The 288358-nt window shown below is 33.8% G+C and overlaps 20 protein-coding genes and 1 long non-coding RNA gene across 37 annotated transcripts; 9 read left to right on the top strand and 12 right to left on the bottom strand.

The window, feature by feature from the left end:
• Nucleotides 1–40627: 40627 nt before the first annotated feature.
• LOC106714815 (chitin deacetylase 1) lies at nucleotides 40628–60868 on the bottom strand. Its single transcript, XM_014507931.2, has 12 exons — nucleotides 60654–60868; nucleotides 57799–57899; nucleotides 47617–47728; nucleotides 47082–47209; nucleotides 46573–46715; nucleotides 44950–44992; nucleotides 44488–44664; nucleotides 43160–43298; nucleotides 42856–42959; nucleotides 41630–41772; nucleotides 41049–41270; nucleotides 40628–40765 (listed from the first exon to the last, which is right to left on the bottom strand). Exons 1-12 carry the CDS (start codon nucleotides 60751–60753, stop codon nucleotides 40684–40686), a joined length of 1494 nt encoding a protein of 497 aa, XP_014363417.1. The 5' UTR covers nucleotides 60754–60868; the 3' UTR covers nucleotides 40628–40683.
• Nucleotides 60869–62914: 2046 nt separating this feature from the next.
• Nucleotides 62915–67418, top strand: LOC106707419 (protein sly1 homolog). Its single transcript, XM_045678491.1, has 11 exons — nucleotides 62915–63108; nucleotides 63189–63348; nucleotides 63444–63745; nucleotides 63882–63971; nucleotides 64444–64702; nucleotides 64878–65036; nucleotides 65267–65442; nucleotides 65685–65955; nucleotides 66164–66293; nucleotides 66500–66700; nucleotides 67289–67418. The coding sequence occupies exons 1-11, from the start codon at nucleotides 63081–63083 to the stop codon at nucleotides 67400–67402; spliced, it is 1890 nt and encodes a 629-aa protein (XP_045534447.1). The 5' UTR covers nucleotides 62915–63080; the 3' UTR covers nucleotides 67403–67418.
• A 4786-nt stretch (nucleotides 67419–72204) lies between these two features.
• LOC106714845 (calcium/calmodulin-dependent protein kinase type 1) lies at nucleotides 72205–74728 on the bottom strand. Its single transcript, XM_014507961.2, has 2 exons — nucleotides 73706–74728; nucleotides 72205–72944 (listed from the first exon to the last, which is right to left on the bottom strand). Exons 1-2 carry the CDS (start codon nucleotides 74575–74577, stop codon nucleotides 72737–72739), a joined length of 1080 nt encoding a protein of 359 aa, XP_014363447.1. The 5' UTR covers nucleotides 74578–74728; the 3' UTR covers nucleotides 72205–72736.
• Nucleotides 74729–75673: 945 nt separating this feature from the next.
• On the top strand, nucleotides 75674–104894 carry LOC106715022 (disks large 1 tumor suppressor protein). 12 transcript variants are annotated; one of them, XM_045678498.1, is made up of 23 exons: nucleotides 75674–75896; nucleotides 78283–78414; nucleotides 85951–86066; nucleotides 88035–88139; nucleotides 88283–88336; nucleotides 90427–90456; nucleotides 90956–91183; nucleotides 91677–91757; nucleotides 91965–92213; nucleotides 92685–92826; nucleotides 93132–93397; nucleotides 93944–94077; nucleotides 94680–94799; nucleotides 95694–95723; nucleotides 96582–96705; nucleotides 97475–97583; nucleotides 97949–97990; nucleotides 101403–101471; nucleotides 102894–103043; nucleotides 103722–103894; nucleotides 104097–104206; nucleotides 104320–104411; nucleotides 104760–104894. In XM_045678498.1, the coding sequence occupies exons 1-23, from the start codon at nucleotides 75878–75880 to the stop codon at nucleotides 104864–104866; spliced, it is 2682 nt and encodes an 893-aa protein (XP_045534454.1). In that variant the 5' UTR covers nucleotides 75674–75877; the 3' UTR covers nucleotides 104867–104894. The 12 variants fall into 12 exon arrangements, with proteins under 12 accessions (XP_045534454.1, XP_045534453.1, XP_045534456.1 ...); XM_045678497.1 differs by having other exon boundaries at nucleotides 90950–91183; XM_045678500.1 differs by lacking the exon at nucleotides 95694–95723 and having other exon boundaries at nucleotides 75675–75896.
• On the bottom strand, nucleotides 81217–81828 carry LOC123721109. The gene is made up of 3 exons (XR_006756151.1): nucleotides 81793–81828; nucleotides 81418–81494; nucleotides 81217–81344 (listed from the first exon to the last, which is right to left on the bottom strand). It is a non-coding gene; the product is annotated as an uncharacterized LOC123721109 (long non-coding RNA).
• Nucleotides 104895–107918: 3024 nt separating the features above from the next.
• LOC106714717 (phosphate carrier protein, mitochondrial) lies at nucleotides 107919–112730 on the top strand. 2 transcript variants are annotated; one of them, XM_045678525.1, is made up of 9 exons: nucleotides 107919–108012; nucleotides 109099–109217; nucleotides 109485–109584; nucleotides 110282–110451; nucleotides 110737–110898; nucleotides 111147–111326; nucleotides 111649–111786; nucleotides 112142–112273; nucleotides 112410–112730. In XM_045678525.1, the coding sequence occupies exons 2-9, from the start codon at nucleotides 109104–109106 to the stop codon at nucleotides 112500–112502; spliced, it is 1089 nt and encodes a 362-aa protein (XP_045534481.1). In that variant the 5' UTR covers nucleotides 107919–108012; nucleotides 109099–109103; the 3' UTR covers nucleotides 112503–112730. The 2 variants fall into 2 exon arrangements, with proteins under 2 accessions (XP_045534481.1, XP_045534480.1); XM_045678524.1 differs by having other exon boundaries at nucleotides 109476–109584.
• Nucleotides 112731–115102: 2372 nt separating this feature from the next.
• Nucleotides 115103–116842, bottom strand: LOC106714856 (60S ribosomal protein L9). Its single transcript, XM_014507975.1, has 3 exons — nucleotides 116744–116842; nucleotides 116290–116538; nucleotides 115103–115457 (listed from the first exon to the last, which is right to left on the bottom strand). The coding sequence occupies exons 2-3, from the start codon at nucleotides 116528–116530 to the stop codon at nucleotides 115126–115128; spliced, it is 573 nt and encodes a 190-aa protein (XP_014363461.1). The 5' UTR covers nucleotides 116531–116538; nucleotides 116744–116842; the 3' UTR covers nucleotides 115103–115125.
• A 393-nt stretch (nucleotides 116843–117235) lies between these two features.
• LOC106715374 (39S ribosomal protein L46, mitochondrial) lies at nucleotides 117236–120265 on the top strand. The gene is made up of 6 exons (XM_045678706.1): nucleotides 117236–117430; nucleotides 117511–117682; nucleotides 117792–117925; nucleotides 118255–118397; nucleotides 119120–119251; nucleotides 120081–120265. The coding sequence occupies exons 1-6, from the start codon at nucleotides 117370–117372 to the stop codon at nucleotides 120228–120230; spliced, it is 792 nt and encodes a 263-aa protein (XP_045534662.1). The 5' UTR covers nucleotides 117236–117369; the 3' UTR covers nucleotides 120231–120265.
• Nucleotides 120266–157515: 37250 nt separating this feature from the next.
• On the bottom strand, nucleotides 157516–161841 carry LOC106715051 (protein decapentaplegic). Its single transcript, XM_014508246.2, has 2 exons — nucleotides 161595–161841; nucleotides 157516–159502 (listed from the first exon to the last, which is right to left on the bottom strand). The coding sequence occupies exon 2, from the start codon at nucleotides 159483–159485 to the stop codon at nucleotides 158382–158384; it is 1104 nt and encodes a 367-aa protein (XP_014363732.2). The 5' UTR covers nucleotides 159486–159502; nucleotides 161595–161841; the 3' UTR covers nucleotides 157516–158381.
• Nucleotides 161842–178238: 16397 nt separating this feature from the next.
• Nucleotides 178239–182751, top strand: LOC106714835 (T-cell activation inhibitor, mitochondrial). The gene is made up of 13 exons (XM_014507949.2): nucleotides 178239–178386; nucleotides 178463–178583; nucleotides 178920–179037; nucleotides 179151–179286; nucleotides 179378–179482; nucleotides 179566–179683; nucleotides 179791–179893; nucleotides 179989–180080; nucleotides 180210–180310; nucleotides 180386–180532; nucleotides 180769–180900; nucleotides 181624–181768; nucleotides 182154–182751. The coding sequence occupies exons 1-13, from the start codon at nucleotides 178364–178366 to the stop codon at nucleotides 182238–182240; spliced, it is 1428 nt and encodes a 475-aa protein (XP_014363435.1). The 5' UTR covers nucleotides 178239–178363; the 3' UTR covers nucleotides 182241–182751.
• A 1736-nt stretch (nucleotides 182752–184487) lies between these two features.
• LOC106715001 (kinesin-like protein costa) lies at nucleotides 184488–189091 on the bottom strand. The gene is made up of 6 exons (XM_014508179.2): nucleotides 188674–189091; nucleotides 186601–188534; nucleotides 186223–186441; nucleotides 185667–185803; nucleotides 184936–185059; nucleotides 184488–184641 (listed from the first exon to the last, which is right to left on the bottom strand). Exons 1-6 carry the CDS (start codon nucleotides 188948–188950, stop codon nucleotides 184522–184524), a joined length of 2811 nt encoding a protein of 936 aa, XP_014363665.2. The 5' UTR covers nucleotides 188951–189091; the 3' UTR covers nucleotides 184488–184521.
• Nucleotides 189092–189495: 404 nt separating this feature from the next.
• LOC106715000 (non-lysosomal glucosylceramidase) lies at nucleotides 189496–198168 on the top strand. The gene is made up of 15 exons (XM_045678512.1): nucleotides 189496–189816; nucleotides 189979–190067; nucleotides 190184–190364; nucleotides 190496–190658; nucleotides 191265–191391; nucleotides 193974–194279; nucleotides 194507–194630; nucleotides 194899–195024; nucleotides 195104–195214; nucleotides 195296–195410; nucleotides 195494–195623; nucleotides 195767–196328; nucleotides 196504–196719; nucleotides 196900–197162; nucleotides 197428–198168. Exons 1-15 carry the CDS (start codon nucleotides 189635–189637, stop codon nucleotides 197661–197663), a joined length of 2931 nt encoding a protein of 976 aa, XP_045534468.1. The 5' UTR covers nucleotides 189496–189634; the 3' UTR covers nucleotides 197664–198168.
• Nucleotides 198169–199317: 1149 nt separating this feature from the next.
• LOC106715032 (phosphoinositide 3-kinase adapter protein 1) lies at nucleotides 199318–219598 on the bottom strand. Of its 4 annotated transcripts, none has more exons than XM_014508223.2 (15): nucleotides 219380–219598; nucleotides 210567–210870; nucleotides 210077–210324; nucleotides 204167–204284; nucleotides 203771–203997; nucleotides 203500–203666; nucleotides 203177–203321; nucleotides 202785–202936; nucleotides 202515–202647; nucleotides 201944–202134; nucleotides 200898–201756; nucleotides 200741–200812; nucleotides 200433–200530; nucleotides 200121–200263; nucleotides 199318–199950 (listed from the first exon to the last, which is right to left on the bottom strand). In XM_014508223.2, the coding sequence occupies exons 1-15, from the start codon at nucleotides 219381–219383 to the stop codon at nucleotides 199785–199787; spliced, it is 3027 nt and encodes a 1008-aa protein (XP_014363709.2). In that variant the 5' UTR covers nucleotides 219384–219598; the 3' UTR covers nucleotides 199318–199784. The 4 variants fall into 4 exon arrangements, with proteins under 4 accessions (XP_014363709.2, XP_014363707.2, XP_014363708.2 ...); XM_014508221.2 differs by lacking the exon at nucleotides 219380–219598 and adding an exon at nucleotides 212554–212797; XM_014508222.2 differs by lacking the exon at nucleotides 219380–219598 and adding an exon at nucleotides 211078–211285.
• Nucleotides 219599–221212: 1614 nt separating this feature from the next.
• LOC106714849 (J domain-containing protein) lies at nucleotides 221213–222478 on the top strand. The gene is made up of 3 exons (XM_014507968.2): nucleotides 221213–221581; nucleotides 221937–222038; nucleotides 222118–222478. The coding sequence occupies exons 1-3, from the start codon at nucleotides 221495–221497 to the stop codon at nucleotides 222439–222441; spliced, it is 513 nt and encodes a 170-aa protein (XP_014363454.1). The 5' UTR covers nucleotides 221213–221494; the 3' UTR covers nucleotides 222442–222478.
• A 7217-nt stretch (nucleotides 222479–229695) lies between these two features.
• Nucleotides 229696–233760, bottom strand: LOC106714718 (prolyl 4-hydroxylase subunit alpha-1). Its single transcript, XM_045678632.1, has 9 exons — nucleotides 233584–233760; nucleotides 232937–233076; nucleotides 232570–232682; nucleotides 232226–232379; nucleotides 231660–231887; nucleotides 231275–231343; nucleotides 230751–230916; nucleotides 230081–230251; nucleotides 229696–229769 (listed from the first exon to the last, which is right to left on the bottom strand). Exons 1-9 carry the CDS (start codon nucleotides 233756–233758, stop codon nucleotides 229696–229698), a joined length of 1290 nt encoding a protein of 429 aa, XP_045534588.1. The 5' UTR covers nucleotides 233759–233760.
• Nucleotides 233761–236656: 2896 nt separating this feature from the next.
• On the bottom strand, nucleotides 236657–240221 carry LOC106714719 (prolyl 4-hydroxylase subunit alpha-2). Its single transcript, XM_014507824.2, has 10 exons — nucleotides 240037–240221; nucleotides 239817–239962; nucleotides 239368–239524; nucleotides 238947–239125; nucleotides 238638–238875; nucleotides 238384–238537; nucleotides 237759–237980; nucleotides 237622–237681; nucleotides 237382–237547; nucleotides 236657–237072 (listed from the first exon to the last, which is right to left on the bottom strand). The coding sequence occupies exons 1-10, from the start codon at nucleotides 240219–240221 to the stop codon at nucleotides 236954–236956; spliced, it is 1626 nt and encodes a 541-aa protein (XP_014363310.2). The 3' UTR covers nucleotides 236657–236953.
• An 848-nt stretch (nucleotides 240222–241069) lies between these two features.
• On the bottom strand, nucleotides 241070–247933 carry LOC106714721 (prolyl 4-hydroxylase subunit alpha-1-like). Its single transcript, XM_045678631.1, has 11 exons — nucleotides 247761–247933; nucleotides 247431–247576; nucleotides 245893–246049; nucleotides 244880–245061; nucleotides 244485–244624; nucleotides 244089–244183; nucleotides 242552–242705; nucleotides 241858–242079; nucleotides 241678–241737; nucleotides 241427–241592; nucleotides 241070–241188 (listed from the first exon to the last, which is right to left on the bottom strand). Exons 1-11 carry the CDS (start codon nucleotides 247931–247933, stop codon nucleotides 241070–241072), a joined length of 1614 nt encoding a protein of 537 aa, XP_045534587.1.
• A 1969-nt stretch (nucleotides 247934–249902) lies between these two features.
• LOC106714791 (prolyl 4-hydroxylase subunit alpha-1-like) lies at nucleotides 249903–268870 on the bottom strand. Of its 2 annotated transcripts, none has more exons than XM_045678523.1 (12): nucleotides 268723–268870; nucleotides 264277–264460; nucleotides 264000–264145; nucleotides 253388–253544; nucleotides 253008–253189; nucleotides 252201–252340; nucleotides 251769–251890; nucleotides 251537–251690; nucleotides 250944–251168; nucleotides 250686–250745; nucleotides 250449–250614; nucleotides 249903–250166 (listed from the first exon to the last, which is right to left on the bottom strand). In XM_045678523.1, the coding sequence occupies exons 2-12, from the start codon at nucleotides 264450–264452 to the stop codon at nucleotides 250048–250050; spliced, it is 1647 nt and encodes a 548-aa protein (XP_045534479.1). In that variant the 5' UTR covers nucleotides 264453–264460; nucleotides 268723–268870; the 3' UTR covers nucleotides 249903–250047. The 2 variants fall into 2 exon arrangements, with proteins under 2 accessions (XP_045534479.1, XP_014363385.2); XM_014507899.2 differs by lacking the exon at nucleotides 268723–268870 and adding an exon at nucleotides 266125–266312.
• A 495-nt stretch (nucleotides 268871–269365) lies between these two features.
• LOC106714722 lies at nucleotides 269366–269938 on the top strand. The gene is made up of 2 exons (XM_014507826.2): nucleotides 269366–269677; nucleotides 269786–269938. The coding sequence occupies exons 1-2, from the start codon at nucleotides 269399–269401 to the stop codon at nucleotides 269936–269938; spliced, it is 432 nt and encodes a 143-aa protein (XP_014363312.1). The 5' UTR covers nucleotides 269366–269398.
• A 1065-nt stretch (nucleotides 269939–271003) lies between these two features.
• On the top strand, nucleotides 271004–273168 carry LOC106714836 (DDB1- and CUL4-associated factor 13). The gene is made up of 5 exons (XM_014507950.2): nucleotides 271004–271245; nucleotides 271324–271868; nucleotides 272046–272212; nucleotides 272403–272703; nucleotides 272837–273168. The coding sequence occupies exons 1-5, from the start codon at nucleotides 271167–271169 to the stop codon at nucleotides 273086–273088; spliced, it is 1344 nt and encodes a 447-aa protein (XP_014363436.1). The 5' UTR covers nucleotides 271004–271166; the 3' UTR covers nucleotides 273089–273168.
• Nucleotides 273169–274053: 885 nt separating this feature from the next.
• Nucleotides 274054–276651, bottom strand: LOC106714861 (kelch domain-containing protein 3). The gene is made up of 6 exons (XM_014507980.2): nucleotides 276503–276651; nucleotides 276166–276419; nucleotides 275606–276071; nucleotides 275002–275197; nucleotides 274677–274856; nucleotides 274054–274428 (listed from the first exon to the last, which is right to left on the bottom strand). The coding sequence occupies exons 2-6, from the start codon at nucleotides 276406–276408 to the stop codon at nucleotides 274365–274367; spliced, it is 1149 nt and encodes a 382-aa protein (XP_014363466.2). The 5' UTR covers nucleotides 276409–276419; nucleotides 276503–276651; the 3' UTR covers nucleotides 274054–274364.
• Between the last annotated feature and the right edge of the window lie 11707 nt (nucleotides 276652–288358).

The raw sequence follows: 288358 nt of genomic DNA, 5'->3' as shown, positions 1-288358 counted from the left end.
CTATAGCAAAGTAATTAGATTGAAAGGTCCAGTATGACAAAGGCGAACAATTCAGTCTGTCATAGCTTTTAGTGCAAATATTCGGGTACAGTGTTGCCGAGAGTGAATTTAATTGATCTACCCGGATGGGGAAATGGTTACATATATCCCTAACAAACAATATAATTTCCATACACATTTCAATTTACAATTTTTAAGTTTCAGTTCAACAGAACTCAACAACAATAGAAGAAAACAATTGTTTCAATTATAAACTTAAAAATTTACATAGAAAATAATTTATTTTACTAATTTATTAGACTAGAATAGAATTTCGGCAAGCTTTTTATATGAGATGGGGCCAAAAACCAAGCGGTCAGTTAGCATCACCAAAAATAGCAAAGCGAAGCTCATGCCTCCCGATACATCCATAATTGAATTTGGCTTCTATCCTTACTCTCTAAATGTGTTTGTCTATTTTCTAAACAACGACGTTAGGATTTAATTACACAGAGGAACAATATCCATATGTTATAGTAAACGATTGCCACAATTAATAAATAATTATTGGATTGTAACAATCCTGACGGAAACATTAATAACACATTTCATTCATATGAAATCCTCATATCAGCTGTACGCAGAAGTTTAATATGATTTTATTCCATCACATCAATATTTTATGATGGTATTTTAATATACGCCTAAATAACAGCTCTGCGTATATACGCGGTTGATTGATTTTAATGCTATGCGATTTACGTACGTATAAATATGATATTCCTAATATCTCCATTAAGTAATCGTTCGATATAATATAAAGAAGTCATTGGATCAAGTTTCACACTGATTTATTTTATTTACAAATTGCTTGGCTTTACATTGGAGTATTTGCCAGAAACAGATACTACCCGACTTAAAAAATTCTAAATTTATAGAAATTCGTCCATCCATTCAGCCTCGTAACACCCACTGCTGGGCTTAGGCCTCCCCCAAAGATCGCTATAATGATCGGTCCGGTGCAACCCGCATCCAGGATACTCCCACAGCCTTGACCAGGTCATCGGTCCATCTTGCAGGAGTCCTGCCCACGCTACGCTAGAAATAGACGCTAGAAATTCGTACATTTTCGAAAACATTTCAATTATTCCATTTGTTATTTGCAACCCACAAGACATTCTAAAGTAACCTCAAATGATTTTGTTTCCTAGTTTGTCGAAATGTTACGTAATGTATTGAATATAATAATTCTTTATTCTCTCTCTGAAGTCTTTAGTCTGAAAATATGCCGCGAGCTCTTGAATTGTATTTTCGGATCTTTATAAAATTTAACTAGGTCGGAAAATGTGAAAACGGCTAACTTAAATAAAGTACTTGCTTTAAATAACCCATTGTTATATCTCTCAATGTTATAAAAAAACGAACGAATTCAAATGACCACTGCTTCATGTAACATAGAAAAAAGAGAATAGTTTTGTTTATTATTTACTTTTATTTACTTATAATTCTTTAAATCATTTCAACTAAGTCCTAAGCTTGTAATTAGGTATATGGTTCACGACAATAGTCGAATATTTGATTCAAACCCACGACCAAATAATACAATGTCCGAACCGTGTTCAATCAAAAATCACAAAGTTTTCAATCCAGTTAAATTTCATTATTAAATTAAACAGCTTTAAATATAACAGTATATTAAAAGCGGTAAGATTTAAAATACCCCAGGTATTAATAAAGTAGATAACATTTGATCAATGCTCTATGCGCCGGTAATTAGTTGCTCCCCACTGTGCAAAATAAACGTGCGTTACCACTGTCGATATATTCACACATTAACATACTTTCGTTCTTTGATTTTATCACTAAAAAAACTGAGGTAACAGTACATTTTTGTATAATTCTTTCTGCAGAAGAAACTCACGGTAAGAATATTAATGAATTATTTAAATTAATGATGAACTAGGTTTTAAAGTATTCTTAAAGGTTTTTTATATTCCCAGTAGTAATATACGTCATTATAACATTCTTATTCACATACTGAATTATTATTTTATTCTGCCTTATGTATACAACAGTTTTCTTGCCATTACTTTTAAAAATCAAATTTATTTGCATTTTCATTCGATGCTTTCAAAATAGACTTCGTCTCAATATCGAATTGGAAGCATATCCCCGCTGTAAAGTCATAAAATTTTGCTTATATAAGTTGAAATATTCCCGTACCTTTAAATTTCCAGTCTCGCATTCACTGGGATAGAAATAATCATAACATGATATGAACTCGCACAACGTAAATTTGTTAAAATATAATAAATAACAATCTTATAATACAAGAATTATAAAACATTAAACTTAATACAACTTTAAAAGTTGTAGTAAAATTTTAGTCCTTTCCTTTGTCACGCTTAACTTGTAAGGAAAGGATGGGAAGAGACAGTGGATTTAACGAAGGACGAGACGCATAGAAAAGGGATATATTCTCTTTGCGTCCCTACCTCCGTTGATTAAAGGTATGCAACGCATCTACAATTGCAGATGTCTATGGGCAATGGTCGCTTAGTTTTTCGGCTAATCAGGTGACCGCTTGCTCGTTTTCCACATTATGATATAAAATAATAATAAAAAAGAGTGGTAATGGACGTCTATTCTGTTTAGAAACAGAGAAAAATGTAAAGTAATTATGGCAGATCTTACTAAATTTTGAGAATAACAGAATTAAGCTATAAATGTCATCTAGTAGCACATGTATCAAGTCCAATTTCATTACAAATATATTTTATCGTTGGTTTTATAGAAAAGTTAAGAAACGTTAAGCAATGCTTAGGTTTGGTATCGTAAATAAATTAATATTACTCGTAGTTATCTAAATTAACTATCATGCAAATAGTCAACAAATGATCAATCTTTTTTTCACTATGTTACTTTGTTGACATAATTAACTACTGATACGAAATCACAAGTCACTAACATCTACAAAAATATTTCTCTATTATAATTTGTATATTGGAAAGGACATATAACTACTTTGGGATAATGTTATAGGGATAAAACACATCAAACTAATCCCAGCAACTTTGGAAGTTTTTGCCGCAATAACATGTTTAGTCCATTTGAAACAAAATAGAAACCAAACATCTGCGAGCTAAGCTTGACCCTTTTTTTTACATCAAATCGATATCTATCTATAAACCGTTATTGCTCTCTAACTTTTAATATAATGGAACTGGAATGGAACTATCAAAAATATATGAAATAATCTGATTTTAACTGGTTATATAGTAGTAAAAAATAGTGAGACACAGTTAAACATGTGTTTTAACCCTTTGTCCGCCGATGATTGGTATTATTGACGTCAACGTGGTTATAAAAGAGTATGCTTTAACCTTAATTATGCATCATCAAAACTGCTCGCGGTATAGTAATATAAGTAATTTGTTTGTCAGGGTCGCATTTCGGAAGACTGTGCATAGTCATTTTTCAATAATCATGATTTCTTGTAATGTCTACTATTAGCGTGTGATAAAAAGTTTGATAAATGTTTAATAATCATTATAACAAATATTTCTGAGTAATTCGCTATTTCTTACATAGAAGTTTGGTAATAATTTGAGCGGCGGGAACACCGAGATGATCATCGACGCCCATGGGCTTCCGCAACATCAGAGGAACTGCAGATATTTTGCCGGCTAATTACTTTGTATAGCAACTACGACTGCGCCAGTGGAAATAGAGTCGTGTTGCGCTGCTAGCTTATAAATGGAAATTGGTTCTAAAAGGAAATTTCTTTTAACAAAGTAAGCAATGCCAAATATGTTACCAATGAGTTACAAATGTCGCCACAATGTGAGCTGTCTGAACTTGTTCGTTGTTGAAAACAAAGGGAGCCGGGCAAATGGAAAAGATGCTATCTGCTTCATACAAACCTATTCCTTTACAAGGCTCTCTTATCTGTAATGGCATAACGTGTTTATGTCCGGCGACTATATATGGCACCGTTACTCCTCTGTTCCAAACACATTAAACTGTCATTCACAGAAATTAACCAGGACTTTTATCTTCTTCCAATTTATTAGGCTGAATTCAAGTATACTTTTATAGATTATATTTTATTAATTTGTTGGTATGAGGAAAAGGTTGAAAATATCCTGTTTCTACTGACAGTTATTAATTTTATTTATCTCTCATTCCATTAACAGTATTTCAGTACAGATTTATATTCACAAAATGTGTGATATTCATAAAATTTTCCCAATGCTTGTATCAACAATTCTTGTTTATTTTACTATAAATAAAAAATAAACTTTTTTTGTTGATCGATTAATAGACGCATATAAAAGGTGCTTATTTTCCGTATATTTATAAATTGTACTGTACCTAGAACACTTATAACCCTTTTATGTATTTTCTTAGACTCACACTCAAGAATCTTACAAGGTACCTAAGTAAGTTTATATTGTAGTAAACTAATATAAAACTTAGAAGAAGAAAAAGAAAAGTTAGAACAATTGCAAACGAATTAAACTAAGCTACGTGTTCGCAATACGATCGAGTTTCAAAACTTATTTACCTGTGTTCAATATATAACTATAAATTAAAATATACAAAATTTTAAAGCAGTATCGGTAATTTAGCAAAATGATGTAGGGCATCGATATACGTAAAAATTATACCGATCAAATTAGTTATATACTAAAGAACAGCTATATTTTTACCTATATTTGACAATATAATTGTTATAGATGGATGTAGAAGTATAAGAGGTAAGCCAAGATCTCATGAAATAGAAATCCGATAGTCACTGCTTTTTAATATATATCCTTTTTCACTCCATACTTTCCTCAATCTTCCTCTATCTTTGTACGCATCCACATTCATTTTCATTACATTCTTGGTTATCTGACCATCATCTGTCTTCATAATATGTCAATAAAAACTTTATATGACCTATTCATTATATTATCTATGATATTAATTTTTAAACTATAGTGTTATGTTAAAATAAAATCAAACAATAGGAGTGTGTTGTGATAACGCGTAGTGACAATACACAGCGCGTTGGTAAGTTCTTGACTTTTCCGCTTTACTACTCTCACACAATAGAATGAATGCACAGTAATAAAACGCTACGAACAATAAGAGTTATTTTAGATTATGTTTTTAGTATAAAAGATTTCGAAGTGTATATCTCTCTTGAATTACGAATAGCTTTATGAATTCAGTATTTGATTTAATACTAGTAATGGCTTTTAGAAAAAGAACTTGATACAATTTAATGAATTTATTTTGTATCATCTTGCGTTACTTTAATAAAAATTTTCTAAAAAGAAAACAAGTTATATAAATATAACATATATCAAAGATTAATACTTTTATGAGCATTTACTAAATTAAATCACGAATATCAGGAACAGACGTCCTTTACGAGTTCACGGTCTCTTGATTTCCAGCCGCTTGTCAACTACATATACGCCAGCTTTTGTAATAAATAACAAGGAACGTGATCCTTGTACGTACAAAATAGTCGAAACATTTACAAATATGTTATACTTATTTTTAACATCAAAATAATCTTAATCAATATAATATATCTAATTATGTTTTCTCAAGTCGAATAGATGAAAAAAAAAATAGTACTAGTACCGGGATCTAAAAGTTCCTCTTTTGTACTAAAAACAAAACAACTTTAAGTAAACTATTTAATTAGACTTTGTATTAACTCGAATTAGTGTTTTGTATATAATTTATAGAATTTTATATAGAATATTGTTGTTATTTACATTATTTTAAATGTTAATATTTATTATAACTATGTGGGGGAGTACATATTCCGCCATTCCGCGAAACATCTATTCCAAAACATATTCATCAAACTATTCAATTTTTTTTTCAAAGAGGATATATAAAACATACCGTTTTTATGGTTTTTTGTAGAAACTTTCTCGTAATAATCACAAATTAATATTTCCCTTTATTTTGAATCAGTTAAAAGACGTGAAATATTTATATAATCAGTTAATTTGCATATAATAGGGCTAAGTAAACGTTTACCTCATGTCTATGTTAATTAATTCCGTTTCTATGTTTGCAAATCATTATATTATTCATATGAAAATGAGAAGAATTAATTATGTTTATTTTACGTTTAAACATATTTCTAAGAACATAAATGTATGAGTAAAGGAGCGTCGGTGGCGCAGTCGTAAAGCGCTAACCGGACCGTAATCTAAAGGTCCAGGTTCGGTCCCCGCAATTTACCAATGTGTTTTTCGATTACCGAATTTCAAATCTGAAATTTTTACGAAAAAGAATACAGCGTGATGCAACCCGCACATACCTGTGAAGAAATTCAAAGATATATGTGAAGTCAACCTATCGTCTAGTTACTAATAGTAATAGTAATAGTAACTTGGGTGGTTGGAGTTGATGAAATAAAATTTAAAGGAAGATTTTTCCTTTTGATCTTAATCTCCGTAAATAACGGATATCAAGCAATTGTTAGCTAACAGATATTTAACTTTTTTAATAAAGATGTTTCTTTTGATGATGTAAAGAACACGTCGTTATTTACCTTAACCACAGAGAACCTAACCATAAAAAAGCAAGGTTTCAAATACATTGTACCTTAAACATACATATCTCAACCCTTTTATCGCACTCTGATATAAAACACTATACGAAATCATTATTATTGAAATATATTTATGCATAGGCCTCCATAATGCGATCATGACAAATAAAAAAATAAGTACTTATACCGGAAGCAGTTTTGGTGAATTTAAACATATTTTAAAGCCAATATCGTTGATGTCCATAATATCTATCACCGTCGGTAAAAAACACGTGCTTAACTAAATAGTGTCTAACTGCATTTTTGAAGTAATACAGAATAAATAGCAAGTTATAATCCAATGTATTTTTCTACAAACTTTGTCGTTTTACTGTCGATAACATCGTTGTCGTATTCATTTTCCAATCGTCTGCTTCGGGAGTAAACCTAATCTAAATTCAGTTTCAAATTTTAAATGTATCCTGGATTTCTTTAATTTATTTTTTAATCACACGAAAAATATTTCCATGTGACGTGCGTAATATAAATTTATTGCCCGTAGCGTACAAAATTTTTCAATCGACGCCAAAAGGTAAATCAACTCTTTTTTATTACTTTTTCAGTCGAGCGTAAAAATTTTTATGAACTTTGCATACTGATTGCGGTTATTTTTCCTCATATTTAAAATTTGAGATCGTTGTAAATATGAAGGAAGTGAGTAATTTTTAAGTAATAATAATAATTAAATAACAATGGTTACTTTAAACATGATTCTGTATATTGTTCTATTTTCAAAATATATGAGTTATTTTAAAATCCAAGAAATCTCAATGTAATAGATACGAGTATTCACATTTACGAAGAATATTGTCATCCAGTCATACGGTCGAAAACAATAAAGACAGAAAATCGTTTGTTATCGATGTAGGTTAATCAGCAATCTGTTTTCATTTAGTAGTGTATTAGAAGTCAGTTTAGCGAGTAGTTAAGGTCACAGCCCATTAACCAACCCTCGATCATCGCGTCTGCCAATAGTCTCTTCGCATTGGCCGATTGAGCAAGATAGAAATATTTTCTTAATGATACGTTCAAACTCTTTTTTACTTAGTTTACTTTACTTAGACGTTGATCGGACGAGCTTTTTTATTTCTATTTTGATGAGAAGTTTATATGTCTAGCTAGCTCTATCAGTGCCGGAGAGACGACCGCGAGTTGACTACTCGTGGACGATTTATGTCCAGTTGATATATGAGCGATAACCTTTATGTCGCACAAGAGCCGGCAATCGGCAGTCAGTTGTATTGGATCACGTACGCTAGTTTCATTCGTTCGCGATTGTTCTTGTTCCACTTTTCTCATCTCGACCTAACTTTTATATTAGTTTATTATTTGTTCATGTTTGTTAGTATTATAGAATTCTTAGATATGTTATAGACATTCAAGTATTAATGTAAAAAGATGAAATAAAACCAGTTTATCTCGAAACATTTTAGACAAACCGGTAGAGACGTACACATCACTCACAAACTACCAGCTAGATGTGGACAGCCTTCTGAAAGATGTAAATGAGGCAGAATCCATACTCAAATGCTCTCGTGCTTTTTATTCTTTAGTTAAGAATAAAACGTTTCCTAATTAATGATCAAAATAAGACGATTGCATTTCTTCTAAAAAGAATCACTTTTCGTCCAGATTTACTGAGGTTGGAATGTGATGAATAATTTTCTTAAATGCAAACAAATTATAAATTTTCTGAGATTTTGTATGAAGTCTGTTGATAACTCTACAATGCAGTCGCGAATAGAATTACTGTCAGCAGCGGGTAGATTAATTTTGCAATGGAAATCGCAAAATTACGTTCATACCGCTCTCAACGTGAATAGTGTAATTATATTTTGTACTTGACAATGATGCGAAAGGTCTTCTATGATATGAATATATAAATCGTTCATTTCATGTTGGAAGTTTCGTTACATCTATCTTTTTAAATAAATATTTTTTTTTTATCATAACGTAATATTTATGTTTCTTTTTCTTGTACAGGGTGTCCCGAAAATCGACATCAAGCCGGAATCAGATGATAGAGCAAATCAAAATAGCTCCTGTAGCTAAAAATCTTTACTTTATTTTATTTTATTAACTGTTCTTCTATTACATTTATTTACTTTTCTAACAGTTCAAATAAAATACAAAACATTTTCCCATTTCATTTTGAAGAGTGACAAGCGAATGCGTAACACGATTCCCGCGGTATTTCCAATTTTTACGCTATTCTGCGAATGCCAATACAACTATTCAGTCCATTTCACCCATACGTAGGAATCGTACCCGTATACGTGTCATGTCACACATCAATTTGTGAACGTTCTCAGCTGACATTTGGAAGTAATTCAATATGTATAGTTCGATAAACATATCTGGCCCGCTGAGAGAGGCACTGTTATTAAGGTTAATTCAGTGAGAAAATATGTTAAACCTTCTTAGACATATAAAATGACAGATAAGACGAAACATTATAAGACAATTACAGTACGACAATGATATTGTACCACTGTTGACATTGTGAGTGGGCGCCTATGAGCTATTTTAATTTAGTGTCTTACTTATGCGCACCGGCCAGGTAAGTTTGTCGATTTATACGTCTATGTTCAATTAGTCCAACCCAATCTATTTGTATCATTAAGACGATCGTAATAGTTAATTATTACTTTATATATTGATAATTTAATGCCTGGTTACATGTCATTGTTTAAGCGGAGTTAGATCACGTAACTTAAGCCCTTTTTATATTATGTCCCCCTTTAGTCCTCTACAATTTTTCCTAAACAGCTGAACCTAAATTTATAAGGTTAACTTGTATGTTACGAATAAGAGCAATTATAGTCAACTATAATTACGTTTTTGCTTTTTATTATGTCATAGTAAAACATAAATATTCGAAACTCACAAAGTATCATAAAATACGACGGGAAACTCAGAAATCACACGTACTAATCATCTTATATACACGCTACGTAATATTGAATAAGAGTACGGCAAAGCAAAAGGATAACATAATTTCCACTTTGTATACGTATTTGAGTCGACGTGACATGATGTCTTTATACGGTTGAACACATCAGTAAAATATGATACGACTATCACATTAGTAAACTGTACAGATGAGTTACTTGATCTTCAATTAGAATAGTATAATCAAATCTTAGGCCGTGTAAACCTTTTATTATCGCGAAGAGACATTTTCAAGAGATACTCTGCCTTTCTGAGTAAAAGTAGGATTGTGTGAAAACCCCGTCTATGGCTGTCTTTAAGTGCGACTACGAGGGTTCCAGGATCTCCAGAAGAATACACCGGTGCATGTATATTTCATAAGTGAATGTAATTCTAAAGAAAAGCGATGCAGGACTAAGTGGCTGTAATCGACGAGCTAGTAATATGTTTAAGTTAAATGGATGTAAAAGAAACGAGGTGTGTCACGAGGACGACGAACAGAAATCCGTAACCACTGCCTACTTCTAAGGGTTAAAGGTGTGAGTGTTACAATACTCGACATTTGTATGACTTTTTAAAGCTGTATTTATGTGATTTAACTGTAAAATGTGACTTTAGTTAAGTGCGCAGTTAATTATTTTAACAGTATTAGAAATAAACATTTTATGTGGCAATGGCGTAATTAACATTAAAACTGTTTTATTTTATTTGTAACTGCGCAGTATTTACTTTAATACACACGGCAGTTATATCACAAACACCTTTACTTAATGGTTATTTACGAGCTCATTGCCACCGCTGTATGAAACCATATATCATCCATTTGCAAAATTATCCCACACAATGTGTACTAATTATGAAACATGCTGCAAAATAGTAACTTGAAGTGTTTCGTTAAAAATAATGGATGTTGTATGGACATAAAATTGAGCACACGATCTCTTTCTTATTTTATTTTCTCCTACAAATTAATCTTTGACTAAGACGTCGTAAACATTTATGCTTATTGACGTAATGTGTAAAATACACACACGACTCACGCCTGTAACCCAGAGGGGTAGGCAGAGATCACCGACCTCCATTTGGTGTGGCCAAATGAACCTCCGCAATCGCAAAGACGGAACGTGACGGGTGGCGACCCGCGTCGCCGTCTTTTTCTACCGGGAATTCACGGATATGTGAGGGTTGCATCACGATGTTTTTTCTTTCACCGTAAAAACGACGGATAAATGTACATATGTAAAACGTAAAGCAAAAAACACATTGGTACATGGCGGGATTCGAATCCAGGACCTGCAGATTACAAGTCAAGCATGACCCCTGAGTCACCGACGATATCGTTGTAAAATATTCAATCACAAATGTCATATAGTCAACGTCTTTAAGCGAAGAATACCCAAATCTACAAGATTAAGAAAGTTTTATTTAGATTCTGCAGTGATAATACGCCCAATACCAACCCAATGCGTCATTCGTCTTTCCTGATTCGTCGTTCATCATTCGTCAAACATCGTTCATCGTTCATCATTACGAATATATAATTCCTTATGTACGTACAGAAATATTCACAATCTAATCTCACAGAATCACAAACTAAAAAATTGTACTCAATAAAATATATTACCTATGTCTGAAAAAGTTGGTATTACAGTCAAAATGTCGAAACTAGCCGTGATAAAAGTTGAGAGATATTGACATCTGATAAATGGTTAAGCTTGTTTGTGTTGTATAAAAACATTAAAAAAACTTTTGCGTTGAATAAGAAAGTACTAACGTGATTACGAACTTATCTACTATTTCGAAAGTAATTACAATCAAGTTTATAAATGAAAAAAATTAACGAATTTGTGTTTACTTTCTAAACAATTTGTATAGAAAAAAATAAGAATGAGGAGAATTTACTAGCAAAACCCCTACAATAACTTTGATTCCTTTTTTTTGACTGATCTTTGTGCTCTCTCGGCTTGGATCATGAAGGTTTTAGCAGCACTCCCCCAGCATGTTATGCAATATGTTATTATTGACTAGCACAGTGCGTATTAAATTGACTTCAGGATTTCTTCTCATTAATGCAAGGTTTAGTAAAAATAATAACTTCGAATATAACAAAATCCAAATCTGATTTTTTATTTATTCTACGCTTCCTCCTTTTATTAATAGGAGTAGATTCCAAATCTAACTATAAAATTAACATTTTTTTCAACGCAACTATCTTATGTTTACTTCATTTGGCATTTTCATAGTGACTTCGAATTAAAATCAAAAACAAATAAATAACTATACAAAATATGTAGTTTTCGTAACAGAATCCTAGAACATGTATTTTAAAATTTCGTTGTGGCAACAAATGTGCATCGCGAATTTCATTTCGTAACACTGTGCTAGTGCAAATTTGCTCCTACGCTCTTTTTATGTACATCGCTTGAGCAATATTCAACGGAATTATTTTTTATAGTTCACTGTCGAAGTGGAATATAGTAAAAAAACAAATAGATTTATGTAAGATTACTTTGAAATTGTTAGTAATCTCCAAGACTATTAAATACAAAGTTGTTTTTTTTTTTTAATTCCATTCGACTTAATTCTGTCGCACCCGATTTGCGTTTTGATTCAATATATGAAAATAAACAAATACATGTACGATAACCAATATATAGCTATAAACACTTTATTCAATACATATACCTTTTTTAACGTACGTCTTCGTAATATCTAAGAAATTACGACTAAAAGAACTCCATACGTTTTGAGTACGAAGACCGCGCGGATCGTTAGTTCTTACAAAGATTATCTAATTTAATTGAAAAATACAGGAGAGAAAAGTCAAACTTTATGCAGGGCAATTTTATTTTTTCTTTTTCTTATTTAACAACCGTGAAATATTTTAACGAAGCTCCCTGCATCTGCAAGTTTTACGAGAATCTCTCGACGCCGCGTCGTCGCAGAGTATATTCAAGGATTTGATGTCTTGCGCCAAACGAGCAGCATCGTTACAGGTTGTGTCTACTCGAAAAATGAACATTTTTATAAAGATTAAAGTATCAAAATGTGACTTACGTCATAAAAAAACTAATGTTCAAAAAAAATGACTGATAAAATATAACTGAAATTATTTAAATATTACTTTGTTTTTAAATTCCTTTTACTTTTATAAAAGTTACAATAATACTCAAATAAAAACAAACTAGTATACCTCAAGCAATACGTACAATAAGATAATACAAAGTTATTTGTCTAACTTAGAAATCTACACTTGCATTGTCACATCGACTTCGAGAAAGTAAACTTTCAAGCTATTTGATCAAGGAAATTCGGTTCAGGTGTACAAGCACTACCTCACTTAGATCCCAATATCCGCAAGAGAAAATGTAAAAGCATTAGCTCAGCAGCGCGAAAATACGATGAAGGTAAAAATACATTAGCTACGCTATTACATTAAAATGAAGTGGTTACTACGAATGTTTAATTAAATTAAACATTAAAACGCTTATTTTTGTTAAGCTCGTTCATTCTTTGTAAATTATGTTTATTCTAGCTTTTTTATTATTTTACCCATTGATAACTATTTCTTTTCATTCCCCTACTCTTTAAAACTCTCCTTTAATGGTTGCAAATCGAAAAAATACAACATAATTAATTTATTCTACAGAGGGGTTCGTTAAAATTAAAAAACAACGCAATAAAATACCTCTTCATTTAACCAAATGATTCCAATCAAATGACTTAACCTTATTGTATTTCCATTCACTGTTTTTACTCCAAGGAGCTTTCGTCTTCTTGTCCTCCCTCTCATTTTCTTTGTAAGAAAAGGGAAAACAAAATAATTTATATATTTTTTTTGGTTGAAGGAAACCATCTATCAGAAGAAGCCTGGCTAATGTTCATTATTCAATAACTAGTGTGTCATATACCTATTGTGAAATACAAAAGCATTTGATAGTGTCATTATCGAGTAAATTAGCACGGCTACAATTTCAAATTTGATGTGAAGCGTGACACCTCTTGACTGGTGAAATACACTGAATAGTTTGACGTTAGCAAAATAACGTGCAATTGTAAATTCCAGCGGGAATAGCAATACGCATTCACGTGTCACAATTCAAAATGGACAGGCGAAATGATTGTGTATTTATTTTGCAATTCAAACCTACTAGTTCGAATGTACTCTACTTGCAGTTTTAATTGTTATCTTCGTTTAGAGTTCGCTAACAGAATAACGTTTTATGAAGCGCTAATAGTCTAATGGTTTAGGGGCGAACATCTGATCGTGTAGTCGTATGTTCGAATCCCAACAATAGGTATAAGCGTGAACGTGATTGCAAATTATCAATATAAGCCGACTTGATTAAGTCTTATCGATGAATATATACTACAAAGCAGTGCTAGGAATTAAATACTGCGAACAAATGAATATCGTCTACTTTGAAGTTGAGATGAAATGAAAAAGGAAAACATGTTCGTATCTAAATTAAAACACGGACATAACAGCACAAAAATATTATTTGAAATAAATTCTGAGAATCATATTTGTCGCAAAAATAAAGGTAGGAATTGATGGACTCTATCTACGGTGATATATTTCATGAAAGTAACATTCAGAAAAGTAAAATTTGTTATCAAGTTAGAAGTGCTACAATAAAATATTGCCGTATATATGATGTAATTTAGTACATTTTTTATAGTAACCACACCAACCAGAACATTGAGATACTGTATAATTACTACACGAAATCAAATTTACCAGTTTTAATGATGCTACACGCGGAATGTGACTACATGTCTTACAGATACAACGTGAATACTCATAGTATGATATAAACACTAATTTCCAAAATAAAATAAAAACTTGAGAGGTGTCAAGGGACACCCGGACGGAACAAAGTTCCTTTCAATTAATTAGCGAAGGAACCAATGTTTATTCTATTAATAAAAAACTTAAGTCTTCACAATAAGTACATTTTATTTCTATGAATTTTCGTTATATATTGTCACGTCGTTGCCATGGTGAAGTAGCGCTCATTCGTCTATAGCAAAAAGTATCGTGACAACTTTTCGTAAGAATTTTATTCCGTCTAGCCCCCTTTCACAACGCGCGATAAGGAACTTCGTTCCAATCGTTCCAAAATTACATTTTCCAAAAAGTAGTAAATTTACACAAAACATAATTAGTAATGCACTTCAACCACGAAAATACTAGACGACTCCATACGCGATTGCCGTTACAGCGTAAGACCATATCGATCATCCATGCAATTTGAGCGAATTTTAAAATAGCATATTTTCCAGGAAAATAAAGTCACTTTACCCCCCTTTAAAATGTTTATCTTATTTATTTGTACCGTGAAAACTTTCTATGTGAAGTGTTAACAAGCAGTAAAAATGTAAACTAAACAGTTTACTTCATATTCTTTGTCAGTGAAATTGTAATTTTACCAGTAATATTGCGCAAATAAACTGTCTGTAGATTAATTAAAAAATGACTGAATGTTGAAAGATAAAAAAACGAACAAATAATAGGAAAAAGCTCGATGAATGTCAGTTTCTCCAAATGTTGGATGTTAAGTAGTTTATTGGGTTTTCCTTATTGTAGAAAAAAGGTTTGGTAATCTTACCACACCGGGATCCAAAGTTTTTGTTACGATAACATGTTTAGTCCATCTGAGACAGAATTGATGCCAAACATATGGGTATTAGTTGCGACCCTTTTTGTCACATTATATTGGTTCAACAATTTACGAAGCTTTATCGGCTTAATTTAGTTTCTACAAAATATAGTGTTATATAATACCTACATATATACTGAATAAAACAAACACTATGTGTGAAATTTATATGTTTATTTTTAACTTATTAATAAATTCTTAATTAATAAATACAAATAATATCCCATTCCAAAACTACCACGTTATAAAAGTAAAAAATATGTAGACCTTCTTTAGCATCCTATCGTATTCAAAACCTATTTATTAAATCCAACGTAAATATTTTCAATTATTTACTAGTTAAAATGTAAGAAAATTTCTTTTTGTAATCCCCGTTCGTTTCTTATTCAAAATGGAGACGAAATTTCCCTATTGTCGTCAGCAGAATATAATATCACGGTTCACAAGGAGAGCGGCAAATGTAATTGTGAAGTTCCACTGCGGAATGTTCTAAGCCGCTTCACAGTAATTCTATTCGAGACCACAATGTGTAGTTTGTTGGGTCGTCATTATACGCTCACGACTAACGCACGCCTTAGCAGCTATAATCCTTTGTCAACGGAAATTTTCTTACCAACATTAAATAAAATTACATGTGCTATTTATAACAAAGGGGCTTCTTTGTACCATCGCGTTAATCTAACCGTGGACATCTACTGCCTTTACACCTGTATAAAAAAGTTATCTTAATTCGTTCAAAGAGAATAACAACATGTGCAGTTATTATAAACAGTGAAATCCATGAGCAGGGGTTCCTGATACGTGACCAATCAGAACTGAATTATTTTTGCTCTTGAGAGCTAAATTTTAAAGTTGCAATTGTAAAATATCTATTACTATTCCTCTCTTTATTATTGAAAATAACAGAACTATAAATAATCTAGGTATTTTCTATACAACTAACGGGAAGTTATACAAGATTTGTAATTTTAGTATCACTAAATCTATTCGTAACTCATGCTCATGAAGTCAGTGTTAACACGAACTAATATAAAAGTTGGTCCAAATAAAACGAAACGAGAAACAAGAACAATTGCGCACAAATGAAACTGGCCTACGTGATCTAATACAACTGCCTTCCGGACCTCGTTTGCTCTAATACTCGACAAACTGACTTCTAAAAGACGATTAAGTAAATAGAAAAGATAGACACAGAAACAAAGATTTTAGAACTATTTGGGATATAAATATATACGATTACACCTCTTTTTTTTCATCGATCTTTATTGATATCAAGACTAGTCTAGGTGTAAACGAATATAAAAGCAACGATAACATACTCGCACAATAAAATACTTTGAATTAAATACATTTTACATGAATGGAGTTAGTTTCAAATTAATTTTTCAAAATTATTACTCTAAATGTAAAGATTTTTTTAAATTGACGTAGGTACCCATAACATCCCTGTGAACGTTAAACCAATATTTAAAAAAATTACAGAATCGTCAACTCTACCTTGCCGACGTGTCTACAAAATGTAATAATAAAAGCACGTTAATCAGTTTTAATCCGTCGCAGCTCGTAGCAGTATTCATTATTACACACAACAAAGATAGTGCTGCGTCAACTCTCTTATCTCATACAGTTTGTTTGCGCAGGGGGAATGAATCTCGCGCTATATGCGTTGTAAGCCGTATTCACCAATCCGCCTGGCTTACTTTGTCTTGTAAAGTACACTTACACCAACCTTATATAGGTACTACATAGCCTTAATATGTTACAAAGTAACCCGCTAAAATGTTTAACAGACTAGTTGTCGCACGCGACTACGTTCGCGCAGAATTAAAAAAAACTTAATTAGTAGCCTATGTATTTTTCTAGACTATGCTCTACATCTATGCCAAATTTCATCGAGATCCTTGAAGATACCTTCAACCAAACATCCATCCATCCATCCATCTAAACATTTTCATTATAATATTAGTAAGATTCCTTATTATTGAATTTTAATTGCATTTCCGTCTTGCATTTCTCACGCAAAATTGATTACTTGAGGGACTTTAGTGTTCATTTTGCGTATACTTTATCTAAGGGAGTCTTTTAGAGATCTATCGACAAGTTTGAATGCGTGCAGTTATTTTTACAGTTATTTAAACTTATCTTACTAGTATTATAAATGCGAAAGTTTAGATAGATGGATGGATGTTTGCTTGAAGGTATCTCCGGAACGGCTCAACGGATCTTGATTAAATTTGGCACAGATATAGTTAACATAATCTGGAAAACACATAGGCTTATTAAGTATTTTTTTAATTCCGCGCAGACGGAGTTGCGGGCGACAGATAGTATATAATATGAAATGTAGGAAGCTATAAAAATACAAATAGATCTGGTCTTTTGTAATCTATTTCCCCAGTGTTTACTAAAATGTTATATTTTACGATCCTAAAATTTTGTACATATGAGATGTTTGGCCAATTTTCCTGTGTAATCCAATAAAAGTAAATTGAATCGAAATGAGTTGATTTTCAAATGCGTATGTGTTTTGATGTTTTAACTTGGTAATGGGAAAAATAATTTTTGTGGAAATTTTTTTTTAAAGTCAACGTATCAAATTGCATTTTTTATTAATGATTAATTTTAGCTTACTTTTGCACGGTATTTATAAATAAGTATTAATGTAAAAATGTTTGTCAATTATAAAAAAAAAACTTAGTAAAACGTAAGTTTGTTTTATATAAAAAAAACTTACTAGAAGCGTATTACAATTTAAAGAGACAAATGTCATTTGCTCGTGCAATTTCTCCAAAAATGGGGAACAAAGATTTTGCCTCGGCGATTTTATATCTATCAACACTACACTGATTATACTTAGACGTATGTGAATCGATAACAATACTAAATGTGAACTGGTCTGCGGTTGCGCCCAAATCAATTAGGGTCTCGTTATATATTCAATAATGTCGGTCACTATTCTGCCAATACAAACGCCGACGTCCATCAAACAAATAATTTAATACATTGTTAATATACCATTGTTTCTAGCTAAATTGAAATGGAAATGACGCCCATAAGAGTAGAAACGTAATATCTCAGTGTGTTTTTAATAAAAACACATAATATGCAAAAACAAAACACACATAACTATCAAAATACCTACGGCAAAAAATAATTACAACTTTTATTAGCATGTAAAAAGTGTTAATTGAGATTTTATGCATTAATCCAATGTTTGAACATATAATGGATAATTTTAGGCAAAAAAATAACAAAACATAGGTATTATAAATAGAATTAATTTCCCAAGCGAGCGGCAATTTAGAGTCAGGCTGAAATGGGTCGATCGTAGTAATTTACTTCGGGTGACATTTTTGTTGACACAAACATTCCTTTGTCAAAAATAATTTGCATCATAAATACTGTTGCATTTCTGTTAATTGTACATATACTTTAAATAAACATTGCTGAATTAAAACATATAAGAGAACAGAGTTGAGAATCGAATGAAAAAACTAGAAATAAAATATCAGAAAAGATGAAGAAATATACATTATTGGTTGAAAAAATATACATTATATTTATTTTTAAAATTGATATCATTATTTATTAAGGACGTTTTACGAATAGTTGTACGTGAATTTTGACGCTGTTAAATTATTAAATTTAATGTGGAGAAGAAGTGCAAAAATTTTTTTTTAATAAAAAATCTAACAATTCTTTAATTCTTCTTCAATTTTCCCGTGGACACGTTCCACTGTCGATTTACTTAAATAAACTAAAAACGATAATAGTATGTTTTAATTCAAGTCTTCTAGAAACGGAATTTTACAGTTATTGATACACCTTGTACACGTTAATACAGTTTTCGCTTCAATAATTTACTACTGACTGTACCTTAGAATTCATCTTGTCATTTAAATAGTTTTCAGTACAAGTAGTGAAACTATGTCGAACTACGAAAACTTGTGTTTCCCCGAGCCTCGTCTTACCTTCTCGAGACTTCGTACAAAACTCGTTTCTGAAATCTTCCGTGCTTATATAATTAAACTTTGTACGTGAAATTACACAGATTGGTTTGAATAGTTTCTTCATCCTCTATACATCGTTTTATTAATACTACGTGCAGTAAAAACAAGCTCGCGTGTTAGTTATCTAAAAGTATTGCAAGGATAAGTATTGAAAAAGACATTTAATACAAATGAATTTAAAATCTTAGTCCTAAAAAAATTACCTTTAAAAGTAAAAAAAGCAAACAGACAATTTCTTTTTGTCAATTTTTACTAAATAGATGAACTAACTTTTTTCTTAATAAAGCGAAAACTTGCTTAGTTTGCTCAGCAATCGGAAAAGTGGAGGCCTAGATTTCAAAAAGTAGTAGTAGAGTTGAAATCGATATACTCGTATGTGTAGAAGACTTAAACGGAGCAATCACGTTGATGCTTCTCTGTGACAAAATGTCATTAATTTTATCTGCCCACTCCGACAATTTAGCAAGCGACATATCGTTACGACATCCCGTCTGATGTTACAATAGCTTTTACACACTGAGTTTTTAAGCAAATATTGTATTACCTAATATAAAAGGAAATAAAATTCCGTTATAAACAAGGATTGCGTAGTTTTCGATTTTTCATAGTTTTACCAGAAAATAACTTTTTTTATCTCATTTCTTACTAGAAAAAATCGCGAAATGACATTTCAGACTGGAGCAATACATGTTACAAAACACACTTCAAAAACGATATTATTATTAACTTATTTACCGTTAGTTACTGAGACCAAAATTTGTATATGAAAAATACTGTCATCTTTATCATTACATTTGATAAAACAGAGAAAGCAATATGTTTTAAACGGAGATTTTGGTCTCGGAAACCCACGGTAAAAAATTAGCAAGCAGTGGAAGGCGTCAAGCGACCACGAGTACGGCCGCAACCCACTCATCCTAAAGAAGGATCCTGATCGATCTGAAACTAATTAATGACATTACTAGACGAGAGTGCTAATCGTTCTTAATAAGTTAATTAAAATATCTTTTATGGCATCTACTGAACTATAAGAAGTTTGCTTTTGCATTCAGATGTAGATAAAATGAAATAACTGTGAAAATTATTTTAAATTTCATTCTTTGGCAACAAACGTCTAATTCAAAATGAGATACATTAGAGTTGAGTGGAAAATGGAATCATTATTCACTAGTCATTTAAATTAATTGACCTTTTTCGTTCTCGCTGCAGACACCTACAGCTTGTTAAAGCTAAAACTAATTAGTGCTAATGAAATGTCTGTTTTCAGTTTAAAAATTCTGTTCAATGATTTGAATGAAAAAAGTAATACTTCCAGAGCTTCATTTTATTTTGAACTTTATTTTTAAATGTTTCAATGCATTTTCTTCTTTTTCCAGTAATTTTTACTACGAAAAATTATTATTTTAGAGTATTCTGCTGGTTTTTCTCTTTCAATTATCTACAAAGCTTGATGTTAGGCATTGAATTCTATAAAAATATTATCTTCGTTGATTTTGCTTTAAACTGATAACTTTTCATTTAAAATCTCTTTTTGAAACCAAATCGTAGCAGATTTTTTTTTTTAATAAATGTGCTATCTTCTAAAATCTATCGTAAATGGAGTTAAAATGTTTAATCCGCCTACAGGGGGAAATTAAAAAACTTGCACCAAGTCTTGAATCCTAGTAAAGTTTCGTGCCCACTGCCTTAATATTGTTATATGTTTAACAATCTTAACTTTCTGTGATAAGTTAGTAGTAATGGAGCTAATCGCACTGAGAAAAGTATTGTTTTAACTATATATGTTATGTATATTATACATTTGTTCTTCTATAAAACAATTTCAAGGCTTTGCAAATTATTTTCAGCCTTTTAAATCCACATTTGAATGTTTATCTTTGACATTAAAACTATTAGCAGACGGTCAAAACTAAATGTCATGTCTGAATATGATTTAAAAAGGTCAGAACTTAAAGTACTTTATGTAAAATGAACTTGTAATTTTAACAAGACATGACATTTGACATGACTGCAAAAGCAGAAAAGAAAATAAACCATTATTAATAGTACAAAATACAAAATCTGACATATGTCGGAAAATAAACATATTATAAAATCTACCTATTATACCAACCAACCAACAAATAAATGAAATAAAACTGATTAGTTTTTACTTTATCTTTGTGATAATTAAAAAAAATAATACAATTCAAGTAAGTAGGGGCTGCTTTTATATCGTTTGAGTCTTTTAACGTTCGGTCATCTTATAGAATTATGATAAAAAGGGCTTGAAAGCAATTTCATGTGACTTTTTAGTTTTCCCTAAAAAAATATGTTCAATCTATTTAAAACAAAATGGAAAATAAACATTCGATGCTTTTAGAACCGACCCTTTTCATCACATTAAGTCGCTTTGTAAATGTATAAAGCCTTTTTGCTGTAAAATATTTTGCGTCAATGTTGATATTTCTTTTCAATTCACCCCTTAAAGAATGAATATAAAATCCAAACCAAAACGTCATTAAAAATACAAAGAAATTCAGCACCTTTGCCATGATTCAAATCTAATAAAAAAAAAAACTACAGAGTCTACCCATAAAATAGTATCTGTTCAATTGCTCTGATATGATGATAAGAGCATAAAACCCCAAAAAAGTTTAATGTCAGAAAGCATACATTTTAATGCACTTTAGGGAGTAATAAAGTTAATTTACAGTTCCATGTTTTCTATCGCGAACATTGCAACTCTCCAGCGGCCGATGCATTCGGTTTTTGTGTGAAATTAACTTTGTTTACAACATAGGTAAGTTAAAAATTTTATCTTTTTCAAAGAAACAAATAATAGAACAATTATCTTAACTTGTGATTAGTAAGGTTTATGATTAATATAAAATAGTAAAACATACAGTTCAGTAATTACGTTTTTTTTACTTGTTTAAATCAATCGGCTTTCAATGAAATGATGTATTTTTTATATTATAAGATGGCAAACAGCTACCCGAATTTGGCGACATGGCGAGTCGACCGCTACCCATAGACTTTTTATTGCATATTCGTTGCCTATATTTAATCGACGTATGAGGAGACGCACAGATTGAGAATATTTCCTGTTCCTATGCTCTTCCTTATCCATTAAATCCGTATAAGAAAACGGTGGGAAGGGAAGGAGGATTTAATTGAGGCCTCCGGAACACACACTCGTCAAACAAAACATGCAATTAACTTCACACCTGTCTTCTGTGTGGTCGTAGTATTTCACCGGGCGTCCTTGTCCAATCGTGCAACAGATGTTGTTGTTGGCGCCTACCTTTGTTGAATGTACAACGTATTTATTGTGTACTAGATGTCGCCCGTGACTCTGCCCGCACGGAATTAAAAAAACTTAATAAGCAGCCTATGTGTTCTTCCATACTATGTATATTCTACATCTGTGGCAAATTTCATCATGATCCGATTGTCGTTCTGGTGATACCTTCTAACAAGTATCCATCCATCTAAACTTTCGTATTTACGAGTGTAATACAGTGAAACCTGGTTAAGTGAGACATCAAGGGACCTGCAATGTCGTTTCACTTATAGAGGTATTCCACTTACTCAGTGTCTCAGATATACATATAAATAAATATCTGTCTCATTTACAGAGGGTTCCATTAATAGAGATGAGAATACAGGTTATTTCAGTTATTTCAGTTTGACATTTTTCAAATAAACATCTGTATGATAGTAAAGCGAAACTAAAACTGAAGGTAACTAAAAGAAGCTCCAAATTTGTACTTACGTACTTGGAATTACGTGTGGAATTTGTGGATAGAATAAGAATGAGTAAACAAACAATGTTATCTCAGTTACAGAGGTTTATGCATATAAAATTTACTCGCTGTCTCAGTTATAGAGGTAACTATGATGATAAATCGAAAGAACAAATCCCAGATATAGAGGTTTACCTCGTCCCACTAACAGAGGTAATTCAGTGCCAAAGTGTTGGAACCTCAGCATGAGTTCCAGTTATGGAGGTTTCTCACTTATCCAGGTCCCACTTAACCAAGTTTCACTGTAGTAGTAAGATAATGCAATGTTTAGTACAATGTGTTTCTCTTTTGAAAATACCTCAAGTGTATTTTATTAAAAGACTAGCTTTTACCCGCGACTCCGTCCGCGCGGAATAAAAAATAGAAAACGGGGTAAAAATTATCCTATGTCCTTTTCCTGGTTCTAAGCTACCTGCCCACCAATTTTCAGTCAAATCGATTCAGCCGTTCTTGAGTTAAAAATAGTGTAACTAACACAACTTTCTTTTATATATATAGATGTAACAGTTATTTTAACTTAAATAATTAAAAAAAATTAAGTATCTGATAGTAATCTTATTCGTAAAACGTATACTCTATATTATCTCCAATAGACATGAAACGAAGCCAACTTCGTATTAGGAACAAAACGTTGAAGCTACGGATTTATAAAAGAAACTACTGTCATGTTTCCGCAATATATTATCTGGAATTCATAACGCTATATTGCTCGGGCGAAGTGGCCACATATGCGTCTAATAATGCTATATTGGGCACGGATATTGTACATCAAATCTGTCCCAAACATAAAAGAGAAGACAACTTTACCGTAAAATTTAAACATAACTGTTTTAATATAAAAATATTTTTGTTACATTCGTATTTAAGAAAGTATCTAGGAAGTTTTCACGAAGTATTTTATTTATTTGTATCTCTGTTTTTCAAGTTACTATCAAGTTATACGATATAGTTTAAATATCCGTAACATGAGAGGTGAATATAACTTCTTCTAGTGTTTAACAATTGAATCACTCTGTCATATTAAGATATATTAAACATTTTAAACTTAAATCTATCAAAGTCTAACAAAGTTAGTCACTGAAAGCCATCCTTAGTGTTTATTTAATTTGACAAATATATACTAAGTTGTATGACTGTAAAGCGTCAGAAATATATCGTCAGTGCAAAAGATATACTGCTAGTAATGGAAATAAATCTAAGGAATACTGAGTCTTTATTTACATTTTATACAAAGGACGGTATATGTCCTATCTACATATATTTTAGGCGATTGTTCACATCTAAATCTCTGTTTGGTGTCCAACAAGCGTCCTACTGCAAGTTACGACGCAATAAAATCCACTTGCCCATTATATAAAATGACTTATTTTAAACGGCTTTTTGACTTCTCTAAAGAGGAAGATATCCATCGCTTTTATCTGTTATGGCTATGATATTTATTAACACGATTTCAATTTATTTCATTTATTTATGTAAATCGTACATCTATATATTACCAACTACATAATCAATCTATATATATAAAAGAAAGTCGTGTTAGTAACACTATTTATAACTCAAGAACGACTGAATCGATTTGACTGAAAATTGGTGGGCATGTAGCTTAGAACCAGGAAACGGACATAGGATAATTTTTACCCCGTTTTCAATTTTTTTTTTATTCCGCGCGGACGGAGTCGCGGGTAAAAGCTAGTACTTGATATGAAGTGAAACAAGTAATATAAAAAATGTTAAAGTTAAATACTTCATTAGACTTCACTTTATTAGATTAAAAGAAAAAGAAAAATCCCTTATAATGTGTCTAATTAAGTAATATATTCTATTGTATGTGAATGGCTGTCTAGATAATAAACACTAAAGTTAAATCGTCTATGTAAGCTCTTTTGAAATATTTTTTCCAATTCCATTACCGACCTCATAAGCTGTTGAGAAAGCTCCAACAAAATTAAAATCCATTAATTCTAAATGTAAGCATTACGGGCTTAAACCGCAATCATGGAATTGCTGGGTTTCATCTGCACAATCATTTATCGATGAAACATAGAATAGTCAGAATTTAATATTGCGAAACATTTTAAATTATGGGTACTTATATTTGATTAATGCGGTTTATTGTTAGTTAATAGTACAATATTTTATAAATCATATCCTTATCATTTTTTATGTAAAAATTAATAATGTTTGTAATTACAAAGGATATTTTAGAATCCATCGTGAAACATAGGATGGCCCTTTAAGCCACTAAGTGAGTCAGGGTTATTGATTTTCTAAATCTAAAATTACTTATCTTGCCAAAGTATTAAGTCAACTGTAATACCGTAATAGGTATCTTGAGTCTTCTTAATAACAAAAGCCAAAAAATTCACAAAATCTCTCTATTAATCTGACATCATTTTCCTCCATGTTATTTTCATAATCAACATTTTTATTGTCCGCTGTAAACGTTACTTTTGTTTAACATTACGTAACATTCCCCCAAAGTCCGCACATCTAATTTCCTCAAGTCAGATTACGAGTTGAGATAATACGCCGACTTTTCGGATGAATAGCATTTTTATGTCACTGGAATACGAAGATAGCTGTGATACACAGGAAAATTGGACGATAAACGACCAACAATATTTCATACGTAAATTGGTCATTGGATTATAAATACATATGTATTCTGTGCTATTTGTTTTAACTTAACGTCAGTTCTCACTGCCGAAACACTTATAATTAAACATGGTTTTGTGTAGATGTTTTGACATTTGGTCAAAGAAAATCCACACTTACCTATACGCGTTATGATTTATCAAACTATGAGAAGGCACTTTTACGTAGAAATTAAAAAAAACACGTATAGTTTTGGGCCCGACTAAGAGACAACAGGGAAGCTGGAGATCAAAATAAAACTTTCAGATCAAGAGGTTGATTCGCGAATTGAATATAATAGAAGAAGTGAAAGCTCAAATTTGAAAGAAGAATTGAACCCTAGCAATATGTAAACTTAAAATGTAAGCGAAAAATTGAATTGAAGATTACTTGACTATTGCCGACAAATTCTCGAACATCCATGTGAAACGTTTATAGAACAATTTTGGATGCAAATACGTTGCCAAGTCTATGTCTTTATAAAGCAATTCAATTTAAAAGCAATCTTGGACCCGACGCGACGTCCACTGCATTAAGACTAAAAATAAAAGAAAGATAAGGAATACTAAAATTATACGTAAAAGTTTTAAAAAGATTAAAAAATATTTATCATTACGCATGTAAATTTTTTTTTACATAATATGTAATAAAAAAATGCTACCGTTACTTCTGCTACGTAAAAAGATTCATAGTTTCACATAACAGCTTACCTTTGAACTCGTTAAAAAAAAGAGACACGATCCACTATCACACTGCTCGTATATTACGTTTAAAATTTTCTATATGCAAAGTGCGTTCCTACCAAAGCTTTGGTTAATTAACCAGTTTCTAACATCACTGTCAGCAATTGGATTTTTATTAAATAAAAAAACACACAAGAAGATACGTTTAAATTAAGCAACATAGTATGTATCGAGCTGGTGCGGGCGTATGCAGTGTGCGATACAAATGTGTTACAGTGATCCAGCAAGATTTATGCAATGCACTGCGGCGGTTTCCCGCCCTAATGTGCAACAACTTTAAGACTTAATTTATAAAAAAATGGTTTCTTAAAGTACTTTATTCTAACGTCAAAGCTCTTTATTCGCGGTGTCTCATAACTATTTTGCTTCTTTAAAAATCTTGTAACAGAAAATCGTTGGTTGCTTCAGTCGAGACACTTTTTAAAAACATAAAATTCTCTTTAAGCATTATAATTCTCTTTGGAAAAATAGAAACCACAATATGAACTGCCAATAGCTTAATAGTTATGGGTACGGTTTTCCGATTTTAGCAGAAATTTTTAAGACAAATTTTAGAGCTGTAACAAATCATATGACACTATTTAAACACCTAAAACATATATAACATCAAAAGATATAGGTACAAACTAGTTAAATAAAGTCGGGGAAAATCCATTTTTAAATTTTAGTATCACGTAAACTCTCTCACTTGATGGTTAGTTAAGTTAAAATTATATCCGCAGACGTCTACATCGTGAGCTGAGCTTTGCAACAGGCAAAAGCGACTTAATTAAAGAGTCACAAGCTTAAATACTTTTTTTGCGTCTTAAATCTTGTCTCAAGTCAGATATTAGATTATGTAGTTTAAAGATGGACGCTACAGTATTAAAAGTCAGAGCTTTAAAACTTAAATTTTCATTTAATATAAGATAAATTTAAGTACCGGCAATATTTATGACAAACATTTTCTGTATTATATTTATTTATTCTAAAGTGCAATAATTATCGTGATAACCAAAAAGTGTTTGCAAAACATACTACTGCATAAATGACAAAGTTATACGTAAAAATGTTTTTAATATGAAATGAATTTTGTTAAAAGCTTTTTATAAAGTGATATTCAACAGCAATCAAAAGGCGATGTCACGAGGAAATATGATTAATGAACGGCGATCCACCTTCTTTCTATTAAACTGCCTAATGGTGCCGTTTTGATCAAACAATATTAGTTAGTTCCAATTATTTTTTACTTTTTGTGAAGTCAATAATGTTTCGTTTTTTTAGCAACTCTTATTTAGTCATCTTCGGCCGGCCGCCTGCCTATCGCCAACTCTTATGGGAATTTCTTAAAATAAATAATTCCCAAATACAGCAAAAATAAAAATAAGTAAGAAAACATTATAAACAGAAAAACTTTAAGCTCTTGTCCTTAGTAGTTAGTGATCACCATATACTTCAGTGGTACTCTATATTCTTGATAATCGGTCTTTCATTGGTCTTTCAACCCTTATTTAGTAATAACAAAAATTAGATATATACTATATACTACAATACAGTATTTACTTGTTAATTTCAGAAAATAACAGATTTCTAAAATTCCTTTTCATTTGATAGCCACGCTGTTTAAAACTTTTAGCCTCAGAAAAAGAAAAAAATGCTCTACAAATGTTTAAAACAACCGCCATCCTTTATTTCATTGTCAAAATGAACTGAAAAGATTTTGTAGATCAGAATGTGAGTCGGGCACCATTCATTTCCAAAAAAACGTATTAAACAATAGCAGACAAAAAATTCCGTTGTTTGTTGTCCATGGCGGGGCAGCGGGGCATACGAAACGAAAATTCAATGCCATAAAGGCCCTCAAAACCATTGTTGTCGCAGACAGTTAATTTAAATTCTCCCGCTTTTGAAAGGAAACAGTAGAAAATGTGAAAAATAGGCGTTACAAGCCCATTGTCAGATTGCTCTGGGCAGTTACAAAATAGATTTCCCTTCGCTTTTATCCCGTAGAGCTGTAATGGCGAGTTTTGTTATAACCTATAAAATTAATACGAAATACTAATAGGAATAAAGAATTTAACATGAAAATGAAAAGTGTTGATTAAAAATTCTTTTTATCTTTTATGTAATCTATCCAAATACTTATTATTAGTATCCGTGGCTACTATTGAGTAAGAATCTGAGTGAATAATCTTTAAAAAGTGTACCAAAAATCATTTAACGAAAGTCAAACAACGTCTAAAAGCCACTCCAGACTCTTGGTGTTTGCCACAAATAACCATAATCACTAAACACTTGCTAAACAACGAACACAAACACCCAACACGAACAGGAATTCCCACGTTTGGCGAACGTGCTAGTTTATTACGGATTGGCAAACATGGCGGACAACTAGTTTGTTGTCCATTTTTAAATAAAAAAAGATGATTTCCAAAAAATTATTGCCATTGGTTCTTATTTATTAATATTTTGATAAGGTATATATGATTTATACAATCTCTAAATCAGTCGTCATGCATCTGTCGTATAAAAAGGTTGACGTATATTTAAGCTGTAATGTATTTGAATCACTTTCTAAGTTTTTTATGTTAAGGCCCAAGGTGTTTAAAATTAAAGCAAATAAAAACTTTCGATAATAGTTTTGCATGGCATTAAATATGTAATTTTAAAATACATATTTAACTTATTAGAGAGGTTATGTGTTGAATGTAAAGTACACATTCATAATTAATGCGTCAAAGTTTACACAGGCAGAACAGATAACGGTTTCAATTAGGCTCGAGGCATCACTGAATATAATTATTTAATTTCCACGTTTATTTACTATTACTTAAATACTGAAAACCGTCGAATAACGTAATTTAATGTATCTGACATTATTTCAACTCTTTATCATAAAATGATTTATACAAAATTTAAAAAGAATAAATCTTTAAAGTAATCGCATAATAGAAGATCAAATCGGTTAGGGTCATTTTTTAATTTATAGCCTTGAAGATCTTATCTCCATTTGTTTACTTAACTAGAAGATCATGACTTTATCACTCAAAAGAAATGAAATACTTAACTTTATAAGAAGTTTGAACAAGAATCGCCAAAAAGTTTGATCTCAAATTTGGTTAGTTGAATTTCACATAAATAATTGGGTTATATCGTTTATATCTATATAACTAAATATAATGTTAAATAAAATCCACCTTTATTCCTGAGAAGGTCCACTATATTTACCGCTCTCGTTGGAAATTCACTCTGTTTACAATATTGTTGGTGTTTCCAATCTAGACATTACGGAACAAGCTTTACGACCAATATTTCTTTATAAATTTCACTTTGATTTATTTTCTCAGTAAATGAATAAAAAATGAAACCTCCATAACTGCAAAATGATTTTCATTACGTTTTTTTCTGTATTACTTTTTATTAATCAGAAAATATAAAATATTTTCAAACAAGGATATCTGACTCAGTGATAGAGGTGCTGCTATCGCGGTTGGTTCTCTCAGAATATGAATAAAAAATACTTAGACATAGAATAGGACATAAAAGAAAATAGTGACATGACAGCTACAGTACAAGTAGGATCTTCAAACATTTTTAAACGTTGGCAGGGGGGCGCTAGTGAGCCGTCATAATTTTTTTTTTATAACAGGAGGGGGCAAACGAGCAGTGGGTACACCAAGGTGTTCATCGACGCCCATGGACATCTGCAATACCAGAGGAATCGCAGATGCGTTGCCGGCCTTTGAGAAGGTGATACGCTCGCTTCTTGAAGGACCCTAATTTGACTAGATAGCCTTGTTGGTCAATATTAAATACTAAACTAACATTTAGCACTAAGCTTTAATTGTAGTCTAATATTGTTTAAACCATATTTGCCTATATTTTCAGTACTAAAATAAAATTAATTTAATTTATTTACCAAGTACTGTGGTTGAAAATGTATCTCTAATCATATTTCAAAAGTCGTTTTGATGAAAATCTTTCTGAAGGCTTTGTGCCAGATTTGATAGATTAAAAATTTTTCAGACGTCACATCGTAATCTTTTTAATCATTGCTTTCTCCTGAGGCTACAGTCTTAAAAAGAAATCTGTAATATTGGACAATAAAGGGATGAAAAAATAACAGCAAAATTATTATTTTACTGAAAATGTTTCTTTGAATAAAACCAAATCTATATTCTAATTCTGGTAGCGAAATAGAACGATCAATAAGGCCTCTATCGTCAAATGCCATCAGTACCATAATAAATATTATAAAATTCATTAAGCTGTTTTTTTATATTTGGCTTCTTTTGCCTCAAGGAACAGCAAAAAGACAAAAATAAAAAGTAACGTACGATAAAGCGGTTGTATCTCAAATAAAACCACGCCGACAAATCTTCAAAAAGAAAGGAACATCCGTTAGCCCTACCATCGTTTACTCATCTAACATCACATTAATAAGTGATAAGAATTTTAAAAACCCGTAAGAGTATTTTTTTATAAGAAGATAAAAAAAAATATTGATATGACACACGGGAATTATAACACAATTTATAACACAAACCGTAGATTTTTTTATAAGATAAGGGTGCAAACGAGCAGCGTGAACACCAAGTGTTCATCGACGCCCATGGGCATCTGCAGTACCAGAGGAACCATAGATGCGTTGCCAGCTCGCTTCTTGAAAATCCCTAAGTCGTAGAGATTTGGAAATACCGTCGAGGACATTCCACAACGCAGCTGTGCAAGGTAGAAAACTTCGCGAAAACCGCACGGTTGTGGATTGCCAGCCATCGAAATAATGTGGATGGTCTGTCGTGACATCCGGTGACGGAACTCGGTGGCAGGAATTGTTTCAAACAATTCTTTTGAGCACTCCCCATGGTAGACGCGATGAAAAATATAGAGGAAACTAACGTCTCTCCGCAACGCCAGAGTGTTGAGCCGATCAGTAAGAGCTCGGTCGATCACGATTCGAATCACTCTCCGTTGTATGCGGTCAAATAGAAGAAGCTGGTAGAGGGTTGCTCCAGCTCAGAGATGTGAGCAGTATTCCATATGGGGCCGAACTTGCGCCTTATACCTGTGGTGGCCTGGTTGGAAATACTGCTTCGCTCTGCCGAGTACATCCAGTTTTTTGGAGGCCAGCTTGGCCTTGTCTTCATGCAATGATGGTGGCCGCTTGCACATTTGCCACCTTATAATATAAAAAACATTCATAAACATAATATGTTTAAAATTACGAGTAACACTGAATAAATTATGTATAAAGCAATTTAAAATACCCTTGGTTCTAGTTTCAGAAGTAGGGGCTAAACTCATCATTGAAGGATTTGCGAATGTTACGGTCGCAATTTGTTTCGAAATCTAAAATTGTCTACATCTTATTTAAACGTTTCTTTATCTCAAACGTTCTTGATATGTAATTTATTTTAAATCAATTTAATTCCTTCTTAAAGTTAAACCGGTGGTTGGTAGGTTTTTTTTTATGTTTTATCCTTACCCTTTTTTCACCATCCAATTATTTTATTGGTTTTAAAAATTTTATTTCAAATACTGTGAACAAAATCAGCAAACACTTCCTAATCTTTGGGACTGGGAATCTTTTTACATAGGGACACCTTGCCAACTCAATTTTTATAAACATGTGCAATTCGTTTCCAATAATATGTTGTTGTTTACAGTATAAACGCGATTGGATTAGTTGAGAAAGTTTGCTGGCAAGCATTCAAAGGAAACAACAATTTTGTGGATTGCATTTTAGTTTCAAATTGGTAACAATAAACACGTTTATCGGCACACGTCAAAACGTCAAACGCAACGTATGAGCAAGCTATATCGCATCTTCTAGAATATTTCTTGGCACGAGCACGAAGCGCCAAGATAAAAGCCTATTGGTTTCTTTTAACCTTTAAATAACGAATTGCTTTTCACATCGCATTTCAATATAAGAGATGGAAAACAAAAATGTTAAATTTTATGCGAAGGAGTGAATTGTTCAATAAAGTTGTTTTTTTTTACTTATGTTTATAAGGATGTAGCTTTGTAATAAAGCATTAGCTTATATTTAGACTGACTTTTAGTCAGGGCATAGACGATGCGGATATTGAAACTGGTTGAAACGTTGAAACTTCGTATGGTGACAGTTCTTCAATTACAATTCAAGTTTAAATTAACAGTAACTTCAAAGTTAAAAACAAAAGCAGTTTCAAATAATAAATACAATGTAAAATACTTTTATCGACTTTTTATGTTTTCGAATTCAATTAAGGCTCAACCTAAAGAAAAGTTCCACGAATCCTATTAAAATGCCTAAGAAAACTTTCAAACAAAATGAAACCTTAAGAATGTCAAATCTAAAGTAATAAGAAGTATATTTTCCTCACAAACAACGTATACCGGTAGATGGCATGCCATAAGAAGTATAATACAGAGAAAGTTCATACTAAAAACCTACAAGCCTACAAGGTGAAATAACTAGTTGTTTATCTGATGGTTGGTTTTGTACCTTTAAAATATTCAATTAAGACCTTTGACATACAAGACAACGTAAGTCTTAAAAACAAATATTGTATATTTTGCGAGCGACTGATGGTGACGACAAAAGAACAAAATGTCGGCGACTCGCGCTGGGTAAGAACCTCCATAACTTGTATTAAGTCAGCGACTGAAATCGCCGCGTTTCAAAATTTACGTCGCCTTGTGTGCGTAGAGCTTAGCGAGTGACTGACTTTGGCGATGACACATAGAAATGTCGATGATGCGTACCTGTGTATGAAACTTTATAACATTATGTGACGTAATTTGCTTAGCAACTTAAATCGTCGAGTTTCGAAAATTAACGTTGCCTTATGAACAAAGGGCCTTACTGTACTTGATAGACAACGCCTATGTGAATGAAAAGAATAGTACATGTAAATGTAAACCTTGTCAAAGGATAGACTAAGAAGTTTATAAATATGACATGTTATTAACATATATTTTATTTAACGTTCATAAATCCGTTAACTGTATAAACAAGAAATATTTCCGCAAACACATAGATGATCCTTAACCCTTATCATCACTCGTGCGTAAAAGTTCATTTAAATTCTTGCGGGAAAAGAGGTTAATGTTTAACACAAAATAATGTAATATTTCGTTCCAAATTGCTTTACACATTACAGCGGGAAAGGATTATTTAAACTATCTTAAACGCGGATGGATCCTTGGGCTCGGAACACATCCAGCGTCCTTGTATTAGAATTATTCGTACAGTTTCGATTACTTCAATAATAATCGATGTAACTACACAAGAAAGCCAACAAAGTTTATATGTCACTGCGCAATTAATTCTTTGTGTAAAATTGAAGACGAATATAAAATTAGTTTTCAGTAGTTCTCAACAAAAACAATTCTTACGAATCACTCAAATTTACGTACAGTCAAAGTAACATTTTTAAAATTTGTATATTTAAGAAGAACTCGAATGAATGCTATTGATTTATCCTATTCATTCTTTAGACAGTGAGCAATTAATGCTTTTTATTTTGCAACATCCAATGCGATCGTTCGTTTGCCGGCTTTCACGCAGACTTTTTTATTTTTGGCTATTGCAATGTCGCCTAAATTGTTCCCAAACAGTTTGTTCACTTTATCTATGAAACCCTCATATATACCCAGAATTATTAATAAGATTATAAATAACACAAGTATTAATTTATCTCTATAAATAAAGATAATTCTTATTACCAATTTTACAAATAAAGAAATAAAGTTGTTCTAATAGACGAATCAAGTTTAATTGCTCAATACAAACATTAATTTGCAATCTGTACATAGTCCATCTCATTGACCAATGGAGATAATTAGACTACATTACGTAGTTATAATAGTTTTTAAATTACCACCCAATAAAAAGAGGTTTTAAAAAGAGGTATTCTAAATATAAAGATGGACAACACATGAATTTAGAGACTTGATGAGTTTGGTCGACTTAAATTTCACACTATATTGTTCGAATAATTGAGTTCCCGATCACGTCTCATTGGCAAGAATATTCGAGCCACCTGTGCTCGTATTCTATATGGATTTAACGCCTCGCCTCATTCAATAAAGCCGAATATAAATTGGAGACGTATGCTTTGAAATATGTTTCGGAACGATTGTGAAACCAATATTCAGTTGGTTTCCTCATTGAAATGAAATACAAGTATGTATTTTACGTTTGTGTTAATTACATATTTATTCTCATAAACATCAGTTTCAGAGACATTTTAAAAGAGAAACTTTAAAGGGGGAATTAAGACTGCACCAACATATCAAAATAATAGGTGCGGGCGCTGACATCGCACAAAATTTAGGGCTCCATTTCCAGAATGCGAGATACATTTTCTGTAAAGTTTTTGTGTTAACTCCATTTTCAGTGCTAATTTTTAAACTTCAGAAAATATTTAGTTAAAACGTAACATTGGACTGTATCGATTTAGTGAAACCAAATTTTAATTTCATATTTTGATGAAATTTCCAGTAAGTTTTACGACTAAAAATAACAAATATCTACGTATCCTATCTGTGCTCAAACATTTCGTTTTTAAGATTAAATAGGTAAGATATTTTGCAGTAAATGAGGAAAACGATTTTTTCTATATTCACGACGGTTGTCTAACGTACCCTAATGGTTATTTCTGTTCACTCCAATTTTTATAAAAGGCGTATGAAAGCATGACGTTTGATAAATATTGTACAAGCGTCAAATATATACAGATTGGTTGGAATAAAATCTGTCGGTGTAAAATTAAGGCAGTAAAACTTGGAACCAATCTCATATCTGTTGCCTACAAGTTATTCCGCAGTATATTACGTGAAGCGTCGCGCAGAATTTGATGAATGTATCAAAATGCTGGTAGTGAAGTTGCTTAAAATAAAATTTATTTACATAAATTCAGTTAACATTTTTCTATAACTAATAATAGCTTATAATCGTAATTTGAAATGTAAAAGTGCTATATTTTAAAAAAATGTATTAAACACTCACCTTTTTTTTGCACCTTACAGGTTTTACAGGATGTAGTCGACAATTAAACGGTCGAGACAGTTAAATCCGTATGATAAAAGGTGAACAAAAAGTTATTTCATATTATTATTTAAAGCTTCAATAGTTTAATGATTAAGGGAACGGAAATCCGATCACGCGGTCGACGAATCCCGCCAATCGACTGTTGTCGTAAAAACCATATCTTAACTGCTAACCTACTTACATAACTACACCTTGAATCCACGCCACAGCAGGAAAAATATACACCGTAATTCTTTACTCACCGAAAAAAAAATTTGCTCTGTACTAACGTCCAAAAAGTACTTTATGATTTATTATAAATCATATTAATAGCAAACTGAACTCAAATAAAATAACTTGCGACTTCAACGTACCAGGCGTGTATATAATGCGTAGATAATATTTCAAAATACCCTCTTTACTAGAAGAATGTCGATATAGCAGCGTGAAACGTGACTATTTCATTAAAAATGCTGATATTATTTTTCATAAACGGATAATTTTGTTTACATTCTTTAAAGAGCGAGCTAATTCTCGTCGCTTCAAAATATTGAATATTTATTTTATTAAACAAGTCAGTTTCACGAAATAAGTTTATCAAAAACTAATAATTTTTAGATGGAAATATTATAAAAGCTCAGCATACCTTTTCAGAAAACAAACCTGAAAATACTATTTGAATAAGACCATTAAAAATTATCTAAGAAATTATTTTAACGTTAAAAAGGATTACAATATTGAAAATATTATAATATTGTTTGAAATGTTTGAAATTTCATAATAACTATTTATATTTAGTAAAGAAAATCTTATTCCTGGGAGCAGCTGAATGCCCAATTGCGTATTCTTGGCGGACGCGAAGTTTGCTCATTAGCTTGATTACTGCCAATTTGATGCCTTCTTAGTGAAATTGCGATAAACTGTTACATTTTGATAGCAACACAAAATTGAAAATTGCTTTCGTTTCTACTTCAGTTTATTACATAACTAGGTGTCGCCCGCGACTCCGTCCTCGCGGAATTAAATGAAAAAACTTAATTAATAGACTATGTTTTCTTCCTGACTATTTTTTACATCTATGCCAACTTTCATCGAAATCCGTTGAGCCGTTCCGGAGATACCTTCAAACAAACATCCATCAATCCATCTAAACATTCGCATTTATAATATCATTAAGATAAACATATCTGAAAACTCATTAAACCTTTTTGTTAGACTATCATCGGCTGTTCTTAGAGAATGTGTGTCAGGATCGCGCCAAATGGAAATCCTCGATCGCTGCCTACCCCCTAAGGATACGGGCGTTAACCTCTTGTTTATGTTATTGTTGTTCTTAGAAAATTAGAAATTTCAACGAAATAATTCTGTCTATGTTAACTTTTCCGCTAAAGTTTACTAGATATATTTATGGTAATGCCACCATAAATAATGTTCTAGAGGTCAAGAATTTTGTCATAAATTAATATCTTGGTACCACTAACGACGTAAACTTTAGATCGATGTTATCAATATTCAAGTTTGTTGGAAAATCTACTTTATATAACTATAAATCATGTTAATTGTCCTTTAAGTAAATGGATTAGTACATGGTAAATGTATTAAACTGTAAAAACTGTCTGTCGAGCAATTGAACGACACCACACTCGTCAAAGTCTGAGGACCTAGCACGGATTATCGAATCATTACAAAGTTTTGGTAACGTAATGTGCAGCTCTACTACCGGGCGTCAACTACACCAATAATTTTCATACACAAAACAAATCAAGATATATAAAAATATATATACATCTGCGTGAAAAAAAAACACCCTGAGCCGTCTGAGTCGAGAAAAAAATTTAGTATAAACTATCATGTACATAATGTGTAAATGATCGTGTACATAAATGTGTAAATGATGGTCAATTTAATTACAAAGTAAAATGGTTTTCATCGTTATCAAACGTTTCAATCGTAATTAAATAATACTTGTTTAATTTTGCTGCGACAAACAAAATCACAACGGCATATAATTAACGTATACATTGTGTTGTATACTTTGCTGCATCTCATATGTATTTTAATGAATCCCGGAATTAAATTTTATTGTTATGACTTCTCTCATTTAGAATTTTGTATAATATGTTAACTTGATATTTGTATTCATGAATTTCTATGTTTATTTTTTAGATAAAATCTATTAATTTTTAAATTCACTTTCACACTGAGTATGTATAAGGAAGTATGTAAATTAATTTCCTTATTGAACGATGTGTTGTCAAAATGTACTCTCCCAGAGTATCATAGAATAATCATGAAATATTAGTAGTCCTTTCCTGTTCAAAACAAATAAATACTAAAATTAGTAACTTACTCGTATTACTTTCTTTTAAACAAACAATAATTGCCGACGAAAAATTATACTTTGTAATCATTTGCGTTTGTTTTAAATAGAAACATGATTTATGCAAAAACATCGGGCCGTAAAAAGTTACGTGTTGTACTTTTGACAACTTTAAGCGAAAATATTAAAAAAAATTTGCAGTACTTAATTTATGACAGAAGTTTGGGCACAAAGTTTCGGAATATGTTTTCAGTTGAGTAATTTGTAAATTGTTTTTTTTTTCTAAAGATATAAGAAAAACACCATTTTCTGCAACATGTTTCATGATTTATAACCTAATATACTTTGTTGTTTACATTAAAAAACAAGTTGCTTATGTAAATACGCTGTCCACGATCTCTTCTCTCTCCGTGTTTCCTCATTCCTAAATGTCACGACCTTTTTTTGACCATCTCTCGTGTTTCTCCACTCTGTGTGGTTCTTCGCGATGTGGATCACATAATGCAATCTCTATTCACTCTTCCATATTACGTACGTGTTTCGTAGTACTGCACTTTTTTATTGCCAATATCGCAAATATTGGCATGCAACTGCGACATTGCCTCTTACTTCACGATATCACATACATGCTCCTAGTATTGCTCTGTACGGAGCGCAACGCATCGATAGTCCGTTTTAACACAGATTCTCCCAAACAATTGACACCCTAAAAGGCCATAGACATTGTGAATTTTACTATGAAACTTTTGCTATATTAAATTTATTATTAAAAAAATCAATTTCAGTCATGCTAAAGTCAATATACCAACATAACTAATAACATTTGTAATATTGATAATTGGTCACCATATTGTGTAAATAATTTGTTTTAATACTGTTTTAATAACATTTTCAAAAGTTTAACATTTCTAGTCCATTTTTTGTTTCGCGCAATTGCAAGCTTACATATATCTCAAGCTCGCTCGATCGAAGACGGCCGTGCTACCACGAGTAGACACGCGTTGATATTGTGGCTTGTTGGCGGGTGGATAAACCAACGAAAACGTTTGTTTAATTAATTTGGTCATTAACTTCACATTAAACGCCACACACTAGTACTACTTTAAATGGCAGTTACAAAGCCAAATTAATTCTCTTAACTCAATCAATTTTAACGTTTTAACTCAAATTCCATTGATCAAAATGGCGCATGGGCTATATAAACAGACATATACTTTAAGTTGTATATTGGTAAATAAAACCATTTTTATGAAGGCAAGTAAAAATAGAATCAGTTACATAGTGACATGCTAAAAGCTAGAGCGAACACCGCGACATGAATTATTCACATAGAAAATTGTTCAACGTCGTACATTCGACGGGCGGCATACCGCGCCCGCGCTTGACAGGAATATTTGCAATATAACGCCTCAAAATAAATATACAGTAATTTTTATTTCCGAAACTTTCGTATTGTGTTAATATGAAATATTAAATAATTTACTTTTTTTGAAAAGCAAAAGATTAAAATATAATATTTCATCGTCATCCATATAATCATCAGCTCACTATACGTCCCCACTGAGGGGTTCGGAACCTCCCTAAGTTAGGGGTGACTAAACCATAGTCAACCACGTTAGCCAAGTGCGGGTTGATTTCATACATATCTTTGATTTCTCTTAGATATGTGCAGGTTGCATCACGGTGTTTTCCTTCACCGTAAGAACGTCGAATAAATGTACATACATAAATCGAAAATCGAAAAACACATTGGTACATGGTGGGATTCAAACTCAGGACCTACAGATTGCGAGTCAAGTGCTTAACCCCTGAGCCACCAACGCTCTATTAAAATATACTATATAATAATAAATAGGTATACTCTAAAATATTAAATTTGTAAATAAAATAAAAAATAAAGCATGGTTCAAAATTAAATAATATACATATTTTACTGAAAATGTTAACATGAAAAGCAAATTTTAAATTTTAACTTCTATGTTACACTAGAAATATTAAAAGGCTTTTGTAAAATGGAAAAGCAAACCGAAAACAACATTGGAGATATTTGAAATAAAAATCACAATACGTCGATGTGAATTATTTTATTCAGCAAACCAAATTCTTGTCAATACAAAAAACAACTAACAATAGTAAAAAAGATATTGCCTTTACAAAATATTAACAAACAAAAATGTGTTTGGGAACAAAAAAAACTATTGTAGGTTGAAGTAATGAGCAAAACTATGACCAGAAACGTTGATGTTAATCTACAACCTTGGGTTTACACTGGCGAAACACCTGAACCAAAAACATATTGTCTACCTTTTCATTCTCTTTGGAAAACCAGAGATACACAACATTGTTTTGTGGTGATCGGAAATGCAAATATACGATAAAATAAAACGTTTTTTGAAATAAAACAATATTACACATTTCATTTCAAACGTTACGCTAAAGTTGTCGTAATAACATTAAAATATTGAAACTAAAAAAATACGTCAAGCCAATTTTAATAAAAACGCCAAACATTCGTTAGCGACGACGTAATTTTTTTTAAATCATTTATTTTGGAACTGAACTACATTTAAATATTTATATATAAAATTATGATTAAATAAAAATGTTTAGCACCACGTTTTTTTTGTAAATAGCAAATTAATTACGATCCTTCTACTAAACATTATTATGAAAGGTTTTATAAATCTGTAACGTAGTCTGTAATTTTATAACCTCGTATGTAGGATATAACAATACGGTATATTTATAATCAGTACATACAAATCTTCAGTACATCAATTACAAACACAATATCATTTTATATAAACTTGTATATTATGTACAATAAATGAATAATCCATTCAGAATCGAATGTTGCACAACCATTGTCACTTCGACACAATTAAAAACTATTTTAAAATAAATTTTTGCGTTTATAAATTTAAAAAACGTAAAAACCTATTTTTAAGCAGTATACTGAATAGATTACACTAAATCCTACAAAGTCTTCAAGTTACATCATTTATTTATACTATTTTCTCTTCAAATTGTCCGGTATGTAATTATCTTTACCAGAAATACCAGTACCGCCGGAATCTCCCAGCCATGGATACCTAAAAAAGTGATAAATAATTTGTTATTAAAAGATCATAAATAAACAAAATGATAGTATAATTTTATATGCTTTTTCTGACTATCTTTTTCACTATCTTAAAATTGTAGGAAACTTTTTTGCAGCTAACTTTCTTGTACAGATTCCAATGGGATCATCCGATCGTTGAGGGCTGATTTCACTTGGAGGACGGCAACATAGCGTCGTACTTGAGGATAGCCAGATAGATAGACCGCTTGCTCGTTTGCCACCTTATAATGTAAAAAAAAACTAATTGTACTTACTGTTTGGGACACTCGCTGCAAGTTTCCATGTATCTGGTATCGGTGAAATTAGTATCGGGATGTTTGAAGGAGAGAGCACATTTGTTGGACAGATTGCAAGGCTTCCCAGGCAGATCTCTGTTGTCACATCTCCAAGCTTCGTAGTTGTTCAGCGCCTTTACTGGTTTAGGTTCCGTGATCCATGTCAACGCTTGGGTAACGGTTACAAACCACACGTCGTCTCTGAAAAAGACAGACAGAACATTTTCAATATAGATTAATACCACTTAATATTATTAACTAGTTCGGAATTGCTTATTTAATGTACAAAATTATTGAATCAGTAGGATAAATGTTGGACTTGACGCTCATTTTTATAACAAATGCCACTGAAAGAAGAAACAAACTTTTCCTCAACAAACAGCTATAATTAAAATAGCCAGGGATATTTTAATTATAGCTGTGTTGGACGTTACCATGGCATTCCATTAACAAATACGATAAATGTTATCTCACTCATTGGGTCTAAAAAGGTACAATAACAATATATGTTTTATAAATGTTCCGGTATAGTGGAGCCTCAACTATATACGTGTACTTACAGGTCAGCAGCCCAGCGGAGGAATTTATGCAGGCCCTGCTCGAGTTCTTTGATCTGGAACCAGTTGGTGTGGAACGGCATCATGTACGGCGCTCGGTTCTGCTCGTAGTACCGGTTGAAATCCTCTTGAAGCCATTCTAGCACCTAAACATACCGATTTAAATGTTAGTTTACTTTAAAACTATGTATTTGTTTTAATGGTTGCAGCTGCTTTATTTATTTTATCTGACATATTTATAAAAATATGGTAGGTAAACAAGTTAGTGAAATTATTTAACTTTTTATACAAATACTCTAATAAATTTTGAGTATTAAGTTTATATATAAATAGTAGCTTTTACCCGCGACTCCGTCCGCGCGGAATAAAAAAATGCACACAAGATAAAAAAGTTCCTATGTCCGTCTCCTAGTTCTAAGCTACCTCCCCATCAATTTTCAGCTAAATCACTTCGACCGATCTTGAGTTATAAATAGTGTAACTAACACGACTTTCTTTTATATAGAAGACAAGATTTTGATGGGTTTAATAATTTGTTAGCTTATAATTATTAATATAACTTTACCAATACTATTTTCACAATTTTTATCGAATTTTTTCGAAAACAAAATCTAATAATCAATCACAAGAAAGTCTAAGAGATTACTATATTGACAGAAATGTCGGCTCCTAAGATATTTTCTCATTAATTTAGGAATAAAGGTATATTACAGTGACGTCAAATGATGGAAATAGGGCGTATTAGAAGAACAAAGAGCCGAATTCATATGTCACTTAGAATAATTACGAATCTGGAACGAACACAGGGGATATTAGTGTGGTAATATTGTGTCAGCTCTGAACTAAGAACTATAATAATACATTTTCAACATCCTTTATAATAAAGTAATTATTTTTATATACATCAATTATTTCTACCGCGTAATTTTCTTAAATTGCTTTGAGTCAAAATTGAATCATGTCTGGGCAGTTTTCACATCAAGAATAAGTTTAATTGAAACATTCTAAAACAATAATTAGGACAGGCCAAATCTCGACTGTCATTAGACTTACCTATTACTATTATATTTATCAAATTTTAATGATATTGTAATTAAACTACTGTTTTGAAAATGCAAACTGAAACATTGAAAGAAAATTTTCATCTTACTGTAATACAAAAACATGCAAAATAAACACACAATTTTCCAACTCTTGTCTAATGTTACAATTAAAAAGAGATATATTACCTCATCTGAATCGTGGTTGTGAAGCACACATTGATCCAAGTAGGGGCAATGTCCACCCTCAAAGGACTCGACGTAATGCGCGTTGAAGGGCACCTCCCACAGACCTACGCAGATAACAAATTTATTAACTTATTTTCTGATATCGCTCGCATCTATACACATCCCGAGGGGTCTTAATAATTCCTCGAATATCGAAGTAACTTACTAATTGTTAATTAGGAAAATTCCTAGGCTCTTTGACAAATTACTTTTATGATATGAAATAGAAAATGTAACGTATATTATTTTCATTAGCAAATCTTACCGGGGAATGACTTAGTTGGACATGTGCCTGATTTACACTCATGAGGTATCTTGTAGTCCAAAGTGTAAGGCCAAACTGGTATCGGGAGTGGTGGCACGCCAACTGAACTATCATAGATGTAACCGAAATCTTCAAGCACCTGAGAAAAAACATTTTTTTATATAATAAAGTGGCAAACGAGCGAGCGACCACCTGAATTCGCCGTAATAGTGAAGCGACCGCTGCCCATAGATATCCGAAATTCCACATGCGTTGTCCTTTAATCGATGTAGGAGGGGACGCACAGGAAGAGAATATTTTCCCTTCCTATGAATTCCCTCCTTCATCAAAGCCACATCCTCTTCCCATCCTTTACTTATAAGAAAAAGCTGGGAAGGAAAAGCGGACTAACATTAGGCCTCCAGCACTACAGTCATCTCACGAAATGCGGAATTGCTTCCACTTTATGCCTATCTTCTGTGTGGTCGTGGTATTTCACAGGGCATGCCGGCCCATTAGCAACAGATAACACTACCTACAGATACAGCTACCACTGTTAAATATAGATATTTCATTACAAAAATCGGCATAATTATCAAAATGACGAAGAATATACTAATATAAAACTCGTTAAAGATATTTACACTACAAGGGGTTACAATTGAACGGATGCAAACGTTCCCGAAAAACTTTACCATACTGTCAAACATGCAAAAATGAGAACGGGTCTGGATGCTGTCGGATTGTGGTGGTCACTTAACAGGTAAGCCATTTACTCGTTTGCAACACAACAAAAACATTAAATCGAATACTTCGGATAGCATTATGCCGGTATCGAAATGAACAATTCAATTTCCGAATAATTCTGACGCCGCCGGAAGCAATCGCCGTAGAACACTCACAGCTGTTTACATTGCATCTGCTCGTGTATTTCATAATGGTAAAGCTGTGTTTAAATTTTCAACATATACGTAACGAGGTATTTACTCATTTTATTTATACAACAAATAATCCAAATATACAGAATTTCGGTGCAGTCGAGTGCACATTTTAAAACATCCTGTAGACTTGGAAAAGCAATAAATAATGTTTGTCTATCTTTCAGAATGTAATGAATATTTTTTATTTTGTTGCACATTTTTATTGTATTTAATAACTTGATGCATTTCCTTCTACAGGTATATTTAGATATTATGGTTAATTAACTTTAAACCATCAAATAGATTTAATTTAAATATACTTACTAATATAAAGCTTTAATGAACAAAATGTCGAGCAGTATTTAATTGACGCATGTGACCAACCGGTTTACCGTGATGGGTAATACCACTATTTCTTAATCAACTTACCTTAAATTGCGTATTTCTGCCAGGCTTTAGGAATGGCGCTCTAGCCCCGACGATTTCCGAACGGGATACGTTCGCGAATTTCTTGAGTATTTCCCGCATTCCTATCATCTCACCAGCCCATTCCTCGTACCCTTTGTCTTGGAGGCCTTGTTGCTGAGATATTGTGCCGGTAGCGATCTGACAATCATAACATTCATGACATTTTACTGATTTCTGAGCTAACGGTGAAACGACTTTAAAATTAGACTGAACTTCACAATTATAATTATTATACAATTGCGTACATCGGCCGAGTCTTATTTTGGAGATAATGTGTTGTTAAAGCGAAGTTTAGTTTAGAGTCATAGTAAGGTTATATATAGTGTTATTGTCGTTTACCACTTCACCTGTAATAACATGAGTAATTGTTTGTTTTAAATTAAAATGATCGTATACGTATTTGTAATAATGAAAAACTCGTACCTCGTGACCATCATGGGCAAGCGACTGCACCATGGCGTAATTGCTGAAAACGTAAAACAAGTTAAACAATGAACCAATCGCGGCGGTAACTTCAATACCGCGGCTTCACGCACTTGTCGGTAATTCGATTAATTCAAACAAACATATTGTAAATGTGAGTTTCCATTACAAAATACATGTATTTTCTCTATCATTCTCTTTGAGAAAAATAAGATAACAATATGTTTGTTGTGCAAGTATCTCGGCAGTGGATATCCATGGTTATACAACTTTAATATCGGTCTGTTTACTTAATTTTATGCAAGTTTTACGTAAACATTATGATACTTTGTCTTATTAATATAATTAAATTATATAACTTCTTTTATTTATACAATTTTTTTATAAATAGCATTTTTATGAAAGAATCGCTATAGATGCTAAAGAGCACAAATTTATACTAATATTATAAAGAGGAAAGATTTGATTGTTTGTTTGTTTGTATTGAATTGACTCTAAAACTACTAAACCGATTTGAAAAATGCTTTCATTGTTGGAAAGATACCGTATCCCAGAGTGACATAGGCTATATTTATTACTAGATTTTTTTTAATCCGCGCGGACGAAGTCGCGGGCAACTGATAATATTTCATAAAGTTACACGAATGATAAATAAAAGACTAGAAGCTTTGTACATTTTCATTTACTAAGAATCCACTAAGAAAATTCCAGTGAAATAAACTAAAGGCCATTTAGATAAAATTATCTATTAAAAAGAAAACGTTTAACTTCAATAAACATCTTTTTGATGAAAAATCCAACAATTTTCAGCTACGATAAATAACTTTTAATGAATAAAGTTGAACCATGTCAGCCCACTATTGCTTACTTCAAAACAATGTATAGTCGAATTTGATGGGAATGATAAATTACATTATCACTTATCACTGCATTGTTATTTATAGTCTATGGATTTCTTTTGAAAAGTTTAAGTGTGTCAATGGTTGTATAATATCTGTACTTAATAAGTCAACTCTTAAAGTTACAGACATATACAGGAAAAATTGTTAAGATAAGTTTGATATAAATTCCTCATTTCGATTGAATTCTACTTAATTCATATTACATTTCAATAGCAGAAATAAGACATGGACATTGACCGTGAGGTTTCACGGACACGAGACTCACGTACGCAGTCGTGCAGAATTTCAAGTTGTTTTGCATTAATTCCACACATAAAAGCTCGCTATCGCTACATCGGCTGAAGATGTTTGCACGTTTTCCATATAATTATTCTAAGCATTGAGATTTCTAGATTCTGGTTAATATTATAAACTGTGCTGTTTCTAGTCATCTCGGGATAAGATTTCAAACTTTTTTAACTTTAAAGTAATCATTTCATTGCGATTAATATTTATAAACAACTTGAAAAGGTAATCAAACGCATTTGAGCTCAATTTATGGGTTTATCTATGAAAAAATATCATTAAAAAAATGGTTTTTTGTACCTTTCAAAGCACCTTTCATATTGCAGAACCTCAAAACGAAACTACTAAAAATACGAGACCAAGAAAAAGCTTGGAAATTCATAGTACTTAACATCGATACTTATTGAATAAAGCTAGAAATATTAATATCAATTACCTGTATTCGTGTGAAAGGAAGAAAGTACCCCGGATCGGGCAACCGTTCGGGTTGGTTATCTTTCCACTGAACACTTTCTTATACAATTCATAGTTATTCAAATTGACAGCGCCATCGAAAGTCAGCATAATTATTTGCGGCGTCTGTAAATAGAAACAATGTTTGACGATACATTATCTAGAAAGGAAACGATTATTTTTCGACGTGGACTCGCATAGCAAACTATTGCTTAATGTCTAGAAAGTCACAACGGTAGACGCGAAATCATAACTGATAAATGTGTTTAGTATTTGTGTTGGCATGAAAATATTAACTCTCAATTCTTCCTTTTCGTAGAAAAAACTACACTCAAAATCTTTTCATATGCTGCACAGTCATTGAATTGAATTCGCTTTCAACTTAGAACGCAATGTAATAAAGAAAACGTCAAATAACATTTTACCGCGTGACGCGGACGGAGTCGCGGGCGACAGCTTGTTTAGTATGCAATATAGATATAACAGACTTACATTATCGGGCTCCAAGCCGCCGGGGATCAAGGTGCCATCTTTTGAACAGAAACAATACGGCAGTTCACATTGCGACAGATCGCATTTCGTCGCCAAATCTAACGGAGCTTCTGTTATTGGAGCTGGAGCTAAAATATAAACTTAAATATTAACACAATACAATATAAATATTTATTTGAGTTTAAATGTTCGAATAAGAAAACAAGAATAATAAGGTGTAAATATAATTAAATATTAAAACGGCAGATAATGTGAGAAATTAAATTATAAAAGAGAACATTTTAACAAAAATATGTATATAAAGAAAGGTGGTAAAATTAATGTTTAATACATCAGCATGAAAACGTTAAACACAATGTAGCATTGTGCGAGCATATTGTATTCGGAGAATGAATGTTTAATGCTTTTAAGTATTCCCGTAACGTGCTCGGTTCCCTTTCCATACGGGCACCGACACATAATCCGATTTTACTTACTTCAGTGAGCGGAACGTGTGTAGGAGACGTTCAATTAATAGACTTGGAATCGTACTCACTCGTGGCAATGGGACCGCATCGTGCTTCGGCTTTAAATGTACAATACTTGCTAATATCGTCGAAGTAGAGTCCCGAGGGACATCTATTCAAATACGGGTACCCGTCGACACACTGTGAAACAATAAGTCGGTTGAATCAAATATGAATGAAAGGGACGATACCCTGATTAACTGGAACAAAGGAACATCAGACCAACATTATAATGAAGAATATTATTTCCATATATAATTAATTCACGAACATACATATGAATATAACTTCAAACTCTACAATAATCCTTATAAACTACAAAGAAGTGTGTTTCTAAATTAGTTTTAGAATCGTATAATTTTTCAATCGATATCATTCAACGGTTGGCAGAAGTGTTTTCCTTATCCTACAAAATCAGTAAAGCCTTGACCCTCGGCTTTAAAGATGGGTAAGTTTACCCAATGTATTCGACTCTTATAGTCAAAAAAGATTATCAAAAATTATAGTTAAGAATAATGAACATTTTTAAGTCCAATGGAATTGTATTACGACAAGGTTAGAGTAGACGGTTAAAAAACTCCGTTTCTAGTCCTGACCTTACCGATCTTTGTTTAAACATAACTTTGTTCGTTGACAATCAGTCGGAATATACAAGTAACAATTAAGGCGTTCGCATTGTTTATTAACACAATGCTAAGAAAAATTAAATACATCTGGAGGTCTACACATTATACAACCAAATCACAGTTAGAATCAACTATTAGTAACAATTTCAAAGATTCTAACAGAAATATCTTTCTTATATAATAATAGTTTTTAAAAGAAATACATAAAAAAGTTATGAATATATGTATGACATTATGTATAGTACCAATCATTAACAATTTAAAACATACGTAGCCTTAACTTAGTTGCGTGGTATAAAATAGAAGGGAAACCGTAAACATCCGTCAAACTAGCTCCATACATGGACACTGAGTACGTGTCACCACGACTATAATACGTAATAATAACACTACTTTGTATTTTAACATACAGAAACATCAATATAGTCAGAGATCCTACGAGTTTCTGCCTATTAAATAATATATGACATCAATAAAACAAGAGAATTGAAAAAGAAAAAATTGAATTAAATGAAGTTGTTAACTTCTTGGTCAGTAATTGAACTAAAACACAGACAATGCCTGAAAATTAATTCATCGATCTAAATACATTCACGCCTGAATGATTTAAATATAAGTTGTTAAAGTTGATCTCCATAACTCATTCATTTATTACCGGCGAGAAGGATCCAGAGCTATAAAAACCCTCCCAAATGGATTCCTTTAACACTGATATAAATTACGAAAATTGACATTAATTGCGGGAATGGTTCCGAGACAATTATTCTCGATCTGGACCGTCCAAGATTGGATTTTAATAAAACATCACACTCTTAGAAATAATTACTTTTTGATACATTCTCTACACCTCTTTATCGAAACTAAAAATTACTATTATATGATATAAACATTTCTTTTATGTAGAGTTATTAATTATAAAAAAATGGACTTTCTATTTATTTATAGGTCTACAATTATGGAATCGTCATTATTAAACGATAAAAGCTATTGACATACAATTTTATTTGTAAGGCCAGTAGCCAATAAAGCCTTACTTCGATGACCTTTATATATACGAAGATAATCTATATTATTTCTCGTACCCGTGCTGTTTACTCAAGTCAAGGGTAAGAAAATACTCATAACACTCACATACTTCTGGTTATTATATATCTATGGGTTCGTAATGATTAACCGTTCGCTTTTCACATATGAGCAATCGTAATTAGCTTGTCGTTTTCATCACCAATAAGATGGTTAATTGACGTGTTCATATGTTGGTTATTGATAATTAGTGTATTGGAATATTTGTGATTGATATTAGACATTATAAATCTTAGCTTTCCCATTTAACATAAATATTTATGGTAATAATTTACTTAACTATTTGAAGTATTTTTAACCTTGGAATATTTTACTAGAACTATGGGTGTAAATTTATTTTCCAAAGTATTATTAAGAAGACAGTGGAATTTATAAAATATGCGGTCTTTTATGACTCACAACATTTCAAGCGATCGCATCGTCAATGCCATTGCATCCCGAACAAATACTTAACTATAATAAAATAAAATAAAAAATAAAATAGCCTTTATTGCTTTACAGTTTGTTTACAGTTAATATTAAATGCCTATTTACTAAAAAACTAAATTGATTAACTTATTTCTAACTTGTATTTGAAATGTTATAATTATCGGCAACTGGTAGTTTGTTTTGTAAAGCTTGTCTGTCGACAAAGGCCTCCTCTAAAGATTTCCAGGTATTCCTGTCTCTTGCTAGGCGGATCCATAACGGTCCAGCTATTTTCTTAAAGTCATCTTCCCATCTTTTGGTTTGCCTACCTCTATTTCTTTTTCTATCTCTTGGATACCATTCCGTCACTAACTTGGTCCATTTCTCTTTGTTTTCTCTTAGCATATGTCCCGTCCAACGCCATTTAAGCTGTCTGTAGATCGTGTGTGCATTTTTAAATTTAGTTTTTTCTTTAATTTCTTGTAATTTCACCCTATCTCTTCTTTTTATACCTAAGATACTCCTTTCTATTGCATTTTGACATACTTTTAATTTACTTTCTTGTAGTTCTGTTAATGCCCATGTCTGACACGCATATAGTAAGCATGGCATAATGCATACTTCGTATACTTTCTTTTTTCCTTTCATTGGCATATCTCCATTCTTCATTATTTCCCTAAGAGACCAAAACCGTTTCCATGTATTAGTTATTCTTCGCTCTATTTCTTTATTCATACAATCATTTGTAGATATAAGTTGGCCCAAATATATATATTCATTTACGTATTCTATTTGTTCGTTATTTACTATTATTTGTCTGCCGGTTGTTGGTTGTCGGGAGTTCGTCATAATTTTAGTTTTAGTTAGGTTCATTGTCAGGCCGGCCTTAACACTTTCATCAGATAGTTGCTGCAACATTATTTCTAGAGTTCCAGCATCTTCTGAAAACAGAGTCAAATCATCCGCGAAGCGTAGATGGTTAAGATATTCGCCATTTATATTGAGGCCAATTTTGGTCCATCTTAGGTTCCTGAAGATCATCTCCAGCACTGCTGAAAATAGTTTAGGTGATATAGGATCTCCTTGGCGTACGCCTCTTTTAATAGGAAATTCGTTACCCGTATCTTCAAGTTTGACTCGTGCTGTGCTCGCTGTGTATACGTTTTTAATTATTCGTATATATTTTTCTTGCACCCCTTGTGTTTTAAGAGCATCCCATATATACTCATGTTCCAATGTATCAAACGCTTTGTTAAAGTCAACAAACCCTATGTAATAGGTTTTATTATATTCGCTATATTTCTGTAGAATTTGTCTTAGAGTATGTATGTGATCTATAGTTGAAAATTTGCTCCGGAAACCTGCTTGTTCCTTAGGTTGGTTTTCATCCAGTGTATTGGTAATTCTGTTTAGTATAATTTTTGAAAATATTTTATAAATATTGGACATTAAACTGATTGGTCTATAGTTTCCTATATCGCTTTTGTCTCCCTTCTTATGTATCAGTGTGATTGTCGATTTAGTCCAGTCTTCCGGGATAGTTTCCGTTTCGAGGATTTCATTGAACAAATCTGTAAGTCGTTGTGCTATCACAGGTAACGTTGTTTTTAGTAGTTCGTTTGTTATTAAATCTGATCCTGGTGCCTTATTTAGTTTTTGCGTTTCGATAGATTTTATTGTTTCTTCCTTTAGAATTGGTTTAATCTCCTCCTTATTTACTGAATGATATTCCTTTATTACTTGTTCATCTTTACGACTTTGGTATAAATTTTGGTAGTACTCCGTGGCAATTTCCAGTATTTCTAGTCTTTTGCTGGTTTTTACACAATCTTTATTTTTCATATTTGGAATCCAGTCCTTTTTGTAATTCATTTCCTTAAGCGCCTTCTTAATTCCTCCTGTTTTTTCTATGTGTTTTCTAAATGTTGCTAACCTTTTTGTTTTTCTTTCTTTTCTAAGTTGTTCGCTAATCTTTTTGCTTATTTCTGCTATCTTTTTGTTATTATTGATATTATTATTACTTTTTCCTTGTTTTATAAGTTCTTTTCGTTCTTGCAATAGTTGCTTACTCTTAAATGATGTCGTTGGCTTACTAGTCATGTTTACTTTTTTAGTTTCTGTTTTTAATTGTTTGATCAATCTGTTGTATTTTTCCTGAGTCGATATTCCTTCCATTTTCTCATCTTGCAAAGATATTTCGAGGTTGTTCAGAAGTAGATCGCTGCTACCGGTACATTCGATAGCTTTCATATTATTTTGGAATTGTCGTGCTCTTTTAATATATGTCTCTGATAGTTTTGCTCTAACCATTCTATGATCTGAATTAAAATTAATATTGCATAAAACCGACAAATCTTTAAAAACTTTTCTTTTGTTAGACATTATGAAGTCGATCTCGTTTTTATATCTTCCACTAGGAGAGATCCATGTCCATTTGTTCTTTGGTTTCTTTTTGAAAAAACTGTTTAGGATACTTAATTTATTTTCGTTAGCAAAAGATACTTAACTATATGTATATACAAATATAATGATTTTAAAGCGCATGTTGTAGTGGGATGTCAAATATTAGCATGCATTTTCATTGTCCGAACACACATTTTAACAATAAATTTATATCTTACTTCTTACTAATATTATAAATGCGAATGTTTAGATGGATGAATGTTTGTTTGAAGGTATCTCCAGAATGGCTCAACGGATCTTGATGAAATTTGGCAAGGTTAATAATATATATATATGCAAGGTTGTAATAGCAAAGTTGGAATATAGTCTGGAAGAACAAGTAAGCTACTTATAAAGATTTTTTCATTCCGCGCGGACAAAGTCGCCGGCGACAGCTACTAACACATAAACAAATAATATAAACTACTAGCTGACGCCCGCGACTCCGTCCGCGCGCAGTTATTAAAAACTAAATGGGAGGGGTATGAAAAATAGATGTTGGCCGATTCTCAGAGCTACTGAATATGCTCACAAAATGTCATGAGAATCGGTCAAGCCGTTTCGGAGGAGTTTAACCACAAACACCGCGACACGAGAATTTTATATATTAGATTTTAAATGATTTGCAAGCTTACTGTTTTAAAAATATTTGTAATTACTTGTCTATTATTATTAAACCAGTTCGTTAAATATTCAAGATTTTAATTAAAAATTTTACTATTGTTAGGTATGCGATCGTTTAAGATAATTTTCATATTGTTATATTATGCAATATTGTACAATATAAAAAGTTTTAATGTTCGTTATCAAATAAGTATGAAAGTATTATGGGCATAAATATTAATATTCCAGTTTATAATCCATTCGACCTGTACTGCCCATAACCAGTTATGTGTTTTAAACAACATTAATATACCAAAATGCTTCCTTGATTGTATTTATACGAGAATTCCTATTATTCAAATTCTCCTTGAACTCGATCATTCTTAATTATCTTACGACATATTAAATGTCTGTTTGATTAAAAGAAAATGTCGAACTATTAATTTGATTTTATTTGCATACTAGCTGTCGGCCGCGACTTCGTCCGCGCAGAATTAAAATAACTTAATAAGTAACCTATGTATTCTTCCAGACTGTGTTCTACATCTGTGACAAATTTCATCAAGATCCGTTGAGCCGTTCGTGAGATACCTTCAAACAAACATTCATCCATCCATCTTATCATTCGCATTTATAATATTAGTAAGATTTTCTTTGTGCCTTTTAAAATATTTTTTATTTCTGTAGTTTTCATTTCTATAGTAATTATTACTACTCTTTTTAAGAATAAGGTTGGGCGATATTTATAAAAGCCACCCTGGATAAGCGAGAGTCCAAGGAACCGCAATACTTATCTCGCTTATAGAGGTTTCTGTTTTAACCAAGTTTCTCGCATGTGAGAAGGTCGTCTGTCGGGACAAGACAATGACTCTCGCTTATAAAGGTTTCTCGCTTAACCAGGTTCAGGACTGTATTATTGAATTAAATATTTTTGTTGTCCTTTTGACGTCAGATTTAATTAAGATGAAGAGTTCCCTTTTCTCTCTCCAGTCTTCCTCAACAATAATTTCTACATGGAAGTAATTTCTACCTAAGAGAAATTACGGAGCTTGGGAACTATTCTTAATAAATCTGCTAAGTTATGGTACGCTTTAACGCTTGTTTCCACACCAGGCTGGTGTGGCGGTTAAATTACGGTATAATTTATAATTTGATGTTTCATTTCTCTACGAAGGATACCAAACCACCATTCTCGGACATATAAGATGATAAAAGAATGTGAAATTAATATTATAAATAAAAACTGGGTAATTCTGTAGAAAAACTCCGATTCAGGTAAAATAAATATTTTTGGTGTTTATTAATTAAAAATGCTTTTTTGATTAAATTAAATGCATGAGACATCTGTTAAATATTTGAATAACATTTTAAATTACAATAGTATTATGGACAACATTAAAATGTGTCAAACATGTATTGGGTTGGCAACTAAGTAATTGCGGATTTCACTCATACATGGATTAAGTTGAATTTTTAGGTTTGTAGACGTAGTACAAATGTAAAACAAATTTTGTTATTTAATAGTTGGCAATTCAGCTGTCAATCAGTAAAAAAAGTTTTTTGATCGGTTGCGTAGTTTTCGCTTGGTCTTCATTGAAAAATGGAAAATCAACAGGAACGTTTAGTCATATTTTGCTTTTTTATTTCCGCAAGGGGAAAAACGAATTGCAAGCTCACAAAAAGTTATGTGCTGTTTATGGTGACGAAGCCTTAAAAGAACGGCAGTGTCAAAATTGACTTGCCAAATTTCGTTCTGGCGATTTTTCACTCAAAGATGATAAACGCGCTGATCGTCCAGTTGAAGTTGATGACGCCCTAATCAAAGCAATAATCGATTCGGATCGTCACAGTACAACACGTGAGATTGCAGAGAAGCATCATGTATCACATACATGCATTGAAAATCACTTAAAACAACTTGGCTATGTTCAAAAACTCGATACATGGGTTCCTCTACATTGAACAACTAACGAAATTAATCAATGCAGTTGAAGAAAAGCGGCCCGTCTTGGCAAATCGAAAAAGTGTTGTATTCCATCATGACAATGCAAGGCCACACACATCTTTGGTTACTCGGCAAAAATTATTGGAGCTTGGTTGGGATGTTTTGCCACATCCACCATATAGTTCTGACCTTGCACCATCGGATTACTTTTTGTTTCGATGTTTACAAAACTCCTGGAATGGTTAAAATTTCAATAATGATGATGAAGTCAAATCGTACTTCATTCAGTTTTTTGCTAATAAAAACCAGAAGTTTTATGAACGTGGGATTATGATGCTGCCTGAAAGATGTCAAAAGGTCATTGATGAAAATGGGTAATACATTACGGAATAAAGTTATTTAGTTCCATGAAAAAATTGTCTTTGATTTTTTATAAAAAATCCGCAATCACTTAGTTGCCAACCTATTATTAATCAAATATTATTTGTATTTTATAAGAAAAACCACAACAAAAGACTTACAAATAATAAATAGATACGTTTTCAGGTTTAAAGGAAGTACCGAAACAAAATGTCATTGAAAAAGTCGACGCCATTGTCAGACCTAAACGCCTAATAGTCCAGTCATTTAAGCTTAAATTAGGTAAGAATCTCGGAATTCGAGATACCCAGCTGTAAGTCTGTAAATACTTGTATATTGACACCCTAAAAGTTGTCTCAAAACCTACATATGGTAGGGTGTAAGCAACTATTAAATTTTAAGGTCAAAGGTTACAAAAATCGGATTTTCGCGCTTTTTTTGGAAATATCTCATTTCCTATGGGTTTTTTGTTATTTGTATTTCTTGTCAATATTGTAGAATACAAAATTCTCTACAAATTTTGTTTAAAAAAAAATATTATACGGCGAACCGTTTTCGAGATAGAGGGCGAAGAGCGCGTGGTCACAGCATCACTTCAGCCTCCGGTCGAAAACGCGCCATATAGTTGATGAACTATCAATAAATCAATTATTATAAATATTTGTCAAATTAATTAATTACTGACAAATTTGGATGAACTAGCTGCAGCATTTGAGGAAGAAAATTGTTCGGTCCAGAAATTATTAGAGAGTGGAACTCAAACCTTATTGGCAGTCTATAATGCTCCGAAATCTGTGAAAAGTCTCGATCATCTTCGTTACATGCATTGCGTCAAGTCTACAAAACTTAATAAACCTGTGCAGCTTTCAAATATTCCACCAAGTGCAGCTGCTCATCAACATTTCAACCGTTAATATTATCAAGTTCAAACTTGGTTAGGACATGATTTGGAACCCCAGGTTTTGGGTTGGGCAATGCGAAACGATTTTCTGGAGCCTATCATGAAAATTTTATCACCTGCTCCAGAAGATTTGCTAAATACGATTTTCTGCAACTGCAAGAGTGGTTGTGGTTCGCGATGCGGATGCAGGAAAGCGGGCTTGCAATGCTCTTTAACTTGTGGCCAATGTAATGGGCAAGCTTGTCTCAATGCTGTACCATATCAGAGCGACATTAACGAAGATGGAACCTTTAACCCAGAAATCATGGAAGAACTTGAGACAAATGTCGTTGAAAACGATAATGAAGACCAGTTTGGAATTTACCAGCAGCCAGAAGACGACGATGAAGAGGAAGATGATTAAAATTATAAATTGTAGTTTTTGTACCGTTTATTCCATTTTTTTTACTTTCAATAAAAATTAATGTATTCAATGATATTTTTTAATAAAAAGATCAATTCATAATTTATTTGTTTTTTTTTCATCATGTAAGAAGTTATTAATATTAATTAGGTTAAAATTCAAATATAATTCCTATATTTTCATTAACAATTCTGCAATTACATGGGCAAGTAAGTGTTGTTAAATAAATTAATACTGAATAAAAAGTGGATAAGTTAGGAAAAAATGATAAAGTATAATATAATAGTTAATAAAAAATTTACAAATATTTATAACCATTGATTTAGCGATAGTTCATCAACTATATGGCGCGTTTTCGAACGGAGGCTGAAGTTATGCTATGACCGCGCGCTCTCCGCCCTCTATCTCGAAAACGGTTCACCGTATAAAAAAAAATTTAAACTAAATTTGTAGAGAATTTTGTATTCTACAATATTGACAAGAAATACAAATAGCAAAAACCCATAGGAAATGAGATATTTCCAAAAAAAGCGCAAAAAACCGATTTTTATGACCTTTGACCTTGAAATTTAATAGTTGCTTACACCCTACCATATGTAGGTTTTGAGACAACTTTTAGGGTGTCAATATACAAGTATTTACAGACTTACAGCTGGGTATCTCGAATTCCGAGGTGAACTTACTAAAATGACTGGACTATAATATATTCCGCGGGTATTCAATGAATTGAATGAATATGCGACAAAGGTAACCCTGCACCATTAGTCACGACATCTGACGTACAGAGTATCCTTTAATCACGATGACCCGAGTTCAACTGGAATCGACCAATGATAAAATCGCATTTACTCCGAACCGTTTACTCTGACAAATTGTAAATGAACGTCAAACATAGTCATACATAATTCAGTCTTACGAAATATATTGGCTAGATTGTAACTACGCATTTAAAGAGTTATTCTTTTACTTTTTGCAATGTGAATTATTGCAGAGGTTTTAGCAATTGGTGACTGACATGTCTTTCTCAGAGAATAGGTTAAGGACAAACTACAGTGCGACAAACTTATCTGGACCGGTGAGAGTGGCGCCGCTATCGCGGTTAGTTCTATCACAAAGTGTGTTAAACCTACATTTATAGGCAGATAAAATTACATAAAAGAAAAATAAATTCGACAAGACAGCTACCGTACAAGGGTTTTGTGACAATTTTTAGACATTTTAGACATTGGGGGCGCTTTTGAGTTGTCATAATTTAGGTTTACTTATGCCCACCGGGTCAGATACCTTTATCGGTTTTGATGTCATTGTACTAAATGTTTTAAATACTTTATTACGACAATTGTGATTAAAATTGATACACGATATTTTCAAAGGAATCATTATATAATACTGTCATCTTACCAAATATACCTGCAAATTTGTAAAATTTGAAAATAGTACCTGATAAAAACGCCTACATGTTGCAGGGTCCGCAAAATTTCCATTTCCTTGTGTTCCTTCCGGACACACAAAGTCCTCTTCTTTGTCCTTCTGGCAATGTACTGAAAATAAAGAAATAAACATCTAATTTTCGAATTGCCTTCCAACACAGATTACGGTACAAATGAGTATAATTTTTCAATAATTAAAATACTTTCTAATAAATAATACAAAGATCAATTGAAACTTAGCAAAATTAATAATTTTAATGTAACTTCTTGAACCAAAATTACGATTCATGTTACTGTAATCAAATTTAATTTAAATTTTCAAACTGTCTGCGTAATGATTGTACTTGTCCTGAGAGCAAAACTTTACGAAAACAAATTAGAACGAAAGATTATAATTAACTATTTGTTAAATTAATTACTAACGCAAAGTTACCTCCTAACTTCTAGCAAATTAAAGTCATATAGACATCTTAATAAAATTGCAACTGTTAAAGAAAATTGGTCAAAAAACTCAGTTCATTAATTAACATGTACAAAACTAATTTACTATGCATAAACTTATTAGTTTAATATGTAACAATCTGCTAAGTAATTGACAGGTTAATATTTTAAAAATCGTCTCTATATTTTTTCTTTTTTATTGTGTGTTTAATCTAAGTTATGCTCATTATCATATTAAGTTATGAACATATATTCAGATTTGATAAAACATTTTACAAATGCTGCAATTTCAATTCATGAACACGATTATAAGATAGTTTAAATAAAATATCTGACTGCTACCGAAGTATTTGCATCTAAAAACTTAATTTTCTCATTACGCTAGTCGTAACTTGTTAACATACGAGCCTAGTGAGTTGACTCAGCCATTAACATACCTGTTTGACAATTCTACGTATTAAAATTTATCGACAAAATGTATATTTTTGAATGCTTTTATTATCTTTACGCAAAGCGCTTTTGTTCTACTCTATAGTAATTTTTTTTTTAAATCAAATTGCGACACTATGTATGTACATCATGTCACGATGAACAATATCAGAAACGTCTATAATTTTTTTCACTGTTACCAATGTTGATACTTTAATTTATAAGATTAAACGTTTCCTACCGTAAAAAATAATAAAAAAATGTTAATATTTGGCTGTGTCTACAGATAAATACTCTATTTTGTTAACACAAATTGATTACAAAATATACTTAAAGAAATTAAACATGTTTTGTTCCTTTCAATGGTTCCCGGTTCATTTTAACCCACCTGATCGATTTCAAATTGAATCTGCTACGTTATAGTCACACAGTTTTCAAAGATAATTTATAAAACCTTAACAATGGAAACCATTTTATCGCAGTAAATTGTGGAAAAATTAAATATCCCTCGTGATCCGAGTAATGTTGTAGACATGTAATTTGTCGTCTTAAAGTTGACAAGCTTAAGCGAGCGAACAAATAACTTCATTGCTTCGAGAACATTAATAAGAGAATTTCGTTATAAAAATTCTAGAAGTTTCATAAAATGTTATTTATTATTTTACCCTTTATTTCTCTTATGTATTTCAATAGAATTTAGCGAATCAATCAGCAAACAAGTTCACCTTTTCTATCGCAATGATAATCTCGAGAATTGCCAATGTTAAAACTACGTTCTGCCGAAATTAAAATAACATTGTTTTCATCTACTGACGTATAATTAAAAAAATTCAAAACGTAGTGAAATAACTGTGACTGGAACTTAGATATTTTGACTATGTTAGGAAATCCTTGTGTAGACTTAAGGTTGATTTAAAAAGGTCAAAGGACCCTTATAATAGAAAATTAAACCGTCGCCCATAACCAACCAGAAATCTTCAACGTTTTGCTGTACTTGATTACAGAAATAGATGCTGCGGTAAGCACTGATATGATCGCAGGATAAAGAGACACCGAACGTGGTATAACCCGAATTCAGTCTAGTTAAGTATGCAGACAAATATTGTAGTTCTCTATGGACTTTTAGGTAAAAGTCTTTTAGTAAGTTGTAATTTAAAGAAAAAAATTAAGATAGTTATCAACTAATATATTGAAACTTTTCGAGCTTAGTAATAAAATTTATGACTTTACTAATTACATTCCTCAAATGTAAGAACAAAATAAGTTATTCAATTAAATCTAATGTATTTACTCAAGTCTCGAGTATTGAAACTATTTGTAAAGCTTGTCGGTGCACAGTACGTTAACTGGTTATAAAATTTCCTTATGTTTTTTTTTGTTTTTTTAACATAAACGTGAATAGTCTGCGGTACATTATCTTGTAACAGCATGCGTGTTAATATGCAATCAAGGAAGTATGCCATTCGACTACATCCGTATCGAGGTATTATTGGGGGTAAAATTATTATATAATTTGAGGCACTGAAGCAAACCACTAAATGTCAATATCCCCCAACGTGCAACCGGTCACGTCTCAATGTCAAGTGAAAGAAAGGACGTGCTCGACGAATTCAATTAGTAGGTGTCTACACACGGACAGAACGTTGGTATCGTTCGATATTCACTTTCTAAACTTAGATATGTTATGTGAGCAAACGACAACAATTGTTTCCTAAACAGGCTTACCAAATATAGCATTGACTTCCGCTATATCCAGTTTTGCTACAGCTAATAAAAGTAAATCAAAAGCTTTCACTCTCATTCGTGTAAACAGTTACGTTATCTTACAAGTGGAACAGTTAAAGGAAAAAATACACTAAACGGTTGTATAGTCGAACCGCTTGCATAAGATTATACATGTTTAAATAACTCAGAATAACCAACATCACATTTTAACCGATTATTTATGTTGCTTAATTGCTTAAATTATATGTAAAAGAAAATTATTTAACTAACCGTATACGAATATGGCACAAAAAAGTATAATTCGCGCGTATGGCATGACGAGGCGCGCAAAGTCCGAGCGGCGAAGAATCGATATAGCACCTTTCACCATCGCGCGCGCACTGCGCCAGCGCGCCGCTGGCGGCCTGCTGCCAGCCGCTGGCAGCTGCCACCACCCGACATCGCGCCTACCGGCCTCTAAGAACGGCTTTCTCCCGTTGAACTCTATTGCACTGACAGAAAAATACGACTAACGGCTGGAGTCAATAATCGATCTTGAACCATTTTTGCTTATCCGTGCTATTTCAAATTTACAGATATATAGATATATAGCAATCGAAAAACATGAATATGATCGAATTATTTACAGAGGAGGAAGGAATAATTTTCGTACTTCGTTTTATACAAATATTTCAACAATAATTTTCGGATCGCTGTCAAAGATCGAATATTGATTTTAGTTAATATAATAGTAACGAGATCATTATATCTTACGTATTATTATTATTTTAGCTTTACAATTTATTTATGCAAATTGAAAATAAAATATTTTCCATTCTTACAACTTGTAAAGTTGCTTGCAAACCGGCGCTCATTGGAGCCAGTTTTTTTTTCCTGAATTTTATGTTGATACCACAAGTTGATTTAACCTTGCCTTACCTATTAGTCGTTAAGTTGTCCCCACGTAGAAAAACCTATTACTCAGAACAAGTCTTTGAATTTTATTTATATTTAATTTAAGTCTCGATCTTAAGTTTTCTTGTAAATAATTATTACAGTTCTTTAAACTGTTGTATGAGCATTTCAATTGAGCCCTGGTTTTGTTACGAATTGAATTTTCCAAACAAAGTTCACAGAGTCAGCGACTACTGTGCCTTCAACAGTAGACAGGTCTGATGAGAACAAATAGATAAAAACTTCATATTTAACAGTGATAACAGTTGTTAATCTTTTTGTTATATTATAAGGTGGCAAAACGAGCAAGTTTATCTTTCAGTCCTGAGGGCAGTCTTTTTCAATTCTGACGTCTATTGTAAAAGAAACACGGAATAAAATAATTTATTAAACACAAGTTTCCTTTATTAATAGCGATATTATTATCTCATAATGTATTGTTAACACATTGTTCCATTATAATTCTTTATGAATCTCTTATAACTCTTTCATAGTAAAGGAAAAGGAGATTACAACGTAATTAAAGCGATCGCTTTAAATATGCATGAAACTAGTACACTCGAATAGGATTAATTTACTATTCTACTAACTTCATTCATAATTTTCATTGTTAACTAATAAAACGAATCAAATGTTATTAAACATAAAGCTATCTTAATCTATACAACTAATAAATTTGACGTGTGTGTAATATCGAGAAAAAAATACACATTTCGCGAAGATGTATGCGTTACTCAACAAAAGTAACGTTATAACATTTTTTTTAAATAATGTCTGTTTGCTTGTCTTTCCTAAACGGCTGAACTGAATTTTAACCGGACTTTTTTGGAAGGCAGCTTAGATGAACGGGACTAACTTAGTAGGTTTCTTGTTAGCGATGTATCATAACGAAACATTATGTTATAAGTAAGGAGAACACGTTAAAATCATTGGATAGAATATTTCTAAAAATAAAACCTTTTTTAAAGAATCATAGTAATACAAATTGCAGCGCAAATGAAATTGAACTGATTTTTCTATCTAGTTGCAAGCGCTGACTGAACAAAAGGGAGTTGCAATCAGCATTAAGCTTTACAACATTGTATTTAACAGAATGCAAGTAATCACTGTGTTCTTATTTTCATTTGTTTGTGTACGTTTACAGAAACATTTTTCTTATAACCCACAATCAGGGTCTTTTTATAATGGTCATTGATTTAAAACATTATTAGAACTATTATCAAATAAAATTTAAAACTTTTTAATGTTAGTCATAGCGTAGACTGCCATGGCACCCAGTGTGAACGACGAATAAAAATCCCGTCAACTCCTCAGCCAAATAACTATTACTTGTATACGCTTAGTGAAGATTTATTATTATGGCAGTGCTATTCGAATTTTAATTAGGGTTTGTAACATTAAATGTGGCGACTGACTGTGAGATATTATTACTGTGCCTTTACGGGAAACACTTTGCAAAACTCACACCTTTAATATGTCACCTTTGACAATAGTTAAAAGAAAAAACTGTTTAAAAAACCACAAATTGTATTTTGTCTATATTGGACAAAAAGGCTTGTATCAATATATGCGAACCAGAAACAAAGCCGACGTGTCTTTTCACCGACGTTTCAAATGTCAGAGTGACGTTTCATTAAAAATACGGATTGAGAAAATAATAAAAATTTAAATGAAAATCATTACTTTGATATTTGTAGAAAGTTGCATGGAGTACTAAATTAATATATGACTTAATATTCCTAGCAATTTACTGTGTTAGACAAGATGTCAACTCTACGAGAACGGCAATTAAGTAAAGGAAACATTTATTTCAGTGATGTGTGGACTTATATTGAAATTCTTATTAATATAAAATATTTTTCTTGCACACAGATGCTTTAAAGCAAATGCTTAACTTGAACCAGCCGTTGACCAAAGCTGTTGCGACAGAACCTACTTGGAAAGTATTGATTTATGATAGGGTTGGTCAAGATATTATTTCACCTTTAATTTCCATAAAAGAACTTAGGGAATTAGGAGTAACACTGCATGTGTAAGTAACTTTAACCTTTATGACAATATTATTATTACATTTTCAATTTCATTGTCATCAAATGATGATTAAAAATAATCAATTGTCACTTGCAGACAACTACATTCAGATAGAGATCCCATACCAGAGGTACCAGCTGTTTATTTCTGTTCACCATCAGAAGAAAACCTTGGCAGAATTTGTCAAGATCTTGATAATGGAATCTATGATCAGTATCATCTGAACTTCATATCACCAATAACAAGACAGAAACTTGAAGATCTTGCTGCTTCAGCCATACAGTCCAATGCGGCACTGAGTATTCATAAAGTTTATGATCAATATCTTAATTATATATGCTTAGAAGATGATTTATTTATTATGAAACACCAACAATCTGATCCTTTGTCTTATTATGGTAAGTTTAACAATGTTTCGTAAAATCATTTAGATTTATTCATCATAATGTTTTATTTGATCTTTTAACACTTATAAGAAGCTTTAAGTTTTTGACATTTAAATGTGATCAAAGGTGTTACTATTTTATTTTCCAGCAATTAATAAAGGTGATACAAAGGATTCAGAAATGGAGGCAATTATGGATGATATTGTAGAGAGTCTTTTTTCAGTATTTGTCACTTTGGGTATGTCATTTTATTAATTTATCATTCTTTTGCCATTAATTTTATGTGAAATGAGGTTTATTTTCAAAAATATTAAAATAGTTCAAAATAAATGCAAAGTATTCCAATATACTTGCCCTATTACTAGAGTATGGTCCACTATATAAGGCTTGAAAGTGGGGAGGGATTCTAGAAAAATCAAGAAACATCATGACAGCGGTTCTAAAATTTGAACATAATATTATATATAATATTACAGTATTCAAATTTAAATATTACATTGCACTGAAAAAAAAACATGTTGTTTTGGGTATGGGGGAGGCGTACTTTAAAACCTCACCACAAAATGAACCCATCAGTAGAGGGTGGGGATTAAAAACTTGCTAAAACATATCATTAGTGAACAACTCCATACACTCCAACCATATTTGAAAAAAAAAATGTTTTTGAGTTTACACTAAAAAATACTCTAAATAAATATTTTTCCTTGCAGGTAACGTCCCCATCATAAGATGCAGCAAAGCAAATGCGGCTGAAATGGTAGCAAAGAAATTAGACAAGAAGCTAAGAGAGAATCTATGGGATGCCAGAAATAATCTTTTTCACGGTAACACTGGGCAGACTGGTTCATTCAGCTTTACAAGGCCAATGCTCATTTTATTGGACAGAAATATAGATATGGCAACACCATTGCATCACACTTGGACATACCAAGCACTAGCTCATGATGTCTTGGATTTATCATTAAACAGGTTAGACTTATTATACAGGATGTCCAAAAATACAAGAAAATATTTCTTGATTGTTGTGATATCATCATACTTTTGTTGTATACATTTTCATACACCTGTATACAAAAAAAAATTATTTAATCATTACTTTAACTAAAGAATTAAACCTTTTTTTAATTGTCTTTATTTTGTACAGAGCAGTTGTACCGGAAAGTTCTGTAAGTGCAATACCAGGTCAACTGCCTAAGACTCGAATATGTGACCTTGATTCCAAAGATCCATTGTGGTCTGAACACAAAGGCAGCCCCTTCCCAACGGTAGCTGAGGCTATACAAGAAGATTTAGATAAATACAGGTTAGTTAGTATTCTACGATTTTTGTTGAAGTCTTGTTAAAAATATTATTAGTTAAATATTAACTTTTTTCAGTATTAATCTTGGTTCTTGTGTTAATTCATAAATGTTTACCAAACTTATTTTTTTATACTTTATAGACAGACTTTTACGGTAAAACATCAAACCACTATAATACATTTTTCTATGTAGAGTTCTGGAAAATCAAATACTTTTGACACTTTCTTTGCAGGAGTTCAGAGGCTGAAGTGAAGAAATTAAAGAGTTCAATGGGTTTAGACGCGGATAGTGACTTGGCGTTAAGCCTGGTCAGTGATAACACTCAGCGGCTGACCAGTGCGGTCAACTCTCTGCCGCAGCTCATGGAAAAAAAACGGCTTATTGATATGCATACTACTATTGCTACTGGTAGGTATTCATTCATTTTGAAAAACATTTTTTTTAACATTAATTTAAATGTATGAATATTTTTTAAGTTGTCATTTCATTAATATTTTTCCCCGGAGTATTATAGGGGTACATTGGTTTTTAATTAACAAATGTAGATTTTATCTCTCTATTCTCTGTAGACTATGTTTTCATACAATTTTCTTATCTGTGGAAACCCACAATAAGATTCACGAGACTTAAAAACCGTGCTTTGTTCACAGCCATACTAAACGCTATAAAATCCCGCCGCTTGGATTCCTTCTTCGAATTAGAGGAGAAGATAATGAGTAAGAGCAGTGGAGTAGAGAATAAGGCTGTGATGGATCTGATCAGTGACGTCAGTGCAGGCACCGCAGAGGATAAGATGCGACTCTTCATCATATACTACCTGTGCACGCCGCAGATTACTGATGATGAGTACAAGAAGTTTGAAGCGGCTTTGCTAGCGGCTAATTGCGATATACAGCCAATGTCTTATATGAAGAGGTGGAAGTTAGTATACATTTTATAAAATTACCCTTTTAGTGTATGTAAATAATTATGTATGTTAAGACTTTCCTACCAAATCCATGATTTAAATAAGATATTTTGATTTTAATTTTAAGAACACCCTGTTTAGTTGTTTGGGGAACTTATGCCGAGTCATGTCTCTAATGCAATAAAAGATGTTTAGTTAAAATCGCGTTTTCATTATCTGCAGAGGTTTCACAAAGATGTCTAGTCAGTACGAGGGCGGCGGCACGAAGACGGTGTCCATGTTCTCCAAGCTGGTGTCACAGGGATCCTCCTTCGTCATGGAGGGCGTTAAGAATCTAGTTGTCAAGAAACATGTGAGTATTTTGTTCGCTGACACAAGACTCGATATAATTTTGAATTTTTCTTTCGTTCTTCAACTTTAATTCTTCATACAATAGCACAAAATTGGACAGAAGACCTTTTGACTGCCAAATTCTACTTTTATAGTTTTCCTCTGGCCGATAAAGTTCCAAGAAGTTATTTACTATCGCAGTTTAGATTTCACATTTTTTGTGTACAGAAGTTGCCAGTGAGCCGCACTGTGGAGGCAGCGCTGTGTGGTGAGGGGTCAGAGTTGGCGTGGCTGGACCCGCGCGCCGCTCGCACTGACGCCGCGGCCCGCGCACGCGCAGCCAAACACCCGCCCCCCACTGACGCCGTCGTCTTCCTCGTCGGCGGCGGCAACTACATCGAGTACCACAATCTTCTAGACTTCGCTAAAGTAAACACACTTATCCATTTTAAAATGAAAATTTGATTTTCTGTCCTAACACACACCTCTCGCTTTAGTATTGCAGGAAAAATTCATTAACAAGTTTAACACTTAACACGCTTATAACTTATTTGTAAAGTGAACTCGCCAAGAGTTGGCACTAAAAGTGTTAACGTGTTTTAAAATATGGTAGAGATCAGCGGGGACATTGTTTTATTAATTCCTCTTTTTGTGAAATATCAGGCGTGAAGTGGAAGTAATTCCGCGTTTTGTCTGATGAGTGTGGTGCCGGAGGCCTAATTTTAGTCCTCTTTCGCTTCCCACCTCTTTCCTTATAAAGAAAGGTTGTGAAGGGGAGGTGGATTTAATGGAGGAGGAGATGCATAGGAAGGTTAAATCTTTTTGTGCGTCTCCTTCTTCGTCGCTTGAGGGTAGGCAACGCATCTGCAATTGCGAATGTCTATGGGCAGCGGTCGCTTCGCCATTTCGGCGAATTCATGTGGCCGCTTGCTCCTTTACCAACTTGTCATATAAAAAAAAGTATATAATGTATTTTTTTGTCTTGTTTCTTACTTTAATGAGTTTTTCTTGTTACAGCAACAAGCGACTAGCGGTACACCTAGAAAATTAATATACGGAGCGACGACTTTACCAAACGCGTCTCAATTCCTGAAACAGTTGGCTCTCTTGGGCGAGGAGATACAGACGTAAACGTTGTACATTCCTGGTGTATTGGTTATTTAATTGTAATATAATTTAATATATTATATGTATAATCTCAATCTACGTTTCATTTTAATATAAAAAAAGTTGATCGATATCTACAAAAGACATAGTTTATATTTATGTTTTTATGTATGTCCATTCCATTATGACCTTAATCCTGAATGTTTTAAGAGATTTGAAGAGCTATATGGAATCAGTAGGAGGGGTAAAGTGAAATAAAACAAATTTCATCAACAAGTTGGCATTTTATTTACAATGACATTGAAAATAGAGCTAACATCTAATATCTACCAATAAATTTTGATTGTTTAGAACAAGAAGTATAAAATCTAGATCACAAGATTTTTTTTTCAATAACATTCAGATCTTGAACCCGTCCGCAACGTGCACATATAGTTCCCGTCGAGTCACCAAAGATGTAATACGTACAGAAAAACAATTTACAACCCAAACTAAACATTTAGAAACCGATACTAGTGACAAATGATTAAAAAAAACCCACGAGAAAAATCTAAACATCTCTTAAACTATTGTGCTCAGTTATAAACTTAAGTTTTCTGTTCAGAACACATAATAAATAACCATCGAAAAATAGTTACTATATTAAGTGATACTAAAGATACAATTGAAAAACAAAGTTACGTGTGCACAATAACATATGCTCATAACTCAATGACGTCACCGCGTACTGTACAGTATACAAAAGAGGTCATGAAAAAACCTTAGATTAATGAATATAGCAAAGCTTTGTCGCTGGCTGAAAACAAATGAGATGTGTGAAGCGAGGGCATCACATTCTTTACGAGTATTGTTATTGCACACACGTTTTAGCTGAACTAACTGACAAGGAACTTCCACTGTAGCTTAGCACTGCATAAAGATAATCTCTATTATAGTAGAAAGATAAAACATTATATGTACTTAACGTACGAGAATCTTAAGTTAAATGTCGACATATTATCACTGATCATGATATGGTTTGGCACAATGGTGAACAGATCGCGGGCGCTTAAAGGGTTAAGTGTAAGAGAGCAATCATGATTGTGTAAGTACTAATATTAAGCAAAAGCTAAGTCTACAATTGTATTAAATCTTTAAAAACCATTGTCTGGTATTAATTGGAATAATAAAATGAATAGCTCATTAATTATTGTGATTTGTAGGTGAAATTGTTAGTAGATGTCTCTATGTTATTCTTTCAAAATTATAGAAGAATTTTTACATATGTTTTTAACTTCAGTTATAAAAAAGTAAATTCAAATGAATTATTTAAAAAAATGAAGCTGTTAGGACTCTACATAAAATCGAAGTAGCATTGTCCTTAATTTTATTTTAAAGGGCATAAATATTTTCACATTATCCCTTAATAATTAATTTCTCTTTATCACACTCCTTTGAGCTCAACCCGATCACCAAAAGTATTAGAGATTTACTCTTTTAAATCAGATCGTAAAAAAAACATTTAGTATCTTAGAAAATAAAAATAAAACCTGTATCATAAAGATTAATATTAAGTAACTTGAGTAAGAGAGACAGTTTGATGACTGACTGCCAATATTAAAATTGTTAATTAGAAATGTTAACATTAAGTAAGGGAATACATATTTATTAAATATATTTTATTCATTATCAGATAATATGGCAACAATTAGGTCGGCCAATGAACCTCATTTACCAAAGCACATTTTCAATAGCATTTTTACATAGAATATATCACATATGTAATGTATAATTTATTACATCAATTGTGCGAAAATAACATGCTTAAAAACAATTTTTACTCATATTTTCCATTAACCATTAAAAAGATTTAAATTTAAAAAAAGCAAAATTTAATATGATTTTTTTTTTTGTTATTTTTTGTTAATTTTATGAAGCTACTTAGTTAAAATTACATGTTTAGTAAATATAACAAACATAAAAAGCAGACCAGATAGATTAGATAGTACACAGGGTAATCCTAGATTCATTTTTAATGGCACAGTCATGTCAGCGTTGGCAACTTTTTTTTTTTATTTATAACTTAATCTAGTACTTTGTCAATTATAATCCTTCAAAGTAACGAAATTATAAAATGCTTAAAACATAAGAAATTATTTAAAAAAAAATTAGATGTATAACTTTATAAAGTCATATTAAATTATGTTGTATACAATATTAAACTTAAGGCAATGCCTAAATTATCTCAATTAAAAAAAACTCCCAATATTTTAAAGATAAAAAAATATACATTAAATATAATGGTATTAATGCAATGTGTAACTTAAAATATTGCTCTAAATATAAATATTGTGTTAAAATAATAAAGTCGACAGGTAAACAATAATAAGAGTCTATTCTTGTATATGCAAATTTCTAATAAGTTTTTTGAACACACACAAGTTGGAAGTTCTTTCATTGGATTGGAATGAAATTTAACTAGTGGCATTTTAGACTTTTTTTAAATATTTTTAAATAACTTGGTTGAAATAAATGAATGGGCTTCAAAAAATTTATAAATGTCTAAAGCAATGGGGCTGAAAATTTCGTTTTTTTTTTCAACTTTTTTTAATTTTAAAATACATTAATTATAATTAAGTTTGGAAGTCGATAAAAATAAAAATATAAAAAATATATCTTGAATTTATAAAATATAAAATCATGTCAGAGAATGAGCATAAGGAGGCTTAAGAATTTTATCAAATATAAACATAAAAAATAATATATGGAATGTTACATATTTTTTAATTTCAATTTTTAGAATTCAAAATCACATTTAAAAAAAATCTGTGAGATATAAGTCCATTGTGACTCAATATAATGAGTTTGCGAACCTAAATTTAAAAAGTAGCATGGCTAGTAATAAACATAAAAAAAAAGAATATTGTTTTAATTTTTTTTTTCTTCTTATAAACTTCATTTTCATCATCACTTAAATATCAGTAATTATAAAACCATAAACCGGAATAAATGTAATAGACATATTAATCAAAAATAATTTATACAAGAAATAATGTAAGACTAGAGAAATTAATTTGAGATTTTCTTTTTGAGGCATATAGTGCACCTACATTAATTACTTCATTTGCTTTATGTCAACATTAAAAAGTAATTTTAAATCGTTTTTTTTTTTTTTATATTTTCTATCCAGATCTAATCTGATCCAGAATTGATTGCAAAATATTATACATATATGACAAATTAATAAAATATTCAATGCAATTATTACTTTAAAGTCAACTTTTATACTGCGTCGTAATGTACCCTTTAACTGATGGCTTGCGAGGTGGACGGAAAATATTTTTTATATAAACATATGTTATAAATGTTGATGTTTGGTGTGGAATGTTCCATTATTATGGAATCTGTGTTCAATTCATTGAAACAACAATGGCAAAGAATTGATGAATAAATGCATTTTTAATTTAATTTTCAAGTTTTATTAGCCTACAGTAAAGAAAACTGGAATGTCAAATAATTTATCACAATACTAAATGTAACAGTCAAATGTTATGGTATTAAAGGTTATTTTTTTATTAGGTACTTTTAGAATTCTATGTAAAATGAAATATTAGAAATTATAATTAAATGTGGCATGAAAACTTAATACAATTTACAGGTTAAAAGAGACGCAGTATATTAAAGTGTTATGTTCATACATTTTTGGGAATCCCTTTTTAGAAGTTAACAAATATTTTGACTATCAACCTATTAGAAAAAGATACTTATTAAAGTCACGATTTGCAATTCCAAATTATAATATGGCATAATATTTCTAAACTTAAACCCTTTTAATTCCAATGATTATCTATTCTTGCTGTGCCCAATGCCTTATTTCAAAATTGCCAGCATAAAGATTAAGTATTGGTTCATGTTTGCAATAAATATTAAATCGTATTTATATCATGTTACCATTTTAAATGTAAATTTTAAGTAAAATATTTAGTAGGCCCATAAAAATATATAATTGTTTATAATTATAGTTCAAATATTAATTTATTCTTCTAAGTGATATCGGATAAATAAAATGTGATATAGTTATAAGTAATTCCTTTGAAATAGAAGATAAATGTGTTTAAAGATAGGAAGGAATCAACATTAAAACTATGCAGTATATATTTTAACCTATTAGTTATATAAGTTTTCTTTTATTCTAATGTTAAACATAGCATATTTCGCATAAAATTTTAAACTCTTATATATTAATGAAGATTATTTCGAATATAATGGTATACAATATACATAGAATAGATAGAAAGTTATACTAATTAATTAAACTTCATCATAATAACAATGCAAGCATTTAAGTTTTTATCCATACAAAGTTATTAGCCACCCACAAAACTGAATTATCGATGTAAATATTTGAAAAGTTTATTTTATGAAAGATATTTTTGTGTAATAATAATACTTTGAATTTTATTTAGAATGTTCAAAGATAATATAGAAAATAATTTATCAGTTTTCTATTTTACATGTATACTACATCATATTCCGAATAAGCCAGTATTAACTTATTAGTACTTATTAATAGTTATATCATTTCTTAAAATGCAGATCTTTATGTCATGTAACATTTGTTAAAATAAACTACATATTTTATTAATAAGACATTAAAATTGTTAACAATCTATCAATGCTTAAGATTTTATTATAATGGGGTTTGTATTATATAATATGTAATTATCAAAGATAAATATACAATGTCATGACACTGCTTATTATCAGTTTTATATTTGAGATAGAGAAAGAAATGAGATTCAAAGTAAAGAAAAACTTTTTAGATATGAACAATTTGTTGTTCAATTTTCTTTTGTTGTAAACATAGTCAAATGATACTTAGTATAATAAACAAGTTATATTAGAATCATTAAAGTCATAGTTTATCTCGCTAAGACCTTTATCAACCCAACGGCATTGATTAATTATACACAAGTAAAAACAGATCTTGGAACAATTTGAAGACAATATTCTACCAGAAGATTTTTTTTTCATTCAAAGTTTAATTAAAGGTCATTATGTGACTAGCCTTATGTGACAAAATCTTCGTTGAATTCAATCAATATCTACTATTTTACTTAAAATATTTTTTTTTTCATAACAATTATTTCACAATGATACAAGGCGATGACACAATTCTAAAATCAGCCAGCAATCACTTCAACAGCCATGAACTTCAATTAAAGTAAATCGGCCAATTAACTATGCAATGAACATGCGCAGTCGAAAGTTATAACGAAATTGTGTCATGTGTAAGAAATATAGATATTTTAAGTACATTACCAAGCTGGTTTCCAAGCAAATATTCAATTCATCAATTTTCATGTTGCGATAAGTCGGTTATTGTTTGGGCTGTTGGTTGGCATTGCGACTCGAGCTGCTGCTACTGAGGATCATCTTCTGCATCTGTCGGATGACTGTGGTGGCATGGTATGCTTGTTTCCAGCGAGACTTGGCAAAGTTCTTCTTGAGTTGTTCAGATACAGTGCCATGGATATTCTTGTTACTAGCAGCATTACCAGAGATCCATGGGTGAGCCAAAGCTTGCCTGTAATAGATTTTAGAAAAGTTGATAAATTAAACGACAATCCTATGAATTGTCTTGTTCCTATGAATTTGAGAGTAGGTACAAGTATTGAATGTACTCTAATAAGCAATATTAGCCATATTATCCCATGAAGAGACTATCTATAAAGTTGGCAAAGCTGTCATATAATATGCTTCACAAATATGACCTTAGATGTAGCTATTGACCAAATACTAGTGTACAGTGTACCCTAAAAGAGATTAGGTTAAAACTGACTGAAGTACTTAAAATATTGTATACAGTGTAATTGAAGCTTATTTACTTTACATAAATAATGTAAAGTATTATGCTGATTGTGGTGTCTTAGAATGTACAGACATGTTATACAGATCTATTAATAAAAGTCTTTCTGTGTTGCATTTATCATTGAAAATCAGATTGTATTTCAAGGCAGTATTATATTTATGCAAATATTGGATCACATTTATTTATAGCCTAATCTTATTTACTTCTAACTAAAAAGTTCAGTTGTATTTGTTATAGGCTTCTTTACTATAGTTAAACTTTTTTCTTACACAACATCCACATAGACAGTTTTACAGTTTCATATAAAAAGTTAAAAGTAGGAGTTTTATATTGCTTCTTTTTTTTACACCATCCCTAGACTTATTTCAAATTTGTATAAAGATAACTTGGTTAGATTCAATATCTCCTTCTATATGTAAGAATATTCTTGGATGATTCTAAAATTGATTAAAAAAAAAACTAAACTAGATACTCACTTGCAAGTGTATCTTTTTTCAACATCCACACACATCAAATGCCTTATGAAGTCCTTAGCAGATTCACTAATATCATCCCAGTAAGGTGAATCAAACTCAAAATCGCCCTTCAATATTTGAGCAAACAAATTTGCATCATTCTCATCATAAAATGGAGGGTATCCACAAAGCAATATGTATGATATTACTCCTATACTCCATACATCAACAGCTTTACCATATGGCTTTTGTGCCAAAACCTCCGGTGCTACATATCCTGGAGTTCCACATGCAGTAGCCATTATTCCTGAATCCTCAATTTTTGACAAACCAAAATCACTTATCATAATTTTACTTTCTTCATCAGCACTATAATACAGAAGATTCTCTGGCTTTAGATCTCTATGTACGACTCCTTGGGAATGCATATAATCAACAGCTTCCAAGACCTGTCTTATAAGATTGGAAGCATCTTTTTCGGTGTACGAACCTTTTTCTACGATTCTATCAAACAATTCTCCGCCGGTTACCAACTCCATTACCAAATAAACTTTATTCTTGTCCTCATACGTCTCTAACAGCTGGACAATGTTAGGATGAGAAAACATCTTTTTCTCTCCGCCTTCAACCTTCGATTGTTCACTAAATCTTTTCAGAACACGTATCTCATTCTCCAGTGAATCTTCTTTTCCTTTTAAGGCCTTTTTGTCTATAATTTTACACGCGAACATCTGTCCATTTTCTTTGCTCTCTATTAAGCGTACTTCAGAAAAGGCACCTGTGCCTAAAAGATCCTTAACTATATATTTATCTTCAATGGATGGCTGCTTTTCGTTTTCACGACCATCTTTTTTTGATTTTCTACCAAAATCCTTTTTACCAAAAAGAGGCATATTTAAGCCTCGCTCCTCACAGATTCAATTTGATTTTGCACTAATATCTATACGAATACGTAGCTATATCGAAAGAGGTTTACACATAGTCAAGTCAGAGATCACATTCCGAACCAGCACACCCAAGTCCTAAGATAAAATATAGTACATACGACACGACGTAGTGTCAATTTGAATGATTGGTTTAAGAATCGAGATGCAAAAAATGTCGATACCTAACTTTGATTGAGATTCGATTCAAATGTCAAAGAGTATAAAGGCATTATAAACTGAAAATTAAACCGGAAATTAGAGCTAACAGGACAAAAGAAAATGAAAAATACATAAATTAAAGACGTAAAACATTTACGACGATGTAAAAATATGTGCTTTAAGTTATTTTTAATGTTTGTATATTATGTCAATTGACGGATGTTTCTTTTGCACCAATTGGAATGTACAATTTAGTCTTAAAAGACAATCGATTTCATTTTGTATCGGATTAAATTAGTCGATTGTTTGTTGAAAAACAATTAATAATGATTAAACAGTACATAAATTTAAAAAAGGTATCCTAGTATATTTGTGATCACACATGACACCTAACTTTTATACGTTCGTCCCTTGACGGACGACGCAAACTTTTTGCATCCACAATTTACGAGAATGTCGCTGTAACGTCTTCGGACTAGGGTCTCATGTTATAGTGTGCGAGTAGTAATAATATTTATATCAATGCGTGAACGATTCCAACGATTATTTTCTTGTGGTTAATGTTATTTTTTAATGAGAACTAAAGATGTTAGTCGTTAAAAGTAAATAAACAAAGGTTTTTAAATACGGAAGCAATTATGTTCACACTACATTCAACACTTACTGATTAATTGTTGTTTAGAATCAGAAAGTGCGTTATGACCTATTATTAAAATTGTGACTATGTCATATATACTGCGTCATGAAACCAAGGTTTGATGTAAAAGTAAAATGTGACGTCTCTCGATACATCGAGAAACTACCCTTATGGTTCTACATTATCTATGAAACCACCCCCTGACGTCATTGTGAAAATCGACCAATCCCATCTGGCACAGTATTCGATGACCCTCACAGCAATATCAGTGTCGCATATTATTTTGTGCAGTATTTAATGTTTTTCGTTACGCGACTTTCATTTATTGCTCAAAAATGACATTAATTGTGATTGAAATTGTTATAAAATGAAATAATTATAACGTTGTTGGCTGTGTAACTAGTGTTTCATTTTGTTTTTATCAGTATACGTTATTAGTGTTACAAAACAATATAAGGGGGAGGTACCGTGATGCCAGTTCGCAAGCAAGGTGAATTACATTCTGCTAATTATTACAATTACCTTAAACTATATTATATTATTAGTTTATTATGTTCTTGTATTATTATTGGGCGGCTATATCTTGAAATAAGCAGTTACGACACAGTAGTTCTCACTCTCACCCTATTTATGGCAAGGGTTGCCAAATCAATCGAATTTAAAATACGATTTTCCGTATTAGATTTTAAATTATTTAAATATTTTTTTTTATTATACAAAATGTGTTTATTAATTTGTTGTTAGTTTTATATCTTAAGATACGCCCACTAATCGAATTTAGAAATAAGCTATTTATATACTCGATGTCGATGTCTATATACTTTTGTTTTCCATCGCATTCTAATTTTTGCAAGAGTAGACAAATAGTTTGTGATCCAGATACGCTGACCATGAACAAATGAGGCTAGCTTATACTATTCACTGCCGACCCTCTAGCGTTGTTACGGCTTCTCTTTGATTTGTAACACCGACTTCATAATAATCCTTCTTTGTTATTTGCTTTGAGAAATATACTGGCCTTTGGAATTTTTTTTAATTTTTCCAATATTCATAAATAGTTATTTAAGAGCGTAGTTACCATCTTTCATGGCAGAACGTAGTGAAAAACAATGCACATGAATAGACGAATTGGAAGAGGCTCGTGTGAAGCTCATACATCAGACGAAAAGACATACAATTCTAACAACAAAATTTAATAACACTATTTTAGAGTTATAAAAGCTTTTGTACAATGAAACAGACAGTAAAAGACTCGCACTACCAAAGCATGAAAACAAAAACATATTCTATAATTGTTTAGGTAGTTCATGCTCAAAGTGACAGAGACATGACGATAGTCACAAAATAAGTGTCAAAACAATGCAATTAAACCTTACCCCATCGGTTTTTAGGGTTCCGTACCTCGAAAGGAAAAACCTGAACCCTCTATAGAATCACTTTGTTGTCCGTCCGTCTGTCTGTCTGCTGTCAAGATTATGAGTGTGCGTACCAGAGGCCTAATTTTACTTCTCTTTACTTTCCCACCCTCTTATAAGGAAAAGATGGGGAATTGGATTTGACGGAGAAGTAGACAGATAGAAAAGGAATACATTCTCTTCCAGTGCGTCTTTCCCTCTGTCGATTAACGGTAGGCAACGTATCTGCAATTTCATATGTCTATGGGCAGCGGTCGCTTCGCTATTTCCGCGAATTCCTGTCGCCACTTGTTCGCTTGCCATCTTTTAATACAAAAGAAATGCTAAATTAAAAACTTAATTCATTTTCCATCATAATACGAGTACATACATGTGGTACATCTGCGCTTTTGTAATCTCTAGTTGCCCTAAATTTTTACTACAGCCGTGCGGGCCTTCGAAGAAACGCTACTACTGTTTAGATAAGGCTTTCCTTTATTTACATTGTTCGTTAATTTGGTGCAAAATTTCTTATTTACTCATAGATAAAGAACAAGATTTGAATAACAAAATTAATCTAAAATAAAATTGCATCTTTTGAGTTAAGATATTTTTATTTAATTCGTGTCAGTTTCATAAGTTTTTTTTTAAATAACTGTGATGACTGTTTAATGAGCAACTTAAATAAACCAAACAGTAAAGTATTTATAGTAATTAATTCGTATGTTATGTACCAATACATTATTTTCCTGAAAATTTTGCACAGCAATTTTTCTATAAGGCGACGGACGGTGCATTAGAAGCTACATTGATGAGAAATTTCATTATTCCTGTTGGAAGCAATAACATTTTTAACTGCTATCTGTAAATATAGTTTAATCTCATAAACGGTTTAAAATTCCAATAAAAAAACTCTATTAATTGTAACTATTCGATGTAGTTAAAAAGTTAAATTACGAGAATGCAAAGAAACGATAAGTTAGTTTAATTAAGAAATTCAAAAATATTTCCAACTAGTACCAGTGTACAAGTGTACAGACTAAGTAGTATACGTAATGGAGATTTAAGACAAAGAACCTTTGTAGATTTTTGCTCCACAGGCGATTTTTAAAGTACTACTCTATGCGTGGGTTAGCTTTTTGAAGGCTTTTAGGATGATGATTTTAAGATCGATTAAAAAGTTTTACTGGTTAGTTTATTTATCGTAGCTTACTGAGTGATAACAATGTATGCATTTTAACCGGAGATTATGGAGTCAGAAACCCACGATTAGTTAGCTAGCTAGTTTTGTCGATGAGTCCGAAATAGAGTCAGTTAATTTGTAACTTTATTTCGATTATTACTACTACTACACTTACTACTACAAACAGATATGACAAACTTTTCTTTTGTCAACATTTGTAATAATTTTACTACTTTATGTGTATATCGATGTTGAATTAAAGCTGTAACAATAATTCAAACTTAACTTTATTTCACCAGAGGCCCACCGAGCATTAGAACTGCTGGAAGACTACCACAGCAAATTAGTGAAGCCTCAAGATCGTCAACTCAGGCTCGCTATCGAGAGAGTCATAAGAATCTTCAAGTCGAGGCTATTTCAGGCTCTACTTGGTAAGTACCCTCTAATTATTGGCTGTAACTATTTTATAAAAATCGCTTTCAAATTTAATTTGATCGTAATTGTTTTCAATATTTTTCGCGAGCATATTTTGTAGGTATGCATATGAACTAAACTGGTTTGACCGATTTAAAATTGTTATTATATCCAAATATTCGAAAAGTTATAGGGGAAAAGCTTACTAACTAACCGGGCTTTAGGTTTTTAAAATACAAGAAAGTTTTTATAAACACTGAATACTTTTAAAATAGTATTAACAATTGAAGCACGATTTCTCCGTAATATCGGAGCGATACTGTTTATTCCCCTGTCGACCTTTGTCACAACTTACAAAGTGTATAACAAACGTTTATCCCCCATGAGGACTACACGAGGGTACCTACTCGATACTATCACGCTATTCATTTGCATCTATTTTAAGAAAACTTGTATTCTAATGATGACCTACATACGAAAAAAACTAAATCAATATAAAGTAGTAATTTAACTTCCTAAACATTGTTTAAATTAAATTCAAACTTATAAATACACAATTAAAGTAAAAAGGAATTATTAAATAAAAGTACCAATAAATATTTTGGCACAGATCTAAAGTTATAAAAGATTAACTCAGTCTAAGGAGGTAACTGGTTCTTATTACCACAAAAAAATTATAGACAAATTGTAGCAAATAAAAGTTTTATAAAAGATTTAAGAATTTTTACAAACTTTTATTTAGTTTCACGTGTCCCGATGTTTGTCATCAAGTCTTGCAAATTTAATTTGATTCACTTCCCATTTACCGATTGAACTGAAATTTTGCACACGTAAGTAAATCGTGTGACAATGCAATATTATGATTTGATGACATGGTGCTAATCTGATGATGGATCTGAAAGGCGGCTATAGAAACTTCGCAATGAAACGACACAACCTCATCGAGCCTCTTTTTTTAAAAGTTTAACAAGAAAATAACAAAACCTTGTTTTTCAAATGTTTATTTTTCTGTTATTTATTTCAGTATATCATTGTATCACCTATATTATTCTTCCCGGAACGAAAATAACATGACCCGCATTCCGGGTCTGTAAGGTAAGGTCGTGTTGCGAGGGAGCTTTGAGAATGTACAATTACTAAAGAGAGGCTTATATACTCGTAGAGTACAATACATATGTGTATGTATGTACTACATGTTCTAAATACGCTCTATATAAATATTTAAAGCGTAGGCTTTACCGTGGGTTCTACTGCTGAATATCCATTTAAAAACATATTGTTTTTTTGTTCAGAAAAAATAGGGACATGACTGATGTTGCTTTTATGTTTCAACTGCGGAAGCCCATGGTTGGAACAATCATATTTACACGTGTTGACAGGTTGTAATTTAATTAATTTAAAATGAGATATCTAATTTGGTAAATGTACTGTGTTGTAGTTGTAATCTATTTATAGTGCAGTTGGAGGTAAGCGCGTGACCGCAACGCAATGCGCGTCACTACAGATCTTGAGTCTTGACCACGACACTGCCATTGTTATCCGCATTATATTTAGACGCTTATAATGAAGCTGAACGTATTCACACCTAGCGGTTTAATTCTGTTAATCACGTATACATGGGTGTATACAATACATGTATTAATTAATTAAGAACGGCTTAAATCACGTGTGATCGTCCGGTGACGGCACCGAATAGTTTCGGACCCGTCGGGGGTCCATCTTTAGGGGCGAGTGTTTGTTATTTCTTTTTTTATGTAAAAAATAGGTATAGGATAGTTCACAATCTGTGCCCAACAGAATAAGTGAAATGGTGTTCTGAAATAGAAGTCCACGATCAGACACATAATAAAATTTTATTTTTAGTTAAGACTAAAAATCAGATTCAAAGTTCTTAATTGGTTTTCGTTGGGGTTCGATGTAAAAGTATGTGATTCTTTTAAAGAAGACGAGTAATCTCTTTATGACATTTCTATACGTAGGTATGTTAAAGAAGTCTTAATTATAAACATATTATTAATAATTTGTTAATCGGGAAATCACAAATATAAATTGAGACTTACATTATAAGTCAAGTAGTACATCGACTTTTCCCGGCCCTGAGTATTATTTTAGTAGAAAATCCAATCCATCCTAACTAAGATACGGACATTCTATTTCTATTTTTATATAGAACGAGAACAAGAATATCCGTTCCCGATACGTCAAATATTACCTTCGGTATTTTTGGTATTAGCTTTGCCATACGAAAGAAATTATTTTATGTTTTTTGATACTTAAATCCTAGTTTGAACCATAGAAGATGTTTGACCTTTCTGCCCTGTTCGCTACAAACGGTAGAACGTATGCCTATTTATTTATATGTTTCAATTTTAAAGGTAGCAAATATACATAGATATTTGAGGTGTTATATACGATTTAGTGAACTGTTAAAAAAGCATCTTATATACGTCCAAGTTAAAGTATTCCTACGTACGTAGGTATTGCTATAAGACGTGCCTACGAGAGCCCGTTTCAATCCCGTTCGGCAAGAAGATAGCATAAAGTTCTCTTAATGTTAACATTATTCAAGATCTGATATCAGAAATGATAACCAAAAAATCAACATAAAGTTAACATAAAGTTAACATAAAGCTCTCTTATGAGCCATCTAGCGCCATCTTTTAGAGATCATTAAAAAGATATCAGAAAGTTAACGTTTTTATGTTAAAATTAAGAGGCTAGTGTAAAATTAAAATCGACATGGTAAATAGGTTTAATTATTGTTTATTTGATAACACAATGAATAATAACGATATGACATACCAATATAAATAATCTTATTATTAAAATTATAAATACTTTTACGGCTCAAGTAATGATATAGGAGTTTTAAATGTTGGTGGTGGTTGCTGATCCTTTTGGCTCACGTACGTGGCAGGTGGCATTGGTATATTATTTATTCCGCTATCTGAAAATAAAGTGTTTTATTAATAAGGAACAAAATAATTATATATAATTGAACAACTTTATTTGTTACATACCCTTATTATCAGAAGAACTTGACGATATTATCCTCTTTCTACTTTTAGTTTCTTACTTTTACATCTTGTGTTGAATCCTAAAAAAATATCAAATTAGAAATTGAAAATATTCATTAAATTTTAGCGCATTCTAAATTTTATCAGACACTTTTACAAAGACGATGCTGATAAGTTTTTTTTTTATTATGTATGAATGTATGAATTAAATGAACAAAATTGTATACAAATGTTTAAAGTTAGAAATATTTTAAAAAGTAAAATATTTAAACTGCATTTAATTAAAATATCGACGAGCATCGTCTTACAACAATTTTAAATAATTTAATTAGTTATAAAATATAAAAAAATGTGTTTATAACCTATATTCATACTTACAAGTTTATTTGTTCGGCAATTAAATTCTTGATAACTAACTGAATAATAAGAATCACAAATACTATTAATTATATTTTCAACCAGTATGTTAAGTCAAAAATATTACGTTTATGTTGTAATAATTGAATAAAACCACTTAGCAATGCCGAACGAATTACGATGCAATTCACGCTTGTCAACAATCACTCTTTAATGGATGAGTGAGAGGTCCGTATATAACAAAATGGCCGCTGTTGTCGCGAAAAGTACTAACAATTAAATTTTTCGTATATTTCAATTTCGAATTATTTTTGAATTGAACACCAAATTTATTTTTGAAAAAGTAACTAGAATTGTTTTTTAAAAATGATTATTAAGGAAATTCAATAAATCTGAAAATTTTTTAAAGTTTTATTAACAAAAAAATATGATCTCGAAAAGTCATCATTTAGTTATCATTGAGATTGCTTTAAAATGACATCGACAAAAAGTTATCGAAAAGACAACATTTTGCTGAGCTCTAAAAGTCAACATGTTTCAGACAACATTATGTCATCTTTCTGACTTTTATGCCGAACGGGAATGTATTAGTCACGGCTCAGTTCGCTAAATTATCTCAAGTTTTCCTTTTCAATACTCGCGACATTGCTAAGGCTTGAACCGTCTGCCGTACATGCAAAATTCAGTCTTCTGAATATTGTTGTTTCAAAACTTTTTACTTAGAAGATTTTGTTTCACAATGTCGAATTTTTGAATATTTTATATGCATATAGACAAAGGACCGTTTGGATAAACTGTAATTTTTTTTACTACAAAGTGGCAAACGAGCAAGCGGCCACCTGAATTCGCTGAAATAGCGAAATAAAATAGGATAGCAAAATAGACATCTACAATTGCAATTGCTTGGCTTTGTAGCGTTGTGATATGCTCTAATTGTAATATGAGTAATAATTGTAAAGGCAGACATCTATGCCTGTAATCTGGTTGACCTAGATCTCCATATACAGGTCACCGGGTATCGAAATCGAACGTTGGTGACATGTTGTGTTCTGAACCATTTCTAATTGGAATTTGAAAAGCCGGCCTCTATTACTCGTATTGCTCGAATATGCTGGACCGAGGTTATACTCTTACTGTAATCCTTTCATCAACTTCACATAAAAATTTGTCAGTTTGGCAATAAGTTGAAGTCACAAATTTTATTTCTAAAAGCGGACAACTGTGATGAAAATTGATCTTAGGCCTAATTAAGTATTCGAAAGCTAAGTATTTGAGACACCGGGATACTTACAATTGCATTCTATTACAGTTTCGAAGTTCACATCACAACAAGTTGTAAAGATTGATTTCCAATATTATAAAAACGCTTTCCTATATTAGTAAAAAATATTACTTTGAGTAACAAATTGTTTTGTAGAGAATAACAATCATTACTCAAATAGGTTTACTACTCGTTTTCGGTTTGCGGTTAAAGTGAACTGTTTAGTGGAAACGCTTATATTAACCGCAATCTAAAATTTGTACTCGTAGCAAAATAACGGAATACCAGTGTGGATTTTTTTTTGCTACCAACTTTTGTTCCTACGGTGGGTTGGCACAGTATGTAGTACTCCTCCATACATCATCTCTATCAGCCGTCGTTTCAGAATTCCAAGCCCTTCTTGCGCATATCCTCTTTCACCCAATCAATCCATACTTTCTTCGGTCTTCCTCTACCTTTGTAGCCATCCACATTCAATCAATTACTTTAATAACAAATTGGTAAACGATTCCCATATTTCAACTAGTTATCTTTAAAAATAATACAGGACTTAAGAAGTTTGGAAGTAAATAATAATTCATGATAGTACCTTAATGTTTTGGAGTCGTCCCAGTTTTATCAAGTTCCCTCGCGGACTGCCAAAGTCGTTGCATAATCTCCGTGCTACAGAATCTCGTTAACCTAAAAACTTCATTTCCACCTATTGTTATTATTGCTTCGAAAAATTACGTAAAGCAACGTATCGCCGTTACTTTTTAATTTAATGACATCTCGCGACGCGACGTTCAAATGATTTTACATACTTAATATCCGTGCCCCTATAGTTTATAAAAAAAATATACTTTTAACTCATTTGAAAGCGTTGGGTGTTTCTCGTTGGGCCGATCCGCCCATACTGAATATATTTAAAAAAAAATATTCCCATTAGTCCATAGATACACAAAAATTCCCATAGGGCTGATCAGCCCAACGCATAATCTTTGATAGGATACTTTCTTGTTAAATCACGTGCTGTACCTACCAATAACTACAAAATTGCTAAATCTCTAGCAGGACATTATCTCTGACTAAACAGAGATAACAATGTTGTTTAAATAGAGATTTGGGTCTCAAAAAACACAGTGGATAGTTTAAGATGAAAATATACTCTTTAATTAACATAATATGACGATTCGCATATAATCGATCAAAGAGTAATTTATTGTTTATCTAGATCGTTTTCCACGTATTATTAACGTATATAAAACAGGCAGGTACTTTTAGAAAGTTCTTCCAATCAATAATGATTAGCCTACGCTCTACTGACCAGGAACGTTCGCCGCGACTACAATGTTCCCAGGTTTCGCCTGCAATAAATCTCTACCCTACTCATTCATTTAACTGGGCGACTGAATTATTGGAGTTAGTTTTGGAACACCATTTTGTGCGGTAAATCTGAACTAGGTACTACTGTATTTAAAAAAATCTGTACTTATGAAAGTGAAGTAAAGTTCATCAATTACTCAATGATCTAGTTGCTTTCGTATTTGTTATCACGATAGACGTATAAGTATACCTCAGTCTTATTAGAGTATTACATAACAGGGAAATTTCCTTTAAAATAAGATCTTAAAAAATAGAATCCTGAAAACAAAGTTGTAAATATAACTTGCCATAATGTAATAGAATATACGTAATCGATTTAAAAATACTCCATAGCTTTTAAAAGCATTTCACATGGAATATGGGTCAACTTTTACGTCAAAGCACACGAATGTAACGGCAGTGTACAGTTTCTTTGTGCTCAAAATAATCGGGTTATGGAGTAATAAAATACCCCCAACCTGTAATTTCATTCGCGTCACAGAATAAAAATAATTAAGTTTTCGAATATACAAATCTAAAAAAATATTAAAAATATTGTTGATTAAATATATTTTTTATAATTGGATCTCTTTCTTGGTATTCGTATCTTAAATTTTCCGATAGTTACCAAATACTCGAAGCTACTCATACATTTTGAGCTAAATATTTCACTTAATGGAGGCAACCATTGCACTCTCTAATCAAATTGAATCTGATGTAGTAAATTGACTGTATCTGGCCATAACCATAACATTGTTGTATAAAGTATGCTCGCTGTTGGGGTTCGCTGGCCGCACTATCGATCTTGGCTCGACTCACGCGATATTCCACGAGCTCATTCTCATATACCTACACTTAATAGTGATCAACTTTTTAATAATCAAACATAACCTAGATACTATTTCATTAGTGGATTTTTATTTTTATCAGTTAACGTTTTATTCATTAACGATCTATTGATTTTTAAACAGCGCTACCTTATGCATGTATCTCTGTAACTTAACGTTGATTACAATTTTGATGGATTTTACCAAAAAAAAAAACACAAAATTAAAGTTTACGCAATATTATTACAAGAATTCCAAAGTATTCCAAGTATCCAAAAGATATGAAAATTGGATATACAAAACGCTACTTTATCCATCTGTAGCTTTTTTATTTGCACGCAAACTAAATAAAGATAAAATTGCTCTACCTTAAAAAAAATCTGCATTTGGCAAATACTACTCTTTTCCGAGGCAATTTCCAACTCCGTATCAAAACATTTCTAGTGTTCGGTGGTAGAAATTGATGAACTTTTCATATTGCTTTGATCTAAAATAAAACGTCAAAAATAAAAGCAGGGTATTTTTAAATGAATATTTTTGTTTTCTATTCCATGGTTGTGCTTGGGTATTTTATGAAATAATCTATTACACGTTAAACCAACTCATTAGCAGCCCATTCATTTATTTCATACGTATTTGTCAGTTGTGACTCAACCATTCATAAAAGACCGAGTCAAAATGTAAAATTAGTATGTATTTTACTTAAATAACTGAGTAAACCGTTATAAGTGTATTTGTTTATTACAGATATTCAAGAATTCTATGAACTAACATTATTGGATGACAACAAATCGGTCCAGCAAAAGACCGCAGAAACAATACGCATCGCTAACAAGTGGGAAGCCGATGGTACGAGACGTGAGGTAAGAGTAACAGTTATTTAGAATCAAATAAATTATAGATTCAAGGTATTTTGTAAAGGAATAACCACTCCAGATGTTCACTACATATCACTACGGTCGCTGCCGTAATCTGATTTATTAGCTGTGTAGGCACATTTATTAATTATAAGCGGTATTCTTTGTAACTTTGGAACAATTTTTTTTACACAATAAAAATCTTTTTTATAAATGGAATAACAAACGAAACAATTAATAAGAAATAAATAGGGTAGCGGCTTTATTTGACCAGTGGGTAAAACTATTTGATAAATCAGAAATAACGTTGAGGCTTTTGCAAACATCCAGCGGCCTGGAGCATTTAGATACTGAATGAAGCTGACGTGTATTGCGTGTTTTTGTTTTATAAATTTTATTTATAAATTATATACCTACTAGTTTTTTATATATATGTAGTTACGTAATTATCTGCATATTTTATAATGTAGATCGTAAGCCGAAAGCTAGCGATTCCCACATATTTTGTATTTTAATAATTAAACAGATTCATGTCTATTTTGCCATGACCAACCCGCACTGGGCCAGCGTGGTAGACTATGGCCTAGTCACCCCCAACTTAGGATAGGCTCCGAGTGCCTCGATGGGCACGTATAATGAATGATCTAATGATGAATGTCAATTTTTGACTATTTTTCACTTCTAAATGAATGTTTCCTACTCTCGTTAATGCCATAAATTGTATGGGCGAAATTAAAATGAACGGAAAACAATAAACATTAACAATTGCTATCAATTTGTAAAAAATTAAAAAAAATAAGTTTCGTTAGCGAACGAGGCAGCTATTTCTGGACTAAAGTTTTATTTACTGCTGTTAATTTTCCGATACAGCCGGCATCGGCGGTCCATGAAACGAATTCGCAATATACCTTTTTGTGCAACGACAGCAGTATTTTGATTGCGAAATGTTTCCCATTGTGGCCATAGACATTTTTATATTTTGATTCCGAGGTCTGCTCTGAACAGTAGGCAGTTGTACTTTTCAACTTTGAATCAGTTGCACGAACAGATAGGTAACAAACGTTGCTGTGACTTTGGCCTTGCCTTATTTTATGTTAAGAGAAAAAGAAAATGAAGAGGATTTCAAGTAATTTACTGTTTTTAAGTTTTTATAGTTATATAGGTGCACCAGAGAAGTCTATTATTTACAAGCCTTGAAAATGAATAAGCATATATTTTTAAATTGTTTGATGTAGATTTTCCATTACAGATATTCTGATAATATCAATCTCTTAGGTATTATCTATAACATAAATGTTGCAGTAACTCTACACGGTCTGTTTTACCTTTACCTATTAAATCGGTCAATCGTAAATTAAACAATCGTAGGCAATTCTTTTCACTCATGCATGTCAATCAATTCCAATATTTGTACTAATGCAATAAATATAACTTTGTTATACATCAAACTGCTATTGATTTATCCACATGTAAACAATTATAACTTTCAACCATCAACCATTGATTATTCATATTTTTATACATGTGATTCTACTATACTAAAAATATTGCCCGGGCCGTACGTCACTTATAAAGAGTTTGTATTGAATAGGCTCCAAAACTACTGAATCGATTGGAAAAATTCTTTCACTGTTGGGAAGCTACAGTATCTCCGGGTGACATAAGCTATATTTACAACTATTTTTTTTTTATAAAAATCAACGTGAACAAAGTGGCGGGCAACTGCTAATACTTAGTTTATAAATTTTTATTTTAAAAATATATTTTTGTTACAATTTATTATAATTTATGTATCTGTACTTTTAATTAAAATTATTAATACTCTGTATCTCAAATAAATGGATTTCCTACTCACTTAACGATACGTAAATGAATAGATACATGAAAAATCCATATAAAAATAGAAGACTTTTTATAAATCTTATTTTTTTAATGAGGTTTTTTAATAGAAAAGAATATTGTTTTTTGTTTAAGATACACACCGAGGAAGGCGACTACAGATCTGTATCAAACGCATTCTTACAGGACAGCAACAGGAAAGAAGAACATAGAAACGATGGCACTCCAGATTCGGGGAAGGTAATACGAAAAGCAAAAAGTAACAGTCAAAGTGGGAATAATTGAGAAAATAAGAACTAAGCAAATTTAATAATAAATATAATTTAAAAAAAATCATAAAATTTAAGTGTTCTAAAAAGTTTATGATAAAAATAAAATTACAGGTGGCAACTGTTCCATCGATGTTATCGCCGAGCGGTGACAATGAAGAAAAAAAGGTAATGTTAATACTATTACAAAATGTACGTAAAATAATTTTTTTTATTACAAAGTAATAGATAATATTTTAAAATTATGTGAATTAGGCATGAGGTGGTATTTTACTTACGTATAATGTAAATTAAAATCTTTCAAAAAATTTGAAGGTGAAAAAGCATCTGAAGTTGTCAAATAAATAAATGGCGTGGATTTTGCAGCAACATTACCGCAAGTTTTAAAGTCCATAGTTTGAGTCTACATTGTATGATCCATACTAAACATTGACGCTGTACTGCTAAATCAAGAATATTATTCTCATTTAGCGTAATGATCAGTACTTAATAGTAAAACCAAATGAAACCTTTATAAGCCCAATAGTATTTGAACACTTTGTAAATGTAAATTCTGTGACTTGTTGGTGTATATTTACGAAATGATGCCTAAGCATAATGTGCTTGTACTGTGTCCTTAATAAAGTAGTCTTATATTAAGCATTCTAATTCCGTATGGGCCTAGAGGTGCTGTTAAAAATTACAGTTATTGTTTAATATTATTTCTTGTAATTGTAAGATGATTCATATTAATTAAGTGTACAGTAAAAGTTAAAAGTTTTAAAACAAATATCAAAAGTGGTAAATTAAAATATTAAAATAAATACATTTACAAAAGATCGGTGCAAAACTTGTGTATTTTCCAAGATGGAACTTTGTACACCTAGCTTATTTTTTATAATACCGCCATCTACCGCAAAAATACTAAAGCACTTCGATGTTTACCGATACTTGATAATTTCGTTGTGATTTTTCTTTGATGACGTGACGGGACGGGAAGGTACCAAAACGTTGTTCAACAAGCAACAAGTGGTTGGTAATGGCGGATGGTTGGTGTTTCGCGTCCCGTAGAACTATTTATAACCTAAAATATAGTACAAGTTTTCAGCGATATGTACGCTAACGTTTCGCCGTTGTGTGGATTTGTGCTGTTAAATTTTACAATTGTGCCAATGTCGTACGGGTTGTGCGTTGATTGAAAAATACAACTAATAGATGAATTTTCAGTGAAATGATATTGCACATAAAATTTTGACATTCACACTGCTGATATTTCGTATTCGTTTCAAGTAAGGCCATATAATATACACTAATCTATTTTTAAACGTTTAGTAATTTCATTATAAGTTGGGAGCGTTTTCGAATCATCGGTGAGCCTAATGAGATTCCTAAGATAATTTTGCTTGTAACAAATCGCTGTGTTACTCGCTGATCGTTTACCCACTTACAACAAATACTTCCCAGCCCAGCAGTCTTATATTGCACGTTAAATAACGTTACACGGACATTCTAATTAAAGTCCATCGCTTTGACATTGGTACCATCCTATCATTGAACACAATCGGCGACAAACCAATAACTACAAAGCTGTACATCGTAATAGTATCACTATCAGAAAAGGGTTCGGCTCGATGATTATAACACTCATTAGATAAGGACTTGGTGCAATTTACGAAACAAGCTAACATGTTAATCAGCTTAAATAATGGGATTAAACTACTTACACGCAGGTTTTCTATTTTGAATATGGTCCTATATGTTATAAACGTTGGTGCAAGCTAGACGTGGGTTCTAGGTAGAGAATGGTGCATGCCGATCGTCGCCCAGTACGGTGCTCAGAACAAGCACAAGTGTGTAACTAACAATGCATGCAGTGTACATAGTGTAGTGGAGAGATTGATATAAGTGCCCAGAGGCTATGCACACTCGTTCTTCAAAATGACAGAAAGACGAAAGAAAAAAACGCACAATGGATTCCTTCGAAAAGTATCCTCCCTGTTCAATCTTGACACGGTGAGTGAGCCACCAGTGCTTGTATTTTACAATTGTAACAGATAAGAACTTGAACTACTGACCAACATTGCATGTTGTCAAAACATGTTTGCCATAGTGAAAGTAATTTTAAACATTCATGTAGGTGAAATGCCACCTCAAAATATATGCCTCAATTTTAACTTTTGTGTTTATATTTAACTCACATTAATTAGATAATTTTTTTCATTGTAATATTTAATTATTTACAATAAGGGAGTGGTTACAATATGGTGTTCCATTTTCAGGCTCACGTTCCAACACCAGAAATGAAGCAGGTAAGCATACTGCATTAATTATTTCAAGCCTATAGGATGAAAAAATTTACATATAAATTTATCCTTGTCATGGATCAAAATCTTTTTAAAAAGGCATACACTGACTGCATTAATAATCATATAGTTTTATAGTACAACATTATTATGAATGACAATTATGTTTGTTAATTCTAAATACTATTAAAATATGTATTTTGTAAAAATAGAACCAAGCACTTAATTTATATAATATTATACTATGTTATACATATTAATTTATTGTGAAATCTTAAGTATCAATTAGTAAACTTAAATTTTACAATGCTCTTATTATATTTTTTTTAATTAAATATTGACAAACAATAAAACATCACACATGCAATACATTTATATATAGAAGTAATACATTATTTTAATTATCAACCACCTAGAAGGTTTAATAACTTCAGCAACTAGTGATTGAGGTCGCATCATATTTAGTTAAAAATTCTATATCATTAATTTTGATTTGAAGTTACAGATAAATGGCATAGAAGGTGGTGGAACAGACAGGACAGTAGGTGAAGATGGATTTTTATATATGACAGTAGCACTATCAAGAGCAGGAGGTGCAGGCCTTGGTTTCAGTATTGCAGGGGGCTCTGACAACCCACATGTGGCAGAGGATCCACTTATTTATGTTACAAAGCTCATCCCTGGAGGTGCGGCAGCAGCAAGTCAACTACAGATCAATGATGCTATTTTGCAAGTAAGTTTTATTTATGGTAACAGGTTTAAAGCCTCTATGAGCTATTAAAGTAAATTTGAAGAGCCCATCAGTAGCACTGGATATGTCAAACTATCGGATAAATGTATATATTTATTAGATTACTTGCTAACAAGATAGTTAATACAAAGTGTAAAAAAATGTTTACTATCTTACTAATATAAATGTGAAAGTTTATATGAATGGATGGATGGATGTTTGTTAGAAGGTATCTTCAGAAAGACTTAACAGATCTTGAGGAAATTTGGCACAGGTGTAGGACATAGTCTGGAAGAACACATAGGCTAGTTACTAAGTTTTTTTTTAATGTCGCGCGGTTGGAGTCTCGTGCGACATATAGTTTTAATATATATTGAAGAAATAGTCATGTAATACATTTTAGAACTCTTAATTGTTGTTAACATTTAGTTTATAAAATCAATTAATTTTAACTATGATAAAGGTTTAGTTTAATGATATATTTATTTACATTCAGGTTAATGACACAAATGTTGAAAATGTGACTCATGCTGAAGCGGTAGATGCATTAAAAAAGGCCGGCAACACTGTAAGACTGGTATGTTGATTTACATGTTGGAAAATTTGACAATACTATGTACTTTTATTTCAATTAGATTTATTTATGAACTATAATCCTAAAGGTTTGACTGATTTTGTGGAATAAACGATTGTTTTTATATTTTATCCCATCTTGAATATATATGGTTGGATTTTAAACACCACTTCTTTTTTGTTCACATCATAATTTGCTAAATTCTTTCAGAAAATAAGGCGTCGTACTGCCGAAGACACTTTAACAGTACCAAGCATAACAAATAAAGAACAAGCCGTAGAGATAGAGTTGGTGAAAGGAGGTTCAGGTCTAGGGTTCAGTATAGCGGGAGGTGTGGGCAATCAGCACATACCGGGCGACAATGGTATCTACGTCACCAAAATAATGGCAGGTGGTGCCGCTCATCGCGACGGACGACTGAGGGTCGGCGATAAACTGCTCATGGTTAAAAATACATCAGTAAGTGACTACTTATAGTTTTTTTATATATATATCATAAGGTGGCAAACAAGCAAACGGCCACCTGGATTCGCCGAAATAGCGAGGTGACCTTTGCCCATAGACATCCGCAAATGCAGATGCGTTGCCTACCTTTAATCAACGGAGAAGGGGACACACAGAAAGAGGTTATTTCTCCTTCCTATGCGTCCCCTATTCCGCCAAATTCACTTCCCCTTCCCATCCTTTCTTAATAAGAAAAGGTTAATAATAGTTAAATATTTCTAGTGTTTTGTGATGTTGTTTTGTATGCTATTTATTAATAGAACCAAGAAACGGCTGCTTGTTTCTATTTATTGTGTGTATTAAAAACTAAGAAATGTTAGTCATTTTCCTTTCATTTTTTTTTTGAGAAATTATGTCTTTGCGAGAGATGAAGAAGGGACAGGCTCCTATGTGCAGCAATTGTGTCATTGTTATCTTTGTTGTCAGAAAGGCGACGTGAACCTGGACAATGTGACACACGAGGAGGCGGTGAGCGCGCTCAAGGCGTCCGGCGAGCGCGTGCAACTCGTGCTAGTGCCCGGGCCCAGGCACGGCCAGCCCTCGCCTAGGACATCACGAGCTAATACACGTATGTAGAAATAGCTCTACCCAGTTGCTTTACCTGCAGTTCCTAAACTATGTAGTGTGTCATTTAATAACAAGTTTAATGTCACCAAATTGACTGTAGACTCTCATTTCAATAACTTACAATATACAAATTTTCTAACTAGACCTTCCAGAGACTGGGGCGTAAGAAAAATTTAGTTGTGTGTACATGTATGACAAATTCTTTGCAACTAAGTTTTTTATAATGTCTTCTTGTATGCATACAGCAAGCAAATCAGCAGCACTGGATGTTTTAAATACAACCTTAACTTGTTAAATATATTTCAGCTTCAAGCACAGCTAATTCTCTACGACGTGAAGACGTAACGGACAGTAGCGAGGAGCCACGTGTTGTTGAACTAGAAAAAGGCCCACAAGGTCTCGGCTTTAATATCGTTGGAGGTGAAGATGGACACGGTATCTATGTGTCTTTCTTACTGGCTGGAGGACCGGCAGAGAAGTCAGGGGAATTGCGCAGGGGAGATAGGTTACTTGCTGTCAATGATATTGATATAACGCACGCGACGCATGAACAAGCAGCAAAGGCTTTAAAGGTATGTGCAGTTTTAAATTTGGTAGTTTGTGTTTTATGATGTTGCTTTTATAAGACAAAAGGCTTTTATAAATAATCATCTTTTATGAGAAGTGATAATTAATGTGGGATTGGTTTTCTATAAGGATTGAATATTTTTTAACACTGTGTTTTTCTTTGATAAAATTTTATTAATAAAAAATAACCGGTAACAATAAAACTAAATGAATTTGATGTTTATAAATTATAGATTAAAAACATTGACTTTTTCGTACAAAATTAATTTTTCACAACGCATTTTCTAAACAACGGCAACCGTGATTGTGAATAATATTATGAGTTATTGCAGTTGTTATGAAAATGTGTTAATAATTAAAAGTACAATGTTCTAACATTGTTATGTAAATATACATGACTCTCCTTTTTGTAGCACATCAAATTTTGTAAACAAATATGTGAATTTACTTTTATCAACCTATTTAAGATGTTATGCGTACATTTTTAAGGTTTAATATTGAATGTATTCTTTCAAATTACTTATGACAGTTTAATTTTTTTATTGTTTCAGGGCACAGGACAGAATGTAAAACTGACAGTAGTGTATCGGCCACAGGAATACAACAAGTTTGAAGCTCGTATCAATGAACTAAAACAGCATCACACGCTTTTAAGAACGTCACAAAAACGATCACTTTATGTGAGGTAAGAATCATCTTTTATAATCACAATCAGCTGAAAAACTTACCCACAAAAACATATCTATAAGATTTTCATAAATTAAATGAGAAAATTAAATATTTGCAAAAAAAAATTTTTTCATTAATTTTTTTTTTTATCGTGTATTTAGTTCCAATTGACCAGTCTAAGGCATTAAAACAATCTCACGTAGTATCAATTGAGTGTTAACCAAACAATGGCCCAATTGACTCATGACATGCCAGATTTTTCGTTGTCTGATTCTATGACGTAACTTATGAATCATTGAATCAAACATTTGATAATATTGTTTCTTTATAGTTATGTAATATTAAAACGTTAGACAACAATTAACATGTCTTCCTAAAGATGATTATTTATCCAAGCAAATATTATTTACTTGCGGGTTTTACAAAGTTCAAGATTAAGTCTTAATAACGAACGAATAACGATTAAATATATACATATAACAAAATACACACTAGGAAAATGTGAGTCAAGCCGCATTTAAATTGAAAAATAGCAACTACTGAGAATCGCAGATAAAATGGAGTTAAAATTTTCTAACATAGTTATAATTTCATAATGAATGTATAATATTTTCACAGGGCACTATTTGATTATGATCCTGTAAGAGACGATGGTCTACCATCCCGAGGACTGCCATTCCGGTACGGAGATATACTGCATGTCACAAACGCTTCAGACGATGAATGGTGGCAAGCCAGGTAATTATATTTAATCTATTTTCTCTCTATATTTGAATTTTTGTTTATGCAATGGAAACACATGTTAAGTTGCATTTTATAGGAGCATTTTTAAGGGAATTAAAAATACCTTATCTGTCTGTTATTTATAGAATTTTGTGTAAATACTTAATAAAATTTAATTCAAATGTAACAAAATTTATCTTGTAATTATTTTTGCGCAACAATTAAACTGCGACTTTGATATTGTTTTGTATGCATCTGATTGTTAGCACATAATTACGCGTCATTCATTTAATGTGATTTGAATGAGCTAATGAATTGTTTATAAACTCAGTAAGTTGACTACAGATTTATGATCTGATGGTCAGGGGTTGCAATTAAAACTTGTGAACTAATATTGTAATGAGGAAATATTTGTTTTGTTTGTATTGAATAAGCTCTCAAACTACTGAATTGATTTGAAAAAAAATTTCACTGTTGGGAAGCTAAACTGTTCCCAGATGACATAGGCTATAATTATTAATAGATTTTTTTATTCCGCGCGAACGAAGTCGCGGGCAAGTACTAATGAGTTATATCTATCAAATTTTAATATTTAAAAAGGCAAACTTTTTGAGGTCATTTCTGTGATGTCTACCGCTATTAACTTTCCCCTGTATAGTTTACATTTTATTTGTATATCCCAATTGAAAAGAAGGCAAAATAGTAAGTTACGCAAATAAGTTAATTTTGTAAATTTTTAGAGAGAATTGAAATTTCGTTGCTGGAGTTTCAATTTATATGAAAATATATTTCCGGAAATGTTTTAGACTCAACTAGTTGTGTCTTAAAATGTTGCCATTATTTATAATATTTATGCTTTAATTTCGAAAATGGTATAGTCAAAACTCATTCTTATTTAACGCTAACAAGGATCGAAGTCGCCGGCCGCCAACCAAATCAGTTTGTACAATTAAACTAATATTTTATTCATATTAAAACAAATAATATAATTAATTCAAGACACGCTTTTGGTATCATTCTAGCGCATGTGCGCATTATTTCAACCTTAAATGGTAAAGGCACGCCATCTTGCAATGCATTTGACACATTAAACAATGTGACCTCATAAATAAAGAATCTAGTATATTATGTATTAGCGTACAAAGTATCAAGTTGTAATCTGTTTTTAAAACAATCGTGGATTTCTGAGACCAAAAGCTCTGTATAAAATCCTTCCCTTTGACAAAACAGAGATAACGATATGTTTTAAACCAGTGATTGTCAAACTAATTTCTTTCACCGCCCCCTTTGAAAATCAATTATATTTCAGAGCGCCCCTAATTTTTATTCAGCCCTAAAACTGAAAAACCACAATTTCATTACTTTAATTAATTTCAATGCCCCCCATTTTTTGGGCCTCTTATCGGCCCCTCCTAGGTTTCAAACGCCTCCAAGGGAGCGTTATCGCCCACTTTGAGAAACACTGTTTTAAACGAAGATTTTGGTCTCAGAAACCTACGATTAGAGGGAGATGACACATATATGAACATGAATTTTTTTAAATGCTTTAGGCAAAAAGGTATTTAAGACAGGTGCCAAGTATAATTTTTGCTAATATGAAGCAATTATTTCTAAAAAAAATATGTTATGCAGTTGGTTTCTCTTAACTAGTTCTCACTTATTCAGATTTGACTGTATATGCTTTAGTACAAAAAAATGCTATAAAAAAAATTCTGTTGCTACTTTAACAACAGATAGAAAAATAAAGTACGTAAACGTTCATAAAATACATTGTAATAAGTGTTTTTTGTTGATTAGACGACTGGACACGACGGAGGCGGACGCTATCGGTATAATACCGTCGAAGCGTCGCTGGGAGCGCAAACAGCGCGCACGAGACAGGCAGGTCAAGTTCCAGGGACAGGGTACACCAGTAAGTACTGTAAGTTGATACATTTATTTTATTTTTGCTTTTTTTATTGTTTTTGTTACGAACAGCAATTAGACCCCATGCCCGTTACGGGGAAACGGTAAGAGGGGAGGTGGCAGTATAGTGGTGGCAGTGGCGACGTGTACAAGCCCCGCCCACAACGATAGAGCGCGTTTAGGCCCCGATCTTACTAAGCCCCTCAAGAGAAGTAATATATACGACACTGTGGCGGGCAACTGGGAAACGAGGTTTAGGCTAAGCGCCACCTGTGCCAGGCCATCTCAAGCCCGGTGAAACTGTAAATGCCTCCTTAAGGTAAACAGTGACTACAGTTACAAAAAAAAAATAAGGCAACTGGAGCAGCTCTCTCTCACTAAAGCTAGCAGCAACTCAGCAACTCAGCGACTTAGTGCTGGATTTAAAGTGTAATTTTAGATTGTAATTTCTGTACGTAATTGTAATATTAAAGTTTAGTAAATTCTCTTCTTGCAACCAGTTTTTATTTTATACAGTCCACTTGAAATAGTCGGTCTATCATCAACAGTTTTCTTTAAAGAAATTATACAGCTGTTGAGTGCAATGGTGCTGAATTTTAGTTTTGACAATGGATAACAGATGGCAGTGTACGTTGCGTCAAAATAACATGTGTAGGCGCATGTATTTAAAATTTTGTTTCAGTTAAAATTTGCCTATTCTGTTACTTAGATATAGATTTATTTATATTTTATTTTATGAATAGCTTTTATTTATAATAGCTTTTTTTAATTTAACAATATTACAGAGCCAATCGACGCTTGAAAGAAAAAAGAAAACTCTATCGTTTAGCAGAAAGTTTCCGTTCATGAAGAGTCGAGAAGACGGTAAATCAGAAGATGGTTCGGATCAAGAACGTAAGTATTTTTTACTTATTTACATATTATTTATCATTTCATAGAATTTGAAGATTTGGACAGTTTTTATTATAAATTGGTTGGAATTTATTGTTAAATGTGTTAAAAAAAACCCCTGCCATATATTATTATATGTTATTTATCTTACTTCTTACTAGTGTTATAAATGCGAATGTTTAGATGGATGGATGTTTGTTTGAAAGTATCTCCGGAAAGGCTCAACGGATGTTGATGAAATTTGGCATAAATGCAGAACATAGTCTGGAAGAACACATAGGCTACTTTATTAAGTTCTTTTTAATGCCGGACGGACAGAGTCGCGGGCGATAGCTAATATTTAAATATAACATATATTTTTGTTGCAGCTTTCATGCTATGTTACACGCAAGAGGACACAAATGCGGATGGTAAGTTGTTTTTAAAAACTCATATATTTTACTATTTTTTATCGCTGTTTATCATTAGTAGGTTTTCATAGTTTCGCCGTTTTTTTTACACGATCGTATTACAGTTGTTTTTTTATTATAAAACTTTGTTAAATTTTATTAGTAATTTTTTTTTTTGTTGTCCCATATAATTTTAAGTTGTATGTATCAAATATTTTTATTGATAACCACATTTTGTTATATTTAATTTTTTTATATTAATCTATTAATATTTTAGAATACTTTATTACGAAAAAATATAATTTTGTATATTTAATTTGATGTATTTTTAACAGTCTGAATATATACATATCTTATTGTATTATATGTTATGAATAAGAAACTGTTGAAGTTAACGTGAAATTTCAGTGCCGCAACAATCTATTTTTCACAAATATAATGAAAGGGATGAATACATTTTTTTATATGTTTCGGTAGTAGAAGCCCACGTTTAAATCTTTAAAATATTCTGTCAGAATGTCATGGAGACTGTCATACGATATTGTTGTATACCAATGCGCTGTCAGATGTATTCTTTGCAGGCTAATAACACATATTACTATTTAAGTAATATTACATTCTTACTTGTTATACGTGGATGGGTGTTAGAAAACATCAGACTTTATTGATCTCGATGAAATTTGATATAGATGAAGATCACAGTCTGGTAGATCAAAAAGGCTACATATGATTCCGGAAATGTGTACGGTTCCAGTGAGATTTATGCCCGAATACTGAAACGTTACTTAAATATCTCCTTTCGTAAGCATTGCTTACAATTTAACAGACGTCAAAATTTAAGTGGTATACACAAACGCAAATCAAGACATGTAAGCGCGTGATTCCGTAAGTAGACGTATTATTTTTACGTCATGGCAACATCCTTTGTTTTCGGTCAAAGAGTGTATAAAAAATACTTGTTCTCGATTACGTTTTCTTAAAATTCACTTTACGTATCCGTTTCACGCAGCATGGCTTGGACAACCTATAGTTGTAAGACGTGTTCATTCCCAAATAGTAAAGAAATTTAAAATAAAAATACTAAATAATCAAAAATCAAAGAAGGTTGTTAAAAAATATCCTTTCTGTTTAAAGTATTTTTAAATAAAAAAAAATAAAAAATTTGACCATACTTTTGTAGAATGGAAAGCATCTGGCGTTATGTTTTGACAAGTTTAAATTAATAAAATTTTAATAAATCATAATATCATCAAGACACTTTTCAAGCAGTTTAAGCGGGCGCAGACAGATGTCGCTACAAACCTATTTGCGATTTTGATATATTATATTTTCGTTCAGTCGGCATTTTTATATAAATAACAGCTGTCGCCCGCGACTCCGTTCGTGCGCAGTTAAAAAAAACTTTATAGGGGTATGAATAATAGATTTTGGCCGATTCTCAGACCTACTGAATATGCTCACAAAATTTCATGAGAATCGGTCAAGCCATTTCGGAGGAGTACGGGAACGAACATTGTGACATGAGAATTTTATTTGTCCGAATGCGATGATTATGATGAAGCAGACATGTTAACACCTTAGATTTTCACTTTTAAGATAGCCCGCGACCACTCTTAAATTGTTGGCGTACTTAAGTCGACATGACAGTTCTTTTGACAGCAAAATGTCGTTGAGTGACGATCCAGTATAAGAAATGTGATATTGAGTGGCCTTTAAGCATGGTACGACTTGAGTGGCATCAAAGTTGAGATGCGTCTTTAACTGACTTACGAAAATTCCATATTGGAGTTTAAGCGTGGTCTTATAATTTAAGACGCTCTTACATATTTAAGTGACGTTTCAGTATTCGGGCATTAGATTCATATTTTAAGCTATAACTCCGGCAACGGTTCAACACATCTTATCAATATATGGCACAGATATAAAAACATAGTCTCGAAATGTCTTTAATTTTTTTTTTAATTTACTGCACAGACTAAATCGCGGACAAATGCTAGTATATAATAAATACAATATTATTGTCAATTATTATTCTTCGTTTCGTCGTAAATTGTAGTTTGTCTGATGGGTTTTCATTGGGAGCAAACATTTTATTATACTATATGTTCTATATTTTCTATATATGTACTTGATCTTTCGAGCTTAACTACACTTAAATATAATATATTTAGTATATCAAGTATTATAATATTATATTCAAATTATTAATCTATTGAAATATATAAAATTAACGATTAATGTTGACCATATTCATATTTATATGTATGAAAAATGCATCAGCATGTTTTCACAAGATTTTCGTAATTGAATACTTTGATATTTGGACTTGAAGTAGAAATACTATGATTTATTTAGTAGATTAGTTTATTCTCTTAAAATATATTTAAGGATTATAAACTAACATTTCATGCAAATTTAATACTGTAATAGAGTTTTTGTTAGCAATTTGAAAAAAGTATTATGATTTAAAATAAAATATAAAGTATGTTCACCGAAACCATATATTATTTAAGACTTTATTCTATTTAGGAATCGTAAAATTGGAATTAAATATTTAATTAAATCAATTCGGTTCTGTCTGAAAACAATCATATAGTTCCTATTCTAACTGCGCGTATATCTAAATAAACCTCAAATAAACTATGAAAGTAATATATTTATATATCTTGGCAATTAAATGTATGACGTAATAATCACTTATTAATTATATCATGTCTAATTATATCAATAATAGTAAACCCGTTTGGTTTTAAGTAAGTGGACATTATCAAATACAATTTAGAATCCGCTAGCTACAACATACACTTGCGCCATTTAGCGACCAGCTGTCGTCGGTGTTGCCAGACTTTGTACAAGATTAAATGGCTGCATGTTAGCTTGCTTCTGTAATAAAATATGTAAACCTTTTTAACTTAGCTTCGATGTAGCAACTACAGCAAGTAGTCGGGTGTATTTTTTTTTTCAATTAACATTTTCGTCAGTGGAGTGTGTGCCGAAAAAGGGTTATAGGAGGTAGAAAGAATAATTTGGTGGCAAAAAAATAGATGGCTGAGTGTCCTCTATCTAGGTATTAATATTCGCTTTGCACAGCTGTGTCGTTAGGCATTTTGAAGTAACATAATAAGACTGGGTTTGGGAACACAGCTCGGTTCGAATGGCGTCCGGCGTTCGGCCGTCCCGTGCTTCTGTCCACCCGAAACTACACACACACACACATACACCTCTTGTCATCCCATAATTTTTTTTTTATTTGCATCTTGAGTTCTCAAGCGCTATTTTAATATATTATAGATTTTCTAGCAAATTTAATGGAAACATCTCTCGACCTTTGCAAAATAAAATCCAAGTTGTGCAATCGTATCTTTGTTTTGGGCCATACGGTATCATGTAGAATGTTTTTAAATGTATATAACGTTAATTTTTCTACGTGTAGGGGAAATCTTGTACCGAGTGGAACTTCCCATGATGGAGGAGATAACGCTCATATATCTCGAGGACGAGAGTAAGTTTTGGGAGTGAGGCGTAGCTTGCGAGTGCCGTAGCGGATTACCTTACCTCCCGCATTCTGGTTATGATCATCAATTTAGAGACGTAGTTATTCATTTTCAAATAACACTTCGATCTTTTTATACTATTGTTTATGTCATCTTAAGTTTTTTTTTTCGTATTTTTTTATTTTTTCCTAATTCATACAACGCGATAATTCTAATAGCCTATCCGCACACGAATCTCTCGACATCGAAGCTCATGATGTATGAAATCCATTTCGTAACTTAAAATCGATTCCGGACCCGCCTCAGTCGAATCAGCATCGGTGTAACACGCGAACGACTAGTCGGAGGAAGGCGAGGCAGGGCGGGGGAGGGCGGGGGATTTCGGGGGCAGTGGAGGGGGATCAGAGTGCCCCCTGTCACCCGCGGCGCTTGCGCACGAATGAGCTTCGCCTCTAGTCGCCTCACGCCGCACGTCACCAGCATGGCATGGACACGTCCGGGCCATTACACCATCACACCACCATACGGGCTTGTTTTACCAGAACTCTACTACGCTGGGATTCCTTTTCAGAATGAAATGTATTTCGCTTTGAACACATAGACGCTGTAATTATTTTATTAGCCTAGTCGTTGCAAGGTGTTTTTTATGTATATTTGCTTATATTTTTTTTACATTGAAAATTATGTTGTTACAAGCCAGCATTAACTGTTTGTAAATAAATAAGTTACGTTTTAATCCTGGCTCCTATACTATACCGAGTAATTAATTTAGCTAAATTTTTAAACAATTATTAAGCATGAGTGATCTTTAGTGTAAATTTTTTAATTTGGCTTTGTGTAAGTACCTTATCTGGTCGGTAATCTACTAAAAAAATCAATTTAAAAACTACCAAAGTGACAAGATATGTACTTACGAAAACGCGTGAACATATGTGATATGTCACATAAAATTAGTAAATAATAGTGCTAAATGATAATCTTCACTCAGCCTGTCATTGCCCAGTTAAGTATCAAGGAGACACTTCTGAAATTAAAACCAAAATAGATAATTATTACGAATGACAAAATAGGTCCAATAAATTAGACTAGTCACCTAGCACGCCTCGCACGAATATATACGATTTATTACATTTGTTACAATAAGATTTTATAAAGCAAATTCTCTGTTTCTTATTGTTGCCATTTTATATATTTGTAACTGAAACTAAGGCATGGTATACAAGGAATTTGTTTCAATAATTTAGTGTAGACGAGTTTGTATTTTTAATGTATATTTTCTCTACATTTATAAAATTGGACTAGACCTAGTTCTATTAGAGAACTGAAGAAATTGACTTTTGAGGTTTTATAGAATAAAAAAAAATATTCTCTCTTTTATTTTGTTCTTTTTCTTATGTAGTGTGGCGATAATTTTATTTTGTATTTCACAGGCCAAGATGAGAATGTGCTATCGTATGAGACGGTACAGCAGTTGACGATATCGTACACGAGGCCGGTCATTATCTTGGGACCTCTCAAGGACAGGATCAACGATGACCTCATATCAGAGTTTCCTGACAAGTTTGGAAGCTGTGTGCCTCGTTAGTAACTACATTATTTACCGTGGGTTCCTGAGACCAAAATCACCTTTTAAAACATATTGTTATCTCTATTTTATTAAAGATGATAGGATGATCTTGTTCTTAGAAACTTACGGTTAATTTTTTTGCATAATTTTAAACTTTGGTCCTTCGAGCATCAACGTTACGGCTCTGTAATGTTTTAACATAGTATTTAAAGTCATAAATACATTTGTATTTATGAAACATGATATTCTAATACAAGTTTTAATAGAATAACAGCAGTTGGATGTGAGTCAACGTGGATGTTGCATGTGCTAATGTCAATCAGAGATAAGCAAAGTCCGATCGTTACAAATGACCTTATTGTTGTTTGTGTTAATTATTTATAGAAATATATTATTATTATAACAGATAGCTCAATAATTTTATAGACGCTTTGTTTCAATGCTTGCATTGACTTTGGGGTCTTTGAAAATGTTTCTACGGTATATTAAGTTTTTCTTATAAAGCTCGCTTAACGTACTTGTTCCGTATGTTACTTGTCCGAATTTAACCATCGTCTTCTTTCATCATTCTTAAGTGATTTGCTTGTTGCATACTTTATAGAATAAAAACCAGGCGATTGCTTCCCTTAAGAGGTAACTATAGAAATTAATAGTTTCGTCACATTAATATAATATTGATGTATATATGCAGATACTACGCGGCCGCGTCGCGACTACGAGGTGGACGGTCGCGACTACCACTTTGTGTCGTCGCGCGAGCAAATGGAGCGCGACATACAGAACCACCTGTTCATTGAAGCCGGCCAGTACAACGACAACCTCTACGGCACCTCCGTCGCCTCCGTGCGGGAGGTCGCCGAGAAGGTATAATTTCAAATATATTGACCTCTCAGAACAATTTTATATGTAAGGGGGTGTAAAGGGATGCGGGGGAGAGTAACTTAAGATTTTCAAAACACAGTTTTCAATATCACATTAACTATCACATTAACTGGACATCATGTTGTAAGGCCCTTATTTTAACTGTGTGACTTTCAAGTATTGAAGTTGAACTTTTTAATTTCAGGGCAAGCATTGCATTTTGGACGTGAGCGGGAACGCCATCAAGAGATTACAAGTGGCGCAGCTCTACCCCATTGCCATATTTATTAAACCAAAGAGTGTAGAGTCTATTATGTGAGTATGCTTCTAGTATGTGATAAATCAATTAGTAAACTGTTCCTTTAAGAACTATGTAAAATAAAAAGTATGACACAATTTTTACAAAAAATATTTTCTTTATATTACAGGGAGATGAATAAAAGGATGACTGAAGACCAAGCGAAGAAAACTTACGAACGAGCACTGAAAATGGAACAAGAATTCGCTGAATACTTTACAGGTTAGACTGTTTTTAGTACGTCTCACTATCCATATCCACCAGGACGGATTGATGATTTGATTTTTATCATTCCAGACCGGTTGAGTGTTTGTTGATGAAATCTTTAGCTATATATATAAAAGAAAGTCGTGTTAGTTACACTATTTATAACTCAAGATCGAACTGATTTAGCTGAAAATTGATGGGGAGGTAGCTTAGAACTAGGAAACAGACATAGGAACTTTTTTATCTTGTATGCATTTTTTTTATTCCGCGCGGACGAAGTCGCGGGTAAAAGCTAATTAACGCACAAACTACTCATTGAATTTTTTTTTATTCCAAAATAATTAATGATTATTTTGTTACCAGCGGTGGTGACCGGCGATACGCCCGAGGAGATATACGCGAAAGTGAAGGCGGTGATAACTGCGGAGAGCGGGCCCACTGTGTGGGTGCCGCGTCGCGAGCCGCTGTGAGACGCGCCCCCCGGCGACCGCCGCGCACCCCCCGCCGCGCACCCGCCGCCCACACCACGGACCCCCCGCACACCCCGCACCCCCCGCACACCGACCACACCCAGCACCATCGTCGACTGGGACTTCAACACGCTCAATTACAGGAAACGAAGCAAACGACCTTCCATATTCGTATTCTGAACAAGACATTTGTATATCGGGGATCTTTGTTAGAAGAAATTTCTAACAAAAAAAACCTGTCTAATCCTTGGGGGCTCAAGGTAGGCATAATCGTTAAAACTTTCTATGTTAGCATAGTTAATATGTGGTGACGCTGGAACAGAATCTCCTATAATATTATCCTCGACGACGCTCTATTCTACTGAGTAAGATAAATGAAGCAATATATCTGTTAGCATAAAGTATCATATGAAAACAACTAATAGTAAGTAATTCAATGGAGTTTTACTAGTTTTATATCATTAAGATGTAGTTGATGCAATTTAAATAATTCAACAGTAATTGAACTAATTAATTAAATTCAATTTTACATTATTTTTATGTTTAATTGTACTTATCTAGGACAAAATTTTAGAGGTAACTTATACCCCTTGATTATTTTACGTGCATGATATGGAGAAAGAAAGGCAAGAAGTTATCTGTTATTGCTGACATTTAAAATGGGATCTGATATACTGCATATAAACATATGATACTTTATAGCAAACGGCTTGTTTAACCATAAGTTTCCACTACCTGAGCAGATATCGTTATCTATGTTTCCATACAAGTGTTGTTAGTGTAAACTTGAGGAGAGATATGTTTCGCGACACGAGAAGCAATACGCGCTGCGGCGGTTGTGATAGGCCGACTGCGTTTATCATCGTCACTTTACGTCCCCTTGTGACATGTTTAGAGTAAGTACGTTTTCAATTTCTTATTATAATGTAAATTTTCACTCGTGCGTTGATTCTAACGGCTTTCACTGTAGACTAATAATGCTTTATGTTCGTCGTGCAAATTCTAACATCCTAGAGGGTGATGCATTGTTGACTTTACAATTATATTTATTGATTTTTAAAGCAAATTATGCTTGTATTAACTATGTAAATTGTATATTATATAAATTAAATTAAAAAAAATATCCATGTTATTTTTAATCGGATCGTTCGGAATTATCGAGCGCTAAGAAATTACTATTAAATAATATAAATTATGTACACGTCAAAGTGATTGCGTCGAATTCACGGTGCACTGACAATGTTGAATGTTTCAAACTTAGCTGTATTAGTTGTTTACTAGTGGTACAGTCGCGTCCAGTGACGTGTTTACACTGCTGTTCACCTTACTTTGTGCTAACTACAGTTGAAACGCACTCTACTTTTCTACTTACAACTATAATGGAAAAGTACCCTACGTTTCTACTATAGGTTATAAAAAATACTCAAGACTAATGAATTTTCTCAACTATATTAGTACTTATTAGAAATGACCGTTTACCGTACATTCCAGTGTAGATAGGTCAGTGGGTGCGACTGTACCGTATAGTTGAGCCCACCTCACGCGAGTCCCGCATGGCTAGGCTAAGTCGTATTATTATGTAATCACAATTATTTGCTCAAGCGGCAATCTATTTAGAAGTCATTGAATCTCATCGACGTTCGGCGAAATGTACCGCTGTCACTCGGCGACCTGCGAACTCGTTTGTTGGTTATATTAAGCAGTTGTGTTACGGTGTGTCACCACCTTTATAGTGTTTGACATTCATTTATTATTGAGAATTTTATTTTCATACGCAATTTTAAAAATTTAATGCCCATCTGCAAATATGGCCGTCACGGCACAAGTAACATTTGCGTTAATACTGTTGTCCCTATTTTTTCAAAGGGAGTGCCGTACGCTGTACTTAACAGTTCGCAAGATTAGCATTTGTGCATATTTGTAGGTTACCTTCATGACATTGTGTAGACATTTCGACAAAGTATTACGACTGACCATGTTTATTTGTTAAATTTGATACATCCTTATTGACGAATAAGGAACCTATCAAGACGTTACCAAAGTTATTCAATGGTACAGTCAGCGGAAAAAAATTAGAAAAGTAAAAATTTAAATCGCACATTATGAAGAGATTGCGCTCTCCGGAGTAACTTTTTTTTTTTTTTTTATTATAAAATGAAATTTAAAATAGTTTTTATCGGTAGGTAAAACGTTTTTGATGCTGACTGTACATACATTGGCGGTATGTTACAAACTTATTTATGTACTTAATATGAATGTATTAGTTCTCTCCCCAACGGTGTTCAGTTGGTCGTGGTCTTTGTTTTTTGCAACTGCATGTAAATAATATTTTATTGTTTTAATTCCTCAGTATTTTATTTAGCGACAAGAAGTTTTATTCTTTAGTGTACCCGTCTTTATTTAGTCAGTGGGGTGCACATTGTAATGCTAAAAATTTTTTATTATTTTAATTTATGATTTAAGTTAATATTCGTCCTGATGTTTTAACATAATTGTGAAAATGATTTTTTTTTTGTTTTAATAGCTATTTATTTAATATTATTAAGAAGATATTGTATTCGATTAATTGTTATGCATTGTGTAAATTAATAAATTTAATGATGACTTTTTAACAATTTAGTGTTTTAACATTTTATCAAGAAATCCCATATTTGCAGATGTACAATGTTTATCAGTTAGTGATGTTCAATAGACTAGTTTGAATAAAATTATTTACGTTGAAAATTCTACGTGGTGTTGTTATTTCCAATATTATCCTTTCGAATAAGCATAGCGGCAAAGGGAACTCAACCTGAAGGTACTAGGTTCGATTTCAATGAAAAAAATTTGTTTGATTAAAAGAAAAATATTTCTAGTCTTTTTTATTTTTTATAACGTTTACTTTCAAACTTAGAATTACAGCTTTTAACATAGTGAATATTTAATTTTTTGGACTGTAATAGAAATTATTTTAATATTTCGCAATGTTGCCAGAATTAAATAAAAGTTTTATAAAATTAAATATTCACGTGATTATATAAATTTTGATATCTGGATTTACGTGTAGACGAATGGAATTAAAGATATCGGCCGATTATCAAGATAATAAAAGATTATTTGGCAGTGCGGTGCGGACTGCCGAATTGTTGATTTCTATTTAAGACAAGGTAAGTGTTATTTCTTTTTATTTTGTTACGTAACAATAATCAGACTTTTAAATATGTGGTGGGTTACCATTGATATTTTTACATCATGATATAGTTCGTCTTAGTACTCAAATTCGTTCCTTTGATCCTGTTTCTGTAATACCAAGCTTAATAGCACCGCTAACTTACAAGGTTACTAGGTCAGGAGCAATTACACGTGGCCGTCATAATTGTTATTCAACCAAACTAAAGTGAATTCAATTTTTTGTTAATTCGATGTCTAATCTTCGATTTGAAACGTCTTGAACCTTCTCAAAAATTACAAAGGGTATGATTTATTTAATAATAATAAAAGAATGTGCTAACAATTAGCTTACACCATATTAAAATTTAGGAGTCAAATCCACGCTAGTAGATAGGTATAGCGCTTTTTAAAAATCAATATGTGCGTAACTCAATTACGAATTGATCTAGATATGCGACATGGATAATTGAATTATATATTCAGTCAGCTGATCATATTGTTGTATGGTTATAGTGTGAATTAAGTGCAGTGTTTTTAAAAATTTCCAGGTAATATTTTTCTTTATCGTGTCTTAAATACTGACCGGTTATACCCTAAAATTTATTAAAGATAAATAATTTTATGTTAAAGTATTTTTAAAAATGAGCGTCGGTGGCGCTGTTATCGCTTAACGGAACCGGACCGAAATCTAGGTTCGATCCCTGCCATATACCAATGTATTTTTTTGGCTCAAAATTCAAAGCTATGTGTGAAATTAACTATCCGGCACCGGACCAGCGTGATTGATTATGGCCTAGTCACCTCTATCGTGGGTAGGACACATATGAGCTGACGGAATATAGTAAAAAATATCATTTTATTAAAATATTCACTTGTACATTTTTTATCAAATTTAACTGGCTGTGACTTTTTAAGCAAATAACGATCGTCTAAGCATGTGACTTGCAAATACTTGATCACAACCGTTTGAAACAAATCAGTTCATTTTACTGTGAAGATTTTCACAAGCAGTATAGAGAAGTATATTGTATAATCTTTAATCTCGTAGTAAGACGGTCAATAAATTTGGTTGTTTTTTTCAGATAAAATGTTTGCGTCACTTCTGGAGGCAGCGCGCAAGTCCCCGTTCCACGGGCCTCTGACACCCGCCTTGTGCGACACCAATGAGCCCGCTCCCGCACTCACAGAGTCCAATGTACAGGTAAGCTATGATTTTTCTGTTTTTGTTCCCGTATTCTCTTAAAAAACTTCAGTTGACAACCAATAAATGAATACTAACTCTCACAACTCTTTGGATGTCGAAGCTGTGATAATAAAAGAAGAAAATAGATGGCAAGGTTTTCTCATTTTTTCTCCACCGCATAGAGCGAGTTGCCATTGATATGCTTTTGATTATAATTACTCTATTGATTACCTGTACTGTATGTCAATAGCTGTTCTTGTTTTATGTCTGTGTTAGCCCATCCAGACAATAGCTGCATCGTCGGAGCCGGAGCAAACCTACTCGTGCGAGTTCGGCTCTGCCAAGTATTTCGCACTGTGCGGTGTCGGCGGTCTGCTGTCATGCGGTAAGTTATGTTCTTACTACTAAAAAAGCGTGTGCTATACTTTTGGCAATTATATTTTCCTACTGAGGATTCACTAGTACACACGCAACATACGCGCCTGTCGTTATCATCTCTCTGTTTCACTCTTCAGGTTTTTGTTTACTCAGATCGATCTATCTTCCTTCATTTCAGTCGCCACTCTCTTCTTGATCATGTCACCCTTCCAAGGCCTATCCCTACCGATGTACTCCTACACGTTCATACATTCAATAATACGGACTTGTGGGGTTGCGAAAATAATACAATACTAGAAATAAAATTTATTGTAATCTTTCTTCTTGAAATATGTTATCTGAATTATGTTGCATGTTCAATCAGCGCAAGCGTTATGAGAGCTGGACATGAACTTGACAATATACTCAACATTTTTATCGCCCACTCAATCTGATTAACACGAACTAGTATGTTCGTTGATAGTATTTTATTGAAATAAAAAATAATATATTTAATTATTATAAAACATAATATTTACAAAATTCATTGTTTTAATTGATCTGAAATGAAAGACACCAAATGACATATAAATCTTTTTTAGCTCAACGATAAAATGTTCATCGACCAAGCATATAACTACACTGCTGGACGTAGGCCATAGGTCATCCACAGTATGCCATCCTCCGCACAAATCAATAAACTCTCATCTACATATTTTGAACAGGTTTAACCCACACGGCGGTGGTGCCCTTGGATCTGGTGAAGTGCCGGCTGCAGGTGGACCCCGAGAAGTACAAGAATGTTATGAATGGCTTCAGGCTGTCCGTGCGCGAGGAGGGCGTGCGCAGCCTCGCCAAGGGCTGGACACCCACACTCATTGGATACTCGCTACAGGTGCGATGGAGTCTTTGTTATAGTACTGTTAAACCGGATCAAACAAGAAAGATCACGGGGTGAATATTTCCTAAATTTATTTTATTACTCAACACACAGAAATTGAGTGAGGTCTATGAAAAATATTATGTGCTTCATCATTTTTAAATCTAACCGACCTGAGAAGCTCAATGGCAATCAAAAAGCATGATTTATCGGTTAGTTGTTACAAAAAAATCGGATCGATCTCGAGGAATCGATTATTGATTTCAGCCATTAATGAATATCTTATGATATATTCAACAGGGTCTATTCAAGTTCGGTCTATACGAGGTGTTCAAAGTAGGCTACTCGGACATGTTGGATGCGGAGACGGCGTACGTGTACCGCACCTTAGTCTACCTCGCCGCCTCCGCCTCCGCAGAGGTCTTCGCTGACATCGCCCTCTCGCCATTCGAAGCTGTTAAGGTAATACAACTAGTTACTGACCAACTTTTTTTAACTCTTAGCGTATTCATCTTTCCGAGTTATTCGGAATTTGAACGCCACCAGGAAATGACTGAGAATAAACTGTGGCAACAGCTGCAAATATAGCTTTCCAGTTTACATTGTAATCCAGTGAACCTTATAATTTGACATTACATCATATAAAATTTTTGTCTAGAGATAAACAAATGTTCCAAAAAAATTTTACGAGTTCTAATTTTTGTACGTAGGTCCGTATCCAAACTATGCCTGGTTTCGCCAACACGATGCGCGAAGCATGGCCCAAAATGGTGCAGAACGAGGGTTACGGCACATTCTACAAGGGCCTGGTGCCGCTGTGGGGTCGTCAGATCCCCTACACAATGATCAAGTTCGCCTGCTTCGAAAGAACATTAGAAATGTTCTATAAGGTGAGTTGTTTGGGAAACCTGTGCTTTATTTATAATTTCCATTAGACACACATGGACTGCCATGTCTGATTTTGTTCACTTAGCAGCTTTATTTTATCTTTCTGCGTTTGTTGTCAACGTTCGTTTGATAAGAAAATTAGCTTTAATTAAAGCAAAAATAAAAAGCAATTTGCTCCTTCCCAGAAAAAGAGACTCAGCCACGTCCAAAATCATTGAAAGCATGTAATTTTTTGCAAAGTTTGCCTTTTGATTTAAATCATTACTAATTTTTAAATCAATACACAATATATTCCGCTAAATTAATTTTTTTTTGTTTTTGCAGTATGTAGTACCCAAGCCGCGCGACCAGTGCACGAAGGGCGAGCAGCTGGTGGTGACTTTCGCGGCGGGCTGCGTCGCCGGTGTCTTCTGCGCCATCGTCTCCCACCCTGCCGACACCGTCGTCTCCAAACTCAACCAGGTATCACTCTGGCTTTACATCTGTTACTTCATTTATAAATACTAATAAAATGACTTAAATCTTTAAAATCGGCCAAGCTATTAATGCTACAGGTCATGATGAAACGGTCATCGGCACATAGATAAACTCGAAAAATATTACCCTCATGATTGGGCAATTGAATGCCCATTTGTCATTCTTGCTGGTCAAAGGTTCATCACAGGGCATGATTTTTTCCGAAAAGATTTTTTTAGTTCACGAAATTATCTTTGGTAGTATTTGATATAGTTTATTTGGAAACTACAATTATCATATTATATATAATTTATAAAACGACAAAATTGAAGCAGATATTCATATTAACGTGTATATTCAGGATAAATCAGCGACAGTCGGTTCTATCGTGAGCAAGCTGGGCTGGGCGGGCGTATGGAAGGGACTCGGTACCAGGATTGTCATGATTGGTACACTTACCGCACTGCAGTGGTTCATCTTCGATGGCGTCAAGGTTTGTATAATGTATCCTACAACCGTGTAGAGCTTTTGGGAACCCTAGCATTTATGTCCGCATTGTTAAACAAATTATATTCAACTGTAAATCTTTATTTTGGTTTCAATTTTTACTCAATCCTTATTTGTTACAGGTTATTTTAAGAACACCACGACCACCACCAGCTGAGATGCCGGAATCTATGAAGAAACGTCTCGAAGCCGAGCAAGCGGCCAAAGATAATTAAATTTGAAATTCAAATCCCGAAGCTCCCTAATCTCAGTCTATTGGTTGAAAAGATATGAAGAATAGTGATCATGTACTTGAGTGCAATTTTAATTTGCTGCCAGTACAAATAAATTTAAATCACATTTATAAGTGAAACCTATTTGAAGATAGAAAGTAAATGTATGTAGTGTAGGTACGGTTTCGTTATTATATTTAATATTTATCTATATAAAATAATTTTCTATTATTATTTGGTTTTATTTCTTTGACTCACTGTACTGTAGAAATGTGACCTCAGTACTAATAATCATACAATAGATGGCAGTGTTATAAAAAATATTCCAGAGAACATACAACCTTTATGCAACATCTTTATACAGTAGTCTCCCTTATTCGCCTCATTCTGTTATCCACTGTTTCAAAAATTGTAACTAATTTCCACATTCACTGCAAAATATTTGGCTATTTATTCCGTCAGCATATTATGTTAATTTGGTGTCTTTTATTATTGCTTCGTCATTTTTTACAAGTACATATTTACTACTTGCATGTGTTGCCTGCCTTATTGCAAATTTCTAAATATTGCAGATGTGTTCTTTACTAAAATTTAGAACGTAACCCCCAAGAAAAGTGAAATCTTAGTGTAAGTTCTTTGAAATAATCCTTACTAATATTATAAATGCGAAAGTAACTCAGTCTGTCTGTCTGTCTCGCTTTCACGCAAAAACTACTGAACCGATTTAAATGAAATTTTGTACACAGATAGTCTAGAGCCTGAGGATGGACATAGGCTACATTTTAACGCGAAACAGGGGTTGTAAGGGGTTGAAAGTGGGGGTGAAAGTTTGTATGGAATTATCGTCATTTTTACAGGTAGAAGATTGAAACTTATTTTCAAGGCTGCTAATTTGATAAAGATAAATCTGAAATTAAATTTTTGTAAAAATTTTACCCCCAAGGGTGCTAAATAACAATAGGGGATGAAATTTTGTTTGTCAATATATTCGGTTTTGGTGAATGTTTTGTTTAATATGCTTTGCTGTTACCCTTACCAATATTTAGTCTAGAGCCTAAGGAAAGTCGTAGGCTACATTTTAACGTGAAAAAGGGGTTGTAAGGGGTTGAAAGTGGGGGTGAAATTTTGTATGGAATTATCGTTATTTTTACAGATCGAAGCTTGAAACTTATTTTCAAGACTGCTAATTTGATATACATAAATACGAAATAAAATTTTTGTAAAAATTTTAGCCCTAAGGGTGCAAAATAGTAATAGGGGATGAAATTTTGTTTGGCAAAATGTTCGGCTTTGATGAATGTTTTGTTTAATAAGTTTTGCTGTTACAATTACCAATATTTAGTATAGAGCCTGAGGAAGGACATAGGCTACATTTTAATGCGTAAAAGGAGTTGTAAGGGGTTGAAAGTGGGGGTGAAAGTTTTTATGGAATTATGGTCATTTTTACAGTTAGAACTTGAATCTTAATTTTAAGGCAGCTAATTTGATATAAATAATTATGAAATTAATTTTTTGTAAAAATTTTACCCCCAAGGGAGCTAAATAACAATAGGGGATGAAAATTTGTTTGGCAATATGTGAGGTTTTGTTGAATATTTTCTTTAATATGTTTTGCTATTACCCTTACCAATATTTAGTCTAGAGCCTGAGGTAGGACATAGGGCACATTTTAACGCGAAAAAGGGTTTGCAAGGGGTTGAACGTGGGGGTGAAAGTTTGTATGGAATTATGGTCATTTTTACAGTTAGAACTTGAATATTATTTTTAAGGCAGCTAATTTGATATAAATAATTATGAAATTAATTTTTTGTAAAAATTTTACCCCCACGGGTGCTAAATAACAATAGGGGATGAAAATTTGTTTGGCAATATGTGAGGTTTTGGTGAATGTTTTGTTTAATATTTTTTGCTGTTACCCTTACCAATATTTAGTTTAGAGCCCGAGAAAGGACATAGACTACTTTTCAACGCGAAAAAGGGTTTTTAATGGGTTGAAAGTGGGCGTGGAAATTTGTATGGAAGTATCGTCATTTCTACAGTTACAAGTTTAAAACTTATTTTTGTGGCTGCTAATTTGATATAAATAATATGAAATTCAACGTTTGAAAAAATATTACTTTCAAGGATGCTAAATAAAAATAGGGGATGAAATTTTGTTTGGGAATATTTTAGACATTTGGCGCGGTCCTGGCACACCTCTCTCTATGTTCTTCTACATCCATACATCGAATCATAGCACGTCGGTTAAGTAAAATAATTAGCCTAAAAAAATTCTATCCGAAGACAGAATTTTACGCGGACGAAGTCGCGGGCACAGCTAGTCTATATATATAAAAGAAAGTCGTGTTAGACTATTTATAACTCAAGAACGGCTGAATCGATTTGACTGAAAATTGGTGGGCAGGTAGCTTAGAACCAGGAAAAGGACATAGGATAATTTTTACCCCGTTTTCTATTTTTTATTGCGCGCGGACGAAGTCGCGGGTAAAAGCTAGTTAATTATATTTGAATATGATGGATGATCAAAATATTAATTTTATGATTTAACTCTGATAAAATTATTTAAGGTTATTTATTACATATAAAGAATTAAACAAAGAGAATTCAAGTTAGTTTTTTAATGAACTTAAATCTCGTCTGCTACAACAGTAGTCTTCTCAGATACATATAAACCGTCCAAGAACTTTCTGATATCTTTATTTTTGACCATGGTGGACTGTTGAATGAGGGCTGCTGAGCTGGAAACATCTTCGATGGAGTTACCTTCAATGATCAGCTCATCCTTTTGCTTGGGAGAGTTAACAACTGTCACACCTGGTGCCATCCTTACCCTCCTAATGTACTTCTCTCCGAGGAAGTTACGGATCTCAATCAATGTGTTGCCTTCAGTGGTCACACAGTTAATTGGGAAATGAGCGTATACTGCACGCATTTTGTACTGGAATCCCTTTGTTACACCTGAAATTTAAAGTCATAAGTCATAAAAGGTATAAGCAAAGATTGTTATGAATTACTTCAATTTTAATGAATGGGAATATATTAAAACATTAATGACTGGGTTTCTGACAAGAAAATCCTATTTAAAACCTCTGTTTTGTCAAAGATAATGACAGGGATAACAACATGTTTTTATACATTTAGTCTCAGAAACCAACAGTAAGTAACAATCTATCTACATACAGTTTTTGAAAGACATGTCATAGTGATATTTAATTAACAATCATGTTAATTTGCATCAATTTAGGGGTTGTTTAAATAAACAAAATAAATAACAAATTTGTTAAGGATGATTTTAGTTTGATCCTTCAAAATCACACTGATTATATTAAAAACTACATTCCATAACAATATTTTAATTATAGATTAAATCACAATTTTAATTGGTTGATCAACTTTTCAAAAACTGGTATGAGTTAGATTTTTTTGAATTATGTTTACTAGTTAGAGCACTACTATTCTTATCTTTAAATTAGTGGTGTTTAAGCAGATTTTCTATTGGGTAAAACATTTTAAAAATGACATAAAACATTAGTACACAGACCGATTAATGCTTTTAGTTTTATTATTGCCAGTTTATGATCATTGTTCACATTTCTAGTATATCTATTAAAATAACAAAGTGAACACTTCTAAAATGGTTCAGTTCTTCAACACCAGTACACAATAAATTTTAAGACTTTTAGTTGCGTAAATAATGTATTAAATCTAATAAACCCCATAACATGCCCTGATAAATAAATCCACTTATCACAATCCAATGTTTATAGAATAACCAAAACAAATATATTACCTTTGATCATGTTCTCCACATGAGAGCAGACGGTTCTCACCGCAGCCAGTTCTTTTTTCGATCCGAACCATTTCTCCACTTTCAGTAACCGAGGGTTTACCATGCGAATGTCAACAGCCAAGTGTTTGAAATTTCTTTTAAGGGTACCTCGGGGCCCTTTCACAGTCACCAGTCGCGACTTCACATGAACTGTGAGCCCCTCAGGGATCTTCACCTTTTGGTTAGCAACTATTTGCTTCATGTTGTGGCCTAAAATAAGATATATTTATGAACATAACCTATGCGACAGTTTGACAATTAATTGTATATGTTATACGTCTATTTTTGGTAAAATATTTAAGGAAACATTAGAAGCAGAACAATATACACTGCTCTCAAGAATATTTCACTGAAACCACAAGAAGTTAATACGATTAATATAGATTTTTTCACTAAAAACAGAAACTCTGCTTACTTTCAGTGACACAGAGAGCCGGAAAAGAGTTTTAGGGTTGCCAGTAGTCAGCTTGCCAAAGCTGTTATCTAGTGTTGTCGGTAGAGGTAGAGCAAGGCTAAAAAAGTTAACGTAGAATTTATTTTTGCAATTGCAGACAATAAAAGGCAGGTAACTCCGGTTTCAAATACTATTGATATGATATTTTTACAGACTGTAATGGTGGGTTTCCGTTGCCAAACATTCTAACAAAAACATATTATCGTGTCTCTCACTTAGAAAATTGTGTCGCTTTTTGTTGTGGCGCTTAATTAATTTTTCTGAGCATATGTAGTTCCGAAATATTTCACAAAATATACTACTCATGCTTGGTTTACTATCAATAAGAGAGTATTGAAAATTTCAATATTGTCAAGTTTTATATTTAATATTTGCTTGGACCGGAACCACATATATTTTGACGGAATGACATTTGATAAAAAAAATTGACACAAAATGTCAATGTCAAAAAATTTAATAAAGGTTAGGTTTTCTGTATTGTTTAATTTATTTTTTAAAATATTAGTATGAGCTTCGCTTAGGATATTGACAATTACACGTTTATTTAAATTCAACAAATTTAAAAACCTAGACTGTAAGATACGAAAATGATATTTAAGCAATTAATTCGTCCACAAATTAAACTGTGTTTACGAGTTTTCAGGAAAGGTATTACTAAAATTCCAACGTTTATCCCCAATTTTAATATATAATTCATCAGAAGTTGTATTTTTCCAATATTTTTTAAGATTTAAGTACGAAGCCACAGTGGGAAATTATAACAGGAGTATGCGTTGAAAGGTTACCTGTCGTTACTCCACCACTGAACGACATACAAAAAAAGTATAAAGAGTTTTTATGGACCATAGAGGTTGAGAAAAGTTTAAAGTCGGATCATGAGATAAGACATGAAAATGATAAGTAAGTAATTACCAGTAAATATGTAAATAAACACTGTTTAAAGGCGTTTAATTTTTGTTTATTTCACAGAGAAGTCATTACTTGTAATATAATTTTTTTCTATCTATAGAATCCAAGCTGAACTTCTTAAGAGTGATTCTCAAGATGTGGATTTGGATGCTGTAAGCAAAATAACAGCTCAAGATCTGGAAGATGCAGCTACTGAGGAGTTATCACAATTCAAATTTGGGAGTATTGAAACAGGTAAACAGATACACACATTATTTTACCAGTATTAATTAATATACTAAATTCCTAAACAATGTACACAATTTCTAGATGATTATTGACAATATTATTGCAGTAATACTAGTACTAGTCTGCCTGCAATTTTGTCAGAACAGAATTTAAAAAAAGTTACTAAATAAAGTTAATCATGCACTTAAGCATGTAACTGACCTTTCAGTTATCAGTTTAAGAGATTACCCAGACTGGGAAGAATTTTTAAAATTGTTTTTCATTAAAAGTCATGCAACTACCAACTTTATTAATTGTATAGATTGTACCACTGTATATTATAATAATATTTATAGAAGCAGACAAGAAAGGTGACAAGACAACAACTGACAGATGTCTACAGCGACATCTGGTGCTGGTTGCGCCAGTTAAATTGGGTACTGATGTAAGAACAATACTCCCACAGGGTAAATGGCAAGAGGGAGAGACATTACGACAGGTGAATCTTACTAATATTATAAATGCAAATGTTTAGATGGATGGATGGATGTTTGTTCGAAGGTGTCTCCGGAACGGCTCAACTGATCTTGAAAATTGGCATGGATATAGAATATAGTCTGGAAGTACACATAAGCTACTAATTTAGTTTATTTTAACTCCGCGCGGACGGAGTTTTTCAATCATGCAGTCAAATTATTCATGTTATAGTTTTGTGGGACTTTGTCCTAATCTCAAGATTAACAAATAGTTTTAATAAATAAATATATTAACTTCACAAAAGTTATTTTCACCAAATTTCTTACTATTATAAATGTGAAAGTTTAGATTGACTGATGGATATATGTTATTAAGTATCTCCAGAATCAGATCTCGATAAAATTTTGTACAGATGTAAAACACAGTCAGAACACATAGGCAACTGATTATTTTTTTTAATTCCCAAACTATCAAAAATAAATACAGTTTATAAAAAATGTAAAAACATACAAAAGCAGTTTATATTCTTTTTACTTGCAAAAAGAGGTCCTTTAACACATAGTTCATTGGTTTATCATCAATAGTTTTAGATAAGAAGATCATGAAATTATTTTGATTTAGGTAATTACTTCAAGGACAATAGACTTCTGTTGGATTATAATATTTTTTTAATATGATTATGTGATTTGTGGTTTTTCCTGTGCGGAAAACCTTTATAGTAATTCTTAAAAATATTTTTTCCAGACGGCTGAAAGAGTTTTAGAAGAACATTGTGGGAAAGATCTTAAAGTGCAATTCCTTTCAAATGCTCCTTGTGGCTTTTACAAATATAAATATCCACAAGGTTCACGAACAGATGACTGCATTGGTGCCAAAGTAGGTTGAGTAAAAAAATCACATTCAGACTTGTTTCATATAAGAACGAGAATATATAAGAACCATCTGTGATAACTGCAAATTTTATAAAATTACAACAATAAAAGGACAATGGGCAAATTTGTATGGAGTCTGGGCTAAATGCTCAACAGTGATGAAACCCATGCCATTTGAAAGATTATGGGGTGTTATTTAATTCATACTATGGCAGCCATGTCGAAATCGAGTGCGAACATGGTGTTTTCGAGCATTCAAAAATATAATAATTACTATGGGAGTTAGTAGCATTAGCGTGTTGTGTTTTATATTTAAGAGAAAAAAAACAACATGTTTGTTTATTGCTTTATTATCATTTATTCATAGATTTAAACATTTTTTTCGAACTACAATAATATTTTAACAATATACAAACATCTGTTACATTTTTGTTTCGGTAAAAAAACAAAAGTGTAACAGATTTTATTAGATGTAACAAATATTATTGTAGTTCGAAAAAATGTTTAAATCTATGTTGAGATGTTGGCCCAAAATGCCCATTGTCCTTTGGATATGTTTAAAAGATATGTAGTAAACAATCAATATTTGACACATTTGTTTGATCAGATCTTTTATCAAACAACTCAAATAGCCTTATACTTTATAATTTGACAAACATTTAAAGTTTGACAGAAAGTTTGATAATTTGTAATGTGCTTTAACAGTGTTGAGTCAGTATTGCCATGTACAAAATTTTGATTTCACTGTTGTTAATACATTACAGAATTGTCGTGGATTAATTTACATTATATGTTGTTTTTCTTGAAAAAATAATTATCACTTTACTTTACAGGTTTTCTTTTACTATGCTAATTATCAAGGTGGTGCTGTAGACGGCAAGGAAAAGAAGTTCAACTGGCTAACAAGGAATGAATTGAAAGAACTTTTACCACCAAAGTATAATAAGTCAGTACAAGAGTTCTTAATCGAAGAAAGTTGGTAATTTATGTAGAAAAATAAATGTACTAGTTAATCAAACTTGTTTTATTTTCATATCTTGGAGTTTTTATAAAGATGCGTTAAGAATAAGTTCTAACTAAACGTTTGCGGAGATTTTATACTAAGTACACCAATGTACCACCAGAGGCTAGGACCCATGTCGAAAAAGCGTACTTACATTATTAGTTCTGACAGATCCGTACAAATCTCATAGCGCACACTTGAATGCACCCAGTGTGTATACTAAAAAAGGACTAGAATGAGCCGGTCATAATATTTCGTAGACCTATTGGCATATTTAAATTACGGTTTGACATAGATTTGTATTATAGTGATGTATTTCACAGAACGATAATTCCAACTTCAATAGCACAGAAGTCATGAGTGAATAATATGACGTTCGAGAATGTACAATGTTAGTCTGTAATAAAATATTACACAAAATATAATCATGGCTGATGTTAACATTTCCTCAAAATGTTTTGAAATAGACATTAAAAACAGTAAACAGAATATAGGAAGACATTGAACATTGTAGAGCACGGCCGACCAACAAACAACAAATGATGTAACTGCCGCACCATGGACGTGGCTTCCATCCCGCACGTTCCTTGCCCACGTCCTAAACACTAATATAAACATGTTATTATTTAAAAGATCCTCTTTGGTGCGCAGTTAAATGCTACTTTCCACATTTACATTGAAACATTATTTAGCGAGAAGCCGGCGCGGGGAGCGCTTCGCAGTAATGCTTCGAAATAGAAGTTTACTTAAACAATGAGCGTGATTTACGAGTAAACAGATTTCGATGTTCGGTCCCGAAATTTCCAGGGACTGAGCCTGGAGCGAAGCTACATTTTAAACCTTATAAACCGTCCACATATAGGCACTTATCGTTTATTTCGTTACCTTAAGAATGGAAGCGAAATCGCTTTTGAAGTTTGCTTTTATCGCTATGCGATGAAAGTTTAATTTACCTCGGTGTAAATGGGTTAAGATTGGACGTGTTATCCGCTCTCTTCAAGGCTCCCGGCCGTCTTTTCGGGTTCGTTTACAAACACATCGGCGGGCTGTTTTTCGTTTAGCCGGTTCTAAATTAAATAATTTCTATCGGAAAGTAAATAAGCACAATGATTGTTTTATTGTTTGCCTTTAGTAATTGTTTTGTATTGTGACATAACAAAGACTAATTTTCCCGAATGTTGATACACGTTTTCAAATGCTTAAGGAAACGGCTGCCACTTTAACAACGTAACGACTAAACATTGGGAGATTTACCCAATAAATACGAGTAAATTCTAGATCTCTTTCAGCAATCTGATACGACAAAACCCTTTGATAGGATGATGTGCTTCTCACTTATTCTGATATGTTTAACTAAAAAAATTGTCCAGTTAACAGAATAAGGGTTTTTCTTATCTAGAAGTTCGTGTTAGAGAGAGAAATTAATAAAATTCTGTCTAAGTAAATTAAACACCAATAAGAAAGTAACCAATAAACTAATAAAAATAGAATGTAAAGCATTTGTGAGAACAGTTGGTCTTCCACATTAATTTCAGCCCCGCGGGGTGCCCACCTGTGGCTTCGGACTATCATAATTGATAAAATTCTTAACACACATAACAATTCCGTCCCCACATTCTCTAATTTCATGGATGACTCGGGAATGTGGTCGGTGTTTGGAAAATATTAACAGTTGAAAGGGTGACCACGTTAATTAATTAATGATGTTGTGACTTATTGCTATTTTAATAATTCAGGCGAATTTGTTATGGAAATATTTACTCGCTCGTTGCTTGTTTGTACCTATGGGAGGTGTATATTTTTAGATATTCTAATAAGATACCTGATTGTGACTTGCGTTTAAGATTAAATCGAGATCAATTAAAAATAATATCAATGGTGTTTAATCATAAACCTTAACCTCAGCGGTGCGGCTCCTTCTAAGAAAATGTTATTGTTAGTAAGCGTTCTAAAAATATATTATACTGTTACTATATGTATAAAAATGACTAAACAAAATAAACCATCATATTAACAATAACAATTAAATATTAAGAAACTGTTAAAGTTAGAAAAAATTCTTTATCAAAACACTCTGAAATAACTTAAGCATTCCAATCAGTACAATAGTCGTTATAAAAGACACTCAAATGTTTAAAACTGGCGTTAGTCTTAATGACCACACGTCGTTATTTAAAGTTGAAAAGGAAGGCCGACGGGAATCACATAATCTGCGTCAAACTTAGATAAACTGGGTAATAGAGAGCGAGAGGGCCATTGTTCCACTTCTAATGGACCACCGGCCGCTCCCAAGCGAGCGCCTCGCAAAAACCGCTCTGAAATGTTCGGCATTGAAAAAAGAACGCGTAAAACAATATATTTCATCATTTAGGAACTTCGTTGGAATTAACTAAAGTATTTTATCTTTTGCTTTTCACAGTTCGATAACGGTGGCGGTGTTAAATCGTAGACAAGACAAACTTATCGAAGAAAAGTGAGACCCGTTAGTGAGTTCCAGTGATAATGGAAACTATGCTATCACATAACTGGAACTATGGCAAGCGGTGGCGCCGCCATTCGCTACCTTTTATTCCTTTCTTCTTGTAATTACTTTGTCAATGAAAACAATTGAAGATGGAAACTTTGTTATGGTTTTAGAGATAATGTTCTTTCAATATTTGCATTGTTTTAGGCTTAAGGAGCTGTAGGTCAAAGGCCTGACGTTTTCTTTTATCTGCCGAAACGTTAGTACTATTGAAGTAACGTTTCAGTTGCCTTTGAATTATTTACTAGAAAAGTTAAATCTCTTTTTTCCGTAAATGTAATAAAAGAATACAATGTAATAAAATTTAAAAGATAAATAAGTGACAAATGAATATAGAAACAATGCAAAAATGATCAGGAATTTGTGAGGGGAGTGTAGCGCAAACATCCCTTTGTAGATTACTCTACATTCTTGAGATAAGGTGCCGACCACCTCAGGCCGCGTCATCGTATAAAACACGAATCCCTTTTGTATTGTGCCCTTCGTCACATCTTTAGGAATGTATTTCTATATTGTTTTTAAGTATTATTGGGAACAGTTTAAGCGTTACTGATGTAGATAAAGCAGATACAAAACATTACCTTAGTATATAATAATAAACTTAAGTCTAAAGTCCAACAAGAGACGTGTTCGAATACTCGTTCATTGTTCGAATCATCCTGCAAATATAAGGTAAAAGAATGAAACAGTTTTAACAGTGATATAAAAATATTTTTCACTTTTTTAGTTGGAGTATCAACTACCTATGAAAAACGCTTGTAGACCAAATGAGTCCAAAAAAAACTTCGAAAAATTTCTTTTTATTCAACTCAGAAATTTGGGTAATCAATGATCTTATTTTTAAAATACAAATAAATAACTGAATACATAAATAAAATTGGCACACATTCATACAAATCGAGATCGCAAATAATCTCAAAATAAATTGAATTGCATTCCCATATTATGCTTCTTGTACAAACAAATATGTGTATGTCTGTATAAACACGAAAATACCAGAGTCAGGTTGTTTTTCAGCTGTAAGTGAATCCAGCAGTTGCGTGCTCCTACGCCGCGCCCCGGCCACTTCTCGCGTGGGCAAGGGGGCCAAATAATGTTAAAAATATCCGGACATGACCTACACTACAAAATTTATAGTCTACAGAACATGTATTTTGCACTGCTCAATATTATTATTAGGTCGTTCGGAAAGTCATTTACGTTTTTTTCTGACTAGAATTGAATTGTATTTTTCGAAGCCAACTTTACACTTAAGGTATAAGGCACTTAAGGCACATGTTTTGAAATCTGATATAACAAGCTTGTGTATGAAAATTTTTAAATGAACATGTGCAGTTGTTTATTGTAAATATGCATGTACATGTTTAGAGTATGCAGTACAAGAACTTTTGGGTCATATTTTGATTTATAGTTGTTGCTACGAGTATAATACACAAATATGTTTATTTTTGCCTTTCATAATACACCAATAGGCTTGTACACATATAATTAAGATACTCAAGGTTCTTGTAAAATGGTTCCATTCCACCTAGTCTTTTCGGTTACAGGGATATTTTATTAAAGGAATCTTTTGAAGACTGGCCACGTTTTATTAAAGTCGGCGGGAGCATTTCATTGAGAAGGCAAATCAATTAACACCTAAGAATACGTTAACAATTCGTGTACACAACAGTTCGTATTAAAAATCAATCATACATTTAGGCGGCTCTGCGGGCGCTGGGACGCTGAGGCGGTGGAATGCGCCGTGTGTGCGGTGCGGGTGAGGCGCGGTGAGGGCGCGGGCGCGGCGGAGCACGGCCAGGTGGGCTCCCATTAGCAGCGAGAGCTCCAAGCGGCCGCTCTTCATCTTTATGATAATTATTTTCTGTTTGTTTTCGTCGGGGAATCGGCCCGCCTCGGCGGACGCTTCTCGGAACCGACTTCCATTGTGGTAAATTAAAGCCGCCCGGACCCCTGCCACGACGAGAGATAATTCGACAGGATGCCGTATATTATTAATTGCACTATGACTTGTGGAAATGGAGCTCGGAGTTCAGTGAGTCATTCATTCCGCCGGCCGTGCCGCGCCGCTGCTGCGTGGGAACGACCAGCGATCGCCACTTACAACCCCGATTCGATAATTTTATATTTGATTTATAAAATAGTCACATTAACAACACACGATTTCATTTATATTTCTTTTTGTGTAGATTGAATTTAATCGATAAATGCAACGGGAACGCACCTACTTAACTTACAATTCGAATCAATTAAGCAGTGCAGAAGTAAGGCGATAAATTTCCAATTAAGTCGACCGGCAGCACGGCTCGGTACAGAGAGCTGGCTTCGTTAGCTAGAGTTAACAAGGTAATAAACAGAGGATACGAAGCTGCGATTAATAAAAACAAAACCGTAAATAAGCCGAATGCCGCAATAAAAAAGAGGAACCTCGTAATGTTTACAATCTTGTGGCTTTATTCACTTTGTGTTCCAATTTCATGCTAAATCGAGCGGATAAAATCCTTCTTTATCAGGCAGACTTACCGTCGCGGCTATCGGCGGAGGCTGTCCCTCCTCCCCCTCCATGCCCGCATCCCCTCGCGGCAGTTCATCCGTCTGCGGCTCGTTTAAACCACCATTAAAAACGAATCACCCTCAATGAACCAAACTGCTTTGAAATTACTTATTTATGATAATTCAATTTATTTTGTCTTGATATGAGTTTTCGTAAAGATTAGAAAAAAATGATCACAGATAGTAATAATTACGTAAATTACGTAAATTTTAGCTACGTTTAATTTTATGAGACATCTTCTCTATTACCAAGTAGCAGACACAAACATGATAGATACATTTTCTACTTTCTTTTTCTCTTCTTTGAAACTCATAAGAGCCTATGTTAATTTCAATAACGTTACAAGACAATATTATTTTACACGTTATAAAACATGATGACTTATCATCATCGAAACATCTACATATTTGATTTTAACACCCAGAAATCTGTTGAGCACGCCGCCCCGCGACAAACCGGATCGCATTGGACAATATTTACTCTCCTACCCGTCTAAATGATTATTTGTTTTTGCGTTTGCTCGATCACTAATAGTTTTTAAAAGCGCGTGCTACGAACGCACCATGTGTGAAGTGCGCATGAGCCTCGAGTGCATCGCTTGGGAGGCTCGACTGGTTATTAATTTTATGGTGTCGATGGCCGCACGCACCTGGCGCGGCGCGGCGGTCACTGCGCTGCGCCTGCGCACTCCGCGCGCTCCCCGCACGCCGCTTGCGCCATGGACCAGGAATCAATCACATATTTTTGTAATTCCAATGCCGCGTTTACCGCAAACCCGTTAAAACGTTTAACGATTGACGTCACTCAACTATTTTTTTACGTAATCTGTGTTCGTTCTATGAGCTTGATTGTATATAATCTATGGCCAGTAATTATATTGTCTGCGTTTTGATAAATCTGTGAAGACGACGGCGACGGTTTGATTTTTATAATTATTGTCGCATAATAGTTGACAATAGTTGGTACATGATCACCTGACGTTAATTATGTGGACGGCATTCCCCTCCTAATCGAACAGGTTATGAGCTGCACGAGCATTACAATGTAAATGGCACATCGATGTACAGGTGTCGAGGGGAACCTGAATTTGTCCACAGACTAGTACAGTCGCCTTTATTTTGTAACACACTCATTGCTGTGCCGCTATGGTATTGTAGGATGCGACATTTAAAATGATGCTGCATTGGAGAATGTAAGCGAAATTTCATATAAACATCTAGGTATTCCAGCGATTGGCAAGTCGGTACCGACTCGTACGAGACAACCGGGCGACAGCATTTTGTTTGTGGTTAATGCAGTTTACGTATGCTGAGAGTAATCGGTGTAATTTAATGAAATTAAAAAATAATAGTTATATAATAACAATTTCAGTAAAAATATTACGCCCTTAATATGTGTAATATTTTGTTTGATAACTGAAGAATTTTTGGCTTTAGCTAATTTCAGCCATGGCTCTTCGTATATTGAACTTTTACTTTTTACATATAAAAATAGTTATAAATATTAACAGATTATAAAATAAAAGTAAAACTCTTTGCAACTTTGATATTTACAGTGTACACCTATTCACTTCGCGGGCTTTAGGCGGCGATGGGACATAAAAGTCATAATAATGTCTTAACGTTTCGGTTTGAGACGTGGTAGAAAAAGAACACAAAGACAACACTTATTTAGTGGAGGCACAAATTCCAAAAGAAACACTGCGGTGCTGATAGCTGGCTGTGAAGTAAATATCTTGTCACTCGTGTTAAGGTCAATTCATTAAATGCCATTCATTAAATGAAAATGAAAATGTTTTTACCAGCTTAGATATTTATTATGACACGGTCCTAAAAATGTTTCTCATTCTCTTATTCATTCAATGATTGTTTTACTGTTCATGAAGGTAAATAGTGGTGTTCTGAAAGATATGAAAGTGACGAATGCTATGACAGCAACGGCAGTGTGATTGATATCTGTGTTTACTCGTTTCCATGTTGAGTTAATGTACCGGAGTACGACACGGAGGATCTTACACTTTGAATTCAAACACTGAATTCAAACAATGGGATTTGTAATAATATGCAATACTGTTCTGTAGTCACAAACACATTGTTTGCTCATGTATTTTGTTTATGCAATTAAATATCGTAAATTTTTCTGTAAATGCCATGCCATGCTTACACGTGGCAGTACTCGTGAGTTGTAGTTATATTGATATCTTATTAATTTAAATTAAGCGAAATGCATTACATACGTAATGAGGGTTTACAAGACATTATCTCCTATTTGACCATCATTTAACACTTTTCATTAAATCCAACATCTCCACGTGAAATTTTCCATGAGAGTAAAACAATGCGCCGAGAGTCAGAGTCGCGCGAGTGTGCGTTGCCGTAAGAAGGACGTTTTAGCACCTCCATAAAAAACTAAAGCGAAACTACATTCAATAAATTAATAACTCATCGTCAAATGCCTCCAATTATAGGACAATTCGAACCGGAGTCAAGCAGGTAAACAAAATAGAGCTGTTGTAAATTTTACAAGAGCGGCCGGCCGGTCACACTGCCTTTTCGACCGCATTATGCACTTTTTTTGTTCGGCTTTTTGCCACTTGGCATTCAGTTTGTGGGTTTACTTCCGTCGGTACTTTTTTATGGTGGCGCTAACTTTGGACACAAAAGCGATATACGAGGCAAAATAGAGCGTTAGCGCCATCACTTGGCTTCGCGCACAAGAACCGAAAGTGGACGCGACAGATCACCGTTTGCCGTTTGTTGTGCGTCATCGTATCGGCTTGCAGCTTGTAGGCGATTTGTGTTTTGTTCTTTCTGTTTTATGTAATGAGAATGCAAATATTCAGAGGACGCGCCGATGGAAAGTGGTTATGGTTGATCAAACATGAACGTCAGCACTAGAATGTCTAGATTTTTAATATCACAAATTCCTTTCAATTTATCCGATAATTCTTTATCTAGTCTTATTCTTTTTGTTAAAATAATAAGGCTAGATATAGCTCCTGGCTTTCTTTGTCGAATGTTCTACAGACTTTATGACCCATGTCATATTTATTAGACCACACATATGCGTGTGTGCGTAAATTTTCATGATGGTAGTGAGGACTTTAGTTAGTTATCAAAGGTTATTCATATATTCTACAATTTCATAATGATATTTCTTATCTAATGTTTAATATACAGTAAAGTATAAATAAACCAAATATATGATGTCATGTTCGTAAAAAAAGTAACAGTATCCAAAACAATGGTTCTATTCGAGATGCGTAATGCGTTCAAATCACAATAAAGTACCGTACGGCGCATATTTTTGAAAATACGTATTACGTTATCTCTGGATCTTTTGCGAACGCCTTTTGTCTACCTGTTAACTTTCCCTTAAAGACATTCTTTTTTTTGACAGCGGTGTAATGTCGGTGATGTCTGTTTGGATTTTGTCTGCACATCAGATAATCGTCATTGTGCTGCAAGCGCCATCGGCACAAAACAGCCGGCTCCTGTACTCCGAACCCATTATGTATTGTTATCGACAACAAACTATTGTTTTATTCCATACTATTCGAGATATTTAAATCTCACTTTTCAACGGTGAACCTTTTTGAAATTGAGCGTTACTGTATTCCTTTATTTTTTCGTAAACAATGCGAAGATGTTTAGTGTTATCAACCAATTGATGGACGCCAAGGTGTCAGTATGGAGCGTCGTGATTCACGCTCATGCCTTTTGTGTGAGCAATCATCGTATACATTTATTGAAATGTTGCTTTAACGAAACGCCGTAAGAACTATTACGTATATACGGAGCTATATTCTTTGTTAGACGTCTTATAACCTATATAAACGATCAAAATGGTGTAAACTTTATCTATATTGGTGATTCTGATAAAAATGTAGGTATTTGATTTTGATTGTCGCCCCGATGGTAGTGATTTTAAGATTTTTAGGACTCCCACAATAAGTAAGCTACGTAAGCTTAGGTCAACGGAAATCCTTATTTATTATCCAAGAAAGAGTATTGGTATAAATGATTCTGACACCACTCGGAGGACGTATCTATTTTTTTATAGAACGAAGAACCTGTATAAAAAGATTATCCGAAACAAATGCGGGCAATCAAGAGGTTTACGTAAAGACGTACGCTCGTTATATCGAAAGTGGATGATTTCTTTATCAGGCGCGGTGTTCGGCGTTCGGCGCGCGTGAGGTCTTTTCGGCCACGCCGCCGCCATTTTTTCTGAATCCCCTAATTATACGTTGAAAAATTTAAATTTGCCACTTCGTTAAAAGATTGAGTTTTACATGTAATTTTTTGACTCTTGTTATTATTTACTACATGAAATGAACATTTATGATATAAGACTTAGTCGGTATTTTATTCAGGTCATATCGTAGCATTTGAATGTTATTGCCGCCATGATAACTTGATTTTATGTTTAATTCTGAGAATCACCGTCATCTAATGTACTAAATAAGTAATTTGCTTCCTTTTTAATAACGTTTTTAATCCAGGTGCTAAATAATTTTGCCTCAACTTTTTGAATACAAAATCCTTGCATTTTCGATTCTCGTTAAGATGTTTGACATGATGTCATTTGGTTGAACTTTAAAATTGTTAGTAGGAAAATTGAATTTGGCACTTAAAATTAACTAGTACCAAATTGGTAATAGTTAAGAATGGAAAACTTAACAGCCTTTCTGTTTTTGTTGTACATATGCCTACCTTTGTAGCCGGTAATACACCGCTGGGTTAAAATTTTCTTTTGATAATTTTATTTGTGTTACTCAAACAAGTCGAGTCTACTGTTTTACGAGCACTAATCTACTGTAAAACCTCTCAGCCAGTATGATAACGAGATTTTCAAAATCGTGAGTAAATATTTGCCCGTCTGACCATTCCATAAGGCGTGATGAGAGGAACAAAAAATAACTTAACAAGAAGGTCCTATGGGAGCGGCCGCAGGCTGAGAGAGGATATTTGAGAAGCTACAGGAGTAAGGAGGAGAGATGATGCCACGCCCACAACCACCCACGAAGTCGTAAACAGTCCAAATCCTTTGCACGCATTCAAGTATCCCAAATCGAAATCGCTCCGAGCATCCAAACTCCATTAGTCACAGGATAACCTCGTTTAAATGTTAGCGGATAGAGTCGATATTTCATTGGGCCATATAAATAAGTTATTCCGTGTCGTTTTCTTTTTGTTATTGTGATCATAATGATAAATAACTACAAGGATAAGTCAAACTCGGGAATAATAATTGAATTTGATGTCTTAAGTATAAAATGTTTTCTTTAAAAGATAATCTAATCAGAGACGAAGACAAAAATATTTTACATAATCTATATTTTTGTAGCTAATGTAGGTAGGAAATATATGTCGTAATTGTGTTATCCAAGACTGTATTTTTAGTACTTAAGTAGACTGCGTGGAGACTTCATGCACCGAACGATTACTTGTTATCGACATCTCGACCGAGTAAATTACACAGGCTCACAAAATATCGGAGCCAAGTTAAATTTAAATAATATACACATATATGTATTAGATTATAGTATATATATATTAAAGTACACTAAAAGGTATAAGACTAAAGACTATACATTAGGAATGCCAGTCTTCATTTCCGTAACAGTCTTCTTTTCTTAATGATATTTCTTTTTATCTTTTTACAAAAACACAAAAGCTGGCACCAATTATTTTGTGTATACTGATCTATTCAGTTTTCAATCAGTTTATTTTTTCTTAAATTTAATAAAGTATCTAGTCGTCGTCAGTGCGAAGTATGGCGATTCGTAAAATAAACATTTATTGATATATATAACGCAACCTAACGCAACGCATAAATTGCCATAGATTAGGAAAGTGTACACGTCCAAAAATGTACTGATTAAAGTATTTTTTTGGATCTCTTTTTTATTTTTGCATTGTAAAATTAAATTTTGTGTGGCTTCTTAGTTAGATATTGAGTAAGGACGTGCATATTCCTTACTGTTGTCGATTATGACAGGCATGTTAACTGAGAGGTTAACATTAGTGTAAACAAGTTGAAAGTAATTTGAAGCCATTATCTTTGTTTCGTTTCTTTTTTATTGTAAAAGGATTTAAAATTAGTGATAAAAAACCATTCTTGAAATTCGATTCGTCATAAGGAATTCTTCAAGGATCCCTCTTGAGTGGGTTGCCTCCGTTTCGAATCTTCCATTTGAGACCTATAATTTGTACATCCACATCGACAGGAATAATTAGTGGGGATGTAAAGTCGCACATTCCCACATGGTCACGGTTAGGACAGACCACGTAATTTTGACCTATTATTTTGCCCACAAATTGGCAGCCGTAACACCGATTGATAGGCCGCGAACGATATTTTGGATTAAAAAACTATTTATTACTTTTTACAATTTTAATTACGGTTTTTCTTTTAATTAACCGATAAATGAATTTTTGCCCTATAATAATTTAAATGTTTTATATTTTCTAATGTTTTTGTTAGTAAACTCTTTTTTATTTTTTGTTTTTTAATCTGCCTAAATACAACTCAACAATTTTTGACAGATTTTAATTATATGTCAGGTGACGGAAAGGTTGTTTCGTATTATGTTATTCAATTATTCAATCAATTGCGTCATTAGTTAAGAAAAGTCGTAGTTTATTATATATTTCTTTGCTACGGTGCGGTGTAAAAAGTGATCATAGAAATCAAAAACGTGAGATCAAAACTACGGGCCTGCGGCTATGGCCCATTTATTATTGATTTAATTGGTTATTATTTACCAAATGGCATTCTATTCCGTGTGTACGTGGACTATAATTATGTTGTATCCGGTGCTATGGCGGTGACTCGAGACAAGAAATTAATAAGGTATTTTCGATTTGTTTTAAGGGTACGTTGCTATAAAATACAATAAAACCTTTTCTCCAATGATTTCTAATTCACAGAAAATGTATTATTTTTATTTAACATAAACATAATTACGTAACCTCACTTTTAGTAAAAAATAGTTATTAGTTCTTCATATTCATGTTCTTCTTATTTAGATAGGTAAAGTTAAAATAAATAAAAGAATAACGAGGATGAGATAAGTAGACTTGAGAGTATATTTTTAACTTATTATTAAAACATTAAGTATAAGCTGCTAACCCTTTAAACGCTGTCGACAATAAGATAAATTAGCGACGCGTATTGAATGTTTCATGCAGACATCTGGCAAGAGCGCAGGAATTTCCTCGGTTGAGTTGTGTGGCATGTCTGTTATGCATATCTTTATAACTCTGTAACGGGGCACCAGCCAGCACGCAGCACACATTGCGAGTGGTCAGCCTCTACCTGTGCACTGCGGCGGTAAAAACACGCCCGACGCTCCGTCTGCCTCAGCGCGCACAAAACAAACGACACGTAAAAAAGGTGGAGCGATGCATTAAGTGCATATAAACATGTTGCCGCGCTGTCAATATTTGCGGACTCTTTCCCATGGGAACTCACCGAATGCGCGCTAAATCACTCCCTTCGCGACTCATTCTCCAGATTCGCTTTTTGTGCTTCTCAAACTGTCAACTTTTGCCGCAAAATCGTAAAGCCGTTGAAAAATGCTTGCTGTACTTTTCGGAAAGCTAATGTGCTATTCTAAAATTTGCTATTAGGTACATTACCCACTAATTACGAATTACGAAACGTAACGATTAATTATTTGCTCTATAATTTCAGAATTGATAATCTGCATCTATTTGAGGATAGATGCATATTATCAATTCTGAAACCTTTATGTTTTAATTTGTGGTAGCAAGGTGTAATTAGTAAAATTGGAAATTAAGATAGTAATAAAGTACTTAAAGGAAAAGAACAAGGCACTCCAATCTCGAAACGAAGCGCAGAACCCTAGTGCCACCCATTTGATATCAATGAAAACTTTTTCAAGTAAATGATTTACTGCGTTTTTGTATAGGATCTATAAAACAAACATCATAGGTTTTTTTTTTTCAATTTTTCTGCTATTGTGATGTCAATTTCTTGGCGATGCTCGTGGTATGTCCGCACAAAATAAATTAAGAATGTCCGATTTCAATTCAGTTCTTCGTGATTTTCTTTCGCCGGGTTCGACGGTATTATTGTTCTTATGAGTACGTCCTTTAGTTGTTTTTATTTTTTCCTGCGGAGTTAGCCCTATTTGATTTTACTTTTTACCGGTACTAGATTTATCAATACCTTTGTTGCACTAAATATCAGGGTTATCATACATTTAGGTGATTAAATACGGCTTTTTAAGTCAGTTTTAATTCTTCATTAATGTAAAAAGGTTAAAGTTATTTTTTTTAATTATTAAAAGAAAAATATAACATAACACTATGAAATTAAATAAATGGCATTGTAATCGCGAAAATATCACCATTACACAATATAACATTGAATAATATGAAATAACATTGAATATGCAATTTAATATGAGCTCAGGGTGATCACAAATATTTGTCGCATGATGTCAGGAGCCAGGTCGGAGAGATAACGTAATTGTAAATACGTGTAGCTGTCCCTCGAATATATTGCCGATGCCGAGGGATGCCAACGCTGCGCCGGCCGGGCCGTAAGCTCAGGCTTCAACTGCGTACAGGGTTGCCAGAAACTACGAAAAATATCTGATGTCACAAAAAGGTTTTAACATCATTTAAAATGTCGTAGCAATCTTAAATTGACTTATTTTACAAAGTATACTAATTGAAGAAGACATCACTTGGAGAAAATTTGAAGGAAAATACCTTAGAGTAAACTTCAAGGAACAAAATTAGAAAATATCTTATATGTTATGTATAACTAAGTTACAAATAATTTAAAACTAGATGTCACCCGTGGCTTCGTCCGCGCGTAATTAAAAAAAAAAAACTTTATTTAGCAATGTGTTCTTCCAGACTATGCTCTACCTCTGTACAAATTTCATCGAGATCCATGCAGCCGTTCTGGAGATACCTTCAAACAAACATCCATCCATCTAAACATTCGCATTTATAATATTGGTAATCTTAATTTGTTCTTTAATTTATTATTGACATAATATGTGTACTTTTGTCTGACACCTACATGAAGTCGAGGGTTCACTTTAAGTAAATTGTCATTTAACTCTTATCATTGTGTTTACTATCGGTGAAGCCGCTTTGAAATGATAATTCATGATATCGGAAAGGACATCGCGAGTAGCGTGGCTTTTATAGGTATCAAGCGGCCCCGAGCCCCAACATTTGTACACCCATACCCCGCACACTGCTCAGGTACCTACCTCTGATGGAATGTCCGATACGCTCCTATAATGATGTTAAAACAAACTGTTAGGATGTCATTAACGCGGCTCGAACTCCAAATGGGGGAGGCCCATTATAAAAATTTGTCCCATCCGTTTCACTACGAAATTTATGGTTATCGAGATGATTCTTGAACCATTGAAATTTTATTGTCCAGTGATTTGAGTGGGAACATAGATAACGATGTTTTCGATTCGGTATTCGGTTTCGTTTAAGCCGGTGAATGGGAACATTGGGAGCACATACCAAACACCAGCCCCGGGATAAAAAAACACTTTGATATGTGACAGACTTTACATGTTGTTTCTTCTTGTTTGCTGTAAATTACGTTATGTAAATTGTAAATAAAACGAAGTTGATGTCATAATTAAAGGAAAAAATTAAACATTTGTAGGTAGAACATATATACAAGCTAGTGATATAGTTGTATAACAATTATAATAGTCTTTCAACGATAGAAGAGTGAGCTTAGAAAAGAGTTTATCATCTGTAATATTCGGATCGCTAAGAAGTCTTTGTAGTGTTTACCACAATTTAAACAGCGGTGTTCTTATCTGAATAATCTTGTCCGGATATGTATTTGTACTTGTAAGTAAAAACTGCATTGTCGATGGGTTAGAAAAAGTACTGTAATCCTAATCAATTGAAGAAGACTTTATTACAATTAAGAGAGATAAACAGAGAAGATGAAAATAGTGTCACAGCGTAGTTATATTATTAACGCAAATGCAACGGTTGTAAATGATTGGTGCTTGAATTTGATTGGATGGTATTAACATTTTCGCCATGTGGGATTGTGCACTAACATTGATTTTTGTATTTTTATTTAAAAATAACAAAACAAACCCGTCTGTATAGATATCTAACAACATTATTAATTTACTCGATATATCCAAATATTACTTCTTAGAAATATTATTAATGTGAATGTTTGGATGGCTGGATGGATGTTAAGGTATCTCCAAAACGGCTTCATGAATCTGGGTGAAATTCGGTATACCTAATTGTTGAAAATTATCTGGAAGAACACATATGCAACGATAATTCTGCAATGGTCCAACATATATTGAAATTTTCCAGTCTCGAATGGCCCATAATATTATTAATCTTGTTTTTTTTAAACCCGCGCGCGCGATGTCGCTGGCAACCGCTAGTCAATGAATAAATATACTAGCAAATTATTACAAGTTGTCTACATATATCATCGTATGTTAATTTATATGAAATCTATCTTAATTATGTTAGCAAATGTGATGCAGACTTATATAATCGTTTAAAATAGACATACAAATTGTCTATGCATATATTTTAAATTTAAATTTTTATTAAAGACGTAAACAGTGTTTGATATTTTAGAAATTATTCGCATACAATATAATTTATTATATATATTTCCAAAACAACATACTAACTACTATCGTTTTATAGTAAAACTTAATAGATTCACATATTCTATTCCCGAGGTTGTATTTCTTCGAAATAAACGAATCGCTGCATCCTACAGCGGCTTTTATTTAGTTACTTGAAATATCATTTAGTATTGGTAAAACATTGTTGTAAGAAATGTTTAATAGTTCTGGGCAGATTGTCCTTCGATATGTTTTCAACGTTTTTACAATTTCTCAATCATAGAAATATTTTCTAATATATGCATATGTACGTAATACAGGAGCCAATATCTCGCTCGTTATGTATAGAATTTTATGGACGTGGCCTACGCTATGTTAAACGCGCCTTCGATAATCTCACTAATACAAAAACAAATTTTACTTTGCAGGTGAATAAGTTAAGAATCGTAACAATCTAAACTGTAACCCGTTGAAATAAAAACGTATTGAATTTATCGATACTAGCTACGTTTACTTATGCAAATATTTTGTGTCGTGAAGTAGTATTATTGGTCTTCATAGTGGTCGAAGATAAGTATGATAGATAATATTGCTGCGAATTTTCCAGATTAGTAAAAAAATATGTTTACCTGCACAGGTTATGTCCACATGTTTGTTATTTAAAGATAAGGTATGAGGACATATTTTCAAAATATTTGATTGTGAGACGTGTAGAGTTTATACAAAAATATTTGAAATATGTTTTTAAAAAATTATAAATTAGCCTTATCTCTTAGCCTTTACATAAGAATATAATAATTAAGTATTTACATATTTTTAGTATACCTACTTATAATCGATAATGGATTATTTTTATAATGAAGAACAGACTGATTATTTCTCTGTAGAAGATAATTTACATAAAACAAGGAAAATTAAGTTTATGGTCGTAGACAGGTCAGTCTACATTAATGAATTAGATTTTACATTGCTCATTGGAAAATTAAAGACACAATCTGTACAGTGAGTACTGCATCATTACCATTAATTGTAAAGTGAAATGCAGTAAATGATACGATGTGAGATTTCTTCGGTTCGCACTTAACCGACTTTTTATAGCAAAGTTTCTAAGACCTCTCGAGCAATTGGGACGTCAAGAGCCCATCACCGTTATCGTGCGGTTACTTTGAATGTTGCCTTGTGCCCTGTCTTAGTGACAGCATGACGAATGGTCCGATGCTGGCCGCAGATAAAGCGGCAGACACTGGCCCTGCCCGGTGCCCGCTTCGTGCTTGCCCGATGCCCGCCCGGTGTCCTGTCACCGTCAAAAAACAAATAAGGCCTAATGATCGATCGTCAGACCTCTGTTTTGGAACCCCTTAAAATACGTTATCTCGACTCAGACCGTCTGATCCCAGAATCTCACGGTACATAATATTTGTCATAGTTTCTATTTCTTTATTTGTGTAATGTTTGGTTGATGGCTGTAATATAAACTTAACAATTATATAATTCTCTTTGTTAAACTCTGTCTGATATGAGCTTACCTAAATAATTGAGATGGCTCTTTTCTCGATTGCTTATAACATAAATCATCCTCGAATTTTCATTAAGCGTGGTCTTAGCACATCTGTCACTCGTTTTCCACAATCATATCATCTTATTGCTCGTCGGTTTTGCGTTCTATTAATACCACCGTTCTTGACCATTTCACCAAACCTGATCTGTTATGTAAATAGATACATTTCACTTAATTATTATATTGTTACTCTTATAAATCTGTGTACTTATTTATAAAACTAGAATAAAAATATTAATAGCTTACGGTGGCGAGTGATGCTAAAAATAGTTTTGTAACCTGAGCATTCTCAGCTACTACTGGAATGTATGACCATAGGCTAATCTAGTGGCATGTATTGAATTAACAGGATGAAGTCTTCTTAGATATTTATAACTTTCTTACGGAATTTGTGGAACTTTATTGCTTAATAAATCTTTAAAGGTTAAATATTTTTTCACGCTTTCGTAAGCTTTTATTCTTCTAAAGCTTTGTGTGATTGAGAACGAAAACTTTTGGTACCATTCTATTAATTTGCCTGTTCACCTCAAATAGGAAGTTAACAGTCAAACAACAATACTCATAGGATAGCAAATTATAGATAACAAACGTAATTGATTATTTTCTTGTTTTGATTTCATTAGGTGTGCGTGTGCCTTTACTAAAATTTTCAATTAAATTGCAATTATAAAATTAAAGTTACTTTCTTTTTTTTAATGTCGCAAAGTTGTGCATTTTAACTTGAGTATTAACATTATAAATGATTATTTTCATAAATTTTATCATTTAACCTTTGATAAACTTGAAATTAGATCGTGAAGCCGTAAAATATATTCACGATTTTAAAGTTCTTAAAGTAGAATATTAACGAGCGAATTAAACGGTTGTCTTTTACCTCGTGTTAAGTGCCAATAAACGATTTAATTTCCTGCTTATTCTGGTTTAGGTTTCAATTAGAAGCTAGTGATAAGTACGCTCTAGGCTAGGCTATCAAACGTAGTTCGTTACTTTAATATTAGGTTGCGTTTCCACAGAACACCACAGAAGTACGCAACGTGGTAACCGTGTAGTATCTGTATGTCTGTATCGATTGGATCCAACGCAAGTGGATAACTTTAAGTCGTTAAGTAGACGCATGGTAAGTGATTGTAGTTGGTCGTCGTACGTCCACGGAATAATGCACAGTGGAAACCTGCCATTATACAAGTTGCGTTGTGATGTAATTACATAAATCACGCCTGTCAGATAACGATTGGTGCCATGTGCCGGGTAAATAAATAATATACGTCAACTTGTAATAAAATCAATATCACTCCTATTGTTTTTGAAGTATCGTATGGCTGCCTATTACTAATTGATCGTTTTATCTTAGTTATTTATAATACTCATTTTACAATAGAAAGTGAAGAGTAACTATTCTGCACACAATCTGAATTGTTAAATGATGCTAGAAATCGAGCTGTAAACATTTATATTATATAATCTATATATAATATAATCTTTCGGAAGTGGGCAATGAAAAAGAAAAGTTCGACTAAATAACTGGAGTAAAATTTCTCGGATAAAAATCTTGCAAGGTTGGATGGTTCGCTGGAGTTTCTGAAATGCCGTCATGGAGAATGTATCAGATGTTGCGAGCTATCGGCTGTCGACCGTCGGTTGTGAAGTGTGGTATGTGTGGTGATGGGTATGCCGTTGCGGCCGTGCACCGCACGCGCGCCGCGCCCCAGCAATGTGGCCGCAACCCGATACCGCTGCCCGCAAGGTCGGCTACTGCACTCCGCTTGCCGCTTGTCTCCGCTTGACCTACCCACCACCCACTAGAGATTCACATACTTTTTCTCCATAGAACTGAAAGAAGCAGGCTTGCCATAAGATTTTATGTATTATTGTCATCATAATATATAAGTAGAAATATTTTAATAATGGCTTCTATGAAGTTAAAGAGAAAAGAAACCGAGATGCAAAAAATGGATTTCAAAAATTGTCAGAAATAATATAAAGATTTCATAATGGGATATATGAGTGACCGCAACGACGATCACGTTTTCGTTTATAATAACCAAGAGGAATCGGGGAAAATGTACCAGTACCAAGTACATAACGCTGCCAGATTAGTGGTATAAACAAGTTTTGCACAATATTCGCACATATTTGTTATCAACGCGGTGCAAAATATGTTTATCAACTTAAATGTTTATTCGTTGTGTTTACGCAAACCAAACTTGAGTGGTTGCGCCTGAGCTTGCGCGCTACGCTACAAGTATTTCGCTAGTTCTGTATAAAATTACAATTTATAATATAACACCGATTAACAACCGTACATTACCAGTAATAAATGAAGTACGGCACATATAAACGTGTTGATTTACTACAGAGTCGTAAATTCCTATGTTAATAAGGCCCTGGACCGTGCGCCGGCGCGGCGTGTCATAGCCGATTGTATTGCAAAATGGAAACCCACTGCGGCACTCGAGCTGCACTTTGCGCCTTTACACGTTTCCTCCGTTTCGCTTATGCAAATGCTGGAACATCGAGGCACAATATACTTGGATATGTATGAAGTTGACGCATAAAACTGACAGCGGGTGTGTACTAACCACCGTAGGCAATAAAGAGAGTGTGCCTGAGTGGCGGACGGGCGGACAGTTAAATTGTGCTTTTCCAATGCCCGATGAAAAGATACGCATGTTAATCTCGACCTATTTTGCTCATGCGCTGTGCGAGAACATTAGCCGGCTGTGCTTAATCATATTTAGCTAGATAACGGAGATTAATATATCCGTAAATCGGCGCCCATTAGCCGAAAGGAATTTTTAGCATTTCAAGATATTTTGAATTAAGAATTAATTGATATCAATTGTCTTTTTTCGAGGGGGAGGGAGGATCGAATTTTTAAACTTTTAGAGTAATGACTATGATACTTGACTCGATAAAGACTTAGCTTTGATGAATGTTTATTTTGATTCAGAATAAAATGGCGTTACACTTAATGTATTTGAAGTCACATAAAAAGAGAATAAACGTAGGAAGTAGTACTTAGAGCATTTAGTGAGCAACTAACCTTGTGCGTGTACGTCTTTACCCCATTTGGAGGTGTTTGAAAATGTGTTATTACACTTAGCATTGTATTGTATCAATGTGAAGAATGAGTTGCGTCGAGTTGACAAATTATGATTTCATGATTCGAGATCACACCAAGAGATCGCTTCACGAAACTGGTCTCCATTTTGAAGAAAGCATTAAATAAGTCTCATTGAAGCTTTTTTCTTTGAAAATATTCAAGTCTTGTTATTGATGCGTTCCGCTTAAACGGTCGGCCGCTTAATAGCAATCGCAAAGTTGAAGGGTTATCGTGTTTCATTTAATAGTATGCGTTGTAATGGTACGTAATATGAAGCAAACGAGACGCCACGACGACTGGCGGCGGCGCGACCGAGGCCCGGGGACCTTTGGCTCGCCGCGGCACCTGCGCAGCGCGATAATAGACCTCGTAATGTCCGAGATTTATGGCGATGAATTAATATGAAATGTCAATTTATTTAATAAGCGCTCCCCGCGGCGCGGGCTCGGCTAAACACTCGAGATGATTCACTTTGTTTTGCAGTTAATTCTTGGAACATATCAATAATTACAATAAATTATCTCGTTAATAAAACAATAATTAACGGCGTCGGGGGTTATACGAGACGTCGTATAAATTTCCTAATGTGAAACCTAGTGTAACTTGATCCGGCAGCGAACAGGTTGCGGCCCAGCTGCCAGCTGCGTGCCTCGCTCGCCTCTGCCACCTCACTACTCCACACTACTCTACACTAATATAACATTCAAATTTACTTTTAGCAATTTAGCAGGACTATTCCTCGCAAATTTAAATATCAAATTATTTTAGGAGCTGTGGTGTGGTGTACCTTGTTGGTGCATGATGTATAACGTGTGTGCAGCAAACAACCATCATGTGTCGCCTTCATGCTGACTCCACCGAATAAGGACAGGTCGTTGCTCCGTCGTCTTTGTTTAAAAAAATACATGCATGTTTCCTTTTATACGTGTATGGAAAGACAAGTGAGGCTGAATAACGAAATGAGACAAAAGGACGCGTTCGCTTTTTATGAATGTGGAAGGAATTGTAATCCTCTTGACGCTTCGTTTATTCAAATAATAAAATACAAAACAGTTTTCTAGCGCGACATGGTTATTAATTTCACTCAACGTAACAACTAACGTAAAAAAATGACTATAGAATAAAACAGATGTCGACGTTGTAAATATTCGTGTTATTAATGTTTTGTGCGATTTGTGTAGACTGTTATAACGATAGGTATCGATTAGATAAATGTTAAATGTTTATAATTTTTGCACATATATTTAAATTAAAAATAATTAGTTGTCGAATATTTATTTTGATCGAGCTTTGGTGTGGGGAAGGTATCGGGTGTCGGGGTCGCAGTGCCAGGTGTGCCACTTGGGGCATTAATCGTCGATCCAACTTCTTATAGATCACAATCGGAACCAGTTTTATTATTTTAAAGTTGTAACTTGTAAATGACGCAAGTGCCGGCCGTGCGCGGGCGCAGCTGGTGTGTATACGGTAACGCGGGTATAATACACACGGACTGGGAAAAAGTCGAGCGAACACACGACAATACACTATAGCGGTTTATTGTGTCATCTTCCAATTTCAATAATACTTAAGAATATTCTTAGAGAAATTAAAATATCTTTACAGAGCCTCAGAAAATCTTTATAAGAGACCTAGTATCACCTACAATAAGTAGTATGTGATATTGGTTTATTTTTATTTATAGCACTTTTATTTATATATTGTTTATAATATCCGTTATAGATTATTGTCTACTCTATGCATTTCTGTTATTAAAAATATAGTGGGCTTCTAATTGTTTAAATTTTAACGAGTAAAATTAATTCTTATTGTTATCCATTTTATATCAATTTAATAAAGTATTACCGTAAACTCAAATAACGTAGGATGCTAATGGTAAAAAAATATTTCAAAGTATGATAGTTTAAATTATTTTTCAAACTATCTTCGTTATGTTATGAGAGAACACAGCATTTTTGGCAGTTTGAGATGTTATCAATCGTTGTAGGCAGTGTGTGCGGTTGGCGGCGGCGCGGTCAGGCGGCGCGGCGTCGCGCGCGGCGCCCTCTCGTCTACCGGCCGCCTATCATTATTCCCATCCAAACGTATTTACCACACGACCTTTTATCCTGTCTGTTGTTTTTATATCTGATAAGTAACAATGAACTCCCTAAACGTATGTAAAGTCAAGGTACACTTGTGAGGTCGCAATCGTCTCACGTCAGGTAAACATAGAATGTCACTGATTACTTAGCATAGCTTGTTTCTCTTTGAGGTTTTTGAAGAATAAGATAATTATTTATAAAAAGTAAAACGTCTTGTTGATGTTGCTAGATCATTTAAAAATTAGGCTTAAAATTCCTGTCAAAATTAAGCTTCTGCAAAATGTCGTCACTTATTTAGTTGTTCGTAATATTGCGGCGTACGACAAATGTTTGGTTGAACTTGCTTGGCTAAACTAGTGTGTATGCATCACTCGTATCATGATATAGTTTTAAAGCACCAGGTTATTTACTAATTAAAGATATACTCGTTAATATGCGACTAAAAAAATTAAAAAATTGTTACGTATGTTGTTAGCATTGATATTAACTTCACGCCAACTTCAATGTAAAACTAACTTGTTTGAAAATACGTCTTATTGCTCGCGTAGTCTACTTCCGTACTTCCTACGATCAAAGGTTAGAACGTAAATGTTGTTTTATAGGAGACTTTATTGATTAATTGTTGCCAGGACTACTTAGAAAATCTATATAAATTCTGAAAAATGTGGTGTATAGACGAAACGTATTTCGGTAGTGAACAGTTCTTTTGGTTGGCACAACATTTATCGCCGTCATTGAGCAGAAGCAGAACGCCACTTTATAGAGTGAAGTTGTCACCTTTCAATAACTTTTTCGTTTGATCCTTCTTTTACGAGCAATGTTTAATTTATTACTGCTTAGATAGCCTGTTAAGAAAAGCCGGAATTTGGTTCTGATGAACATGTCCATGAAAAGTCTTATGTTTATTTGCTTTACTTTGCTGCTATCAGTTTAATAAATGTTTTCTTATTGCCCGAGGGTCTCATTGCTTGTTGGTTGGTATGTGATGATATCAGGTCGTGGTGCACTGTTAGGGTGTATGGGGCTGCAGAAGTGTGCGGGGCGAGGGAAGGTTCGCGGAAGCGCGGCGTCCGCGCGTCTGCGTTCGTCTGCCGGCGCAGCGCACCTGCCTCTGCCGCCGGCTATTTATAAATCAGACCGCGCTGCGCACACAGAATAAAACTATACACCTTAACGAGCCGAGATTGCTTCATATTTTTTTAACCTTTTTTTTCTTAAATGATGCGAAATTAATACATTGGACAGACAGTCTGAGGTCGAGTTTGTTTGTGAAAAATCTCAACCCAAGCCTGGACTTCAGACAGAGTAGGTAAAAAGTAGATTTAGAAGAAGAACGAAAATTGTTCTTATTTCTTTTATACTTTTTATAAGAATATTTTCTTATATTGGATAGTTAAGTCTAGTTGTTTCTCATAAGAGATGACAATTTACTGTATGTGTCTGACTTATTTTTATAAATAAGTCAGATACATACAGTTCTTCTGAAAGTGTTCTAGCGAAGATAATCTATGGCAGACAACGCGCGGCGTACTTAAATCACTAACTACGACTCTACAGCGAGTAGCGGCACACACAACACAAACATTGTGCTCGATGTGGTTGCGCAGTCTCTATAATTTTCCATGAGCTTTATTTGCGTATTTTTAAATGATGGATGCGACACGAGTTTAAATAAGCGAGAGTGAGTCATTACTCGTACCTCACTAGTCGGTAATTAAACAAGTGCACGTTAGCGCACGACGGAATGCAGGGTTGTGTACAAAGATTTTACATATTTTTTGCATATTCATGTTCTTTGTAATACCGAAAGACGTGTTTATAATAAAAATCTAATAATAAACTTTTTATTATTGATATGTAAGTTGTGGCATTATAACAATAGGTCGTCTGGCAAAATTCCAAATATAATAACTAATATGAGTTTCAAATCTCAACAAGTCTATGTACACTTAACATGGGTACACTTATAAGTACTTTGTTATATAATTTTGATGAAATTATATTAACAAATAGATAATAATAATATTGATAGCTTTTGCCAAACCGCAACCGCAACCGCTGCCGCGTGGTCCGGTGGTCGTTCGACAATATTTACGCAACGCACACGCGCTTGCAAGTTATTGTCTCGAGTCACTGACACTACCGGGTCACCGAAAACTCTTTCCACGACAACTTTGCAATAAATCGACAACAGTAGAAATTAAAAATTTGCACATGGTAGTACAGATTGCGTGAAAGGTGACATGACAAGGGAGTGACGATTGAAATTGCAGAAGATAGATCGATCTGGGGGTTAAAAACCTTGTGCGTTGACCCTACATTAGTGGAATAAGAACAGAGAGATGTTATATCTCAGGTAGTACAGATTTAAAATAATAAATAATTATCAATCAAACATTATATGTTTGTCAAATTATTGGATAGTAGATATATTACTTTGTTTGACATTTTTGACCATAACTGAAATGTTTGAGGAGCTTTGTCAAACATATTTGATCATATAAAAAATCGCCAACTAGACATTGTAATTAGAAATGTCGTTAGTGGCTTTTTAATAGTTTTTGTATTATCCAAATTAATGTTACTTACTACCTTATAACTTATGCGGAGTTATTGTAGTTGGACACTTTCTTACACTTTTAATTACTTTGACATATGAACGGAGCCAACATTGTACCTAGTAATGAGTTCTTGTTTGTGGTCCGTACTGTTATACTTTATGGTTTAAAAGACTAGGATAAAATCTATTTAGTTACAGTAATTTCTTAGGATTTGGAAAGTGTTACTATTGTTAACATCTTTTTTCTATCACATTATATCATATTATATGTATCACATTCCACCCAATCAATCCCATCGACTTTTAAATAACATTTTGAGAAAACATCGTCTTCATCATAATCAGCCTGAGTCCGTCCACTGTTGCACATACTGAAAACATATTTTGTCTTTTTATGTGATTATAACAAAAATTTAAAACATGACAGCGTTGTTTACACTTTAAAAAAAGTAACCTATATCGGAAAATCAGTTTATTTTTCCTCGATTTTCACTGATCTTTAAATAAAATTCATTGCAAGAGATTGTTTTCTTAGACTACTTTTTAGTTGATTACAAAAACATCTATCCGCAGTTGCTACGTTTTCGTTTGTATGGAACCTAGAAGCGTTCACCTCGCTCATTATCGACGGATTCATTCTGTCTGCCTCACGGTAGCTGAATAAATATTATTTTTAACGATCAGTGCAGCGGCTGTTTGCGCACTATGTGTCCGACATGTTTACGTAACTAACAGTGTTCGGGCGAGCCTTTGCGGGGCTGTCGGCTGCCCGCTGCCCGCTGTTTGCTCATCTCGTTCGCTTATACTAGTTTCACACGTAGACGATTGTGAAGCAGAGCAGTGGGCAGTGCAGTATTATTTGAACGCACACTTATTGTTTAACCAGCACTGCCTCGGGCGGCATATGCGTTCAAATAAAAGCTGTACTTTTCTGTCCTTCTGGTCTGTTTCACAGTTCTACCCTCGTGTGAAACGTTACGGATATCGCTACACATGTCCGACAACACCGTCACTAATTTCCAAATTGGAAGCCGAGGAAATGAACTTTGAGACTCGGTCATTGGTATTGTAAACATACATCTTGTTGACATAAAATAAACTCATTTAAGCGCTTTTAATAATTGGGTAAAATAGGGGTTACAATTTATACTTAAGCTTCATTATAATTTATATCTATAATTTATATACCCACACATATTTATACCTTTAATATGTGTGGGTGCGAGTGTGATTGTGTGCGTATAGTCACACTTAAATGCACATGACATTTTTATAGTTTAGTCGTTTTATTATGATTAGTTTGAAAATTCATTTGACATTTCAATAGGGATGTGTTTTATTAAATCGGTTGTGAATCTCTTTTCCTTTTTGATGATTATTCTCATAGAAGTTGGAATCGATAATTTCTTGGTTATTGTTTTAGAATTACAATAAAAATAATATTTTCTTATCGTTTCTCTCCTTCATTGTTAAAAATCAAACAAAGAACAAAACTTGAACCCAAAAATCAAGGTGTCGACGAACAAAAAATAAAAATTAAGAAATGTAATGTTATATGTGTTTTTTCTTCAATTAATTGTGCGATATGGAAAAAAAAAATAATTACAAAATTTAATAAAATCTTCCCTACGACACATGTTATTAAAGTATGATATTATCTGTCACACAAATAAAAATAGATACTTTATAGGCGTGAATTAATAAACTAATCATAATAAAATGGAAAAACTACAATATGTATTATACTATACTGAGTACATGAAAAAAAATAAAAATTCATTGAATATTAAAAAAATAATTTTCTGCTATAAAACAATGAGCAAGTGGAAATAAAGTACGAACTCGACGTGCGCTAATATTTTACACAGCAACGTATAAAGCAGTCTTTAGAATACGCAACAAGTTGGTTTTTGTGCCAAAAGGGACACGTCCTCTAACGAAAGGTCGTGTGTACGAAACGATCGGCATTCAAAAGGCAATCGTAAAAACGCGGCAAGGTGAACTGTTAGACAAAGGCTCATCGCATACTTGGATAATTAGGGTAAACGTTCAGTATGGCCCCGGGCTGCGCGGTAATTGCACTGCGATCGAGCTCGCCCGCCCATCGCCGTAGCTTTTGCGCCTAACATTTATTTATATCCGGATTCCCCGCGTATTAACTCGCCGATTTATTACTGATTTCGGTGTCTAACGGCTCTATGCTACTTGTTTAAATTCATTTAGTTAGCCATTAAAATGCAAAACATATGTAGTATGTTATAAGAGAATAAAATATTTCACATGCTATATGAGTTTTTAAACGATTTTTAATTATTTACTTTACATTTCCACTGCAAGTGTATAGTATACTCGTAGGTTAAGATTCAGAACCGTAATTTTCCATCGAGAGACGTCTTCAGTTGTTTGTAGGTCTGCATATTGACTCTCGATAAACACCTTAATGAATTAAAATATAGATTCGGTGTACGATTTGTAATTATACTTCCCATATTTATTTCCATAAAATCAATAATGTGTATCAATATGTTAAGAATCTTTTTACATTTCTTGTTCCAAGATACGAGGAACTTGAAAATATGTCAAAAACAGTATTAATACTGAAAGAAATCAATATTGACTCACTTCAAAGAACCCTTAACGAGTTAATAGAATAGCGCTTGAGCGAGTTTTTAATTAGTTTGTGGATGGTGTAGCGGTATAAACGGGTTCCGAACTAACATATGACAGCCTCAATACACTGCAACTAATATACTTATTCCTCCATTGCTATCGAGGCAGATACTCACAGATTACGTTCTTATTTCCATCTTTTCTGTCTCCGGATTTGTATTTCTAATTTTATCGTCATCAGTTCAAATCTTTGATTATAAAGAAACGGACTAAGCTAAGACTTTTCGCGGGGCATGAGCTACAAATGACAAAACGCATGTGCACAATTGTAATGTTTTTATGAACGTATACTGACTCAAAATTTTACTAAAATAAAACATGATAAAGCGAGCTTAGAACTTATTGTTCGTTTTTATTAATTGTTAAGAAAGAAGGAATGAAAAATATTTATTACCACACATAAAACAATGATTAAGGGGTATGTGCGCGTTTGCCAAGTCCTATCTCTTAAAAGTGAAAGATTCGAATGTTGGGTCAGTATTGTACGTTTATATTGGTTTGGAACACAGTTTCGGTGGTTAATGTTATTCACGGCGCAGCGGTGTGGCTAGCGACGTTGTGGCGTTGCGTCGCTGCTCGGTTGTCGAGTTGTGCGCCGGCACCGCCAATCGGCCTTCGTCCGTCGAGATACCTGCTGCCACTTTCACTCGGCGACCGCGCCACGCGCCACGCAACCAATCATTTGAACCCGATAACACATGGATACGGCATAACATCTCACTCCGAATCTATCGCGTATAAAACAACTTCATTTGACCACTAAAAACATAAAGTATATCTGTTACCACCTGCCGCACCTGACACTGAATGTAGATTTCTCACACTAAATATATATAAGGGAGACCACTTCATGTTTTTGACTATGGCATTTTGATTCTTATGAATCACTAAGGGATACAACTGTGAGTGTTGAGATCTAAACTTAGGAATTCTGATTGTGGAAGTAAAAATCTTTTTATTGTTCTGTATTAGTAAATATTTTTAATTTTTTTACAAATGATTTTCCGGCCTACGATTCTTAAATGCACGTCCATCAAAATGTTTACATTACGGTTGTTGAGGAGAGGGCCAAGTATTTATGTACTTTTGACAGCTCTTTCTACATTTATATTATGGAATCTGATAAAAATGAGTGTTATTAATTAAAAAAAATCCACTGCAGTTGACTTTTATGGAATTTTATCACAGAGACGTTCAAATACAATAAATCTTAATTGTTACTTTATTGTTACGTTATTTTTACGGCTTTTAACTTTTTATAGTCAGATTTAGCTGGGAATCTAGTAATTTAATGCCGTATTATGAATTTTATCAACTTTTACTAGTTAGTAATTTTTATCTTAAACTAACCCAAGGAGTTTTAATTAAAACACAGAAAATAGGTGTAAGTAATACGCGAAGTGGAAGTAATACCGCGCTTCGCCTGATGAGTTAGTTTTAGTCCTCTTCCCCTTCTCACCCTTTTGTTATAAGGAATGAATGGGAAGAGGAGGTGGATGTGGCAAAGTACGCCACGCATAGGAAGGCAAGATATCCACTTTATATGTGTCCGTCCCCTCCCCTGTCGCTTAAAGGCACTCAATGCATCTGCAAATGCAGATGCCTACAGATGTCTATGGGCGACGTTCACTTCGCTATTATGGCGAATTCAAATGGCTCGTTTGTCGCCTTATGCTATAAAAAAATGGGCTGGATAAGACACTAACTACGCACCAATCAAACATCGAAGTCTCAGTGTCTACAGTTTGGTATAAATCTGACGGTGGGTTTCGATTGCGGTGACACTTTTTTTAATATTTTTGCCGTCTCCCATCATTCTCTTTGAAAAATAAAACTGAGACAATCATATGTTTCACAGTAAATTGCTCTTGGAAAAGCACATTAACAAGAATTGTAATGAACTCATAATAACGCTCGTGTGAACTATTGTCTTAATGGCTAGTTACCGAGTAACAACTTGCTGCAGTTTAACGCCTCCTTAATGGTTAACTTAATTACACGAACAAAGCTTCTAAACGCAAGTTGCTAACGCATTGTTCAAAGTTTTTATTATCAAAATAAAAGAAAATGCATATTAAGCTTCTTTCCTTACATGGATTAAATACAGAAAACTAATTTATTTAGAGATTAATTGTACATAATTAATAGTGACTGTTTAACAATTTAAAGTAAGTTAGATAACTTAAGTTTAACCTACCTATTTCTTTAATTTACCTATATATAATATTACTATATGGTACTCTCTCACAATTTATAAACATGAATCTATAAAGTACATAGGTACGGATGAGTGTATCTAACACACGGTCCAATTTGAAGTGTGACTGCGGCCCAGCGCTGGTATCGGGTAGATAGTGCCGGCGCACTGAAAACCGGTGTTGCGCAATGTAAGGTCGGCGCCAAGGACGCGGGTTCGTTGCCAGAAATAAATCGCTAGAGAATAGCGTCCCCTGCCCCCTGCCCCCTGCCCCCTGCCCCTGATCCCTGCCGCAATACTTGCGGAAGCTCTCCACTGTAAATAAACAATAGTTAGCCCTTGAAACATTAATACAAGAATATGTTTATATAATAATCTAGAATGTAAGTTAATAAAGTTAATACTAAATAGTAATATCGACTGGAAATGTTAGTTGATGTAGAGACTAAATGTGATAACCGTCAATTAATTTACTATAACCGTGTGGAAAAACACAAATTATGAGTTGATTAACAAGATAAGTTATGTAACAACGTAGGCATTTTCTTTGAAGTAGCGCAATATGCTTTTTTACCACAACAGACTTTATAATTAAAGCAATGTTCCTTTAAAAGGTATGTGAACTGAATAAAAACTAAAATTGTGTTTTCAACAAGGTCTATATACATTTTTTTTTCTTTCTTGTCCCTGCGGTTCTTTACATTTATATTAGTTAACAATAGTTACCGTAGAATTGAGATCATTGAACTCTGACAATTGATCCTATCTGATAAAAAAAATATCAATGTGCAAGCTCGGTTCAGTTACATTGCAAAAAACATCCACAGTCCGCTCGTAGGATGCAAGATACAAGTTTTTTCTCAAGTACAACATCGTATGCCATTGACTGTAATTTTCTTTGTTACATAGCATTTTGTAAAGGAAAACAAGGAAACGATTGATTTCATGAAGTTATCAGTAGGCATAGCACGAATATTTGTGACAGTCACCATCGTACCGCCATTAACAAAATTTGCATTAAAATTTGTACCACCTTCCCCTATCGGGCGTAAAGTACACCACAAATCTCAAACTAATTTTAACATAATCGTCGCTGACGATACGAATGCGATTGTCACAAATTTTCGTGCCAGGCACATTGTTGGAACTAAAAAAGTAGAGGAATACGAGATTGAAAAAGTTCTTATTAAATTTGACAACCCGTTTTGGCGCAACAAATACAAGTAGAGCGGGGCATTTAGCATGTCGTACTTTGGTTTCATAGTAACCGAGCAAAACAAATATGAGTGTATGTTAAGATGTTAAGCATTATTTACGTCGATTTGATATTTTAAATATTCTAAGTGATTTTCAAGTTATGTTTACAATTTAATTGCAGTTATTAGTGAAGTAAATCGGAATAGTATTGGTGAAATGTCGGATAGTGTAGACGCGGCGTGCAGGCAGGTGGCCGGTTAAATATGTCACCACCGTTACAACGCGTCATCTACGCGCCTTGAGTTGCGCCGTCCAGTGCCACTCTGTGCCGCTCAGTGGCGCTCAGTGTCAAAAAGAAAATCTTTGATTGTGGATAACCCAGAGTAGAGACTCCATTATTTATTAATATTTAATTATTAGATAGATATTGTTAATCCATTGAAGGATTAATACTGGGTAGACTCGGATCCCAACCCCCAACATTTTGTTATATTCTCCACTTCCTTAATTACGGTATAAAAAACTGATGGAATTGTGTTCAAGTACTTCTTTATATTGTTGAATTAAAAAAATAATAAACTGAGATTCGAAATTAAATCCGTCAGATCAGATAGCAAGATTGTATAGTCTTGGAGTATAACTTTATGACTTTACAAAGAAGTAGATAAGAAGATTATGATTCGATTGAAAATTTAAGGAACATTTTCCTAACCTTAAATTGACTTTGGACATAGACATTATTATTAATTGTAATTTATAATAAAGTGATGCCACCTGGATTTGTGTAATTTGATACGACTGTAACTCATCGTAAAGGCTTATTTAGCATTCATTTATTGGCTGTATTTATTATGTTAATGTTGTCTAACAACTATTAATTAAATTATGTATATTAGCCAATATTATTAAACTGCCGTTTTTTTCTTAATTTCAGTGACATCATGAGGTAAGATTCTATAAAAAGCAACTAAAAATCAAGATACCTATTTGTTGAATAATATAATAAATCATGATTTTAATTATTACAATTTTATGAATTTGTAGTAGGTATATGCACGAATAGCGTAATGGTTAAAGGGTGGGCGGACATTTCTTAAGATTGATTCAATTATTTGACTTTCTTACATGCAACTATACTGATAAATGATAAATAGTTAAAAATACGAGAGTATCTGTTCTTATAGTTATAATGTATTACAATAGTACCTACATCAAAAGATTTAAAGTTAATTTTCATAGCGGAGAAAATATTTTTCATACTACCTACCTACCTACTTAATATAAGGAAAATGTGAAAAATATTTAAAAACGCCTCATTGAGGCATGGCATATACTTGCTTATTGGAAGTATGTACTTGTACTTGTAGAATAAAACAATAGCCCGATCATGTACGCAATGTTTTGTTAACTCTACCTACCTATAATTTATCGGTGAATGACCTTTATTAGACTAAGCATAACGATGTTGTACTTTGCGCAAAACTAGCTGTCACGCGCGTCTCCGTCCGTGCGGTATTATAAAAAAAAACTTAGTGCTATTAGCCTATGCGTTCTTCCAGACTATTTTATAAATCAGTGCTAAATTTCATCAAGATCCGTTGAACCATTCTGGGACCGTTGAACGATTTAACAAATATCCATCCATCCATTTATACATCCAATCTTTCCCTTGTATAATATTAGTAAGAGTAAGATTTGATTTAACTCTTTCAGAGTTTAAAGCACTTTCAAAAGGCATTTAGGCCCAAGAACTTACTATACGTTGAGACATATTAGTACTAAAATTAACGATAAAAATTAAAGTAGGTTTTTCATCTAGACGCATGTTTCGCACGTAATAAACCGTGAAGGATAGATAAGACTACACCATAAATATCTTTTTATATTGGATACCAAAGTACGGCAAGGAACGTATTGCTGCACATTTTATGGGAAGTTGCCACGGATCGTATAAATACTTGCAGGAAAGTTATTAAAAAAACTAACGCAACACGTCGATAAACTAGCATCAACAACTGATTGTATTCACAGTAATCTTTTACGATAGATCCATGTTCAGTAAAAATAAAATAACCTCCTTCTTTTTGAAGTCGGCTAAAACAGTTCTTTTTATTGGCTTTAAAATAATAGAAGTGAGTTCCATTTCACTTCTATTATTTTAAAGCCTACCTTCTAAGTCCAAAGCTCATAATATCAGTCTTCAGAATTTCTATATTTGAAATGTTTTAAGGAAATTAGAATTAATGCAACTAATCAATAACTAAGCAAACTTGACCGCAAAAGAGACTGCATTGTTAGTGAGAGCTATTCTTAGTGCGTTTCACCCAGAACAGGGTTATCGGTACTCACTGAACTTACACAATTGTTACATATTGTTGTAGGCCGTTTACATTTGACAACAATTATTATTATTTAATTTAATTCTTCCGAGGTCGTGGTTTAAAAGAAAAGTGAATGTTTATTTTCTACTATTCTAACCACTAACTTGGGGTAGAGCTGTGATGATGATGATTATAAACAAATCGAATCGACCTTTATAAACCTTGTGTAAACATTTAATAATTTTATCAATCAGTCGTATGAAAGAGACTTACTTAACAATTTAAATTAAGTGGCCACTTGATTTAATATTAATTTAAATTAAATTAATATTAAATTAAGTGGCACAAAAATAATATAAGCTACAGACGAGTCGCAGGCCTTTGAGAAAGGAATTTAGGAGCACAGGAGCGCCTCGTCAAAACGATACTCTTGTTATGAGTGAGTTATGTTACACGTAAGTTATGACTAAAATTCGCACACAAATTACGTTTTAGGTTAATTAACTTTATAGGTGTGTGACGTTTTTGGTAAAGAAAGTTTAAATATTGTTTATTTTTTGTGTATAAACATGACGTTCTTAGAATTTGATATTAATTGTAAATATTCAATTTAAGTTGTTTTTCCTCGTTGCGTCAATGAGCGCCAAAGTAATAATAATTAATTCATATAACGTATAATGTAAACAATAGAGATGCGTACTACAACATAAAGTCCGGTTTTCCCCCACTACTACTTTATTACATTATTTCTTTAAAACGTATTATTTTAGAAGGGAAGTGTCTGTAGAGGTACAGACACTAGAAGCTCACTTAAAACAATTTTTCACTTAAAATGTACGGGCGCTTTCTTATCGCGCTTTAAGAAAACTTTCAAAGAGAACAAAGACATTTCCATGTATGTATAATTGTTCATACGCGATTTTAAAATACGACGCTAACCTTATTTCCCGCAGTATTGCATTTTGAGCGCTGGGCGAACGGAAAATTTGTGATTTTTAAATGTTCTTCGCTCGAGAATGTGGACTGGCACTTTATATGTATTTATCTAAAGTTAAATTCACCTTTTTATTTGCTATATTCTATAGCTTCTTTTTTTAGTTGTATATTAGGATACATTGTAGTGTTATTTTGTAATATTATGTAGTTAGTTACAAATCAATATTTTGTGCGAATGCAAAATGTATACCGTTGTTCATTGTATCCTAAAACCTAGTGTTTAACGCGGACTTAAAATTAAATTAATATAAAAATAGTCATCATTAAACCAATTAACGTAGAAAACTGCGTTCGATGTATTTTTATGACGCGACTTTCCTTATATAGTTGTATTTGCAGTTCATGTAACATCTCATGTAAATTTCATGTTGTTTGAATTATGCATAGAATGTTTGTGTCGGGTCTCGGGTTCTAGTCTCGGTTGAATGAAATATTGGTGTCACTAACAAACTATTGAATTTTCCAATCTTGTTTTATTTTAATCGTACAGGCTTAATGTTACTGTATTTACTAGTAACCCTACTGTATTATTACGGCGTTTGTAACACTCCGGGAAAGTCCTGTCTGTTTTAATATGAAAATGTATACTTTGAATAATCGTTATCTTAATCTTAATTGAATAATATAATTGCAATGTCAATGTTTTAGATGCCAGTTATTTAATAAATGATTCTTTGATAAGTTTTTCTGAAAATATGTAGTACTTACACGATGATAAAAATATGTTATCACAAATGGGTGCTACGGTAACGTCCAGACAGTATAGTGGATGGGACAGAATTTCCCAGCCTCACTTTACCATTTCACCTACTAAAGTTTGCATGCAGCCCAATTTTCTTTGCATTACCTTAGAATTTTCTTTAAATTCCAAGAAATGTTGTGCCTGTCACAATGCTGTTTTCCTGGAATCGGACTTTGGACTCACGGCGTAACATAGTACTGTAGAAGCGGCAGGGGCAATCAAAAATAAGTTCTAAGTATCATAACGCAATGTGTTTGTGTTATTTAAGATACAGTTTAATGTAAAAGTAATATTAAGTGAAATAAGAACCAGTTTAATATGTGCATGCTTGAAATATTTGGTGTGGAGAGGCGCGGTCGATGGCCGCCGCGGATCCGAGCTCCCCGCGCGCCTCCTGTGTACGTCTCCCGCGCCCCTTGTGATACACATATGCGAGTGACAGTTTATTATATGCACTACGAGACACACCGTTGTCAACTGATAGCTTGTGAACTGATAGGAAATCCCAAACTATCACTCACTCGTGCCACGTCCTCATTTCCAAAAGTTGAGAAAATGACACAACCTTACCTTGTCTCTGTCATTTTATTTTAAGATATTTGATTAAAAGTAAACATTTCAGAAACGTTAAAATTGAAATTGATTCAGCTATGATAAACAAAATTATTTTCAAAATAAGTTCGATGTAAACTAATTAGAGCGAAATGTCGGAGAGAGTAGTGACCGAGAGGAGAGACAAAGGCCTACCTACACCGATTCATTCGTAGCTTTTTGTCTGCGGGGAATGCGAGTCGTCAGACTTTGGTCTGGTCTGCAGGGTGGCAGTGCGGGGGGCCCATACTTCGCTCTTTTGTTTTTATATCCGCACAAGAATGCAAAACAATTATAATTCCCCGAGGGAAAAGTTGCGCTCCTCACGAAAGAAGCGCAATCACAAGCAACTCTCTTTTCTATATCTTATTAGTTTTGCGGTTTAGTATAATGTTTCTTTAATTGGATACTTATCATCGTTGTTATATGCGTATGGTTTTTTTTTTAATAAAGTTGTACTAGTACTAACGGGGAGTGGTCAAGGTAACATTGGGAGAGGGCGCGATGGCGCGAAGGCGCGGGCGGGCGCACACTCACAGGCACCGACTTCGGCCAATCCATTTACGTTAATTACACTGAGATGGGGATAAATCGGCGTCCAGCCGTCCACCGCCGAGTTACGAGCGAGCCGGCTATAAAATAAATTATACCCACTTCGCTCGCCTCTCGACTCAGTTTTTTGTTGCCGTCCACGTTGAGCAAAAAAAGAACAAAGCAAAACCTCGAGAGGACGAAATACGAGGCAAAGACAAAGCTTAAATTTATCTACTGATAATATAGACGTAGGACGCCGGCCGCGGTTGCCGGGTGGCCAAATTATACGGCGGCCATTCCTGCGGCCCGGCCGGCCCGGCAAAAACATGATATATAGTCGCCCTGTGACGAAATATTTGAGATTTGGAGACCTGCCACACTCTAAATGGAATTCACTCGGAATATTATCTGGGACATTGTTTGTGGACGACTTCATAAAAGCTCGAGCGATATATTAGCTATTGATTTCGTAGAGCTTCGCATGACCACACCATTCCATGGTAGCATAACAGACATATTGAACACTTTGATCTACAGTAATCAAGTTTACCTTCAAGTGGTAGAAAATAATTAAGTCACAGATCATAGTTATAGTTTAAAGCTTTTTAAAAATTAATAAATACAGCTCAGTAATATTAAAGCGAGCAGGGTTTTTCACTTAATCAAAAAAAAATCAAAAATTTATTGGGCATCTTTCTACCTTAAGTATTTTATATATTTTCTTAGTTTTTCATTTTAAATAATAAAATGAAATAATACATTAGGTAAATTAAAAAAATGTAGTGATATGTGTATAGTAGTATGTTGTATAATTTTGCAGGTATTTATTAGATTGGTACCATTAAATAACGCAAGGTTTTTTTTTGATAATTAAATAAAACTGTGGTTCCAATTTAACTTTTCGTATATTATTATACTCCGTTTTACAGGTTGCGGACGGTTATGAAAAAACATACAAAATGCATAAATAAAAACTTCCTTTACTCTTTCAAGAGATATACAAGTATGATCAGTTCTAAATGACATGAAATTACAAAGTATAAAGTTATAATGGAGCTAATTTGAATAGCTCCGAGCTCAAAGTACGAATTACAAAAGTCAAAACAATGAATTATAGAGCATTGTATCGATTCAATAGAATCGTTTAGCCGCGACCTCAGCACATGAGAAACTGTAGACGGCCGTGGACAGGTATTTAGTCTAAAATCTTGACCTTTAAAACCTGAGTAGGAGACTGCGTGCCCGCCGGTCTACGCGATCCAAACCACTATTGTTGTGACTTGTGATTAGACATTGTTTTTCACTGTTTCGATATGATGGAATCGATACAATATTTATAGAAACTTTACAGATTTGTATTTTACACAATATTTTCATCGAGTATAAATAAATTTTGATAAGCAGTAAATGTAAAATTAATAATTTATACTGTTAAAGTGAATTATGCGTGGAAGCCATTACAGGCTTTTTACGTACGGTGTCGCCGTCTTTAGGCTACAAATTATCGTTTTTATGTATTACTCGAGTAGCTAACTCGTTTCAATATAAGTTTATCATTTATAATACTTTACGACTAGTACAAATATAAGAATCGCTTCCGTAAACACTCAATAGAAATATGGCAGAATATTCACTGTACCAAGGGACGATTTTTTCACTAGAAAATCAATGGAATTTATAGTTGAAAATTATATCTTTTATTATATCAACATCATCTCATCAATAAAATAATTACTACACGAATATATACACAGGTTAATCTACGAGTATGTACAGATTTCGAGGCCGCAACTATATTTACACTGGGTCCACGAGATATCACTATAAGAGTGCCGGCCGTCGGGCGGCGGAGGGCGGCAGCCCTTCGTCATCGGCACCCGCAGCCCACTACCATCATGTCTTGATAGTTTTTAAGCACCACATTGTTCACTTCGTCCATATACAACATAGATATTGGCGACAGCTGCGTGGGCACACAACACGCTTTGGGCACAGCCGCCGGGTTCACTGAGTTCACTAGAGTCTGCACTATCGCGTGATTGGTGCCATTGAGGTGGTCTGCCAGAGGGAACGGGCAGTCGCCCTGGCAGTAGTACGCGTCGTAGCCATGCGGGGCCACGATCCAGTCGCTCCAGCCCACGTCGGCGAAGTCCACAAACAGCGGTCGCCTCTGGCAGATCTCGCGGGCCTCCTTGCGCCTGTGGTGCGCGCGGTGCCCTCTCCTCGCGGCCGCTCGCTTGTTCCGCGTGAGGCGCGACTCGCCGTTCTCTCGGGCGGCGCGCGCTCGCGCGTCCTCCGTGTATAACAGCAGCAGCGGCTGCAGCGCGCGCCATTGCTCCTCCTCCTCTTCCGCTCGTCTTCGCACTCTCACGTGTGGGCTCTGTGCGGCTACTCCCTTTGCCTCCTCGTCTAAGACTTTTACTAGCAAGCCATGATTGTGCTGCGGCTCCGAGAGCCAGCGGCGTGCCGCGCTCAGCGCGTCGGCCTTCACCACGCCGTCGCCGGCCCTCAGCGGCACGGAGTCGAGCAATCGTAGGATGGGATCAGAGTGACCGCGTCGCCCCGGCCGCACGATGTCGTACAGAAGGAGACGCTGGGCACCTGTCACATTGTGCGCCCGTTGCAGGGTGAGCTCGGCGCCGCGTGCGACCTCGTCCGACGGCACAGCGCTCACGTTGAAGTAGAGTCGAAAGCGATGGTCGGCGGGGAAGCGTCGGTCGAGCTCGGTGGGCGTGTGGTGGAAGGAACGGGCCGTGTTGGCGGCGGCCGCGGGCAGCGCGCCCTGCGCCTCATACAGCAGACGCATAGCGCGCGGCACGGGTGGCGGCGCAGTACGGACGCGCGCTGGTCGACGCGGCAGGCCGAGCAGGGTGAGCAGCTGGCGCTCGGCGGCAGCGCGCGCCTCGGGCTCCAGCGCGGCGCACAGCGCCACCAGTGCGCACACCACCGCGCACGCGCACGCCCCACGCATAATTCTCCTCGACCCACCTGCAAATAAAATAAATACGTAAAATATAATTCGTCACGATAGGAAAATCTCCTCTATTTAGTTATTAAGGGATGGCTACTACGATAATGGCTAATTATTTTTCATAGAATAGAGAAATAAATTGTCGCGAAGGAAAGAGAAATTTAACTAGAGATAATGTGTTTGCTTTCCAAAACACTATATAGTTATATATTAAAACTATTAAAGAAAAGAAAAAAAAAATAACGTACAGGAAAAAAGCTAGACTAAAAACATAAAAGTGCGGTTATTGTTTTTAAATTCCTGGACGTAACATTTCTAAATAGCGACACGAGTTTAACAAAGGTCGACATTGTCGGAGCCGGCAGTCAATTTATCTCGCCACTTCTGATGAAGTCACTTGTCCACATTGTAACGTGCCCGCTGCCGGCTGCTCGTGGCTTACGTTAATGACTATTATGCGGACTCAGTGACTGACGCCCTAATAATTGCCATATGTAGATCTAAAAACTACTTGAAACAATATCTAAATGAGCAAATAAAGTAAAACATTGCCATTAAATAAGTGATATAATTAAGTTAAAAGTAATAAATGTTTTGCTTTAAGAATTAAAATAAATAAAACGTGTAAACTCTACAATTATGATAATGTAAAAAAAATTAAACTCCATCATTTAAAACTGACTCAAGATGAAACATTTAGTAACAACAGTAAATACTGTAAATAGCTATTGCAATATTTTGAAATAAACTTGATTTATTTTAACGCAGTATATATAAACGACAAAATATTTTATTATAAAAACTAACAAATTTAAATTCTTGAAAAATCTCAAAAAGAAATAATGAAAAATCTAAATTAAAATAACATATAGTATGTTATCTATAAAGCGTTAAGATAATTAAATTAAATTTAAGATTTAATTATTAAAAATTAAATGCTTATTCCGAATTACCTTGAAGATCGTAATGTATTAAATGTGAGCCGCTCTAATTATGTCGAGGGAGAATAAGCTTCGTATTGTTTTTAATTGTTGGCTCCTCACTCTTCGACAATCGGAATACATCTGAACAAATTTCGCAAGTTTGTCCACTTATAAACGAAATACTACCGAGTCCGAATTTCGCACATAGACAGATTTCCCTGTCGGTCAATGGGTTACATCACGGAGTATCGCAAAAATTTCACAAAGCCAAGGTACGGCCTTAATTTACGCGCGTATTGTTATCACGTGCTTATAACGATAACACTAACAAGATTTTAACAGAATATCAAGTGTAAAAATATTTTTTCGATAGATGAGTATCAATTTCAACATTTAAATTTTTTATCTTACGCATAATGAGATAAACGCATAGGTTAACGTCATGTGTAAATCAAATGTAATGTATTCGTTCATTCGTAGATTTATGTTTAAAATATTGTTTTTAGAATTTTGTTCTAACCAATTATTTGTATAGTAAAGAGAAACAATATGCTAACAAAATTTAAATACAACGGAAAGTGAACTTACGTAGAAAGTTAGATTCGACCGATAATAAGTTAACACTTTTGCTCAATTAATTTAGCACTTGTAACTTTTACTGCTGATAGTCCGCCGCTGCCCTTATCACTCACACAAATAAACAAACAACTAACTGGCCGCGTGTGAAACAAACATAACACAGCACAGAGCCGCTATTAACATTCAGATTGAGAATTATATAAACATCGAACACCGCACTTATCTCTAAGCACTTTCCAAAGTACCTAAGCGTTAAGTAAAAGACATCAACGAGATGCATTGACGATTGACGACTCGCCCCGGAGAGCACTAGAGGCAGACAGGTGATGGATTGCCCGTCGTAGTCCATGAGCACTCCTCGCACCAGCGCCCTCACCCGGGATGCACTTCATGAAACTTTAATCCGTGCACATGACACAAACCTGTCGAGATTATTTTATCACAAGAAACTCTAAGTGGAACCGAATACAGGTTCGGCGTTGACGAATGCGTATTTTCGTTATAATGTTTTGATCGCTCTAGCGCGGTCGACCGGATCATGGCGTACGTATTTCGAAAATAATGCGGTCAAACCAGCCGCGGGCGAGCGCTCGCCTCTCTCACTCACCCGAAATTTTAACGCATCCAACGACGGCACAGAGAATCCGCGACGTCCGCGCGGGTCACACTCAGCGTTTGGGGAAGAAATGGGAGAGCACAGGTTCAGGAGCGCGGGGTCGGTGCATGGCACGAGCGCCTCGTGGAGTGTGCGGGAGCATCGCCGGCGGGGAAGGCGCATGCGTGCGGCAGCGCGGCGTAGACGCGCATCGCGTGCGTGTTGCTTCGTGTCAGTGCGCGCGCGTGCGTGCGTCGCCGATCTCGCGGGCGGAGTGACGCTCCAGACGCGGCGGCGTCGCCGCGGGCGTGCCAGCGCCCCGCCCCGCACCCGCCCCGCCGAGTGCTCCGCGCCCCGCGCACACCACCCCAACGACCCCGCGCGCCGCGCCCATACACCCGCGCCCAACCATCGCGCCCTACACGACACCCCCCCAAATTGATCATCTGACACCCAATTTTGTGACATCACATGAAAAACACTTTGTTACCGAAAAACTTGCATAGTCAAGGCTTGTAACTTTATACAAGTCTAAAAAATGTAACTATGTACTTTAATCTTGTGTTATCTTGTAAGGTCATGCAAGACACAGTTCTCGATGAATCGTAAAGTTTGCCTTGGTTAGTTGTTTTAATCAAGTGACTTAATCCACCTATTTTTTTATATGATAAGGTAGCAAACGAGCAAGTGGCCAACTGAATTTGTCGAAATAGCAAAGCAACCGCTGCCCAAAGACATCCGCAATTACAGATGATATGCCTACCTTAATCAACAGAGGAGAAGACGCACAGAAAAATAATTTTTTCGCTTCCTATATGGGATTTGACGGAGGAGGGGACACCTCCACACCCACCTTCTGTGTGGTCGTGGTATTGCACCGGTCGGGCACATTTGTGTAAGAGATATTGTTCTTGCTGGAGGCTACCACTGTTAAACATGTCAGTTGTTACAATATAAATCAGTAACCTATTTTTTGCGATTTCATTCGTAATCCCTAATCCGTCGGTTAAATGAAAACCAATTAGTGTTTTCTAAGAACAAAAAAGTGTTAAGCGCCGCTGTCCGTTTGTTCCGTGACTCATGACAGCTTATTGTCTGTAAAATTCCCACACACACACAATAAAACCGATAACTCTATTTACTGGAACTTTATCATGTATTCAGTTATCAGGGGATACAACTGTTCGCAAATTGCAAACTTCAACAGGCTAAAAATAACTCAATAAATTTACTTTATTCCCGTACATACCTACAGCTAATGGGCTTATACCTAATTAGAACATGTATAAACAGTGGTTGGCCAATTGACCTTTAATCTGCCTATCAGGGATTCGAATATCAAAAGTTGGCGTTTTCAGAAATTTTAGATTTTTTGTTTCATTTCAAACATGTTTTACTATTAACAAATTGAAGGTCTCAGCTCCAATTTTGTCAATCAGGAACACGTGTAATCCTTGATCTTTAACCTCTTGGTTTTGAGGTCCTTTTGTAACATCAAAATCTAAATACCTATTTCATGTTCATAAAATCGCAGACAATTGCGTATACAGTATACGCAGTGTACCAACACAACGGCCTTGAAAACATTACGCCAATAAAAATTCCTTCTGGCATCCAATTTGAGGTACACAGAACATTTTTATGTCATCTGAGGTGTGAGAAAACTTGAATTATTTAAAAAATATCAAATCTGTAACTGGCACATTATAAAAATTGTGGACATAAAACTGCATTTATACCCATACAATATTTGACGCTATGATTCTTGCACTTGTTTGACCTAGAGGCAAAAGTTATTGTAGTGTCGATAAATAGTAGGTCCTATTTTTTTATGATACATAATTTAAATTTATTAATTTATTTGGTATGTTTTAAATTATGATAAAACATGCTTTCAATAGATGTAATATATTTACGGTTGATAATAGACAGGACAGGGTATCTACATCGGGCATTTCTGTGTAATGTTTAAAAGTTATTTATTAAATAGTGCTAATTATAATGTACGATAATTTATCGTTACGACACATAACTGACGTTATCGTTATTTATTGCGACGTTGTTATTGTTACGGACTCACATGACACATTTAAAATTAGGCTCATAGCATAGCCAATTACTGTACTGAATTATAATTGTAACCATCAATTAGCCTTTGTAAAGACGACTACTGAACTTGGGACCTTTTCAAGTCAAAGTTTAGCTGACAGCTTTAAGTGACAGTACGTCTTTACATGTAGTGGGCCTAGCACGAATATTTGTGACAATCGCCATCGTATCGTCATCGACAACGTTTGTGTTAAAATTTGTGCAACGTCCTTCTCGGGCGTGAAGTACACCAAAAATCTCACACTAATTTTGACATAATGATAACGATACGAAGGCGATTATCACAACTATTCATTCTAGGTTACAGTAAGTAACTACTTCTGTTTCCCAGAAGTAAATCAGTATTACGTCACAGGACATTCATTAAAGTTGAATACGTAATTTAAACATATTGTAAGATTATTGAGGTGGTGAAATTTTATGCAAGTAATTTTGTGTTCAGTAACATCATTATGTAAAGATAATACCGGCTTTAAAACAAGTTAATTGCATTTGAGCCACGGTTTTTTTTAATAATTAGTATACAAAAGATCGCAAGCGAAAAAAGGATTTACGAATTCCCTATTTACAAATTAGTATCCGAGTAATTAAACACACAAAATAAACCAACAATAACCGACAGAACCGTACACGATAACGAAACAAAAGCTTTAATCGATTTGCTAGGAATTTTCCATTTAAAATGAATACTGTCAGCTTTCTCACGTTTCTTAGATAATAAACTTCCTATATTGTACGCAGGTGATACAATCGCGAAGCAATCGATAAGCTTATAAGATAAATATTGCGAAGAAAAATGATCGTTGAATGCGTACCCGATGCGTGTTTGAGCGATGAGTGTACCAGCTAACAATGATTGAAAGTTTGCTTCAGGTGGCGAGAGATTTTTATTTTGATAACGCGCCGCACGTGGCCCCAGCAGATGGCGGTTGTAAACTGTGTCATTTTTTATTCGATACCAAAGCCTAACTCAGCCGTGGCTGTGGCATACCGCATTAATTATGTTCGAAGGTGAATACGACGTGTGCTCGAGGCGCAACATTTATTTTTGAAGCTTGCAATTGGTAGAAATGTAGGGACCGATAGAATATTCGAGGCGACCAAGAAAGTAAATTAAACTTTTGGTTCTTTTATACGCTCTGAGTTGTTTTTATATTATATAAAAAATAAGTGAACATAGTAATTCATATTAAAGTAGACAGCACAGTACATATAAAAGATCTCCTTCGTGACGTTGTTTGATATTTGTAACGATTGCTTAGTAGACTCACAGGACCAGTATTGGAAAAAGCTCATAAAAGTTGACAGCAAAGATGTAATTTAACAGTGTTATATTTTATCTACTTCAGAATACCGTTACTAATGGTTTTTGACCAGTTGCTTCGGCTGTGGAAATCAAAGTTTACAATATAGACCACAACACCTACGACTACCAACCACCGCATAGCGAGATTAGCTTAAAGTAATAAAAATATGATAGTGATAGAAAGAACATGACTCTACTAATTGAATTGTAGAGAAACACATCTCATACATATTACATTTAAATAAATTAAAACATAAGAAATTATATTCTTCTAAATAAAAAAATGATAACTGTATTTGTATTATACGACAGTGGAAATTTGCAATGTGACTGGCAGTCAACAACCCAACGTCGATCTAAAGCGCTTTAAAAAAAATTATATCAAACTTGTAATTGGTATGAGAACCCGGATGTAATCAAAGTGTGCTAAAGTTGTTTATAAGTTACACGGCTACTGTTTGAAGACTTGAAATCAATTTGAAATATGGTGTTATTTTCTCTCATAACATTTAATTGATTATGGACTTGATTCATGTTTTTTTTTAAACTTTACTTCAATTAATACAATTAAAATTGTACTCTTAAAAAGGAGAGTATTTTGACAAATGTAAGATGTAAAATAATAGTACAACGTAATACAAAATATCCAGTACTAGTCGAATTAAGTAGGCTAACATTCTGAATAATAAATAATACAAAATGTCATAAATAAAGTTAAAAGTTTTATTAAACCTGATAAACTTTTTTATTTTACATATTCTAAAGCACAAACCTTCTGTGGATTTATAACAATACACTACCAAATTTTTATCAAAGCTCACGAGTGGATTAGAAATGCAACGCACCACAATATTTTTATTTATGTAGATATGAAACTATAACAAACCTCCAAGTATACACAGACAAACATAACTTGTATACAGGCAGACGCACACATATACAATATTTCCACAACTCGTTTTAAGAGTGCATGCATTAAATTGAAATTGCTGCGATGTGTTATCATACCAGCAGCGGCTACCGAAGCCGTTACGCGCAAATAACGAACTGTTGTTCTTGTTTTTTTTTTCTCACTCATTTTTTTGGCGCGTGTCTCTCGCGAGCCGTTATACGTGAGCTGCTGCCAGCGAAAGTTACAACTCGCTCGGAATTCTTATACCAGTTTTTCATCGAGATTTAGAATTCTTTTCGGCCAATATACACTTTTGCCATAGATATTTTTTTTATAATCTGTGCATCAACTTTTAAATTCGACAAAATTGTGTATTTAGCTTATAGTGTACTCGCTTTTTAATATTTTTATTCAAGAAAATAGGTAAAAACTTTAAGGGTATTGGGACATCAGTTCTCGATGTTACGGTCCTTTAAATAAAGTTTCGTTTCTATAACTTTGTAAATTCTAGGGTAGTTGTTTCAAATTAGAAAGACGGATATCATCTTAGGAATTTAAGAGTAAGTGTCGAAAACTAAGAAATACACTTTATTACAACGAAATTTATAAAACAAACGAGCACTGACATATTTCAACGTATACTGCAACCAGATGCATAGGTAAAACAATACCTTTCAATTTCATTGTAACTATAAGTAACATATATTAACAACTTGACCCATGATTTGTAGTTGTCCATAACGATGAAGAGAAGCGATTCAGCATCTGTGCTGATAAGAACCCTTTTAATTGATTTCACGAAACGAATACTATAAAGTATAGTAAAAGAATTAAATTCACTTCCCACCTAAGATCGAATATCATACAGCAAACTTCTATCATATGAGCTAAATTTTTAGAATGTTTGTATGTTTCCATGACAAGTTTTCGACCTTGTAAGCGGCAAATGATATTTCACCAAATTGGATAGGAAATAAACGTCCTCGACTATACACACATACATAGATGTAAGGTCCTTCATATTCATACACAAGGCAACGTAAAGCGTCGAATCTATTTTTTTTTTATAAAGGAATGAATATGAATATCGCGAGAATCGCGTTGCGCGCGCTCCGTACACTCAACGTTGAATCGTCGTTGTGAGTCGTCTATTCGGTGAGTACAGGCATAGCGGCTACGTGTGAACTATAAAGATTTGCTCCGTCATCTTGAAAATCGTAGCGATCTTTCTCACAACGATCTTGATGAAGAGGTTACGGGCAACTGTTGATGGTAACAAAAGAATGAAATGACGCTGCGACGCTGTCCATGACATTGCATTGCGTTGAATTAATCTTGCCTTCTTCAATGTTATGTTCAAATACTTAGAATATGGAGACAAAACTAAATCTTAGCGAGCAACTTATAAAATTTGCTAGATAACAAATATAAATAAATATCACGCCTTAGCTACGAAGAAAATAAGCTGCTACGAAAATAACAAGGTCGTAGCATTCTTTCCCTAGGATTTTTTTTTTCAATAGATGATTTTTCTTGGTATCAAGATAGAGTGAAAACTCGAGTAGTGTGAAGTTTTAAATTTGATGCTTTGAAAACCCACCTTCAGCATAAAAGTAAAGTTTCGTAGGGGATCTTCGTAGCACTTCTTGGTTAATTCTTACACTTATATACTTTCACACGTATTTTGGTTTATCATGGCAATAAAACATAACGAATCGAATTATATAATATATAAAATTTTTACGTATGTTACCATATAGCTTTTCTTTTATTATATTTCATTAGATTTTCGTTATCCGTTGGAAGAAACTGTACACCGTTCATTTTCTTAGACTTTTTGTTCTGTTTATCAATGACCATTTCCATTAATAACGTGACTTAACTGTTTACTGGAATACTCGGTGTATAGTGTCATCTGCAATTTTCCTAACGATTTCCCGGCACAGGAAAACTCAAAGGCACCGCCGGTAGTAATTATACACAATCACGTGCCACGCTTACAAATAGTTTAATGAATTTAAATAAGATCGGAATCAATTGATTCGGAATTACTAGGCCCATTATTATTCTACGGCGCGCTGTTGTTATGTAATGTGGAATATTTATTCCTACATTTGTCCAGGTGGTCACATTGTTTTTACAGGACGTAATGTAATCGAACAATAAATTTAAATATGTAAAAAGTTAAAAAATAAATGTATTACTAATACATAATATTACTTATGAAGCACACTTTAAACGGTAAAAAGATATTTCGGAATGTTTAGAATGTCTTGTCACTAATCCCAAACCATATAAAATTAAAGGTGATTTCAAATCTACTGCAATTATTCTAAGCATATGAAAGAGATTGTAACCATAAGAGAATTATGTACCACGATACTACCTGGAAATACGAGAAAAGAGGCGTTTGTAATCCGAAAGTTTTAATTTCAAATCAAAATTAAACGTCAAAGAAAACTTCTAAAATATTATTGTGGGAACATCATTGCTTTCAATAAAATGTAGAATATGTAATATGAAAACATTACAAATAAAGCATAAGGTAATGTGGTGAGCGGTGGCCGGAGCCATGCCGTCTGCCACCCACGGCCCGCGTCCTGCCTTGACTCACCAATTCACGTCTCATGCACGTAATTAGCCCATTAGCACGCACGCACCGCTCAAATGTTTCAATTAGATCAACGACCGCCGGGAACGCTTGGCCATATTACCCTTCCCCCGTGTCCCCTCCCCTTCCGTCATTGCTCCCCGTTTCAATGAAAACCACAATAACTCGCTCCTCAGTAATTGACTTGGATTGTCTAGTTTTGTAAGACGACATTTTTTGCACGAGTAGGTAATCGTTGGTTTCTGAGACCAAAATCCTTGTATAAAACATATTGTATATGCGACTATAAAAGAAGAAAAAGGGATTCGTTGGTTTAAATTGGATGATAAACGTAAAATGAAATAAAATTCTCTGTAAAGTCTTTCTATCAAATTACAGTTGTTGCCAACCATTTTCTTTCAGCACTATATTTCGTACACTAATGGCCAGTTATGTAAACTGTAATGTGTGATAACAATTTTCATATTCGTAAATAGAGTTCTCACTAAGTACATTTTTACGTAATCGACTTTTTGAAAGTTATATTTCCATTATCACTATGATGGAAAGGGACATAACAATACGAGACATAAGAAGAAAACCAATACCGTGCCGTTGTATCGACGCAGTATTATACCAGCTCGAAAATCGAAACATTTCCCTTAGATAGACTGTCTGTCAGTCTTTGCACGGCTGCACTTGAGACTACAGCATCCGCGTCTGCCCAATTTTCTTTGGTCGACGCTTAGCCGCCGAAAGAGCATGGACCTACGGCCCTCGTGCTCCGCATGCCCTGCCGCTCCGAGGTCCACCGCCGCTCATCCGCCGCCTACCGACTCCTATAGTCATCGGCCATTGCAGGGGCGAAATAAACCCCGCGTAAGCAAAAACCGACAGCGCGTTACCCCACAACACAACAGAGACAAATTTATGTCTCTACCGCAGAGCTAATAAACATCGTTTTCCTACCACCTGAGTTTTCTTTTACTCCTTCTTAGAGTGTGAAAGCCCTGCGTGACTGTACAACTTGAGCATTTTACTATACTGAAGCACGTCATTGTCCAAATAATCTATTATTGTCCAAAAGTACACATGTGATTATTTACATACCTAAACTTTCCAACGTATTGTTTTAAGAGTATAATTAATTTTAATGTGTAAAGTGCATAACAATGGTTCCGTTTCAATTTTCTACTGATTAATATTAAATTTCGCTTCCTTGTAACGAAATGTAACACGAGTGTAGCCCTTACTTATTTAGTAATAAGGATTATTTCGATAGGACAAGTGGAGTTTGATTGGTGCAGGTTCCAATTGCATCGGTCAAAGCTTACAAATGCATCATTTACTAGTGCGCGATATCAGCGTGTCAAATTAAAGGTCACAATTGCATTCCGGAAGATGGAACTCACGCGACCTGTTTGTTTATCTTGGCATCTTTACATTTGTCTCTTCCTTGTTATGTAAAACATACAACTCTGAATAATTCGTTACGCGCTAAAAACTGTTTTAAATAACAGTTAAATGAGTTTTAAATAAGTTAAGTAATAAGTTAATTAACTATGAGTTTCAAAACCGATCGTCCCTCCATTATCTTTAAAAAATATGTTTGAGTTTGAGATAATATGTTTATATAGATGTTTCGGCAGAGATCAAAATAAATCTTAAAAGAAGACAAGGTAATGGAAACCAATCATCAGTATAAGTCATTGTCATTTGGTAACGAAATTTTATGCACGAACATCGATACGTAGAAAGACAAAAGGAAAATTTTCTCGTGTCTCAATTTAATAAGTGATTGTACCGTGTTAAACGAATTTAACCACATCGATGGGTTTAAAACACATTGCATACGTAATATGTCCATAAATAAACATTGAATGATGCAATTTATAAACAATTGCATCAAGCCATAAATGGAAAATAATAATCACCCTTTGAGTATATTACAACAATATCAGATTCGGAGATAAATTGTAATTTTTTACATATTTTTTTTTTTAATTTTTAACGTATTACAGTTATGTATACAATATACGTATGATTCTCGAATAAACCGCATATTGTATTAAATATTAACAAGAATAATTGTTTGTTAGCGTATGTGTCGCGCACATGCAGTCATATTACTTAATTAACCTACAACCACATATACTCGCCTCAAGCTTCACTCCCAATATGGCACGCAAAAGACGTCCATAATGTTCATACATACATGCGCTTGTATTCTGTATAACGTCATTTGTTTTATTTTGCCGCCATATACGTAGATATATTAATTACTAATGATCGACCGCGACTTCGTCAGCGCAGAATAAAAAAAAGTAAGCAGCATATAATATACCCGCGTTTATCAGCTAACTTCCCTTCAAAATTGGTCCATCTGTTACGGAGATTATCCGGAACAAACGCGGTCTTGATGACAGACAGACAGAAATAAATTAAAAGAATGGTTTTTCGTTATCATCAATGCAAATACATCACGTGCACAATTATTTTTATCTCGATATCATACAGACAATCCAATTTTTTTAATATTTATAGATGTATAGATATACAATCAGATTCAATGTAGGAAGAATACAAAAACGGCTTCTAGGCTTAGACTTATAGGTTCAACATCGCATTTCCTTAAGTGCGTCGTAATATATAATTATAAAAAATAAGCTTACAGAAACTCACGATGTGACAAGTATTATAATTTTATTTTTATCCTTATTCAATCAATCAATCAATTTGTCTAATTTTAATTAGAGGAAAATGAAGTTCAAAATATTCCATCCTCCATAAATAAGAATAATGTTATAAGCGTAAATGTATATTTTTAAGAGAACCGGTTCATAATAAAAATAAATAGTATTATTTTTTAAAAATCACTTTTTCTAACCCTAATGATTTTTTATATAATTTGAGTTCTATGAACATATATATTGTACGGGTTTATGCAAATTCTTATTTGAATCATATAGTACCTATATATACCTCAACATGAAATAATATAGAAAAAGTTTAAAAATATTCTTTTACACAACAAACATTCTAATATTAAAACATCGACCGATAGGAAAACTTAATCAAGTTTTAACAGTCAAAAACCAATTTACGAACACAATACAACAGGGAGGGGCACCATATCGCACGATTAACCTTAAGAACTAGTTATGCTAAATTTGTAGACAACTAAAAATTAAAAAAAAAACCTATGCGATTATCTATTATTTGTCTAGGCTTGTCTGTCGTATTGAAAATCTGATCGCTACGTTAAGATTTTATTACTAGTTATTTAGTCATAAACTTAATTTCTTGTTAGTTGCATATTATTGTAATAATATTGTAAATTCTAGTATAGTGTTTATCAATTTAATTATTACATTTTTAATACTATTGTAAAATGACATACTTTCGAGCGAGCATTTCCTTTAAATCGGTTTTATTTTCGTGTATTTACAGAAAATAAAACTGAATATTATACTTGAATAGTATGGGGCATTCAAAACTAATATTTAATTTGACTATTGAAAATTCGAATTCGAAGTGCTGTAATTTAAACTTGCAAAATTGTTAACTTGTTAAACTTGGTTTTATATTCTTCGGGCACCAAACGTACTTCCTGTCTAAATTACAAATTGAGGAGATGTACGATAGACAGAAAAGACCATGTTAGAGTATACACCTTACGGAAGTTTAACACAAGAGAAAGTGTAGATTCCTAAATATAACTACTCCTGTATCATATTTGCTTGGAATGATTCTAAGTCGCATGTGTTCGTAAATACCGTTGGCCAGAGATGGTTTTTTTCCATAAAATGGTTGTGTGAGGAAACCGAATGAAAATTGTCTTATGGTGTTACGTCTGATCCATCTCAATGGAATACATGTTTTTGATTTGTATCTAGTATTAACTTTTACTTTGTTATTATAGGGTAGTTATTTTTCTATGTCGATACTTATTAGTATTGTCACCTGTCAAATGGTCGCTTTCTATTTATGCAACGGGTAAACGAAATCGTACTGTTCCACCGGCCTTCACAGTTTTAATTGTGCAACGCTCAAGACTTTATCATTTATTTAAATTATGTGGTTGTATCGAACGGTGGCTAGCGTCTATAGGACCGGTTCACACACACAGCTACGCCTCTGTTGCTACTTGCTACACACGACGCGCCGCCAGGGCTCACTCGCTAACTCGCGGACGCCGCGCCATCGTCCCCACTCAAAAGGGCTTCTAGCTTGTCTGTTTGACGTCAGAGCACTGGCAGCCTTATAGGCTAATTATAGACTACAAATTCCTAATATAGATACGCAAGCGAGGCTTAAAATATCCATTAAGCACGCTTCACGTCTTAGGAGTCAAGGAACGTTGCATCTAATGCTCATACTCCGCCTGGAAGCGGATTGGCAGGTTTATTTCTGTTCCACAAGACTTAAATACGGAATTGGAATACATTGAGATTTTAATCTACAAGTATCTTAAAACTTTATACCACAATTATATTTCATTACGGCCATGGGTTTCCAACGCAGAAATACTTACGTAAATACGTAAAGCCAAATTTATATATCATCAAAAAATATCCCTTTGAGGCTCTTTAAAAATAACAGGTATAACAAAAAAAATATAGTCGAATTGATAACCTCCTTCTTTTTGAAGTCGGCTAAAAATGTTTTTGTTCAAGTTTGTCGGCAGTGGAAACTCAAAGTTAGTTGTTGTTTGAAAATAATAAACATATCTGCTATTGGCAAAGCTTAAATGAAGAGGTGGTACAGAAGAGCATTGGACCGTACACGGTCGACCCATCACGCTCCTACACGCTCTGATAACGACCAATCGCAGCCACCTAGAAAATTATGACAAGATAATATTCATCAATTTATTAGCAGTTGCACTTACATTTCTTATTTCTCTCGCTGAAACTTTTCTTCTTTGATTCAAGTTTTCGATCATACAATTTTTATTATAGTTATTTCAAGAAGTTAAGATTTTGTTTTATTGACAAAGACAAAATATTATTTGTTTATAAATATACCTATTTAGCTAAGCCCAAAAATGGAAAAGATCGAGGAAATTCAAAGCCTATAACTAAGAATGATTCCGCATCGCTTAGATGATTATAGCCTGAACCGATAAGTAGTTCCTAAATTAATTGATAAATATAACAGTCGTATTATTTATTATTTAAGAAAATTCTTCTCTCAATAAGTAATTACACATTTTTATATGTCCGAATGGTAAGGTAAAAGCTATATTTTACCCGAACCTACTCGGAACGTCAAATATTACCTACTTAATAAGAATGTACCAAAAACTTTGAAAACATATACATAACCAAGAATGTTTATAATACGTAATGTGAAATTAAATTTCTCAATACAGTAATGCAATAAGTGCTGTGTGGCTTTTCCACCAGCAAAGAAGTTTATAATCATTGTTCAAGGGATCTCAGGTTTTCAAAAAAGTTACCAAAGTTACCCAGATCTCTTTTTTACGACGAATAAGTCAGTGCTTGACCGTAATCAAACCTGGTTAAACATGATGCAATGCACATGCAACAATTTGCATAATATTGTAAACAATATCGCAAGGCACATTAAAAATTACGCTTTGTGAAAGTAATAATTTCAAATCGTCATCATCATCGACCTGCTCTTGTCCCTACGGGACTCGGCACAGTATTTACTACTTCTCCATGTGTGTCTATCAGCCGTCATATCTGAATTCACCCCCTTCATACACATAGTATCCTCTTTCAAATAATCCATGCATACTTTCTTTGGTCTTCCACTACCTTTGTAGCAGTCCACAAACAAACTCATTACTTTTTGTTTATTTGATTATGATCCGTGTAATATATTCATACCACACTAACCTTCTACTTCTCAATTTCTCCAACCATTAAGTAATCATTATTAAATATTCCCAAGAAATTTATAACACATAAAAATTGTTTTTTTTTCTTCTTCAAATTCCAGATATAACAAACGGTCAAAGAAGGTAACACCTTGTAAATCTAAATTGCCACAAGAATTTGGATGTGATGCGTACGTGACTGGCGTGTAATCATGGCCTATTTTGCGTTACTTTTAAATTCTTGCTTTATATTTTATACTTATCACAGGCTTGCATATTGATATCAAACAGTCTGGTCTTACAGATTTGACTTTAAAACCTACTTGTTTATGGACCTTATATAGCTTAATGGTATTTAAGAACTCAAAAACTTATTAATGTGATTTTAACCCAGTCGTTCTTGAACATAACCATAAAAATAATTATAATTTATCGCCAATAGTAACTAAGTTTTCCACTTCAACATTTAATTCTCAATGTCATATTGAAATAAAGTTTGATTTATGTATGAAGCTAATTATTAAAAGCTATTATAATGCGGGTATAAAATATTTCCATCTCGACATAGTTTCCATATTATATTGCGGTGTATATTGTATCCACCAATGTTGTTTACATTGCGGCATTTGTATATTTATAGATTCCTGAATATTCTATTCGAATCATATTAGATTACTGAAATAGTGATGTTTATTTGTTTGTTCATTTATAAACTTAAGATATTTAACAAATAATTTAAGCAATTTGAATGTTGGTAGAGCTAAGCAAAACCTGCTTATAAACTTTTTATCTTCCACGGATAGTTTTAATAACAAGTGTTGTTTAGAAAATCTTAAAATACTAAACAACAATTTCTTTTCAATACGGCATGCATTATATAGGTATGTAATAGTATCTAGGCTTGATTGCGACCAAAAATACACGTAGGTATCATTACGTAGTCATGAATGATCTTGACTTCGTTAAAAAATATTAAAGTTGCAGGATCTTATCGGACCAAATAGAAAGAGAACACAAAACAGAAAAAACCTTAGTGTAAACATTGCCTAACTTATACGGGTATGGTATATAAATTGGATTGGATAAAAGATTGGGGGCACAAGACCTTGATAGTAAAAATCACTATATTTACATAAGGCGGTTATTTAACGGACTGTAGTAATGCTGTTGCATTAAAAATTAAAAGCGACTCTCTAAGTAGATAAAAACTACACAGTAAGGTTAGCAAAACTTTTGTGCGTGTTAGTTTGTTTTAGTTGTAAACATAGTACAAAACTAGTAGTTAATATGTGAGCAGGAGCAGAGAGCATAGACAAAGGTGTAACGTACGTGGATCATGGCACGTGGTGCGGGCGGAGAGCGCGCTGGCGCTGGGGCGGCGGCGCCGGCGAGCGCGGCTGCTGCGCACCGGTCGAAGCGCGGGCACAGATCGAAAGTTCGACGCGAGATCGAGCGCGCATATGTAAATATCGGCACATTTACAAGCGAAAGGGTTCACCGGAGCGGCGCACTAACGCGGTGTTGCGCGGGAACCAGTCCGGTGAGATTCCTTCGGCGTCCGATAGAAAAATGTCGAACGAGCTTCGGGTCCATCACTCGGTGCGGGTGTCTGGTACGCGACGCGGTCGCCACTCGACTGCCGCCCTCCTCTCGCCGCAGCTCGGCTGATATATTTATCGCTTAATTATTGAACTCGTCGTGTAACAATTATGATGCAGCTCGGTGGTCGCAGGCGCTGTCGGCGCGGACGAGAGCGAGCGGCGCTACCGTGTCTGCGCGCAGCCGTTGCGTCACGCGCTGCTTGCTCACCACTCCCCAGCGCCGATTTTATCTAACCTACTCCAATGGTCACCTGCTATTCACTTCAAACATTAACCTCCAACTAATACCGCCTAAGCCATAACTTCCTGCTGACTGGTTCCGCGATCATCATCTCAATTAAAAGAAAGATTGAAATAGACAATTTAAAAAAAAGCAGCCAAGATGGTTCTTATACTCTAGAACTTTAGATAACTTTAAATGAAACGGCCTCTTAACAACTACTAACCCAAAGAAAGCTAAAAGTAAAGTCTAACTGTGTTCGCAAAGGTCTTTAAGACATTTACTTATATTCTGGATATTTATTTACCAAATAAGGTAGTAGATCCCTTCTAAAACCTGAAACTAAGGTCGTTTTCAAATCTTTTTCTTTACCTATTGGAAGGAGAGGACTACAGTTGATATTCTTCTATTAATTCATGACAAATAATAATAATTTTAGCTTTAAATTTAATAATTGCATTAAAATCTTTTTTAGAGGTCAAGATGGTAGAGATCACAGGTGGGCACAGTTAATCGAAAAGTTAACTTCGTTAATCGTTAATTCGTTAATAAAAAAATTAACTTCGTTAATCGTTAAAGCGTTAAATTCTCGAAAATTTAACGCAAGTTAAAGTTAATCGTTAACAGTTAACCATATCCAAATTATACATATTAATTTCACACTTATGTGGCGACACTTGTTTAAAATAGTAATTTGACTATACATTCTATAACACAATAGTATAAGAGACAAGTATGAATGCATTATAGTATATTTCATTTCGAGTGCGGAAAGCCTGTCATTGCAAAGAGTTCAAAAAATTGACAGTTGGAACAAGTTACAATGAAGGTTCCACACTTCTACTGAACAGCTATTTTTGATACAGTTGCGAAAAATGAAGCAATTTAATAGAATAATAAAAACACAATAAACTCGACTAACTAAAATGTTTGTAAAATGGCGCCAACCGTAAAAGAATACAAACAGAGATTTTTTTGTTTTCTTCACCCATTCTGGGTAGGCAAAGGGAACTATGCCCAAATAGCCAAGTCTTCAGTAGATTATTTTTATTGATATGAAATGAAAATGAAATTGAATGAGATGAAATAAAATGAACTTAACCTAATTCATTGAATCAAATCATTAAATCTGATATTGTAACAAATTAGGAGCTTCTTTTTAGAAATATTTGCATGAATCATAAAAACTTCAATGATTTTTTTTGTAAAAACTTCGTGGTTGGTTTTTCTTTTTAACAGACATTATTTTGACAGTTGGGAAAGAGAACGCACGAGTTTGGAAAAGCTAAAGAAAAAGCACGAGTAAAAAAGTGTATGAATACCGTTGCTCAAAAAGTGGTGTATTGCTGGGACGAAGAGCGTTCGGAATGTGGGCATACTCGATATACTCGTGCTTTTATATACTCGTAATGAAATATACTATTTCGAATCTTCTTTTGATTTTGTCCTGTTGGTCACGTCTTTACCGGACGCTCTGATGCATCAGACTTGCACGCGAACTTCACATATATCAATTATCAACTCGTTCGTTCACCATTCGAGTCGCCAACAGTCGCCCAACATAGTTGAACTTACGAGCGTGGTGAGGCGCGTAATTGAAACAAAATGACAGCACGTCTATAAGTTTCTAATTTAACGATTAACGGACTTTTATTAACGGAAGTTGAGTTTAACGGAAGTTAACAAAAGCGTTAACACTTTTTGAAGTTAACTTAAAAGTTAATCCGTTAAGCAAAATGTTAACTTCGTTAATTAACGATTAACGGATTAACGAGTTAATGCCCAGCTCTGGTAGAGATGCATTGAATCGATGGTTAGGATAAAAACAAAAGAGTTCTTCCTACCCACCTGTCCTTGTGTTGTTTTAGGTGTAAAAATTAAGGCAACATATAGTTGTTATTTATTGTTAAAATTATATAAACGTGTCTTAAATAAACTGCGATGTATTCTTATTATAAAATGCTAATAATCCTAGACGAATAAATAATATTGAAATGATTTTTTTTCACCTTTGAGGATATTCATCAGCTTTAACATAAACGTCAATGTCTATGCCTTCAGTTGTCTTTATTCATTAGTCAAATGTCATTGGATGTCAATGTCATCAAAAACTTAAAAATGTTTTTTCTAATATGTAGTGCGCAAATTAAATAATTTAGAATAATCAGTAATAGAAAACCAGTTAAGCTAATTCAAATTTTCCTTAGATACTAAAATGTATTCTGTATCTAAAATCAAGTAAGTCTACACTAGGAAATTTGTCTAAAATTCAGGTGTTTTTGTTAAATATTCTAATTTCAATTTAAAATTATAGGAAGAGGTCTTTCGGAGTCACACTATGTAGATTTCTAAGTTCAGCCGAAATCTCCACAGCATTAAGACCATTTTATTTCAGTGTTCATCCAGATCTTTTTGGGAAATATCCAGAGCAAAGGGTATGTAATGAAAGAAAACTGCACTAAAAATTATAAATCTAACGTATTTAAAGTCTACGTACTACTTACACTGGTCGTTATCACTTGTTTTAGTACTACATTAATTGTTTTCTTACTTAAATATATTCAATCATACATTTTTTTTATTATAAGGTGGTAATGGAATATGCGGTCACCTAAATTTGTTGGAAAGCGAAGCAATCTCTGCCCATTGATATCCAATAGAAAGATAGACGAATAGAAAATTATTGATGCTATATGTCTTATGTGAATTCATAAAAAAATTATTGTTATACTTTTGTTATGATATAATTTTTATGTTTCATTATTTTACAGAAAACAAATGAAAATTCTTTACAACAGTTAAGTGCTTTGATAGAGGCCCAACAATCTAGTCGAACTATGTCAATACCTGCACTACCTTTTTATTTAAGACAAAAGGATATGCCTGAAGGTAATATAAGTAAGAACATTCCCATATTGACACATTCAACGCCACCAACTCACCGGGAGAGCACACTAATATTGTAACATAGAATTAACATATTGAATATGTATTTGTTTTAGGACAATTTAAATTAGTAAAAATCAAGTTAAATGGTAATAATGTGAGGGAAACAGTGGTCAAAGTGTTAAGTGCATGTGATATATCAACAAATTATGTTGATAAAATACCTGTAAGCACTATGAAACCGGAATTTAGGTATTATCAATAATTAATCTAATGAGTTCACATCTTTTGATTGTGTTTACAAAAATTTGAATTTAAAGTTTAATAACCATAATCTTTTCAGCATACCCGATTTTAATAAAGCATATCAAGAATATAATTATGAATTTCAAAATGTTACTCAAATGAAAAGAAAAGTAGACGAAAGAAAAGTTATTAACAATGTAATGTATGTTAATGATTAATTAATTATGTATAATTAAAAAAAAAATGGATAATGGTAAATTCAAATTTGTTTTTTTTTTTGTTTAGAAGCTGGATTCATGAGAACAGTAGTTTGGCTAAAGAGAAGTATGAATCTACAAAAGCTACCAGGGATCATGTGAAATCATTGACAGAGGATCTTTGCAGAACTTATGGTATAAAGGAAGTTGGTAGAGTTCTAATAAAACCGTTAAGTTTAATAATTAATTTGACATCATTAGAATACAATGTTTCAAAATCAAAGATTACATGTAAATAACTTTTTCATTTAAGGTTAAATATGACAGTGGTTGGAATATAAGCCACATAAGGGGAGCTCTTCAGAGCCTTGCTTCGCTCGCTTCACAACATCCCAAAGATATGGTTAATTTAAAAGGTTTGTATCAAAATATTATTTTATTGGAATAAAAGAACTAAGACCTAATTAAATTTCTTTATGTATTTTAACTTTAATTTAATACTATTTTTAAGGTAGAACAATAGCATTGGGTCAATTTACTGGAGTAAGTTTGGACGGTGATGTATTTCTTAATATTATTGATGTTAGGAATGAATGGTTATCTGTAAGTACTTTTCTTTACTTTGCTTTTTTTTGTGTAACAATAAATGTTTTTTCTTTACAATAATTATTGGTTAAAATACTAAAAATACTAGAATATCAAGTGGATTTTCATTTTAAATTTATTTTTTAGTTAATTAAAAAGGTTAGTCAAGAAGATGGCGCGTTAAGTCAAATACCGAATTACGAGAAAGCTCTTTCCAGAATATTGAGAGATATTCATATATGTAGAAGGTAAATATTTATTTAAATATCTAATGGTTTGTTAAATGAAATCGCTAATCCTTTAAATGCTCATTCTTTTTCTAGGAAATTTATGCCCAAAGTGTCTGCAACTCAGTACTGCAACCATTTGCGACAGTTGATAACATCTATTGGAGACTTCTATGGTTATGGCAAGAAGTTCCCAGCATCGGTACCAGAATCTCTTAGTAAATATGAAATTGTTGTAGAGCCGTAAGTATACATTACTTTATTTTGATTTAATATATAGTTTTTCTACATCCAATTAGGACCTTTAATGTGTAGCAATTTTCATTAACACTCACTGTTGACTCACTCCATGAGTACAACAAATATTAGTGGCACAGAATGAAATACATGTTTAATTTTTTTGTGTTTATGAGAGGAGAAATATACACATGGTATTCTATATTTTAGATTTTCTATTAATGTTTTATTTTGTTTTAAAGTGAAGCAGGTCCACTGATGGTTTCTCCGACTGGCCAGTTCATAACTCCATCATCGTGTCCCGCAGACGAGCTCATTGCCTTCATGGCCAATAACCTAGATGAGGCCATGATGCTTCTAACTGAATATAGCATGTGAGTTTTTTTTAACACAACAATGTTTGATCTGCCTAAAGACTTAATTTTCTATTCACAAAAGAAATATGAGGTAAAATAATCTTATACAAAATTGTCGTCCATTTTCTTGAAACGTCTCTTACAACCTAGAAAAGGACTTACGCCTACCACTCATAAAGGCACACCAGTGCACTTATCTTTTCATTTAAGGGTGTATTTCAAAATGTAGTTTTTCTATGTTTTTTCACCGAAAATCAGTGACTTTTTTTTATTTCCTGACTAACAAGACGGTAATGAAAATTTTAAAAAACGTAGCCTGTATTATTCCGGCAGCCGTTACCCGGAACGAACATGTACAGACAGACAAAAGTATTTAAAATTAGATTAGATTTTAGAAAGGTTAGGTTATCTATATATATAAAAGAAAGTCGTGTTAGTTACACTATTTATAACTCAAGATCGGTCGAACTGATTTAGGTGAAAATTGATGGGGAGGTAGCTTAGAACTACGAGACGGACAAAGAAACTTTTTTATCTTGTGTGCATTTTTCTTTATTCCGCGCGGTCGGAGTCGCGGGTAAAAGCTAGTTAACAATATATGTAGATATTTTGTAGGTGTTCCTTTAGTAGAAACTTGGTCGGATGAAAATAAAAGTGCACAAGTGTAGACGTAGCTTTAGAATTTAATAAATTACCTTATGATACAAATAATATCGAATAATCTTACGATACGTATTTTAGTAATAAACATGTAGAGAAAGCGCTGTACGTGGAAGTAAAAGAGCGCTTTGGTCTACTGGAGCTGCACAAAGACGACAGCATCACGCCCGCGCTCATGATCTTATGCTGTCAGAGATTACTCACCAGGATAGATAAACTCAATACTGTAAGTAAACAGTTTGTTATAAGATGAGAAAATCTACATGTTTTTTTTTATTTACTATCTATACCTAACCCAATAATCGATTCAGAAATTGTTTATAGTCTATCTTTTTTAATCTATCCAAATTTGAATAAAACCAATATAACGATTACTTTAGCCAAGGGAAAAGTTGGTCTATTGTTGAGTGCAGACAATTAATTTTGTACTACCTATCATAAAATTAAAACTACAGAAAGTAATAAATAAAAAATGAAAAAATAAAATCTTTTACTGAGATCAGTTGTTTGTTAATGTACTTATTATGTGCAAGTTAATTGTTTTATGTCATGATAAATTTTTGTTAGTTAAAAATTACATTAAATAAAACTATTTTTTTTCTCCATTACAGAAACTACGCGGAAATATTCTTTATGTGACACATTATTACTCAGTGTTGTCGGAAGGTATCTTGTGTATACCATGGGACTTCAAATAAAACTACAAATAAATCATCTAATTAGTGAAATTTAGAATCGGAAAGTTTGACGACAATATTCTTTAAAGATATAGAAAAATTAGTTTTACGATTAACGTACATTCGTTCACACAAGGTGGACGAGGAGTTGACGAATACGCGTTAACCTTTAGACTATTTTATTACAACTTTCATTCCTCCACTAATGTAGTAATCTGATTTATGTATTTTTTATATGTTCAATTCTGTTATATTTATCAAGCCTTAATATAAAATAATAAAGAATGCCAGAGGTTCTCAACCTTTTTCACGAATAATTGTAATAACTTTGTTATATTTTTCACTAATTTAACTTAGAAAACCCCTGAACTCAAGTTAGATCTCGCGATTAATAAAGTTTCTTTAGTAGTTTGGGAACTCATAATATCAAGAGTTAGAGATAAGAACATTGTTATGAAATTGTTTATTCATATTTATAGATTAACTATTTTCATTGCCCGCCAGTGATTTTATATCTATAAAAATAATAAATGGTAAATGTTTACATATATGTTGGAAGTTTTATTTTAAAACAAACTTCGACGCGCAGAATAAAAAAAAATAGCCTATAATATATCCGCCTGTATCAGTTACCTGGAACAGATGCGGCTCTGCGGACAGACAGACAGACAAAAATTGTGAAAATTGGTTATTCCTTAGACTTAACGAGAGTAGATATTTTTTTCTGTCCCTGTATTGATCGATATAAAAAAATATTAAAACTTATTGGATTGAAAATGTTACATTTTAAATTTTATTAAGATTATATAGAACATTTTTTTTTTCTAAACAACCATGTTTATAATTTAATGGATAAAAAAAACATAAAAAACTAATTTATGTATATTATTTAATATGTATACTTTTAAAATTATCAATTTATGCAATAATAATTACATGCCAAATGCGAAATTACGTTACGTATATAACCTCCTTCTTTTTGAAGTCAGCTAAAAATAAAATACAACGTACAAAATAGCAAAGAGTAGCCACAAAAAAAAACCTACATAAATATACACTGTACAAGTATTATTTATTTATTAAATATTTTAATAATTCACTTAGAACATACATACAACATACAAGCTTACAAGTTAACTGTGATTGGGAAACGATACCTTACAATTAAATTCACATTTTCTAAATGGTTTCTAATTTATCAAAATCATTGTAATTTAATTTTACATTTTAACTGGCAGATATACGTTTAAGTTATTTTAATTATATCTAGAATTTTAAATATTTCGAGATTTTATTGAATCCCTGAATAATTTTAAATTATCAAATTAATTATGTTACACACTTGTGATAACTTAGTATTGAAAATCGCAAATATGTATTACTAGCTGTCGCCCGAGACTCCGTCCGCGCGGTATTGAAAAAAAAACTTAATAAGTAGCCTATATTTTCTTCCAGATTATCTACATCTTTGCCAAATTTCATCAAGATCCGTTGAGTTGTTCCGGAGATATCTTCAAAAAAACATCCATCTAAACATTCGCATTTATATCTATATATATAAAAGAAAGTCGTGTTAGTTACACTATTTATAACTCAAGAACGGCTGAATCGATTTGACTGAAAATTGGTGGGCAGGTAGCTTAGAACCAGGAAACGGACATAGGATAATTTTTACCCCGTTTTCTATTTTTTTTATTCCGCGCGGACGGAGTCGCGGGTAAAAGCTAGTATTATATATAAGATTATAATGTTATAGACAATATTTGCAATAACTAGCACCGATACTACAAGCAATAATTTACAATACAAATAATCTTAACTTACACTCCATAAAACAAATCAATTAACATTTTATAATTCAAAATCCCAAAAAAAAAATACAACTGGAGCTTCCATGAAACAAAACTACACACATACACACAAACTTAGTAAAATATGGTAAAAAAATTATACTTATTTAGTGGACAAAAAAATAAGACACCCAGAATTATTTTAAAATATTTTTTAACATGGCACAATGTCAATGAAAATTTGAAAAGCTTAGTGATCACAAAAATATCAATATTAAGACCTTAAATACAGTATAAATTTAAGTGTTACTGCCGCAGATCAACAACATGTCTCAGATTTTATTCCAATATAATTTGTCTTTTAATAAAAAAAATTATTTTTAAAAAACCAAAAAGAAATGATTCTACTAAATCAAGCTTCAGTTAAAAAACTCCAACAAAAATATTGTTAGTAAACAAATATTGAGTATTAAAAATAGATTGAGCGTTGAAATTAAAAATAAAGCTATATATCAGTTTTTCTTGTTCTGTTGTATTATAACAAGCTTGTTCCTTTCCTTTGTGACTTTGGCAACTGGCATGTTGGTGGCAGGCATCAGTTGTCTGAGATTCTGACTCGGTATTACTGGACCCTAGAAACAAAAGTTTAACCATAGAAACAAAATCTAGACCCTAAAACATGTTAGAAAGAATATCATTTTGAAATTGTAGTAATCACATTAAAATATTATTTGGTTACGTAACTATTGATGCATTAGTGGAAATTGGTTCTAGTAAATACTAGAACTAAGTCGAAATTAGATCATTCATAAGCAAAGATTTTTTTTATTAAAAACAGCTTTACCAGTTTACTTAATTTCCTTAAGAAGGGTTCATAGTTTTCACTTGATGTATTAATATAATATAATTTAAATATATAGACTTACCGTAGGATACCTGGCGAGCTGTCGCATGCGGTCTACAAGTCGCATGGCGTCGTCTGACGTCTCCGAGTCTGTAGTTAGTCCCAATGATAAAGCTCTATCATTTATGATGCTTGCATCCAAACATCTGTAAAATAGAAACCAAGCAAAATTAAAATAAACTAACATAATTTCTAGAGCGTCGGTGGCTCGGGGGTTAATCACTTGACTTGCAATCTGCAGGTCCTGGCTTCAAATCCCGCCACCAATGTGATTTTCGATTTATATGTACATTTATCCGAAGTTCTTACAGTGAAGGAAAACATAGTGATGCAACCTGCACATATCTGAGAAGAAATTCAATGAAATGTGTGAAGTCAACCCGCACTGGGTCAGTGTGGTTGACTATTACCTAGTCACCCCTAACTTGGGGTAGGCTCAGAGCCCCTCGATAATTTAAGAGGTAAAAGGGATGAAATCTTTTTTAAATCAAAAGATAATGTTAATAAGAGCTAGAAAACGGAAAAAGTAACAAATAGTATTTTTTTTTTTTATAAGAGAAGGGGACAAACGAGTAGCGGGAACACCAAGGTGTTCATTTGAGTTATGTATGTGAATCTATAGGAATATGTAAGTAGTTTATACATATGTCTATTTTATAATTTTTAAATTCTCTAGAGAGGGAGATAACTGCTCTCATTGCCCCCCCTGTCTACGTCTCATGAGTGGAGGTAAGGTTATAAAGAGAAATGTACCTTGTATGTTGTGGTGGGCGTGGCCTGTGCGCGTGTCGCCAGGCGTTGGCTGCACGCGCGCGCCACGCTGCAGCCTCCGCCGCCGCCGCAGCCGCACCTGCCTCTAGCGCTGCGCACGCGCCGCGCAAATCTACCACCTGACACCATTGCAATAAATATTTATAAAGGCATCCCATGGATAAGTCAAAAGGATTGGAAGCTATAATGTGCCTTGAAGTGAATAGGCATTTACTAAGCTAGTATGTATGGTACGCACTAGATTACCTTCGATCACAACACCACATACCATCAGTTTTTGGTTTGTGGTCAAGCAATAGGATTTCGAAATCTAACTAATATTATAAATGCGAAAATGTAGATAGATGGATGGATGTCTGTTTGAAGGTATCTTCAGAACGGCTCAACAGATCTTGCTGAAATTTGGCATAGATGTAGAACATGGTCTGGAAGAACACATAAGCTACTGATTAAGTTTTAAGACAGTTAGTAATATTATAAAACTAATTGAACATGAAAAACAAACAAACACTATGTAAAATGATATTTCAATCTTTACCTTTTCAAAATACCTATAGAGTAATGACTTCATTTCATCATGAGACAGCTTGTCCAGTCTGGCCATTAGCATCTGTTCACCTCGACTCCGTGAGTCTTTGTTCTCCTGGGAATCTGACAGTGATGCTGCCGGCGATTTGCCACAGATTAAATTATTTTTATACTCTATTGCTGTATCTATTGCTTCGATAGCCTCTTCACACTCAAGTATTTTTCTTTCCTAAAAATATATTCACACATTTTGTATTTTGGATTCATTGATAGCTTTTAATAGCCTGGACTGTATGGATTTTACAAATAAAGCTGACAAATGAAGATAGAGCTAACAAAGTTATAATAATCGAAAATCATATGTGTAACATATTCAATAAATACATACCTCAGAGTCAGATAAAGACTTGTATATCTTTCTCTTATGTCCCAAACTACATCTCTGTTCATGTAAACATTCCCTTGTTTTACGTAAATTTTTTATTTCCTTCCTAAGCAAAAGCTCCTTATCTTTTGATAATTCTAAATTTGCCAAATCCTGTGTCTTTTCTTTTAAAATACTATCCAACTGTGTTATTCTATTGGTGAAATGTTTTAATGAATGTACTTTTTTGTCTTTCATGTCAACAGAAGTTTCTGATAATTCGTCTAATTTTAATTTATCTTTAACTAGTTCTACATCTAAAGTGTTTCTTCTTTTTTCATCTTTCTTGATTTGTCGTTTAATTTGATCGATTTGTTTCTTATATGTTTTTAAGTTTGTTTCGTGTCTTTTTATTTCTTTGATTGCATCTTGATCACCTAATCTAGAATCAAATTTATCTGTGTAGATTTTGTTTGGATTATTAATGCATATTGCTTTAGTTAAGTCATTAATTAATCTTTCTTTGGCTATACAAAGATTAATCAACTCCTTAAGTTGTGTCTGACTGCTACTAATTTCCTTTGAAATTTTTCTTGCTAAAATTTGTTTCTGAGCATATTTTTCCTTTGTCATTTTATACTTCTTACATATCTCTGCAGTCTTTGGAGAATCTATCATTTTCAGAAGTTCCCTTTCTATCAACTTTGGTTCTGGATCTACGTCTTTCTTATGAGATTCTATTATAATTTTTTGAGATTCCGGTGATATAGCTTTGGCCGCTACTTTCCTTAATAACTCTAATTCCGCTCCAGATAAGCTTTCACCTGGCTGGATTGTTCTTCTCCGTCCTGAGTTTGACTGTGATGTCATTATTGGCAGAGATTGTGAACCACTGGTCTCCGAAATAGTAATATCATCTGAATCAATATGATTTAAATATTCTTCACATCGTTCAGCAAAAAGCTGATCATTTTTTTCTCTAAAGTAATCCATATATTTTTCAACCTTATCCTGAAATACTGTTTCAGAATGACAGTCTTCCGAATCTGATTCTTCATCAGACTCACTAGGTTCACTTGGCTCAGTATCCTCAGCTATTCTTGGTAAGCCTTGTTTCGTAGCAACATCTTTATTATCACCACCAATATCACCATTCAAACACTCATCACATTCAGCTTTTAAGAACAACCATTCACTAACTTGATTCATATCTGTCTCTGATAAAGATTTTGATTGTAATATCTTATTGAACAGCCCCTCTGCATTTGAGACTAGTTTTATCCATTGAGTCGTTGCAAATTGTAAGTTAAAGCTGTTGTCAGCTGGTAGAACACTTTTTTCTGTGTACACTGGAGTGTTGTTGTCAGCAAATAAATTAACGGTAACAAAATTTTTGATACCTCTACAACACAGACATATATTTAAAATCTTTAGTGTATCCTGGTAGTCTTCTGGCTCTGTACTTATGCAGCCAATAACCCAAGTGAATGCTCTACCACCAAATGAATCACGCAGCATTGCTGTAAGTATGCACTGGTCATAGTTTATTTGCTTAGGAGGATTTCCAGCCACCAATTCTTTTATAATATTCTCCAAAGCAAAGAGGCTGGGCTCAGGATATGCAGCCAGATCACAGAAACTAGCTGTAGACATTCTGTGATTAAGAACTCCATTTGTGCCCACCCATTTTTGTTCCATGCTTACTGTAAACACTGTATGGTTGTTTCCTAAACATCTTTGCCTCCATCCCAGTTGTAAATATTGAAATGCTTCTTCGACATTGCAACACCTAACTAATCCAGCACCCAGCACATCAAATATATTATTATTGACAACTTGCATCCATGTAATGTGTAATATAAATTCTCTTTCTGGCATTTGACTAAGCTTGTGAAAGATATCAGTAAGGAATCGTGGAATTATTCCTTGATCACATTCGCTATGTATGCATTCAAAACCTAAAAAAAAAATTATTTTTAAGTTATTATAAACATAATTATCAGCTTCTTCAAAAACATTTAGTTCACAATAACAATAATTAGGGAATATAATAGAATAGAACCATAAGCATTAAAAGAATTATGTTGCATTGCATACCTGGTCCAAATAGAGTGTAAGTTTTTCCAGTCCGTGCTTGGCCAAAAACTACTACTGATGTGTCACAACCGTCCAAAAAACAGTTAATTTGCGGAATCATAAATGAATTGAACAGATGTGCTTGGGTACAATCAACTGGAAGAGCTCTGTTCACATGAAAAGTCTGTCCACTTTCAGTTATCACTATTTGGGTCACTGGATTACTAAATATACACTGTAAAGAGTCGGCAATGCTTGGAGGTTTAAGGCGGATCGCTATTTGTACTGGTATATCCATTTTAATTATTTTTACGCTTGGTTAATATAATAAACAAACCCAAAAAGCTTTCACTTTATCCTTTTATTTTAACATATTTGGTACTCGTTTCATATGACTATTTGTATGTGCAACTTTTTATGATAGGAATATATTAAGAAGTAACCTCTCTTATTTTGTACTTATCAGAGATATATTTTTATCGAAAATCCAAGCCCATGAGAAACAATTAAGTAAACATTGTCGAAATTTTGACAGAACAATTTTAACCAAAGCCAAAGACAAAAAGGAAAATATATTGACAAAAATGTCAACGATCAATACGAGGGTGAGAAAAATGAAGATTTATTTAAATAGTGAAACAGTTAGCTCAATTTTGAATCCTTTTTCGATTATATTTGTTACATCTTCAAACTAATGAAAAGCAAGTAATTCATTTTTTTTTAGGATTTTATAGGATTTAGAATACGTTAATGTTGGCAACTTTCCGCAAATGTCAATGTCATTTAAAATTGAAATTTTTCAGTCTTTAGTCTTTCAGTCAAATCGTCAGTTCCGTCAGTTTCCTAATTTCCTTTTAGTCATTTCATTATTTTCGGGATATTTTTGTCTTAGTAGAATTCCATTGCCATGATTTCTTTTTGTATTTTAGACATAGTTTAAATTAAAGAGTAATTTAAGAAATTAGATTTCTAATACAGGACAATGGTTGTTATACAAGATAATAAAATGGATATCGAAGTTATAGGTGACCAAGAAATGGGCCTTGATAAGCCTCCTAAATTAGGCCTAAAATTATTTTTAAATCATAAGTTTCCTCTTAAAAGTAAACAAAATATTGTACTGAGACCCAAGCAAATGTTTGAAATGATGCCGCTTTCAGCAAGGTACGTAATTTTAAAGATATTGTGTAGTTTATGCACATGTGTGTTCATGAGAATTTGCCTCATTTTCGTAGCTTTGGAATCTATATATCAGCGTGTGATGCAAGCCTATCTACTGTCGTCAACCATTTTTTGTTTTTAATTTAACAAATATGTTAATTACAGGTATCTAAAATATTATGTAGGAAAAAGAATGCAAAAGAAACGTCCAATAATGGATTATGTAAATATGATATCAGCACAAAGGATGTATGGTAAGGAATTTAATGTACTAAATGTATAATAAACAACTATAATATATGTACAACTAAGGAACAGAAATTTTACTACTTAATTAATTACCTTGTAATGAAAATGTTGTATTCTGCAGGTTGTCCCATTGGAGGTATAGGAGGTGGTACAATTGGCAGAGGGTTCAAAGGTGAATTTTGTCGGTTCCAACTGTTCCCTGGTATATATGAATATGTAACAGTACCAGAATGTCAGTTTATTGTTAACATAAGAAATGCCAAAAATGAAACAATATATCAATCAGTTTTATCAACTTATAAGTAAGTTTATCATTAACACCTCACATTCCTTCACATTAACATCTTTGATTGCCAGCCTCATTACCAAAAGATAAAATTGTAAATATGACTGGCTGGTTTGTTTATTGATTACCAACATTTTTTTACTTTAGAAAACCAAAAAAGGCACCTGCAAGTTGGGAGTGGAATCTAAAAGGTTCTGATTGTGAGTACACAGCCCTGTACCCTCGTGCTTGGACAACATATGACTTATCTAAATATGGAATTAAATTAGTCTGCAGACAAATATCACCTGTGATACCTCATAATTATAAGGTATATATACAATTATTAGAATGCAAAATGTCCTCCAAATAAATATATGTAGTTTAATCCAAGTCACATTCTAAAGTTTCTTAAAATTATTTATATACTATTTATTGGATATTACAAATTATTTACCCATTACTTTTGTAAATGTACCAGGTACCTACCATCCATACCATCTGGATGGCTGGCATTCCACAACAGTGCGGTTCTCGCGAAATTTCTTGCCACGCACAGCTGTGTTGTGGAATGGTCTGTCCTCGGCGGTATTTCCAAACCACCACGACTTGGGGTCCTTCAAGAAGCGAGCATATATCTTTCTTAAAGGCCGGCAACGCATCTGCAATTCTCCTAGTGTTGCGGATGTCCATGGGCGTCGATGATCACTTCGGTGTTCGCGCCGCTCGTTTGCCCCCTTCTCATATAAAAAAAAAAAAACAACAATACCGTTTGGCAGTTTGCTATTCCACCATATTTCATAGATAATTTTACGTCTAAAGATACCCTAGATTTTTTTAAATGTTTTGTATTTTAGTGTAAAAGTAGAGGTGTACCCGTTGTATAATTTCAATCATAATTTGTAGCTTGTTATAACTTATTTTTGATTTTTTGCAGGATAGCAGTTTACCATGTGCAGTATTTGTGTTTTCTGCGACCAATGTGAGCGAGGATCATCGTGATGTTAGTATTACATTTACATGGACTGAAGTGTTAGCTGGTCCATACAAAAAGAAGAATATTGGTTAGTATTACTGTCATTTTTTGAATGAACTCACCAGATGATTCAGATGCTTTATACAGAGTAGGGTATTCGAGAGTTACACTTAATGAAAAAAATAAGGAAACCCTTAAGACTCTGCCTATCACTTTTATGTATGGAGGTATCTGTCATATGTGATATGGTGCCTAAATATTAGGTCCTTACATATGAAATTGGCGTTTTGTATGGGAGGAACAAAAAGTCGAATATTTTTTAATATAATATATTTAATTAATCAAAGTATGAACCATTATTTTCTATGCACTTTTGCCATCTCATAGGTAGTTCATTGATCCCTTTACTAAAAAAACCAGTCGGACGGGAATCAATAAAATCTTTGAAGGCGATTTGGACTGCCCCATCGGAGTTGAATTTTTTCCCTTGCAAGAAGTTATCCAAATTTCGAAAAAAAATGGTAATCTGTTGGAGCAAGGTCCGGGGAGTACGGAGGATGTCTTAGACTTTCCAATTGAAGCTCTTCTAATTTAGTAGCCGTCTGTTGCGCAGTGTGTCGTCTAGCGTTGTCGTGAAGCAGCAGTGGCGTGGAGCGATTGACCAGCCTAGGTTGTTTAGCCGCTAGCTTTTCCATCATGGTTTGCAATTGCTGACAATAGACATCAGCCGTAATAGTCTGGCCAGATTTGAGAAAACTGTAATGAACAATACCGGCACTAGTCCACCAAACGCTTACAAGTAACTTTTTTGGGGTTAATTTTCGCTTGGGGCAGGATTTGGCTGGCTGGCCAGGATCCAACAATTGCGCTGAGCGCTTCCGATTATCGTAAAGAACCCATTTTTCATCACAGGTAATGATTCGGTTTAAAATACCTTCATTATTGTGCCGGTTTAGTAATGTAACGCAACAGTCGACGCGCGTTTGCCGGTTTGCTTCAGTCAATTCGTGAGGTACCCACCTTTCAAGCTTTTTAATCTTCCCAATTTGCTTCAAGTGAATTAAAACAGTTTTATCACTAACATCGCAGCCTGCAGCTAACTCGGACGTGGTTTGCGATGGATCCGCTTCCACAATAGCCTTCAACTCTTCATTATCAACTTGAGTCTCAGGCCGTCCACGGGGCTTGTTCAGCAGATCGAAATTTCCAGAACGAAAACGTTGGAACCAAAAACGAACTGTGTTTTCTTTTGCAACACGACCGCCATACACATCATTCACCCTTCGAGTCGTTTCCGCAGCACTAGTGCCACGGCGGAACTCGTACTCGTAAATAATGCGATATTTTAAGTTTTCCATTTTGTAAAATGAGTGACGCAAACAGAAAAAAACAGAAGAAAAAAAACAAATGAATGACGGTCATCGAACCACAAATACATGAGTCTATAGCTGTACAAATTTGAATTTGGAATTCCTTACCAAAGAGGAGTAATTCGTCATTAAAGTGGCCAGTACGAAAAACGCCAATTTCATATGTAAGGACCTAATATATATGTGGTCAATATAGATTTGCAATTGAAATTAAGCTTTTAGGGAAAATAATTTAGAAGTATATTATTATTTGTTTGATTAGAAAGCAGGTGTTCAAATTACTGATACTGTTATCAAAACAGCTGATTAACAGGACAAAGATATTGTAACACATAGAGTATCCACCTCATAGAGATTTATGGCTGTTTTTAACATGTTTGTTGACCTAATCAATAATGAAGAATTTAAAATAAACCTGTGTAATGTATAATACTGCAAAATGATGTTAAAGTATGTACAGTAGAACCTGGATTATCGAAAACCTCTATAAGCGAGAGTCATTGTCCGGTACCTATAGACAATCTCCATAAGCGAGAAACTCTATCCGTGAGAAAAATATAACTGTCCCTTGGATTCTCGCTTATCCAGGTTCGAATGTATTTTCAATTTATTGGTAAAAATAAATTGAATTCTATTGTATTTAATATCTCAGTAACCAGATAAAAACTTACTAATCTTGTTTATAAAATCCCGATAAGTTAAGAATTGTTTTTTTTTTTCCTCCATGATATATTTGTGTGCTAAATGAGGAAACATTATTAAAATGTATTAAATGTAGATAACGGCAGGGGGGGCTCGCTATCAGAATTATTATTGATTGAGATCACTTGTGGGCAAGTAGTACTTAGCACTTGTGGGTAGTGGGTAATATCAGATTCAAGGAATACACTGGTTATCACTTCTCAACTGGTTATAATTGATTAACAGGTTCATGTACAACAAACAATGCTTTAGCTATGATCCATATTTCCAGAATGACCAATGTCAGACGCACATTGTACAAGAAGTTTCTTCGAACACAGCTTGTGTTCTAATTTCAATTTATAAAAGTTTATTTCTTCTTCTGATTGCAACATAGATATAAATTTTCAATAGAATTTCTAAAATTATATTAATATAGTTGTAAGGTTGTTAATCAAATTTGATTATTCTCCTGAGCTACAGCTATACTGGTTATGTAAAAAAATCTCAACTCTGACTTATATAATTTTGAAGACAATATAGTTAGGAAGCAATGATAGATAGAGTTTACTCTATACATAATACATGGATTTATGTCTTTAATATGTATTTATTTTAGGTAAGCTAGATTTAGAAAGATATTCAGAGGAATATAGTTGTGGTGTAACATTGGAACAGAAGATAGCTGAGAATACGTGCGCTTTTACCATCGCAAAACGAAAATGTGAGAACGAATCCATTCACCAGGGTTACTGTTTGTGGAATTCTTCTAAAACTTCCTCATTTGTATGGGATTGTTTGAAAAAGAATGGAAAACTACAACCCGATTCGAGTCTCACTCCTCCACCTCCAAATTTACCCGATAAAAAAACAGAAGCCGAGAATAAAAATAAAAAGAAAGAAAAACCAGCGAAAATTTATAAATGTAAGTTATTTCAATGGTTTTTAGTTGCTTTTGCATCTTATATGAAATAAATTGTCTTAAATATTAATATTCATTGCAGCAGATCAATTGATTTGGTAAGTATCGTTCATTCATTCGTTCATTTATAGTTCATTTCAAAATACATCATTTAGTCATATTTTAATGTTATGTGTGAATATATGTAAAAAATTATTAGTGTAATTTGATGTTATAATATAATTTTGCAGGTGATTCTATAGGGCTCTCTAGTTGTATAAGTCTGGACCCCGGGGGAACGGGGTCTACGGAGTTCGCACTCGTTTGGGACATGCCTATCATAAAGTACAAAAATGATAAGAAAACACATAAAAGGTATATTTATAGATCTTACTAATATTATGAATGTGAATGTTTGGATGTATGTTTGTTAGAAGCTATCTCCAGAACGGTCACATGGATCTTGTTGAAATTCCTGACTTCTAATTAAGTTTTTTTAATTGTACTCTGACGGAACCGACATTTAGTTTTTAAATAAATCAAGTATAGACTAAGGAATTACAGATTAAATAAGAAAATTACATATAATGTATAAGTGTTTACAATATTGTGTAGTTTATTTTGTTGTGACTAATGTTTGCAGGTATTACACAAAGTACTTTGGCAGTGACGCCATAGCCGGGGCCAGTATAGCTGCTTACGCGTTAAGAAATTATGAAAACTGGGAAAAACAAATTGTTGAATGGCAGGATCCGATTTTGTCAAACAGGTATGATAGTTTTTTTATTTTTATCGATGTTAAATTTGTTATGAAGTGTATTTTTAACAATTAATAAACGAATTTCCAGCAACATCCCAGACTGGTTGAAAAGTGCCTTAATGAATGAGCTTTATTTTGTCGCTGATGGTGGAACTATTTGGTTTGATGTCCGAGATGAATATCCTGAAACAGATCCGAGGTAATTATAATAAAATTTATAATCTAACGAATATTATTTTTAATAACATAAATCAATTCTGACTTTTGGATATGATTACAGACATGAATTTGGTGTGTTCGGATACTTGGAAGGTCATGAGTACAGAATGTACAATACATATGACGTACATTTCTACGCCTCCTTTGCGATAGCGCAGCTTTGGCCCAATTTACAGGTAATTTCGTTACACTAATAAGGAAAAACTATTGTTTATGATTTTTTTTAACACATCTCAATATTTTTGATTTATAATTTCAGGTTGTGCTGCAATATATGTTCCGGGATTCGATAGCAATGGAGACTGTTAAATGCAGACAATCTCTATATGATGGGAAATCTGTTAAATTTAAAATCAAGGACTCCATTCCGCACGATTTGGGTGACCCGGGTATGTTAGTTAACAATTAACGTTTTGAGATAAGTAAAAAACACATACGCTAGTAGTAATAAACCGTTTTTAATAATTATTTGTACTAAAATAAATATCTTTTTGTAAACTCGTTTGTTGATAACGATGAATTTGTTACACAGAGGGCGCGCCGTTCACCAACATCAACGCGTACAACATCCACGACGTGAGCGAGTGGCGCGACCTCAACCTCAAGTTCATCCTGCAGGTGTGGCGCGACCACCGTCTGCTGCGCGCACACTGTCCGCCCTTCGCCGACGACCGCTGTCGCACAATGCCCTACATCGACGACGTGCACGACGCCGACGCCGACGACCTGTACGCGCGATCCACCGGACAGGCCGACGACCAGAACGCGCGCGTCACCACCCAGGCCGACGAGCAGTACGCGCGCGTCAGCGGACAGGCCGCCTCGCCCTCCGCCCCGCCCCGCCCCCGCAACATCCTCGACCTGCTGTACAGCGGCGAGCTGCCCGAGGAGGCGGAGGGGGAGGCGCAACCGCAGTCGGAGGCGGGGGGCGGCGGCGCAGTGTGGAATGCGCGCCTCTACCTCGCGCACATGTACCCCGCCTGCGCGGCGCTGCTGCGCAAGGCGCGCGCCTGGGACACGGACGGCGATGGGCTCATAGAGAACGGCGGCTTCCCCGATCAGACGTACGACGCTTGGGTCATGAAGGGACCGAGGTGGGCATACTTACGCATTTTTAATACATGTATAAGTCTTTTCAAATATTCTGGCGGCTCAAGGTCATGTGCGACTTGCGCGAAATTGGAGCCTCCAAGATATTTGACAAGACTTATACAAAGTTTAAATAATGCATGCAATGTATTGTATATATGATCTTTCCTTACGTTTCAGTGCATATTGCGGAGGGCTGTGGGTGGCGGCGGTGAGCGCGGTGTGCTCGATGTCGCGCACGCTCGGCTTTGAAGAGGACGAAAAGGAGTTCTCCAAACTTTTAGAACAAGCGCGCAAGTCCTACGAGGAGAAGCTGTGGTCGGGTTCCTATTATCGTTTCGACGCCCGCCCCTGCAACCGCAATGTGGTAATGGCGGATCAATTGGCGGGACATTGGTAATTGTTGCTAATATACTATGTATTTTATAAAAGTTTATGAACTTAATAGGTCGAAAATATTTCTCAGTTCACAAATCATGCGTCAAAAATTAATTTAAAAGTTGCTTTATTGGAAAAAAACATAAATTATGAGCGGCGTAGACCATTAAGTGGAATATCAATACATTTATATGACAGGTACCTTCGTGCGTCCGGTTGTGCGGAGCAAGTGTTCCCAGAGGCTAACGTGAGGAAAGCTCTGCAGACGATATACGACAATAACGTACTGAAATTCGCGGGGGGCAAGTTGGGCGCCGTCAACGGGTACGTGGTGGGTGCGGGGGGTGCAGCGGCGGGTGCGGGGGGTGCGGGGGGCGGTCACGTGGACACTTCTGCGCTGCAGAGCGAGGAGGCGTGGACCGGCGTCACATACGGACTCGCCGCGCTCATGATATACGAAGGTAAATCTTAATTTCTTAATTTGTATTATAAATGCGAATGTTTTAATGGATGGATGGATGGATGTTTGTTAATATATTCCTCCAAACCAGTTGAACGAATTTAGATGAAATTTAAAACAAAAATAGAATACAGCCTAAATTATTAACTTTTTAATTCTATGTGTAAAAATCAAGTGCGACAGCTATTAGGTTTTAAATTTACGTTATAAAAAAATAATCTTTCCTCATTGGATCATTTTAATAATGTTATACTGAATGGTTTCAGGTATGAACGAGCAAGCGTTCGCGACTGCAGGCGGTATGTATAACACAATGTCACAAATGGGCCTGACCTTTGAGACACCGGAGGCTCTATACGAGAATGGTAACCATCGCTCTATCGCGTACATGCGACCTCTCTCGATATGGGCCATGTACCAGGCGATTACTGCCTTGCCTCAGTCGCCCGTCTCTCTGCCCAATGGCCAACCGCCTCATGCCAAACTTAACAATCATTTATAATATTTATTCAATATTTATTAACAAATATTTAATAATACAAATTCATACTAAAATGTGGTTGACTAAAGCTACACACCCTTAATTTGGTTTGGTTCCGAGCTCCTTAGTTGGAACATAATATGGAAGTGACGAAGATGAATTTTTAACGATTAAGGTGCGTCGTATAATCTAGTCTTAGGCGATCTACTAAGTAGATTTTGTTGTCAGGATTGTATTTAACGTGTTATAACACGAGTATTGCCCGTGGTCCTTAAGTCAACGAGTACTGACTAATGGCGATAACGTAAAACGACAAAACTTTTTGAAACTTTTTGCGTTACATTGCGTTTATCGTTCAATAAGGGCAACGGATCATGACGATTAGAGCGAAAAACACGCAACATGATTAAATCTTTCAGTATTTTTAACCTGAAGTATATAATATAGGAATTTATAAAATAATTAATATGTATGCGTGAACTTCGTGCGGTAGATGAATTAAACCAGTTGTATTTGTCGCAACAAATATTATTAATAATATTAATATTATATATATTATAATATTAATATTATATTATTAGAAAATTTTATGTACAATTATGTTTTTTTTTCCTATTTATTAATTTTAAGTGTGAATACTAACAAACCAAGGCTCAAGTGTATTAATTATATTTGGTAGAGATATAATGTTATTAATTCAAAAATGTTTTCCAAAAAATACAATAATGACACAAACGGGAAATCTATCATTGTACTATAATTTATACTAACGCAATATAATCTTCTGCGAATGAGTTATGTCACCATACTCTTTAGGAATCCAAGTGAGAAATGTGTCAAATTCCTAGAACATTTGCTTTTATAAACTAAGTCAAAAAGGCAACCGTATCCATTACTTTAACCGGATCGTTGCAATATAATTCTTTTGATACACATGAGCCTGACTTGAGTTACCATTATTTAAATTGTTTTAACTCTTTTTTTATATTTTGAATGTCTTTTTTTATTTTTAATTATTACAATGTATTCGAGATCAACTCTACTTCGACTTGTGCTAAATATTTTTATGAAATTACTGTTATAAAAGACAAAAGATGTGATATTTCGTCCTAATGTATTTTACAAAACTCGCGTGATTTTATATTGAGTCGTCTTTTACTTTATTTACATCTAAATGAAATAATTACAAAAAAAATCAACGAAGTCGGTGATCTTTTTATATTAGTGATCTTTTTATATTACTATGATTAATGTGTTAAATTATTTTATAAGTAAACTGCCGCTAAAGTATTTGGAATTGAACAAAAATCAATTTAAAAGAGAATGATAGTTATTTCCATTTAATCGTCAGTATTTTTTATTTTAATGTAGGTGACAATTGGTGAATATTATTTTTTAATCAAACAATGCAAAATAAAATAATAATCGGCTTGAATTTTAATTATTTATAACTCCTTGTAGGACACGTTGAAGGAAAAAGGTATGTAATAAAATAAGGTTTGACTTAAAAACATTTATTCGTGAATGTAGGCAGATATAAATGCATTTTGGTAAAGTTAAAACATAAAAGTGCTAAATAAAATATTTTTGAAAACAAATGTTTTTTTTTTTCTTCCTGCTTCAAGTTTTTCAAACGTTTATTTTATAGATAACAAATAGTAAGGCGATATAATTAATTTTAATATTGTTTCTAAAGATACCATGATAATAAATAAGACCTCTACGAATTCTTAATCTAATATCAGTTACATTATTAATTATTTATTTACAAAGTATTTACACAAAGTTGATTCGGAGTATATGTTGTCAGTCTTTATTTTGCTAATGCAATGTATAAATGCTAGAGTAGCAATGAGATTATAAAACCACTCGCAGTAAAATTAAAAAAGACCATTATAGATTAACTGTGAAAAATAGAGATATTCATAATTTAAATCTGATTTATGGTCCAAAAGTCAATCAATTTCTTTAAAATGTACTGCTATATGTCACGAACTAGGCGTCGAGAAGTAATCAAAACAATCCCGTATTTTAACCGTGATTTGAGTAGCAAAAAACAATTACATTTAAGTATGTTGTTCTCTTCTTTTCAAAAAGAATAAAAAGGTATGATAATGTTATTTTTAATGTTCAGTTAGTTGTCTATGTGTGCGTGGCTGATATGTTCATGTACATGTGGGCGGGGTCGCGCTCGTCGCGCGCGCGGAACTTTAGCCGCAGGTGCGTGCCGCTCGCCTCACTCTCATCCAGTCTCTCACGAGATGCGGACGCCTCGCGCTCTACTATCGTAGCCATGTGCTGACCACCCCTAGAAGGAATACGCAAAAACTTAATTAAGGGTAGCGGTAACAGCAGATTGAGTGTTTCCTCTTATGTTTTCTTCCAATCCATGGACTTGCTAGTGACGATGCTATATCTGAAATTGCATTTTTAAACGTCGCTGGAGTTAAGTTTATCCATATAAGGAGTTATATTTACCTGTTGTCATGCTTGGGGTGTCCGAAGGTGGTGAACTGCGGCGCACCGTTGAGCGGACGTGGCGGCGGCGGGATCAGGTAGTCGTCCAGTCGGCTGTCCTCGCACGCGGTGTGCATCGTCAGCGTACTCGTACTAGACGATATCTGGACGAAATAAACCAATTCATTACCACGTTCCGAGCCACTACTATCGGTTCTACGATTTTCTCGAATACGAATCTCCTCGTATCGTACTACTGGACTAGATTCGATCAAAAACAGAAATGAAAATAGTGCTCTGGAAAAAAAATTATCAAAGGTTCGGCTGACTTACAATAGACCTGGCGTGGGCATCGTGCTCAGATTGCACGCTGGTGGTGTCTGCCGCGCTGCCGCCGCTCACAGTGCTCAGGCGACCCGACGACGATGAACCTGAGATATTGCATTCATTTAAACAAAATTTCACAATGTAGAGTTTAGAAGTTACAGAAAATCAAATAGTTTTAGGAAAAAAAAATGCAGCCGATCTAAAAACACTTGATCCATTGCACATAGCTACGAAATATATCCTAAGTTTTCCATTTGAATACAAGATGAGATGATATTTATCTCCTAATGTACAAAATGTAAAGGCGTACTTACTGTCGCTTAAACTACTGTTAGGTCTCGTGCTTCCGTTTCTTTTCTCAATTGTGCCCGTATTGCTATCGTGATCTGAAAATTGCATAACATAATAATTGTTATCATTCTAAAATTTGTGTCTATTGAAACACAAATTTCATAAAATATAGAAACTTACTTTTATTTTTGCTCTTTGAAAACATTTTCTTTACTCGGTCAAATGGTGTTGGCCTTTTCAATTTCTCCTTTATCTTCTGTTGAATTTTGTCATATTCTTCGCGCATTTTATTCAATTGCTCTTGTTTTTCTTTAAGGGACTGTTGAGTTTCGTTTCTATTTCTCCACTCCATTACAAGTTTCTCCACTTCAGATATGGTAAATACGTTATTTTTAAAGTCATTAATAATTTCGGCTAGCTCTTCTTGTCCTGTTAAAGGGCAGCATTCCTTGCTAGATTTCATGCTGCCGCTACTGCGTGCATCTTTGGTATTTAAGTTGATTTGGCTAATATCACTCGTTGGGGTTTCAATGTTGAAAGTCTTGTTGCTTTCTTCGGTGGGTGAGTACAGGAATATTTCAGATTGCTGAGGCAACAGGCGGGAACTATTCGCGTATAAGTTATTTGGTCGGAATTTGGGACTGTCCTCCACTTTTATATTAGACGGCTGCACTAAGTAATCGTGTTCGATGGCTTGCTGCATCCTTCCCGCGGTGTCGTCGTGTGGTACGAAGTCGTTTTGGTAAAATTGTTCTTTCACATTTGGTAGTTTTAAATTAGGCCTGTGTTTTTTTCCAGGTTCATCGGACATTTCCGATTTCACTTCGTTCTCTTCTAAGTTTTGAGTGCAAGCTTCACTGAAAGGATCCGAGGACTGTTCTTCTACGACCTTGGCTTCCTCGAGGCGCGGAGAATCCACCGTATCGCAATTCTCTACAATTCTTAATTCTTCTTGTTTTTCATCTTCTTGTCCGTCCTCTTTGTCGTTATCGGACATATTTTTCAAATAGTAGTACATGTTTGAGAATTCGTTTATTTTCTGAAAACAATAAACAAAATATTAATACTGACAAATAAATCGGCTTACGATAGATATGATGATAAAGATTAAACATTCTAGGACACATAACGTTATATTGTGTGTGTATGTTTGAATAGTAAATGAAGTTCATAATTTCCCAGTCAGCGTAGGGAGAATAAGGAGAAGCTGGGGAAGAGAGTTTTACCATGTGATCAGCGAGCATGTCGGCAAGTCGCAGATGTCGGTGGTCGCGTGCGAGGTCTGCGGGCGTGCGGCGGCGCGCGTTGCGGAGTGCTGCAGCGGCCGCACCGCCCGGACACTCCAGCAGCTGCCAGCACACGCGCTCCAGCCCGAACCGCGCCGCCCAGTGCAGCAACGTCGGGTACTCCTCGTTACCTAAACACATCGACGTACAAATAAATCACCATGACTCAAAACTTTATGGGTAGAGAAAAAATTTCTATACACCGGAATATTTTATCCACCATACTGCATAGGAAACGAGTTATCTTTATAGAAGATGGTAGCAAACGAGCAGGTGGCTATCTGAAATCCCTAAATTAGCGACGTCACCCCTGCCTATAAATAAGTTGGAAGGAAAAGAGTACATCCCTTTATATACATCTCCTATCCTGCCACCACTTACTCAATTGGGAAAAGGATTAGAATGTTGATGCAAAACTTAAAGCTAATAAAATAAATTTTGGATATATCTATTTTTCTTTTTAATCCTATGATTTATTGCAATGAAACAAAGAAAACTCCCATTTACTTACTGCAAACGTCAGCTTTAGGGTTAAATTGCTCGGTGGATGACAGTAAATTGAAATGCGGCGGGATGTTTTTCTGAAAGGCGCTTAGCATCCAGCTGTCCAGTTGTTCCTTGTTCGTCGTTTTAAATCCAAGTGTCTGAAACAATAAAAATTAATTAACGGTTTATACCTTATTTATTTGTTAACAAAACTCAAAAAAAAAGAAAAAAAAAGAGAGGATATGGATCTATAGAACACTGGAGACATATTTATCATACAATATTTAACATGAACCTGGCACATGAACTCTAGCGGATGGTCGGAGGCGCGCAGCAGCTGGTCGAGCTCGCGCAGACGACTCTCGCACTTGATCTGCCGCCGGCCGAGCGACTGCCCGTTCTTGGTCACACGCACCCACACCAACATCGACACCTCCAGGCACGACTCTACAAGTTCATAGTTAAAGACGTTAAGGTGAGTTAACGGTTCGTCGTACAGCTCGAGATTCACACACCGTGGAAATCAACCTTTCGTCTGGTAGATGAATAATATTGCTTAAAATACTTTACTTATTTGCTTAAAATGTGGTTAAAATTCTCATTACGACGACTGTTGGCTCCTATAGTATGTCTCGTTGTTGTATTTAGCCTATTTATTAACTTAAAGTAAAAATGTGATAGAAATACCTGGTATATCAAACTGTAGCGTGTATGGATTTCTTTTCTTGAACGTCGGTATGTTTATAACTTCTCCTTTCTTGTCAACCATTATTTTTATACTATCTTCCTCCCTTATAGGATCGTTGAGTAACGCTATGACGCGGCTTTGACCCTGCGGGCGAAAAAACATTTTAAGTATCTAGTTAATTAAAATGAATTGAATCCATCTGAACGCAGCAGTTAGTTTCCAAACAAATTTATTAATATGTAAACTACAAACTTCCTATTAACTAAACAATACTTTGAGGATTCTCTTGTCATGTACTAGATATATTTTTATAGGTACTTACAATTTTGACTTTCTTCGGTACAATAGAGAAGCTAGTTCTATCCGCGGCTGTGTCTTTACAGTCTTTGGTTCTCAGAATGCCAACTGCGGCCGTCAGAAAAGTGTCAACGAACGAAGTATCTTTCTCGCGTACCGACATCATTTGCCATTGATCTATTGTAGGGTAGTCTGTAATAAAAAGTTTCGATGTGTTAAATACATATTTTAAAAATTGTTATCTCTATTTTTCAAAAAGAAAGAGATTTACGGCAGAGGAAAACAGAAATATTCACCTTCACAATTATTTGATATAACATTATTTTTTTCAACTCCCAACAGCATTACTAGTACTTTTTCCACTTTAAATAAATTCTCAGTGTTCAACTCTCGCTTCAGGTCTGACAATTTGGTATCCAGATTGGGACACAGTATGACAATCTGTAGCTGTGCTTTGGATAATTTGTCAACCTTTTCCTGTGACTCCGATGATAAAAGTTCCTCAGCTGTTATTGGTGTAACTCTGTAATAACGTAAAGATATAATATAATTCAATTATAATCTTACTAATATTATAAATGCGAATGTTTGGATGTATGGATGGATGTTTGTTTGAAGGTATCTTCGGAACGGCTCTACAGATCTTGATGAAATTTGGCATATAAGTATGTAGAGCATAGTCTGGAAGTTACCTGTAGTGATGTCTAGCTCTTTGCGACATGATCTTGTCAAAGCTGGCCACCAGGTACTCCGACCACAGAGCGCTCTCCGGCGACCCAGAGCTCCACAGGATCGCTATGTCTTCCATCTCTGTAACAAGTTAATTTAAATGAGTATATTGGGAAATTTACCTTCTATGAGTTTAACGTATATTAAAGTATTGGAGAGAAGTAGGAAGATGCTTTTATGTGGCAGTGAAAGCTTTGATTATAAGAAAGTAGTACAAATATTATATTTTTACATACTTCTTATATATAGGCCAATAAAAAAAAACAAGACCTTTTACGATATCAATAAATAATTAAAAAAAAAACATTATAAATATTGCCATTCGCTTTAAGCTCCTAAGTACCAATGTATGAACTTGTTCACAGGACTATCACAGGGTTATCGTGTAAGGATTTATGGTTAATATTTGATACTGTAGACGTTATAACAATCCGTCATCCGCACAAGAGGCGAGCCGTCGCCGGCGCTGAAAGGAAGTGTTGTCAGGGATAATCAAGCCATGAACGATGTCGTTCACTTGGTATCAAGAAAAGGTCATTGGCTGGCCACAAGTTCATACGTCTCAGTAATCATAACAGAAGATATACGTTTATACATTTAGAATACATCCGTTTGTGCTTTGAATCCCTGTGACCTGTGTATAAATGACTTTAGTGTTAATAACTTGCTAATAATTTTGTTCGAAAGTGTAACACATGCTATCTAACTTTCTATATATCTTAATTATTACAAATTAACTACTATAAGCGAATAAATAAGTACTTTCTTTTTTTTCCAAAAGGATACATCGTTATATTTTTTAATCTACCCTCATATGGATAAAAAAAACTATTTTTTTCTTTTCTACTGTTTTAAGTAAGTGTAAATGTTACTTTCATATTTCAATTCATTGAAGACACATCATAAAGTGTGAAGTAATAAGAAGTATTGCCATTAACATCAGGGAAGCGGTCAGAAGTGACGAATTGTAGTTACATGTGCGTGTGCGCAGACCGCCATCTGCAGCGGTTTGCCTCACTTGAGTTTGAACCCTTGTCTCATTTAAAAACGGCACTTCTTTATTGGTGCTTGAAATCAATAAATGGTACAGTTTATTTCGAGAAAGAACTTTGTTATAATACTTATTTAGTACGTGGAATAAAATTGACGATACAAGGCACGAAGTTTCTTCATTTGCCACATATTTTTATCCATAAAATATTTAGAGAAACTTTGTAATATCTCAAACAAAAGAAATCATACGTTATAAATTTTTTGGAGTCGATTTTAAAAATAGGTTACCTACTTTAGTAACGTAACACAGAAAGAAACATTACGTCCTAAATACACATTTCCTTTCCCAGCCAACACGAAAGCATGCGTTGGCTGTTAAAAATTTATTGCATCCAGCAACTCGTACGCATCGGCCGCTTACAAAATATGCTATGCATCGCGCGCGCCGGAAACATACGGATTTATACTTACCCACCTCAGCCAAATGAAGGCCCGTCTAAATGTAATATCCGTTTCCTAAATAGACAAACGTCTATCAGCGTCCAGCGTCGCCCAGAATAACTATGGCTGATTAGGCGGCACGCGCATCACAAACCTTTCGTATCAATCGTGACGTATTCATGAAATTGTTTTACAGTTAACGGATGTTTTGCGAATTCTAAGTAATAATGATTTTGAACTTCTCTTTGAAGAGATTACTTAGAAATATCGTTTTGATTCAAAAATAGTTTTGGTAAAGTCCGTTGATAATCTTATTAATCTTACTTAAAATTATAAATTGCGAAAGTCCAGATGTATGGTTGGATATTTGTTAGAATGTATCTCTGGAACGGATCATCGGATCTTGATGAAATTTGGCGCAGATGTAGAACATAGGCTGGAAGAACACATAGTTCTTTTATAGTGATTCAAATAAATATTTTTTATTTACGATTAACATAAATGCTTAATATCTTTTCATTTAAAGTTCAATCTATTATATAAAACTGAACTCGACAGTAGTGTCGAATCAACATGGTTATTTAACTTAATACTTGAGGTACTTGTAACTTTTAAAGCGCGAGTGATTTGTTGATATCCAATGCATCTATATTTTAGTTCGATGGCCCTTGTCTTTGATCTCGAGTGATATACAACAAACCCTTTTACGATGCACAATGGTCGAAATAGTTTTAAGTGTACACGACCGGGCATAAGTGAGGAAATAGTTCATTTCCGCGAGGACGAATTAATGAAGAGAAGTTTTTTAACTAAGGAACAATTACATAGTTTAATATGCATAAGCGTAAAAATAATAAACATAACATGGTCACAAATTAATTTGAATTTGATTTGATAAAATCTCATCTGTCAAAATCCTACTGTCAGTCCGCAAACTGTGTTGGTAACCCTACTAATCCTACATTTATAAAAATGCGAATATTTTGAGGGATGGATAGATGGATGTTTGTTACAGGGTAGATCCAGAACAACTGCATTGACCTAGATGAAATTTGGTCAATGCAGTTGTAGAACACAGTCTGGTAGAACACATAAGCTACTAATTTAGTTTTTTTTAATTCCGCGAGGGCGCAGTTACGGTCGACAGCTAGTTAAAATAATAAATAAAAACAATAGACAAAAATAAATGAGTAGACCTAAGCATGTGTAATAACAAAGAAATTGTTTGTTTTCAGACATAGTCCGCTCTGATTCATGATATCAAAATAAATCATTTCTTCTTATTCCCTGGTCTCCGTCTCTCGACGTCGCTAAATCATACGCTGTCTGGCGTCGCGTCATAATTAACAACTTTTTAAATTCCATATTTAGATAAAAGTGACTTGTTAGCGTATTGTAACCTATTTAATAGCATTTATAAATTGTTTGTTCCGTCCGAGTGGCGCCAATGGTCATAATGCATTGTCGTTTATTGTCTCTGGTTAATTATTTTGTTCCTTTGCTCATAACGCGCCCTTTGCATTTAGTTGCCAGTGTTATTTGTGCTTTTATGGTACGTTTAAAGAGATAATCTATGACAGACCTGGACGTGTACAGCTAATAAATTAATCGATTTAAACATTCTACAGCGATAGTATGATATTATAGGTTATGACCACTAATTAAAAAATAAACACTTTAACAGTTGATCATTCTGCCTAATATTTATGCAACAACTTGCATTTGCAATCATTATTATTAATAAAATATTACTCAAAAATTATTTTATGTCTTAATTATTAATCAAATTCAGTAATCCGTATCTAACAGACTGAGAAGTCCAATTCAATTGAATCGTTGATTCGTCTTGAATTTAAAGTTTAAAGTACAAACTCAAATTAAATCATTAATCTATTACTCATCCGTACTGAGAACGGTTTAGTCATTGCTATTGCTAATTCAAATTCAAGTTTTGTTAAAAGGTAGCAAATAGTGTTAACGAGTAGGACGTGTTCTGTTTCACAGATATATTTATATGTTAAACAATATCATTTATTTGCAAGTTAACTACATAAACATTTAGTAACAATTGACGACAAATAATAAAACGTTAATATTTACAATTAATTAAAATGTAATCTAACGTAATTGTATCAAGGATTTTTTGAATGAAATTGAACGTTGTAATTAGGTAGTAGTTCCAAAGTTTTCAGTCAATCGCTACAAATTAAAACTTGTATTTTATCTGGATTAAATTCCTAGGTAGATAACTTTCAGAAGACGTATATAAAAATATTCATAAACGAAGAAGTAAATAAAAAAAAACCAAAATAAGTCATCGTACAGTACGAACACATGTAAGGATGTACAAATGGAGTAGAACAAAGGCGTACTAAAAGCAGTCACAGCTGTTCAATCGAAAGGATGAGGTACCCGAACACGTGCAGGTAACCAAAGACTTTGAAGACAAGCCTTCTTAGTATTAATACTATCATCATCAGCTCACTATTATATGTCCCCACCGAGGGGCTCGGAGCCTACCCCAAGTTAGGGGTGACAAGGCCATAGTCAATCATCATTAATACTATAAATGAAATTATTTCTACAGCCATGTTTGTAAACGAACTTTGATCTTCAAAATACACTAAATAATTCATCCTAAGTTACGTGATATTCCAAAGAATCGTTAATATTACTGATGGATCATAGTCTGAAATGTCAAAAGTACAATCAAACGATTCTATACAAATAAGTTAAAGTTAGCAGGCGTCTGATGATTGGAATTCTAGCTGCGAGTACATTACGGGAGTCGCCTCGATGCATGTAAAGTACACCGTGTTTATTCTGTCAGTTCTGCTACCCTGCATAACTAATGTATCTACAATAATGTCTCCATCTCATTTAACAACTTCCACCTCAATGACCAGGCAATAGAGGTCATTATCCCTTACGATATATGCTTAGCAACGGTAATACTTATTTGGTGTACTGTGTTCCTTTGACATTGATTTTGGCTAGGCTTGAACGTTGTGTTGCTACAAAGTTTTAGGTGGGTTTGTCGCGCGGTCACTGGGTATTTAGTTGGTATCCGAAGGGAAAACAATGGATAAAACAATAATATGTTCTTAAATATGGTAATAATTATTTTAAGTATATGTTACGAACACAATGAGCTTATTGTCTTTCGTTTTTTTTTTGTAATTTTAAACTTTGACAAAGCATGTGCTTAATTTTTAAGCGAAATTATTTAATATTTTCATGCAATGTTTAAAAATAATAGAAACATGATTAAAAACTCAAATCTTGGACTTAAATTATGGACTTGAGTATAAAATATTTGAAATGTGCAAAAATTTGCAAAACAAAACCCTAACTTATTAACACGCGCAAAAATGAAAATAATTTCGTTCACTTAATTGTAACTTAATAAACTCACTGTTCTCAGCCATCTTCGGTTCGGAACTTTAAATCTTCGCTAGTACTTAAGGGAGAGCGATGTTATGATGTTAGCAAGTTAAAGGTTTGACATTGCACTGAATGGCAGGGCTGGGCCTGGGGCTGGGGTGCAGCGCGACGCGTGCGGAATTACAAAGTGCGCGCGCTCGGCGGCGGCGCGGCGAGGATTGTGCGCCTGCGCCCGCCTCTGCCGACGGCGCACGCGCACGCGCACCGCATACTAAACGCACGTCCCTCATAATCGCAACGCCATCTCACAACACTAATCTTCACAAACAAATTTGGGTCCAAATGTCAATATGTCCAGCTCTATCTATCGTCAAACATAGATCCAATAGTATGGATTGTATTCCTTGCGCGTTAAGATAACAATAATAGTGGAAATCATTACGATTTCTGTGTGTCAATCTTATCAGCTGTTATTTGCTTAGGTATGGCGTTAGAAATGATCATAATGTAACACAATTTCTATTAAAGTAAACTTGGAAAAAGTTCTTTGTGTTTGTGAATTAGCTGTAGTTTAGTCTAGTATTATATTGTGATAAGGAAATTATAATGAACTTTGTGCATTACATTGCGTAGAGCTAATATTTTATGAAAGTAGGATAATGAGAGCAGACAAATAGGTCGTAAATCAAAAGCGCCGCATCTCTCCGGCGATAGGTATTCTGGAGCAGCCAGCAGCTAGGAGCCACCTTATCAGCGTAGGGTCGGAGAGCTCGAGAGCAATGCACTTAGATAACGTCGTCCCTACGTCTTGACAGGATTGTTTACGGCCCGTTATTATCATTACGTCGTTCCGAGTACAATATTATTATTTAATTATATCGCTCAACCACGAAAACTTCCTTTCTGATAATCAAATATTTCTGACAGTAAATAATAATTGACTGATTAAGTGCACGTCGATCGAGGGCAAATATCGTTTGCGTCATTAAATGATACACACATATACGCATATACTCCTTACAGACTTGTACAAATATAGGCATATTTACACATACCTTTAAATAAGAAATTCTTAGGTCGTCTCCTTTTCACGACATCATCTTCGTTGTGGTTGAACCGTGGCGGGGGCATTTTGGGGACTTCGCTGGGCACTGAGGTGACTTCCCCGGCACCCCCTCCTCCTGTCGCTAGATATCCCCCCACAGAGTGACGTCGGCGCCCCTGTAGGGGGATCGTGTAAAACACCTCTTCGCGCTCCTTCACGCCCTCTGTCGTCACCACCGAAGTACTAATTTTTCCTTTCCTATTAACAACATAATTTTCGTTGTTAGTATCCGTTAATTATGCAAATGAATAATTTTTTCTTTGGGCGCATATCTACAGAATACGAAAAAGATGTAGAGGAAGACAATGCAAAAAATCAGCTAACAGCTTTTCTTGTTCAAATCTTTACCCTTAACTATGACTTTTTTTTTGTTATCTGAAAGATAAACAAAAACTGTTAAAAACTTGATAACATTATCTTCGTCAAAGTAATAAACTTACTTCAATCTAGGGGCTGTGAAAGTGTGCTTCATATCGCTGGGGGCGCAGTCGCCTGGTCTCGGTTGTCCTTTGAGGAATGCTTCCGCCTGCTCTGGTTCCTTAGCGGAAAGTGACCTCAGTAGGGCCCTGAACTCTTTGCGTCTCGGGCTGTCGGGTTCCCTGCGTCGAGGAGAGCTCAGTGGCCGCATGTCTGACCAGCCCCGGGCCGGCGCAGACCGGGAACATTGTTCCGTACTAGCGGCTGCGGCCGAACTAGCACTGTCAGCGACATCTTTGTCAGGGAACGCGAAGTACGATGGATTGTCTGGAACAAGTGGTAAATTAGGTAATATTGTACTACTATAATTGTGTTTTTTTAATGAAATCTTAAGGTTGCTTGGTTTCAGTTACACTATGAATAGCACAAAGCTTAGGTAACAGAATTGAAAAAGTTATTAGGCCTGCTATCTAGTTACAATAACACGTAAGGTTGGTCTTCTGGCGAGGGAACTATAAATAGTTGCCGTCTTACCGAGGACCATAGCGCGAGGGCGGCTTCGCCGGCCAGCGATCTACGACTGGCTGCGGGAATTATTCAATAACGACAATGAAGTAACGGCTCTCCATTACGTCCACCGCCGCCCCGTGCCGCGGTGCCGGTCCGTGTAGACCAACCTACTTTTATAAGCCGGAAAATGCGAATTGAAAGCAATCTTCGTCCCAGCTCCAAGTCCGCCATACTTAAGCCGTATATGGGACAGTCACAGATTTATCCTTAACTACTAATCTACTATGGTTTTAGGACAGTACATATTTGTATAAAGGCAAACATTAATCAAACAGATAAAAATATAATTGATATAGGTAGATATTAAAATTCACATAAGTACTGATAATAGCTAGTAGAAATAAAATTTTGAAATTTACAAATGCAAACTTAACAATTTACTAAATCTGTATTTAGTGGGAACGAAGAGATCCATTAATGTAGTTTTTGTGCGTCCCGCATGTGCAAAGTATTATTTCCAATATTTGGACCGAGGGCGGGATGAAAGGACCATCTTTATACATGTGTTATACAAAAAGTGACTAATGGACAATGGATTGTCTCATTTAGACAAATAAAAACCTATTATGCACCATTTGAATGTAGGAATATACAAATTTATGGCCAATTCAAGGAAGAATACTAGAAAAATACATGTGGAGATAAGTTTATAGTATTGATTATGATAACGCTAACCAAGTAAAGCCATTTGTAAACCAACTTATGAAGTTTTTGCTTAAGTTTTATAAAGCTTTTTGAAATATTCAAAGCACAGACAACATCTGCTTTAGAATATTAAGCTATGTTTGGGACATCCGTTCTTCTAAACTGATGAATCAATCTCTATTCTTGGAAAATCTTAAAAAAAAGTACACTCAAATTTTTAAAGTAATGATAATATTTTTACGTTTCACGTAAAGTTGACTCATAGAACTAGTATTGTCAAGGGAAAATAATTGTTTGTTTGTAAAATAAAAATTATAACATTATTAAATCTGTTTGAATAATTCATTTGAAATTAAAAAGCTCCATATTCATTAAATTATTAACAGTAATATTAATTTCTAAATATTTATTACAACTCACGAAAACTACGCTTGGCAGAGACATCAGTAGAAATACTAAGTAACATAAATTATATAATTGTAAATAGAATTTAAATAGATAAACCACATTGGCACGTTATTTTCGATTGTATTTTCTTGGGCCGTCTATTCTCTCTATTCTATGCTCCGTATTGTTTCTAATCAAGCATACGCGTTTTGATAGTTAAGTTAACTTACATACAGATAAGTTATCAATGAAGTACAAACTAAGATACGGCAATATATGGGATGTATTACTTAGTAATCACAAAAATAAATAAGTCACAATCAATCATGATCAAAGAAACAAAAATGCTTAATTCCGAATAGGGATGGGCGGGCGGCGTATTATCATTGATTCACGAACAAAACTCACTTGTAGCTCGAAGGCAATACTCGAACTGTGGTCCCATGATAATTCTTGACGCGAGTTTCGGATACGTTAAACACGACACATCCCGTCGAAGGCGCGCCGTGATCTGCGCCCTGCGAGCGCGGGGCGAGTGCTTGCCGTATGTGGTGTTTGGTGTAGGCAAGGCAGGTGGATCCGAGGGCTGGGTACTAGTGCACACGTGCGTATCCCGGGAAGAGCTTTCTCAGCACGCGTCAGGAAGCGCGCACATAAGTTACCACCGATCACTGGCCCAAATACAACATAAATAGATGGAGCCGAAGAATTCACCTAGGGTACTGTTTAGATTTAAAGGATTTGGTTCATTTTTTTTATTCTTAATTATAATTATAAATGTATCAACTTTTGCTTTAATTAAATAAAAGCTTTTCCTCTTTCATTTCTACTATAAGTTTTTACACCTTATCCTAAGCCATTACCCTGATATATTTTGCATTTAATATTATTTTAAGATAGAAATTAAGGAAAATTGTGAGACTAGTTGAAATACAAAAACTGAAAAAAAAATGTTTACTAACATAAAAAAGGTTTGAACAAAGGAAGTAAAAGATAAGCATCACACAAAAGATTTAAATATTTATAAATAAAATGTATGCTTATAACTCGGAGCATGAAGGTAGAGTCAAATTGCCTACCATATGTTTTTATAGGTAGGGGAGTCTGTGCCCAGATTTAATTTGAATGCGCGTACGCGTGCGCGGTGCGTTTCGGTAGCGGCCGCGCACGCCGCGCCGCGCCAGCACCGGCCGTGTTTGTAAATAAACGTCGCACTTTGTTATTGCCGTTCATTCATATTCCTGGCCGGTTCTAGCTAGCCCTATACGGCCGCTTATATTTTTTTGGAAAAGAGGGCAAACTAACGAGGTTATATGATAAATGTCTACGAAAGTCCACTTTATCTTAGGTGATAAAGATGTTAGGTTCTAAGCATTCGAGTGAAATCTTTGTATTTAAACTTCATTACATATTTTTCATATTTGTTGTTCGTTCGTTCGTTGCTAAATCTGATATTGATTGATCCGAGACGTATGTAAAACGAGAAGTTTGACACAAGGTGACATTAGATGACGAACACTATGTCGAAACAAGGTCAGTCAAATGAACATATGCAACCAAAACTTTGGAATCCATTGTATAGTTGTCTCCTCACAAGTTATGCTGACTGAAGTTCTTTTGATCAATTTTATAAAAACCCAAATCTTACATTTCCTTATTTTAGGGTTAGTGGAAATACAAAGATAGTGAATGCGATTTTTTTAAGTTAATTCCAATTAATAACTGATATGTTTTGTTTAAAATTCTTCTCAGTAACCTGACGTTTAGTATATAGCCTAGATAAGTATTCATGAAACACGGTAGGATGTTATGACGACCGATTTTAAAAATTGACCACTTTGTTAGTGGAATGGACGGAAAAAATACACCAGATGTGGGGCGAACTGTTTACTTGCATCTGCCGTCGAACAAAGCCCACTTTTGTTGCAAACTTTAATATAGAACGATTGATGACTGATGTTTAAAAAGTATGCTAACTTGCTCTTAAATGTTAAATGTTTTATTTTACTTCTTACCTTTTTGTAAACGATCATTAGGATGAAAAATTAACAGTATTTTGTTGATCTTAATACCAATTTATTTTACGTATTATAGTGATAGAAAATAGATCAACATTTTAACGAAAAAACTAACAAAATTATGAATTTTCTTTATTATTCATATCCTCCACCAGATTGTATATAAAGCTTGTGAAGTTATAAATAAAATTTCAAATCATACGAATGAATTAATGAATGTTTTTCGACGCCAACCAAACGAATAAGTAATACAAGTCGAATGCAGTGTAATTTGACATCAATTAAACAAATGAAGACACATCGGCAAAAACGGATTACAAAAAAATAAATAAACATCGGCTGGATTTGGAGTTCAAAATCCGCGCTGTATTTACGGAATGCGCACAAGTTTATTTATGCGATGCGCATATGACGAGGCGTGCATATCTGCAAGCAGGGTCGCCACACGGTCACTAAGCTTTGGGACTGTCCGGATTAACTGTGAAATTGCACTCTCGAAACATCGGTCCAAGAACATAATATTAAAAACATTTTCTCAAAGAAATTGGTAGGTTAAGCGTGGCGATTTGTTTTTGTACACAGATAGATAAGAATCAATGAAATAAAGAAGAATTTAAAGCCAGCTGTATAAAATAATAATAAAATATTAATTTATTGACAACTTTTAAATCTGAATTAATTTAATTTACTTTTCCTGCCATGGACTTTTAATTGAACTACGTATCTATAAATTGTCCCGAGTCTTTGTATAAAATAAGCAAACATGCCTGACAGAAGATACTCGATGATAAAATAGTTGTATTAGTCACTGGGAATTTCAATGTTGAAGCAAACATCAGTGAAAAGAGACTAAAGTTTTGATATTAAATCGCCTCGACATGACTTATACGACTTTATACTTGAGTGATATGGACACCTAAAAACAAAAGACAGAATAAGCTTCTAATGCTAAGGGATTATTTGCTCTTGTTGTTGTCAAGGAATAGAATTAAATGTTATTCGAACTAAAAATACTCACAAAGATATGATATTGTTGAATATTTTAATTTTCACAAAGGAATTGAATCTTGAACTTTCATTTATGGAGGTGACTTATTTTTTGAGAGGTTAGTTTGGATAATCATGGAATTTACATTTTTAACACTTTTTAGCTTAGTTTTTATAAGAAAATTATTTGATCCAAAGTTCATCTTGTATGGGTTCATCTTGTTTTGCGTAATATTTTTCAGTAGCTGCCTATGTTTTTACTGCATAATAAAGTGAACAATAATCTAGTACATCTATTTACTTTAGAGTTAGTAACATGGAACTGGCGTATGTAATTAAAATTATATCAAGTGATTATTACAAAATAGGTGATAGGTCACTTGTTATAATATCCGACCTATATACATTCAGATAGTACAAACAAATATATAGTTCTGAATGGTATAAAGAAGGGTAGACAAAGATGGGCATTATCGTCGCTCGTCGCTCGCCGCTCGACGCGACGTCGTCGTCGGCTTAGATACAATTGGCCATTTCCGCTTGTATCGAATTAATTTACTACATAACGTAATAATGTACATATACGTATGTACATATGAATGCGACGCTAATAACCACATCCGCGACATTGTACTACAAGTTTGGAGACATTTCGTGGATTCTTTCTTAATTTGTGGACGATAAACTCTTCGGAAAATATATATCCCGCTTTATCCCGGAATAGTAAAGAGATGACAATTTTTGTTATAACAGTGTACTGACAGAGCAAACAAAACATAACGCTTTTCTTGTTGTGCTTTAAATTTTTTGCATGTTGCCGGTTTTAATGTATTTACGTGCATCCGAACCCTCTTCATAGAGTATCGGATATCCGTTTCACACAACAAAGGGAGGGTGCCAACAAGGGTGTCTGTCGAGAGACGTTAAAACTAAATCTTAATGTTTTCTAAAAAAGCTATGCCATGTTAAATACCGGATACATGTAAGTAAACGTTTACCCATGATGTTATACATAACGTTGTAAATCAGTTACATTTAAAATTATTTAGAGAAATATAATTCGGTAAAAACAATATTTTGCCACAAAAACCGTAAATAGTTTTTGGTACATTTAAGAAGTTACTAACTTGAAAAAGCTCTCACACATTATTTACATAAAACAATGATAGTCATATTTACTTACCATGTTTTTATTTTGAAAGTAAAATAGATATTTTATATAAAAAATAAAGTTTTGAATTTTTTCTCGTCATTTCATAATAAGTAAGGTAAGTAAATAACAGGGATACATGGCCAGCGTTAGGGTAGGGCGCGGTTCGACGACCGCCGAAGACGATGGACAAAAAGGTCTGCGAATTACACAGTCTCGCATAACCGTGTTAATCCACCCAAGGCATAATAAAAAAGGGGGCGCCGTAGAAATCTCGCCCAGGATACCTAGTAGAGCTGAAATCGTAAAACCTACCGGAATATTGTCATTCATTGTACTGAATATAATCCCTTAAACAATGCAATCTCTCAGCTTACAGGTAAACCCAAATTCAATTTTAACAAATATTTACTTTAAAGTTTAATTTTGAAAGTGAATCTCTTAGATGATTTGGTTATGTTAAAAGTTCATCGACCAACTCGACTTGTTTGAAGAAACCCAGAACACGAATGCTTTACGTCATGGTATTTCGGTTAATATGTCTATGAATAAAATGCCCGTGTGTATATTAATTTTCTAATACTAGAAAGTGAGACATAAAAATTTATTTTTTACGTTAACACTCTAAAGCTCTATAAAGTTGCATCAGAGAGAACAAGAAGTTCCTGACCGTGAGTTTCGATTATCGAAAAATTTACATAGAAACATATGGTTGTCTCTCTTGTTCTCTTTAAAATAAACTGAGATAGCGATATGCTTTTATATGCATGTATCGGCAGTGTGAACCCACGGTAAAAGAAGAAAGAAACATAACGAAGAATGTTTTAGTGCTGATCGTTGAATGCACTTAATGCAACACGCTATTTATTTTGATGTGTTTGTTCGTTATGTTATAAATGAAATGCTCTATTGAATTGCATGCAATTAAATGCAACTATAAGGCTTGTACCTATTGCTTATTTTTAGCAACGCCTAAATCCATGTAAATAGGCAATGCGCACATAATGCAATCAAGGAAAAATGTAAAAAAATACTGAGTTTTGAATCGAAATTCTAAGAAAGTTTCTCAAACATCATATACAAAGAAATCTGAATATAGACAATATGAAAGTAGGCGTCATCTAGATTTGAATATGTAGGTAGTTGTAAAAATGTTTACTAGAGCTCTCAAGAAATGCGTAAAACACAGTTTTACCTACTCCTACTCACTGCACATAATAAAATGTTTAGAAGTTGAATGCCAAGACAGTTAACCTTATTACCAAAGCTAATGTAGTTACATACGTCCACACACTGTACACGTGGATTAGATATACAAAACAAATCATTTCGTAACTAGAATGTGTGAGTGTTAAAACTTTCCAAGTATTGATGATTCATTGCGATCATATTTTATAATTACTAGCGAATGACGAAAATATATCGGTGACTATATATCTTTGACCGACTTCTGTCACGGTTGTCTTGTAGTGTTTGATTATTTATTTTGATAATCAAACACCATAATAACTTTAACGAAGCTATACACACAAAGAATAATAAAGATGTAATTGATGCATTGTCCAAACGGGACACGACCGTGGTCAGCGTTTGGCGCGCGTTTAACAGTACATCGTATTGTCAATGTCACGCCCAGTCCCTACATAACGCTCAGTAGGTTAATGAAAAACAATAATATTTTAATTATTATTACTTCCTCGAGATAACCCTGTAAAGAATAATGTGATACTATATTATTTGCATCGTAATCATAGAGCTAAAATACGAAGCCATATCTGTCGTAATTGCATATTTTCAGATTTCAGAAATGACAGCCGCAGTTTTGAATACTGTCTCCTTTTGAATCACAATAACGTTAATTTAACAGAACTACTACTTATTTCTATTTATTTACATCTACTTTCATTGTAGTTATCTATTAAAACACGCTAACCTAACCTAACGCACGTGAGTTATGTTGCCAATTTTTCAAACATTGCAATATGCTAATGGACTGATTAGCGAACACTAAGTACATCGTTATACGATTTAGGGTGCTCCTTACTCTAGGTCTAGAGTCGAAGCCCAGTTGTTTACATCTTCTACAAAAATAGAGCCGTGCTAGTTTATACGCACCGAATTTGGTTTCTCTAAAAACACAACGAAACAGCAACTGCTTTTCTTGTCCACCCAAATTTGAAATCAAGACGTGATGTGTTCTACTTACAGTTCAGCAGTTTTTTTTTTGTTTCATTGACAAAATGGCGTAATTCCGAAATCCAATTAAAAGATAAAAAAAGAAAATTAATATAATTTATTGAATATAACTTTTCATGAACATTACAAGAAAACAAACAATTTCTATTTCCTAATTTTCATATTTTAGATATTAATATGCTAAATATTCGTGCATATGTCGAAGTCAAATGTTATGAATATAAATACTATGCCTGTTTGAGATTCAAACATAGCATTATGTATGTATTCAGCATGATGTGCGGTGACAGGGTTATGACCAATTAATTGATGTAGAATTGAATCGTAACTTAATATTCAAATTGCAAATAAGTATGACGTTACAGACTTGAAAAATTATTTGCATTTAATTTGTAAAATATGTTAAATGTTTTTAGACCAAAATTGTGAATATCTTTTATTTTCATAATATGTTAATCGTTTTAATTTTATTTCTCTATGTTTACTACATTTAAGTACTTCAACGTTATAAAACCCTTTTTTGATAAATTATTGTTGAAAAATAAATTACACTGAATGATTTGATTATAAATAGTTTTTTTATGAATGGTATGTATCTACTGCCAATTTTTTATTTGCATGCCAAAAATAATTGTTACCTTCGTATGTAATAGAAGTTTGCAATTTATATCAATTATTTTGGGAGAGCAAAACGCAGGGCGGGCGCGGAATGAAAATACATAGGGTAATATGAAATTTATTCCGCGTATACGTTCATATTAAATCCAACTCGACAAAAAAATGATAGGTTGAACAAACTTTGGGCGGAGACACGGCGCGAATAGAAAATGTGGGAACGAAGCGCGGGAGCATTGTTGTTAAGCATTCATATGCCGGTACTCACCCATCGTCCGCGCCGGGACATCCGCCGATGCTTCCGCTGCCAAAGATGGAAGATCTTCGTACTAGTTCGTTGACAGCGGCCGACGATGTATTCTACGTCGCACCATAACTACTGGCAGCACTATACCTATGTCAGACACAGTTAATCGCACTAGATGTTTATTTATTTATTTATTTTTTATTTCGTAGCCGCGAGACGCGCGTTGCGCCAGTGAGCGGCGCTGGCTTACGTACGCCGTCGCGTCTTCGGTCTTCGGGAGCTATTTTTGATGCAAAAGCGCGTTGGAAGTTGAGACGCCAATGTCTAGAGCATGCACGGAATATGCAATGTCGTCAGCCTTGATGTTTATACACTGTTGTGAATCTAGCGGCCGTCGCCTTTATCCTATTTATTACCATCGTAAATGTCTTTTTAACTAATAGCTAATATTAATGTCTTGACACTCAAATATATATTTTGGGTTCTTTTTACGAAAATACCTACTTTCACTGCAAATTTTGCCACATACAAAATATTATTCTTTTACACCTTGCCTACATTACTAAAATCAAATTAATAATTTTAAGGTTGACCAAGACATGTACAAAATATTATTAGGTCAATTTAACACAATCACAAGTGTAACATTTTATGTAGAGCAAGTAGTTAGGCAGATAAATTTATGGTAAATCGTTTTTGATGTATTAGTTGAGGGTAGACAGATGTTAAGATACTCCACCAATCCTAAGATCCTTGGAATGCTGCTGATAAAATATCTATATCTAGATCTAGAGTAAGAAGTCGCGAGGGCGTAATTTTTAATTTGTACAAATTTATCTGTAGATATTATTATAATGCATCCCTTATTGTACACGTATAACTCACACTCTAAATACATTTCCTACGCCTGTCTCTTTCTCTTCCGCTTTGTAATTTGGCGTAATTGATGCTTGCGCAAGTTCCTACATTATAACGACGCATTGTAAACGCCGTCACGGGGGAAATAATTATACTGATGTCATTACTACATTATTACCCCGAATTCTGATTTTCTTTTAGTTGTTTAGAAATTAAAATTTTAAGAGATAAATTACGGTCGATGCACTTAAAAAACAAATAATGTGTTAAAGGTGTAAACTTACTGTGCTATTGCATTTGTTAATTTTGATTAGTTATTAACATTAATGCGATTTTGTTGATAAATCGAAAAACGTAAATTTTATCAATACTTTGATTGAATGAACTTTATAATAATTTTAAGTCTCTGCTAGAAATTATATGCAATATTAAAATGTTGAACATAAATAATATAATATAAGTACATATATATAATATAAGTACTTGACATAGGTTTCAGTTTAGCGCCAAAGTGCGCTGTCAAGTCACTTCAGACAGTGACACACTTCGTCGTGACAGCATTTCCGTTCAAACATTCATTTTTCTTCGCGTTCCGTTCTACAAAAAGAAATTTGTAAATTACTTTGAAATATTTACTCGGTTGTTTTGTTTAAAGCACACATTAAAATATATCCATAATAAGTAAAACATACTGTGATTCGAAAAGGTGCCATGACTTTCTCAATTCACTCAAAATACCTTCGCTTTGCCTTGGGTGCGGAAGAAGAAAGAAATTGCGTATAATGAAGTATTCTAGAGTTGCCACTTAAGGTCTTAAAATGTAATTATTGATTTTTGTCTTATTGCCAATAGACAATATAAAACAGGACAGTGTTTTTTTTTTCAAATTAACTTAGTAATATCCGTAGAAGAATTATTTAAATATGAAGAAGATAAAACAAATTGTCTTTTATTTCAGTTTTGCAACGTAAAGCAAAAGCTATATTAACTCGTTCATTTAAAAAAAATTACTAAAAATCTAACTGCTATAAGTTAGCTTGGCTGCTTGACCTTGAGACCTAAACAATAAACATACAACAACTAAGTTAAAGTCAAAGCCAAATAATACTATTCAATTTATGACGTATGTTGTGACGCTGATTTAAGTGATTTTATGCGAAGACAAAAGATATCTTGTGCGCAAGCGTAATCAGACGATTAAGTTAGCAGCTAGGCTAGGCTAGCTAACAGTCGGCCAGTATTTTGTTGGGTGTTGTGCGGGAGGGTCGGGTCGTGAAAATGACCGGAGTGGACGAGATACTGAATTATCAAAGAAATCCCGACGACGATTATTACGCTTTGCTGGGCTGCGACGAGAATTCTTCGGTAAGTGAAGAGCTGTGTGTTATTTACAATTTTACAATTGAAAATACTGGTACAATAGCAATCATGACCTTTGTACAAGTATTGATTCAATGTTCTATTCAATGACCTTATTTTAAGCGAAGGCTATACGCGACCTACTTCTTTTAAAATATACTTCTACTTGGTAGAGGTGTTGGAATACAAAGACAGCTATTATTTTTTATTGCGTATTTACCTTAACAGGCTAAAAGGAAAAACCAAGTTCCATAATCTAAATGAATCATTAATGTTTTAATATGGGATTCCCTTTATTTTAAATTAGTAAGTTAAACTTAGTTGCTTTTTCTTATTTTTTTTTTTGTTTTACAAATTACAGGTTGAGCAGATAACTGCAGAGTACAAGGTGTTGGCTCTGCAACACCATCCTGATAAGAATGATGGTGATAAAGATGCTGAAGCTAAATTTCAACAACTAAAGGTTCTTATGACTCAATTACTTCAGAGTAAATTGTAATAATGTATTCTGCTTTGTGATGATGTATTTTAACTACTTATAGGAGGCAAAGGAGACGCTCTGTGATCCTTCCAAGCGAGCTCTCTATGACAAATGGAGGCAGAGTGGTGTTGCCATGGGGTACAAGCAATGGCTAAGCATGAAGGATCATGTGCAGCAGTCCATGCACTGGTCCAAACCCAACACCAAGGATCGCATGCTGGAGGGTGAATTGGGACACTCATCTGGCCCATCCAGCCTGGGCCCAACCAATGCTGCCGCTCGCAGGGCTTCTGAAGGCGGAGCTGCTCTCTGGGGACGCTGGGGTCCTGGCAATCAAGAGCCACCATCCGAAGTGATCTCTAAATTCCGTAATTATGAAATTTAATTTAGCATAAATCTATGCTAATTTTATTTCTTTTCAATGTGATATTTTTGTTGATTTGACATTACTATAATTTTGTTCTAAGTTTGATTTTTTTTGTGCCCTAATGGCAGATTTAAGATTTAGCATCTATGCATAATTTTAAAACACTTGCCAATATTGTTGTTGTGTTTTAATTAATATAATTAAATATAGTATGTTAATTGAAGCTATGGAATAGCTTTATATTCATCAAGTCAGCTCGTAAAATAATGTTCTCGAATGTGGCTCGTAATTATTGATGTTAAATGTACCTTTTGATCTTTTGGATGTTAGTATGTCTTAGGAGTAACTACATTAGAGTACCCATGTTTATTGTGTTCCCTTTGGTATTGAAACTCAATCTATAATATCCTTAGCTTTAAGCTCTGCACATTCCTAAAGTCCAACTTATGAGTCTGATATTAAACATTTCTGCATTAGAACAATATGTTATTTATAAGAATCTCAAAGTTTTGAAAATTTACATTTTTGATCCCCTTTATTACTATTTGTCTACTGTGAGTATTGCATTTTCCAACAGAATATGAGAGCGAGTGGGATCTTGGATTGTTGTGAGATATATACAGGGTATAGACGGACGGACAGATTTATTTACTCTTTATTTTATCACAGATACCTACCTGACAACTTTACATTGCCTATTAATTTATTTATATATAATTTATAAATCTATTTCTACAATTGAATCCTGTTACTCAAATCTAGATGTATAAGTAATCACATTTATTATGTGTTAAATGTTTTACCAGTATTTATAAATCAAATATTTTAGATGAAATCTGAATGTTATATTGATGTAATAGCTATATTATGGATGTTTTATGTCTTAAATCACAATTAGTAATATAAATTTTAATTTTGATGTTGTAGTACTGTTCTAAACAATAAAGTTCTACTAAAATCAGTGTTTTTATTTCATATCAAACCTATTTCTAATATACGTAATAAAATTCATACTGTAACTGTAGCAAGAGATGACGAGATAGTTTTCTTAATTTAATTTCTTTTAAATTTACAACATTGATTATGTGAAAAACCTATGCATATAAATTTACATATAAAATAGAAATATAGTTATGAGTTATAGTAAAATAGGTACAGATCTCTGAATTAATTTGATGATTGAATGTCGAACGGCAACAACAATTAAAAATCATTGAAGTAAAATTAAGACGTGTTAATTACACACGTCTTAATTACCTATATTACTATATAGGTTATTTGACTTACTAGTCATTTCTATTTTTATCACTTTTGCACTATGGTTGGTTTTTCTTTTATAAAGGTACTATATAATAAAGTAGAATAACCTCATTAATATAGACTCTTAAATATTATAGCAAGCAAAGATTTATGACCATAAATATACCAATAGTAGTAAGGCAGTTACAAAGCAATAGCCTTGTAATTACCATCTTAATGATAGCATTAATTACTGCTTGCTTCAATGAGCTTTGAAATACCTATAAAAATAAAATAAAAAAATCAAACCGTCTTTTTATATTATCAAAAGGCAATAGGTGTATGACATACTTTGCTGTATAATGTAGGTTAGTGCCTTGCTCTAGCTTGGAGTATTGATTATATTCCTCAGCAGCGCTGTTGTAGAGTTGCGGACATCTGAGGAACTAAAAAATATCCTGCGCAAATAAAAAAATACTTCTACGTAAATAGATGCCCTTAGATATTTTATATCGCGATCTGTATTGCTATCAAAGGAATAAATGAGTGTTCGGCGAGAATTTTGAAACATGTTAATAAATATTTCAGAGTAATAAATTATTGTAGTCATATCGGTGAAATAACTTTTATTAGGTAGACTTAAATGTATTAAGAAATATATTTCATCTGAAAACTTAATCGAGGAATATGATCCAATATAGATTTATGAAAACATCATTTTATTTTCATAAGCTTTTAAGTGCTTAGTTGCCTTAAGTAGTAGCATAAAATTATTTTTCGATTCATACACTTTCTTTGAAATTATAACTTAATAAACTGGATACGAACAAGCTTTTAACGGATTATAGATTAAACGTACAATATTATATATTCATATAATTTTATTCTTACATTATAATTCATCCTCTTAAGGCTTAATACGAGTATGCCAATAGTTCAGATTCAATTTGAACGAGCTATCTATAAATCTTCTATAACAAAGTCGCTTTTCGTGATCTATGTTTTGCTTGAATGTTCTGCTAAGTAACGATACAGATTAAAATAAAGTTTTCACCATCATGTAGTTTAATTATTATGGTTCGTTTGTATATATATTTAATTATAATTAAAGTTACATGTGAACATAATAACCAGCGCAATTAAAATTACTTACATGAATAAAAACTTATTTCTAAATCGCTTAAAAATAGTCTGTTTTGGCTTTCATAGGCTAAACCGTGAGAAATATAAATAATCATGTATGAGAGAATCGTAGAGCTGTAAAAGAGCTATAAAAATTCAGCCATGTACATCTCTATCTTTTACGGTTTCCTCACAATCATCGCACTTTATTTGAAACACAATTTTTTCGGTTTTAAAATTAATCTATCTAAATGAATGTGTTCGTAATTAGTAAGTAGATTCAAATTACCTCTTACTAATATATACATAGCTCTGACAAATAGAAAGAAAAAGGGTATAACTCATATGACAAAAAAGAAATCAAATGTATATTCATTGCCACCCAGCAGAAGCCGGGGCTGGTCGCTATTATCTTACAAAATAAGATTATTGGATCGAGAGAATTAAATGTAGTGTAGTTTTAAAAACGAACACTTACAAATATAAGAGTACAGAATGCGTTTAATACATTTAAATTATAATTAAAAGCTGTCACGACCAGAAATGTAGGAACTTGGACCGAAGTACCTACCTACTTCGATAGTGAGTAGAGAAGATCACTTAACATGAAATGACAGTCGCTCGCTTGTTTCCTTACCATGGAAAAATGTAACATATTCCTACTATACTTGTATGATAGCCATGTACATATAAGTGGCGCCATTTCTTAGGTAAGTGGTGTGGTGCATTTTTCAGAGAAAGTGTTATGTAAACACGAGCGTCACATCCCAACACGACATAACGGACATTTGGAGAATCACTGTCGTTTTCGCGCCAACCGTCATGTTTATGGATTCCGCGGATTATTAAATAGAGAGGAAAAAACAAATTCAGCGCGTGCCTTTGCCAAAGGAATACATAGCAGTCATGTCATGAATGTTTAGGTTTGTTTTCAGGTAAATTTTGTAAAATAGTAGGATAATTTGGTTATCTCTACAGCATATTTTAATACCAATCCAATAATTGTTACGAATATTTAATATTTTTGTATGTAACGTAAAAAAAAAACGTAATAAGTAGCCTATGTGTTTCTTCAGACAATGTTCTACATCTGTGCCAAATTTCATCAAGATCCTTTGAGCCGTTCCGGAGATACCTTCAAACAAACATCCATCCATCCATTCATCTAAACATTTGTATTTACAATATTAGTAAGAAGTAAGAATAAATAATTGAATTACGTATTTTTTTATATAATTATTGCACACCATGGTACAAAAAGAATGAGTTTCTAACTTAGACTAACTTATAGCGCGATTTTTGTCTAAGAACTTTTTGTCGACATTGTATATATGAATTTATTCTGATTTAATGTTACGATTGTAACTTTCTCATCATGAATATGAAAATCAACTTTTAAAATTGAAATGGACAATTTAAATACCATTTCCACCGGAGATAGCACTGAGATTGCGTGCTGCAAAATTAAATACTAATTTACTAGGGACTTTTCTAAGAATGAACAAATGGTAACAGTTATAGTTCGGTTTATTTTACTTATGGATCAGTTAAACCGACAGTTAACTCTGAGATCCCCCGCGAGGCACCGGTGAGGGTTTACAAACTACCCACTTGTGCGAGGACATCAAAATAAGTCGGGTTACCTAGATTTAAACCGTAGAAGATATGCTTATCTGAAATGTTACTAACTGTAAGTTAACAACACAGTTTTTATCTAAAGGTTTTACTTAAACATTTAAATGATAAAAGTTAATTAACATTTTGGTTTATAAACAAAGTTTCACCACAATCTGATATACAATGAACAAACAAGCATTGATTTTAATTAAAAAGGAATTAAAGAAAGCAACAAAGACTATTTAAAAGCTTTTTTACAAGGTAGCACTAAAACATATCATCTTAATTAAAAAATTATTGAGACCGATTTCAGGTCGAAAGTTGTCTGTGTTGGGACATCATACTGCCGCACTAAAAGTATTTAAACGTTCGCTAACGAAGACCCTTAGTGTAAGTTTAGTATAAGAAAGTATAAACTGAGGCACACCTTAGTAACCAGTAAACATCTTTATGTGTGACAGAAAATACCTTAAAATTGAATAGAGCTTAACAATTTTTTTCTGAGACAAAGACATTGGTAGATACGTCGTTTGTCAACGAATGTATGAGGATTCCGATCGGTGGATGTTTACAGTCCAGAGCTCCGGTTTCATCGTTAGCGGCCGTGGTCTCCGCTCCCAGCAGTCACCGACCAGCATTTGGCCCACGCGAAAGTGATATAAGTGGCTGTCAATTCACAAACGTGGCTAAATAGCTATTAAAAAACCAATTAAAATGTGCTCCCATTTCAATTACCCTGTAAATAAGTAACAAAATGTTTATCGATAATTGCATTTAAATAATCAAATAGCAACACAATGACAATAAATTAAATGATTTTTGGCAACAAATTGTAGGTAAGTGATTTGTTTGAATTCGTGTATTAGCAATATTACATAATGTAATAGAGTCTTTATTTTTGTCTAAGAGTCATAATAATTTGATTTTATGGACGAAAGTGGAAAGCTAACTTGGTGCTTGTGATCCCCGACACCCACAGACTTCACAACAGTTAGAAGTTCATAATTCTTTATCCTGGATCAGCTGTATTGTTAACACGTTTTAACCAATCATTTGAAACTCAGTTAAACTGTTTATGTAAGAGCTTATAACTTAATTGGATATTCGACTGCAAAATCATTTTTCAAATATGATCCTAGGTGCTAATCCTAAGATTTATGTTGTTATAGATAATGTAGAGGTTATATAGCACTTAGAGAGGAGACAGTTACCAGTTATAATATTATAAGGGTAATGAAATTGAGATACATGTTTAATCACAACATTCTACAGTGTATCCTGGACTTGAAACACCCGGATCAATATTTTTTTGAAGTGGAAGTCTCTATGTGTATGACATCGAATGTACTTTTGGTCGAACACAATGTATATAGGATCTAGTAAATTGTTTGAACCGTATCCGATATATAGTAAGATCAAAACTTAAAATGTGGACTATGTAAAGCGGAGAACTGTTGTCAACATTGATAACCGTGATATACATAAGGTACATTTTGTTTTAAGGTATATAAGGATGCTTGTAGTGTGGAATTTATTTTCGGGCGCAGTAGTAGGTAATAACTTCATGTAAAGTAGTTTTGGAGTTGAATTTGCACTCGTTTACAAACAAATATCTCTTTATCTCATCTCTCAGAAGGCTAGATAAGTTAGAATTATAACTTTTTGATACATATCTAAAAAGTTTGCACGAAAAATTTTATGATTAACTTATCACATGACATTCTTGTCGGTAGAAAGTGTTTGTGCTGAAAAAACTAAAATGAAAACGTGCAATATATTGTAATATATTGACAATACGATCTTTTTTGTTAAATATTTTGTCTATATTAACATTTCTAGGTTGAATTTTTCATATTATAGTAGCAGAAACAGAACAAATATTTCCTCTTCCTAGTTGTATTAATGGAATACATTATGTAGGAGATAATATATGGAGGTTCAAACAAAAGTATAATTCCTGCATTGCACTAAACGGTCAAGCGTTTCTCGGTATGTTAACACCACCGCAATCCGAGTATCAATACAACGATCATCACTCCATTGACCTTATAACAAAGAATCGTTATTCCACAACAATGCATCGCCACTTGGAATACCGTTTTTGCAGACATTACGTAAATGTTTGTTATTTCATACCGAACGAATTCTCGAAAAAATGAAATCACGAAGTTCAGTAACAATATTATGTAAGATGTATTTATATTTAAATTTACTGAAATCTCAATTTACAGATGCAACTTGGTTCTAGATTCCTAGTTTTAAAACTCTACCAAAATATGAAAACAGCAGAGATTGCATTGAGCCCCGGTTGTAGGTAAGTATTTTTAACATAACACTAAAGCCCATGTGCTTTTATGATTGACCGGCAGAGGTTATAGAATTTCATTTGGCGCCTCTTTCAATTCTTTATTTCCATATCATCTTCTCATGCTTGTTGGTCCATCATGGTATTTCTAATATTACCTTTTTTTAATGCAATATTAATATTTTAAACTTTATATTAAAGTAACTTTCGCCCGGATCTTCGTCAGCGTGGAATTAAAAAAATAGCTTATAACATTTCTACATAATCAGCCATCTTCCAGTAAAAGTTAAAATCTGTCCAGACGTTTCGGAGATTACCCAAAACAAAACCGAATTTGCGGACGGACAAAAATTTTAAAAATTGTTCTGGCGTTTTTAACAACGCAAATACATCATGTTCACGAAATATAATATGAATTTTTTCATATTATATACAGACACTCCAATATTATTATTTGTATAGATAAGAATATAACTCAATTTATTAGCATAGAGGTGGGTACGAAGAGAGTCAGAAGATCGCCGTCGGAGTGTTTCATAGCAAACACAGTAGTGTGCAATGCTAAGCTCTACCATGCATGTACTTACTTTGTTTGTTCTGAAATATTCTTTACTCCATCATTATGAAGATATTCTGTCGTCAGTGGTCCAGAAGCGAGGTTGATTTAGGGTAATGTATAAACAACAAGAATGTTATGTACAGTATATGTTTAATTCTATATGTAACGTTTTTGTTGTCTTAAATTGCTCTCCACTAACCTTGTTCAAGATGAGAAGAAAGAATAAATCACTAGATGTATAAATTTCATTTCTTTATCATAGATTGTTTAATACTGCAAAGTAAATTGTGTTTTACAACTTATAGAAAAATAAAATAGGCATAAGAATATTTTTGTGTTAATATTAAAGGTAAATATTAGAATTTTACTTCTATAATGGAGCTTCACTAACTACCTTTTATCTAGTATTAGCTTTCATAGCTATAAATGTCTAAATAATATAATTAAGTACGAACAAATTAGACTTACCGTAGAGTAATTTCTGAGCAAATAAGCCCATGTACACTATAAATATAAGTAAAAAAACATCAGCTTAAATTAAAGCTGTGAAGGAAAATACGTATATATACGTAAGTATTTGAATATATGATGTCCGTTAAAATGTTAATGAGTGAAACAATTAAGTAATTCTGTTTTCAGATGTAGAGAGGATGTATTCCAGAGATAAATATTCCCGGCATACGAAGGAATTAATGTTTCACTGAAAGACTAATGAAGACTACAACTGAAGAATTAGATAAATTATTTATTAATTTAGCGTTCAAGTGACAGAAGGATTTCTAAAGATAGATATAAAAATGTCTATTCATACATACATTTTTCTAGACCGTTATTTGTAAACCAATCAAATATGAGTTGTCTATGATACTCGTTCGATGTCTTTGGTCGGGGCATAAAAGTCTTTCGTTTGACGTTTTCTATTTGGTATTCCAGGTTACAAGGTCTGATGGTCTCTTGTCCCAATAGATGGAACCATTTGTTTGAAACTAAAAGGTAATTTTTTTACGAGTAATGATTAAATGGGAAAGAAATGTACAAGTTCTTGATATTAAAATTAATGAACAACGCAGAGACATCTCTAGATATTATTTTTATAGCAGAATGTGGCAAACTATGTAGCGGTTACTGGCATCAATAAAATAGAGAAGTGACCGCTTCTCATAGACTAACTAACTCATATAATCTTTATTACGTTGAAAGGCTAACCTTTACGTTTAATAGATTCTTTGTTAGTTTAAATCTTTTGGAAGACAATATTTTGTAAATACAATAGCAATAAATTTATTTTAGACTAGAACGCCATGTCATACCTAGAACAATTTCGAAGTCAGCTGTGTATGGATATGGATGCTCTCACCGGGGAAGTACCCCAATCAAGGGTCCCACTCTTTATGTGAGAGTTTGATGTAACCGCATCAGGGTCTTATTAGCATTACTTTTTGTGTGGAACTTAATTGTTTCCTTTTATTGTAGTTGGATACTTACTCCACTTGGAGCCGCGCAGCACGGGGCAGGCGGCATGGCGCGTCGTGATGTCGCCTTCGCCCGACGGGTGCAGGTTCAACCAATATAACGCCGCGTTCTTCACCGGGAACACGGTCAGACCCAGCTCCGTGAACACAGTGGCACCCCCTTGTGTCACGTCGGACATCTAAAAGTTGTATAAAAACTCAAAATTACAGTTGATTTTTATTTGTCCTTGATTTTTATTTTTTAATATTTTCTTTTTTACCTAGTTATATAATACGTTCGAAAAGTTAGTCAATATTATGATACACTTTACGATACATCCAACTGGCGATAAGATAATAAGATGAAGTTACAAATATGGAATACTATAGGAGTTCATGGGTTATCAAAAATGTTTAAAATTAAATAATAACACGTAAGAAACTGTTTCTTTCATTGGATGGTATTTTTAAAAAGACGTGAGAATTTTGACTTAGTATTATTCAAGTTATAAATAATCTCTTTCTGTATAATAATACACCTTCAATTAGTATACTTACATAGAATATTGTAGTCGCTATTCTATTTCCATATTTTTTCATTTTGGGTAACTCAGGCTCGGAGTCTTTCTGTTCAATAATTTTGAAACTTTTAATAAAAGGAAATAAACTGGAAAACCTATTTATGTATAAAACTATAAATGCAAGTTATTAGGATCACATGATTTTTTTACTCTATGACTAAACTATAAGATAGTAACTACCAACCAACTATCATAATAGTAACTAAAATATGTACACTACAGGATTGTCTCCTTCATCGTTATCATCATCAATGCACTATTGACATAAACCTTTTTCAATGCTGAAAGTTGTTTGGTACTCCGCTTTTCATATTCTTAGACTACTGGAATTCTTCTAAGTAACTCGTAAAAAGAATAAATACCAAGAAAAAATCAAAATGTGGTGAAAAATGTCCGCCAAGGCCGTAGTTGACAATCTGCAGGGGCTCAGCGGTGGCCGTGCTGAAGCCGGTGAAGTCCGCCGCACGACGCGACACGCGCGCCGCCACTGACGAGTCATAGTCGTACAGCCAAGCCGTCTTACTACTGCGGTACTTCGCGATCGTTTCATTTGCGAAATCAGAATAACCTGCCACTTCTGATCGTTTGAGCTGTGACAAATATTTTTTCATGGAAATTTAGTCGCAATAACTAAGAGATAAATTGACCCTATGGGGATACTCATACGGGTTATTGTGCTATTTTGAACTTTAAGTCAATTTATGAAGTTCCTAGCAGTCGCCCGCGATTGCATCCGCGCGGAATTAAAATAAAACGTAATAAGTAGCCTATGTGTTCTTCCAGGCTATATTCAACGTCTGTGCCAATTTTCATCAAGATCCGTTGAGCTATTCCGGAGATACCTTCAAACAAACATCTCTCCATCCATCTAAAAGTTTGCATTTATAATATTAGTAAGATCAGTTTAAATGATTAGACTCTCTCTTACTCTCTGTTTCGATAGGATCTTCAAATGCTCGATCTCCTCGTCACTGATCACATTGTAAAAGACAAACACGTCGGGCTCTATGTATAATTGCTCTGTCTTGATCGGTGCCAACTTCAGGAATGGATGAGTGTCCGTTAGGTAACTGCACTTTAATCTTGGAATAGAAATAATTTCAATGTCGTACATTTTTTTAAAGTTGCAAGTCTATTATTTTTTTTTATTATGAACGTACTAACACACGTGATAATTGTTCAGAATACTTGAAAATACGTGAAACAGTAGAATCATATCGTTCGATAATGAGGTCGAACTATATTTGAAAATTTATAAGAGTCAATGTATACCTCTTTGTTACCTCTGTGGGTAAATCTATTTCCCCGCGACAAAGGGCTTCGTATACAAACTGTTCCTTCCTGAAATATCTTTGATATTCTTCACTGCTTTCTTCATTCTCCGCCTTCAATTGAATTTAAACATTTATGAGTAAGTACATACCGGAAATGATAGTTGTTAAACAAATAGTTAACTCCCAGTTTATATGTATTATATGCGAACTCTATTTACAGAAAAAATTATAACTATTTATATAAAATGGAATCTTAAAAACCTGTGCTATGAATTAAACGCAGATGTCCCCCAATATGACCGATCACATCATCAGATTAGCTACATTTTTTTATTTGTTAACATATTTGTATAATATGTACTTACACTGGTGTCTTCCATACTAGGCAATTCTTCCAACATCTCAATATTTTGTAACGCACTTATAGAATCTTCAATTTTTATCGCATATTCTTTATCAATATCTAATGTTTGTTTAGTTGATTTAAATACGGTTTTGGCATCGTCTGTAAGTATTTTGAAATGTGATTTTTCATAAGATTATAGTCTTTTTTTACGTAGTTGTATAATTTAATTCATCTATATCTATATATATAAAAGAAAGTCGTGTTGGTTACACTATTTATAACTCAAGAACGGCTGAATCGATTTGGCTGAAAATTGGGGTTAGATCCAGGAAACGGACATAGGATAATTTTTACCCCGTTTTCTATTTTTTTTATTTCGCGCGGACGGAGTCGCGGGTAAAAGCTAGTTTAAGATAAAAGTAAAATCCGATCGGCGCGTCTCTCTCCATCAATTAGGGTAAAAGCCCAGCGACCCATATAAGCTATCGATTTACTTTTCAGAGAGTTTGTTGGCTCTTTTTTTAATTGTAAATCACGGATTATTCTTATCATTATAAATAATTAAAATAATTATTATACCTAAGTCCATAGACATTATGTAAATATATAGGTAAGGAAGATAAATTTTCTTAATTGTTGATTTCAAATAACTTAAAAAATACAGACCAGTGTAATATAGAGCATAACTAATGTAATTAAGGATGAGAATCTCCGAAACTCCGTACGTTACATTTTCCTTCTTGTATTTCCGAAGCGCTTCTATCAACCATTCTAGTGAATGCTTAAACTTTTTATGTTGATAAAGTATTTGGCCAAGTTTGAAACAGTCGTTTACCGTCATCGAATTACTGGAAATGTAATAAAAATACCTTCTAACAGAGATGCTTATAAAAAAAAAATGGGACCCATCTGCAAGCACTTCCTTTCGATTAAAATAATTTTTATCAAAATCAGACCACCAGGGGCGGAGATTCGCAGTAACACACATAAAAAAACAGTCGAATTGATAACCTCCTTCTTTTTGAAGTCGGCTAAAAAGTCGTTTAATGTGTGTTTCATAAGTTGATATTGATACGAAAATTTATCATCGCACTGAACGTGTTAAAGAAAACATATAGACAATAAGATTTAGTTTTATTATTATCATTACATTAATACGTGAAGCGAAAAATTTGTAGCCATTTTCAAGGAATTTGCGCTAACAGATGAACGTAAAAATTGACACCGTTATAAGTAAAGAAGAACTGCCTGACGCTTTTTTTATAAAAAAAACTTCTTTTATGATGGTCAAATTCCGACCAATAACCGACCACTAGTATTTATATAATATAAAATGCTAATCAATACAAGCAAGAAAATTACCCGAATGATGCATTAGTCAATCTTTCTTCAGCGAGTTTGGTGACATTGAGTTCGTAAGTATTTTGAAGTCTCGAGAGCGCTAACGCTGAACCAACCAAATCCTCCAATGTGGGATACTTAAGATTCTCGTGCCGTAGATTAATTGTACCATTTTTTTCTAAGTAAATAGATACTATTAACTGTCAGAGTCCTCATATTAAACATTCTCTTATTAGATATTCTCATCTCTCTCATTTAGATTGAATACCTCATTTATCTAAACTAAGAGGCGCTAAAGTAACTATTTAGCTGACTGTGAATACTTAATACATTTATCCGACGTTCTTACGGTGAAGGAAAACATCATGATGCAACCTGCACATATCTGAGAAGAAATTCAATGATATGTGTGAAGTCAACCAACCCGCACTTGGCCAGCGTGGTTAACTATGGCCTAGTCACCCCTAACTTGGGGTAGGCTCCGAGCCCCTCGGCGGGGACGTATAGTGAGCTGATGATGATGATGATGAATACTTTATATGTCTCAAATCAATTCGCAAATACAAGTCATCTATTTTTATAATCTTGGAACTATTAAAATGACTACCAGACTACTAAATACAACCAGAGCCATTTATCTTTTTCTGTGTTTTAAAAATACTTACTTGTGATATTTTGTATATTCTGTATGAGATAATCTAAGTCGAATGTGAGCCGCTTTATGAGAACGTACGCGTTAACAGGATTTTCCAAATACTCCGAATAATCTTTGGAGACGATTTCTTTTTCTTTTTTGTACATATTCAGTTGCCTAAAATAAGATATTAGAAGTGAAGTTGATTGCCACATAAACGATTTTAAGAGCGGCGGTAATTTTTATTAACACGTTCCATGAGACTACGATTTTTCGTTGAAAAATGAAAACCAGGCGAGTCGATGGCAGTGAATGTGTTGAAAGACTGATTACGTTATTAGCGCGTCACAGTCGAGTTAATGATTTTATTATTATTTGATAATTTTCTTAGAAATCATTCTAGTTACTCGGGAAAAAACATCTATCGCATTTACAGTAGTCCAACTCCTATATAGCAGTTTTCAGATATCTTGGCGGCTCGAAATTTCGCCTGAGCGCAGAACACAATTTGAGATTTCGTAGGGCGTAGCAGGTTGCGGGAAGAGGCGGGGAGCTAGACCGCCAAGATATTTGAAAATAACTATACGTTTACTATACGTCTACTAACGATGTAATATTACATTATGATGGGTAAGAAAAACGTACGTTTTCAGAGTATCAGCTCTTATCTCCTCTTTTTCAATGAAATATTCTAAATCCTTTATGATCCGGTCTAGAGTGGGGAGCAAGGGCGCAAGCTCCGTTATCGCCGTATACACTTCCGCCTCCGTCCATAGACTTAGTTTACAATAACAAATTAAAAATAATAATATTTTAAAAAACATTGTCGAAACGAGAACACGATTACACTGGAACAAAATCAGAGAAATGATTTCGTATATGAATACTACATATTTTTAATTATAGAAATTTTATGGATTTTGTCGCGCTTCTGAGAAAAAATAGTGACACGTTGATTGATCAGTTAGGATACGGGACTTTAAAAACAGCTATAACCACGAGCGCTATAAATGTCGGTCAGTATTAAAAAGAAGAAAAAAAAGGACAATAAAATATTAAAATTAATTAAATTACGTGACCATTGTTTCAAACTCTTGTTATAAAGTTATATAAATAAAATAATTATAATATTATGTTTAAATATAGATGAGATGTAAAACGGGATTATATTCTACGAACTTAATTTATAATTAATTTTACTTTTAGAAATAAATATATTTAATAAATTTTTCCTGATATCTTTTATCCTAATTTTAAATGAATTCAAATTAAAAAGTAGAATATTACACAACCCACTTCTCAATGTTACAGCGTGTAATGCACATGATTGACTCTGATTTAACGTGAAATTATTAACAACAATGTCCATTTTGCTGCAAAAATTCGCTAGTGATAAGTCTTGCGGATGAATGTTTAAATTAAATAATGATGAATGTTTTAAACCAGTGCTCCCTTCTTGTTTTATGTCTTCTAATATTGAGGGAGAAGGATTTTTCCTTATACCTCCCACACAAATGAGTTGGCATCTGTTAGCATACTGTTTGTGGCATATTTTTTATTTATTGGACACTTAACATCGGGCGCGCATTTCCTTTATCTCTTTCTACTACAATTTTTATTCCCACTTCTATTAGTATTTCAATTAGGCAATTTGTATTGCTGATTGTGCATAAGTAAGCGTTAACGTGGAATGAAGATTTATGCGTTTATTCATTTTAGAAATGCAGTCTTTATTAATCATTTAGCTATAGTATTTTCTGGTGTTTTTATGCGCGTGCATTGAACATTTTTCTGGTATGTTTGCGAATATGATTTTATTGTGCAATGTTCAATCGTAACAAAATAAATTGTCCATAGTAATCGTTTAACTGCAGAGTTCCACAAGGACGGTTCGTTGGACGTGCGATCACTTTCTTCTCTTGTGGCATCTCCTCTTATGACATTCTCCTTCTTCATATCCTTACCCAATCTTGTTCAGAACATTGCTGCTTATAATAACGTTTATTTTTTACAAGAACACGTTGAAACATTTTACAATATGTACACAAGATCACTAACGTACTAAACCTGTACTTTAGGTTTAGCTTTTATAATTTTTCGCAAAACCTCTTCTGGTTGATATTCCAGGTTGCACGGCGCAAGCAGTTCTTGACCGAGTTGGTGAATCCATTTATTGCATACTAAAAAAAGCATAAAGAATATATTGTTACATGAATTAGTAATTCTTCATATGTCTTTGTTATTATTTATTTTTTGTACAAGTTTATATTTAAGTAAAGTATATGTATTCATAGTTTTCTTTTTTTTTTGTTTTCTTAATTAAATGTACATAACAAATTATTATAAAAGATGCAACGCCTATAAACCACGTAAGAAGTTTGGCGAGAAAATTCTGTGTTATCATATTATACTTAAAATTAAATAAATAAGTAAAAATTATAATCATTAATTATGTTTCGTCGTTGTTTATTTGTGTGCTGGATACTTACTCCACTTGGAGCCGCGCAGCACGGGGCAGCCGGCGTGACGCATGGCAATGTCAACCTCGCCCGACGGGTGCAGGTTCATCCAGAATAGCGCAGCATTCTTTACGGGTAACACGCTCAGTCCCAGCTCCAAGAACACAGTGGCGCCCCCCTGCGCTACGTCGGACATCTCAACAAATACAAATAATCGTTATTATCATGTTTTTGTTAAAAGGAAGGCTGACACATATAATTTACACTTACATAGAATATAACTGTAGCCAGCCTTCTGTCGAATGCAGTTTTATAAGGCATATCACTTTTCTGTAATAAAATAAAAAAATTACATTTTACTAACTAACCTGCAAACGGAAATACTATTGTTTTGGGGCTTAGCGTACCAATTCAGAATCATAATGTGGTACATAATGACCCCCGATGCCGTAGTTGACGACTTGTAGTTTCTCAGCGTAGGTCGTACTTAATCCGGTAAAATCTGTAACTCGCTGCGACACGCGCGCCACCACAGCTGACTCCTCGTCCTTCAGCCAGGCAAACTTGGCGATACGAGAGTCTGATGGTGTTCCTTCTCCCATGGCATTGACGACAGTTGCACGTTTGAACTGCATGTGTAATATATCAGTAACCGCTTAATACGACAACGGTTAAAACAACATCCTTAATGAAGTCAAAAACCATAGATTCAGACTGAATGGCTTTTAATTAACATTGTAGTATATTATGACTGAATATTGCTATTGCATCAATGTAGTTATAACAATAGCTTCTGACTGCACATAATTTTTATTGAGAAATATATCTATGCAGTCGTAATAAAAACCTATATCTCTAAAAGCTTACACGTCTCAGTTTAAAAAAAAAGAAGTACTTAAGTAAAAAGTAAACGTCTGTGGAAAGAACATATGGATAGATGATGATAACCTAATATCTAAATACGGTTAACATATCTATAATAACTAATATAAAATTAGAGGATTCTTTATTAAATGGAATGATTGAACTGACTCTGGGCCTGGCCATGTCTTTGATGTGCTCGATCTCCTCATCGCTCATCACCTCATGGTACAAGAACACGTCAGGCTCTATGTATATTTGTTCCATCTTTATCGGAGCCAACTTCAGAAACGGATGATTTTTTGTCAAATAACTGCATTTAAGGCTGAAATTGTTAATAATCCAAATGAATATTAGCATGAAATATCACGTTTCAAATTACATGTTATTCAGACGTTATTTTTCTGTCATGTTTTAAAACTCACTTCCTAACAATTTGACTGGGTAGTTCCATTTCACCGCGACAAAGTGTTTCGTACATTCTGGTATCTCTTTCTAAATAGGTTTCCTCTTCGTCATCATCGTCTGCGTTTTCCATTTCAAGTATCTTCTTCTTTTCTGTAACACTCTTTAAATAAAATGGAATGTTATTCAGAGCGTGTTGGTTGTTCGGATCGAGACTTAGAATCTTCGTGGTCCACTCTAAAGCTGTTTGGCCATCATCTAAAAGGAGAAGAAAATGTTGATGATTTTTTTGCAAACACGTAAAAAATAAAAGCTTTAATTCCATATACCTAATAGGTAATGCAAGTAGCTTATGTACTCCAAAATGTCTACTTCCGATAAATTGTGAAATTCGTCTTCTTTGTATTTGCGCAGCGCCTCTTGCATCCAGCGCAGAGAGTTGGAGTAGTCGTCGACTATGTACAGGGTACGGCCAAGCTCGTAGCAGTCACTGGCGCTCATCGGTGTACTGGGAAACGAAACTTTATTTTAGCTTTAAACAGCACGTTCCTTCCAAATAAATTGATGGTACGGTGGATTTGTCTCCTGAAACTGATAAACGTCTTTTCAAATATCTCGGCAGCTCCAGCTCATTTGCGCAGTGCGCGGTGCCCTCCCTTACATACCTTTACACTGCGCTAAAATTGTGTTCTGTGCAGCGACACGTTAACGTTCCGAGCCGTAAAGATATTTGGCAAAGTCTGTACCTACCTATAAACGACTCCATTTAATATCCCCTGAGCCAGTTCTCCTATATCCAGTCGGTACGTGTTTTGCAGCCGCGTGAGAGCTTGCGCAGCTCCCGTCAGATCCACCTCGGTAGGATATTTCACCTCTGTGCCTTTAGCTGTCTCGTTCCTAACATATTCTGTAATGTATTCAAGCAATAAACAATGACGTAAGTACATTCTTTTTTAATGGTTGGAAGTGTGGTCTGGGACGTCTTAGACAATTAGTAACATTTACGTTCATAGTGAGAAATTGGATGTAACGCAAAGAACTAGTTGTTACCACTCGCGCGATATCGTTCGGTTTATTTATTTTCAAAATCAAATTACAAATCATAGCAAATCTCACTTACAAGTAAGATATCTACAATAACATATCCACAAATTTTTAATCATAATTATCATTCACTAAACATATATTACACGCCTTACCTGTGCTAAGTTTTATTACGTTTTCTATAAATTCTAAATCTATAGTGAGTCTTTTGATGAGAGTGAAGGCGTTGATGGGATTGCCCAAATAGTTGTCGACGTCTGCCATCGCTATCTCGTGCTCACTTCTGTACATATTTAACTGTCTGAAATATAAAATAAATTATATGAACTGTGACACTCTGGACAAGAATTTTTACGTGATTAGTGATAGGCTTACTTTTTTAAAACACCAAGTCTTTTCTCTTCTCTTTGAATATAATCTTCCAAGTCATCGATGATCTTTTTTTGGGTCACTAATAGCTGTTCCATGTCGGATATTGCTGTGAACAGCTCGGCGCACGTCCATACCCAGTTGACTACTAGCGCGATGCAAATGAGATAGATCGTATGCTTGTGATTCATTTTGACGCCGAAACTAAAATAAAAGCCATGAAATCCCAACAATAAATTCAGAAGATCAAAAACACCTATAGGAGATAGAAATTAGAATATTATTATACGCAAATTGGTACACGATTACGCATTGCACTAAGCTTGTATTTTATTTGTATATCTTAAAAGTATTTTGTGGCTATCCCTTTTCGTAAAAAATCTGTACAATGTATTGAATTTCTTATATGCAATAATTTTGGCGGGAAGAAAAACAACAGAAATGGCGGGTAACAATTTCAACCTTTTCTATATTTATAAAAGAGATTTATTGCAACTTTTCACTGATATAATTAAGACAGACTTTACCCCGATCTGGTTTTCAACTTGTACCGTGTTTACCTCGCCAGCGAGTTGTTACTGCGGTGCCGTCACCACTACTGAGAACTATATGTAAAAGTAAATTTTCTGTAAAGGGGACAGTTTTCAAATACTCAAGTATAATATTTTGCTGCCAGACATTCTTCTTAGAAAGTGAAAAAAAATCAAAGATTAATCTACTAAGAGGCTTGGATGAGAACAGCTGTAGACAGAGACAAGTGGAGAAACATGGAGGAGGCTTATACCCAACAGGGGACATAACAGTCTTTTATTCATACAAAATAATTTTTAGCCTTAGCCTTTATTTAGCATGACAATGCTAAATAAATGCTTATTATTATTATTATTAATCTATTAACAAACATAACTAATTTGGTAGTAAGGGGTATCATTTGATTTACTTCCGACTCAAACAACATTCACGGCAAAATAAAAAAAACTATTTAATTAAATAAAAAAAATGTTATGTAAAAACGTTTAATTCTAAAAAACATTACGAGCTATTCTTTTGCTCTAGGCTTGGCTTTAATAAGTTTCCGCATAACCTCTTCTCGTTGGTATTCCAGATTACACGGCGCAATTAATTCTTGACCGACTACATGGATCCATTTATTGGAAACTGTAAAAAATATTAATTACATTGTGACCATAAAAATAGCTAAAGCAATCAAACAAAGATGGAACATTGCTCTTTCAGAGTCAATACATCATGTAAATCGCTTGCTTGTAACTTTTTCCATAAAGAACATTGCCAGACCTTCAGTGTTTATCATCATATATTTCAATGCTGCTTCTGTATGTGGTCGCCAGACTTGAAAATTTTACCCTGTTGATCAGGGTAACGGCTAAAAGCTCACCCCACTTGGAGCCGCGCAGTACGGGGCAGGCGGCGTGCCGTGTCGAGAGGTCGCCCTCTCCTGACGGGTACAGGTTCCACCAGACCAGCGCGGACCTCTTCACCGGGAACACGCTCAGTCCCAGCTCCGTGAACACAGTTGCGCCCCCCTGAGCCACCTCCGACATCTCAACAAATACAAGCAGAGTTAAAGCATTTGCCAAATTAGTCTAGGAATAAAGACTTTCAGTAGACATCATTTATTATACATACATAAAATAAAACTGTAGCGATTCTATTTCCGTTGGCAAATTCATGAGATGAATCGATTTTCTGTAAAAACAAAGTGATTATTTTATTAAATTCTGCTAGTCACTTGCGTCGCTGTTTGTGTATAATTATAAAAAATCGAAAGACTAGGCGAGTAAAATAGTCGTTTTGCGTGTGATATACCAGCGTAAAATCATAATGGGCGTCGTAATGTCCCCCGATGCCGTAGTTAACGACCTGCAGCTCCTCGGCGGTGTCCATGGTGAGACCGGTGAAGTCTGCCACACGTCGCGACACGCGCGACACCACATCTGACTCCTCGTCTTTCAGCCACGCCGATTTGCTGATGCGGTAGTCCGATGTCATAACTCCTCCAGTCTTACTGCGGACCGTGGCACGCTTGAACTGCAATACATATATGACTATAAAATAATAACAACATAACATACGCCCGTAACCTAGAGGCGTAGGCAGAGACCATGAACCGGTCCGGTTTGGCGTTAAACATAACCTTTCCTGCGTGTCTTTTCCACAGTTTAATAAGTGTAGGTAATGATTCTGCAACTTACTTGTTGCAGATGTCAATGGGCAATGGTCATTGCGCAAAGGCATTTAAGCAAATGGCATTAAAAGTATTTACTTTGAGCCTAACGAAATAAAATAAACTATCATAATTATTTATATATGAAATAGAAATATGCATAGGCCTCTGTAAGAAGAAGTTGACAAATAAATAACTTAAATATTAAAGGGTAAAAAATAATCTATAAACACGTTGCCGTCCATAACAATCACCGGCGGTAAAAGGGTTAACACAAGTATTTAACTAAACATTATGAAACCGTATACTACGATTTATTTCTACAAACGAACTGACTCTGGGCCTGGCCATGTCTTTGATGTGCTCGATCTCCTCATCGCTCATCACTTCATGGTACAAGAACACGTCAGGTGCTATATATATTTGTTCCATCTTTATCGGAGCCAGCTTCAGAAACGGATGATTTTTTGTTAAAAAACTGCATGTAAGTCTGTAATTGGAAGAAAATAAAGTAACGTAACAAAAATCTTTACATTTTTCTAAGGTCGTTAATAATAATATATTATGTCCTTACATATGAAATTGGCGTTTTGTATGGGAGGAACAAAAAGTCGAATATTTTTTAATATAATATATTTAATTAATCAAAGTATGAACCATTATTTTCTATGCACTTTTGCCATCTCATAGGTAGTTCATTGATCCCTTTACTAAAAAAAACAGTCGGACGGGAATCAATAAAATCTTTGAAGGCGATTTGGACTGCCCCATCGGAGTTGAATTTTTTCCCTTGCAAGAGGTTATCCAAATTTCGAAAAAAATGGTAATCTGTTGGAGCAAGATCCGGGGAGTACGGAGGATGTCTTAGACTTTCCAATTGAAGCTCTTCTAATTTAGTAGCCGTCTGTTGCGCAGTGTGTGGTCTAGCGTTGTCGTGAAGCAGCAGTGGCGTGGAGCGATTGACCAGCCTAGGTTGTTTAGCCGCTAGCTTTTCCATCATGGTTTGCAATTGCTGACAATAGACATCAGCCGTAATAGTCTGGCCAGATTTGAGAAAACTGTAATGAACAATACCGGCACTAGTCCACCAAACGCTTACAAGTAACTTTTTTGGGGTTAATTTTCGCTTGGGGCAGGATTTGGCTGGCTGGCCAGGATCCAATCATTGCGCTGAGCGTTTCCGATTATCGTAAAGAACCCATTTTTCATCACAGGTAATGATTCGGTTTAAAATACCTTCATTATTGTGCCGGTTTAGTAATGTAACGCAACAGTCGACGCGCGTTTGCCGGTTTGCTTCAGTCAATTCGTGAGGTACCCACCTTTCAAGCTTTTTAATCTTCCCAATTTGTTTCAAGTGAATTAAAACAGTTTAATCACTAACATCGCAGCCTGCAGCTAACTCGGACGTGGTTTGCGATGGATCCGCTTCCACAATAGCCTTCAACTCTTCATTATCAACTTGAGTCTCAGGCCGTCCACGGAGCTTGTTCTGCAGATCGAAATTTCCAGAACGAAAACGTTGGAACCAAAAACGAACTGTGTTTTCTTTTGCAACACGACCGCCATACACATCATTCACCCTTCGAGTCGTTTCCGCAGCACTAGTGCCACGGCGGAACTCGTACTCGTAAATAATGCGATATTTTAAGTTTTCCATTTTGTAAAATGAGTGACGCAAATAGAAAAAAACAGAAGAAAAAAAACAAATGAATGACGGTCATCGAACCACAAATACATGAGTCTATAGCTGTACAAATTTGAATTTGGAATTCCTTACCAAAGAGGAGAAATTCGTGATTAAAGTGGCCAGTACGAAAAACGCCAATTTCATATGTAAGGACCTAATATTTTGATATGGCATACAAATTACTTTCTACTTATTTGACTCGGTACATCCATCTCACCACGGCAAAGTGCTTCGTACACTTTTTTCTCTTTCTGTAAAAATGTTTCTTTGACAATCGGCTAAAATAAAAACAAAATATGATTAAAATTAAATAAGAATTGAAAATTAAAACATTTTCAACTAATTTATATCGAAATCAAAAGAGTAATTTGATTAGTGTGCCGTCTTTTATAATAAAACGACGTATAAGTCTTTCCAAATATCTTTGTAGCAACGATCATCGGTGTGCCCGTCCTCTACGCCCCTCTACGTCTAAATTATGTTCTGCGCAGCGAACAGTACGATGTTCCAAGCTGCCAAGATATTTGACCACTACTGTACCAAATACGAATTATTTCAAATGGTACAAGTTAAACTTGCCTCAGTGTTATTATTTTGAAGCTTCTCTTTCTTTTCTGCAATATTCATAAGGTAATATGGAATATTGCTCAGAGCGCGTTGATGTTTAGGATCGATGATAAAAAGTTTAGTGGCCCACTCTAATGCTGTTTGACCATCACCTGAAAAGTAATTTTGAAAAATACAACTAACTATTTTTACTTTTTACTAATGCTACAAATGCGAAGTTTCTGTTGATGTATGTATGGATGTTTTTTTTTTATATAACTCAAGATCTGTGAATCGGTTAGCGATGAAATTTGGAACAGAGATAGATTACAAGTCTGGAATATCTCGTAGGTTACAGGACGAAAACTAACATACTTAATATAAGAATATCAGAAAGGATAATTTCATGGATTTAATTCTAACAATACCTAAGAGGTAATACAAATAGCTTATGTATTCCAAAATATCGACTTCTGTAAAGTTGTAGTCTTCATTTTCCTCTTTGTATTTGAGAAGGGACTCTTCCATCCAGCGTAAAGAGTTCTTGTAATCTTTGATGTTGTACAATATACGACCGAGCTCGTAGCAATCACTGGCAGTTAATGGTGTACTGGGAGCCATACAACTGTTAGTTAATTAAATAAATAAATCCAACTGATTATACATGACACTCTGGGAAGAAATATGAATCGACACCTCACTTTTCTAAACCGTTTCAGATGTAAAAAAGCAACTTACACACTTTATGTGTGTAAGTTGCTTTACACATTTTTTACATACTTACAGATGCGCGAAAATATTACCCTACTGATTCGGGTAAAAACTGTTTTATTTTACTGAACATAACATCTACAAACTTTTTAAATTATTGTAGATGTCAATGAGCAGCGGCCATTTTGCTATTTTAACGATATTAGGTGGCCGATTGTCTTTTGTCTATATCGCATAAACAATTACAAACATTTTACATTACATAAAATAAAATACATAAAATGTAGCACAATATGAAAGCATTGTAGGCATTTAAACTTTTTAATTTTTTTAACATACAAACAAATTATATTAATGTATTTAATTTATTTATTACTTATTAGCTTACACGTATTAGCACAAGTGTAATATATTTGACTTACGACACCGCCGGTTGTCTGATTCCACTGAAAACCAATAATTATGTTTAAAAATTGAAAACTTGTGAATTGGATGAAATAAAAATAATCATGTTGAAGAGAAGTAAAAGGATAATTTCAAAATTTTGCATTGCATTTTTTTATTTTTTTTACAAAATTATCAAACAAATTCTCATGTTAAAACATCTTGTAATTGTAAGTAAGGATGAAAATATAATCATATTATTTATTAAATTATGGTTTACTTACAAACATTCAGTCCTATTTTGAATAAATAAATCCCTTTTTATGGGTTTAAAAATGATAAATACCTATAAATGATTCCATTCAATCTCCCTTTTGCGAGTTCTCCTATATCCAACTTATACGTTTTCTGTAGCCGAGTAAGAGCCTGCGCAGCGCCCGTCAGGTCCTCTTCGGTGGGGTATCTCACATCCCTACTGTTTGATGTCTTGTTCCCAACGTATTCTGAAATGTATTTTTACAATGACTCTTATCCTAAGTACCAGACGCGGCTTACTATATTGCTGAGGTCCATGGACGTCAATGACCACCTCGGTTTTCTAACTGCTCGTTTGCCCTCTTCTCTTATAAAAATACGATCTTTTTGCGAGCAACGACCACAGGGGTATAACTTATCATAGGATAAACAATCCCGTTCATGTAGAGAGATTTACAGGCTTTTATTTTTTGTTTTAAGTTAAAAAAGACACCAACTATAGAAAGGTTTGTATTGCACTGATTTCAGAACTAACAAGAAGACTTAATATCTGAAATTATAGTACCTATTAATTCGGCTGATGATGACCAAGGTGGTGCTGGTGTTTAATCTCTCAACATAACTTTCCTTTTCCCCAAAAGTTAAGTAACCTTTGAAGATTCCCTATCATCTCTTATTATCCTAATTTTATATTCTTTATTTACAAAAAAAAATGCAATAATGAGACGAGACTTCTTTTATTTTATTGTCATTGAAAGTTCTTTGTCATTTTAACATAATTTTTCACGGTCGACATGTGTTTATTAATTGCCCGCCAATTAACACTTGCTACGCAGACTTATTAAAACAGTTACAGCTGTTTAGTATTTTGATAAGATACCTTATATCAACGTAAACAACTTGTGTAATTGGAATAATTTGGAAACATTTGTGTTTGTGTATGTGTGATGTTAAATCAATATTGTATTTTACAATATACATTAACTAGTCAAGTATCATCATCATCATCAACCTGCCCTTATCCCTATGGAGGGTCGGCACAGTATGTACTACTACTCCATACAACTCTTTCAGCTGTCATATCTCAATTTACCCCCTACTTACGCATATCCTCTTTCACACAATCCTTCCATAATTTCTTTGGTCTTCCTCTACCTTTATAGCCATCCACATTCAATATCATTACTTTTGTTTATATGAACATCATCCCTCCGCATAAAATGTCCAAACCACGCTAACCTTCTGCTCCTCTAGGTTTTTAGTCATATACTTGGTTTTAAGTAATACAAATTTCGTTTATAACTTTTACAATTTCAAAAGTGGTTTGACAGTCAAGAGTTTGTTTGCATTGAATAGGCTCTGAAATTACTGTACCGATTTTAAAAGTTATTTCACTGTTGGGAAGCTACACAAGCCCCAGGTGACATGGGCTATACTACAATTTTTTTATACCGCGCGAAGTCCCGTGACATGTCTTTAGTAGTAGTAGTAAAGTAAAGCAAATGATGATTTAAGATTGAATCGTTTTCTTTTCAAATTGTCATTGTGGTAGTCAGGGTCCGGCTTCTAGATTTTTTGAAATTCACAACTAGTAAATAAATTTATAAAATAAAATATTGTAAGCTTTACCTGTGCTGAGTTTAATTCTATTTTGTATAAATTCAAAGTCTGTAGTGAGTCGCTTGATGAGAGTGAATGCGTTGATGGGATTGCCCAAATAGTTGTCGATGTCCGCCATCGCCATCTCGTGTTCCCTTCTGTATGCATTTATTTGTCTGAAAAATACATGACCAAAACCACGAATTGTCAGTGTTTACTTACATTCATTCAAAAATACCGATAAAAAATCAGGCACAGATCAAGGTTTATAATTTGTAAGTGCATGACACCGTTTCAGAGGGAACATGACACCATTTTGGAAAGTGGAGTTTGATAATTTTTAAGATCGACTAAGCTTACTTTTTTAAAATGCCAAGTCTTTTCTCCTCATTTTGAACATAATCATTCAAGTCGTCGATAATTAATTTCTGGGTCTCCAGTAACGGCTCCAAGTCGGATATCGCAGTAAAAAGCTCGGCACATGTCCATGCCCACCAGTAAAGTGTTAGAACGATGTGACGTTTGTAATGCATTTGTATATAAAACTGAAACAACAGACAACTCTACCTTACTAATAATATAAAAAATATTTAGATGGATCGATGTTTGTTAGAAGGTATCCCCAAAACTGCTTAACAAATCTCGCTGAAATTTAACTAAGATGAAGAACATAGTCTGGAAGAATACATAGACTACAATTTTTCTTAATGCCACGCAGACGGGGTTGCAGACGACAGGTAGTTTACTATAAAGGTTCGTTTATTGTGCCTACAGCAAATGATCGGAATAAGATGCCAACGTCTATTAATATATTAGTACCTTCAAGCGATAAATGAATTTGGACAATATATGACTACCATTTTCGACTAAACAGACTTTTTTTTAAGGCGTTCGGAGCCACTACGTTTTTTCGTATGAAAGTAAACTTGTAGGTAAATTACTGGGAATGAATTAAATTTATTTAAAAATACAAAATTTAAATATTGTAATTAATTTCATATTGTAAGACAGATTATTTAAGATTAATATTTGAATCAAATTGTAGGAAAAATTATTGACCAAAATGAAATGTAAATGCCGTTTTGAAGCTCGTATAAAAGATAAAAACTTGAATATTCCTGCATTAAATAAATAAGTATAATTAATACAATATTGTAATATTTTTATGAGCATATTTTATATGTAAAACGTGTTTACCTTATCGATAGTTTACCACACGACTCGTCGCCTCACACTGTACTGATGAATATTAAAAAAAAAACACTTTGCACTTTTAAAACACCTTGTTACTTATTTGTCATTATCCAAGTAGATAATTTAAGGGCCAATTAAAAATTATTTGTTTTAATTATAATCTTAAATATGTATATAATAATTCAACAAAATAATTTAAAATAAAGGAATTATAAAAATTAAAACAATAATTTTAAGAAATGATGTTTAATTTATTCTGTTTTATAAAATATCTTATTTACCTTAGGTTTCCACTGCAGATTCCTTCGTATTATTCTCTAAAAACTGTTATGATATTAGGTACGAAAGTACTGAGAGTGAACACTAATCTTAACTAAGTCATTTCAGCTTAAAATAAAAAATATAAAATCATTTATTAAAAAAAAAATTAACATAATATTCAATATAAAAATCTTTTAACATATCTTATAAATAAAATATCTATAGAAAATAGGTAGTAAAAGACTTCATTGACTAACTAAATTTGCAAAAGCAAAATCTTGTTCGCAATATTATTTAACTTAAGATATTTATTTATTAATATTTTTAATTTAATAAATCGTCAATAATAATGTAAACAAATGCTTATAATGGCTTTTATAGGATTTGAAATACCTAACATAAATGACTAAGATGCTTACGAGTTGGAAATGCCTTGTTTACAAAATAGGTCCTTTATTCAGACTTATACAAATTTTAATAAAATGCCGAAACATATTTTAAATTTGATAGAACTTATGATTTAAATGCTACAATATTGATTTAAAAAAAAAAGATCAAAACTTTACATATATATTTTTTTTTTGTAATGGCAACACATACGGCAAGGTAAATTTAATTACTTAATTTTAACATAAAATATTTGGCCTCAATAGCTTATTAATATATTGAGATTCGAATAAAATAATGCCTAAAGATTATTTCACCAAATTAGTTTGTTCCTTTTGTTTATTTGAATAAAATTTATAATATTGTTGAAAAATAAAATTAATTTTCATGAAATCAACGAAACACATATCATATATTAAATGACAATATTTAAAATGTTGGTACACAGCAGACATTAGTTTGAATGCTTTTTTACAACTTATATTTATTTAAATTCTAGTAAATTCATAGAAAAGACAAGATCAATTACTTGACATGTATCATCAAGAATAATGATGATGTCTAAATAAAAAAAATCAGTCATAAATGATTGATTAAATAATTATGGTCCTTCGAGCAGGATGTAATGGTTTTTAATTATATTTAAATTTTAGTGGTTAAACTAATTATTAAAAGGACAAAACTGTAGTATTTTTTAGTTAAATATTCAGCTCATATTGAGCGCATTGGTTCCAAGTAATTGTGTCTTAATTGTCTTAATATTTAGGTACAACTTATGGAATAATTTATTTAAAATGAATTTGTCTTATCTCGATGTTCGTGAGATAGGTCTTGGAATTTTACGCATAACATCTTCCTGTTGGTATTCCAGGTTGCATGGCTTGAGCAGCTCCTGACCTCCTTGGTGGATCCATTTATTTGAAACTAGAAAAAAGTAAGTAAGTTCAAGTAATGATAACAAGTTAATATTAAACTAAACAACATTTAAAGTTAGAGTCCTTTTCCAATAAGCTAGTGTTATATTTTAATAGTAATATTATTATTGTTAGGATGGATGGTTTGTTACTAGATATATCCATAACGGCTCAACAGATCTTGTTGAAATTTGGCACAAATGTAGAACATAGTCTGGAAGAACACATAGGATATTTTTTTTAATTCTGCGCAGATAGAGTCGCGGGCAAGAGCTAGTAGTTGATGACTGACCCCACTTGGAGCCGCGCAGCACGGGGCAGGCGGCATGGCGCGTGGCGATGTCGCCCTCTCCTGACGGGTGCAGGTTCAACCAGAACACGGCCGCGTTCTTCACCGGGAACACGCTCAGACCCAGCTCCGTGAACACAGTGGCGCCCCCCTGAGCCACCTCCGACATCTGTCACCAAATCAAAAACATTAGGAAACGGAAACCTTGATAATAGAGTTTATAATTATTGTAATACTTACGTAAAACAAAACTGTAGCTATTCGGTTTCCGCTAGACTTTTTGAAGGCATTCTCTTCTTTCTGAAATGAAAATTAAATTGCTTGTTATTTTAAATTATAACTTTTTTCAAGATGGCTCCTTCTAGCTCGAAACCGTGATTTTATTTACCACTGTTGAGTTATGTATAATGAGTTTCAAATAAAAATGTGCATTTTTTTTGAAAGTGCAATAACATATACTTATGCAGTAGAGCTTGGTAGTCATACCGTACGACGTACCCTTGCGAAGTCGAAGTGCGGCTCGTAATGTCCCCCGATGCCGTAGTTGACGACCTGCAGCTCCTCGGCGGTGTCCATGGTGAGACCGGTGAAGTCTGCCACACGTCGCGACACGCGCGACACCACATCTGACTCCTCGTCTTTCAGCCACGCCGATTTACTGATGCGGTAGTGAGCTGGGACTAATTCCCCGGTCTTCGGGTCGTGGACGACCGCGCGTTTGAACTGGGAAAGGAATAATAATGTTAAAGAAAAATGTGTTTTTGAGAATGAACGTGGTGGCGCTAGTGTCGTTTTTATATGGCAATTTCGACAAATTTTCATCGAATCAAATACATCTTGTGTTCGACTGCTTGAAGCTTGAGTGAACTTAAACTGTGATAATTATTCTAATAATTTATATATTCTACATATAAAAATTACTTTTCATTACACAATAGTGTTTACAAGGAGGATCGACTTTTGATCCCAACTTAAGTATAGGAAATCGTGGACATTGAATTTTATTTTTCTAATTATTCATATCCTTAATGAACCTAAACTATCCCTGCGTATTATTGACATGTAAGGTGGCGTATTATTTTCTAACTCACCCTCGGCTTAGCCATGTCCTTGATATGTTCTATTTCGTCATCACTCAGGACCTGGTGGAAGACGACAATGTCGGGATCTATATACATCTGCTCCATCTTTATAGGCGCCAGCTTCAGGAACGGATGGTTCTCCGTAAGGTAACTGCATTTCAACCTGAAAACAAACAATGCTTTTTTTAAAAACGATAAACACCGAAAGATAAAGTTTATTCTAAATAGTTTATGAAGTTACCTGCGACTCATTTCGCTGGGTATTTCTATTTCCCCCCTGCACAGAGCTTCGTACACTTTGCGCTCTTTGCTGAGGTAAGACATCGGCTTCGAGTCTTCTTCCTCGTCATCTTCCCCGGTTTCCTGCAACACAACTTCATATTACAGTCGACTCGAGAATCAGTGGCTCTGTTATAAAAATAACATGAAGTATATAAACACATTTCTACTGCTATAACTGATTTTAGTTTTCTATCTTTTATAAAAATAAAAAACAACCTATGAAATGCAATGAATTTGTCAATCGGCAAATGGCTACCGTTTTGCTAAGTGTTAGAAAAAGTTTAATAAAATAATCAATGAATACGGGTGCATATTATTTTTAAACCTATAATGAAGTTTCTATTAAAAAAATCTGCCATGAAACAGTAATAAATAACACTTGATAACTGACCCCTCTCCGTCTCCTCTTCAGTTTCACCTCCGTCTCCGCGATGGTCTTCTGGAAGTGAGGTACGTTGCCGCGCGCGCGAGGGTGTTTTGGTTCCAAAGCTAACAGCTTCTTAGTCCATTGCAACGCGGCTTTCACGTCACCTACAATATATCACTTTATATTTTTTTGCATTATTGAATGGGAGCGAAAATCTTCCTTGATCAAGAGTGTTTGTAGAACTAAATATACCAAAAACATACGTACAAAAAAATCTGTTATATGCAAAGAACAAAGACTGTAGTCTTAGTAACGACTTCCGACATCGATGCCACTAAAAAAACCAAAATAAAATGTCTTCCTTTTCCAGCTGAGGATGCATTACGGCTTCAGAGCTCTTTTTCGGCACATTCAATAAGGAATACATTTTTTTTAATTAAAAAAAACGCGAGAAAACCTTTGACAGATAACAACGGACTTTTGGCGCTGGCGCCACTTAGAGATTCCAGTTTTTTTGCCTAAACACACGTGCAAAAATATTAGTATATCTGTTTTTTAAAGATTTTTTTTGTAATTGTATTATGTAGACTGTAATCATTTCGACATATCATTTGAACAAAGTGACAATAGCTTATTGTAACATTTAGGTGCTTTTTTATAAACGCTTAGCCATAACGTATTAATATGATTTATGTTTGTTATAATTAACCACAAACGTAACAAAAGTATAATATTTAAACCGTTAAAAATATCATTTATAATGGATCAAATATATATTAGAAAATATAAAGAGATTTGTCACTTTGTTCTTACACATACGTAAATACTTACCTAATAAATAATGTGAGAAGCTAATATACTCCAGTATGTCGACCTCCTTAAAGTCATAGATCTCGTTCTCTTCTTTATATTTGCGCAGAGCTTCCAGCATCCAGCGCAGAGAGTTGCTAAAGTCTTTCTCGTTGTACAGTGTGCGGCCTAACTCATAGCAGTCGCCCGCACTCATCGGAGTACTATATTACCACAAAATAAATACATCAAATCCCTTTTAAAACAAACTCCAAACCCTTACTGAGTCGTTTAATGTTTACTTAACCAATACCAAATGTCTCTCTTAGTAAACAATAAACGAATTTCGGTAGTAAATCTTATAAACCAGCAAATATCAATAGAAGAGACATTTTACTAAACCATCTCATAAGTCTTCTTACCTATAAACAACTCCGTTAAGTCTCCCCTCAGCTAGCTCTCCTATGTCTAGCTGGTAGGTGTCCTGCAGACGAGTGAGCGCCTGCGCCGCGCCCGACAAGTCTTCCAAGGTCGGATACTTCACGCCCGCGTGATTCACCGTTATGTTCTTTATGTATTCTGTTAAACATAATAATCAATACATAGTACTCGTATAAAACAAAGTCGCTTTCGCTGTATGTCCGTATGTATGCTTAGATCTTTAAAACTACGCAACGGATTTTGACGCGGTTTTTTTTAATAGATAGAGTGAATCTTAAGGAAGGTTTGTATGTATAATAAATGCATAATATAGTAGAGAAACACTGATAAATTTAAAGTTTTCTAATGTGATGTCGTAAATAAGCACGTTTTTTTGCGCTTATATTGCAAACGCTGGCTGAACCCTACGAGATAGACCAAAATAATGTACTACAGTATTGTTCACCTTAAAAAGTTCAACAAAAAAGTCCGCGATGGTATATGTCTATCTCTTAGGGATAACCCAGCATAACCATTTTTATTCTTTTACGAAGTGATTTTAAACAATACAGCATTAATCCTTATCCATTTAAGTACCTTAAATAAATTGTGCATTTATTCTGTAGTAGGTATATTTTGCATTGCACCCGTGCGAAGCCGGGGCGGGTCGCTAGTATATTATAGTTTATAGTTCATATTCTAATATGTATCATAAATACGAAAGTTTGGATGTTTGTTAGAAGGTATCTCCAGTACGGTGCAACTGATTTCGATTAAATTTGTCATGAATGTAGAAGTCTGAAAGAACACATAGGGTACAAATTAAGTTTTTTTATTGCTCGTGACACCGTCCGTGCAAGAGCTAATAATATTAAAAATTCAAAACTTTAGATGGATAGACGGATATTTGTTAGAAGGTATCTCCAGACGGCTCAACAGACCACGATTAAATTTGGTATAGATATAGAACTTAGTCATAGAAAAGAACAAGTAGGCTACTTATCAAGTTTTTTTTTTATTTCGACCGGACGAAGTCGCGGGCTAAAGCTAGTAATTTATAAATTCTTAAAATCTTTCGCCATGTCACTCCCACGACAAGAACAAACAAAAAAATTTAGCACACATTTATTTATGTTAGTCGTGACTCTTGACTCTTTGTCGCCGTTGACTTCGACACTTGAAATGAGGAAAGATTCGTATTGTGATATTTTGACAAGGATACTCTGCACCAAAATGTTTAGATTAATTTGATGTTATAAATACTTAGAACGCATCGTACTGAGACGATTTATCAAATGTTTCAGAACATAGTCCCTTTAAAGGAAAAACAACATATTTTACTATCCCTATCTAAATAGATTCTGTTACATATATGCCTATAAGGAAGATCGCCGACGCAGCAGTGCGTTGACTTCGCTGCGACCCACTTAAGTGGACACGAGGCGCTGAGGCAGCATTGACACCGATGTTTCGTAATTATTAATTGTAATAGATTAAGCAATTCCAATCCTAACTTCGGAGGGAACATAGCATAGTTAGTAATAAGTTTTTATTTGTAATTTTTATTAATTAAATTAAATTATAAGAATCAATCTCGGTTTTTTTTGGAACCTTCGGCTGTGGCAAACATAATTGGCGCAGTCGGTAGGATACTCGCGGGTCTATTTGCGAGTATAAAATTCTTCAAGAATAGAAGATCATCGCGGGCGGCCCGGGCGACTTTCCAGTCCCTCATCGAGTATCCAGCAACGAACCTGCTGCACGCCGGAGGAGAATCCAGTCATCGATTCACCAAAGAATACCAGATTAATATGATACTGTAAGTACACTTGAATTGTTCACGTGTTGCTTCCTTTTTATCCTAAGTCTTAGTTATCCTATACCAAAATTTTCCACCCTAAACCTTTAGGTAAATCGCGGGCACCTGCATCGCAGCAGGCTCGTCGACGTACTTTAGACCTAGATAGAAATTTAGATTTAGATATTTACTTAGGTGATATATTCTTAGAAAACAGTATGAGTACGGACCCAGACACCATTTTCAAGGTCCTGCGTCCCGTACCAGAGTTCGACGGCAACCCTAATGTGTTGCCTCGATTTATTAATATATGCGACCAGATAGTGGCAAAATATATAAGCGCTGCCCCTGGGAGCGAATTATCGAATTTATGTCTTTTAAACGGTATTTTAAATAAAATAACGGGCACCGCCGCGTGCACCCTTAACTCAAACGGCATACCGGATAGTTGGGCCGGAATAAGAACTAATCTAATTAACAATTTCAGCGATCAAAGAGACGAAACCGCCTTATACAATGACCTCTCTTTAGCCGTTCAAGGAAATAGGACTCCACAAGAGTTCTATGACCATTGTCAAAGTTTATTTAGTACATTAATGACTTATGTAACACTACACGAGACTTTAAAGACAACAATTGACGCAAAAAGGCAATTATATAGGAAAGTTACTATGCAGGCGTTTGTTCGTGGCCTTAAGGAGCCTTTAGGGTCCCGAATAAGATGCATGCGACCCCCGACAATCGAAAAAGCATTAGAATTTGTACAGGAGGAATTAAACGTGCAGTACTTACATCAACGGCACGAGTCCCCAAGAGCCCCACAAAATTTTAAATTAAATATACCCGTAAATTATACACCCCAACCGCGTCCTCAACCCTTCCAAATGTCAGTACCTAGCTGGCCGATGCAACTAGGACCACGTATGGCAAACCAAGTTCAACCACAACCTTTTAAATTTAATCCCCCACAAAATCAACCCCATATGCCAACTCGAACCCAACAAATGTTCCGCGCACTACCCCGTAACTACAACCCCCAAAGTAATGTATTCCGTATACCACCTAGAAATAATCCTCTACAAAATTCAGGCCCCAAGCCGATGAGTGGAGTTCAACATTTCGCACCAAAGGTGTTACCCCATACCTCAATGACAGGTCATAATTGGTTTAAGTCAGGTAACCCACCACCGACTAATTACTTCAAGTCGAGAGATATGAATGTTCATGAATTAAGTTCCCCTTATGACGAATATTATCCGTCCGAATACTATTATTACGAACCGCAATACTACCAACCCGATTATACAGACTATAATGCATTCGATTACAACTATAACTCCGATGTGACATGTTACGACGAGACAGATAATCCGACTTGTGACTCGACAGACGACATAGAAACTCAGCCAGGTCATAGTCAAGACGATAAGGATTTTCGGATTGCGAAGTCCTCAGGAAAGCCAAGATAGAACTTAATTTACAGACACAACGACAGTTACCTTACATTCGTATCGCGAACCCGCCGCTTAAACTTCTAATTGACACCGGCGCGAATCAATCTTTTATCAGCCCTGAAGCGCTACAAAATTATTTCCCGCATATTCCACTCAATTACGATCCGTTCGAGGTAACTAATGTGCATGCCACCAGTAGAAATAATTATTCCGTATCATTACCGTGTTTTAAAGAATTTAACGATTCCAGTTACATAAAGTTATTCGTTTATCGCTTTCACGATTACTTTGACGGTTTAATAGGATTAGATTTACTAAGTAAATGGGAAGCGAAAATAGACTTAAAAGATTTTCGCTTAATCACGCACTCCGCGACGAATCCTATTCGTATGTACGATTCACGTAATATAAATTTGTACGAGGATATAATTCCAGCTAGTTCCTCTAAGTTAATTCGTATCCCTATTAACACTTCCGACGGTGACGTTCACGTAAAAGAGCAAATAATCTGCAATTGTATAATTCATGAATGTATTACCAACGTAAGCAACAACCGCGGTTATATCGAAGTAGAGAACCCTACCCAAAACGACATAGTCTTTTCGCTCAACCACCCAGCGCAAGCCGAGCTTTTTAATATAGAGAGTTACCGTAGCTCAAAGCTCACACGCGTAGACGATGTCATATCTCGATTACGAACGGACCATCTAAATGAAGAGGAAAAAGCAAACCTTATCAATCTTTGTTCACGTTATTCGGATGTTTTTTATATTGAAGGCGAAAAATTAACTTTCACGAATAAAATAAAGCACAGAATAAAAACTACCGATGAAGTTCCGGTTTACACGAAATCTTATCGTTACCCGTTCATACATCGTCAAGAAGTTAGGGACCAAATTAAGAAAATGTTAGACCAAGGCATTATAAGACCTTCCGACTCCGCTTGGAGTTCTCCCATTTGGATTGTTCCGAAAAAAGCTGACGCTTCTGGAAAACAGAAGTGGCGTTTAGTAGTCGATTTCCGTAAATTAAACGAGAAAACCATTGACGATAAATACCCTATACCTAATATAAATGATGTTTTAGACAAGTTAGGAAAATGCCAGTACTTTACAACGTTAGACTTAGCTAGCGGATTTTATCAAGTGGAAATGGACCCTGAAGATATCTCAAAAACAGCATTCAATGTTGAGCACGGTCATTTCGAGTTCTTACGCATGCCGATGGGTCTCAAAAACAGTCCATCTACCTTTCAACGAGTTATGGATAATGTTCTAAAAGGATTACAAAATAATATATGTCTCGTTTATCTGGACGACATCATTGTATTTAGCACATCACTACAGGAGCATATGGTTAACCTAGAGAAAGTTTTCCAGCGTTTAAAAGATTCTAACTTTAAAATTCAAATGGACAAGTCCGAGTTCCTCAAGCTTGAAACTGCATACCTGGGACATATAATTAGTAGAGACGGTATTAAACCCAATCCGGATAAAATCTCAGCAATCGAAAAATATCCGATACCGAAAACCCCAAAGGAAATTAAACAATTTTTAGGACTTCTTGGTTATTATCGCAAGTTCATACCGGATTTCGCGCGTATAACAAAACCGCTTACTCAATGTTTAAAAAAAGATAGAAAAATAACTTTAGATTCCGAATATGTTAATTGCTTTCAGAAATGCAAGACTCTTCTTACGAATGACCCCATACTTCAATACCCGGATTTTAGTAAAGAATTCATACTCACGACAGATGCTTCCAATATCGCTATTGGCGCTATTCTATCTCAAGGCCCGATAGGTTCCGATAAACCCATATGTTATGCGTCGCGCACCTTAAACGACAGCGAACTTAACTATAGTACTATAGAAAAAGAACTTCTCGCGATCGTCTGGGCGACTAAGTACTTTAGACCTTATCTTTTTGGCCGAAAGTTTAAAATCCTAACTGATCATAAACCGTTACAATGGATGATGAATTTAAAAGAACCGAATTCACGTCTTACCAGATGGAGATTGCGCTTAAGCGAGTACGATTTCACGGTTGTATATAAAAAAGGTAGATATAACACTAACGCGGACGCCCTCTCGCGTATCGAAATTCACAATGAGAATACCTCCTTGATAGAAGAAATAGACGAGCTTAACTCTCTAATCGCTAATCCCTCAGAGATTATCCCCACATTAGCTGACTCTTCTACCGAGACAGTGCATACCAGTAACGAACACCCTATACTCGAGATCCCAATAACCGACGAACCACTTAATAAATTTCATAGGCAATTATGTTTTACAATCGTTAGCGACATTAAGAGGAAACCGACAGTAACTAAACCGTTCGAAACGCATGTGCGTATTGCTGTACAAATATCAGAAAATAATCTCGAAAACGACGTAATTAACGCTATCAAAGAATATGTCAGTCCCAAAGTTAAGACTGGGTTATTAATAAATCCACCTCTCGCTATGTATTCCATTATCCCTATAATTCAAGATAAATTTAGAAGTTCTTCCATGAATCTTGTGTTAACAAAATCCGAGCGAGAAAACGTAAAAGAATATTTACACCAACAGGACATAATTCGGCACTATCACGATGGAAAAACCAACCATCGCGGCATAAACGAATGTTACCTAGCGCTTTCTGGAAAATACTATTGGCCTAAAATGAAGGAACAAATAACTAAATTTATTAACGAATGTACAATATGCGGACAAGCGAAGTACGACAGGAATCCCATTAGACCACAATTCAATATCGTACCCCCTGCCACCAAACCCTTGGAGATTGTTCACATGGATTTATTAACAATTCAAAACGAAAAGTATATAACGCTAGTGGACGTTTTTACAAAGTACGGTCAAGCTTATAACTTACGAGACGGTACGGCAATTAGTATTTTACAAGCTTTGCTACATTACTGTACGCATCACGGAGTTCCTATGACGTTAGTGACCGATAACGGAACAGAATTTACTAATCAGCTCTTTGCCGAATTCGTTAGAATACATAAAATTAACCACCACCGAATTTTGCCACATTCGCCGAATGATAATGGAAATATCGAACGTTTTCACTCAACTCTTTTAGAACATATTAGAATTCTAAAATTAAAGCATAAAGACGAACCAATCGTTAACCTCATACCTTACGCGATAATCGCATATAATAGTTCGATTCATAGCTTTACTAAGTGTAGACCTTTTGATTTATTAACAGGACATTTCGATCCCAGAGATCTTAACGATATTAACTTTAATGAGCATCTCTTACAACAATATCTGCAAAATCACAAGGCGCGAATGGAAATCGTATATGAAATAGTGAATAAATCAACCCTTGCGTCTCGTACAGCTCTTATAGAGAGTCGGAATAAAAACCGCGAACCCGAAACTGAATATGTCCCTCAGCAACAGGTATTCATTAAAAATCCCTTCGCTAATCGCCAAAAAACGGCCCCTCGTTATACTCAGGATACAGTTTTAGCCGATTTGCCTATACATATTTACACGTCAAAGAAACGCGGGCCTGTAGCTAAGAACAGACTGAAACGCGTGTCTAAGACGGCTAAATTGTTTCAGGATACTACTACTGTTGACGACGGAAAAGACACTGTCTCAAGAAATAAAACTTGAGAGCTTAGCAGATGGACCAGGACTTTTACCCTACAAACTTGGACCGACAAGACTTACGACTAATTACCACACATTTTTGCAATATATTAAATTAAATGACATAGCTGACAGAACCGATACCATACAGACTCAACTGCGTAACATAGAAGCGCGACTTGACAATGACACTTATTCACTGTATGAAATTCAAATTAACTATCTTACTGCTAAACTCCATAAAGTATCGAACCAGTTAAAGTCACTACAGCCTACACGAGTAAAGAGAGGACTTGTTAACGGCTTTGGATCCATTATAAAGAGTGTGACCGGGAATCTTGACTATTCCGACGCCGTTAAGTACGACAGCGCTATTAAAACGTTACAGGACAGTCAAACTAAAGTAGTTAATGACTTTAATAATCATATAAGTCTTAGTAAAGAGTGGATGTCTCGACATAATACGATATTAATAGAATTAGCTAATAACCAGCATAAAATTAACGAGACTTTACATTTAATTCTAGACCGAAATGCTTATAGAGACTCGAGTTTAATTAAATACGCTAAATTTGCACAATTACTAGATATTATAAGTGAAAATATAGATGATTTATTAGCAGAATTACTTAGGATAGAGAATACGTTAGCTTTATACGCGCATCGAGCGCACATCATTCTATGTTAGATATAACTACATTAAAATCGATGCTAGATAAACTTAAGAGGGTATATAATAAGGGTCAAATATTAGATTTAGAACTTAGAGAATACTATGATATAATTAGGACAGGGTCATATTATGCTGACGATAGAATAGTTATAATTTTTAAATTTCCTATAGTTTCCTTAGATATATATAACCTATATCGACTATCGGTCGTTCCTAACAAACACAACCAAGCCCTAATTCCTTCCTATCCATATATAGCAACATCTGAAAAATATCATGTGTACATAGAGGCAGAATGCCCGAAGTTAAGCACCTGGTATTTATGTGAAAAGGACGTGGGAACCCAAATGCGAACAGATGGGGATTGCATCAAGAAACTTATAACCAGTCAAGTCCTAGAGAATTCCTGCAGATTCCATAATATCTCTTTAACCAAGGAGGCTATGGAAAAATTGGACGATCAGCACTTTGTCGTGTGCTTCCCTCATCCAACGAGAGTGGAACTATTCTGTGGAAAAACTGACTACACCTCTTTACAAGGGAGCTATCTAACCACTATCCCAATTAACTGTTACTTAAGAACTAAGGAATTCACCATCACGAATGACAACGACGAAATAAAGGGCCAACCTCTAAAAATAATGAAAATTCCATATGACATAAAAGATCAAGTCGCACACGTTAAACACATAAATCTTAACTCAATCAACCTGCAAGGACTTCACGATATTCAGGAACAGCTAACTTTCGAAAATCCGATACAACTCAACAGCCTTAATTCGGACACCATATTATACCATACGACGATACCATTTTATACCCTTGCATGCAGTGCAGCTATTCTTATCGGATTAGGACTCTGGTACAAGTGGTGGAGGCCAACTAAGAAGGAAAACCTTACAAATCTACCACCGCGAGTATATGAAGATGTTAAAGAAAATCGAAGCCAAGACCCTGAGTTCCCAGCAACATTTTCGCTTAAAGTTCTCAAATAGTTGCTGGTCTGCGGGGGGAGGTGTTACATATATGCCTATAAGGAAGATCGCCGACGCAGCAGTGCGTTGACTTCGCTGCGACCCACTTAAGTGGACACGAGGCGCTGAGGCAGCATTGACACCGATGTTTCGTAATTATTAATTGTAATAGATTAAGCAATTCCAATCCTAACTTCGGAGGGAACATAGCATAGTTAGTAATAAGTTTTTATTTGTAATTTTTATTAATTAAATTAAATTATAAGAATCAATCTCGGTTTTTTTTGGAACCTTCGGCTGTGGCAAACATAATTATTCAAAAACAATTTAAAGTTATTTGTTTTTATATGCATTTTTTCTCTGTTTTATCTAGATTATATAGGTTATTAGCTGTCACTCGCGACTCCGTCCGTTAAAAAAAAAAATAGATATATATAAAAATAGATAAATGAAAAATAGATGTTGGCCGATTCTCAGACCTACTGAATATGCTCACAAAATTTCATAAGAATCGGTCAAGCCGTTTCGGAGGTGTACGGTAACGAAAACTGTGACACGAGAATTTTATATATAGGTTATGTAAAATAAAAGTTATACTCTAAAGAGTGAAAACACACTCTATATTATTTTTTCATCAAAGTTGCGGGAAATAGGTAATATGAAATGATAAAGCAAATATCACACTACATTAGCACTTTATGGTTTATTTCTGCTAATAGACCGTGTCATTACGCAATACTAGAGCTAACATTTAAACATATTTTTAACGCTTAATTAACCACATCAAACAATTTTATTTACCAGACATTTATGACGAATAAACGAATAAATATTAACAGCTGCATAACTAAAGAATTTTTATACCTTCTCTTTAAAAAAGTCTTTAAAATAAATTTGACCGACACACCGGTATAGCCACAGATTCCGTCGATGTAGTCAATTAACAGTATCCGTTTTAAATAAAGCACGCAATAAAAATATTTGACATGTGCTAAAACCTAACGGGTTTACTTTATACAGGTTCTTGGGATAGGGTCTTTGACGTTATTGATTTATAAAATACCCACTGTTAAGTACAAATATATTCAAAAATACTAAAAAGCCAGGCTATTATAAAATTTCAGACCACAAATATTTAATTTTTTTTATATCTAACGAGCAAACGTCCACCTGAATTCACCTAAATAGCGAGGCGACCTTTGCCCATAGACATCCGCAAATGCAGATGCGTTGCTTACCTTTTATAAACGGAGAAGGGGACGCACAAAAAGAGGATTGGGCTGTTATAAATTTAATGGCATTTAATTATTTTTTTTATCAGTAGGAAATCCGATTGTTATGTAAGGAAAAGTTTACCGTTGTATGGCCCTGGTCATGTTTAAAAAAAAAACAGATATCTATCTACCTCTATTGATTTGTTATATGAAAACAACCATTCTTCTTATTCGAATGCAACTGTTGTTGAACTCATATTGTACTACACATTCCGAACACGTGTATACAACTGTATGTCAATGTTAGGTATTCATCATTTAGAAAGAATATAAATTCAACGTCGTCCGTGTCTGGATTGTCCCTTGCGATACATGTTTACGAATCATTTCTAACTGTTAAATAAATAAAAAATCGGTTTGACGAAATTGTCTATTTTAAGATGCTACGTGTTTTAGTCAAATTTACATTAATTTTAAAACATACAATTTTATTTTATTTAAGGAAATTGGGATACGATACCCCTAATACCTACAATATACGATAAATTTATAGAATTACTAGCTGTCGCCCGCGACTCCGTCCACGCGTATTTAAAAAAACTTAATAGGGATATGAAAAATAGACAGTAGCCGATTCTCAGACCTATTGAATATGAATATAAAATTTTATGAGAATCGGTCAAGCCGTTTCGGAGGAGTTCAAGTTCGAACCCCGTGACACGAGAATTTTTTGTATAAGATATATAAGATAAATATGTCGCATTCCTTAAGGTAGACTTTTAGATTAAGGTCTAACCTGAAAAAGACGTTGTTTTGCTAAACATATATATGTTTACAATTATACTTTATAAAATGTGAATTTTTGTAAATATAAATTGTATACTCACCGGTTCCAATTTTGATGCTCTTTTCAATAAAATCCAAGTCAGTTGTCAATCGTTTGATGAGGGTGAATGCATTGATAGGGTTCCCCAAATAATTGGGAATGTCCTCCATCGCCATCCCGTGTTCTTTCTTGTATAGATTCAGATGTCTACAAAGCAAAAGACTGTTATAATTATAACTTCTTATCTGGGTATCTGCGACAACTTAGAAAGATCGAGAGTATATTCTAAAATATTTAACCCCGAAAAGATATATGAGTAAGTAAATAAGAAAATGTACTTCTTCAAAACGTATAATCTTTTCTCCTCCTTTTGAATATAGTCATCTAAATCATCGATGATCTTCTTATGGGTCTCCAGTAGCGGTTCCACCTCCGATATAGCAGTGAACAGCTCGGCGCGCGTCCATGACCATGTGGCGAAGCAAACAGCGTAGAGTAAATAATTGCACCGCATTTTGTGACCTGCAACAACGAAAATAAATATATTACTAGATTCTAGAATTAATAGTTCATTCAGATAGTGATAAAAATAAACTAAGATATTCCTCGTTTGGATCCAATTCCAAATCAAGTCAATGGCGCACATCACTGAGTTATTTTGTGAAAATTGAGATATCTCTCTACTCTCTACTTTATCAAGTAGAGTATATTGCGAAATAACTTGCAATTTACGCGTTTTAGCGTAATGTTCAGTTTATCTATGGATTTTAATTGCAAAAAGATATAGGCTGTACTCAAACCTCTTTAGGAAAGGCTTAAAAAAACTACAACAAAATTCGCTATTAGTTAGTAGCATAAAATAGTAAAACAGGATGTCAGTTAGACAATATTTTTTCGTAAAACAAATCTCAGTAAAACTCCAATCTCTCGTCAATCCATTTATTTATAAAATAATTATGCTGTTTAATGGTCTGCAATTCTCATTACAACAAGGTGGCTTTTAACATTTGCCGAGGCCAGCGATCTTTTACCTTTTTTTTTGAGACTAATGACTATAATTTTTTTACTAATGACTAACATCTAAAAGCTAACCGGTTAAATGTCACATGAGTCAAAATATCAAGCACGTAGTTAATGATTATATTTTGTTACCGTCGGTTTACACTGCCGAAACACATGTACAAAAGCAAAGTGCTCCTTTTATCCTCTTTGACAAAACAGAGATAGCATTATGTTTATATTTCATTGCATTATATTTCGAATATTCGAACGGTCAAATAAAAGCCTCAGCGTCCTTGTGTTAACAGGGTTATGTGAAACTTGTGTAATTCGCAGACCTGTGGCGCCCTTGCTGACCATTGTCCTGGGCGGTAGCCTAATCACGCTCTACCCTAACGCCGGCTCTGGCCTAGTGTTCATTTGACTATCCTGTCTAGACAATGTAAAGTGTAGCAGACAATTATCAGATTCGTTCAGTCGAATCAACATATAATTCGTTAACATGTACATCAGTGTTCTTGTAGTTAAGTCAATATTGTATATAATTTAAAATCTTTTAAAATATTGTTAACAAACCGATAAGACAAACTCATGCTGCTGCTACTGTGGAGTAATAGTCGTACAGAATAATTTTTAGTCAGACACCATAAACAAAAAATAATATTAGAAATTAGAATTTTACTTGCATATCGACCTTTACTGTTTGGCTGTTATAATTTGTTAACTGTTTGAAATGTGTTAATATAATGTTATACTATGTATAAATAATCAAATAACTTATTTCCTCGTAATCACGAAGTGTTATAAAAGTTACAGCCGCGACACGAACATTGCATACACATATTTTATTAAACATTTTAGGTTATATTTTAAAGCTTTACATAAATTTTACATTTTATTACATATTATTGAAAATACCGGTATTTTTTATTTCGGTAAGATCAACTACGTAATATCAAAGTAGGAATAATTTTAAATATCAAGTAAATATACATTTATAAAACTTCAAAATATTCTAGAATGTAAAAGATGTAATAGTTTACGCATATAAAAAACGTGCCGCAAATCACATCAACAATTATAACAGTTTAATACATAGAATGTTGAAGCAATCAAACACAATCCTCACTGCGAGTACATAGCTAAACAAGCAAATGATCTAATTACCAAATACATCGTTCACTTACCAACAATTAAAGGCGTTACTAGCGATAACTCTAAATGTATACGGTAATAAATATATCGTTTATTTATTCCAACAGCATTGATACAACTTAATTCACAATCTGCAAAAATAAACTTCTCGCGAACCGTACGTGACGAGTGCGCCAGCGCACAGCCACACTCGGTCAGGTCAATGAACAAATAAAATCTGTCCGTTCAGAAACTAGCGGCGACTGACCTTATCTAACGTCTCGCTGACATGGCCCAATAATAAACGATGCGTACGTAACAATCAATTCATATTTAGTACCCACTCCAACTAGCAATTGCTTTTTTGTGTCATGTATGTTGATACTCAACGCAAACGTAAAATGGTAATAATTTCTTAGTGTAGATTTCTCATACGACTCACTCTCATACTCACTTAGCGGTAATTTAGCGACTCTGTGTAGCAGTTAAAGTGAAAGCTTATTGCAACATTTATTACTATTCATTTATACTAGCTTAAATAACATGTACAAAACGTATACATAATTAAATACTACCTACTGGAATTTTAAAGATCTATCTACGTTATCAGCCGCCGGTTGCGCGACGGCGACGTGACTACACCCAGCGGAAGCTTATCTGCCATCTCATTCATATACAACATTCGCTTTTTTTTCACAATAATGATACTTAAACGGATTTATAAGTATAAATAAACTTTTAATTTTTTGCGTAAAATTGATTCGAAGGTTTTATTATATTAGCTTGATTACATAACTGTACATAATTAAGTTACAAATAACCTTTCTACACCATATTCCTAGATCGTTTTGATTCGAACGAAAACAGAACTCTATCTATATTCTACACGAAAAATGCTAGAACTAAATTTTACTGAATTAGGTGAAAATCTTTAATTTCACTTTAAATTATCTACGAACGAAGACTTCTCGTCAATCTCCTTTTTTTAAATGAATAATAACCCTCCTTGGGTTACGATAAAACTCTCAGGTAGTGAGTAATAATTGATAGGCATAATAGTAGTTCTGCATTATTTATTTGTAACAAATTGTGCTATAATCTCCCGAAAGTGTATACGTAATAATTGATAGGAAATACAGATGTCGGCAATTTGGTCCTCTCCTTGCTGTGTGTATAGTGTATATTAAATACGACATGTGAAGATTTAAATATTTTTTCGTATGCAAGATAACTACCACAAAGAAATAGAGACTAGAAGATAGATCTTTTAGTGCAATAGAGATAGGCTTATCAGGAATAAGAATGTTAGGTATCTGAGAGTATCATTATAAAACAGAAGGGTAGAGACCACCTAAAATTAATAAAGAATCAATTCCCATTACACTAGACAGATTTTGATGAGTATAATTTTATAAAAGATAACCAAAAATAATTGGTTTATTGACCTTTGTTGTTTATAACACTTTTTATTTCCAATGATTGGTTGTAACTTTGTTGGGTTATAATAATTACAAACAATAAAACATTTAGCATAAAAAATGAATAAAATAAGGAAATAATTCAGCAGTATGCAAATGATATGCTTGTGTTGATTTGATTAGTTACCCAGTTGATTAGTTAAGGATGGTAGTCACATGATTTTTTTATGATACTGCCTACCAGATATTGAAACAGATTAATTAATAATTATTATTAGAAACAGTAATCTTGACAAAAATATATACACATGCACTTCAAGACAAAGAAGTGTACATCTGAATCTGCATTAGCAAGAATTGGATAAGTGAGTAACCTCTATAAGTGAATTATTGTCCAGTCCAGATGGAAAACTATGGTATTTTTAACATCAAAAGTTGGCAAACAAGCAAACAGCCACACAAATTCACCGAAATAGTGAGGCGACCATTGCCCATAGTCATCTAAAAATGCAGATGTGTTGCCTATCTTTAGTTAACAGAGATTGGGACACACAGAAAGAGGACATTTCCCCTTCCTGTGTCCCCTTTTCAAATGAAACATGGAATTGCTTCAACTTCGCACCTGTCTTCTGTGTGGTTATGGTATTGCATCAGATGACCCGGCCCATTAATGCACCCAAAACATTGTTGTTGTGGGTTCTACCACTGTTGTTGGTCAGATATGATCAGAGAGTATAAGCAAAAAAATATTGCAGTGCCTCAGGCTCTTGCTAATACAGGTTCAATTGTAATTCATAAAATTACATTATCACATACTCTACTACATCTCTAGTTTTAAATTCTATATCTACCATTTTCTGTTTAATGTGATTTTTATACTTATTAAAATAAGAGGGGAAAAATTTGAAATCCCCCATTACATACATATTACATTTGTGTTAATTTCTAGCCTAACATGGACTTTATTTGCATATGCTTTAGTTTTTATAAGGAGCATAATGGTATAAAATTAAGACATTATAAGGCCGACAAATATGATAACAATATAACAATTTACTTAATAAGTTTATGAGTACGGTTTCAATCTCTATTGACAGCGTTTCAACTGTATTTAAAGGATTAACTTACTTCTACAGATTTAAAAGAATATAATTTAAATTAATATCTAAGTACATATATATGATTAGTTTGAGATTACTTTCATCGTAAAAAATAACTAGATATCGTACTTACGTGACTTGAAGACTTCTATGTGCTTAAATTAATCGTGCCGAAGTTTTAATTCGATCTTCATAAATAGTATTGGCATATTAAATGAAGTCGCGTACAACACAAATATTAGTAAACCAAACGAATTTAGTCAACTTACAAAATTAAATTGATGGTTGACACTTTGACATTGACATTTAACAATATCATTTTCAATTTTTTTTGTTTTTCTTATGTTGTTTTGTTCCACGGTGTTTTTCATAGTGTCTTAGGTAAAATTTGGTGTAAAACGCAATTTTCAATAGTAATCTTAAATTCTCTGTTGATTCTTTATTTCAGATCGGTGGCGATGCATTTGTCACTAATCTCTATAAATGGACTGGCTATGAAACGTAGCATTTTATGCCTATTTGATTTACGCTTTTTTTTGTGCTATTAATGGCGGTGACTTGATTTGGAACTAATAATGTAGAAAGAATTAACTGTCACGTAACAGCAACTGGACGCTGAAACCGGCACCGGCACAAAGCAAAAGTTGTAATTTTCAGGCAATCGCCTATCCATTTATAGAGGTCAATGATTTCAGTGCATTTATTTAAATATCGAAAATCTCGACATATCGATGCTGTGTCACCGTCATGTTCTACAGAATATTGTTGTAAAAATTATATAACTGAAACATATAACTGAAGAAAAATCAATGTCGAAACTTAAGTTTCCGCATAGGGACGTATCTACTGTGTTGCAGAGACTAAGGGATTTTTTACTTGGTAGAAAACATACTTTACACCTACGTTTTCCACAAGCGGTTGCTCCCCGTACAATTCCACCTGTGGATCTTCCTCGGAACCTCGATAATAAATATTCAGAGCAGTATTATTATACCAGAAGTGCAATGGATTCCGTAAAACCACCTGTGGTAGCGCCGATAGCTCTTGGCAGCAAATCCAACGTAAGCAGTTGTTCCGGCAAACCGAGTGTACGTATAAAATATTATTTTTATGTTAGCATTACAAGTACGGTACATTTCAATACTTTGAGTGGATAATTTTTTATTTACAAATCTACTTTTGCCTTTTGCCTACAGGTTTCCTTTGAGTCTGCACCAACTCCGGGGCCTTCTTGGTGGTGGGATGGTCACTGTTATTATGAATGTACTCCAGATGTTCCTAAGCCTGCGACAAAACCAACTGCCCCATGTACTGTCGAACCTCATTGTGAACAAAATCCACGTAAATAATTATTAAACTATAGTAATATGTCATATTGCAACTTTTTAGGATATCAAATAAAATAAATAAATTTTGACTAATAGTTATTATTGTATCTAGAAAACATTACTAAGAACATCTTAAACATGTAACAAACAAGGACCATTACAAGCATATTCTATTGGTAGGAAAATGGATCGTGAAGTTACACAGACAGAAAGATACAGATTAATCAAAACTGTACACCTTGGTATACGAAAATTAAGTATATTTTCTGACAGAATTGACTGCGATATTATCGGCGCAGAAAAGCTTGAAGACCATGCTTGCTGTTATCTTTCTTCATTTACTGCTATTTCCAAACGAATAGGATGTTTTATTAAGGGTATGTTCCGAAATGCACTGCGACCACTGTACAGTGTGACGTCAATTCAGTATACTGTGAAGCCGTTCCTTTATAGCCAGTTATACTGGTTCCGATTTAAAACGGAACGCAATCCCGTATACTGTCAGTCGCATTTTTTGACGCAGCATTCAAATGAGTGTATTCAAGTTTTCTAGAACATAAAAAAAAAATGTTTTGGAGTTCTGTCAAATTAAAAATATTTTAATTAATATTAATTGTAAATTGAATTTATAATATAATAAAAGTAAGTACTTTTTCATAAAAAAGAATATGTTTTTCATTATTTAACTTATATTAACTTTGTGTGCAAGTTTTAATTGTAAGTTAACATTTTCAACACAGTCTAATAAGGTTAATTTTTGCAATTCTTCCATTGTTTTATTTTTTAATCCAAACTAATTACAGAACTTTAAAATTTTCTGATTAAACTGTAGCTTTGTTTATAAGAAGTTAGGCACTCGAGTGGTTTTGACTGTTCACGTGATCAAGGTACTGCGAGTACCTTACCTCGAAAACGCCAGTGCTCACAGTAGAATATGGCGGCGATTTATGACGTCATATATTTCCCTAGGGTACTGCGGCAGTATACTGGCAGTCCATAACAGAACGAATTTTTCTACAGTGATAGCACTATGCAGTGCTCGCAGTGCATATCGGAACATATCCTAAATAATGTTTGTATCACGTCAATGTCAAAGCGCTGTCCGCTGGCTGTCATTGTCATCTTCAGCACGTGTTTTATTCTTATCTGTCAGTTACGTTGTGTTTTTAATTTATGTTTACTTATTGTGAGGTAATTTTTTTTTAAAATAAAACTGTTTAAAAATTACATTGCTTTTCACGATTTTACAATGTCGAACGTAAAAATCAAGGTAATAAGTAGAAACCCCGAAGATTATTTACGGTCTACTAAGAGGGATATTCACAAACGTAAGATTTTTTAAATTTAATTTTTTGATGACAAAAATTATTGTTCATATACAGATATAAATTAGTATCGTTTTTCAGTGCCAAGAAATTATGATCCAAGTCTACATCCCTTGGAAGCACCTCGCGAATATGTAAGAGCATTGAATGCTGTTAAGCTTGAAAGAGTATTTGCGAAGCCTTTTATTGGTAGTCTTGATGGACATAGAGATGGAGTTTCAAGTATGGCAAAACATCCTGATAAGCTTGCAGTACTAGCTAGTGGTGCCTTTGATGGTGAAATAAGACTTTGGGATTTAGCTCAAAGGAAATGTTCTCGAAATTTCGTAGCCCATGAAGGATGGGTTCGTGCTATTTGCTTCACACCAAGTGGGGAAACATTTACAAGTGTTGGTGATGACAAAACAATAAAAACATGGAAATCTCAAACCCAGTCACCTGAGGATGAGGAACCTGTCAACACATTACTCAGTATGTCTGTGGTGTCAGGCATTACACACCACCGGAATAAACCAATTTTTGCTACATGTGGTGAACATTGCCAACTGTGGGAAAATACAAGGAATGAACCCATAAAAGTCTTTAAATGGGGAGTAGATAGTCTTCATCATGTTGCATTTAATCAGGTTACTAAATTACATAATAATTTAAATTTGTCCCAAGGATAGGATATTTTCTACATTTATTAAATCATAATTTTATCTTATAAACTTTGGTTTAATATGTGTTTGTGAAAGTAAAAACAAATATATGTACTACAATATTTCTCCAAATTATAAGACATATAATTTTATAATTTTCAGGTAGAATATAACTTGTTAGCATCATGTGCAAGTGACAGAAGTATTATACTTTATGACTGCAGAGAATCTGGGCCTTTGAGAAAAGTTGTAATGGAACTCAGATCAAATGCTTTGTCATGGAACCCAATGGAGGCTTTTATATTTACTGTAGCTAATGAAGATTATAAGTAAGTAATTCGCAACAATAATATTAGATTTTTTTTATCAATTAGTAATAATGGAAGGTTCTCATTTTAATGTTGTCCATTTTCTTCTGATTAAATTCAGCAGCACCTTGAATTAATTGTAGTTTTGTTCAAGAAGCAAAATCTACAATAAAAATAAATGCTTCTTAATACCTTATATAATATTTTCTAGCTTATACACATTTGATGTAAGGAAACTTAATCAACCTATCAACATCCACATGGATCACACATCAGCTGTGATTGATGTGGACTACTCACCAACTGGACGAGAGTTTGTAGCAGGCAGTTACGACAAGACTGTAAGGATATTTGAAAGTCTAAAGGGACACTCAAGAGATGTCTATCACACAAAGAGAATGCAAAGGCTCACCTGCGTCAAATGGTCTTTGGACAATAAATACATATTGACAGGGTCCGATGAGATGAATATTAGAATGTGGAAAGCAAGAGCATCTGAAAAACTTGGTGTTGTAAGTAAACTTTTTAATATATTTTTTTATGTGTGAAAATTCACTCGGCGAGTTTGCAACACTCAATTTATTAACTGGTGTAGAAATTTTTCAACTTATGTGTACTAGCAGCTTACAATATTTTATTTTTCAGCTTAAACCTCGTGAACGAACAGCACTCAATTATGCTGATGCATTAAAGGAAAAGTTTGCTAATCATCCACAAATCAAAAGGATAGCTCGTCACAGGCATGTGCCAAAACATATTATGAATGCGCAGAAGGAACTGAAAACAATTCGAGAGAAGTCAAAGAAGAAGGAAGCAAACCGACGCGCGCACAGCAAACCGGGCACTGTGCCACATGTGCCCGAAAGGAAGAAACATATTGTCAAAGAAGATCAGTAACTTGTTTAACTTTTTTTTATTATAACTCTGACGTTATGTTTTTTGTTTAATTTATCTTTTTCACTGTGTAATTAATTAATTTTGTGATTTGTATAATGAATTTCAAAAACCCTGTACACTCATCCTATTTATCATGATATACTTTAAGTAGAAATTTTTAGGCATATTGATTACAGAGCTATTTTCTTAAATAAATAATTTTAGTTATTTCAACACTTTTAAATTGATATTTATCTGACATATAGGATGATCAAAAGGGTATAATATTTAAACTTTTCTTCAGTGCTCTGTATTTGCCTTTACACAGAATAACTTTAATTTGACCGGAAACCAGAAATTCTATTTGAAAACTGAAGTACGCAAACATTTTGATGCTCACAAATTTAATTAAGATTCTTAATCACTAATGATTGACTGCATATTGCCAAAATAATTAATTATATTTTTGAAAAAAATTACATTCGATCAACAGCGGTCACTAATCGCAATTTGTCAAGCTAATTAGATCCGAAAAAAATGGACAAAAAATCATAAATTCAGTGCTACTACAAAGACAAGATACATATAAAAATAAATAGTCCTATATTATTACCTATACCTATATGTACACTGACCAGGAAATCTAATAGAGTCATCATCATCAACCTACCCTTATCCCTATGGAGGGTCGGCACAGTATGTACTATTCCTCCATACATCTCTATCAGCCGTTATATCTGAATTTACCCCCTTCTTACGCATATCCTTTTTCACACAATCCATCCATACTAGGAAATCTAATAGAGTAAGGTGTGAATTATCAAACCTTACTGTATTTTTAATCCCCAATAATAATACACTAAGTATGTATATTGTTAAGAAAAGAAAAATAATGTAATCGCAAGAGGTCTATAAGGAAAAACAGTACGCTATGTTAGTGGTTGTTCCTTCACAGTATAAAATAATTTAAGTTTGATATTTGTCCAATAGAAATACCTCACGACACACATAATACATTGCTTTATTAGAGTAAAAGTTTATGCTACATGTTACTACAGTATACTGTATTGCACTACAAAATCTTAAATACTTTTTTATTTACATATTCCGGAACCAATGTCACTTTTTCACAAATCAACTAAACACTTTCATTACAGTTCAACTTAAACGTGGTAAGGGATTGTAGATGCATGAGAAAAAATTAAACATGTTATTTGAACAGTAATGAGCAGATAATTGTGTCTAAAGTTCACTGATATTAAATAGTAATAAAATTAATTATTTAAAAGTTGAAGTTTCACCCAGCTTGGTTGACAGGCCTGCTGATGCGATTCGGAAGGGTCATAGTCCAAATATCTATCCTGGAAATAAAATTACAAAGTCAATAAATTATTATAATGCAGCACTGCAAACAAGGAAATATCTAACTGCATTAGTCTGGTTCAATCTCACTCTCAATTACCTTAAGAAAATTGAATCGAAGTTATCTTAACTAATATTATAAATGATTTGTATTTTTGTATGTAACAAATAAAAGCAAAAACTACTGTGCCAATTTAAAAAATTCAAAAAGACGCGGGCAAATCCTAGTAAAATACAAACTACTAACATAATATCACGTGGTAAATATGTTTGGTCTAGATTGAGTTCAAGAACTTTGAGTATGCATAGTGTTTTGAGCGTAGGTGAATAATCCAAGATGTGCAGGTCGCTGTTGTCTATCAGCCTCTCCGGATCGTCAGCTGCTTCTGGGTTCTCCACGGGCCGGCCGCTTACATGTGGACATGGACTGTACAGAAATATGTCTAATTAATTATTATCTAAAATATATAAGAGAAGAAATTAAGAAATAATGTATTATCCAATTTCTCAATAGACTTACGAATGATCTTAATAACTTTGTATAAGTATTTAAATGATTGAAGCTCTCTCACCTTGTTCCACCAAAAAGATATAGTTTATTGTTATACAGCAGGCACGCTTGACGCCTTCTGTGGCAAGGCTTCACTCCACTAACATTTATGTATTGCCAATAATTTCCATTTATTGAGTATCTATATAAATCATTAAAGTGAGTTTTTGTATTTCCATTAAATCCACCAAAGATATACATGTAGCCCCCGTGATACCCTGCAATAAAAAAAGGAATCTTAACCACAACATATCACATTTTTCCAAAGTATATGTGTAGGTATATTTTCATGTTCATGTGTAGGAAAACACAAGCCCGTAACCCATAGGGGTAGGTACAGACCACGGACCTCCTTTTGGTGCGGTCCTGCTACTCCTACTGATAAATGTACTCCTTTTTACATTAAATGTCCGATTATTTTATGTGTTAACTTATATGCTAACAACTAAAAATATTTGGTTTGGTGGTTTTTGTAGCAGATAAGAAAATAAAGTTTTACTGACTTTTTAAACATAATTATATAATGAGATTTAGTTTTAGTTAATTAAAAAATGATTGTTAAAGATAATGAGTGAGTTAACTTATTGACTAAATTTGGACATTGTTAGTAGTAAACATCATCTTACAAGCTGAATGACTACGTCGGCCCTCTGGCCAGGTGCCTTGTGGATTGGCTACAACCCACTCATTCTTTACTGTATCCAAATAAAATACTTGTGGACAATATACTTCCTCTTGAGAGTTATATGGGCTATTCAAATCTCCTCTGCCACCAAATATATACATTCTATCTCCAATTGGCACAGCCGTATGGAAGTCTCTCTGGGAAGGTGGAGCTCCATGTACATCAACAAAACTCCATTGTAAAGTATCCAAGTCTAAACAATGCACCTCTTGTGAATATTGATCAGTTAAATATTCAAAACCTCCAAATATATACATTTTGTTCCTTATAACACATGCAGAATGACCATCTTTGGCATAGGGCACAGTCCCAGAAACAGGTGGCATACTCCATTCTAGTTGTTTTGTATCAAAACAAAATAATGTATCACAGGCTACAGCATTATTTCTTCCTCCCCACATATATACCTGAAATATAGAACATTATATTACAATACAAGGAAGTCATTTACATTTTTCGTATGATATTAAAATAATTGAATATTAAATGTTGTTTTGTTACCTTGTCACCATACGGAACTGTTGTGTGTCCATATCTCTGAAAAGGCATTACATGAGTCTTTCTGTAATATACCGGGGACCACCTTAATGTACTAGTGTCCAAAACATGAATGGGAATTGGTTCCCAATCCTTGTATTCTTCTGTTGAACAATAACCACCGAAAGAAAATATTTTATCGCCAATGCAAACGGCTGCGTGGTTGACCCTCCGTGGGCCTCCTTCGATATGCACCGTCCATCTCATACTAATGATTTCTAAAAATTTAAAGAATTATAGACACCAAATATAAATGGTAAGTCAAATTATTCAGACAATCGTTGTTTTGTTATAGAATTACCTTTCTTATACTGATGACTGAAAAATAAGTTGTCAAGTTAGAGTTAAACGGAGATGTTTTTTTATATCGTAGACTAGTTTATCATAACAATGCTAGTTTATTTGCATGTGTATATTTTCACTACAGCGTAATTTGAACTGGTGAACTGATTGACAGTAATATCTTAATGACAGTAACACAAATTGTATTGCCACTTCAAAAACATTATATTACCTGTTGTCATTAAAAGAAATATGCTCGAAAAGGTTTTCCAATATGGCGATAATTTTTTGTATTTCTGACCAGACTAGGAAAAAATAAAGGTCTAATTAATTAGTATCTCACATGGTGGAGGGTTCAGCTTTATGTGTTAATAGCTTATCGCTTCTACTTTGTTCTATCCTCGACATCATTGTCAGAGACTGCAATCACCCATGTCTTTCAGCACTAATTATTTTTTATTTGTGTACTGAAATTAATTAAATAGGTTTACTTTAGTTAAAATCTCTATTAATCTTGAACAAGCTTCGCATTAGTTTTAAGCCCCACAAGTAAAGGAAAATATTCGTAAGATCTTTGATCAACCAACAAAATGCATATTTTTGACTCAGAACTATAATTAAAAATAAATGTTAGTAATTCAATTCCATACGAGGACTATTGCTAGGTAATATGCGTAAAGTATAAAAGCGTCTTAAAATTTTCATTATTTTTATTTTCTATCAAATTTGAAAGCTTTGGTCTTATTCTTGGGTATTTGCTAACGCATAGATAACTGTGTTCCTATGTTACCGTCTTGAGCTATTTTAAAATACAGTAATTGTGATATAGACTTTGTAATAGATGACAATTACAATTTAATGTAGCTCTATCCTGTGTACATTTATCGTAAAATATCTCCTTGCGTAACTTTTTCATTTTACTGGAAGTTGGAATCAAATTATTAAGCCCTATCTTGTGCAATAATGTTGTTCTTTTTTCATCAGCCGGAGAGCAATAGGCGTGATCTTTCAACGCCAGGCGGTGTTAGGGCGCGAATCATTTGTTATTATTTCTATCACGCGTCGACTTCCAAACAAATTGTATTGTAACTGACAATATGAACGATTATTGTTCGATTTGATGTAAGAAATGTTGTCTTATGCCAAACAATTTTTTCTCCGACGGACACTTTCTAAGCAACAACTTTCTACTTGAACAAACTTTTCATGAACAAGCATTAGGTACTAATTAACATTTTCATCGTAAGTACGATACTAACAACGATTTGGAATCTTGGCTAAACGTCCAGTTAGTGGTGATGTTATCAAAATATGTACAACCCTTTTCAAATATCTTAGCGCCCATGGTCATCGGTGCATAGCACATAGCCCTACTAATACAATAATTGTGTTCTGCTCAGCGACGCACGTGAAGTTAAGTGCTGCCAAGATATCTGAAAAACATTATAATATCTACTAACCTACTAAGTCACGTACTGGTACCGTTAGGGTACTTGACTTATCAGCCTGCTTTGCCTGTTCTCCGATGGATTTTGATCATCATTTAAATGTTATTCTGCAAAAGAAGTATGTAGAACTTATTTACTAAAATAATATTAAATTTAGTGGCGGCGACGTGTGCTGTACGAGTTGAGTACTTATCTATGTTTATGAGCACGAGGCCGCACGCATCGGTTAGTGAATCTACAACAAAACGTATTTTTCTTCGTCCCCACGCGGGGTGGTGACACGTCCTGTGACGTATAGAAAGCGCATTGCCGTTGACGTTCGATCTATAAATCATATTCGGGGCTTCGGGGAGAAGCGACCGGCCGTCCTCCCTGGCGACCCGTCTGCATTTTCCTCGTTTTTTGTCTGTCTCCTGGGCTCGGTGACGATATGTTTATCATCACATCTCGAAAGCATTCACAAGATTTTAAACATTAATCAACATTATTGCAAAATCACTAATTGTCTCGTCAGGTAAGCATAACTTTATATCAAAGTACAAAGTAAAATCGGACAAATCGTTTAAAAACAAACAATGACATTTGTCTTAACGCTCTTCGTAATTGATAAATACCCATTTGAGTATGTAAAGCGTTAGCAATACAAACAGTGCATCATGCTAATGTCTTTTGAAAAACTTATTTGGATACATTACACGCGCCACCCGTTACCAAATCCAACTAACATTTATCATCGGAATCCTATAAAAAGTAAACCGGAACTAATCCTGAACCGCGTCGGAGCCCTCCCCTAATCTGCATACGCCAAGGAAAATAATTTCACGCCCTCTCAACATCGGGAAGATGCTCTTTTGTCGCCACTCTCAACGAGTAAACATTTTTAAATGCAATTTTAGAAATATTTTCTGACAGCATTTTTTGTCGTTAACTTATTTACATATTATTATATTTCTTTTTTCCATAATAAAGTACTATGTAGTTACATGATAGTACTTTTACTGATCTGAAAGTAGTTTTCCATGACATGTAACATTTTTTTTGTATTAAAATATTTAACGCTATTGTACATATATGCTTATTTTACTTCGATTGAAAGTATTTTTGTCTTGCATGATAATAATCAGGTACAAAAAAGCAGTGCTGTCGCCGGATTGCCTTTCTTTATTGATACACGGAAAAGATTTCTGTTTGATAGTTGTGGTTCGTGAGCTTTGACGCCTTGCTTATAATAAGTGATGTTTTAAATTCTATCGATAGGTATCATATACTTACTTAGCATTGATTTTCTTTTAAATAGAATAAATACCTACAAATTACATGGTGACAGAAGAAATGAATATTAAAATTAACGATTTTAGATAGTTTACAACATGTAGTCATCTGGAATGGATAAGAAAAGTTAATGTGTTCAAAAATTCAGTCACTTGGCTTACCGTGGCTTTCTAAAACAAAAATCTCTGTATAAAATGTAAAACATACCGTCATCCGTTTGATAAAATATTTGATAAAACAGATATAGAAATATATTTAAAACGGACGTTTTGGTCTCGGAAAGCCACGCTTAGTTAATAGAAATATTTTAATACCAATTAAAAACTGTGTTTGCTTCTTTTTTAGAACTTCATTATTTTCTGTAAAAATCTCTGCGTCACCCTAGTTAATTGTAAAAAACAGTCGTCGATATTTAGAGTTGGCAATGGCCCAACTCTATTCGCATAAAGACTTGGTAAGACTCCCCATACAGTGGCGTTTATTGATGGACTTTGGAAGTTTTCAGCGTTATGACCGCCTACTTTACATGTGATGTGTTAGTTTTATTACGATTTCGCATTTGCCGCCTGATGTGCCGCTGTGAATTTCTTTTTAGGCTTTCATATTGGGACCCGAAATATTTTTATAAAAGAAATAATCTTATTTATTATCGAGGCTTGAATAGAAAATGACGTTCAAATCGCAAAATTAAAAGAATCCACTGGGTATTGTCCAGATCTTAGTTTTATTAAAATTTTTTATAGAAAATTTAATGATACTTAAGACAGTCTATGTATTACTTAAATGATCTCACAAATTTTTGGCAAATTATTTTTGATAAAATCTTAAAGAATAGCATTTTCTTTTCAATTCTAACCATTATAATATGTCATTTTTATGTGGCTACTTTTAGGCAATATATTCCTTTTCATTGTAGTTAAGGTGCTCATAGGGATAAAGGCTTTAATCTACGATTATAGGCGACACCCACTATTGTGCTTGACCTATTCGTTGAGTTATTGCCCTTATCGACGGTGATGGTATACTTTGATAGTAGCTTTGATGGCATCCATTGAAAGGCGTACTTAATGTTAAAGAGATATTCAGGGTGGTTTACGTAATTTTTTTTAAATTATCATTTATTGTAAGGTAAAAGTTTAGACTATTTGTTTAGTTACGTTGTCACTGCACATTATTATTGTACTCTAAATATTAAAGTGATTATGGTAGCTTGGTCGGTAAATGTTCGTTTTATTAAATACTAGCTTTTACCCGCGACTCCGTCCGCGCGGAATAAAAAATAGAAAACGGGGTAAAAATTATCCTATGTCCGTTTCCTGGTTCTAAGCTACCTGCCCACCAATTTTCAGTCAAATCGATTCAGCCGTTCTTGAGCTATAAATAGTGTAACTAACACGACTTTCTTTTATATAAATAGATAGATAGACTAAAGTTAAAAATTTTATATTGCTGTGTGGTTTATTATTTCTCTCTATTTATTGTAATTAACAGTGACATAATCCGTCATTTAGCAACTCATTGCATACTATGTATAGTAAATTATAGCTACGTTATGTTTGATCGGTTAATATATCATATAGTTGTTAAGTGGAAATGTACCTAATGTATTTATACAAGTGGAGACAAAAACGAGGCCATTACGCACAAGCTGCAAGTCGCAACTTGTAAAAAATATCTTATCCAAAGAACACATAAAAAGCAGACATCGTTTTTCTTTTAAAAAACTCTCTCATTTGCCTATCAATAGTGGTTGGAGCAGATCTGACCGTAATAAATGTCATATTTTATGGCACTTAGGGAAATATGCAAGGGAACCGTTTTTACATTTTAGCCGGTGACCGGGAGCCGCTATCCGCTACGCCGAATAACACATTTCACAGCGCTCGTTCCCTCAAAGCTTTCTAAAATTTATTTTCAATTTTATTTCTCTTCTTGCTTATTGGGATATGTATCATATGCACTTGCCCATAAACAGGTGTTCACAGATCTAGGTCTCAGAGCAAATGGAAGCTTTATATTATTATTATAAATCTAGAAGTTAATCAATTGTATAGATACATTCTTTGTCACTAAGATTTTAGATCGTCATTTGTCACCCTCAGTATCTCGTTGCGAATAAAAGTTGGCGGCAACATGGATGTGATCCATCAAAGATTTGCGTCAAAATGAAAACAAATCTGTGCTAAGCTGTCGCCGAAATTCAAATACAATCGGATAATCGACACGGAACGTGCTGGCCGCGAAATCGTTTGCATTAAAAATATTAAAATAAACATAATATTCGGCAACGGTAAGAGTAATGATTTTTTTAAACGCATCAAAAATTTTATTTTTTTATATTTATAGGACGAAGTTAACGCAACTAAGCAACGGTAATAGAAGCACTCTTCATTTACTTTATACCTACTATGAAATGCTGCGTAGTGTAAATAAGTAATGTTCGAATGCTATTTAACAATACGTGACGTGTTTGCAGTAGTTTTAATTATTCTTTAAGTAAACTGTCAAGAAATCAATAAAAAGGGTGAAACCGCATATCCACAAAGGCGTCGATTGACTTTTAGCGAGAACCCAAGGTATCCGTACGTCTCGCGACAAAAGGCGCGGAGTCAGATTACGCGCGGCACAATATTTGCGCGGGCGAGTGTGGGTTGCCCGATAAAAGTATTCTATTTATTACCAACGCGGTACATTCAGAGCGCGTCATGCGTTGACATCCGACTTCACCCCGCTAACATACAAAAATGATCGAGCCTGTAGGGTTGGCAAAATTATTTTATTTAATTTAAATTTCAACTAAAGTCTACTGTGCCGTGGAGGATGAGGATCATCGCTATTGTAGGCGAAAACGTATTTTTTATGTTTCATTTTGTATGAATAAGGTGTAACTATACTTACATGACAGATAATACACGGTAGTCATTACCTTTATTAAATTATTATACCTCAATGCTATTGTGAGGTCGTGGTACCTCCTTAGTCAATCCTTAAAAATAGTGTTATTCTCTGATTATAAGTCTACAAAGATTTGTACAGTAGAAATGTTATTATTAGTAGATGCACTATTTTATAATTAATTTAATTTTTAGTAATAAAAATATGTAGACAACCTTAATGGTATTTCGCGAGATGACGCACCACCCCTGTCAATATGTATAAAGTCAATACTTGGGAGTGTGAATAATTTTTCATCTATTCCTTATGCCCATTATGTGTCGTCTCGCTATCGGCTCCCTGACAGACTATTACCAATTTTAGTCGTCATATTTTTATGCAAATAAAAGCGAACGAAAAATATAACACACTAGCGCCGTGTGAATTTAGAAGTGTCATGGACGTTGTTGGCACTAATTAAATACAACCACACAAGTACTTAAAACATACATATTCACATAACATTACCCTCCTGAGCTCCTATCAGTCAGGGCAGCCACTCATTCATTAATAAAAATCAAAGGGATTTCATTATGTCCATTGTAGGAACACCTATAGTAGAACAGGAAAATATCGTGTCTGGCGAGTGCAAAACCCTCATAAGTTCGCAAGCAGCATGAAAGATAAAGTGGGATTTGTACGTCTCACCGTGTTCTTTGCACACTTTGAATTATGGCATCTTTAGTTATGCTTAAGAGAATTATCAGTATGACGTGACTAATATATTAATTGTACTGCAAAAGGCTGCTACATGCATGACCTCCATTTTAATTGTGTTTCTTCTGTTAATAGAATAATCCTGCATGATTCTGTAAGGTCAGCCGTTTTATATTATGTTTAATTAGATAAAAAATATCACTATGATTCATATTACACACATGCCTTATAATAAGAAGCAAGTTTTAAGCATGTAAAATAATTTTAATCACTGACGACGCAACGCATTAATTATGTCGTTGAAATACATTTCTTGAACCTGTTGCAAGCTAATTATACTTTAAGCAATCAAGGAATATACGAAATTTATCGATTACCATGAGAATTTGCTTTTTAACTCTGAGTTCATTTTAATTTTCATACACCTATCTATTGCATTCAGTATGAAACAAACTGTAGGTACGTAACAACGAATAGTGCTGAACATCTATAAGACTAAGTAATTCAAAATACACAAGCGTGTCAGTCGCACAAGTATCATTGAGTCGCACGGTCAGTGCAAACGGAGATGCGTCTGTAAAGAGCTTCGCTTTAACTTCAAAGCGGTTGCGGATTAAATGCCAGAACTGAGAGAATACAAAATAAACTGGCAACACCTAGGGAGGAGTGCAAAATAAATGCGCCAACAGCACATTACACAGCCACTGAATCAAAAGGCAGGCTGAGCGTGAAGTGATGAAAACTGGAAAAAATAACAAAGGTGTCGACGCCGACGTCTACTAGGGCGGCCCTATTCTGGGATCTTGAGCTGCAGGGCTCACGTGCCAACGCCTCGGCTGACCCGATGTGCCGTAGCGACCTCCCATCCCCTCCCCCACAGACCCACATGTCCTCACGCTGGGTGCGTGCCAATCTCTTAAGAATTTTAAACGTATTTATGGCCTCTTCGCGTCATATTAAAATAATGTCCTTTTTAACACAATGTTTGTACAAAGAAGTACAAGAATCTGTAATATCAAAAGTATACGATGATGTGTTCAAATGAATATATCTGAGCAATTTAATCTGTATCGCTTCATTAATTACCTAAAAACAAAAGTAGGACTTTTTTACTCCATCTGGCTGGACCTTATTACTGGCTATTTGGTGGCTACTGGTTAATTAAAAAAAACATTCTTATAAAAAGTGCGAGTTCTAATGATAAAAAAACAGTTATTCACAGTGTTTGATAGCTGACACGTGAATGTCAATATAGTGGGACACGTTTGCGGGGTCGGATGATTTTTACATCAAAAGCAACGGCCGACTTGAATCACACCCACCGCGTAAACACAACTTAAATAGACGACGAGCCGCGCGTGAGCTCTGAGAGCTAACACCACACATCTCACCAAACAGTTTTCTCTATGAAAAACGAACAGTCTTTTTTTACGTCTTTATGTAATCCTTTAGGAATAAATTAGTGCTGTTATTAAAATAGCGAAACTTTAGATTGTCTTTAGACAGAGTCCATGTAATTTTGCTTAGATATAGTAACCTACGTGTGTTATTTATAACATGTAGAGAAATGTATTTAAAAGCAAATTAATTAGAAAATTATTAAACAATACACCTCGTGTTGTGCCCGAATTTAATTTCATAGCTCGACGAGGGTCGGGGGCCGGGGGTAAATGCACGAAATGCGAACAGGATTCGGTAGTGCGGGACGGGGTAACCGTGCGGTGTCCCGGTTACATTATTTACTGCACTTTAGCAGCTAAAGCGAAAAGCAATAATTCGTTTATTGGACATGGTTACCTAGCAAGTGTACTTCGGCGCTTGTTATAACGGCAGTAGCGCTACTAACTACAGTACCATGTTACCTCAACGTTTTAAACAAAAATATAAAAATACCGGCGAATAAGTTATAAATGTCAATACGAAAACAGAACGATGTGATCATTGAGGCCATTGTTTTTTGCATTTTAAACAGGTGTCCGTGTAAAATTTCATGACGGGGATTACAGTTGGTAGCTGTCGCGCCCTAAAGTTACGGCTTTAATACAAAAATAAAGTTTAACGAGGACCCGCAGCCTGCTGCAGCTTCCCAATGCTGAGCTCGATTTATTGCCCGGTAAACATCATTTATTTATAATACTTTTTTTGAATAATGAAACACCAATTATTTTCAACAAATCTTTTTTAAATGGCGCCTGAAAAATTTGAATAGCAATTAATTATAAGAATTTATTGCTAATAAGATTGAAGGATTTTTTTATGGAGGTTTTTCAATGCATTTTTATATTGTGTATATATTTTACTTTATGTTGTGAGACAATGATAAGACGAATGTAATCTGTTAATTTGTTTGTTTGCTGATAGCGAGCAAGTATTCTAGATTATCTGGCGAGAGAAAATCAGCTTGATATTTGATTAAGAGCGAGCAAAATTCCTGGAATAGAGATATTGATACAGCTCAAAAATGATTTGCTTTATTCTGACTTACGACTTATTAATTAACCCAATTTCTGTAGACGAAAATTACACACTCCTGGCAATCCATAAGGCAGTGTCATATGTATTTAGCACATAAATAATGTCTGCCAATTTAGAGAAAAACGCAGACATGTTAATTACGTCAACACAGAATACTTTTTTACGTGTCAATATTGGAAATGTACGCTTTCAGAGTGATTTTAGAGTTGTTACGTAGCACGTAAAACCAGCTTTGGCGTTCTGGATAATTCTTGAAAAACTACTACTATTATTAATCTTCTTGAAAAATACAGATGTTAACCTAAAAAAGGTTATTAAATAAATAAAAAATAAATATCTTAAATGTATTACTTTCAAGTGTCCTGATTTAATAACAACATAATTTTTTTTTTTGATAACTTCTTAAAACTTCTATTGTTACGAGATATAAACTAATTTGGAGGACACTATTAGTTAGTGAACACTATGAGTTTAAGATAAGAAGCATTTACTTTCAGCTCCTCGTATATTCTGTAACAGATGAACGTCAGGATGATTTATTGGTATGATAAAGAAAAAAATCAAAAAGTTACTTTAATATATGTTCACAATTGATAAAAAAGGTTACATCATAAAATACATAGGCATTTATTTTAAAATACCTTCATCAACCTTCACTTATCCCTACGGGGGTCGGCAGAGTATGTAGGTACTACTTCTTCATACATCTCCATCAGACGTCATATCAGAATTGACTCCCTTCTTACGCATTTTCATTTAATTTGTTATTTTCATATATGCTAATACAAACAGGAAATATTTGTTTTTTTATCCATCCATCCATCCATTCACCCCCGTTACGCCCACTGCTGGGCATAGGCCTCCCCCAAAGTTTTTTTTAACAGTCAGAAAATTTGTGAAAGAGGTTGAAATGAAGAGAGGATTCTTGTGAACGTAGTTTTTTTTCTAATGAGAAAGCCGTTAAAAATAAATTTTATAATATAGAAATGTGTTCTAATATTAAGACTTTTCTTTTAATTACATTGAAATTTTCTTGTCTTTTGTTGCGAACCACTATCAGCTGTTTGAACTTAAACATGTCTTAGAGGTTACACAAGCACAAGTTCTTTTATTGTTGGTAAATATCGTCGCCGTATTCAAACAAATATTGTATATATTTTGAAGTGTTGTTTTCAATATGATATATTTGTATATTATATTTTAAGTGACAATTACACAATAGCATATATAAAAATCTTTATAGCTGAAGAGTTAAGGATTATTTTGCTTTGTTATTTCACGAATAGTAGGACAATTCGAGTGGCTTTCGTGGTTTTTGTGAAGTTATCAATGGCTATAGAGGGCGCTATTGTTTTCAACACTTATGACCCCTTCTGGTTTTTAAAGATTTATTGTTAAGTATTTGTCACAAAATAAATATAGTATTTAGGCATTACATTGAAGATATTATCAACTTTGGTCACATTTAGTTTTGTGAGGAAATAAAGAAGGAAATTTCAAGGAGATTTTTTAATAGTAACAAGAATCTGAAGTATACTTGAAAAAGGAAACAAATATAAAAATTAGTGCTTTTTTGAAAGAGCTGTTGGGATCTAACTTGAAATTGTTACTACAGTACACTTTATGACTGAGATAATCTAGAAACAGGTGCAAAAAAATAACACTAAGATTCGTCCATACCGCACTGTATCTAGCCAAGCACTGGGCGAAAAAGAAGATTCTCGTACGTTTTAGAAATACTGGCATAAAATTAAATAAACGTAATTCCACGAAGGTAATTACTGATGATTAAACAAGATCTATGCACGTCTACGACTTGCTAACTTCAGCAAAATATATCTAATGTCATATACGCATGAAGCATTTTCAAGTCAATCAAGACTTCCCGACCTTTTCATAGGTAAGGACCACTTTTATATTAGGTATGCTTGTTAGTAGGGACTATTTTGGTGTACCTAATAAAAACAAACAGTAATAATCAATTTGAAACTTTAATTGATAACTCAATAGGGAGTTATATAAAAATACATTTCTTTTTTTTCTAAAAATATAGGTAATTATATTTATTAATTTATGTACTTTTGTATTATCTAATGTTTTTTTTGAGCTTACATCTTCTGGACGAGTTCGGTTATCCCAGGATCAATATTTTTTTCTCAAAGCTACATACTTTCTTGTTTTTAATTATCGACAAAGCAGAAAATCCTTGTTCATGTGAATAAGTTGCTGAGAAAAACATAAAATAGCGCAAGGCAATTTAAATAATTTAATTCTAAATTTAAAATCATTCGCAAACCATTATTTTGGATTGTACAAACCACTGGTTGGGAACCATTGATCTAAGCTTAAGAATGATGACATTTGTTAGTATGTTTTCTTTTAACTTGAGAAAAAACCATAATTCATGACGAGACTCGGATATAAAGCGAACCTTCAAAAAAACTTTTGCCCAAGCGAAGCTTCGCGACGCCCTGTAACTCTGTAGCGAGAACGCCCCGCTCGTAACGGCTTGATATTTTGCTAATGAATATCGCCACTCATACGACAGTCAGCGCGTGTTCATCATATTCGATACAAAATTTCGATGATAGTTTTGTATTCATATTTTACTAATATCATAAATGCAAATGTTTAGATGGATGGATGGATGGATGTTTGTTTGAAGGTATCTCGGGAACGGCTAAACAGATCTTGATGAAATTTATCACAGATGTAGAACATAGTCTGGAAAAACACATAGGCTACTTATTATGTTATTTTTAATTCCGCGCGGACGGAGTCGGGTGAGACAACTAGTACCTATAAAACAATGTATTTGTATAAATAAAGTTCTCACTGAGTGAAAAGATAAGTTTTGACCAATGGACAATGACTTCCATGAATTAATGTTATCTTATTCAAAATAATATGGTATGAGGCGATTAAGTCTGGCTGAGGCCTTGTGCGGAGCGAGTTTGTATCGATACATCGGAGTCCGAGTGACAGCGATGCGATGCGAACGCGAGGCGCGGCTCCTCCACCGTATCGATCGCCAACTGCTGCCCGCCGCCGCTCGCGCGGCCGCACCGCTTGTCGTTCGCCGCCCAAAA

The sequence above is a fragment of the Papilio machaon genome, chromosome 7 (genome assembly GCF_912999745.1).
Source record: "Papilio machaon chromosome 7, ilPapMach1.1, whole genome shotgun sequence".
NCBI lineage: Eukaryota > Metazoa > Arthropoda > Insecta > Lepidoptera > Papilionidae > Papilio > Papilio machaon.
The sequence above is the reverse complement of the archived record's forward strand: the minus strand, read 5'-3'. Positions and strand labels throughout refer to the sequence as shown.

Coding starts and splice junctions, on each gene's coding strand:
- LOC106714815 (XM_014507931.2), bottom strand. CDS start 60,753: ATGGTGAAAGGTGCTATATCGATTCTTCGCCGCTCGGACTTTGCGCGC. Junction 47,210..47,616: donor ATGCGGTCCCATTGCCACGA/GTGAGTACGATT, acceptor TTTATATTTTAG/CTCCAGCTCCAATAACAGAA. Junction 46,716..47,081: donor GCGGCTTGGAGCCCGATAAT/GTAAGTCTGTTA, acceptor TTCTATTTACAG/ACGCCGCAAATAATTATGCT.
- LOC106707419 (XM_045678491.1), top strand. CDS start 63,081: ATGTCAACTCTACGAGAACGGCAATTAA. Junction 64,703..64,877: donor TTGGATTTATCATTAAACAG/GTTAGACTTATT, acceptor TATTTTGTACAG/AGCAGTTGTACCGGAAAGTT. Junction 66,701..67,288: donor ATCTTCTAGACTTCGCTAAA/GTAAACACACTT, acceptor TTCTTGTTACAG/CAACAAGCGACTAGCGGTAC.
- LOC106714845 (XM_014507961.2), bottom strand. CDS start 74,577: ATGCCTCTTTTTGGTAAAAAGGATTTTGGTAGAAAATCAAAAAAAGAT. Junction 72,945..73,705: donor GAAAAAAGATACACTTGCAA/GTGAGTATCTAG, acceptor AATCTATTACAG/GCAAGCTTTGGCTCACCCAT.
- LOC106715022 (XM_045678497.1), top strand. Junction 91,758..91,964: donor CCGGCAACACTGTAAGACTG/GTATGTTGATTT, acceptor AAATTCTTTCAG/AAAATAAGGCGTCGTACTGC. Junction 103,044..103,721: donor GTTTGGAAGCTGTGTGCCTC/GTTAGTAACTAC, acceptor GTATATATGCAG/ATACTACGCGGCCGCGTCGC.
- LOC106714717 (XM_045678524.1), top strand. CDS start 109,104: ATGTTTGCGTCACTTCTGGAGGCAGCGCGCAAGTCCCCGTTCCACGGG. Junction 109,218..109,475: donor TCACAGAGTCCAATGTACAG/GTAAGCTATGAT, acceptor TGTCTGTGTTAG/CCCATCCAGACAATAGCTGC. Junction 112,274..112,409: donor TCATCTTCGATGGCGTCAAG/GTTTGTATAATG, acceptor TATTTGTTACAG/GTTATTTTAAGAACACCACG.
- LOC106714856 (XM_014507975.1), bottom strand. CDS start 116,530: ATGAAGCAAATAGTTGCTAACCAAAAGGTGAAGATCCCTGAGGGGCTC. Junction 115,458..116,289: donor TGTGGAGAACATGATCAAAG/GTAATATATTTG, acceptor TTTAAATTTCAG/GTGTAACAAAGGGATTCCAG.
- LOC106715374 (XM_045678706.1), top strand. CDS start 117,370: ATGATATTTAAGCAATTAATTCGTCCACAAATTAAACTGTGTTTACGA. Junction 117,431..117,510: donor TTTACGAGTTTTCAGGAAAG/GTATTACTAAAA, acceptor ATATTTTTTAAG/ATTTAAGTACGAAGCCACAG. Junction 118,398..119,119: donor AGGGAGAGACATTACGACAG/GTGAATCTTACT, acceptor TATTTTTTCCAG/ACGGCTGAAAGAGTTTTAGA.
- LOC106715051 (XM_014508246.2), bottom strand. CDS start 159,485: ATGCGTGGGGCGTGCGCGTGCGCGGTGGTGTGCGCACTGGTGGCGCTG.
- LOC106714835 (XM_014507949.2), top strand. CDS start 178,364: ATGTATTCTGTATCTAAAATCAA. Junction 179,483..179,565: donor AAAGTTATTAACAATGTAAT/GTATGTTAATGA, acceptor TTTTTTGTTTAG/AAGCTGGATTCATGAGAACA. Junction 180,311..180,385: donor GATATTCATATATGTAGAAG/GTAAATATTTAT, acceptor TTCTTTTTCTAG/GAAATTTATGCCCAAAGTGT.
- LOC106715001 (XM_014508179.2), bottom strand. CDS start 188,950: ATGGATATACCAGTACAAATAGCGATCCGCCTTAAACCTCCAAGCATT. Junction 186,442..186,600: donor AGTCTTTATCTGACTCTGAG/GTATGTATTTAT, acceptor ATATATTTTTAG/GAAAGAAAAATACTTGAGTG. Junction 185,804..186,222: donor TCTATAGGTATTTTGAAAAG/GTAAAGATTGAA, acceptor CAATGGTGTCAG/GTGGTAGATTTGCGCGGCGC.
- LOC106715000 (XM_045678512.1), top strand. CDS start 189,635: ATGGTTGTTATACAAGATAATAAAATGGATATCGAAGTTATAGGTGAC. Junction 190,068..190,183: donor ATCAGCACAAAGGATGTATG/GTAAGGAATTTA, acceptor TGTATTCTGCAG/GTTGTCCCATTGGAGGTATA. Junction 195,025..195,103: donor GATCCGATTTTGTCAAACAG/GTATGATAGTTT, acceptor ACGAATTTCCAG/CAACATCCCAGACTGGTTGA.
- LOC106715032 (XM_014508221.2), bottom strand. CDS start 212,590: ATGGGACCACAGTTCGAGTATTGCCTTCGAGCTACAA. Junction 204,285..210,076: donor TAAGAATTTCTTATTTAAAG/GTATGTGTAAAT, acceptor AACTTGTTACAG/AGATGGAAGACATAGCGATC. Junction 202,937..203,176: donor GCTACAGTTTGATATACCAG/GTATTTCTATCA, acceptor ATGAACTTGTAG/AGTCGTGCCTGGAGGTGTCG.
- LOC106714849 (XM_014507968.2), top strand. CDS start 221,495: ATGACCGGAGTGGACGAGATACTGAATTATCAAAGAAATCCCGACGAC. Junction 221,582..221,936: donor GCTGCGACGAGAATTCTTCG/GTAAGTGAAGAG, acceptor TACAAATTACAG/GTTGAGCAGATAACTGCAGA. Junction 222,039..222,117: donor CTAAATTTCAACAACTAAAG/GTTCTTATGACT, acceptor AACTACTTATAG/GAGGCAAAGGAGACGCTCTG.
- LOC106714718 (XM_045678632.1), bottom strand. CDS start 233,758: ATGACGGTAAACGACTGTTTCAAACTTGGCCAAATACTTTATCAACAT. Junction 232,683..232,936: donor CTAGTATGGAAGACACCAGT/GTAAGTACATAT, acceptor ATTCAATTGAAG/GCGGAGAATGAAGAAAGCAG. Junction 231,888..232,225: donor AGATCCTATCGAAACAGAGA/GTAAGAGAGAGT, acceptor TATTTGTCACAG/CTCAAACGATCAGAAGTGGC.
- LOC106714719 (XM_014507824.2), bottom strand. CDS start 240,221: ATGAATCACAAGCATACGATCTATCTCATTTGCATCGCGCTAGTAGTC. Junction 237,981..238,383: donor AAGACATGGCCAGGCCCAGA/GTCAGTTCAATC, acceptor TTACACATGCAG/TTCAAACGTGCAACTGTCGT. Junction 237,073..237,381: donor GCTGCGCGGCTCCAAGTGGA/GTAAGTATCCAG, acceptor TGCTTTTTTTAG/TATGCAATAAATGGATTCAC.
- LOC106714721 (XM_045678631.1), bottom strand. CDS start 247,933: ATGCATTACAAACGTCACATCGTTCTAACACTTTACTGGTGGGCATGG. Junction 242,706..244,088: donor CCGAGTCAAATAAGTAGAAA/GTAATTTGTATG, acceptor TTCCAATTACAG/ACTTACATGCAGTTTTTTAA. Junction 241,189..241,426: donor ACTGCGCGGCTCCAAGTGGG/GTGAGCTTTTAG, acceptor TATTTTTTACAG/TTTCCAATAAATGGATCCAT.
- LOC106714791 (XM_045678523.1), bottom strand. CDS start 264,452: ATGCGGTGCAATTATTTACTCTACGCTGTTTGCTTCGCCACATGGTCA. Junction 251,169..251,536: donor AGGACATGGCTAAGCCGAGG/GTGAGTTAGAAA, acceptor TTCCTTTCCCAG/TTCAAACGCGCGGTCGTCCA. Junction 250,746..250,943: donor CGCACTTCGACTTCGCAAGG/GTACGTCGTACG, acceptor TTTTCATTTCAG/AAAGAAGAGAATGCCTTCAA.
- LOC106714722 (XM_014507826.2), top strand. CDS start 269,399: ATGTCGAAACTTAAGTTTCCGCATAGGGACGTATCTACTGTGTTGCAG. Junction 269,678..269,785: donor GTTGTTCCGGCAAACCGAGT/GTACGTATAAAA, acceptor TTTTGCCTACAG/GTTTCCTTTGAGTCTGCACC.
- LOC106714836 (XM_014507950.2), top strand. CDS start 271,167: ATGTCGAACGTAAAAATCAAGGTAATAAGTAGAAACCCCGAAGATTAT. Junction 271,869..272,045: donor ATCATGTTGCATTTAATCAG/GTTACTAAATTA, acceptor TATAATTTTCAG/GTAGAATATAACTTGTTAGC. Junction 272,213..272,402: donor GTAGCTAATGAAGATTATAA/GTAAGTAATTCG, acceptor AATATTTTCTAG/CTTATACACATTTGATGTAA.
- LOC106714861 (XM_014507980.2), bottom strand. CDS start 276,408: ATGAGATGGACGGTGCATATCGAAGGAGGCCCACGGAGGGTCAACCAC. Junction 276,072..276,165: donor CAGTTCCGTATGGTGACAAG/GTAACAAAACAA, acceptor TCTATATTTCAG/GTATATATGTGGGGAGGAAG. Junction 274,429..274,676: donor TATTTACCACGTGATATTAT/GTTAGTAGTTTG, acceptor TTTTATTTCCAG/GATAGATATTTGGACTATGA.